The sequence below is a fragment of the Bufo bufo genome, chromosome 4, assembly GCF_905171765.1.
Source record: "Bufo bufo chromosome 4, aBufBuf1.1, whole genome shotgun sequence".
NCBI lineage: Eukaryota > Metazoa > Chordata > Amphibia > Anura > Bufonidae > Bufo > Bufo bufo.
Window position 1 is genome coordinate 134216135 of NC_053392.1, and position 272256 is coordinate 134488390.

Below are 272256 nucleotides of genomic sequence, written 5' to 3' on the forward strand. Positions count from 1 at the left end.
GTCTGACTCCTTTATGATTAACAATGGCACTCGACAGGGTTGTCCCTTCTCTCCTCTGCTGTATATACTTACTATGGAACACTTGGCAACAGAATCCAGATATCCTAGGTGTTGGGATTGGGCAGTTCCACTACAAATTGGCTCTGTACGCTGATGATCTCTTGATGTATGTTTCTTCCCCTCTTATTTCTTTTCTTCTATTTTAAGAGTTTGATAGGTTTGGCGCTTTAAACAACTTTAAGGATAATCTGTCCAAAACTGAGGCTTTAAATGTGTCTCTACCAGATTGTTCTGTTCAATCTCTCAGGTCTAACTTTTCTTTTAAATGGCAATCCATCGTCTCATCTATTTGGGGATCTAGATTCCCTAATTGTTTGCCCTGAACTATCTCCCAGTGCAGAAGAAGGTGATAGATTTCAAATAGGTATCCTGGTTTAGTTACATTAGTGTGTTGAAAATGGGTATTTTGCCAGGCTTTTTATATGTATTTCAAACCTTGCCAATTTATATTTCTCATAGCTTCTTCAAAACCCTACAGAAGGCCTTTGCTACCCAGATTAGGACACAGGTCTTTGGTGGGATTACCGTATCTTTAGCTCTATTATGAGGCTGCTGTTCTGTCTCGCATAGTAGATTGGGCCCATAGTGGATCAAGGAAATTGTGGGTGAATTTTGAAGCTACCTTGTCCCTTGTAGATCTTTGACTGATCTATTGGCTGTCCCCTGGAGATAGGCCACCTGCTAATAATTTGCCCTTATTGTCTACTTGTGTTTTGGCTATCTGGGACAAATTTGTTTCCTCTTATAAGATATTTGCCAGACCAGGGCCTACGTCTCCACTGTTCCAAAATCCAATATTCCAGCCCGGAATGTCCGCAACCTCTTTTTTGAGTTGGGACAGGTCTTCTATTTACAGGTTATGGGACAGGTTATGGCTGGAAGCACGATAATACCCTTAGATAAACTGAAGGCCAACACAGTAGACTAGAGACTGTGGTGGCTGGAATATCAACAACTGAGCTCATTCATTAGTAGTACCCTTTCTGGGTCGTCGTTCCCAAGCACCTTGAAGGAGTTTGCACCTTATGCATCTCCTTGCTGTATAGGTTGTTGTTAGGTAGTTGCAATGGAGATAAGAGCTTCTTTTTTCCAAGAGTGGAAGCAGGATTTGAATATTACCTTGGGACGTGTGAATGTTCTAAAGATGTGTGTCTTTTGACATAGCATGTCCATGTCAGCACGAGTTAAGTTGAAAAATAACAAGATTATTTCATGTTGGTATTATTGCCCTGTTCAACTTCACCATATGTTTCTATCCACCTCTGACGCGTGTTGGCGATGTGGGGCGGATAGAGGAACCATGTTGGGTATATGGTGGAGCTGTCCTAGGGTCAAGTCTTTTTGGTATTGTATTTTTCGCATTTATGCAGCTTTTCAGAGAACCAAGTAACAAATAGCCCTAAGATTGCTCTTTTTCCAGTGATACTCGGGTCCCTTGCCTCGATTATGAAAGGCATCCTGAAACACTTTCTGGCTGCAGTACAGTTAGTCATCCCCCGTCGACGGTGACTCCCCGTACCACTGAGTGGTTGGCAGAACTACAGAGCATCAAGAAGATGAAAGAGATTATAGCAGAGAATCATGACCACTTGAAGGAGTATGTTGCTGTGTGGTAACCTTGGAAGAACTTTGTTGAGTTTTTTGCATTTACAGATTTGATTCACTAAGCCTGTCTTGATGCTGCTACCACTACTTCATCCTACCCCCCCTTTTCTTTCTCTTTACTTATTAACACAAATTGTGGGATAATACCCTACAATTACAGCTATTTCTTAGGTATATTGTTCTGTACCTGAAATGCATATTGTAATCATATATTAGACAGACGTCTACAATGTAGGGCGTCCAGCTTTGGAGTGCAAATCATTTTTTTAATACGTCTTTTAGTTTTCTATGTATTTTTTTATGTTCACAACGCCATTATTGCTATAATGGAGGTAACATCTGACCGCAGCCTCAGCACAGCCGCGCTGGGAGAGACGCGCTGCTGCGCCACGTTCCCTGGTTAGGCAACATACACAAGTGCCACTGATAGTCTTTGACTCACTAGCTGTGTTCCTGGTTCCTTGTTCCTGTGCTTATTGGATTGCTGGTCCCTCTGACCCTGGCTTGTCTTTTGACCACTCACTGTCTCTCATTTGGTACTGCGTTGTCCATCTGGTTTTGATCTCAGCTTGTCTTCTGACCACTGTCTGTCTCCCATTTGGTACAGCATAGCTTGTCTGGTTTTGATCTATTTACATACGACTCTGTCTTTGTTAGTCCATCTTTGAATTAGTTTTGGTCTAGCTATCTAGGGCATGTACTGCAAGTAGGTAGGGAAAGCGGGCTGGGTTCTAGCCTTAGGGCTCACTGTGCTTGTCTGTCTCTACCTACAGTCGTAACATTTTTAAAAATCTTTAAAAACAGTTTAAACTTAAAGATGATTGAAGCTGGTATGACTTAGAAAACTGTTGGCTAAAACTTAACTAGGCCAGCATGTGAATAAGCCTACACCACATGAAAAAAACACTAAACATAGAAAATGAACAGAAAAGTCTCATTACTTCCTCCCCTCATCTCCTCTTGTCCTTTGATCCCATTTAGTCTCAGGTTACCAGTAAAACTGAAAAATACATAAAGAAATCTGTCTTTCCCAAGAGTTTGGCCATGTCCCCCTCCTCCTCCTCACTGTTCTATGCCTCTTTGTAAGACAACTGGCTGCAGCAGGAGTCTCCCACCTCTGTCCTATCTGCAATAGGACAAAATGTTTTTTAAACCCTGCCCCCTTGGCTACGTTCCACCCCTTATCTGTTGTGCAGTGGAAAATTGTACAAATCAGCAGGTGATTGACCCCTATGTTCTCTGCAGAATTTGTACAAGACTATTGTATGCACTAAACTCTGCAGAGTGGGTGGGGGTAAGGCTGTGCCCAGTTTACTTTTATCATTATTTCTAGATTTAGTGCTTCTTTAACAAACAAGTTTGGGTTGGCTAATCAATCTCATTAATTCCTATGGAAAAGTAAGCTGTTTTCTAACACCTCTATCACTACTTATCTGTGTTATGAGGAAAACTTTAAAAGTAAACAGGAAAACTGTTAGAATATACAGTACAGACCAAAAGTTTGGACACACCTTCTCATTCAAAGAGTTTTCTTTATTTTCATGACTATGAAGGCATCAAAACTATGAATTAACACATGTGGAATTATATACATAACAAACAAGTGTGAAACAACTGAAAATATGTCATATTCTAGGTTCTTGAAAGTAGCCACCTTTTGCTTTGATTACTGCTTTGCACACTCTTGGCATTCTCTTGATGAGCTTCAAGAGGTAGTCCCCTGAAATGGTCTTCCAACAGTCTTGAAGGAGTTCCCAGAGATGCTTAGCACTTGTTGGCCCTTTTGCCTTCACTCTGCGGTCCAGCTCACCCCAAACCATCTCGATTGGGTTCAGGTCCGGTGACTGTGGAGGCCAGGTCATCTGGCGCAGCACCCCATCACTCTCCTTCATGGTCAAATAGCCCTTACTTTCAAAGTTTTCCCAATTTTTCGGCTGACTGACTGACCTTCATTTCTTAAAGTAATGATGGCCACTCGTTTTTCTTTACTTAGCTGCTTTTTTCTTGCCATAATACAAATTCTAACAGTCTATTCAGTAGGACTATCAGCTGTGTATCCACCTGACTTCTCCTCAACGCAACTGATGGTCCCAACCCCATTTATAAGGCAAGAAATCCCACTTATTAAAGGGATTCTGTCACCTGCTTTTAGCATTTTAAGCTGGCACCATCGCTATGTAGACTAAAGTACCTTATTTCCAGGGCTCTTCTTTTTACTTATTTTCGTTTGGTAGTTTTGTTATAAAAGCGATTTTTATGTTATGCTAATTAGGGTCCAAGGTGCCCAGAGGGGCGTTTTTTTCAGGCTCCGGTGCCCAGTGACGCCCCCCTGCAGTGCCCAAGACAGCCTCCTGATCATCAAAACACCTCCCACAGCCCGGCAAACGGTTCCGCCCCCTCCGTACGTTATAATCTACCTTATAGATATGCCCCGTCCTCCTTCCTGTCTGCGGCCAGAAAACTTGCGCAGGCGCAGTACCGCCTGCGCGATCATCAACCTCCTAAGGGCAACAGCCTCAAAAGTCTCACTGGGCATGCGCCGAGCCCAGTGATGTGACCTGAGCGCTGTTGCCCTCAGGATGTTGATGATCGCGCAGGCCGCAGGCGATGCTGCACCTGGGCAAGTTTTCTGGCCGCAGACAGGAAGGAGGACGGGGCATATCTATAAGGTAGATTATAACGTACGGAGGGGGCGGAACCATTTGCCGGGGCTGTGGGAGGTGTTTTGATGATCAGGAGGCATTCTTGGGCACTGCAGGGGGGCGTCACTAGGCACCAGAGACTGAAAAAAACGCCCCTCTGGGCACCTTGGACCCTAATTAGCATAACATAAAAATCGCTTTTATAACAAAACTACCAAACGAAAATAAGTAAAAAGAAGAGCCCTGGAAATAAGGTACTTTAGTCTACATAGCGATGGTGCCAGCTTAAAATGCTAAAAGCAGGTGACAGAATCCCTTTAAACCTGACAGGGCACACCTGTGAAGTGAAAACCATTTCAGTGGACTACCTCTTGAAGCTCATCAAGAGAATGCCAAGAGTGTGCAAAGCAGTAATCAAAGCAAAAGGTGGCTACTTTGAAGAACCTAGAATATGACATATTGTCAGTTGTTTCACACTTGTTTGTTATGTATATAATTCCACATGTGTTAATTCATAGTTTTGAAGCCTTCAGTGTGAATCTACAATTTTCATAGTCATGAAAATAAAGAAAACTCTTTGAATGAGAAGGTGTGTCCAAACTTTTGGTCTGTACTGTATATATATATATATTTGTCTATTTTAATATGTGTTGTCCCATGTTCATATGTGCCTGCATTGCTGAGAAAAATTAAGTTTTAATATATGCAAATGAGCCTCTAGGACCAATGGAGGCGTTGCCATTATACCTAGAGGCTGAACTCTTTCTGCAACTGTTGTGCCGTTCTGCACTTTGATTGACTTTAGAAGAATTCAGAACCAGGTGTGATGATGTTTACACTGCCTGGCTGTTACTAGGGCCCGGCTATATGACCCTTCTTTGCAGCATTGCGGGCACCCTTCCCGGGATGAGAAGCAAGGACGCGAGCTGTGTCCTCGTTCCCATGACAACGGTGAGGCGGGGAGGACCCGGCCGCGCACACTTCCTCAGCGTGGCCGGCGTCCTCCGTTCCCCAGGAGACGGAGTGCCGAGGTTGATGACTCGGCGCTCAGCTACAATAGACCTGAAGGGATGGGTCACGTGACGCTGGCCACGTCAAGTGACTATTACCTAAAGTATTTAACAGGCAGCCTGCTGGCCACAGGTTGCCTGTTATTGGGTCTGTATTACCTACCTGCTACGTTTGTGTACTCTGCATTTCTGACCTCGGCTTTCGTTCCTGACCTCGCTCCTGTTTATCTCCTAGGTTTTGACTTGACCTCCTGGCTATTTGACCTCGGCTTGTTGTTTACTCTCCTATTGGTTATTGCTTGTGTACTGACATCCTCTCCTGGTATTGACCTCGGCTTGCCTCACCTTGCTTTTGTGTGTTCCTCCCCTTCCCTACTGTGCACTTACCCAGGTTAGGGAATGTCGTCCAGTTGTGTACCGTTACCTAGAACGGATCGTGCAAGTAGGCAGGGAGAGAGGCGTGGGTGGCAGTCAGGGGTGCACGCTTCCCTACCCCCCTGTGACATTGGCCATGTCAAACTAATTGCTGAGAGTGCAGCAGTTCCAGAGAAAGCTGAGCCTCTCGGAATAAAGGCAATGCCCCCATTGCTCCTAGAGGCTGATTCGCATATATTAAAACTAAATTTTTCTCAGCAATGCAGGCACATATACACTCACCTAAAGAATTATTAGGTACACCATACTAATACGGTGTTGGACCCCCTTTTGCCTTCAGAACTGCCTTAATTCTACGTGGCATTGATTCAACAAGGTGCTGATAGCATTCTTTAGAAATGTTGCTCCATATTGATAGGATAGCATCTTGCAGTTGATGGAGATTTGAGGGATGCACATCCAGGGCACGAAGCTCCAGTTCCACCACATCCCAAAGATGCTCTATTGGGTTGAGATCTGGTTACTATGGGGGCCATTTTAGTACAGTGAACTCATTGTCATGTTCAAGAAACGAATTTGAAATGATTCGAGCTTTGTGACATGGTGCATTATCCTGCTGGAAGTAGCAATCAGAGGATGGATACATGTTCTCATTCTGTTTACGCAAAATTCGGACTCTACCATTTGAATGTCTCAACAGAAATCGAGACTCATCAGACCAGGCAACATTTTTCCAGTCTTCAACAGTCCAATTTTGGTGAGCTCGTGCAAATTGTAGCCTCTTTTTCCTATTTGTAGTGGAGATGAGTGGTACCCGGTGGGGTCTTCTGCTGTTGTAGCCCATCCGCCTCAAGGTTGTGCGTGTTGTGGCTTCACAAATGCTTTGCTGCATACCTCGGTTGTAACGAGTGATTATTTCAGTCAACGTTGCTCTTCTATCAGCTTGAATCAGTCGACCCATTCTCCTCTGACCTCTAGCATCCACAAGGCATTTTTGCCCACAGGACTGCCGCATACTGGATGTTTTTCCCTTTTCACACCATTCTTTGTAAACCTTAGAAATGGTTGTGCGTGAAAATCCCAGTAACTTCGCAGATTGTGAAATACTCAGACCGGCCCGTCTGGCACCAACAACCATGCCACGCTCAAAATTGCTTAAATCACCTTTCTTTCCCATTCTGACATTCAGTTTGGAGTTCAGGAGATTGTCTTGACCAGGACCACACCCCTAAATGCATTGAAGCAACTGCCATGTGATTGGTTGACTAGATAATTGCATTAATGAGAAATAGAACAGGTGTTCCTAATAATTCTTTAGGCGAGTGTAAATATGGGACCAACACAGATGCCTTCAGCTGCCAAACACACATACAACATGTTCACCAATTTAATAGGTACAAATCTGCTGAAAGATGCCCTTTAACCCAAGCGTCAGATTATTGGATAACATGGCACTGCATATTCGGCAGACAATACAGTATCTGATAGATATCAAGTACTACTGTCTCTGAGATTCAGGAAAAAATAGCCTTAACATGACTTAGGTGCATAAAGAATTTAACAGTCACCCACAGCCGTCAAAAGATGAGTGAGCTACCATCGACCAAATACCCAACATGGCAGTCTGGCGACATCCATATCATACAAAGAGAGGTGATGGTAGCAAGACACATTTTAGGGCTCATTCAGATGGCCGTATGCTGAATGCGTATTCGTTTTGTTGCGGATTAGATGCTGTCCCGTTCACTTCTATGGGGCCCTTTTCTTCCATTGCATGGCTCAGCAAAAAAATTAAACATGGCCTATACTTGTCAGTGAAAATCAGGACATGACCCTATTGAAGTCTGTGGATCAGCAAAAAAATGGAATGCAATTCTTTTTTTTGCGGACATGCTGAACTGTCAGCAAAAAAGACGGCCGTCTGAATGAGCCCTTACTCTGATGATGTCTTCAATGAAGCTCAGCTCTTTGTTCCATAGCAAAGTGTTTTCTAGTCGCCTGGCACCACCTAAAGGTCCATACACATGTACAGTTACTTCATTCTTCAGGGACACCAAGTATCACCATGTACAACTAACCAACTATATTACAAGGAATTAAAGGGGAAGGACCACATAATATACCTTGTTATACATTCCACCCCTGGTTTTTCCACTTTAATTTATTTCAACTTATCTCAAAATAAAAAACAAATTAATATATGAATATATATTTGCAACGGCTATTACACCGTGGTACGCCCTAGTTTCAAAACAAATTCTATCTAAAAGAATAAGTAAGTGACCTTTTCTACATAATCTATTAACCCTATTCATTAAAGAATACTACCCCTAATTGTTTAACAGGAAACCACCTCAGCACCACTGGACTTCTCACCCCCCCCCCCCAAAAAAAAAAAAAGAAAGAAAAAGAAAAGCAACTCTATATATGTTGCACTAACAAGTTTCTTTGGTAAGGATCTTCTTTGCTTCTGATCTTCTTAAAAGCCAGGTCTCTGGTGTCGTTTGTTGATCTTGACTTTAGAATCCTCTTCTCGTCGACATTGTGTTTTCAATTAAGTCAGTGGCATTAACCCATCCCATTAAAGGGTTCTCCCAACACTCACAAGTAACTCAAAGTTAATTCTCAGTTTCGTGGTGCTCTGTACATCAGACCGCGTGGCGTTTCATACCAGGAAATAGACGTGAACTTTCCTGGTTTTCAGCTGCTCTTAGTAAAAGTCCAGTCTTTGTGACTTTGGCTAGCCCAGCTTTTACCCCTCCCTCCTCCGTGTTGATGTATGAGGTGTAATCACAATCCTAAGTGCAGGTTTAAAGGGAACCTGTCACCTGGATTTTGTGTATATAGCTGAGGACATAGGTTGCTAGATGGCCACTAGCACATCTGCAATACCCAGTTCCCATAGCTCTGTGTGCTTCTATTGTGTAAAAACCCCGATTTGATACATATGCAAATGAACCTGAGATGAGTCAGAGCTTGAAAATATGACTCTTTTCTGGTCACACAAGTAAGATATGACTCTTTTATGTTAATTTGCATAAAAGCTGGGAAGAACAAAAATGCATAATACTTCTTAAATTCATCTGCAAATAAAATTAAAAGTGTAATTTATATGTTTAGGGTAACACAATGAAAATTTAGAAACGCTCAGTGAGGGTAGCATAGTAGAGGTTCCCTTTAAGAGCCTCTTTTCAGTGGTTGTAGGACAGTCGATAACCTTTCTGTGGGAGGAGCTTTAACACTGGTCTGCAGGTCGTTGTAAGGTCATCAACCTTGCAGGTTGGTTGGTGCACAACAGGGAGTCTTGGCTAGACAATTACATTTGCGGTCCACCCCCGGACAACACTAGCGCGAGCAGCAAGGCCTTGTTCAGCATGGCAGAAGAGTGGTTTAAGTTGTTTCTGGTTGGGTGACAGGCAGCCCACCGAAAGCTGTGTCATACCACACCTGGTGTTGTTAATTTGAGCGGCAACTGGGCACTACTGAGGTTGTCAGTCCTGGCTCTGCTAAACAGCTTATACAGCTTGCATATAGATAAGATGGAACTAAAGACAAACTTGAACAGTTGCACATTGTTTTAAAACAAACAAATGTCCCTTTATGACTTTTGTCAGTCCAACAATGCCTTTAAATAACATTGCCTAATGGAACCATAAAGGTCCCCTGCCAAATCAAAAACTTTGCCTAAACCCTATACCTAGTCTAATTGTACACTTACATATACTATTCTCAATTATTTGCTCAATATTTGGTCCAATATGTAATAACATTTCCAAATTAAAAAATATACATAAAGTAAGTTGCACTTCATAGCGGTCCTCATCTTTCTTCTTAATGCATTAAATAAACAATGGCAATCAATATTTTTTTAATGGTATTGGATGGTCTTTGTCACATAACACTGTAACTAACACTGTCTAAGGTCTGAAACGCATAGACAAAGTTTTTGTACAGTCCTGATCAAAAGTTTAAGACCACTTGAAAAATGGCAAAAAAATCATATTTAGCATGGCTGGATCTTAACAAAGTTCCAAGTAGAGCTTCAACATGCAACAAGAAGAAATAGGAGTGAGACAAAACATTTTTTGAGCATTCAATTTAATGAAAACAACGAATAAACTGAAACAGGCTGTTTTTCAGCTGATCAAAAGTTTAGGACCACACCTCCAAAAAAAAAACTAAACCCCCCCAAAACAGAAATCCAACTTCCAAATATGAACTCAGTAATGAGTAGCTCCGCCGTTATTGTTTATCACTTCAAAAATTCGTTTCGGCATGCTTGATGCAAGTGTTTCCATGAGGTGAGTGGGAACATTTCTCCAAGTGGTGAAGACGGCCGCACGAAGGCCATCTACTGTCTGGAACTGTTGTCCATTTTTGTAAACTTCCCTTGCCATCCATCCCCAAAGGTTCTCAATTGGATTTAGATCAGGGGAACACACAGGATGGGCCAAAAGAGTGATGTTATTCTCCATCAGGACCATCAAGGTTAAATTTTTTCTCATCAGAGAATAAAACTTTCTTCCACCTTTGAATGTCCCATGTTTGGTGCTCTCTTGCAAAGTCCAAACGACCAGTTCTGTGGCGTTCAAGGAGACGAGGTCTTTGAAGACGTTTTTTGTTAATGAAGCCCTTCAGTCTCAGATGCCGTCTGATGGTTATGGGGCTACAGTCAGCACCAGTAAGGGCCTTAATTTGGGTCGAGAATCGTCCAGTGTCTTGACGGACAGCCAATTGGATCCTCCGGCTCAGTGCTGATGAAATTTGTTTGGGTCTTCCACTTGACATTTTTGTTCGATAACCCTCAGGATCATTTAAGAAATTCCAAATGACTGTCTTACTGCGTCCTACCTCAGCAGCGATGGCGCGCTGTGAGAGACCCTGCTTATGCAGGTCAACAACGACCACGTTCAAAAAGGGAGAGTTTTTTTTGCCTTTGCCCTCACAACGTGTGACTACCTGACAGAAAATGACAATGAATCCACATCTTTGCACAGATTTGGCCTTTTAACCCCTTAAGGACACAGCCTTTTTACACCTTAGGACCAGGCCATTTTTTGAAAATCTGACCAGAGTCCCTTTAAGTGCTGATAACTTTAAAACGGTTTGACTTATCCAGGCCGTTCTGAGATTGTTTTTTCGTCACATATTGTACTTCATGACACTGGTAAAATGGAGTCAAAAAAAAAATTTTTTTTGCACCAAAAAATACCTAATTTAACAAAAATTTGAAAAAAATTAGCAAATTTCAAAGTTTCAGTTTCTCTACTTCTGTAATACATAGTAATACCCCCAAAAATTGTGATGACTTTACATTCCCCATATGTCTACTTCATGTTTGAATTGTTTTGGGAATGATATTTTATTTTTTGGGGATGTTATAAGGCTTAGAAGTTTAGAAGCAAATCTTGAAATTTTTCCGAAATTTACAAAAACTCAATTTCTAGGGACCAGTTCAGGTCTCAAGTCACTTTGCGAGGCTTACATTATAGAAACCACCCAAAAATGACCCCATCTAAGAAACTACACCCCTCAAGGTATTCAAAACTGATTTTGCATACGTTGTTAACCCTTTAGGTGTTGCACAAGAGTTATTGGCAAATAGGGAGGAAATTTTAGAATTTCATTTTTTTGTCTAATTTTTCATTTTAACCCATTTTTTCCACTAACAAACCAAGGGTTAACAGCCAAACAAGACTGTATCTTTATTGCCCTGACTCTGCCATTTACAGAAACACCCAATATGTGGCCGTAAACTACTGTACGGCCACACAGCGGGGCGTAGAGTGAAAGGTGCGCCGTTTGGTTTTTGGAAGGCTGATTTTTATGGACTGGTTTATTTACACCATGTCCCATTTGAAGCCCCCTGATGCACCCCTAGAGGAGAAACTCCCTAAAAGTGACCCCATCTAAGAAACTACACCCCTCAAGGTATTCAAAACTGATTTTACATACGTCGTTAACCCTTTAGGTGTTGCACAAGAGTTATTGGCAAATGGCGATGAAATTTGAGAATTTCATTTTTTTGCCTAATTTTCCATTTTAACCCATTTTTTCCACTAACAAAGCAAGGGTTAACAGCCAAACAAGACTGTATCTTTATTGCCCTGACTCTGCTGTTTACAGAAACACCCCATATGTGGCCGTAAACTACTGTACGGGCACACAGCGGGGCGTAGAGTGAAAGGTGCGCCGTTTGGTTTTTGGAGGGCTGATTTTGCTGGACTGTTTTTTTGGCACCATGTCCCATTTGAAGCCCCCCTGATGCACCCCTAGATTATAAACTCCATAAAAGTGACCCCATCTAAGAAACTACACCCCTCAAGGTATTCAAAACTGATTTTACAAACTTTGTTAACCCTTTAGGTGTTGCACAAGATTTAATGGAAAATAGAGATACAATTTCAAAATTTCACTTTTTTGGCAGATTTTCCATTTTAATATTTTTTTTCCAGTTACAAAGCAAGGGTTAACAGCCAAACAAAACTCATTATTTATGGCCCTAATTCTGTAGTTTACAGAAACACCCCATATGTGGTCGTAAACAGCTGTACGGGCACATGGCAGGGCGCAGAAGGAAAGGAACACCATATGGTTTTTGGAAGGCATATTTTGCTGGACTGGTTTTTTTGACACCATGTCCCATTTGAAGCCCCCCTGATGCACCCCTAGAGTAGAAACTCCAAAAAATTGACCCCATTTTAGAAACTACGGGATAGGGTGGCAGTTTTGTTGGTACTAGTTTAGGGTACATATGATTTTTGGTTGCTCTATATTACACTTTTTGTGCGGCAAGGTAACAAGAAATAGCTTTTTTGGCACCGTTTTTTTTTTGTTATTTACAACATTCATCTGACAGGTTAGATCATGTGGTAATTTTATAGAGCAGGTTGTCACGGACGCGGAGATACCTAATATGTATACAATTTTTTTTATTTATGTAAGTTTTACACAATGATTTCATTTTTAAAACCAAAAAAATGTTTTAGTGTCTCCATAGTCTAAGAGCCATAGTTTTTTCAGTTTTTGGGCGATTATCTTAAGTAGGGTCTCATTTTTTGCGGGATGAGATGACGGTTTGATTGGCATCTATTTTGGGGTGCATATGACTTTTTGATTGCTTGCTATTACACTTTTTGTGACGTAAGATGACAAAAAATGGCTTTTTTTACACCGTTTTTATTTTTATTTTTTTACGGTGGTCATCTGAGGGGTTAGATCATGTGATATTTTTATAGAGCCGGGCGATATGGACGCGGCGATACCTAATATGTATACTTTTTTTTTATTTATGTAAGTTTTACACAATGATTTCATTTTTGAAACAAAAAAAATCATGTTTTAGTGTTTCCATAGTCTAAGAGCCATAGTTTTTTCAGTTTTTGGGCGATTATCTTGGGTAGGGTATGATTTTTGCAGGATGAGATGACGGTTTGATTGTTACAATTTTGGCGTACATGCGACTTTTTTGATCACTTTTATTACCTTTTTTGGGAAGTAAGGTGGGCAAAATTTCAATTTCATCATAGTTTTTTATTTTTTATTTTTATGGTGTTCACCGTTCGGGTAAAGTAACATGACCGTTTTATAGATCAGGTCGTTACGGACGCGGCGATACCAAACATGTGTAGGGAATTTTATTTTTTTCATTTTTTATCAGTGATAAATGTGTTTTTTGATTTTTACTTTTTTTTCACTTTTATTCACTTTTTTTTGACCCAGACCCACTTGGTTCTTGAAGATCCAGTGGGTCTGATGTCTGTATAATACAGTACAGAACAATATATATTGCACTGTACTGTATTTTACTTACACTGAACAGATCTATGCCATTCAGCACAGATCTGTTCAGCACCATGGACAGCAGGACGCCTGAGAGGCGTCCTGTTGCCATGGGAACCTTCCCCGTCTGCTCAGTACTGCTCAGAACTTCGCAGACGGGGAAGGGTAAGGAGGGGATCTCTCGGGGGGCTCTCTCCCTCCCCATCGGGGGGCTGCAAAGGCACAGCAGCCCCCCGATGGGAGAGGGAGGGAGCTCCCTGCGCTGTTAACCTTTTCCATACAGCGGTCCGTACGGACCGCTGTATGGAAAGGGTTAAACGGCTGACATCGCATCGCAGATGTCAGCCGTTTATACCAGGGTGCCAGCAATGTGCTGGCACCCTGGTATCCCCACTAGACACCAACGATTATAGAAGGGGAGGCGGGCGGGGGATCGCGATCCCGCCTGCCGCACCGCCCGCCTCCCGCACCGCCCACACCGCCCGCAACCCTCCCCCTGCACCTCCCGCCACCATAAAAATCATTCGGGGGTGCAGGGGGGGGTAAATAAAACTTTTTTTTTGGCATATAAAGTTTCTGATCCCTGCGGTCAGGGACTGCGGGGACCAGAAACTTCAGAAATCGCAGCAAACCGCAGGTCTGAATTGACCTGCGGTTTGCCGCGATCGCCGACATGGGGGGGTCACGGGACCCCCCCGCGCATTTAGCCTAGGTGCCTGCTCAATGATTTGAGCAGGCACCGGGTTCCGATCACTGCCAGCCGCACGGCAGTGATCGAAAATACACAGGGCGTACATGTACGCCCTGTGTCCTTAAGTACCAGGGCACAAGGGCGTACCTGTACGCCCTATGTCCTTAAGAGGTTAAAGGAATGTGGTCCTAAAATTTGGATCAGCTGAAAAACAGCCTGTTTCAGTTTAATCGTTATTTTCAATTAATTGAATGCTCAAAAAATGTTTTGTCTCACTCTCATTTCTTCTTGTTGAATGTTGAAGCTCTACTTGGAACCTTGTTAAGATCCAACAATGTAAAATATGATTTTTTGCCATTTTTCAAGTGGTCTTAAACTTTTGATCAGGACTGTATCTGATGTCTGGAGATTTTATTACAAGGAAATAAAGCTTTTTTACGGGAAGCTGGATTAGATTTTTCTTTGTGGAAGGCTATATGGTCGTTGTCCAGGATCTTTTTCTGTGCTTCCAAGAGAAAGTTCACAGGTGAGCGCTGCAGTTGATGACTTTGCATTGAATAACACTGTAACATGTATCACTTAATTTCATTTACTCAACAAATTGAGGTGTAAAATAAAGAAATAATTTGTTTTGATATCTTTTCATTTGTTATATTTGAAATCTTCTTCAATATAAACCTTTTAGCCAATAATATCAGTTTGATTATATGCCCTTGATTATTGATAATAATTAACATCATTAATATTACACATTTTATTCAGGAATCTTATAATATACCCAATGTTGTATATTGGATCATATTTTTTAATCCTTTTTTATTTTGTTTGCAGATGTACCTAGCTGTCCCTATGTTATATCATTAGTTAAAAGCTTTGTCCTTTTCCATAAAAACATATACCGGTATATATATATATATATATATATATATATATATATATATATATAATATAAATTCACAATACACCTGACACACATATACTGAGTGTATGTGCCGTATCAGGTGTATACTCAAGAAGAAGACATACAAAACAAACAAAAAAAGCAACAAAACCTTTGTTCCTTCTTCAAGTGGGTGGCTTGTAATTAACCCCTTATTGACCAGCCTGTTTTGGACCTTACTGACCAAGCATTTTTTTTTTCCTTTTTCATCATCGCCTTCAAAGAGCTCTGATTTGTATTTTTTTTTTCAGTCTATATAGCTGTATGAGGGCCTGTTTTTTTTTTTTATGGGACAAGCTGTAGTTTTTAACCCCTTACAGACACATGACATACCGGTACGGCATGTTTCCCAAGTCCTTAAGGACACATGACGTACCGGTACGTCATGTGCTGTTCCGATCACCGCCACCCGGCGGGCGGTGATCGGAACAAGGTGCCTGCTCAAATCATTGAGCAGGCACCTCGGCTAAATGCGCGGGGGAATCCCGTGACCTCCCCGTGTCGGCGATCAATTCAGACCTGCGGTTTGCGGCTTTTACCTGGTGCTGCGGTGGTGGTGCCATCGGGTCCCCATGGGGCTGTGGGGGGGACCCGATGGCATGGAAGGCAGCGCGATGCCTTCCTGAGGCATCTGCGCTGCCTTCCGGTGAAGAGCCTGTGAGATCCAGCCCCCTGGATCTCACAGGCCCCGGAAGATGTATGAGTAATACACACAGTATTACTCATACAGCCAATGCATTCCAAAAATTAGCCCCCTACCTGAGACAATCGCCCAAAAAATAAAAAAACTATGGCTCAGAATATGGAGACACTAAAACATCATTTTTTTTGTTTAAAAAAAGCTGTTATTGTGTAAATAAAAAAAAGTATACATATTTGGTATCACCACGTTCATATCGATCGACTCTATAAAAATATCACATGACCTAGCCTCTCAGATGAACACCGTAAAAAATAAAAACTGTGCTAAATAAACAATATTTTGTCATCTTACATCACAAAAAGTGTAATCGCAAGCGATCAAAAAGTCATATGCACCCCAAAATAGTGCCAGTCATCTCATCCCGCAAAAAATGAGACCCTACCTAAGATAATCGCCCCAAAACTGAAAAAACTATGGCTCTCAGAATATGGAGACACTAAAACATGAATTTTTTTTGTTTCAAAAATTATATTATTGTGTAAAACTTACATAAATAAAAAAAAGTATATAGCATATTAGGTATCGCCGCATCCGTATCGACCGGCTCTATAAAAATATCACATGACCTAACCCCTCAGATGAACACCGTTAAAAATTTAAAATAAAAACTGTGCTAAATAAACCATTTTTTGTCACCTAACATCACAAAAAGGGTAATAGCAAGCGATCAAAAAGTCACATGCACCCCAAAATAGTGCCAATAAAACCGTCATCTCATCCCGCAAAAATCATACCCTACACAAGGTAATCGCCCAAAAACTGAAAAAATTATGGCTCTCAGACTATGGAAACACTAAAACATGATTTTTTTTTGCTTCAAAAATGAAATTATTGTGTAAAAATTACATAAATAAAAAAAAAAGTATACATATTAGCTATCGCCGCATATGTGACAACCTGGTCTGTAAAAATATCACATGATCTAACCTGTCAGATGAATGTTGTAAATAACAAAAAATAAAAATGGTGCCAAAACAGCTATTTCTTGTTATCTTGCCTCACAAAAAGTGTAATATAGAGCAACCAAAAATCATATGTACCCTAAACTAGTACCAACAATACTGCCACCCTATCCCGTAGTTTCTAAAATGGGGCCACTTTTTTGGAATATCTACTCTAGGGGTGCATCAGGGGGGCTTCAAATGGGACATGTTGTCAAAAAAAACAGTCCAGCAAAATCTGCCTTCCAAAAACCGTATGGCATTCCTTTCCTTCTGCGCCCTGCCGTGTGCCCGTACAGCTGTTTACGACCACATATGAGGTGTTTCTGCAAACTACAGAATCAGGGCCATAAATATTGAGTTTTATTTGGCTGTTAACCCTTGCTTTGTTACTGGGAAAAATGGATTAAAATGGAAAATTTGCCCAAAAATTTAAATTCTGAAATTTCATCTCCATTTGCCAATAACTCTTGTGGAACACCTAAAGGGTTAACGACGTTTGTAAAATCAGTTTTGAATACCTTGAGGGGTGTATTTTCTTAGATGGGGTCACTTTTATGGAGTTTCTACTCTATGGGGTGTTTCTGTAAACTACAGAATCAGGGCCATAAATATTGAGTTTTGTTCGGCTGTTAACCCTTGCTTTGTTACTGGGAAAAATGGATTAAATGGAAAATTTGCCCAAAAAGTGAAATTTTGAAATTGTATCTCTATTTTTCATTAATTCTTGTGGAACACCTAAAGGGTTAACGACGTTTGTAAAATCAGTTTTGAATACCTTGAGGGGTGTAGTTTCTTAGATGGGGGTCACTTTTTTTTATTTCTCATTCAAGGTTTTATTAAATTTTCCAAGGTAAATAGGACAAAAGCAAAAAAGCGTACTTTTATGGAGTTTCTACTCTAGGGGTGCATCAGGGGGGCTTCAATTGGGACATGGTGTAAAAAAAAACAGTCCAGCAAAACCTGCCTTCCAAAAACCGCATGGCATTCCTTTCCTTCTGCGCCCTGCCGTGTGCCCGTACAGAAGTTTACGACCACATATGGGGTGTTTCTGTAAACTACAGAATCAGGGACATAAATATTGAGTTTGGTTTGGCTGTTAACCCTTGCTTTGTAACTGGAAAAAAATTATTAAAATGGAAAATCTGCCAAAAAAGTGAAATTTTGAAATTGTATCTCTATTTTCCATTAATTCTTGTGGAACACCTAAAGGGTTAACAAAGTTTGTAAAATCAGTTTTGAATACCTTGAGGGGTGTAGTTTATAGAACGGGGTTATTTTTGGGTGGTTTCTATTATGTAAGCCTCGCAAACTGGTCCCTAAAAATTGGGTTTTTGAAAATTTCTGAAAAATTTCAAGATTTGCTTCTAAACTTCTAAGCCTTGTAACATCCCCAAAAAATAAAATATCATTCCCAAAATGATCCAAACATGAAGTAGACATATGGGGAATGTAAAGTAATAACTATTTTTGGAGGTATTACTATGTATTATAGAAGTAGAGAAATTGAAACTTGGAAATTTGCAATTTTTTACACATTTTTGGTACATTTGGTATTTTATTATAAATAAAAATGAATTTTTTTTTAACTTCATTTTACCAGTGTCATGAAGTACAATATGTGACGAAAAAACAATCTCAGAATGGCCTGGATAAATCAAAGCGTTTTAAAGTTATCAGAACTTAAAGTGACACTGGTCAGATTTGCAAAAAATGGCCTGGTCCTTAAGGTGAAATAGGGCTGAGTCCTTAAGGGGTTAATGGCGTCATTTTTGAATACACATAACTTTCTGATTAACTTTTATTAACTCTTTCTGGAAGGGGGATGGGAAAAAAACAGCAATACTGCCACTGAGTTTTTACGTTCTAAATTTTACAGCGTTCATTTTTCTGTATAAATAACATAATATCTTAATTCACTGGGTCAGTACGATTACAGCTATACCAAATACATATAGTTTCTTTTATGTTTTACTACTTCTGTGCAATAAAACCCCCCCTTTTTTTTTTAAAGGAAGAAAATCTTTTTGCATCGCCACTTCCCAAGACCCATAACTTTTTTATTTATTTTTCTATTGAGTTGTGTAGAGGCTTGATTTTTGCGGGACGACTTGTAGTTTTCATTGGTATCATTTTGGCGTAAACTCTGCTTTTTGATCACTTTTTATTGTGTGATATTTTTATAGAGCAGGTCATTAAAGACGCAGTGATGCCCAATATGTCTATTTTTTCTTAAGTTATTTCAGTTTTACACAGTAAAAGCCATTTTGGGGAAAAAAAAATATCATGTTTTTGTATCTTCATTTTCTGAAAGCCATATATATTTTTTTTTTCTGCCAGTCATCTTGTGTAGGGGCTCAGTTTTGTGGGAAGAGTAGATTTTTTTATTGGTACTATTTTTGGGTACATATGGTTTTTTGACCATATTAGACCTTTGACCCAAAAATGGCAGTTTTGGCACAGTTTTTATTAGTTTTTTAAGGTATTCACCTGAGGGGGTAGATAATGTGATATTTTATATTTTCATTATGGACGCAACAATACCTATTATGTATAATTTTTTACATTTTATTTAAGTTTTACACAATAAAATCTTTTTTGAAAAAAATAAGTCATGTTTTTGTGTCTCCATTTTCTGAAAGCCATAATTTTTCTGCGGATTATCTAATACAGGCATAGAAAATGATAAACGAGACTGGTCTGGTGGCCCACCCACTTTTTTAGACCTGGTGTGAGTGGGGAAAAGTTGCAGACTGCAGCACAAATAACCTTTGCACCGCAATCTGCGACAGATATATGCCAAAAAACTAGTGTATATAAGTTAGTAAATAACCCCCTATATGATTAATCTTCACTCTATTTCTTATGCATAATCTGTATTAAACAAAATAAAATTCAAATCTTAATCACTTATTTAACTCATCATTACATTTTCTCTCATCAGCATGGTTTTAGTTAGTTAACCCCTCCGATCGCATTCCCCCTTTTTGATCTTTCTGATGTACTGCGCAGACTCCAAACCAAAATATGTATGTATTCGTAAAGTTAAACCCCTTTCCTTAAACCCTGTCTTTCCTAACACTTCCCATTTTTCCCTAGTCTCTAGTGCAAGTAATGAATATACTGCACTAGGGCACTAAAATCTTAATACACAGATGCCTTTTCATGGCACTCTTCCTTATTAGCTGTTGGATCAACTCCAATATCAACAATCTGCAGACTTTCGGTACCCAAATTTCTGGAGACTATCCAACTGCTTCACTGATCTCTACGGATATATATTTAGCCACTTGTATATATCCAACGTGACAGCCTATGCCGTCACCCTTCCCTTGTCTATGGATGCCCGAGTCTCACCCTGATAAGAGATCAGACCAAACCAACTCTTTGTATCATCTTATAATCAATAAGTGTCTTTTTTGCCCAAACCCCACTTCTGGTACCAGATGTAGTATTGTGAGATCTGAGATTCGGGAAAAAATAAAAAAGGGTTTCTACCACCATAATTTCTGTTATGTAGCTGACTGACATTAGCAATGTGCTAATGTCAGCACTACATAACAGTGTTTTTTTTTTACATTTGTCCCTGTAGCCGTTCTGCTAAAATACACACTTTTACAATATGCTAATTAGCCTCTAGATGCTATGTGGGCGTAGATTCAGCACCTAGAGGCTCGAAAAACTAACCATGTATCCCGCCCAGGTCCTCCGTTCTGCCCGCCCCGCTCCTCTTGATTGATGTCCAAGTTCCATGCATCGTTGAGGAAATCCTGCGCTGAGCCGTTCACTTCTGTATTTGGCGCAGGCGCAGTGAGTGAAGGCCGCGCTCCTGGTGCCGGCTTCCTCACTGTGACGTAGTCGGCGCAGGCACAGTGAGGAAGCCGGCACCAGGAGCGCGGCCTTCACTCACTGCGCCGAATACAGAAGTGAACAGCGCAGGTGAGGGATTTCCTCAACGATGCATGGAACTTGGACATCAATCAAGAGGAGCGGGGCGGGCAGAACAGAGGACCTGCGCGGGGTACATGGTTAGTTTTCCGAGCCTCTAGGTGCTTAATCTACACCCACATAGCACCTAGAGGCTCATTAGCATATTGTAAAAGTGTGTATTCTAGCAGAACGGGTGCAGGGACAAATGTAAAAAACACACTGTTATGTAGTGCTGACATTAGCACATCGCTAATGTCAGTCAGCTACATAACAGAAATTCTGATGGTAGAAACCCTTTAACACGACTTAGGTGCATAAAGAGTTTAACAGTCACCAAAAGCCGTGAACAAATGAGCGAGCTCCCATCGACCACTGCCCAACATGTTACTCAGCTGACTCCCATATGATATAAAAAGAGGCGAGTTAAGAGGTAAGTTAGATCTTACTGGAGAACTGATGCTTTGGGTTCCTTCAGCCAGAAACCACAATGAAGCAGGTATGAGTGTGAAAATGCTTATGTGAAGACAGCCATAATTATAGGTGTGCATAATTTTTGTCACAGCTTCTGTCCTTCAGAGTGCAAGACAGAAAATAGAGCAGCAGAACCCCACAGTTGACCATAGATGATTCTGCCGCTGCCTTCTCTTCAATGTTCACCAGCTCGCCGCCAACATTGCAGTGGCGAGCAGGTGTAATTGCAGCTTCACAATCGCATTCACTTCAATGGGAAGGAGCAGATGGAGTGTAACTGCTCCTTTCCATTCAAATGGGCCAAAAGTGGCTGCTTGACCCTTCTAGCGCAGCTTAGGTTGGGTCCACATCTGTGTTGTCATTTATAGTTTTCTGTTTTGACTTAGGAGCAAAAAAAAAAAACTAAAACGACAGAGAGCTGGGTCTGACATTACAGACACAAAGGGTGCTCAATGGAGGGCATTTATTAATAATAGGGTCTGATGGCTTCGGTCATGGTCAGAAAAAAAAGCGCTGCATATGATGGAAATGGAGCATCTGACGCAGGTGTGATCATAGCTTAAGGCCGGTATTACAAACAGCAGATGTGGCTGAAGATTGTCGGGAAGGAAACGTTCCTTCTCGACAATTGCCTGCTTGTCAGCAGAGGAGACCGCAGTATGGAGAGGAGCTATCGCTAATGTCATCACTCGTCCCAATACAAAAATCATTCTTTGCCGCCACGATCTGGCCCTGGCAAATGATTTTAAAGCATGCTTAAAGATTGTGAACAAGCATTTGGTCGGGCACTGGGTAATCAGCGGCAGCATTACACTGCCAGATTGAGTGTTACCACGAGTGTTACCATGAACACTTGTTAGCGATGATCTGCACGATTATCTGCTGGTGTAATACAGCCATTACCTTGATAGAATACATTCAGATTTATATTGAAACTAGCCTGCAGGAGGCTTGTCACATATATTATAACCCAAGTGGTAAGAAAAAATAGACTAGGAACAAGGCAACATCATTAAGAGATATTTTACTGTTAGAACCAAGGAATTTTTACAATATTGCTATTTACACGCATTAACATCAATCTGGAAAAGAAGCTGTGACTGCAATAAGGCACGGGACAATAAATACGCATGGGAAAGGACAGCCAGGCTTCTGCTGAGGGTTTTCGTGGCTTTCATTTGTCCCTCATACATAAGAAGCAAGAAACAGGGGACCTGCCCAGAAGTCAGAAATGTAAGAGGTTGAACAGATGAAGGAATGGATGTGGACAACTGAAATCACAAGCCAAACACATCTTCAGGAAACAGTACTTCAATGTATCTCGCTCTGACAGCGAGTTCCTTCTTGCGCTCCACAGGGGACACACTATGCAGGGCAGAGGCTGCTCCCTGCTTTTTAAAAAGGTACCTACAGTATAGAAATGTAAACAATCGTTTGATCCTAGACCCCCAGCATGGGACGTTGCAATGGTCTGACATCTCACAGCTGGATTTCACAAACAGCCCAATAAAACCACCGATTACAACAGGTCTACGCTATATTACAAATACTTTATAAACCACTAGAAATGTACACGTTGAGCCTGAGAAAAGAGCATTCATATTAAAACAAAGTACAAAACTCCACAGTCATCTGACATATGCAATAACTGTGCGAGGAACAGGTAGAGCCCTAAATCCATTACCAAGGTCTCAAAGTCTTTAGGCAAAGGGCAGAGGGTGAGTGAGCCCTGTCTACTGTGTTCAGTCTGCTAGCAGTATAATGCCTGTCCCAATCCACACGAGGTAGCACATCAATGAGAAGGACTACTACAGTCACAACTGGCTATTGCAGCATCTACAAAAAAACAAACATCTGGCTTAGGGGTATCCAGTAAAATGCAAAAAAAAAAAAAAAAGAAGATTAAAGCCCTTGGCTCATTCAAGACATGGATATATCCGGTCTATAACTGGCAGCAGTTATTGCCAGGGCTCATTTAGGCTTGTGATACTTGACTGGTCGTAGGGATAACAATGGCTATGTATCATAGTTGGCCAAGAAGCTCAGAAGACTTCTGAGATGTGCTGCAGCAACACTAGAGCGGCATGTGTTTTAATGGAGTGACACCGGCGATCAAGGATCACCCAGACTGGACCACACACGCAGTGAAGACAGATCCTATTCCACACTGACAGGAGGGGGGTTCAGCTCTCGGATGGCATGGAGGATTCTCTTCATGTGACCCACTTTTGTCACTCCCAACTCCTGCAGAAAAAAAACTGGTGTTATTATCTCGTTATTGTACTTAAAATATTGGGAGAAGTCCTAATGCAGAAAACCCACAAAAAAGTTCAGCAGAAAAGGGCGCAACTTTCAGCTAGCTGCAAAGCATAGTAACCATTTTGTAGCAATTAGTTATGTTAATAATGGTTTCAAATATTCTATCCGTTTCATGGATCAAGGTTAATCATATAGAATTTTAATATTTGAATTTTTGTGATGTGAATAATACTAATACAAATGTCATTTTCATTCATTCATCTGTAGATGTTCAGTTCTCTACAAGGCAGTATGGGCATATCAGTAGAGCTATCGAGAATACAGGCGAGTCCATTCATGCTGTGAAGCCCCCATGGCACTGCACCTGTCGATTGTGCTAAAAGCCCTACATGAGACATTATTAGTGTAAAATGCATTATTTTAAGGCCATAATAACAATGATAATCCAAATAGTGACTAATGCCTTTCACAGGCTCTGACATTACCATATAAATAGCTGGCAGGGGAGGGCATACTGATGACATGTAATATTGCTTATTTTTGCTATGCGCTGCTTCGTTCCCCTGTTCTGGTCTCCTGCCCAGTATGTAAATCCATACCATTGGTACAGGGTGGGGGAGAAGGCCGTGTTTCTCAGGGGGCGTCTCCTTCTCCCTGGCTGTGAGCTGTCCAAGGGATAACTATAGAGGGGCACCCAACATTGTGGCCTTCTAGCAGTAAGTATGGTATTTTTCAATGACATCAAGTAATTTGAAACCCACTTTCAGTGACATAATTCTAGTTTAGGGACTAGCAAGACAATGAGGATCCTTGAGGTGAGTGCAAGTTGTGTGTCTTGGCCAAAATATCACCCAATGCCATTCATTTCATTTGCAGGATGCAGTCTGGCCTTGTGATGTTGGTGGAGATTGAGGTGCCAGGACTTGTGGGATGTACTTAAAGAGGTGCTGGGCAACCTGCCATTTTAATACAATGGCTGTGGGCAATAGGCTGTTAGCCAGTATAGTGCACTGCATAGATCTGTTCGACCTCCTTCATAGAACATTATGGCCTGTGTACTTTCTGTTGGGAAGGGGTACCTGAACCTGCCCTTCTATCTTCTTCCCCCCAACATCTGCTATTGGGTTGAGTCGGGATGCTTCCATACAAGTCAGATGGTTGACAATAATCTAATGTATATGGCTAACATACGTTAATAAAGGCCATGAAAGTGATCTAATGAGAGTCTAGCGCCTGATTGTGGCAGCAAAAACTATTGAAAACGGATATAATGTAATTTTACTGCTTTAAAATGTTATGCTTTTGCAACAAATTGAAGACAAGCACAGACACATTACATATATCACAACACATGGCGGAAGAGAACTCGCTGGTGTTAACACAGAGCAGACAAATATTAGCATTTAGTCACCTGGTAGAATAGCTGTGATTGCATGCATGCAAGGGTGGCACTGAGCAGGAGGGTGCAGGTGGCATACTGTCATTGGTCATAAGACTTAGAAATGGGAATGACAATGTTAGATATGCCATGCTTGTGTACTGATGAGGCCTGAAGACATTTTAGCACTGGATATCGGGCACTGGCTGAAGAGCAATGACCAATACGAATGACAAGTGGACAAAGGTCACATAGGTTTAGCAGTGAAAGTCTTTGCAGTATACCGTCTAAGCACGGACTTGTAAAACACTGGATCAATACAGTGATGTCCCCATAGAGGGGCAACAGGACTGATTTCAAGGGACAGGCTTCAAACTTAGGACAATCTATCAATTTAATAAATCATCTGAGTGGAGTGCAGCCGCTTTCACACTGCATTTTGCGGTGTCTGTTTTCACTTTCACTGCTAAACATATGTGCCGTAATACACTGCAGAGGCTCCTGGCACATATGTCCAATGTATCCATTGAGGAATAGGTCCATTTTGCCTTGATGGATGACAGAAGAGCTTCCTTTTGACTTTGGTTACACTGGTATTTCTTTTTTTCGACTGGATAGAACAGCGGGGACTGCTGCACTATTCCATACAGAGGGCATATGTTTATTGAACACGGCAGTCTATAGCCTACGAATGCCACTGTACGCTTATTCGGTGGCATTAAGCAGAGGAATAGGTCAAGAACTCATCCAAACATATACCGCCAATGATTACGCCTCAAGGCAATGGTCCTTAAACAGTGCTGATTACATGTGTCACACTGTATGTTGCTACATGGTCTGAAAACAGTGCTTGGCTACTAAGTGACAGTAAAATAGTAGAGGTGACTTGTGCCGAAGGGTTGGCAATGCAGAGCTGTACCTAGATGGTGTGGATAATAATACACATATATTACATAGGCAGTTTTGCCAGCAGAAATTTAATGGGGAGAAGTATTAGGCTACTTACACACTAGCGTTTTTGCTGGATCCGGCAGGGTTTAGCAAAAACGCTTCCGTTACTGATAATACAACCATCTGCATCCGTTATTGTATTATCTTTAACATTGCCAAAACAGATCTGTTTTGAACACTGAAAGTCAATCAAGGACGGATCGTTTTCTATTGTGGCAGATTGTGTCAGAGAAAACAATGCAAGTCAACGGGGGTCATGATGGATCCATTTTCACAGGATGGAAAGCAAAATACAGCATGTTGCGGTTTGCTCTCCGGTCTGGGAACGCAACTAAATGGAACGGAATGCATTTTGGAGGATTCCGTTCTGTTCAGTTCAGTTTCGTCCCCTTTGACGATGAATGGGGACAAAACGGAAGCGTTTTTTTCCGGTATTGAGCCCCTATGACAGAACTCAATTCCGGAAAACTTTAACGCTAGTGTGAAAGTACCCTTAGTAGATGACATGATACAAAGAACTGGTGCAGAGCTGGGGAAAAACATGCAAAATCTGATTGCAGGGAGAGCATTAGACATAGACAAAGAGCAGAAGAGAGCTGGATTCTACTTTGTGTCTGACATCTGTGAGAGATACCTTGAGGTCTCGGCGCTCCAGATGTAGGAGCTCACAGCCCCGGATGTCATGGCGAGTAAAGACCTCCTTGTACTCAGACAGACTGAGATGCTCCAACCAAAGAGATACCTCTTCCGTCCCCCAAAGGTGAGCTGTCAGAAAGAGTCCCTTAGTAAGAAACCACATCCCAAAGCAAAGAAAACCACTTGCCAAGATACAGATTATCCACAGTTGAGAGCAGAGGAATCTAATTTCAAGATGCAACGATCAGGTAAAGACCAACACCACCAAAGTTATTACGTAACTGCACAGTTTCCAGAATTTCTATAGACAAATGTAATTTCAGCTACAGATTGAGGCTATCATAAATCATTCTGCGAAATGATGCAATGAATTACCTCTCGACACAACACCTATTATTTCCCTATTTTATTCAGATTAACTCATTACATTACACGGAGTCACCCAATATCAGTTATATTCACTTATTAGCAACATAATACCTGGTGCTAAAAACGATAAATTAATGTGGGATTATCAGGCTACTTGTCATAACAGCTCATTTTGAATTAAAAGATCACTTAAAGGGGTTGTCCAGGATTAGAAAAGCATGGCTGCTTTCTTCCAAACACAGCCTGTCATTTATAATGAGTGAAATTAATGTTTTCATTTTTTTTTAAGTGGTTCACCAATCACCTTAAAGCATGTTATAAATGTATTATACAGGTCGGTATGGTGTTAAAGGGTTGTGCAAGAATGTTGGGGGAAAGTGGGGGGGGGGTTGGCAAAGGCCACTTGCTGGGCCTGTAAAGGGAAAATTACATACCTACTTGCTGGTGCTGGCTCCCTGCTCCTTCTCCTCCCAGCCGGTTATGCTCCGCTAGGCTCCCTATCTATAAACATCTGGTTTGACATCACCTCAGCCAATCACTGGCCACAGCGGTGACCGGATCACCTTGTGTGATGTCATTATTTGTCACCACGTAAGGGGAGCCAGTCTCTGCCGCGGCCAGTGAGTGGCTGCAGCGATGTCAAACAAGATGTTTTTCATCAAATGAGCCCAGCGGAGCATCGCAGGGAAGTAATGTTCAGTTTACAAGTCCGGTAAAGTGTGGGGGAAGGGTTGCCAACTCCCCCCCCCCTCTTCCCCATTCTTGCAGAACCTTTAAGGACACCAAATATGCCTATGCTATTTGGGGTTTTCCAAATCACATTTAGTAAATTATATATGTTGTAAAAAAACTAACAAAAAAAACCTGTGGTTTGTGACTGTTTTTCCCTTTTTACTTTTGCATAATTAACTATTATTTTTTAATGGATTTTTATTATAGATTTGTTTTTTACTTTGTAATATTCTTGCATATTAAATAAAAAACAGCTGTTAGGACATCCAAAGGTTTGCCCTAGGAACTGGCTACAGTAAGAGAAAGGACCCTGGACTGTCTGCTCATATCTAAAGGAATCATTTTGATGCCCACAAAAGTGCAAGTCCCCCATAAGTTGCTTTTTTATGTTTATGCTTATTTATGTTAACCATATTTCTATAGAATTTTTTGGGAGTCCCCCCTCACACACACACTGGCCGCTAGGTCTAAAATATGTTAAAGGGGTGTGCAGTCTGTTTGTATTGATCAGATACTGATGTCCTATTCTGAGAAAACAAGCTTCACCACCCCTTAAAGACTTCCAGCTACATGGGCCATAGGCACAATGGACAGGAGCTGACCCCATTGACTTCTATGGGAGTGTTTTCTAGGCATGCTCTGTGCAGAGGTGAGGAGGGAGTAGATAGGTTAAAACCTATTGTGAAATGGTAGGGGGGGGGGGGGTTGGCAAAGGCCACTTGCTGGGCCTGTAAAGGGAAAATTACATACCTACTTGCTGGTGCTGGCTCCCTGCTCCTTCTCCTCCCAGCCGGTTATGCTCCGCTAGGCTCCCTATCTATAAACATCTGGTTTGACATCACCTCAGCCAATCACTGGCCACAGCGGTGACCGGATCACCTTGTGTGATGTCATTATTTGTCACCACGTAAGGGGAGCCAGTCTCTGCCGCGGCCAGTGAGTGGCTGCAGCGATGTCAAACAAGATGTTTTTCATCAAATGAGCCCAGCGGAGCATCGCAGGGAAGTAATGTTCAGTTTACAAGTCCGGTAAAGTGTGGGGGAAGGGTTGCCAACTCCCCCCCCCCTCTTCCCCATTCTTGCAGAACCTTTAAGGACACCAAATATGCCTATGCTATTTGGGGTTTTCCAAATCACATTTAGTAAATTATATATGTTGTAAAAAAACTAACAAAAAAAACCTGTGGTTTGTGACTGTTTTTCCCTTTTTACTTTTGCATAATTAACTATTATTTTTTAATGGATTTTTATTATAGATTTGTTTTTTACTTTGTAATATTCTTGCATATTAAATAAAAAACAGCTGTTAGGACATCCAAAGGTTTGCCCTAGGAACTGGCTACAGTAAGAGAAAGGACCCTGGACTGTCTGCTCATATCTAAAGGAATCATTTTGATGCCCACAAAAGTGCAAGTCCCCCATAAGTTGCTTTTTTATGTTTATGCTTATTTATGTTAACCATATTTCTATAGAATTTTTTGGGAGTCCCCCCTCACACACACACTGGCCGCTAGGTCTAAAATATGTTAAAGGGGTGTGCAGTCTGTTTGTATTGATCAGATACTGATGTCCTATTCTGAGAAAACAAGCTTCACCACCCCTTAAAGACTTCCAGCTACATGGGCCATAGGCACAATGGACAGGAGCTGACCCCATTGACTTCTATGGGAGTGTTTTCTAGGCATGCTCTGTGCAGAGGTGAGGAGGGAGTAGATAGGTTAAAACCTATTGTGAAATGGTAGATTTTGTGTTATGCATACACAGGTGTTACCTGTCATTGTAATCCTGCCTGTGATAATGTGATGGCTACTGAAAAGTCACAAGTACAGAACAGGATATTATAGAAAGTTATTAGGTCTAGTGGCCGGTGTGAAAATTGCAGGATTATATAATTTTTTTGTAAATATAGATAGTGACACAGGAAAACAAAAAACTAACTAAGTAACGTAACATTCTAAAAAAACATATGTTTAACATAAGGTGATTTAAACCATAGGTCATTTTCTGATGACACATTTCCTGTAAATCCTGATGAACCCCTTTAGAGATGTGTATTAGATGTAAAGGAAAAATCCTTGAACTGCTTCTAAGGAGCACTGAACAACAGTACCGCATGTGAAATCCATAACTGCAGTTTGTACTTGTAGTTCTTTTTGCTGCAGTTTTTCCTCGTTGAAGTTCATGGGTCAAAACCACAGCAAACTGTGATGGGTAGGGCATTTAACTTAAACTCAGCATGTGCATACTTTTCAAAATGTTAATGTGAATTAGATTTTTACCAATATGTAAAAAATATACACTGATTGGGGGAAGCCAAGGCAAAACTCTATGGGCCAGATTTATCATTACACTTATATCTTACTCCACTTTTACATATGTCCAAAGTCACTTTTGGCTAAGTCAGATTTATTAATGGTCCTTTAATACTGTGATAAATGTGGTTTGACAGTAGCAGTTTGTCCTTCAGTAAGCGGCTTTACAAAAGTCGCACGTCTTTACGAAAAAGTTGCATGTTCTATTACAAAGTTGCATAAGATAAGCATGGTCCTCACTGGAGTGAAATTGCGCAATTTTTTGAGAGTTTTTAAATTGTCGCAATAGTAAATTTATCTAGAGATTCATTTACATAAGAAAACATGCCCACTTTCAGAAAACTGGCAAGCATAGCGCAGAGCCAATAAAAGTCGCAATTTTAGCGATTGCGCAAAAATGTGGGACTTTTTCACTCCATTATTTTGACTTGAGCTAATGATAAATCTGGCCCATGTTTTTTTCAGCTGACATGTAGACAGAAAATACTGCTGTCTGGCTGAGCCCTAATGTTTGGTGCATCCTCCTAGCTTCAGGGCCTATAACCACGGTGCTACATCCTCAAGTATAAAAATGTATAAGCAATGAAGTCACAAGTGCTTATGTTCTTGTATTCCTACACTTTCAAAATACTAAATACAAGATCGTATGTATTATGCGGTCTGCACACCGCAGATCCGCAAAATAGGATACCGGCCATGTGCATCCCGCATATGTTGTAAAAATGCCTATTCTTGTCCACAAACGGACAAGAACAAGACGGACATACTTATGTGGACAGCACACTGTTTACTATTTGCGAGACGGACATACTTATGTGTGCGAGACGGACACATACAGTGTGTTTACTATTTGCAATTTTTGCACTACAACTCCCAACCTGCACACTTGCTTGGCTGAACCCCCATATAAGTGAATGGAGCATCCTGGGAGTTGTAGTTTCACAATTAGGATTGAGCGAATTGGGTTTGGATTGCTGTATCTGAACCCGATTCTTTTAAGAACTACCTTAAGAATATCGGCTCCGTCCTACTGTAAAATGTATGGCCTCGCGAGACTTACTTCGCCTGTCAATTCGTTTATTTGCATAAATTATCAAACTGTATCAAAATACAAAGATGAACTTGGCTTCATTAATGAGGCATGAAGCGGCGTTTGGCTTAGTATTTTGATACAGTAATGTATGTGAATAAACAAAGTGACGGGTGATAGAGGCTAGATGAACTAAGTCTTTCGATATTTCTTGAGATTTCGGAAAGACCTCCACGGAGGCCATACATTTTACAGTAGGATGGAGCCGATATTAACAACGAAGCTTACAAACGAATCGGGTTCGGATACAGCAATCAGAACCAGATTCGCTCAAGCCTATTTACAATAGTCGGGACTGCCAGAGGTTGCGGACCCTGTACATAATCTTCATCAAAACTTCAGAAAATTTCTAGCAATCTACTACTTTCTGTTAATTACAATGTTTTACCCATCACAAGTATATATAGTATATCAGTATGGCACCCTTTCCTGTGTATCTGCTGTAATTATTTCTTTGACAGAACATTTACCAGGTGCTCCTGTGCTTCTCCGGGTCTCCTTGTTCTTAGTGTTTTTCTCCTTCTTGAACTTGTTCACCAATCTAAACCGACTGCTACGTCTTAATTTGGAGTAATCAAGAGCCCCCTGATGAAGAGAGATCACAACTGTCAGCCTCTAGCAAAACATGATTTTGAAGAGATGCATGTCTTCTTTTCACAAATGAAGGGAAGAACATGTTTAAGGCTACTTTCACACTAGCGTTAATATTTTCCGGTATTGAGATCCGCCATAGGGGCTCAATACCGAAAAAAACGCCTCAGTTTTGTCCCCATTCATTGTAAATGGGGACAAAACGTAACTGATCAGAACGGAATGATCCAAAATGCATTCCGTTCTGTTTGGTTGTGTTCCCATACTAAAGAGCAAACCGCAGCATGCGGCGGTTTGCTTTCAGTCATGGGATGCGGAGCAAGACAGATCCGTTATGACCCCCAATGCAAGTCAATGGGGACGGATCAGTTTTCTCTGAAACCGTTTCCGCTGCCCCCTTGACTTCAAGCACACTGCAAACAGAGCGCTCAGGGAGATTAATAAAGCGTTTTTCTGAAGTATGGATTAACAAATTTCTGGCTCACACACATGATCAGTTACAGACTGGGGGCTGCTATAAGGTAATGCTGGCAGTTTTATATCACTTTTGGAGGTGACAGGTTCCCTTTAAAGGAAGAATGACAATACTCACGTCTTCTTCTCCAGGCTCTGTGTTCTGGGACAGCCATGGGATGTCTGCTAGTTTCCTCAGCTCCTGCTCTGTGTTATTGAGGGATGTCATCAGCTGTTCTTTCTGAGGAGGATCCAACAGCTTCAAAAGACAAAGGTTAGTCAGAGTTATCTTTACTGTTCGGGTACTTTCACACGGTGTGTGCAGTGCCCATCAGAGGTCAGTGTGGTATACTTTGTTTGCTATTCCATACAGCAGAAAGGAAGTAATACCAATGTCGAGCTCTCATGGCACAGACAGAAAACGGACACGGCAAATGCTGTGGGAATTCAGATGTCCGTAAGTGTTTTACACGGATACCGGCCTGTGTGCTTCTGCAATTTGCAGACCGCACATGGCCATCCCTATGATAGAAATGCCTATTCTTGTCCACGATTGCGGACAAGAATAAGACATGCTGTATCTTTTTTTGCGGGGCCGTGGAACGGAACTACGGATGCGGACAGCACACAGTGTGCTGTCTGCATCTTTTGGGGTCCCATTGAAATGAATGGGTCCGCACACGTTCTGCGAATTGTGGAACGGATGTGGACCCAGAACTTCGCACGTGTGAAAGGACCCTTATCTAGCCACTGTGTCCATTTCTCACCTCTCTGGCTTAAAGCACGACTAATTTTAGACTTGTTATCTACTGAAGAACACATATTGTGGGGAGAGATACATCACTGCTTGGAGTGCACTGAAATCAGGTAAGAGTTTGACGCATAAGGAGCAATATTTGTACATTTCAGCCCTCTACTCACCAAAGCCATCTTTCCAGAAAGTAAAAGCTCGGTCTCATTCAGTAAAGCTCGAACGTTCGTAACCATTTCCATTACATGAGTGCAACTTAGACCCTGAAACAAGACAGTACTGGAAACCATTAGAAATAGATCAATACAACTGCTACAAATAATGATTATTCTCTATGTATTATTTCATTTCTTTACAATAGCACAAGGAAAAAGGGGTTTATTTTTACCTTGACATATACCACTACCTATTGAAGTGTTTCAGAGAGCTATGGCAGTTCCCTGACAGCCTGCCCATGGTACCTGATGAACCAGCTCCATTCTTAAAAAGAACCTGTCACCATGAAATGTGTAAGGGCTGTATGACACTAACAGATTATCTGACCAATATCTTTTCAAATAAGACCAATAGGTGTTGTGTATAACAAAAGATCTGTGTGGGCAAACGGCCATCTGACCAATGATTGGTCAGAAAATCTGTCAGATAATCTGTTGGTGTAATACAGGTCTAAGTGTGTATACATAGATAACTGTCAGACACTGATGGCTGTACACGGGGTGGGTGTTATCAGTGATTGATAGCATTCTCTGTGTAAGTGTGTATACAGAGATAGCTGTCAGTCACTGATAGTTGTACACGGGGGAAGTGTAATCAGTGATTGATAGCATTCTCTGTGTAAGTTTGTATACAGACATAGATGTCATTCACTGATACCTGTATATGGGAAAGGTGTTATAAGTGATTGATAGCATTCTCTGTGTGTGTATACGGAGATAGCTGTCAGTCACTGATAGCTGTACAAGGGGGAGGTGTTATCAGTGATTGATAGCTATCTCTGTATACATACACAGAAAATGCTATCAGTCACGATCGTTGTACACAGTGAGGTTTTATCAGGGATAGCATTCTCTGTGTAAGTGTGTATACAGAGATATCTGTCAGTCACTGATAGCTGTACATAGGGGAGATGTGATTAGAGATTTATACCATTCTCTGTGTAATTGTGTATACAGAAATAGCTGTCAGTAACTGATAGTTGTACACAGGGAGGTGTCATCAGTGATTGATAGCATTTTGTGTGTGCATACAGAGAATCTGCTCAGCTCCTCCTGCTCTATAATATGCTGCCTGCAGATTCCACTGCACTGGTTCTCCTGCATAACGGAAACCAAATGGATCAGTTATGAGGCCATAGATTTCTATTATGACGGAATGCCTCTTAAAGCATTCCGTCATAGAATTCCGTTATGGCCCGTGGTAACGGAATCCATAACGGAATTGCCAGAAAATCTGAACTCATCACTAATTAGGTCCCTACTGCCTGACTCTGAGATGTTACTGGTGAGAGACTCCTTTTAAGTAAAATCTTCAGGTGAAGTTACACTCATGGTTTATAGTCATTAATCTAAGATTTGTAATATTCATTTATTTTACCTTCCAGACTGCACACTCCAAAATAAAATTACACATGAATCATTTTACATAACCACTCTTCTCTAAAATTAGTATCAGGATTATGTTTTTACAGATAAATCCTTTTCCTGAAGTCAAGTCAGGCTAAGTACCATTTATAAAAGGCAAATAAATGTTTCCACTACCCAAACAAAACCCTGAAGTAGTGCACTCGACCCAGAAAAATGTCATGAAACATCCATCTTCTCAGAATGAGACCTATGTCCTCCTTTTTGTTTTAAAGACATAGCTATGTGTAGAGAAGACAATATTGCTCGTTTTTATAGCAGTATAATATAAGACAAAATTATATAAACCCCTTTATTATGAGCAGTCAGCCCATAAGTAGTATGGCTGCAATATAACTAACAGGCCTTTTTTTCTAGACTAGAGCCATAAAGTATACCAAAAGGTGGATGTACTGACCCCAAGGAGGATAGCCCCTTGAACCTTAACTTCAGTAGTGAGAGGAGAATCTTTACATCTATGTGAGATTTTAGAGAAATCTGTAATACAATACATGTTGGTCCTTTAAGGGCTACATTCACACGACATGAAAAATAACAGTGTGACAGCCATTTTTAGAACTATTTGAAGTTAAAGGGGCTATTCACATAAGTGTTTTGTTTTTTTTAACAGCCAGTGAATAGTGTCCGTCAAAAAATAGGACAAGTCCTATTTTGGGACATTTTTTTGGGCCACACAGGACCCGTTGAAATCAAATGGACCATTTTTAAAAGCTGTTTAGACAGGAGTGCACCTGTAAAATCCGTTTCTCGTTCAATTCATTGGGGAACACAGCACCATGGGGTATACGCCCAGCTACCACTAGGAGGCGACACTATATATTAAAAAGGTTGGCTCCGCCCAGGTGGGCTGTACCCTCTCTACAGACACTAGGCTAATCAGTTTGTACCAATAGCAGTAGGAGAGAGAAACAAAAGTAAAGAACCAACTATTCCTGGACTGGGGAAGGAAAGAAGAACAGCAGCCTGGTGACAAAGAGAAATGAAAACAATGGGTGAGATCTGTGTCCCCCAATGAATTGAACGAGAAACGAATTTTACGGTAAGTACAAAAATCTAATTTTCTCGTTAATGTCATTGGGGGACACAGCACCATGGGATGTCCCAAAGCAGTCCCCGAGGGTGGGAAGGAAATCTCATGCAAAAAGATGGGCACACAGGTGCAGGAGAACCATGTGACCCAACAGGACCAAGAGAGGCGATAGCATGAAATGGTAGAAAGAAAACTAAGGAAGTGAGCCAAGAGGCTCCAGGACCAGGAAGAGTCCAAGGAAAAAGATTGTGGGAGACCGCCAAAATCCCAAGGACAAGTGCCTGGGAAAAAAGGCCATATGCAATAAAGGAACAAAGGGAAACACCCAGCTCCACCTAAGGTGGGAAAAATAAGAAGCTAGACTATAGCGAGCAAGCTTGAACAAGTGCATACTAGAGAGCCAGAGGAAGGATCTGGAAGAACCAGGGCTCCCCCTGAAAAAACAGGAGAGCAGCACAACCGGAAGGCGTCTGTTGGTAATGACCTAGCGCTCTGCATATAGAAGGATTCTCCAGGAGGAGTATCTATAAGAGGACAGACCCAACAAGAAAAATTAGACCATGAGGGAACCTGGCAGGAGAGAAAATGCCTGGGAAAAGGACAGAAGCAGTCCTGAACCAAGGAAAAAACTTCCTGGAGACAAGCAAAAGTAAGACCCTGTGGACCACCACTCCGCAAAAGGAAGGAGATTCCATAAGGCCTGGAAGCAAAGGAACCTGACCAGTAAGAGGACCCGGCAAGGAAAAAACTCTAAATTGTCTCAGACCAAAAACATGGCCTATCCGTGACAAACATCAAGTCAAGGCCAGGGTAGAAAGGAAACAAGGAAACACTGGAGGCTGAACGACTGAGAGAAAGAATAGAAAAGACTCACCATGGGAAGGGAGCAAGCTTCCTTCCACTGCAAGGCAGATGGGAAAATAGAAACACCATATAAGAAAATGGAAACCCAATCCTACCAGAGAAAGCAGCCAACCCCTGGGGAAGAAGGGGGTCCTAGGTAATGGCCAGAAGAAGGGAACGTAAAGACATGCTTCCCATACAAAGCAGGCGAGAATCGAGCCTCAGAAAAACTGGAACAAAATATCACTGTGAAATGTAAGACCAGAGAAATCCCTGGTCACATAAAGTCTCAGGAAAAAAGGAACCAGTCGCAGGCCCTGATAATACAAGTGGAGACACACTTGTCTGAGAAATATTGGAGTAGAAGAGAGGAGGAAAAGTTCTCAAATCAAGGGAAAGCTCCATCCCCGAAGTGGCCAATACGAATGTAAATTGTAACCGGAGCAACAAACTCCCAGGTACCAGGACCTGAACCTGGGGAGACTGGAAGAGAGGTTAGAATCTCAAGAGGGAAACAAGCCTATGGGGACCCAGGAGGGAAAAGAACCAAATCGGGCCCAAAGAGGCAGCTGTCATACAGAGCATGTGCGGTCAGAGATGCTATGAGTAGCTTCCCCAGAGGTAACCAGGCAAGCTAGATTGTCCAAGAATCATTGGGGCAGGGACTCCAAGCAGGATTACCCAGTCAGAGGCTAAGTAGGGTCCACAGAACTGGACCACATGAGGACAATAATAGCCAGATTATTAAAGGAAAAATGAAATGTAGCAACCATAGGGAAAAAAACATCAGCCATGGTTAGACCAACCATCCCAAGTGTAGTGAATAGCATACTGTAGAACACTGCCCCGGAAGGCGCAAGTACAACAGCCTGGATTTTGTAAAATAATCGCCAGACATCCATATGTCAGAAAAAGGATGCAGAACTCGCCAGGGAAAGCCGGGAGAGACCACACTGACATGTAGAAACCAGCTACCAGCAGAGCACAATGAAACCCCCAAGGAAGGGGAAAGAAAATGACAGGTGCAGACAATGGCAAGGCCCAAGCGAACGGCACTTCTGTCATGTAGCACAACTAATCAGAGAACATAAGGGAGTACCAAGAACGCCCGGACCATGGAAGAACTACGGGACCATGTCCAATACCACAATGAGCAGCGGAAAATTCCACCCACCAAGAAGGTGTGTGGCGCTCACTAATCCTGTCACAGCCATATCAGAGAGGACGTCCTGCGATAACCCGAACACTGCAGTAGTGGCCGGTGCTCACAATGCTTCGTATACCTGCAGGATAGAATATCCAGTGGTGATCCAGGTACTCTGCCAGGATTGGGGCATGTAACTGTGAAAACAAAGCAGAGAGGCAGTAACAACGAGAGTACTACATCCATGAAATGGGGTAACGCAGCTGTGCGGAATACAGTAGTACTTTATAGGGTTGACAAAGCACAAACCTAGCATGATAGCCAACAACCTGCCCATGGCGAAGGGAGTGTGGTTGTCTGGTGCATAACAGGACTGAGAAGTCTTGTTAAATAGTGCGTCAAGCAATAAAGTAAAAACCATGCCTAGTACAGGGGCAATGAGAAGACATGGTGCACTCAGAGGGCCTGGTTCAGGAGGTACTGTATGTCAGATCTGAACAGGCCAGCCATATACTGGATCTAACAATTGCAACTCTACTCCACCCAAGAAGGGGGGGAACATATGCTTACTAGGTACATACTACAACCAGGATGGTTTGTCGGATCCAGCGCCTTGAGATAGTACAAGTACACCGCCGAGGATGACGGTAATGGGGTGCTAGATGCATACTAGAACCAGAAAAGAGTAATGAGTACAGCGTCTGGGGATGGTACCATCACTCCACATGAAGAGGGGCCACATGATTGCCTAGCACACATTAGAGCCAGGAAAGGGTAATGCAGGAGCAGTATGGGCCACAGATTGTACCAATAGGGCACAGCACTTGGAGATACTACAAATACTCCACCTGAAAATGGGAGTAATCTGGCTGCATGGTGCACACTATAATGAGATTGGAGACATGGCTACAGCATCTGGAAATGGTATAGGTACTCCGCTTGATAAAGGAGTAGTATGACTGTGTGATGCACACTAGAACCAGACAGGTGTAATGGCTACAGCATTTGGAGATGGTACAGGTACTCCACCTAATAAAGGAGTAATATGGCTGTGTAGTGCAGACTAAAACCAGACAGGTGTAATGGCTACAGCATCTGGAGATGGTACAGGTACTTCACCTAAGAAAAGAGCAATGTGGCTGCATGGTGCACACTAGAACCAGACAAGTGAAATGGCTATAGCGTCTGAATATGGTATAGGTACTCCACCCAATAATGGAGTAATATGGTGCATGGGGCGCATTAGAACCAGACAGGTGACATGGCTATAGCATCTAAAGATGGTACAGGTACTCGGCTTGATAAGGGAGTAATATGGTTGCGTGATACACACTAGCACCAGGATGGTGTATTGGCTACAGCGTCTGGAGAAGTAATACAGTGGCCTGAAACACTCTTGGACTAGGAGGGTGTGTTGAAAATAGCCCCTGGTAATAGTGAAATTACTCCAGCTGAAAAGGAGATACATTGGAACCAGGAAAGTCTGCCGGATACAGCATTTGGCAGTGGTAAGAGTACCCCCCTGTGAAGGGGAAGTATGTACCTGGGACACCACATAGGTGTGCCGGCGTGCTAAACACTGTGGCGGGTAAAGCACCACCTACTGGAGAGGCGGCAAGCTGACCTACCTGTGTGGATAATTACCTGTACAACCAGGGGAGTGCCATCTGAAAATCCACTAAAGGGGGCACCAACCCTGGAGAGGAGAGTTTCCTCAGTGGACATTTGTCTTTGACCACCAAGAGAGATTGTGTATGGTGGAAGACCGCCTAATGCTCTATTCCGAGTCAGAATCGGTACAGAGGAATACCCCGATGAGGCAGAAGAAACCTGAGGAGTTTCCCTTAGTGCTAGTCCCGTCCTGGGAGGAAACCAGAATGCAGGGAATGAGCGGGACCTATGAGGGGAGACTCTAGGCCGCTATTGGACTCTGATATGGAACGAGGCAGGTAGCAAAGGACTCCCGGTGGGCCCGATGCTGCCACATAAGGGCAGGGAAGAGTGCCATAATATCATCATAGCTGAGAATGGGTGCTGTTCAGGGGTCACCTTCTTCCCATGTGGGTCCCTCACCTCCACCGTAGCCTGCACCCATTCTCAGCTATGATGATATTATGGCACTCTTCCCTGCCCTTATGTGGCAGCATCGGGCCCACCGGGAGTCCTTTGCTACCTGCCTCGTTCCATATCAGAGTCCAATAGCGGCCTAGAGTCTCCCCTCATAGGTCCCGCTCATTCCCTGCATTCTGGTTTCCTCCCAGGATGGGACTAGCACTAAGGGAAACTCCTCAGGTTTCTTCTGGGGGCCTGCCACAGCATGATCTACCAAACAGGGGCCCAAGATAATACTTCTCACCAATGACGCTACATGCGGGTAGGGGGCACTGTAAAAAGGGGGAAAGCACCCTCTGGGAAGAAGATCTTGTCCTCCCACCGGAAATTCCCTGCAGAGACCTCTAGAAGGCCATGAGGGAGGCAACACCCCTAGAAAAAAACAGGAAGCCAGGAAAAAATGGCGGGAAAGAGTTTGGCCTAGTCCCGGCAGAAGCCGGGGGCTAGAGTAGATAGTGTAGCCAAAAATGAGGCACCCGGCGGGCTGAAGCTGCAGGGTCCTGAGAAGCGGAAAAAAACTCCAAAAGGCTACAAAAAAGGGGATGCACAGAAATGGGGTCAAAGCGACCCCCATTGGTGAGAAAAATAACCCAATAGAACCCCTGAATTGCAGGGAAAAATCAGACAACAGATGCGGCCTTGTCACAGCTGAAGTCAGGGACTATAGTAGATGCAGCAGCCGAAAATGAAACATCCTAAGTGGGCGGACACCGCGGGACCAGGAATGGGAGGGAGGAATGCCCTGAGGGGGGAGGGAAGGAGGGGGGGGGGGGTCATAGCGACCCCCATATAGAGAGAAAATGAGCCACACAGAGATCCTGGAAGCCAGGAAAAAAGGCGGGAACTGGCGCGGCCTAGTCCAGGCACAAGCCGGGGACTAGAGTAAGGCCTCCTGCACACGAACGTGTGCTTCCCGTTGCCGTATTGCGGACCGCATTTGCGGATCTGGAATACACGGGCACCGCTCCGCGTGCATTCCGCATCACGGATGCGGACCCATTCACTTCAATGGTTCCGCAAATCTGTAGATGCGGAATGGTGCGGAACGGAAGCACGGAACGGAACCCTACGGGAGCACTACGAAGTGCTTCTGTGGGGTTTCCTACCGTATTTCGGTTCCGCAAAAAGATAGAACACGACCACAGGCGCACACGTTCGTGTGCAGGAGGCCTAAATAGGAGGCCGAGGAAGGGAAGGATGGCCAGGGGGGAGGGGACCCCGATGGGAGTATGGATGGATGGGAGGGAAGGAGTCCCTAACTAGGGCAGGGAGCATACTCACCATCTGGCGTCTTCGGGCGCCGCCGGGTCACCCTTTCGGTAAACTCGCACTAGAGTGGAATTACCGATGCTCCACTGGGTGACCGGCGAGGTACATGCCCGCAGGGGGTGCTAATAAAGTGGACCTCTACGATGAAGTCCCCCTGCTGCAGGATAAAACCTGCACCTGTAAAGTGAAGAGAAAAAATAAAAAAAATTAAGAAAAAAGCAAAAAAGTTGCAGTAAGACCTGCAGGAGAACAGCAGGTCGTGTCTGCCTCCTACAGACACTAGACTAAAACTTATTAGTCTAGTGTCTGTGAAGAGGGTACAGCCCACCTGGGCGGAGCCAACCTTTTTAATATCTAGTGTCGCCTCCTAGTGGTAGCTGGGCGTATACCCATGGTGCTGTGCACCCCAATGACATTAACGAGAAAGGGGTACACTTGGTCTTTCAGGGGTTAAATTAAAAAGAATAATAATACTCACCGGTGAAGAGAGAGTATCCCTGCACATGCAAGTGGATGAGGTATTATTATTATTTATTTTTTGACACAAGCAGAATGGGGGCCACCGGGGGGAGGTGTGGAATACTCATTGAATTCATACATTTTTAATGGCTGCAAAAGAGGCCATGAAAAACTTACAGTATGTCCATTTTTCATGAAAATGAATGTAGCCTTGCTTTCTTGTTCAAGCAGGGATTATGATTACAGTAGTGCTGCCATCTAGCTGACACTAAAGGCTATAGGTAGACATTGATAGAGAAAAAAAGTCAAAACCTACTAGAGGCTTGATCACCTGAAAGAAGATGAAGGAGCGTCATAATGAACTGAACATATGAAACCTCAGGGTGAGAGCCAGCTTAAAGGGGGTTGTCTATCTTAAGGTGGCCATACCATATATATTAAATGAACCTGACAATTTCGTCTGGACTGGATGATCATATGTGTATTGTGGTGTTCTGAATCTCCCGCGATGGCAGATCTCAGAGGGAAGAAGAAGGGTCTTGTATAATGAATTTCAACATCACTGATCCTTTGTTCTGGCAGCGGATTATTCTCCTACTTCTATAATAATACAGGCACTCCTGGCTGACAGCCGTCTGATGCGTACGGACACCATTAGAAAACCTACTTCCAACTACTCTAGTAAGAAATTCTTAGTAAGGCCTCATTCACATATACGTGGACTACGGTCCGTGAAAACCCGTCCTGTTGAGTGAACGGCGTCATTGGTTGCTATGACGCCGTGCGCTCGTGCACTCAGCAGGACGGGTTTTCACGGACCGTGGTCCACATATGTGTGAATGAGGCCTAAGAAGTGGTTGTCCTTTGTTAAAAAAAAACACTTCTAGTAGATAAAACAAAGAGGGGCATTGAAAAGCACCACTCTAGAGGACCTGGCACATCCTTGCGTTCAGTCTATTCATTGTAATGGTCATTGTGCAATGCTCATCTTTCCTGCGGTGGTGCTGCTGAGGATCAAAAATGCTTACTCATTGAAAAACTACTCTCATTAATATTCACGGATCTAAAGATAAGCTACAGAGAAAACTCCAATGCCAGAGGTATACACTGACATTGGGAAAGGGTTAAATACTACAATCAAATACTTTCATTTGTCTTCTAAGGCTGGTTCTTAAGCTGCTATCAAGCTGGGGTAACTTGGCAAAAGGGTTGATTTCTTCTGATGCATCACCTCATTTCAGTAGAAGTAGTCTTACAACTCTAAATGTTATACAAATATGAATGTAAGGACAACAGGTTTGACTGATCAGAGGCTTGCACTTTATGTGAATAAGTGACTGTAGGCCAACATTCATAGACCAAACTAATCTGGCTGACTCAATCATAGCATGAATGGCTGAGGGGGTAGATTTATTAAAGAAAAACTACAATTTTAATAAGATGTCCCTAATGGCCTAATAAAAGTTTTTCTAATATACTTTATTAATTAAAGGGGTTCTGCAGTTCTTTTAAACTGATGATCTATCCTCTGGATAGATCATCTGCATCTGATCGTCGGGGATCCGACACCCGGGACCCCCGCCGATCAGCTGTTTGAGAAGGCAGCGGCGCTCCAGGAGCGCTGCGGCCTTCTCTCGGTTTCCCTCAGGCGCAGTGACGTCACGACTAGTATCACTGACCTGGGCGGGGCTAAGCTCTGTTCACTTGAATGGAGCTTAGCCCCGCCCAGGCAATTGATACTAGTCGTGATGTCACTGTGCCTGCGGTAAACATTGAGAAGGCCGCGGCACTGCCTTCTCAAACAGCTGATTGGCAGGGGGTACCGGGTGTCGAACCCCCGCCGATCAGATTTAAAGGAACTGCAGAACCCCTTTAATTTATTATTTTTATTAGACTTTCCCCCACCATTCCCTGTGCGCTTAAAATTCAGTTCTCTGTACACCGCTGCCAGCTCAGTTCATAAATGGGGCTGCAGCAGCAGTGAGTACAGGCAGGAGCGCATATTGCTGCTCCTGCCCGTGCGCCCACGGAGGTTTGCTAACTCCTGGCATAGGTTGAGTTACTCTTTAAGACTGGTGTTACCATTGCCAGACTTGATCTTCTGGAGTCAGAGACCTCTTAATAAATTAGGCACATTTCTGGCTCTCCGGGCGCTAGGAATTCAAATCTACACCAGTTAGGGGCTGGCGTAGATGTGAGCTAGAATTTACACAAGTTTCTGGCGTAATTATAGTGGGGCTGCGTCCCTCCAGCTAAGGCCCGGCCATTTTCATGCCACTTTAGAAGCGTGACTAGAAGCGCACAAAGCAGCAAATTATGGTACATATATAGAGTGTGCCAGAATTTTCACACAAGTACTAAAAAAAGCACTGATAAATCCCCCCCTATGTTTCTAAAATTAAGTACTGGGCTCCAAATTAGAACATGCAGTCAACGAGCAGCTTACCTCCGAGTTCTTGCTGTAGACCTTTTCCATGGACTTTGAGCTTGCATTTACAGCATGGGCCAGCTCCTGCTCCATACTTTCATGAGAAATCGCTATTTCTTTAATGCTGCAAACATAGAAACAAGTATGTTCTCCCACTTGATTTAACATAAATAAACTTTAGGATTCAAAAGCTTTTTAGATTCAAAAACCAGTTATTCCCCAGTTAAAGTTATAGTCCATTCATGTGTTACGGGAACACAGAAAAGCACTTCCTCATTTCATCTCCTCCTTTTCTTTGTTTCTATTTTGTCTCATATTACAGTTATGGCTCATGCCCACGACCATATGCCCTCCGAGACATACAGTCCGTGAGCGGGCCATATGTCCCGGAGTGGCATACATTGCAGGGCTGTGGAGTCGGAGTCGGAATCGGAGGCAATTTTGGGTACCTGGAGTCTGAGTCATCAAAAATGGAACGACTCCGACTCCTACTAAATAAAAAAAAATAAAAAATCAAGTTTAAATGTCCCAATTCACAAAAAGTTATAATTAATTACTTTACTGTAAGAATAAAGGCCAATGCATGCAGTACGTCACGTTACCGCAAAACAAACACGTTAAGTGACCGTGAAGAAGCATGATTTTCATATGCTTCACTATATGGCACGCAACGCACAGTTAAGGAGCGGCAATACTTATACTTTCCATTGTGTTGTGTTCTGGTGTTACAGGGAACGCAACGCCCATAGTTAACCTAGCCTCTCACTGATAAGGCGCAGTGACTGTCAAACCGCTCCTTGCGCCGTAATCGGCGCAGGGAAGATGCCGGCGCAGGGAGTGGTCCGTCAGTCACTGCGCCGAATACAGAAGCACACGGCGCAGGCGCGAGAATTCGGCCGAGATGGAGAGAATTAGGCTGTCAATCTAGAGGAGAGGGGCGGGCTGGAGGGACGCGCTGGGCGGCAGAAATAGTGAGTAGACGGAGCCTCTAGGTGCTGAAAAGACGCCCCCATAGCACCTAGAGGCTCATTTGCATATCAATAAAACTACGTTTTTAAGCTTAACCGCAGCAGACAAAGGTAATACAAGAACACGGTTAGGTACAGCAGACACTAGTGTCAGACAGCTAAATAGGCGAAAATCTGGTGGTAGAAACCCTTTAAACAGAGAAATACATAAAGAAATCTTCAGGAGATCTGCCATATCCCTCTTCCTCCTCAGAGTCCTGTGACAAGCTGTAAGAAAAGTGGCTGGAGCAGGAGCCTCCCTGCTGTGTCCTGTATGCAGTAGGACAAAAAGATTTTAAGCCCAGCCCTTGAGTAACCTCCATTCCTCAGACTGGCTCCAGCCGAAGATGGAGCAGATCAGCAGATTTACCGCTGTGTTCTCTGCAAGATTTTTATAAGACTGTTTGTCAGGTTAATGCAGAAACTACTGCAGACTCACAAACAATGAGGGCAACTACTGTATATTTCTTGTTTAAAGGGGTTGTCTCATCTCAGACAATGGGGGCAAATCACTAGTATATGCCCCCCATTGTCTTATAGGTGCGGGTTCCACCCACCTATATCGGGAACGGAGCCCCTCAAAGTCGTGGCTGTAGCGCTCCAGTCCAGCCGCCACCAAGCGCTCTCCCCATAGAAGTGAATGGGGGTGTTCAGCGCATGACCGGCCACCGTTCCCATTCACTTCTATGGGCTTAGCCGCGCTTAGGCGAGTGATACTAGTTGTGACGTCACTTGGCTGCGCATGCGTAATGTGCCCTCCACCACTTTCGGAGCCCCGTTCTCGATATAGGTGCGGGTCCCACCCATCAGACAACGGGGCATATCCTAGTGAACTCTACCTGAAACATGGTCTCAAGTAACAGAAATCTAAAGTTTATGCTAAAGGAATCCACCAGACCAGGGGGAGTTATACTGGATAATACATTCTATATACACCCAATTGCACAAAATGCTATTCTTTACAGTTTGTGGAGGGATATTCCTTTATACACTTAACCTAAATGGTTTTTGAGCCATTGGGACCTTTACCTGTGAATTAGCGCACCAGCAGCCTGGCCAAACCGTGAGACCTGGGCTGCCTCCTCTTCAGACAGGGCTTCAGGGTAAGAAGAGATTGGAGACAAGGCAGTGGAAGTCTGGCGGGAAAGTTCACACTTCTGCTTATCTTCCCAAGATTTTAATGTACTTTCAAAGGCCTGGAGGGATGAACATGTGAGACATGGTTGACCCGGCCAACAGAATACATGTCATTATACATATTTCGGGAAGCTTTACCCTGTCTCTGGTGAGTGTCTGGGTTCTGTTCTTATGCACTATACAGATATAGCCAGGAGGCTGGATCCAGGCCTCTCCATCCACTTGCACAGGAATACCTTCATCTCCGAGCACTGTGATCTTTACTGTCCGACACTACCGGACAACATAAAAAAAAAATGAGTCAACAGGGCAATGATGTGAATGCCACTTTTTAAAACCGTAAAAAAAATAATATATTTTTTTAAAATACATGGACAAAAGATTTAGCATTTTGGTATACTTTATCGTCCTCAAACTAGATATAGGTTGACCCGGTGCTTATAGGATGAGAAGAGCAGTACTAAAGAAAACAACAGGTCCCTTATTTGTACATGGCCATGCTGTTTTATTTATTACCCAGTAATCTCATCTGTAAATTAAAAAACACATTGCATTTCTCTGTTAGATCATGTAAGACAAAAATAGGCCTGCATCCACCTGAAAAAAAGCAGCAAGATCATGGCCACTAGGGGTCTCACTTCCACTAAGTTGCAGTCATTTGCCTGTTGTGGGGCAGGATCTGTACCCAGAAAGGCTAGTTTCACACATGCGGTGTGAATTCTGGCAAGCTGTTCTGGCACAGAACAGCCTGCTGGAATTCACCGAATTTGACACCGCCGGATGCCGACGGAATGCCCACCGGCCCCATTAACTATAATGGGGTTGGATGGAGATCCAGCCCCACTCCAGAAGACAATGAGGAAGATGGGCCAGACACAAACCGCTGCATGCTGCAGTTTGTGTCCGGACAATTCCCGGCATTGTCTGTCGCAACAGCCTGACGGAATTCACACCGAAGGTGTGAAACTAACCTAACAGAGACTCAGCAGATGGCGTGTCAGAGCTAGCTGAGATTGTGAGCCTGATAAAACAACTGCTTCTACATGGCTTTAGAACATCACAGGAGCCTCCTGCCTTTCTGTAAGTGTAATCTCTCCCTCCTTATGTGAGCTCCACAGCTGAAAACAAACATAGTGGGAAGTAAGGGAAAGGATGTGACAGCAGTGAGTGCATGCAGAAGGGAGAGAACCCCTGCTTCTGAGTGAAATGCGACTAGCTGTGCAGCTGAAACAGGGAATAGTATGGCTGACAAACAAAAAAACACTAGGGAAGCCCAAACTTAACTGTTCCTTCACAGTTATGATTGTACAAAGAAGCACAGCCATTATGCAAACTTTTTTTGAAAACTCAGGTATGCTTTAATGCTACATTCTTGTTATGGTGCCATCTTTTATTGCTTTTGATTCGCTCTCAAAATGTCTAGCTAATTTGATTCCTGCTAATGTTCAGACCGGCAAAAAAAAATCTGTACAGTAGAAGGGACCTCTTACCAGCACTGAACACATTAGTAAGATGTTCTAAATAGAAATCAAAAGATAAGTAGGGAGTGTCATAACAAGTACATATCAGCAATACAGTATACAGACAAAGAAGCTTTAAAAAATGATTTCAATTGAGAAATTATGGGTTGGGTGATCCAACAGAGAAATGTAATATTTAATAACGAGATACCTGGTTTTTGCATTTCTGTGTCTTACAGTGTCAATATTGCTTGTTGTGTTACCTGTGCAATCCGATGATGCTGCAATTTGATAACCCTGGACACAGCCATCTGCATGCTACCAAACACAGCAACTACCTCCAGGATCTTGTCATCAAAAGAAGGAGCAGCAAATGTCTAAAACCAAGGGGGAAAATAACGATAAGAAACTGGAATGACAGCCTACAATGCTGACTCAAATCCATGCATGAAACTTACATCATCTTCCTTGTTGCCTCCCCAGAAGTTGGTGCCTCCAGCATAACTGGGAATGTTCAGGACAGCAATTCCTTGCAAGCTGGGCAGGGGAATGGGCACCCCATCACACTGCGGGGGACATTGGGGTAAGTGGAGGTAGACACGCACATCCACTGAGAAAGAAAGAGACAGACATCTAAAAGAAGAGAGACAGACACAACCAGTGTTAGGGACAGACACAGAGACATGCAAGATGAAGATAAACATTGCTAACAAGGGAGCCAAACAATGTAAACCAAGGTGCAAACACACACATGTAGGATATACGTAACACATGCAAAAGAGGATACACTCGCCCAGTCAGCCCTGCTCTACAATCATCAATAATATGCGTGAGTATGAAAGTCTAATTTCTTTTAACCGGTTTAAAAACCTAGCGATTTTCCATTTTTTACTCCTGGCCTTCACAGAGTCATAACTTTTTTTTAATTTTTCCATTCACGTATGAGGGCTTGTTATTTGGGGGACATGTACTTTTTGATGGCACCATTTAATATTGCATACAATGCAGTAGGAAGCTGGTAAACAAATCCAAACGGGGTGGGATTGGAAAACAAAAATTGTTTTATGGGTTTCTTTTAATGGCGTTCCCTGTATAGTGGAAGTGGCCTGTTACTTTCATTCTCTGGGTCAGTACAATTACATCGATACCACATTTTTATAGTTTTTCTTGTGTTTTAATACTCTGATCACTCCGCCATAGACTGCAATGATTTAATATTGCAGCCTATGGGGTTTCACTATGTTCCTACTGAGTCCTACAACAGGAAGGGCTCCATAGGAACTTTGCTATGGCAGGCCTCAGAACCTTCAGAAGGCCAGAGGCTGCCATAACAACTGAACGACTCCTTTGATCTTGGTGCGTGGTCGCAACTGACTACAGTGTCTGAGGGGTTAAATGTCTGTGATCGGTGTTCCCGCCGATCATGTACTCTGCTGTGTAAAACAGCAGACCCTCGGTACTGGAGTGAAGCTCTGCTGAATAGGTGAGTAGCTATTTTTCTTTATTGCTTTCAAGGCCAAATTAAATTTGCTTTGGCAGTTTGACAAACCCTTTCACAGTCAAGCTGGACCATACTAGAGATGAAAGTAAACCGAACGTACTGGCTATGGCTAGATCAGCCAACAAACTTGAGGAAAGGGGTCTCCAACTATTTCCCCAATGGAAGACATTAGAGAAAAGAAGGATAAGGCAAGTTGGATTCAGAAGAGTCTGGCATCAGTACCCTACTGAAATATACATGCAAGCTCAGCCAAGCATGCATGTTTTGGTTAAGTAAGGAGATGAATGTTCAGCCGACCGGGAACTCATGTGCATGGCCAGCTCTGCCTAGCAAATCTTCTAAAATCATAGTTTTACCTGAGATATCTATAGTGCTGAAAAACACATAGCTGACATACACAGATCATCAATGATTTTCTTTCAAACTGCAACAAACGTAGGGAAAATGTGCTCACAAAATTAGGTTGGAAAAAGCAAAGCTGACGCAGGATCAAGTTCATTGTGAGGCATCTGTGGTGTAACATAGTTTATGTGTTTCTTAAGCTTTAGGCTATTTCACGCACAAACAACCCTATGGTGCAAAGGTGACAGAATTAGAAAGACAATAGGGACAGACAGAGGAGACAGATTGGGAAGTGCTTCCACATACAAACCTCTAGTAGAACTCGCTGCTCCAGGTTCTTGTATGTCCTCTGTAGAAGCTCTTTGGTCCCCAGCACGCCATACCACATCCTATTCTTTGTGCGACTTCTGTCATTGAAGAAACACAAGAAATGACTATAACCGATTTTAAAGGGATTTGTTGGAAGGCTGTTTTATGTTTTAGCCATTTCTCACCTACACTTCCTCGGGTGCTCATCCCTTTTATTGTTAAAATCCAGGGAGATTTTTGCATCCAGACCAATTCCAAAGTAATTATTCATCACACATTTTTCTGAGTAACAATCCCTGAGGAACAGCATAAAAGCATGAAACCTTCCATCACAAGAGTACATGGCCCACATCATAGATTTAATATATCGGGCAAACAGGGTGAAGGTCCGCATGCACATTAGAGTGTTGCTGGCTGAAGCTGCTACTTTTGGCGGAACCTACCGACAATGTAATGTATATGGGAAGCTCCTGACTGACCACTGACAAATGATATCGGGGGAGAAAAGGATCGGGCATATTGAAATTTTCCTTTTGCTTTCCTGGTAGGTAAGCTGCTGCAGGGTTGTCTGGCAGTGGCTTTCTCCTCAATGAAAACTTATACATTGAGCCGAACCTAGCGTGTATGAGTATGGAGGAGTCGAGAGAGATATCTGTCAGCTGAATGAGTATTCAGCCAACAGCTATTGAATGTGTATGGACACCTCTAGGCATATTTGGAACTATATGGTGTGAATATAGGTTGTTTGCTTACTCTACTATTACTACCCTGTAGAGAACCTAACATTTAAAAATAAAGAATGAAATATTATTAAACTTGATCCGTGAAATAAATGGAATCAATATACCGTACTCCATCAGCTATTGAGGATGTATGGGCACCTTAATAGAGGATATTTAAACAAAACCAGCTATTAGTCAGACATTATCTGACAGCTAGGGCCATGTGTAGTTAACTACCGTTACAGCTATCAAAAATGAAAGATTACAGATAATGTGACAACATAAAGGAAGAAAGTACCTGCTATTCCCTGCTCAATGTCTGAGTTTATCTGGAAACTGCCGTACAGTTTGATAATTTATCTAATCTAATGCGGCTGAGCATCATGACGAATACCATGTCAAGAGCTTGTAAAAATGACAACTCACATTGATCATGAGTGAACTCTTATCATCCTTGTGATATTCTTATCAGCTCTACTTACAAGTTATCAGGTTCAGAGCTAAAGGTATCAGCGTTAATTAAGAAGCGGTTCATGACGGCGTTCCCTGGTAAAGATACAGTCATTCCTGGTCTCATGCCTACAAATAACGAAAGAGGCTGTTACTTTTTGGCCTTATCAGATTCACAATAAATTTCTTAGAGCTCTTTTACACAGGCCGAGTATCCGACCATCATTGGGAACGAAAATGCATATAAATGCTTGTTCCCAATAATTGCCCAGTGTAAAAGTTGACTGCATTTTTCACACTGTACTTAAAGGGAACCTGTCACCGGGATTTTGTGTATAGAGCTGAGGACATGGGTTGCTAGATGGCCGCTAGCACATCCGCAATACCCAGTCCCCACAGAGCTATGGGGACTGGGTATTGCGGATGTGCTAGCGGCGATCTAGCAACCCATGTCCTCAGCTCTATACACAAAATCCCGGTGACAGGTTCCCTTTAAAATGATCGTTTCTCAGCAGCACATTGCCCCGTGTAAAGAAGGATGTGCTGCAGATAAAGAATTAATCTGTATGGGGGATAATGATTGCTGTAGCGATCGTTCATCCCCACACAGGGGTAATTATTCCTGAATGTAAATGCAGCTAAACAACTGGGCGATGATCGGGAAAAAACAGTGGTTTCTGATCACTGCTTTGTGCACTGATCCATGTAAATAGGCCCTAAGAATATCTTAGCCAACTTTCACACTTGCGCTTTCCCTTTCTATTCCGTCATAGGATCTCAATAGCAGGGGGGGGGGGGGGGGGGGGGACGCTTCAGTTTTGTCCCCATTGTCAATGGGGACAAAACTGAATTGAACAAACGCAATACACCAGAATGCATTCCATTCCGTTTGGTTGTGTCTTCATTACGGACAGAATAACGCTGCAAGCAGCATTTTTATGTCCGCTATGTACTGCGGAGCAAGACGGATCCATCCTGACTTACAATGTAAGTCAATGGGGACGGATCCGTTTTCTCTGACACAATAGAAAACGGATCCGTCCCTCACTGTCTTTCAATGGAGTTCATGACGGATCTGTCTTGGCTATGTTAAAGATAATACAACTGGATCCGTTCATAACTGATGCAGATAGTTGTATTATCAGAACGGAGGCATTTTTGCTGATCCATGACGGATCCAGCAAAAACACTGGTGTGAAAGTAGCCTTACTTGGGTATACATGGTCCCCTTGAGAGTTGGCATTAGGAAGCGATGCAGTGGCTCCTGCGGAAAGACTGACTTTGCTGGAAATTTTTTCTCCCTTGGAACCTGCAATTACAATCAAAGTATAGCATGAACATTTAACAAAAATAATTTGTAGCATCAATCCTTCATTTACATTGCATCGACAGCACAGATCGATCTGGGGAAAGCAGTCCAGACAAAATCCACATGTCAGCTCCAGATTCACCTATCCTTCATGCACATTCCTAATAACCACAGTTATGGGGAGTAGCCCTAAAGACTTACCGTATATGAGTACTTTTTATAATTTGTATTTATTGAAGTTTTAACAGTTTTTAGGCTAAAGTGTAAAACTGAGGTGATGGGGTAGCCGAGGGGAAGTACATTAGGAGAGATGTATTTTAGATCTACATTAGGAGAGATTTTCGTTTTAGAGAACCATCTATAAGAGGTCAGCTTGCAGGGGTGGATGGGCTAATTTAATTTGACCACAATATTTGCTAAGTACCTCATGTTCATTTATATGGTGAATACAGCATTAATTAAATTTATAATTCATATACTGTCTGTTGTGTCTTGCGTTTGATTAGGAGAGATAATGGAGAAGGAATCTGCTGTTTGAAGTGACTGGGGTGCTTTGGTGAGTGCCAAGGCCTCCTCCTAGGTCAGTGACGTCATGTTTATCAGTCATATGGCCTAGGCGTGGTTCAGTCTCATTCAAGTGAACGGGGATAACCTGCAATTCCAAGCACAGATGCTTTCTAATGGACGGTGCTGTGCTTGGTAACCTGTGAAGCCATGGTGCACCAGCCTCCTCAAACAGCTGATCAGCAGGGGTGCTGGTAGTCGGGACCTCTGCTGATCTGATAGCAAATTACATAGCAAGTATCCACATTAATAAAAGTGTTCATCTGTTATTATGGAAGACTTTTCCAATGTGGTAAATGAACGGATTTTCCCAGTAAAAAATACTTATCCACTATCCACAGAATAAGGGATAAGTGTCTGACTGCTGGTGATCCAACCGCGAAGAACCCCGACAACCATGAGAACAGAGAACCTGAAATGCCCCATTAAAAATGCAGCTGTGGTGGGCACAGATAGTCTGGGAAGCACATAAGGCTTATATTAGGGGACTTTTTTTATAGCTCTGGGCTCTAAATTAAAGAAAGCCAAGCAAAAGGAAGTGGATAGCATCCTACAGCAAATTGCAGCTGTGGAGAGAGTCTAGAAGAAATCCAAAGCTATTCCTCTCCAGGAGGAGCTAGCGCTCTTGAGGGCCAAACTCAAAACCTATCTCTCGACTCAATTGGCAAAAAAATACTTATATTTTAAACCTCTTTTATATCCACATGGAGACAAAGGGAAACGTCTGATGTCCTCCATTCTTAAGAAAGCTAGAGCAAAGTCTTTTATACACACAATCAAGACTGAATCTGGCAAACTAGTCTCTTCGACAGATGAGATTGCTAGGGCTTTTCACCTCTTTTACTCTAAACTATATACTCTTAGGAGTCCAGAGGATAAGGCCCCTGAGTTGATTTCTATGGAAACAACGCAGAAGTTCCTACACCTCCTAAAACTACCCTCCATAACCTCCTCCGATTTCAGAAGAGGAACTCCAAGCTGTTCTTTGTAGTTTTTCCCCCCAAAAGAGTCCAGGACCAGATGGTTTCCCCCTCCAATACTTTAAAACTTTCATAGAGATTATAGTACCCCTATTGACTAAGGTCTGCAAAGCCCTCCTTACTGGAATTTCCCTCCCAGACAAACCCAAGAAGCTTTTATTACCTAATTCCCAAAGAAGGAAAGGACCCCTCAGAATGCGGCAGTTACAGACCGATTTCCCTGTTAAATCAAGGTTTAAAAATATGGGCCAAATTGCTGGCCAACAGACTCAGAACTATCATCCCCTTCTTAGTGGGCCCAGAACAAGTGGGTTTTGTCCAAGGGAGAGAGGGGAAAACAAATTCAACTTGTTTATTTCATGCCATCCATACGGCCCATATGTCCAAAATACCCCTAGCCCTCCTTGGCATAGACGCCGAGAAGGCTTTTGATAGGGTCAGGTGGAATTACATGGAAGCAGTCCTCCATAAATTTGCCTTCCCACAACCATTGATTCACACAATTTTCTCGCTATATCAGGCCCTGCATGCCCGGTTCAACATCAACGGCACACTGTCACCTACCTTCGAAATAACAAACGGCACGAGGCAGGGGTGTCCGTTATTCCCTACCCTCTTTTGTTCTGGTGATGTAAGCATTGCTTCAAACAGTCAGGGAACTCGATAACATTCAAGGACTGAACATAGGTGGAACACAGTTGAAATTCCTAGCTTTTGCAGATGACATACTCTTCCTAACAACCAATCCACTAGTCAGCCTACCTGAGATCTCCCAACTGTTACAGGAATTTAGTGTTGTATCAAACTAGGGGTTATCCCATCAAAATGATCACTGTTAAATCTGTTAATGATTTGACAGTGATCATTTTTGTAAATATATTTGATTAACCAATTCCCACCGTTTAGGAGAAAATTCATCCCCACTTACCTCATTGTTGTCATTCGATCTCCCCTGGTTACGGCCACCGCTCCTCTCCGGAATCCCGGTGGCCGCGCTTGCGCAGAAGACTCCTTCTTTTCTCCCGGCCGGGCCGCTTGCTGTCCTGAACGTGCACGTCGACGCGCATGCGCGATGGTGACTTCCTGGCCTGAAAAGTACAGAGCTGCGAACGCGCACGCCGACTCATTCCTGGCCAGTATAGTACAAAGTCACCATGGCGCATGCGCGGCGGCATGCGCATTCAGTCCAGCGCGCGGTCCGGCCGGGAGAAGACTTCAATCAAGATGAAGCTCGCCCCCAGCCAGAATCCAGGAAGTGAACGGCGCGCTGGCAGCAGGCAAGTATGAAAATGCAAAGTGGGATAACCCCTTTAAGGTTAACTCTGCCAAATCAGAGATACTGAACGTGTCAATCCCTCAGCCGCTACTTCCCAGATTGAAGTCCAGAATGGATTTTGCTTGGGCCTCCTCTACCATTACCTACTTGGGAGTACGTCTCTCAGGAGACTTATCAGAGCTCTATCATCTGAATTACTCTCCGCTATTAGCAGTGCTTACCAAGATGTTGAAATCATATGACTCATTGTGGATATCCTGGCTTGGCAAACGGAACCTATTGAAAACATACATCATGCCGAAAGTACTATATATGTTGCAGATGGTCCCGATTCTCCTGTCTCCTGCATTGTTCACTTCCATCAAGAGCCTCTTTTCTAGATTCTTGTGGAAAAATAAAAAAACTCATATGTCTCATAAAATGCTGATCAGGAGACGGGAGTCGGGAGGTTTGGGCCTACCTGACGTGTTTGCCTACTATAAAGCGGTACAATTGAATAGATGGTTACAGATGATGTTTCCAAGCGGAGAAGAAGAGCCATCTGCAATTTTCTCCTCACACAGTGGCGGCTCAGATCTAAGGAATATGTGGATTCCCAATGCTAAACCTAGGGTAAATGTGGGTTTAGATCCAATGCTGCAAGGTCCGGTTGACGTTTGGCGTCAGTTGGGCTCAACTCTGGCTCCACGACCATCTCCCTTGCTACCAATGTCATTATTGCCTGCTATTGTATCTTCCCCAGGTGTGGCTAAAGAGGATCTATGGCGTTCTCTGAGTTCTTGGACACTAAGGGACGCCTTTAATGGAAGAGCCATGCTCTCTACGGAATCTCTAGGAGGTTTTCTCCCTGCAGGTATTCCGAGGGTGACCTTATCCTTTTATTATGCTCACTTCAAATATATCTGCACAAAATTTTTAGAGGTAGCCACACCTGGGAGAGACCTTACAGCCTTTGAGCAATTAATGTTGACAAAATTTCCCAAAACCAGGAAAATTTCATACCTTTAACAGCATTTTGTTATAGACCCCCAGACAAAACCAATAGGTGCTGGAGATGCCAGAGTTTCGGAGGTTCCTACTTGAACATCTGGTGGACATGTGACACCATAAAAGCATTTTGGAAGGAAATAGAATCCACTATCCAGAAGATATACAAGGCGCCCTTTCAAATATTACCGGACATAGTTTTTCTGTCCAAACCAAGCGACTTGTATCGCCCTTCTAAAACAAATCTGATCACACACTTATTGGCAGTAGCTAATGTGTTGATCCCGCTACATTGGTTACAAACAATACCTCCATCTTTGGATGAATGGTGCGCAAGAGTCGATTAGGTGTGCAACTTTGAGGAGCTCATTAATTGGACAGAGAGGAGACATGATGCCTTCTTGAAAACATGGAACCCCTGGAGGCAACTTCTATAGGAAGCTTCACCCACACACCCCACCTCTCACAGGAAGTAATAACTACTTGAGGTATTGGAGGTGGGTGCGCTTTCAGACTCACTGTGTACACGACCACATGTCATATGGATAATAATCCCGTAGGAGAACCCCCACTCACCCTCCTCTCCTTCACAACCCTGGGTTCTTACCCCTTTGTTAGTCTGTATATGTCTTGTCTTTAATGTTATATAGATGGAAATACACCAGGAGACGAGTATTACTTATCAAACTCATTATTGTACCTTTGTATGTAAAGACCTTACTTAACCAACTATGCTTAACAACCTGGTATATGTTTTTTGGTTCTGTATTTGTGACAAAACCTTAATAAAAGAGAATTTAAACCCAAAAATTGAGCTGTGGTGCTCCATTCACTTCTATGGAACTGCTGCAGACAACATAAGTGCTCACCAGTCCCATAGACGTGAATAGAGCAATGGTCAATAATGCGCACCACCACTTCATTCTCATGGGGCACTTCAGGACCTCTGTTCTCATGATCGCTGGGGGAACACCCTGACAACTGGAACACCAGAAAACAGATACATATCCCCCTCTCATCTGGATAGAGTATAAGTATTTTCAGTGGGGAAACCCCTTTAAGCGTCTCCTTCCAGTTTCCATAGAAAATTGCATGTCTCGGTTGCTGAAGTTAAGATTTTACAGGGAGAGACGAGGATGGAGGGTTACATAGTTCACTGGTAAGTATTGTCACAGAAAATACACCATTTAATCCCTGCAGCGGCAGTGGTCAGGAGTTTGTGAAGCTATACTAAAGATACTAAGTGGAGTATTGAAAGCTCGAGTTCAATTCCTGTTCAGCTAAAGAGGAAAATGTTTATTAAGGTTTCCTATAATGCGAATAATGTTTTACTGTGAATTCATTTTGTAATGTGGCTTCCAGACAGTCTGTTCTGAATACATGAGATACCTTATGTGGATAATTTTAAGGTTAAGGTTGCCATTAAAATATTAAGACCCCTTTACAAGGGTAGACACAGCAGGCAATCATTAGAAATGATCCATTTGTTCCCAATAATTGCCTGCTTTTCAGGGGAGATAAGACCCTCGTTTACAAGCAGCAATCACTCCCACTGTTTCGTGACGAGGGATTGCCGCTGTGATCGCTTGTCCCTATAGTACAGGAGATCGCTTGTATACAGCAGATCGCTGTTTGGACAATTTGCTGCCCAGAAATAAAGAAGCGATGCTTTCAATGATGAATGAGCGTTTGCACCTTTAACCAGGACAATTATCGGAAGGAGCGTTCCTATCACTGGCTAGTGCAAAGGGACCATTAGATCCTATAAAAAACACCTAGCATGACTTTTAGCATCTGTGTTTTTTAATCAGTTGTATTTGGGATTAAAATCAGTCTCTTGTAATTCTACTGTAAATACATCAGCCATAAAGTAAGGGAAATTACCTCTACTTGATCCTCTTATCCTTGGCAATGCATTCCCACTATCTACATTCACAGTACTTGTTATGCTGTGTTCCTTGCCATCATCGGTAGAAAAGGGCAAGAGAAAATCTTCACTAGGAGTCTGTGCATTCTGTTCATCAACAGCTGCAAGGAAAGCATCCAACATCATGAATGTGACACAACCTCCAAAGGACATAACCTCAAAAGGAAAGAGCTGCATGGACATGGTCATTTGACCAGAGCCCAGAACGGATGATTGGATCAATAAAGGTAAAATAAATACATTACAAAATTACAGCTACCTTCATAAACGGATATTTTAAAGGATGTTGATGCAAACTGGAAAACCCCTTTAAGGACAGAAAACTAGACCATTAGCCCATATATGAAAATTCCACAAGTATTTTTAATGGATGTGTTCAAGTTTATTTCATTCAACCACTCCAAGAGTTTCAGTGCTCAGAATTAAAGATGAGTGAATCAATTTGTCTCATCAGCAAGACTTATTGGGGAATATATTTATAATTAAAGGGGTTCTGCACTTTGTTTTAACTGATGATCTATCCTATCGGTTTACCGCCGGCCCAGTGACGTCACGACTAGTATCAACTAGCGTGGGCGGGGCTAAGCTGTGTTCACTTGAATGGAGCTTAGCCCCGCCCACGCTAATTGATACTAGTCGGGACGTCACTGGGCCGGCGGTAAACAGTGAGAAGGCCGCGGCGCTACTGGAGCGCCGCTGCCTTCTCAAACAGCTGATCGGTAGGGGATCACGGGTATCGGACCCCTGACGATCAGAAGCTGATGATCTATCCAGAGGATAGATCATCAGTTAAAACAAAGTGCAGAACCCCTTTAAGTAATATTTAAGTCTTTTCATTTACTTCATTCCCAGAGAACCCCTTGAATAGGTGAAATCACAATATCCTGACTTTTCCTAGCAAACAACATTTTACTATATACACTAAAATACCCATAAGTCCAGATTTTCTCATACAACTGCAATACAGTCAACAGAGCCTAACCTTTTGTGGTTCTGGTTATTTTTGACTTACCTTTCTCTGCCTGCTCTATTATCTGTCTGATGGCTTTCTTAAGGCTATTGGCTCTTAGCATAAGCTGCTCCCGTGGCCGAAAAGTCTGTTGTCGACCTGGGGAAGGAGAGATTGCTGCTGGAGACGCCATGGTTTCGGACGACTCCTCACCCTCTTCACTAATTGTAGGTGGGGGCTGAGAAAGAACTGATGTAGCTTGAGATTCTTCATTTAAGGTGTTCAAGAGCGAGTCTAGCTTCTCCCTCAGAAGATTACACTGTAGAAAAAAGTCACATATAAGAAGTCTCTTTAGCTACAAAATCATGCATTTCCTTTTCCAGGTCTGTCTCTTATCAACAGTTACTGGATGGATAGCTGGAAGATCAGAATATGTGCTCATCACCAACACCTAATTATATCATTACGGGATAGCTAGATCTTATGGTGGACGTACCTTTCCCGCCATGGTTTCAGATTCTTCACAACTCTCGGTCATTCTCTCATAGGCCTTCCCAACACGTGCAACAAAATCTTTTACCGTTTCACACAGAACTCTGAGAAAAACAAGGAAACAGAGCACCAGCGAGTAAATAACAACGCAACCATTTCTACGAGTCAATTATAAAATATTAAATGTTCTGTGTACCATGCAAATTGAAGCTAAAGCTTTGTCAGTAAACTCAAGGAAAACCAAAGAAAGAAGTGTGCTTGCGTATTCTATGATCACCCAATAAACCTTTATTTGCCAAGGAGTTATCTCATATTCCCTGGCAGGGAAGCAATTCAACAGTCAAGAACATATGTGATACTTCCTTGCTACTAAAGGCTATAGTTCAGGGTAGACCATACCTCGAGACACAACCTGCATGACATTCCTGAGGTGTAGGACCTGCGCAGGTGCAGTGTGTTTCACAGGAGAAAGCTGAATGACGTGTCTTGTCACAAGCCCCCCCCAATTGTTGTCATCTTATAGAAAGTGGCACGTGCATGGCACAGAAGGCTTGCCAATCAAGAGAGAGTGGCTTAAATAAGACTGAAAACACAGCAGAAATTCTAAAAATATTAGTAAACTACATACATCTATCTATCTGCATAGTTTTTAATAGTCATAAAGTGGTCAGCCTCACTGACCAGGCGAATACAAATTTAGTGATATGCAAGGGTATTGTAGAATTTATGTTTGGAAGTATGGTATGGCTAGCTATAAAAAAAAGTGATATGTACTATCACTTGGAAAGTTTATGAAAAGTTTATTTTCTATGATAACTTAGGTTTCTTAAATTTAAAATCTTATTTTCAAGGAATGATCTCTAACATTGCATATGCCATATCTGCCTCCCCCAAGTGGCTCCAACTCAATTAAAGTCTTGTCCGACCGTTTTTAACATTCTCAGGGGAGCAGACAAACTTATTAAAAAAGAAAAACTCCTAATATCTTTTAAAGGTCTCACTATTCCAGCGCTCTGAGTCCGGTTCCCATTGGATTGGAAGTGATGTCACCTTCATCAATCATGTGAACAATGGATGTGACGTCATCACTTCCACTCCAACAGAAGAACCGAGAACCAGGCCTACATCGAGGGATTGGAAAGACCTTTAGAGGAGGAGTTATTTTTCTTTCTTTTATAAGCCTGGTTGCTCCCATGAGAATTTAAGCTGTAGGACAACCACCTTAACAGAGTAAAAAGCCAAAAATGTGAAGTGGGGCTGCTATGGAGGATTCAGAGCTAGCATGTATTATATGTTCAGAGGCCATGGAATAGAATAATTCCACCGCAGCGATACAGCTACCACTTAAAGTGAAATACACTGCCTGTCCCAAAAAAAAGTCGCCACCAAAAAAAAAAAAAAGGTCACAAACTCTAATATTTTGTTGGACCGCCTTTAGCTTTGATTATGGCATGCATTCGCTGTGGCATTGTTTCGATAAGCTTCTGCAATGTCACAAGATTTATTTCCATCCAGTGTTGCATTAATTTTTCACCAAGATCTTGCATTGATTATGGTAGAGTCTGACCGCTGCGCAAAGCCTTCTCCAGCACATCCCAAAGATTCTCAATGGAGTTAAAGTCTGGACTCTGTGGTGGCCAATCCATGTGTGAAAATGATGTCTCATGCTCCCTGAACCACTCTTTCACAATTTGAGCCCGATGAATCCTGACATTGTCATCTTGGAATATGCCCGTGCCATCAGGGAAGAAAAAATCCATTGATAGAATAACCTGGTCATTCAGTATGTTCAGGTAGTCAGCTGACCTCATTCTTGGAGCACATACTGTTGCTGAACCTAGACATGACCAACTGCAGCAACCCCAGATCATAGCACTGCCCCCACAGGCTGGTACAGTAGGCACTAGGCATGATGGGTGCATCACTTCATCTGCCTCTCTTCTTACCCTGATGCGCCCATCACTCTGGAACAGGGTCAATCTGGACTCATCAGACCACATGACCTTCTACCATTGCTCCATGGTCCAATCTTTATGCTCCCTAGCAAATTGAAGCCTTTTTTTCTGGTTTGCCTCACTGATTAGTGGTTTTCTTACAGCTATACAGCTGTTCAGTCCCAATCCCTTGTTCCCTTCGTATTGTGCGTGTGGAAATGCTCTTACTTTCACTATTAAACATAGCCCTGAGTTCTACTGTTGTTTTTCTTCGATTTGATTGCACCAAACATTTAAGTTATCGCCGATCACGATCATTCAGGATTTTTTCCCGCCACATTTTTTCCTCGAATACGATGGGTCCCCACTATTCTTCCAGTTTTTAATAATGCGTTGGACAGTTCTTAACCCAATTTTAGTAGTTTCTGCAATCTCCTTAGATGTTTTCTCTGCTTGATGCATGCCAATGATTAGACCCTTCTCAAACAGACTAACATCTTTTCCACGACCACGAGATGTGTCTTTCGACATGGTTGTTTAAGAAATGAGAAGCAACTCATTGCACCAGTTGGGGTAAATAACTTGTTGCCAGCTGAAAGATAATCGCCCATGCAGTAATTATCCAATAGGAGGTTCATAACTATTTGCTTAGTTAAATCCAGGTGGCAACTTTTTTTGGACAGGCAGTGTATGTTACCTATAGGTATTTTTGCTAAATAGAACCAGACACTGATTTGTTTTATTAAATTTTTTTAATTTACTGTACATAATTATGGGGAGAAGCCATCAGAGAAATGCTTCAAAGCCACCTTACCACAGTAACCTGTAGTCAATGACTTCAGTAGGTGCTGTGGGTGTGCTCTGTGAGCTGTGCAGAGGGCACTGTGTTGTGGGTGTGCTCTGTGAGCTGTGCAGAGGGCACTGTGTTGTGGGTGTGCTCTGTGAGCTGTGCAGAGGGCACTGTGTTGTGGGTGTGCTCTGTGAGCTGTGCAGAGGGCACTGTGTTGTGGGTGTGCTCTGTGAGCTGTGCAGAGGGCACTGTGTTGTGGGTGTGCTCTGTGAGCTATGCAGGGGTCACTGTGCAGCGAGGGGAAGAAGGAGAGTTGCAACCTTCATCTATTGCCAATGGCAGATCTTGTTTTATCTGCCTCTGGCTTTAAAGGGACACCACCATCATTTTTTTTTACATATTAATAGTCTATATGTGAATATTCTATGTCAATTTTTATTTATAAAACACAGGCTGATGGTTTTCTGGATACAATTTTCAAGTCCACATGATATTTCCAATACTGCGATGTCTCCATAAAACAGGAACTTTATTATAGCGGGGCTAAAATACCTACACTAGACCAAAATGGGTCAGAGTTACTTGTATTTTTCCTCGCTATAATAAAGTTCATGTTTTATGGACACATCACAGTACTGAACTTTTAATTTCAACTTTTTCTTGTAGCTCCAACTTGGTCTGAGCCAAGCAACCCTCCAAATAAATTTTATTTAATCAGATTCCGGCGTAGTGCTTGTGTTTGCACAATGTTTTTCTAAGTCCCTCTTTGTATTCTACTTAGGCCCCTTGCAGATGAGCGTTCCTCCCGCAGCGAGTCCGCAATGCAGCTCCCGGCTGGACCTCCCAGCGCTGCCGGGGGTCACATAGCATTATATTGATTTATGATGCTATGTAACCCTTACAGTTCTGGAATGTATTGGATAACAGTGGCATAATGCTGCCAGTGTTCTCCAATACATTCCAGAACTGTAAGGGTTACATAGCATCATAAATCAATATAATGCTATGTGAATCCAGTCAGTGCTGGGAGGTCAGGCTGGGTGCTGCGATGCGGACTTGCTGCGGGACGAACGCTCGTCTGCAAGGGGCCTTACTGTCGTAGCTCCTTAAAGGGGTTGTCCGGGTTCACAGCTGAACCCAGACATTCCTCCATTTTCACACAGGCAGCCCCCCCTGACTTGAGCATCGGAGCAGTTCATGCTCCGCTGCTCTCCTTTGCCCTATGCTAAATCGCGCAGGGCCAGGGCATTTGTGGAGATCCGGTGACGTACCGGGGTCTCCATGGGGCTGCCAGGAAGCCCGGTGACGTCACCGGCACTGATGGGTGGGATTTAGCACTGCCCTAGCCAGTAAAACGGCTTCCGCCTGGCTGCATGTTATGATAAACAAAAGAGCCCGTGCCCTGCACGATCTAGCGCAGGACAAGGGAGCGCATCGGAGCATGAGATGCTCCAATGCTAGCCTCATGGGGGCTGCCTGGGTGAAAATAAGGGTATGTCCAGGTTCAGCTCTGAACCCGGAGAACCCCTTTAACTTCCTACTTTGTTTGGACTTAGCACAGCAAGCAACCTTGCTTGACTTTCTCAGACTGCGACCAGTGACAGAAGAGGGATGACTGATTCCATTGGAGCATCAAATATTACACTGATAAGTGCATTGCTCTTCTGTGGACATCTTTATCCAGTCCTATTAGGAAACCAATAGACCAGTGATGGCTAACCTCCAGCACTCCAGCTGTGGTAAAACTACAACTGTCAAGATGCACATTTGCTTGGCTGTTGTCAGAACTCCACAGAAATGAATGGAGCAGGCTGGGAGTCACCACAGCTGCAGTGTCGGAGGTTAGCCATTACTACAATAGTTTCATAAATTCTACACCTTCTATGATATTAGCAGATAACATCTTTCTCTCACTGCAGCAGTAAAATAACAATGGATTGGGGGGGGCGTGGCTAACTGCCGGCATGACCGCACGCACTTGAGAGCGGCTCCGGTCCCTGGTATCAATCCTGACTAATCCTGCCAAGCTGCATTCCTCAGACTCAGAGTGGCAAGTGCAGAGGAGACGGAGGAAACCCAGGAACCAAGATATGGGTCCCAGCAAGGCGCAGACCGCGGCCGACAAACTTAAAGAATATGCCCGCCAGGAAAACCAACATGGCGCCGCGGCTCCCGCCACTCCACGTGCAGCGGTGACGCGCGGACAGGCCGCGCAGCAGATAGAAACTGATGAGGCTGGAGAACCGGAGATAACGCTGAAAGCGGTCTCAGAGCAGCTCCTCACAGCGATCTCCTCCTGCCAATCCTCCCTTACCTGCAAAATTGAGGAGGTGCGTGTCGACCTGGGCCTGTTGAGGCATGACGTGCAACAGCTGAGGGAAAGAGTTAAACACACTGAAGATCGGGTGTCGGAGCTGGAGGATTACACCAGGCCGCTAGATTCGAGGCTGACGGAGGTGGAAAGAGCCGTTGGATTATGGAGGCAGAAATGCGACGACCTGGAGAACCGGGCCCGACGCAATAATGTAAGAATCCTGGGGATGCCAGAGAGAGCGGAGGGGAGAGATCCTGCCAGCTTCTTGGAGCTTTGGTTTAAGGCCCAGTTCCCTACAGCCACATTCTCAGCGGCCTATGCAGTTGAAAGGGCGCACAGAGTACCGGCCAGACCACCACCTCCAGGCGCACCGCCAAGGCCCCTGCTCGCCCGTTTATTAAATTGGAAGGATCGAGATTTAATTCTTAGCCAAGCAAGGAGCAAAGGTGTATTGATGCACGAAAACACCAACGTGTCACTTTTTCCGGACTTCTCCGCGGATTTGCAGAAAAAGAGGGCCACCTTCGTCTTAGTCAAGAGACGCCTCAGGGAATTAAATTTGCAATACTCGATGGCCTACCCAGCGCGACTACGCGTAGTGGATGGCGAACGGCCGATATTTTTCACCGACCCAAAGGAGGCTGAGGACTGGGTTGCTAGACGTCCAAGAATGCACTGATCTGAAACACTGGGACTGAGTTGCAAGTATTACTGAGTTCTGAAAAGGCACTTTATAGAGGCCTTGTCACTGAGTGGTTTATCCTTATTATATGGTGCAATATTTAGCTTTACCTGAATGCAATATGCATTACTTGAATGCAATATGGTGCTCTTTCAGATAGCAGATCATTGTAAGCATGGTTATAGTCCTACTGTAGATGTTGATTCACAGGCTGTCTGAATATGAGTGTCTGCACCTATTGAGGCTTAGATGTACCTGCAGCTATGAAACTCACATTGACCAGGGAATGCTCGGCTACCTGTGCGGGCATAACATCTTCACCCCGCACTGGTCTCCGAATATAGATTGTCACCTAGTTAATACTATGATGCATGCACTGGATGTTTGCTCAGAGGTATTAGAAGTTTATCTGTTATGTTATATGTTTTGTAAGTTGTTGAAAGCATGGTCACATCAATTATGCATCAGTAGTGTGGGAGGGGGGCGAACTATTAAAATGGGTGAGGTTACTCCACAAGGGCCGGATGACATCCTGTACTACTGGAAGGATAACTTTAAGATTGTACTATGGGACCTCTAGTAGTGATGTCCTGGAATGTGAGGGGACTTGGAAATCCGAACAAAAGGATAGCGGTGTTCTCGCATATACGACGCTATAGCCCTCACATTCTGGGACTTCAAGAGACTCATCTGACGGCTGACACGGGGCACAGAATTGTAAAACAATGGGTTCAGTGGTCACTTCAGTCATATGGCTCATCAAATTCTAGAGGCGCGGCTATATTAGTGCGCAAGGGCCTCCTGTGGGAACCGCAGCAGTCAGTTGCTGATCCGGAGGGACAATATATAATGGCGTATGGCTTTATTGACCACATCCCGTATGTAATAATTAACATATATAATCCCCCCCCGGCGAGTATTTCACTCCTTCATGTTATCCTGGGGTTTGTGGCGCAGTATCCCTCAACCCGGCTGATTTGCATGGGAGACTTTAATATGGTAATGCAGGAAGAGGTAGATAGATTTAGGCCGCCTGAAGGGAGAGAGACTGGAGTCCACTCGACGACCACTCTGTTTAGAATTGCTGCAGAAATGGGATGGATAGATATGTGGAGGATTAGAAACCCGCAGTTGAGGGAATACTCCTGTTTCACTCCCGCTAGGGGGGCACTCTCGAGAATTGACTATGTCCTGGGAAATGCTGCTAGTTATACGGACTTGATTGCAATTAACTATGAGTCGCGGGGACCCTCAGATCATGCTGCAGTAGTGGCACGTTTTGACACTCCCGGGATTGCATCTAGAGGGGGGAAGATGAGAATACATCCCTTCTGGCTCTCTTTATTGACAAAAAATGATAGAATCCCCGACCAGCTGAGAGTATTCCTGGATGTGCAGGGAGATGAAACAGAGGAATTGTTATTGTGGGACACCCTGAAGGCCTTCCTGAGGGGATGTCTGAAGTCCTCAATATCCTATGTAAAAAAGGACACGTCCCGCCAGGAAGTAGAATTGCATAATAAATGTAGGGAGGCGGAGGTATTGTTTTGTTCGGACCCCACAGAAGGGAATAGGATAGAGTGGATGACTAGAGGAAGGGAGTATATGATGCATCTTAAGGAGAAAAGTGAACGCAAAATGTTCTTTATGAAGCAGCAGTCATTTGAATCTGGTGATAGAGCGGGCAAGCTTTTAGCTCAGATTGCTAGAGCCAACCAGTCGTCCCCCCCGGTACTTCGAATTCTGAACCCTGAGGGACAATTGGAGGAATCCGGGCAGAGAATACTTGACGCTTTCAAACGGTTTTATCAATCGCTGTACAGCACAGCAGCTAACTACACGGAGAGGGAGTTAAGTAACTATATTTCAGAGGTGGAACATCCTAAGCTCAGCGAGGCGGAAGTGACCCTCCTGGACAAGGATATAACTCTGGAAGAAATCCAGCTAGCCATGCATGACATACCAACTGGGAAAGCACCGGGCCCGGATGGGATCCCAATTGAAGTTTATTCTAGATATAGTGAAACTCTTAGCCCCCAACTCCTTAAGATGTACTCAGCATCATTCCAGCGTCACCAACTGCCCGAGACCTTATATGATGCAACTATTGTTGTTATATTAAAGCCAGACAAGGATCCAACTGTATGTGGCTCTTACAGGCCGATTTCGTTGCTCAATTTAGACTACAAAATTCTAACCAGATTATTAGCCTCTCGTTTAAATAAAGTAATAACGTCTATAGTACACCAGGATCAGGCGGGATTCATGCCAGGGAGGACCACCTCTGACAATATCAGGAGAGCTCAGGTTATTGCTCAGGTAGGAGTGGCGGAGGGGCGTGAATGGGCCATGGCATCACTTGACACGGCTAAGGCCTTTGACTCTGTGGAGTGGCCTTTCCTGTTTCGGATCCTGAAGGAATTCGGGTTTGGCCCAGGGTTCATAAGATGGGTGGAGATACTGTACCAGAGACCTAAGGCAAATATACTAGTAAATGGCACCATGTCAGATTCATTTACTCTGCATAGAGGTACTAGACAAGGTTGCCCCCTCTCCCCCCTTTTGTTTGCGGTGGTAATCGAACATTTGGCATTAAGAGTGAGGCAGGACAGGTCCTTTATGGGGATTTCTAGAGGAGACAGAGAGGAGAAGATAGGCTTATATGCAGATGATCTCCTTCTGTTTATGGACGAGCCTGAGCTGACTCTGCCCAGAGCAATTGAGGTAATAGGGAAATTTGGCACATACTCGGGCTTGCTCATAAACTGGACGAAGTCAGCTATTATGCCTCTTTGGGATCATGGGTGGCCGGAGAGTATACATAATTTACCGGTAGTGGACCAGTTTAAGTATCTTGGCATCGTGATCACAAGGGACCCTGGAGTGTCTGTGACGAGAAATATAGAACCGATAGAGTCCTTATTTATTGATAAATTTAAAACTTGGAAGGCATTACCGATTTCGGTGATGGGGAGATTGAACCTAGTCAAAATGATTCTGCTCCCCAAGGGCCTGTATCTCCTGTCACATGCATGCGCCCCGGTACCAAAGGCCTTCTTTGACAGGCTGCACTCCCTGATAACGGCGTTTGTGTGGGGAAAGGCTAGGAGGAAGCTCTCGCAGAAAGTATTACAGAGGTCTAAGACGAGGGGGGGAGCGGCTCTACCCGATTTTTTTCTATATTACTTAGCCGGCCAGTTGAAATATATAGCGGCATGGGTCAAACAGGAAGAACTACCAGGACCGGAATATTGGTTGAGGGAATATCTTAATCTTTCTAATCTGTGGCCTGTCTTGGAGTCCCCAAGTACAGTATCCAGGAAACTACTTCCTGCTCATAGACTGGCTAACCAAATATGGAAAGCAGCCAAATTAAATTCGTATGCAGATTTACCAGATGCAATCCCGCTCTGGGACAATCCCATGTGGCCGCACTTGGAAACATTGGAGGGTGCAGGGATATGGAAGGGATGCGGAGTGTTGACATTAGCTGAGCTGTATGAAGAGGGCGTATTACGAACTTTGCAACAACTACAGGAGAAATTTGAGATTCCCCATTCTTTGTTTTTTCGGTACCTTCAGTTACGGCACGCCCTAAATGATCAGTTTAGAGGGACAGGTCGCAGCATTTCCAAATATCCTCTGATAGGGGTGCTAAGATCGCAGGGACCTAAGGGCATTATCTCTATACTCTACACATATTTACTAGGTGATCGCATGATTCTTCAGCCATTGGAAGTAGAAGCGAAATGGAAGATTAATATCCCAACTCTTGATGCTGAAGAATGGGAGGAGGCTATGTTGGTACCCACTAAGGTTTCCCCGTCGGTAAATAATAAACTGATACAATTATTCATATTGCATAGAAGCTACTTAACCCCCCTCAGGCTCTATAAGATGGGGAGACTACCTAGCAGCAGTTGCCATAGATGTCAAGAGGGGAGCGCTGATTTCTGGCACTTGATATGGGGATGCAGACACTTACAAGTATTTTGGAACAAGGTTCTAGAGATTCTGTCTACGATAGTGCCTGTATCGATAGGAGCCTGCCCAAAAATATGTATCCTAGGGATATTAGAGGAGGAACAGTGGACACATCACCAGAGAATATTCCTAGGGGAAGCCCTCTTCCTGGCTAGGAAGGCTGTAGCATTGAGGTGGATGGCGGATAGAGTCCCCACAGTGAACCAATGGAAGACCTTGATGAACCATGCAATGAATATGGAAAAAGTAGTATACATACATAGAAAATGCCCAGGGAAATTTCAGAAAGTGTGGGGAGAGTGGTGCTCTTCAAATCACTCCTTGCAACCTGTGCACTTGCACTCTGTGTCGGAGGGTAACATTGCATTAAATGTCTAAACACTAGAAAGTAGATATGCTGTATTGTTTGATGCCAAGTAGCGAAATATTGCTGAGAATCACTTGACACATTATGTATCACGTTTGTACTATGTGGAGCTGGAGACCCCCCTGCGTGGGGTGTCAATGCTTCAAAATATGCTGAACCATGCTTATTGTTAAATTTTCAATAAAACGAGTTTAAAAAAAAAAAATAACAATGGATTCCCTATCTGTATAGTTTTTTTTCTCTCTGTGCTGACTGCTACAGAAGTACAATATTTTGTGTTTCATTTTCAATAGCATAATGATGCCAAAAGAAAAACAGCCAAAAATTGAGTTAAAAAATACCCCATTCTGATGGAATTGTCCTTTTAAAATAGAGGTGTCACCTATCATTGTTAACCTGCCTGTGATGATAATGGGATGACTGCTGAGAAGTTATATGTACTTAAATCTAAGTGTCAGCATGTTATGAGGCTCAGTAGTCAGTGTGATAAAATATAAATAATATTGTCAAAAATTCTTAAATATGTTCATCATATAAACTTAATTTAAACTATGGGTCACTTCCTCATACAGTCCCTATAAATAAAGCCCCTTTACATGGCCCAATGTAGAAAGTGACTGTCGCTTGCTTGTCGGTGAAGAAGACTGCTACATTTACATTTAGTGATCTCCTCCACAGTATGGGGAGGAGTGATTGCTAATGCAAACGTTCATCCCCATATAGAATCTTTGTGTTTAGACAGCCCAATCTCTGCCAGCAAACAATGATTTAGGTCAGGGATGCCCAACCTGCGGCCCTCCAGCTGTTGCAAAACTACAACTCGAGGGCCACAGGTTGAGCATCCCTGATTTAGGTGGTCACACTATTTCGCTCATTCATCAGGTAATCGGTGGCAAATTACACAGGCAGATTATTGCTAATAAGCATCTGCATGTACACTTGTTAGCGATAATCTGCCCGAACATCGGGCAGTGTAAAGGGCCCATAAGAAACAACCCAGGATTTCTATTGTTTAAAGTGGTGCTTACTTAGCTGATGAAATAACCACGGAGTGCTGATCTGAGCTGAGAATCTGTGATAAGTGAGCAGCTACAGAGTCTTCGTAGCCTAAGATTTGTTGTACCTGGATGGTGTAAACGAAACAAGGCTCTAGTCATCAGGACCATACAGAAAGAAAGATGTAAGAGAGAATCAGCGAACACTTACCTCACAGTCCTCACTTTGCTCTGTGGAGGTACAAGGATCTGGGGCCTGAGCTGGAAGTTTTGTCTCATATACCATGATGCTCCACCTACAAAGTATAAAACCATTAATGTCTTACAACTGTGAATCTGTTAGGAAAATAATGAAATAAAAAACACAGCAAAACTAAATTCCTTAAGCTCACCTATCCAGCATTTTAGTGCCAGCTCTCTCAAGTTTTTCCAGAATCTGAGGGAGCTGAGTGTCATCATCACACGCAGAGCCCCAGCCAAGGACACGGGCCAGGTCATTTCCAGTGCCCAAGGGCAAGACTCCCAACTGACACTAAGAAAAAAGGGAAAACAGTACACTTACACTGCATACCTATGTATATTATAAATGTTGAAGGGGATGTAAAGGAAAATAATTATCTTAAACCAACTTTCAGAGGATGCCTAAGGCCCCTTTCACACGAGCGAGTTTTCCGCACGGGTGCAATGCGTGACGTGAACGCATAGCACCCGCACTGAATCCTGACCCATTCATTTCAATGGGTCTGTGTACATGAGAGTTGTTTTTCACGCATCAGTTCTGCGTTGCGTGAAAATCGCAGCATGTTCTATATTCTGCGTTTTTCACGCAGCCCTGGCCCCATAGAAGTGAATAGGGCTGCGTGAAAAACGCATTGCATCCGCAAGCAAGTGCGGGTGCGATGCGTTTTTCACTGATGGTTGCTAAGAGATGTTGTTTGTAAACCTTCAGTTTTTTATCACGCGCGTGAAAAATGCATCAAAACGCATTGCACCCGCGCGGAAAAAACTGAACAACTAAACGCAATCGCAGACAAAACTAACTAAACTTGCTTGCAAAATGGTGCGAGTTTCCCTGAATGCACCCGTACCTAATCCGTCACGCTCGTGTGAAAGAGGCCTTATCCTTGCTGTTTTCTACTTCCTGCTGCATCGATGATGTCCCAGCTCATGGACATATGCCACTGCAGCCAATCACTGGCTGTAGCAGGTCAACACTGTCTCCGCAGCGGTCACATGTCCTTGCGCCAGGACAACCATCGCTGTAACAGAAAGAAGACAATGGTGGTGGATTGGGTGGTCTCGGAACAGGAGCCACGAAGGATAGGTGAGGCAAGTGACATTTTTTTTCATTTATTTATGTATACCACGCTGATCTTTTTTAAAGATTATTTTGGACAAGAAGATGGACTGTGCAGACATGACCAACTGTGTGCTTCATATCAGCTAAATCAAGATACATATCATCATAAATAGATATGAGCAATGAGATGAGTCGGAAATTAACCCTTGTTATAATCTTTGTATACCTGTTTATGTAGATTAAGGGCATCAATTTCAGAAAGGACCCAGCCCACGCTACCATCACCGCCACACACCAATATTCTGAAAGTGTCAAACTTTTGAAACAAGCGTAAACTAGAGGGGAAAAAATGGCATCATTTAACAGTGTTTGTTTTAAGTACGGTATGAAAAGAAGTATGAAAAAAGTGTGGAAAGGCCACTTGGTCTCACCCTAGATGAGGCCCTCCATTCATCAGGTCAAACACTTGAGCTGGGTTGAGCAGCTGTTTGAAACGTCGCAGGAATTTCACTCCTTGGTTATCTCCACTTTTTGAATTTACAAAGACAAGCAGTGGACTAGTACAGGAAGGGGGGCATGTGGCCTTCCAGAAACCTGGAGCAGAAGAGGAAGACAAGAAGGAAGAGGTATGTTCAGCGGTGAGATGTTCAGGGCCTTTCACATGGGTAGATGCTCAGGCAAACTAATGCAATTGCGACTGCTTCTTCCCGTGCATTTATTGTTCATAATTTCTGTATGCACATAAGAGTCAGTGTTTGTTGGTCCTTAAAGCAACCCTCCAGTTCGAAGAAAAAAATATTGCAATCAACTGGGGAACAAACAGAACATACACGATGCCTCCTTTTCATCTTTTAGTTGCATATCCTCTATTTCTCAGGCCTCTCTTCTGCCATCTGAGATGGCCGTACCACTTTGCAGATCTGATGCATATTGTAGATTGGTAGCCCAAGAGGCTTCCTACTTGTCCGGCCCTATTCTTGGATTGGCCAGCACTGTTCATGTGAGCAGAGTCCGCCAATCCAAGGGTAGGAAGCGTCTTGGGCTACCAAATGCACAGTATGCATCAGACAGTCCGAGAAGCTGCATGGCCATCTTGGATGGCAGAAGAGTAGCGGGAATTGATGGATCCGCAGCTAAAAAGAAGATCACAAGTTAAGTGTGCTGTTCTCTCCCCAGTTAGGGTCCATTCACACATCCATATGTGTTTTGCGGATCCACAAAACACGGACAACTGCAATGTGCGTTCCGCATTTTGAGGACCGCACATTGCCGGAACTATAATAGAAAATGCTTAATCTTGTCCGCAATTGCGGACAAGAATAGGACATGTTCTTTTTTTTTTTTCGGGAACGGAATTGCGGAGCCGGAAGTGCGGATCCGCATTTCCGGATCCGGACAGCACATAGTGTGTCCCCATAGAAATGAATGGGTCCACAATTCCGTTCCGCAAAATGCGGAACAGAATTGCGGACATGTGAATGGAGCCCTAATGTGAACTTGTTTTCTCAAACCGGACTGAGCTCTGACTGCCAAATGGTGCTGGGCACGAAACATGAACTCCAACCCAACCTACCAAGTGTAACGTGTACATACCATCAGAGTCTATGCTGTTGAGGGCTGTTGGTGGAATTACTGATACTTTGCACTGGCCAAGTGGACATTTTTTTGGCAGAAGTTCTTTACAAGAGGAGTGTGCCTACAGAATTTAAGAACAGAAGATTACTTATATGAAAATCACGAAAAATGTCATGTCAAAAAAATTGTGTCTATACATGGTGTGGCGTCTCACTGACACCTGTGACAGATCTGAAGGATGTCTGACCATTATGAACTACCAGTTTTCTCTCAAAACCATCTGGCCAGCGTGATGATGTCATCACGGCACCGTGCAATATGTAGTGTTTTTTTTCTCCAATCAAGATGGCTGCGACGGCCTCTCCGCGAGCGAATGGTGGGGGACATTATTATCAGAGGGGTACTGTGGGGGACATTACTATCGGAGGGGCACTGTGGGGGGACAGTATTATCAGAGGGGCACTGTGGGGGACCGTATTATCAGAGGGGCACTGTGGGGGACCGTATTATCAGAGGGGCACTGTGGGGGACCGTATTATCAGAGGGGCACTGTGGGGGACCGTATTATCAGAGGGGCACTGTGGGGGACCGTATTATCAGAGGGGCACTGTGGGGGACCGTATTATCAGAGGGGCACTGTGGGGGACTGTATTATCAGAGGGGCACTGTGGGGGACAGTATTATCAGAGGGGCACTGTGGGGGACAGTATTATCAGAGGGGCACTGTGGGGGACAGTATTATCAGAGGGACACTGTGGTGGACAGTATTATCAAAGGGACACTGTGGGGGGGACAGTATTATCAGAGGGGCACTGTGGGGAAGATTACTATCAGAGGGGCACTGTGGGGGACAGTACTATCAGAGGGGCACTGTGGGGGACAGTACTAACAAAGGGGCACTGTGGGGGACAGTACTAACAGAGGGGCACTGTGGGGGACAGTACTAACAGAGGGGCACTGTGGGGGACAGTACTAACAGAGGGGCACTGTGGGGGACAGTACTAACAGAGGGGCACTGTGGGGGACAGTACTAACAGAGGGGCACTGTGGGGGACAGTACTATCAGAGGGGCACTGTGGGGGACAGTACTAGTGAAGGAGCACTGTGGAGCCCTTAACTACAGGGGGGTGGGCACTGTGGGGGACATTACTACAGGAGGGGCACTCTGGGGACAGGGGCGGACTGGGAACTTAAAGTGTCCCTGGAAAAAATATTAAAAGTGGCGCCGTTTTGTAGTCGGGTCCAAATTGATGGAAGGCAGACCAGCAATACCATATTGTGGCACATTATACCATCCCAACAGAGCCAAATACCACAGTCCATCACAAAATACTGTCAGCAGCACAGAATAGACCCCCAAAAACTTCCACTAGCTAGCTATGAGGAGGGCTAAGGCATCGGTCCACAGGGAAATTTCCCTGTAGGTTCTATGGCCAATCCGCCCCTGTCTGGGGGCCATTACTACTGGAGGGGCACTGTGAGGGACATAACTGGCAACATTATTGGGAGCACTCTTGGGAAATTTTTAATGCTGGAGACAGTATGAGGGGCATTACTGGTAGCACTGGGGACTTTTGATACTAAGGCACTATATTGTATTCAATACAAAAGGTTGTAGTTGCACTTACGGGTCTGCTCCTTCAGCCAATACAGTGGTGGTGCCAGCGGTGATGGGTACCAGTCCGTAGTACCCCCCGAACTTCACAAAAGTAGAAAAAACTGCAGAACTCTCAGGTCTTCAAGCAGTTTCTGATTTATTCACCAAAACGTGCGACATTTCGACCTCAATGGTCTTTTTCATGCTTGAAAAAGACCATGTGAGGGCGAAACATTGCACATTTTGGTAAATAAATCAGAAACTGCTTGAAGACCTAGAAGTGCTGCAGTTTTTTCTACTTTTGTGAAGGCACTATATGGGGCATTACCAGGACATTTTTTAATATGAAGGCACTATATGGGGCATTAATGGACGCAATGGGATACTTTTGGTCCCTGCAGGACCAGGAAGCGGCTTGGTCCCGTAACTGTAACAACCAATCACAGGTCTCAGATGCTTGAATGCTACATCAGAGCAGTGATATACCATTCAAGCTGCTGTGACCACTGAGGATGTGATTGGTTGCAGCGGTCACAGGACCAAGCCGCTTCCTGGTCCCACAGAAAAAAAAAACCCTAACACAGCTCCTTTGCTGGAATTTTTTTTTAGGACTCTTGGAATATGGCGGCACAAAAAAAAAAATCATATTTTTTTTTTAAAGTGTATTTATTATACAAAACTAATAAAACATAAAAGCAAACATAAAAATGGCCTAAATTAGGCCACATGCTCTAACAGTTAAAACACCGGGGAAATCAAATGAGAACAGAGTCTACTGACAAGTTACAAGGAAGAGCACAAAGTGAGGAGGAGCCGGTGACGACATAAGCAAATGAAGCTGCAGTACATGAAGATTGAGTCCGTCACTTGACACCCTATGTATTATATGAGCCGGGTGTGGAATATTAACTTTTATTTTAGCTTGCATGCACAAAAGCCATAAAAATTATACTGTAATCTGGAGAAAATTTAATATTCCACATATATACGAATGGCCTTCAGACAGGAACAAAGTGAGAAGCCCTTTCAGTATCTGTCTTTCCTCATGCCATGAATGAACTGTGAGACAATTAAAATGTTTATGCAGCAAATATTAAAGAGGAACTACTCATGGGATCATGTCACAAACTCCCTGCTCGTAAAAGGCAAACTATGAACAAACTGGACCAGTTATCAAGCAATACATACTGGAGTAACAGGGTGACTACGCTAGGTTCCTGTTCCCCTGAGGACCAGCACAGGTGCCCCTGGACTATGTAAAGGGTTCGTGGCAAATGTTCATCATATGCCAGTAGCACTCATTTTACTTAAGGGAATCTCCCCTCTGCCTGACTACTAGAGCCTCGCTGAGCATTAAATCCCCTCCAACATAGCCATGTCTTGTGGTCCGCTCTCCAGCTACAACATACTACATGGAATGAACTTGGTACATGTGTGAGACAGTTATATTTGGGACCCCCGCCAAACAGCAGAAGTATGGAGGTAGGTTTCCAATATAGGACACAGTAAATGTTTCATACTTCTTAAGATTGGTTAGCCACACTCGTCCCTGACAACCCTCACTGGCAGTGGCGTTAGCCAGCCAGTGAGGGAAGCCCCCATTCCTACACTACCCACTACGGAGCCTTGGATCCAGCCATTGCTACTAGTTCCGATGCTCAATTTATAGGGCGGGCAGCCCTGGTGACCTCAACAGCCACCACGCTCACATCTGTGACATCACTCCCCCTCTGTTTTGCAGACTGAAATGGAAGATAACATTGACAGTGGCCATTATAAGGTCACCACCTACAGGGGATCCACCGGCCTAAGGCCTAGATTAGACTGAGCGAATAGTGTACCGAATGTCGTTAATGCAAACGAAATTGAACTAGCGATTAAATGACAAGTGAGGATTTGCTCGTTTCTCGCCAACTGTGATCTTTCATCCTGCTCACAGATCGGTTCGTATAATATGGAGTCTACTCGTTTACACATCACATAGAGGCGTAGTACTGGGTAGTGAACGATTAATGAATGAACATCGCTCTATGTGATAAGCACGTTGCTAACGAGTTCGCAAAATCTTCTAACTATAATCGTTATCTGCAAGACATCTGCTGGTCTAATACGAGCCTATTCCCTGACAATCACGTTAGTGACATAATCAGCAAAGATCATGATAAGCCTCCTTGACGTCAAGGACTCTCCACCTGCTATGGAGCTGTAGCCGGTTCAGACCTGAGCGTTTTACAGCGCGTTCCTACGCGCTGTAAAACGCTCAACAAGGAGAAACCAATGCTTCCCTATCGGCATGGTTCTCACCCGGGCGTTTTACAGCGCGTACGATCGCGCTGTAAAACGCCCGACGCCCCAAGAAGTTCAGGAGCTTCTTTGGGGCGTAGTGTCGCGCGTTCCCGTACATAGACTTCCGGGAACGCGCGACTATGGGCGTTGCTTGTTGCCGGAGCCGCGTCTGTAAACGTGCAATACAATCGCGCATACAGAGCGCTCCTTCGGTACACTCAGGTCTGAACTCAGCGGGTTTAAGGGCCCTTTCCACAGGCAGAGGCAGAGAATCCAAAAGATAATTGCTAACGAGCGTTCATAGGAACACTTGCTAGCGACTATCTGGCGGTGTAAATCTGCCACTGATTACCTGATAAATTGAATCGCTTGTGCGCACACAAAAATTATCGTTTACTGTCAGCAGGTCATGCTGTGTAAACACGATCTGCTGCCGGCAAACAAGTCGGTATGGAGAAGAGCGATGGCATTAGCGATCGCTCCCCCCGTACTCTCCTCTACCAGAGAGCAGCAGATTATCAGGAAGGACCGCTTCCCTCCCGACAATCAGCTGCTCTGTCAGCCCAAGTAAAGGGACCTTTCCAAGGGATGCACACCGGGTCACCCTTCCATCCAAGTGCAGGCATCTTGGCTGTGCAGCTGCGGGAAGTAGCAGTCAAGGGTGAACACTTTGTGATCTCACAAACCCAATAAGCCCAACAAACTCTCAACCCATCAGCTGTCATCACCTTTACTTGGGCCTTAAAAGGGACATGTCAGGCACGTTCATTGTCACAGTCCTTACCTCTTTTCCCTACCAGCAACAACGATAGTCCCTAACAGCGGATTGTCTTACTGTCCTGTCAGAATCACATTCTCATTTTCCACTACCCCAGTAGCACATCCTCCCCACCTACTGCAGTGCACATGGTCTCTGTACAGTATAGTAACTGGCCAGCAGCCAGTCGGTGGAGTTCATTCATTGTGGCTCATTTTAAATGTAGCACTGCCACTGGTGTGCTTGCTTGCCCGCCACATCCGGCAGAGCACAATATGGGACAATACTTCCCTGTATGGTGGGTTTATGTGGATAAAGAGATTCAGCCCCGTGTATAGAAAGACTTACCGCTGCCTTGCACCACAGGCATTGCCAGTCTTGCAGACGCAGCACACTGCCACATGTCTTCTCACAGACAGTGCATTTTGCACTAACAGGTAAATTGCCCTCCAGCCACTGGTGTGGCATTGAGACCTACAGATAGCAGAAAGAGCAGTCTTTAATACTGTACCAGAATGCAGCTCCTACTCCCATTTTTGTTTTTCAAATTCGTTTTTGATAAAAGTTTTACAGAGGAAAAAAGTAGAATAGAAAACCATGCCATATATTGTACATCTATACATACAGCAGTATATGTAATGGTGAGTTTCACGTACCCTCTGAAAGGTGGTTTCCGGTACTTCGATACTGATGATCTATTCTGAGGATATATTATTAATATCACATTGTGAGGGTCCGACACCAGGCACCCCCACCAGCTGTCGGACACTATACAGTGGATGGAAGGCTCCATACACTGTGTTGTTACTGGTGCTGGTGTCCTGCAGTTCAGCTCCGATTCCCTCGAATGGAGGAACATGGCACGGCCAATACCCACTTAGGGCGTGCTGTAGTGGTAAGTAAAGGCCCATTTATACAGGTTGACTGAGCAGGGAATTATCGGGAATTAACTGTTTGTTCCCGATAACTGCCTGCTGGAGATGAGAGATGCATTTACATGCAGCAATCACCTCCGTTGTATGGGGATGTGAGATATCTCTACTGTGATCGCTCATCTCCATACAGATTCATTGTTTCTGGCCAGCGTCCTGTGTAAATTGACTATCGACAATGCTTTCAACCAATGATAGATCGTTTTCTCATTCATCGGGTGATCGGCGGTACCTTTACACAGGCCGTTTATCGGGACAGAACCTTCATACAAACCTTCATTCACAGTCTGATAGGTGTCCTGTGTAAAGGGACCTTAACGGGTGCCATCATAAAGGGCTCATTATCTTTAATTCAAGTCAAGGGTTTCAGGCAAATATTTCTCAGTTTTGCTGAATGCCAGGCCATACTTATATTGTCTTAAGACAAATGACACTAACCCCATCTTCGTCCTCGATAATGTCCTTTCCAATAGAAGCCAAGGTGGTCCATTTGCAATTGTTTGTGGCCCTCACAGCACAGCGTCGGTGAGACTTAAACTTGCAGACTGTTTACAAGAATAGAAAAACACAAAGAAAACCCATGAAAACCATCATGTGACAGTCCAGGAACAGCTTGGATAAGCAGATATGAGTGGAACACATGACTGCACAACCTCCGGTCTATATGTCCCACTCTTCATGTGTGTAATCAGTGCTGTCTGATTGGAAAAGAAACAACCTTTCTCCATGTCTGGGGGCTGCCTGACCCACCTTGATATCTGGGACATATCATTAGGATGCCTAGGAAAATCTGGCAAATGCCGTACTCAGACCGCCAGGGTATCCAGCTGAAATGACCAATCTGACATGAGTATGTCGTTTCAGACAAAGGACCACAGATGGTGTAAGCTTAGACCAATGGTCTAGACCTGCCCCAGATTTATCACAGGGGCTCAGGCTGGATGATAAATGTGGTGCAGGGCTAGACTCTTTTCTTTGACGCTATAACAACTGTTGGTTGGCTTACTTTGAGACAGATTTTTACACTAGAATGTGGCACTATTTGGGCACAAAATAGCACATCGCAGGCCTACCCCTTTATGTGAAGCTACACCTACTTTCTGCAAAGTCCCACATCCTTCTAGAGCATGACGGTAAAAAAGTATAGAAACCCTAGATGTGCCAAATTGCACCAATTTTAAGGTGCAGATACATTAGTAAATCTGGGCCAAAGTCTCTAGAACAAACTTCTTTGTCCTGGAGGTCTTCCTTAGTAAAGGGGCCAATACAACTTAGCTATTCCTCCTGAATCCTCCATACACATGCATATAAGCTTATGCTGGACTCCTCTGATAGAGACTTATCTTCTCTGGGAACACAGGATTAGGCATGCTGAAATCCAAAGGGCCCGATCATTCTTTCCTCCAACATCTACTCTCGGGAAGGAATCAGCACACACCCCTCTAACGTGCACCTTAAGACTCAGGGAGCATTCACACGACTGTATAAATGGAACAGATGCGGACCCATTCATTTTCATGGGGCCGCAAAAGATGCGGACAGCACACCGTGTGCTGTCCGCATCCGTTGTTCCGTTCCGTGGCCCCGCAAAAAAGATAGAGCATGTCCTATTCTTGTCCGCAGTTGCGGACAAGAAAAGGCATTCTCTTTATAGCGCCGGCCATGTGCAGTCCGCAAAATGCGGAACGCACACGGCCAGTATCCGTGTTTTGCGGATCCACAATTTGAGGACCGCAAAACACTTACGGTCGTGTGAATGCACCCTTACTATCAGTTAAAGTGATCCTCCTGTTCAAGAAGAGAGATAGAAATTAACCGGGGAAGAATAGAACGCTTTCCTGATGACCTTCTTTTCATCTCCCTAGTTGCAGATCTGATAATTCTTGGGCTTCTCTTCTAGAATCCAAGATGGCCGCACCACATACTGAGCATCTGGTAGCCAAAGACACTTCTTGCTTGTCCAGTCCTGTTCTTGGATTGGGTAGCACTGTTCACATGAGCAGTGCAGCCCAATCCGAGGACAGCTGGAGGTGTCTTGGGTTACCGAATTCACAGTATGCTTTAGGCAGTCTGAGAAGCGGTGCAGGAAATCATGAATGGAAAAAGAGGAGCAGGGAATTGACAGATCCGCAGCTAAGGCTACTTTCACACTGGCGTTTTGGTGTCCGTTTGCGAGATCTGTTCGGGGCTCTCACAAGTGGTTCAAAACGGATCAGTTTGCCCTAATGCATTCTGAAGGGAAAAGTGTCCGCTCAGAAAGCATCAGTTTGCCTCCGTTCCGTCTCCATTCCGCTTTGGAGACGGACACCAAAACGCTGCTTGGAGCCATATTGTGTCAGTGAAAACGGATCTTACATTGTGTGTCAGGACGGATCGGTTTTCACTGACACAATCTGGCACAATAGAAAACGGATCCATCCTCCATTGACTTTCAATGGTGTTCAAGACGGATCAGTTTTGACTATGTTGAAGATAATACAAACGGATCCGTTCTGAACGGATGCAGACAGTTGCATTATCTGAACGGATGCGTTTGTGCAGATTAATGACGGCTCTGCACCAAACGCGAGTGTGAAAGTAGCCTAAAAAGATGGAAAGGAGGGCACCATTCAAAGGCAAGGTTCACATCTGCAGTTTTAACTCTGGCAGTCTATTATGGCGGACGAACAGACTTCTGGAGTTTACCAAATCCGGCATAGCCAGATACCACCGTGCACCGCTGGATCCCTATTCACTGTAATGGGATTCGGCGTGGATCCAGCTGCTTTCCAGCATATATACCGGCTTTCGGACGGACAAAAAATAAAAATAAATGCTGCATGTAGCAGCACCGCCGTCAGAACACACTGCTGGAATTAAGAGCTCAGATGTGAACCCGGCCCAAGTGTTCTGTTCATTGAACTGGAGGGTCTCTTTAACTCTTCATACACTCTCCATATATTTAATATGATAACATACAGAACTATGATCTGACATAACATCCACAGAGCATGGACCACAGGGCTCAAGTCACAAATATTTGGGGGGAATCAAGAAAAAAAAAGTCTTTCCTGCCCATGGCAACCAACCACAGTGCAGCTTTCATTTCTTATGGTGCGCTTGAAAAATGAAAGCAGTGCCGAGATTGGTTGCCATGAGCAACAAAGACAGTTTCACCTTTAGACACTTTTCATAAATCTTCCCCACTGGCTTTATGTATATATGGCCCTGAGTTATCAAACGGGTGCAAAGGAAAACTGGCTTAGTTGCCCATAGCAACCAAGGGTGCATTCACATCACCATTTAGCTTTCCGTTCTTCTGAACCGTCAGAAGAAGAGAAAAGAAAAAAAAACAGGATCCAGTAAAAAACTGATCCTGTTGCATCAGTTAGGCATAAGATTGCAGAGGATCTGCTTTTTTTACAGGATCCTGTTGCATCAGCTATCATCCGTTTGAGCCATTTCCGCCGGAGATACGTTTTTTTTTTAGATGGAAACAAAAGTACTGCATGCAGGACTTCTTTTCCCGTCTAAAAAAACGGATATCAGACGGAAATGGCTCAAACGGATGACAACTGATGCAACAGGATCCGTTTTTTTACAGGATCCTATTTTTTTCCTCTCTCTCTTCTTTTGATGGATCAGAAGAACGGAAAGCGAAACGGTGATGTGAACTCAGCCTAAGGCCTTATGCACACGACCGTATGTATTTTGCGGCCCGCAAAAAAACGTATCCGCAAAAAATATGGATGACGTCCGTGTGCATTACGTATTTTGCGGAACGGAACAGCTGGCCCATAATAAAACAGTCCTATCCTTGCCCGTAATGCAGACAATAATAGGACATGTTCTATTTTTTTGCGGAACGGAAATACGGACACACAGAAACGCAATGCACATGGAGTAACTCATTTTTTCTTGCGGACATGGAAAGAAGGTACGTTTGTGTGCATGAGCCCTAAGCCAGTTTTCCTTTACACCAGTTTTGATAAATCTACCCCTACAGTCCTCTATGACAGACACACCTTGAGAATCTTAGAGAAATAGAGCCTAGCAACACTAGACAATCAACAACCCAACTGCTTAGGGGGCAGTAGTCATCGGCGCAGCTTCCATTGTTAGTGGATTTCTTCTGTTTGTTTTTTACAATGCAATCCTAGCACTAGAACTGACATACAAACTGTCACAAGATACTGCATGCGACTGACTGAACATACAATAGCTAAATCTCCAATAGTCTAATGAATGGTTGGACATGTTGGATTTGATCATGCACAATCCTCTGTTCCCTCAGGAATAAGCGGTTATCTATTCCCCATGCACTTTCAGCCCTTGTTCTGTCGATACTAACAAAACAGAACCTGCAGCTGGGTTCCCAGAGACTTACCTCCAGGGACTGACTTTCCACACAAAAAAAAAAAAATCGTTCCTGCAAAAAAATCTTTGGGGTATGTCCACATGGGACTTCTTGTTAACAGCATTTAGAGATGGGCTGTGCAGAAGCCACCCATGGGTCATAGACACAATGGACAGGAGCTGACCTCATTGACTTCTATGGGTGAGTTTTCTAGGCATGCTCTGTGACCTGTGCAGAGGTGAGGAGGGAGTAGGTAAGGTGTGATATCACCTACGGTATTGTGAACGGTGGATCTTGTGTTATATATATATATATGTGTCATTGTAGTCCTGCCTCTAATGATAAGCAGATAACTGAAGTAAAGTAATCTGTACAGACCAAGAAGCTGGAAGTTTAGGACGGGTACTGCGCTGCGAGTCTGGAGCGTGAAACTCGCTCATGTGAAACCAGCCTTAGGGTACATTCACACAACCGTATGTGTTTTGCGGTCCTCAAATTGCGGATCCGCAAAACACGGATACCGGCCGTGTGAATGTAGCCGGCCCTATAAAAGAAATGCCTATTCTTGTCCGCGGACAAGAATAGGACATGCTCTATCTTCTTTGCAGGGCCGCGGCCCCATTTAAATGAATGGGTTCGCACCCGTTCCGCAAAAGCGGAACGGATGTGGAGCCAAAAATACGGTCGTGTGAATGTACCCTTAGTCTTAGTGGCCAGTGGGAAAACTGCAGGACTTTAGGATATTATTTTAAAATATAGATAGTGACATGGCAAATGAAAAATAACAATCGCCAAAAATTCTTTAAAAATGTTTAACATAAAAACTTGATTTAAACAATAGATCATCTTCTGATGACACATACCATATACTACAATAATATAGTAAAGCAAAACATGCAATGCAACAGCTCTCTGCAAACCAAATTAAGTACACAAATGCATAATAATTGTTAGTGCTATACTTATAAATTAGAGATGCTTGGCAAATCATTTTGTACAAAATTATTTGAGCCCGTCTGCCGCACGTCAAGGCGTTCTTGACTGGATATAATGGAGGCTATTTTGGCACCAAAAATGACAGAAATTAAAGCAGGCCCAGCATGCATGTGGAACCTACACTCCCTGAATTGTATGGTAGCCGTCATGGCGCATAACAGGTAGAATTTAGTGTTAGGAACCCGTCTTACAGAGAACGCCTTGACGTGCGGCAGACGGGCTCAAATAATTTTGTACAAAATGACTTGCCAAGCATCTCTAATTTATAAGTATAGCACTAGCAATTATTATGCATTTTTGTACTTAATTTGGTTTGCAGAGAGCTGTTGCATTGCATGTTTTGTTTTACAGTCTTGTTCCCAGCCATAGCAACGTGCCCCTGCGCTTTGGGATGTGCTGACTGACCCCCTTTTTCACTACAATAATAGACTATGATTGGGATCACTCAACTTACAAAAATGAGAGAGATCTGATACTACAGCAAGGAAATCCTCAGGGAAATAAATACCATGCCCCCGCAGGTCAATTGGCAGAAGAAAAGCAAAGATGTTCAGCAGCTTATGTTCTACCAATAGGTCAAGGAAATCCAGTTCACTTCCCTGTTATCAGACTATTCACACTTAAAGTGAGTCATTCAGATAACCGTAATATAACGCACAATTGTCCATACAATGCCCTACTGTACAAGGGCAAACCAGCACTTCTGGGATAACACTGATAATATTAGCACCTGGATAAAAATCTATGTATTATGTCTGTATCCTGTTAATTCTGACAGATTCCTTCGACAATGAGTTCACACTTCATGTCAGTACTTTCCATGAGTATCAGTACATTCACACGACTGTATGTGTTTTACGGTTCGCTAATTGCGGATCTGCAAAACACAGATACCAACCGTGTGCGTTCCGCATTTTGCAAGGCCAGCCCTATGACAGAAATGCCTATTTTTGTCCACAATTACTGAGAAGAATAGGACATGCTCTTCCTTTCTTGCGGGGCCGCGGAAGCGAAGTGCGAATGCAGAGTGCACACGGTGTGCTGTCCACATCTTTTACGGCCCCACTGAAATGATGCAGACCCATAAATACAGTTGTGTGAATGTACTCTTATTGTGAGCCAAAACCAGTAGTGAAGCCTACTCACAGATCAGGTATAATGGAAAGATGTCCTCCTGTTCTGTGTTTTGGACCCGCACCTGGTTAGGGCTCCCAATAACTGCTGGAAATAACTGCGCAAATAACTGATGTGTGACAGTGCCGTCTTCACAGTGACCGTACCATGTGGTCGTACCCATAACAGGGTTTTCCGGGAATTCTTCACAATTTTCTTATGGTCCCTAATGTGGATGACCCGATTAAAGACTCATAATATTAAAGACTCCTATGGTCCTGCAATCTGCTGCTCCCGCCTGGATCCCATGGAGTATGGACATGGTCACCTGCACTTCTGCAACTAATGGCTGGCTTCAGCAGTGACGTGCCACTTGGGGATATGTCACTGGTGAAGCTGGTAATTGGCTGTGGCAGAGCAGATGACCATTTCCATAACCCTGCCGGAAGTAAACAAACCGGGGATCTGAGGATGACTGAAGGAGAAGCATAAGTCTATCATTAGGTCACACATGCTAGGGGTCATTCTTCTGCAAATAATGAAGAATTCCCAGAAAACCCTTTTGAGCTGGCCACAAACATGAGATCTATGTTGGTTAGATCCGTCAATTTTGGCCAATTGACGGGTTGGCCAACCATCTTATTTGCATGGGGCCATCATCGCTTGGCCACTAATGTGGGGGAGACAAGGACTTGCCACATTGAATTTGGTTGAATTTGTATGGCAAACATGCAAGTTCAAATAGCGGAGTTTGGAGGGATGGCTTGGTTGACAGCTATATAAAGGGTTATTGTTTTAGATGTAACTTGTGGCAAATACCACAGTAGAGAGGAGCGAAACGACTTCGGATGAAACATCCGATTCGCTCTGATAAGACAAAGAAGTCATTACTTTGTGAATAACTTCATAAATGAATTCGTACTGTAAAAAACCATTTCCTGAACTCTGGTTTGGTTCCAAGTGGTACCTTGGAATAATTTATGACACGTCTCTACATTAACCTACACTTAACGCATTTGTTCCAGCACTTTCTATAATGTCACATTGCTGCCATGTAAACCCATCCCTGGCCTGTGGCAGTGAAAGCTATGAAGGGGACTATATCACATGTGAAGATAGTAAACCCGGCTAACTAAACAGCATTAAATAAATAGGGCATGTTCCACTTATAACCATTTCATAAAGCTAATACGCAGAAGGCATGCGACGCCTCCCAGCCGGCACAGAAGATCTGATACTAAGAAGCCTCATAGTAACAAGGACAAGTCAACAGGACAGATGGGATTACATTAGGATATTTGCTAACATACCTTCGCAGGAGAGTCCATGGGATGTGACCCCAGAGAGGGCTTCGCGGCACACGTTGCAGTATGTGGGTCGGGCATGGGAACAGGCGTACCAGTTGTGCATTCCGGAGAAATGGTCCATACTGTACTGGGCAGACTGGAAGTATGAAACACAAAGAGCTGTTGATCCTGCAGGCAGTGTGCACACGCAGGCACGGCAGGTCAGATCACTGCCCGGGGCAGCCCTGCCTATCGGGATTGTTATGCAAATAACGAGTCAAGTAATACTACCTAACCTAGCTAGAAGGAAAGGCATTTCTTGCGCAGACAACAGCGACTTGCGGCACGACGCTTGGAGCTATGGGGCTGGGTTCACACATGACCACATAGCTGCGGATTTGCAGCCGCTGATTTTCGTGCATTGTACAGTACCAGCAAAGTGCGGAAATGAAATCTGCAGCATGTCAATTTATGCTGCGGTCCTCCCCGGAGGATTTCATCCTTTGCAATCAAGAGGGTGAAGCCCACCGGCTTTTCCGCAGCAAAAAAAACGCTTGGAGCACGTGTGTTTTTTGTGGCACCACATCAACTGCTGCAGACTTTTCTTCTACAATTACCAGTACGGGTGGACGTAAATCCTCTTCTGTCAAGCTGCTATATTTCATCGTCATGCACACTGCGGTCTGCAAATCGCGGAACCGCAAAACACAGTGCATGCTACCATTTTCCTTAAACTCCTGTAGAAATGCCATATCCTTGTTCTATCTTCTAGAAGTACACAGTGGGGGAGATTTATGAAACTGGTGTAAAGTAGAACTGGCTTAGTTGCCCATAGCAACCAATCAGATTCCACCTTTCATTTTCAAAAGAAGCTGTGAAAAATGAAAGGTGGAATCCGATTGGTTGCTATGGGTAACTAAGCCAGTTCTACTTTACACCAGTTTCATAAATCTCCCCCAGTGTGCTGTCCACATGTTTTGCGGCCCCATTGACATCAATGTATCTGCATCTAATCTGCAAAAAATGTGGACCAAAAATACGGTTGTATGCATGATGCCGTAATGATATCCAAGACGCCTAGTGATGAAGAAGAAGGAGCGCATAAAAGAAAACTGATTATCAGAGCCTGGTAAAGCTGGGTGACAATCCCTATGGGAGCGATAATGGCAGCAATGTTAGTTCTTCTTCAGCTTTCCCAGAAACAGATGTAACTAAAGAACGGCTAAGGGTCCATTCACACGACCGCAAAATGGGTCCGCATCCGTTCCGCAATTTTGTGGAACAGGTGCGGACCTATTCATTTTCAATGGGGCCGGAATGTGCTGTCTGCATCCGCATTTGCGGATCCGCAAAAACATAGAACATGTGCCAGCGATGTGCGGTCTGCAAAATGCCGGTGTCCGTGTTTTGTGACACGGACGTGTGAATGGACCCCAAGTAGAATCTGGTGATTTCTTTTTTTTTTTTTATCTTTAAAACACGTAAATGCCTCAGCGGCCCCTTTACCCGGGGCGCAGGTCACTGGAAGGACAAGTTTTGTCCGTTTCACTATAATTGGTCTTTTATCTGCTGACGATCAGGCTCTTGGCCACTTCTGGAACACAATAATGAATACAATGTACACGTGTCCCTGCCGAGTGACCCGGCTGCTCCTGGAATCCTACTGCAAGTGCAGAGCTCTGACAAGTCAGCTCACCTCAAAGAGTTCCCGATTCTGCACCGTCTTCAGCGCCGCCATCCATTCTTCCATGTCTTTTCTGTTGTCTGCGCTCAGTATCAGTTTGCGAAAGGGAGTGAATACCTGAGAGGAGAAAAGGAGGATGAAGAGCAATGCCAGGGAAAGAGAGACTGCAAAATTGGGGAGAAGGAGGAGAGAGCAAAAGGAGATTTCATTTGAAGCAGCTGTTTGCTAAAGGCATGGAAGCCCAGTGTGCATAGTGGCCTAGGAAATGCAAACAAGTGACTACAAACTTCAGAGGGAAATTTATCGCCTCACTAATCTATTTTTATGGCATAAAAAAGTGGCAAATACAAAGTTTGCAGCGTTTAAATACCATTGTGACAAAATTCAGTTGCAAGTGGCGCTTCGAAATTCCTTGCCACTAGTGATCAGCAGAAGGACCCACTGATCTAATACTTATCCTCTATCCACAGGATAGGGAATAACTTCTCATAGCCGGAAAACCCTTATAAGGCCTCATGCACACGACCGTTGTTCTGGTTCGCATCCGAGCCGCAGTTTTTTTTCACGGATTTGCAGTTCAGATTCCACAAAGCAAATTCACAGCAAAGTACAGTACAATACAAGTCTATGATTTTCCAATCCCCATCTACATGCTTATGCTTAAAGGGAACCTGTCATCACCTTTATGCTGCCCATACTAATCGGCAGTATAAAGTAGAGACAGGTGAGATGATTTCAGCGGTCTGTCATTTATAAGTTAAAAGTAAGTGGTTGCCGAGAACCAACATCACAATCATTGCAGACTGGACCTGGAAAAGAGTCCCGGCCACCTGAGAAGAGTCCTGGTTATTCATGAAGTCCTGCTCTCCTGCCCACCTGCTGATGACTGACCGGCTTCTACCTAGTTTTCTCCCTTTCTCTCTAGGAGAGAACTGCCAATCATCAGCAGATGGGCGAGAGAGCAGGAGATTAGGAATAACCAGGACTCTTCTCAGGTAGATGTGACTCTTTTCCAGGCCTGGGCTGCAATGATTATGATGCTGGTTCTCAGCAACCACTTTCTTTTAGCTCATGAGTGACACACCGCTGACATCAGCATTTCTGTCACTAATTTATGCTGCCCTCAGTGAGGACAGCATAAAGTTGATGACAGGTTCCCTTTAAAGGGGTTATCCAACCCCTATAATGACCCCCCTCCCAATGCCAATACAGCTCATATAGATTATATTTACCCCGCTCCCTGACATCCGCGTCGCCCCTGATTCCCATATGGCCACTGATGCATCTCCCTGTCCTGTGGATCAAAACATCCACCGTCAGGGGGACGGGGGTGCAGCCAATAGCAGGCCGCGACGGGGACGAGCCTCCCTAGATCAGGGGTGACGCGGGTGTGGGGGAGCGAGGCAAGTATAATCTATATGAGGTGCCCATGCATTTGGGGGGGGGTCATTATAGCGGTTGGATAACCCCTGGGAATGGTCCGCATCCGATTTGAATTATTTTGTGGGTCAGATGCCGGCCCATTCACTTCAATAGAGCGGCAAAAGATGTGGACAGCAGACTATGTGCTATCCGCCTCCATATGCCCATTCTGTGGCGCCGCAAAAAAATAGAACATGTCTTATTCTTGTCTGTGTTATGGACAAGTATAGGAACGTTCTACTAGGGGCTGGATGTTCTGCAAAATGCGGAACGCACACAGCCAGTATCCATGTTTTGCAGGTCCGTGTTTTGCGGACCGCAAAAATTTATATGTTCGTGTGAATGAGCCCAAAGTAATATTCCTGCCAGCAGGATGACAGGATGGCACATCCCACACATAGGTACAAATAAAGAGAGTGGGGCTCATTTATCAAAACTGTCTAGCGGGAAAACGGTCTGAGTTGCCCATAGCAACCAATTAGAGCCCCCCTTTCATTTCTTAAAGTGTTCTGAAAAAAAAAATGAAAGGTGAGCTCTGATTGGTTGTTATGGGCAATAAAACAGTTTTCATGTTAGACAGTTTTAATAAATGAGGCCCAGTATTTTCAGAGACCTGGCCGCTCCTTTTATCTCCAAGGGCTCATGCACATGATCGTATGTATTTTGCGGTCCACAAAAAATACGGATGAGGTCCATGTGCATTCCGTATTTTGTTGAACGGAACAGCTGGCCCCGTAATGCAGACAATAATGGCACATTTTTTTGCGGAACAAAAATACGGACATAGGGAAATAGAATGCACACGGAGTACCTTCAGTTTTTTTTGCGGACCCATCGAAATAAATGGTTTCGCATACGGTCCGCAAAAAAATTGAACAGACACGGAAAGAAAACTCAGTTCGTTTTCGAGTCCTAAATGTAGACCTGAAACAAGGCCACCATCAAGGCACATATGGGGTCATTTATCAAACTGGTGTAATGTAGAACTAGCTTAGTTGCCCACAGAAACCAATCAGATTCCACCTTTCATTTTTGACAGCTCCTTTTGAAAATGAAGGGTGGAATCTGATTGATTGCTATGGGCAACTAAGCCAGTTCTACTTTACACCAGTTTGATAAATGACCCCAATAGAGAAGCAAATATGCCTCACCTCCCCATATGAGCACCTGAAATGACACCTGTTTAGAGGAGATTTGGCACCGCCACAGGATAATTCACCTCTGCTGGGACCTTCCTGCGCCGCTCCTGGTCCCCGCACCGCTGCTGCTGCTTCTCCCTGTACACGGATGAAAACATCCGGTGTCAGGGGGGAAGGGTAGCCAATGGCAGGCGGTGACGGGGATGAGCCTCCCTAGCGTCACCCGCGATGCTAGGAAGGCCCGTCCCCGCCTGCCATTGGCTGCTTCGCCCCCCCCCCCCCCCCGGGATGTTTTTATCTGCGCACGGGGAGAAGCAGCAACGGCCGTGCGGGGTAAGTATATTCAAAGTGAAGGGCCCGGCATATGGGGGAGCTTTTTATAGTCTCGGATATCCCCTTTAATATCTGATTGGTGGTGGTCTGACTCCTGGCAATCCTGCTGATCAGCTGTTTCTAGAGGCTGCAGCGCTCAGGTTTAGGCATCTTGCACACAAACGTTTTTCTTTTCCGTTTCCGTTCCGTTTTTTGCGTTCTGTATACGGGACCATTCATTTCAATGGGTCCGCAAAAAAATAAAAACGGAATGTACTCCGTATGCATTCCGTTTCCATATTTACGTTTTTCTGTTCAAAGATAGAACATGTCCTATTATTGCCCGCAAATCACGTTCCGTGGCTCTATTCAAGTCAATGGGGCTGTAAAAAAAACTGAACGGATACGGAATGCATCCGTATGTCTTCAGTATCCGTTCAGTTTTTGCGGAACCATCTATTGAAAATTGGTCCTCTACAGGTGTAGCAGATGCTAAATGAAATTGGCGCTCTGGGTGCACTGAGCTATTAATACAGTGCTTGACGGTATTAACGTAGCATAGGCACTCTACGTAAAAATGTCGTAGCTCACCGAGGCCGTTTATTTAACACTTTCTACCTCTGTATGCGGTAATGTAGTAAATAAACAGTCCAAGTCCACCAGAGCAAGTGAGTACTGAAAGACGGTTTTGAAAAGTTTAAAAGAGTTATCTGGGAATTTGATATTAATGGCCCCTTTTATCAGGAAAGGTCATCATTATCAGATCAGCGGGCTCCCGGCAATGACCCTGATCAGCTGTTCGAAGAGGCCGCGGTGCTCCGTGAGTGCTTACACCTCTTCCTAGGCCAGTGACATCACCGTACATCGGTCACATGGCCTCGGCGCAGCTCAGTCCAATTCAAGTGAATCTGCCTGAAGTGCAATGCCAAGCACAGCCGCTATCCAATATAGGGCACTGAGCTTGGTATGCTGCGAGGAGGCCGCAGCACTCACCTCAGATCTGATGAGCGCAGCGGACTCTTCAAATTTCTAATCGGTGGGGGTACCAGGAGTCGGACTTCGCAATCTAATATTCAGGGGTGGACTGGGAACTTTAAATGGCCCTGGTGGCCCTATTTTGTAGTGGGACCCAAAATGACAGAAGGCAGGACAAGCATTACCACATTGTGCCAAATTATACCACCCCGGCAGGGCCAAATACCACAATGCATCGCAAAATAGTGCCCCAGCAGCACATATTACCTCCCTAAACTGCCCCTCTGTGGCCAATGCCACGTTCTGTCCTACTCCAGTTGCCTTAGGATGTGGAGCATCAGATCATTAACATGGCTGGCGGCTGTGAGGAGGGCTCAGACGGCCCCCAGGGCATCAGCCCCCTGGGATGTTTCCGTGTAGAGTCTATAGCCCGTCTGCCCCGATAATATTGATTACCTATTGAGTATAGACCATCAAATTCCTGGATAACCCCTTTAAGGGTCCATTCACACATCCGTGAATGTGTCCGCACCCGTTCCGCAATTCTGTGGAACGGGTGCAGACCCATTCTTTCTCTACGGGGACGGTATGGATGCGGAGAGCACACTATGTGCTCTCCGCATCCGCATTTCCGGAGCACGGCCCGATCTTCCGGTCTGCGGCTCCGGAAAAAAAAATAGAACATGTCCTATTCTTGTCCGCAATTGCGGACAAGAATAGGCAGTTCTATGGGGGTGCCGGCCGGGTGTATTGCGGATCTGCAATGCACTACGGACGTGTGAATGGACCCTAAGTGTGCAAGATTGTTTTCTTTATTTGACACGAATGTAAGGTAGATAGGAAAATATCAAAATACACAAAATTTATACAGGTACAGCACACAGAGGGTTTCTAGAAAATAGACCCTGTGAGAGAAGAATGAGAATTACCAGCCGACACTCCCTTTAAATGTGTTTCACTATATTAAAATGGTATGAATGCAAAAAAGGAAAGGAAAAAAACCTGTTTAAACCTAACAATAATTTAATTCTTCTAGTTAAAACAATGAAATCTTTACTTCCCCCATCTCTAAATATAGCACAGAACACACAGGGCTCACAAGAAGTATTTACTTATGTATCATCACACAAAGGCGACACTATGCCCAGAAGGAACCTTTCCCAGCCAGAATACCACACAGTGCAGCCCTGCGTCGGGCGCCAACCTGGTACAAACCAGTCATTAAATGAGTTTTCTGGGATTTTAATATTGATGACCTAACCTCAGGATAGGCCATCAATTTCAAATCGGAGGGGGTCTGACACCTGGCACCCCGCCGACTAGCTGTTTGAAGAGAAGGCACGCGCCGTGCCAGTGCTGACTTCTCTTCACTGCTTAGGCTACTTTCACACTGGCGTTTTGGTTTTCCATTTGTGAGATCCGTTCAGGGCTCTCACAAGCGGTCCAAAACGGATCAGTTTTGCCCTAATGCATTCTAAATGGAAAAGGATCCGCTCAGAATGCGGACAAGAATAGGAATATTCTATTAGTGCCAGCGATGTGCGGTGCGCAAAATGCGGAACGCACATTGCCGATGTCCATGTTTTGCAGATCCGCAAAACACGCTACGGACGTGTGAATGGACCCTAACAGATCCTGTGCTATTCTAAGGCTAAGTGGTCCTGTGCACTAGGATATTATAACGGGGGGGGACTAATGAACCCCATTCTTTTTTTTTAATCAGATCATTTTTCATAAAAGTTTTTACATACAGCCAATTGTTCAAATAAACCATACATTATATGACAATAGGATATCAATACAGTAAAATCAATCATACTTTATCCAAATCAGCATGTCAATAACACTGCATCAAAAAAAATAAAAAATCTTTATTAAATCTCCCAGTCTTGTATACCCTATGAATAAGGAATAATTGTGATCGCCTATGTGCCACACTCATAGATATCGTGGGTACTGCCCCCAAAACATCCCTCCATTTTTCCTCCGACAGTTCTCCAACATCCCTCTCCCATTTAGCCTAATGAACCCCATTCTAAGCCAATAGTGTGTCCATTGGTTGCCTTTTGGATCTGTTGTACAATGGATCGAGCACAGTGCCATGGTTGCTGTGACTCTAGTTAGTGAAGTCTACTTTCACACTGGCGTTTTGGCTTTCCGTTTGCGAGATCCGTTCAGGACTCTCACATGCGGTCCAAAACGGATCAGTTTGCATTCTAATGCATTCTGAATGGAAAAGGATCCGCTCAGAATACATCAGTTTGCCTCAGTTCAGTCTCCATTCCGCTCTGGAGGCGGACACCAAAACGCTGCTTGGTGTCCATCTGATGAAACTGAGCTAAACTCTTGTACATCTTCCAAACCATTCCACTCACACCACCCTCATCCTTCTTTTGAAAATTAAGAACAGCAATCACCCGATTTGTTTGGGGACACCTTAGCGCTCGGATAGGATTCTCCACTTTAATCAGACCTAAGTCTCAAGGGGGTTAGGCCTTCCTGATCTCAAGTTATATCACACAGCGGCTTCCCTCACGAGATTACTTGATTGGCAGTACAATGGGGAAATTTGACAATGGGTAGGGTTAGAACAATCCCTTTATCCTCTTCCTCTTAGGCTACTTTCACACTCACGTTTGGTGCGGATCTGTCATGGATCTGCACAGACGGATCAGTTCAGATAATACAACCGTCTGCATCCGTTCAGAACGGATCCGTTTGTATTATCTTTAACATAGCCAAGATGGATACGTCTTGAACACCATTGAAAGTCAATGGAGGACGGATCCGTTTTCTATTGTGCCAGATTGTGTCAGTGAAAACGGATCCGTCCCCAATGACTTACATTGTGTGCCAGGACGGATCCATTTTCACTGACACAATCGAAAACGGATCCGTCCCCTATTGACTTTCAATGGTGTTCAAGACGTATCTTGGCTAAACGGATCCGTTCTGAAGGGATGCAGACGTTTGTATTATCTGAACTGATCGGTCTGTGCAGATCCATGACAGATCCACACCAAACGCGAATGTGAAAGTAGCCTAAGGCTGCGTTCAGACCTGAGCGTACGGGAAGGAGCACTCTGTATGCGCGTTTACAGACGCGGCTCCGGAACAAGCGAACGCCCATTGTCGCGCGTTCCCGGAAGTCTATGTACGGGAACGCGCAACAAGACGCTCCTGTACTTCTTGGGGCGTCGGGCGTTTTACAGCGCGATCGTACGCACTGTGAAACGCTCAGGTAAGAACCATTCCCATAGGGAAACATTGGTTCTTGCCCGTTGAGCGTTTTACAGCGCGTAGGAACGCGCTGTAAAACGCTCAGGTGTGAACCAAGTCTTAGAGAAAGAGGATAAAGGGATTGTTCTAACCCTACCCATTGTTTAATTTCCCCATTGTACTGCCATTCAAGTAATCTCTTGGCTAAATTAAAGATAATACAAACGGATCCGTTCTGAACGGAGGCAGACGGTTGTATTATCTTAACGGATCCATCTATGAAGGATCCGCACAAAACGCGAGTGTGAAAGTACTTCTCACCCTGGCATCATCTACTGGGGAAGTCAGGAGATCGTCGTATAAATTAGATTGTCAGCTGGCGCTGCCGAAATCTGTGACAGCTTATCCTGAAAACTTCTCTGAAAGTGTAGGTACACTTTAATTATTTATACTTTGGGGTGAAGAGATGCCATTCTTATCTTAGAATGTTTTGTTCCCTTCCATAGTATTATTTTTTGGATATATTTGTGTATTAACAGATATATCTACATAAACCTGGATATTTTTACTAAATCACGTTTTTATGTAATTATGAATGCTAAGTCTTTGTTCTATGGACTAAACTCATGATCTGTCACATACATTTGGGTCAGTTACTCCTATTTCACGGACTTCTATGCTTTAGAGAACAGATAGGGTATGTGCAATTGTTTGTTATATTTTGTAATGATGTCATATAATGTTTTATGTATCTATCGTTTGCTTCTAAATGATGAGGTATGGTAGGAATTAGAAATGGAACTTACCATTCCATTCCTCCCCACTTGGTGGGAGTGGGCTGGTCCAGCTTCCTGCCAGGAGGCGGAGATCTACAAAAAGTTAGCTTGACGAGGCAGGAGTGAGGGAGCACATCCATCCAAGGGCTTTTGGGACCAGTGATACAGCTCATCTGTGAGGACCACTACTCTAGGGAGACTGCAGGGTCCCAAGCCACAGAAGTCGTGCAAGCTACAGCATTTAAACTCAGCAGAGTAATCAGCACTACATTTATACAGACTCCGATGCAGGTGAGGGGATAACAAGTTAAGACACCCATCACCACAGTTAGTTCAAGACAGGCACATGTAAAAGCCTGCATGACACAAGTGGACACCTATAGCCACAAGTTCCACCTTATTGCTGTTAGTGAAGTAAAATCAGGAGAGAGAAGGACTACTCTAGAGTGCTATTATCTGCCCTCTTTCCTCCTCATCTGGGGACAGAGACATTGCCCCTTGTACACATGGCAGCTGTATGTACTGTAATTCATCCTGCGCACTCAGTAAAAAACGGTTTGTTCTTTTTTTGTCTGTCTGTTACTTTCACATAACCTTTTCACTGCACTGAACCCCAGGGAGCAACAGCCTTAGGCCTCTTGCACACGAACGTTGTGCATCCGTTCCGTACATTGGGGACCACAATTTGCAGGCCCCAATGCACGAGCAACGTCCGTGTGGCGGCCGGGAAGGATCGAAACCCATTCAACTTGAATAGGTCCGTGATCCGTCCGCACTGCAAAAAAATAGGACAAGTTCTATTTTTTTGCGGTCTAGAGGCACGGACAGAAACACCACAGAAGCACTCCGTAGTGCTTCTGTGGGGTTCTGACCCGTGCTTCCGTTCCGCATCTCCAAGATTGCAGACCCATTCAAGTGAATAGGTCTGCATCCGTGATACGGAGTGCACACCGGCCGGTGCCCGTCTATTGCGGGCCGCAATACGGCCATGGGCACACAACGTTCGTGTGCAAGAGGCCTAAGGGAGTATTGTGTGACAACATCTCATCAAGATCACTACCACTCCCATCCTCTGCACCGGTTCCTTGGGGACTTGCTGCACTTGTATTGCACATAATCTAACAATTCTTATAACTCTGTATTGTTCCGTTCCTCTGTTGTTCCTCTTACAACATCAGTTGGGGATGAGTCCCTACAAGCGTATAAGGACATGTCCCTTTGACAGGTTAGGAAGTGGTGTACCACCACAAAGCAATCTTGAACAAACACAAAAAGTACAGCAGCACTCTGCTTTAAAAACCTGTCACCAGTTTTATGGTGTCCTAACTAAGGGCAACATAAATAAGTGACTGATTCTCTTAGCACAATGCTGGGTCACTTTCTTTAATTCAGGGCTTGACAAATTTCCTTGGAATCTAGGAGCCAGCTAAAAAAGTTAGGAGCCAGGCGGAGCCGCGTCATAAAGCCCCTAGTAGGTGCCCCCATAGTGCCCCCCCCCCCCACTTCTCCATAGAGCCCCCCCAATAATGCTGTATACCATGTTACATATACCGCCGCTCCGTCCCCGGACCCCATTAACTATAATGGGGACGGGGGTGGAGCTCCGGCGCAGCACGGCAGTTCGCGGTGAGAGGCCGCCGGACTAAAAAGTTGGACTTGCAGTACTTTTAGTCCGGCGGCCTTTCACCATGCACTGCCGTGCTGCGCCGGAGCTCCACCCCCATTATAGTCAATGGGGACAGAGCTGCGGTCCGGCGAAACAGCGGAAGGATGGATCCGACAGGGTGAACAGCCTGCCGGATCCATCCTGCCGCAAGTGTGAAAGTACCCTTAGTTCTATAGCTACTGAATGAGACAGAAGAAGGGATGCCTTTAACATATAGATCTCCTTGAGAAGCCAATTTGATCCTAAAGGGTTAATTCAACCTGTAATCTAAACTCTGTGCCATCTGTCACTTCTCTTATCTCTCTGCTCCTGTCCCTTAATCTTATCACTGCTGCAACAAAAGCATCAGCCGACAGCCTCAGTTCTTTTAACTCAAAGAATCGAATGAGTCTCTAACTAAGTCAGATCTTTAGATTCTTTTAACCTGAGACTTATTCGATTCATTCTAGACTCCCTGTACTTGTATCAGTGACTCAAACCCAGAGCTGCTAGTGCTTGCCTTGCCTCAGCTCTGATTGGTTGGTGGGCGGGGAGGGGAGGGGCTGGCAGAAGCAGCTTCCACTCTAGGATCAGATTACACTCCTCTCGAGTCCCTCCCCTCCCTGCTGCCAGCGTCTCTGCTATTGTGTGCTGTGACAGAGCTGCTTCAAACGGAGCTGCCTCCGGACAGAACGGCAGCTCCGCACCCATCGCCCGGGCACCTTTGAAAACGGGCTGACAAATACCCAAGCGCCAGGACTAAATTCCTGGTCGCCATGGCGACCTGGGATTTGTCGAGCCCTGCTTTAATTGACCCAGTCAATCTGCCAACATCTTGTATTGAAAAGCTCCAGCTGATAATGATGAGTCCTGAATATTCATGAGCTCCTGACTCTCCCCGCCCACCTGCTGCTGAATGACAGTTATTTTCCATATGAATCAGCGGCAGGTGGGCAGGGGAGTGGCTATAGCTCTGAATTAAATATACGCTGGACTCAATGACATCTCGCCGGACTCCAATCAGCTCATTAGCATGCGGCATGTGGCATCTTTGTGTGTATATTATGAGAGAACCATCTGTCACACCAGTAAGTGAATACATCTAAGGTACTTTTTAGTAGTTAATGATTGTATATAATTAGTTAGATTATAATCAAATATCCACATGACAGGTTCCCTTTAAGACAGATGTAAACACTGAATAGATGAATTATCTTGAACTGCATTACCTCTATGCTCACCTGAGGTTCTCAGTGCACACCTTTATTAAACTGTGTGAGCCCATTAACCAGACACCAGAAATTACCGCCCCAGGCGGAACTCTGCACCAATAAAACCACCTCTTTTAGGACCAGGTTGGCAAAATAAACCCACTGGGGACCAGACCCAGCCTTTCTTCGCTCCAACCAAAAGCCCTGGACAGATAGGAAGAAGTGCACTAGCAAAATAGAGGCAGCCAAATGCACAATGCAAAGCAATGTTGAGGGATACTGTGTGAATGCAAATGTTTTTGAGACACTCACAAGATTAAACGGCCCAATACATGGCAGCACAGAGCTACAATAAAGCGTTCATTCTATAATCCAGGTCTGCATACTAGCGCTGATCAATGACTGGTCCCATTATAACTGCTGGTGAATGGACTGGTCACCAGATATTACAGAGATTCTGGTCTAACTGGAGTAAAAGTTTCCCCTTTATACACAGACCCAATGTAATGACCGGCGTCACGCAAATGGAGGGAAATGGGAAGGCCCTGTCCAAGGGAGAGGGAAAGGTGGTGACCCCTGACTCACCTTGCGGCTGGCACCTGACTGCCCTGACGTCCCTAGACGGGTTCCTCACCCGTACGTCGATCACGTGCCTAAACCCTGGCTTTCCCTAAGATGAGCCCTATGTAGTGAACGGGGCGGTGGGATCACTAGTCCGCACCACTGACACTAAGAGGAAAACACCAAGGAGAGGACAGACAATACAGACAAACATATAATCCCAGGTGGGCGACAACAGCAGACCACCAAGGCCCAACAGGGATCCGGAGGGTAATGTTCTGGAACAACAACCAGGGAACACAACTACACAGCTCCAGTGGGTCAGTATAGAAGTCCAGGCAGGAAGCTCTATATCTGGCAACCAGAGAAGTGAGAGATGGGAATATAAGGAGGTTGGGATTGCTGGACAAGAAACAGCTGAGGAGGAGAAGCTACGGATCCCTGAGTGAGCCAAAAAGGATTGCAAGGCAAACCCAGAAAGCTACCATTAATAAACAGCACTGTTTTTAGACATAGAGCGCGCAGCCACCCGCTGCGACTTCCTGACCCCGGGTATAACGGAGTCAGGCGTGGCTCTTGACACCCTCGTGACACCCAAACAAAACACCCAAAAATTTAAAAATCCTTCATAAATATACTGTGTGTATATATACAGTACAGACCAAAAGTTTGGACACACCTTCTCATTCGAAGAGTTTTCTTTATTTTCATGACTATGAAGGCATCAAAACTATGAATTAACACATGTGGAATTATATACATAACAAACAAGTGTGAAACAACTGAAAATATGTCATATTCTAGGTTCTTCAAAGTAGCCACCTTTTGCTTTGATTACTGCTTTGCACACTCTTGGCATTCTCTTGATGAGCTTCAAGAGGTAGTCCCCTGAAATGGTCTTCCAACAGTCTTAAATGAATTCCCAGAGATGCTTAGCACTTGTTGGCCCTTTTGCCTTCACTCTGCGGTCCAGCTCACCCCAAACCATCTCGATTGGGTTCAGGTCCGGTGACTGTGGAGGCCAGGTCATCTGGCGCAGCACCCCATCACTCTCCTTCATGGTCAAATAGCCCTTACTTTCAAAGTTTTCCCAATTTTTCGGCTGACTGACTGACCTTCATTTCTTAAAGTAATGATGGCCACTCGATTTTCTTTACTTAGCTGCTTTTTTCTTGCCATAATACAAAAATTCTAACGGTCTATTCAGTAGGACTATCAGCTGTGTATCCACCTGACTTCTCCTCAACGCAACTGATGGTCCCAACCCCATTTATAAGGTAAGAAATCCCACTTATTAAACCTGACAGGGCACACCTGTGAAGTGAAAACCATTTCAGGGGACTACCTCTTGAAGCTCATCAAGAGAATGCCAAGAGTGTGCAAAGCAGTAATCAAAGCAAAAGGTGGCTACTTTGAAGAACCTAGAATATGACATATTTTCAGTTGTTTCATACTTGTTTGTTATGTATATAATTCCACATGTGTTAATTCATAGTTTTGATGCCTTCATAGTCATGAAAATAAAGAAAACTCTTTGAATGAGAACGTGTGTCCAAACTTTTGGTCTGTACTGTGTGTATATATATATATATATATATATATATATATACACACATATACATACACACACGCACACATACATACATACATACATACACAAATAGTTATCAAAGTTCAATTGCAGTGTAATAGCTCTTAAAAGATCTGCAATTAGTATAATCTTCGTAGTCAACGATTGCCTTGCTACATAGCTAGCCCTGTTACAACTCCGCTCATAACCCACATCCTGCCCTCCGGAGCATTGCTCTGTTACCCACATGCCATGTGATAAGCTGAAGGTGTGCACCCAGAGGTTTTAAAAATAGCAATAAAGCTGCACCCTTATTGTCAGGTTCCTTAAAGGGACACTACCATCAAAACATTTTTTTAACATATTAACAGCCTACATGTGAATATTCTCTATAATTCTTTTTCCTTTATAAAAGCTTTTCTGCATATAATTTTTGAGGTCACTTGAATTCTACCTCCTGTTCTGGGTCTTTAACTTCCTCCTTTGTTTGGACCTTTAGCACATCAAACCGTTTCGCTTGAATTAAAGGGATTTTCCAACTGATGACCTATCCTCTCATGGGGTCTGGCAACAAAATCTAGTAATGTCCTATGGCCATCTCAGACATGCAGTGTGGTATACTTAGGCCCCTTTCACACGGGCGAGTATTCCGCACGGATGCGATGCGTGAGTTGAACGCATTGCACCCGCTCTGAATACCGACCTATTCATTTCTACGGGGCTGTTCACATGAGCGGTGATTTTCACGCATCACTTGTGCATTGCGTGAAAATCGCAGCATGCTCTATATTCTGCGTTTTTCATGCAACGCATGCCCCATAGAAGTGAATGGGGTTGCGTGAAAATCGCAAGCATCCGCAAGCAAGTGCGGATGCGGTGCGATTTTCACGCACGGTTGCTAGGAGACGATCATTATTATTTTCCCTTATAACATGGTTATAAGGGAAAATAATAGCATTCTGATTACAGAATGCATAGTAAAATAGTGCTGGAGGAGTTAAAAAATAATTTAACTCCCCTTAATCCACTTGCTGGCGCTGCCAGCATCTCGTCTGTCTCTTTCTTTGCTGAACAGGACCTGTGGTGAGCATTCATTCCAGGACCTGTGGTGACATCACTCCGGTCATCACATGATCCATCACATGATCTTTTACCATGGTGATGGGTCATGTGATGGATCATGTGAAGACCGGAGTGACGTCACCACAGGTCCTGGAATGAATGCTCACCACAGGTCCTGTTCAGCAAAGAAGAAGACAGACGAGATGCCGGCAGCGCCAGCAAGTGGATTAAGGTGAGTTAAATTATATATATATATATTTTTTTTTTAACCCCTCCAGCACTATTTTACTATGCATTCTGTATTCAGAATGCTATTATTTTCCCTTATAACCATGTTATAAGGAAAAATAATACAATCTACAGAACACCGATCCCAAGCCCGAACTTCTGTGAAGAAGTTCGGGTTTAGGTACCAAACATGCGTGATTTTTCTCACACGAGTGCAAAACGCATTACAATGTTTTGCACTCGCGCGGAAAAATCGCGGGTGTTCCCGTAACGCACCCGCACCTTGGACAGGCACACGGAGAGGTGTTTTTTAATGCATTTTTTTTTTCAGACACATTTATGTAACTGCAAAAAAAGAACAATGTTGTCAGAAGTGTACCATTCCATAGGAAGGAAAGCCTGAGATTAAAGGGATTATCCCGTGAGTAATGTAAAAAAGTGAAAATCAGACATCATATATAGTAAACTTTCTAACAAACTTTTTAACAATTGCTCTGCTAGATTTATTTCAAGTTGGCAGTTCAGGAGGCATGTCCTTTCTGCTGCAGCTGGTGGCAGTTGAAGGATGGAAGTGACCATGCATGTCAACTTCAGTGAGCTGAGCCGGTGCTATACAGATAAATTTTAATACATTTTTAATTACCGATACATGCAATTAAAAACATCTTCATATCCAGGTGCTGGTGTGAAAAATGTAGAATATTTTTTGTGGGACAACCCCTTTAAGTATTCAAGGCTAGTAGAGTAGTCTGCAGAGACCCTGCCTGGTGAGTGCTGTTGGAAAAGTTTCATCCGTATACCATAAAGTCTGGTGCACCGTAGATCAGGCATGGATTTCTCAAAGAGAATGACAGGAGCAGGAAGCTGGGCATAGCAGGGAGCCCGGCACCCTCAGAACGGCAGTGGCAGGACATCAGTGAGGTGTAATGAGTCTTGTTATTTTGTGTTTTTATAACATGGGTAGTTATTTTGTGTTTTTTTATTGGGACAGCTTTTATGGTTAGCTGGAATACCAGTTTAATAGCTCATTATGGAACCAAGAGACATAAAGGGGTTATCCATTCCCTATAATGACCCCCCAGAATGACCAGACTCCTTCTCTAGAGACTACTTACCTGCTCCCCGGAACCTTTATCCTTGGTCCACAAAATAAAACACTAAGACCAAAATGCATCCACTCCTCTGATAAAAGGTGGTACTTTACAGACTGGGACACTTACTGTGAAACTGTTGTTAAGGTTTTTGGTGCTCGACTCTGCAACACTGGCGTCCGTTACGTCAATCTCCTCAAATATGATGGACTGTAAAAGAACAGAAGAAGAGAGGATTTAGTGGATTCTGATGCTGCTATGGATTCCTCTATATACAAACAAATAAAAAAATGGGGTGGTGATAAACAGGCAGGAAGTGCTCAAACCCATATGCAGTTGTGCATGTGTATAATCCTGCACTTGTGACCCGTTGCCAATGGCGATCCTCAGCAAAAATGCATACAGTGGAAGATGCCCGCAGCGGACCACAAGTACCACAATAAACATCCCACACAAGATAGCAATATAATAATATTTGCAAAGACAGGTGCACTCTGCGGTCTTACTAACCCTCATACTGATGTTACAATTGAGAGATTAGCCAACATATCCTACTGTGGATGACATGTCTGAGCCCGAGCACCGCGCCAAAGGTTTCTCAGGTCCTAACAACGGGCCACAAGTGCAGGATTTGCTCCCCTGTATATACATGCACAACTGCATATGGGTTTGAGTACTTCCTGCCTGTGTAATACCACACCATTTTTTAAATTTGTTTGTATATAGAGAGGTCTGTTTGTATATATAAATGAGCCTGTTTTCAATCCACAGGCAATATTTAGGTGCACCTGTGAGGCCTGGGCCATATCAGCCAGTCTTGAGTGGGACTCGCAGACTCCTCCGTCCTCCCATTGCAAGCATGGTTACATGCTGGAGGTAACTGGTGAGGTGTCTGTGAGTCGGACCTCACGCTCCTGTAATTCGCCCACTGGCGCCTGGTATTGCCCATATGGCACAGGTAGAGTGTTAGGACCCAAGCTACTTAAGAAACCTTGGCGCGGTGCTCTGGCTCAGACATGTCCTCCATAGTAGGACATGTTGGCTAATCTCTCAATTTTAACAATATCAGTATGAGGGTTAGTAAGACCGCAGAGTGCACCTGTCTTTGCAAATATTATTATATTACTATTGAAACAAGCATAAACACAATGGTAGTTATCCATCTTCATGATATACATCAATCCATAGCAAGCTATACTTACAGGAAACCCAAGCAGTCTCTGTAAAGAAGTGCAGCTCACTATTCAGTCACATGTCAAATATACCTCCCCCCCACACATCTATTCTTTATGTAATGTAAGGCCTCATGCACACAACCGTTGTGTGCATCCGTGTCCGTTGTTCCGTTTTCCGGGATTTTCTGCGGACCCATTGACTTTCAATGGGTCCGTTGAAAACTCGGAAAATGCACAGTTTTTCATCCGCATCCGTGATCCGCGTTTCCTGTCCGTCAAAAAAATAAGACCTGTCCTATTTTTTTGACGGACAACGGTTCATGGACCCATTCAAGTCCGTGAAAAAACACGGATGCACACAAGATTGTCATCCGTGTCCGTAGGCTACTTTCACACAGACGGATCACAGATCCGTCTGCATAAAAGCTTTTTCAGAGCTGAGTTTTCACTTCGTGAAAACTCAGATCCGACAGTATATTCTAACAGAGGCGTTCCCATAGTGATGGTGACGCTTCAAGTTAGAATATACTAAGAACTGTGTACATGACTGCCCCCTGCTGCCTGGCAGCACCCGATCTCTTACAGGGGGCTGTGATCAGCACAATTAACCCCTCAGGTGCCGCACCTGAGGGGTTAATTGTGCATATCATAGCCCCCTGTAAGAGATCAGGTGCTGCCAGGCAGGAGGGGGCAGTCATGTTCACAGTTCTGGTAAGTGAAAGGTCTGTGCGGCGCATTGCCTATAGTATAGCACAGACCTGTCACTTACCAGTAGGAGGAGCGCCCGGCCAGTCACAGACAGCGCAGGTACGTATAATGCTTCTAAAATTGCTAAGTAACCATGGCAGCCAGGACTGCAGTAGCGTCCTGGTTGCCATGGTTACCGATCGGAGCCCCAGCGATTAAACTGGGACTCCGATCAGAACTCTCCGCTGCCACCAACTGGGGCCATAATATATCTATGGGGGCACAACTGGGGCCATAATATATGTATAGGGACACATCTGGGGCCATAGTATATGGAAGGGGGATTTTAATTAGGAGGGGGGGGGGGAGAGGGGAGGCCGCACTGGCCACCAATGAATGTAATACAGGGGAGGGAGGGAGGGGGGGCCCGCACTGGCCATCAATGAATTTAAAACTGGGAAGGGAGGGAGGGGGTTCTGCCCCCTCCTGCCTGTCAGCACCTGATCTCTTACAGGGGGCTATGATATGCACAAGTAACCCCTCAGGTGCGGCACCTGAGGGGTTAATTGTGCGGATCACAGCCCCCTGTAAGAGATCGGGTGCTGCCAGGCAGCAGCGGGCAGTCATGTACACAATTCTTAGTATATTCTAACTTGAAGCGTCCCCATCACTATGGGAACGCCTCTGTGTTAGAATATACTGTCGGATCTAAGTTTTCAGATATAACTCAAATCCGATGGTATATTTTAACATAGAGGCGTTCCCATGGTGATGGGGACGCTTTAAGTTGAAATATACCATCGGATTGGAGAAAACTCTGATCCGATGGTATAATAGGGACTCCTGACTTTACATTGAAAGTCAATGGGGGACGGATCCGTTTGCAATTGCACCATATTGTGTCAACGTCAAACGGATCCGTCCCCATTGACTTGCATTGTAAATCAGGACGGATCCGTTTGGCTCCGCACGGCCAGGCGGACACCAAAATGACTTTTTCCTTCATGTCCGTGGACCCTCCAAAAATCAAGGAAGACCCACGGGAGAAAAAACGGACACGGATCACGGAACTACGGAACACGGTTGTGTGCATGAGGCCTTAAACTGATGTGGTAGGATAGCTGGCTATGTGGAACCAGATAATGAGGAGTTTGGTCAAATGTGACGTCCTCATCCACGGACATGGAAGAAAGTAATTGAAACTGACAGCTGACATGTTTGACTGACATCTGCTCGAACCTGCTTTCAGAGTAAACTAAACTTTTGTAAAACTTTATTTTAAAATGTTCTATATAGCCGAGAAATAATTTGTCAGTGCTGTACTGGTGCACGGATTTCACTGCACAGATCTCTGCTCCTGCCTGTGCGCCCCTTACACTTGACTAAATTCTGGCACAGCTCATAGGTGGTACCCTGTGCCCTGTACAGTGGTGCTATGCCAGGATTTTGCTGAGCAGAGTGGGCTCCTGCATGAGCCCGTTCAGCTCAACTGAAAGCTCTCCATAGCACAACTGAACAGGAGTAGCAATGTGCCAGAGATCCTTGAGCTGAGCGGAGCAGGCTCAGGCAGAAGCCCACTCTGCTCAGCCAAATCCTGGCATACCACCACTGTACAGGGCACCGATTTACTGTGCCAGAATTTCGCCAAGCTTGAGAGGAGCACAGGAGCAGAGATCTGTGCTCCAGCCTGTGCGGCATTTGCTGCAGCCTCCTGTGAAATCGGTAAACCAGTATAGCACTGACATAGCGCTGTACTAATGATTTTAAAGCGCGGTAGCACCCAGGACATTGGGTGCCTATTTAAATAGGATAATAATATAATTGATTAATAAAGTATATTAGAAAAAAACCATTTTGGGGCTTTTTAGAACATTTTTAAAGAAAGTTTTAGTTACTCTTTAAAGGGGTCATTCATATCAGACTGGCAAGAGTCACTAGATTGGGAGCAGCGCTGCAGTAACCAGGGCACGGACACAACACAGAAAGTGAATCGGGAGGTTGCCAGGAGTCAGACACTTGCCATTGTGATATTGGTGACCTAAGCTGCGTGAGGTTTTAATCCGGCCAATGCTCACCATATTTACCGGGTTGTTGCAGCTGCATCTTCGCTTGTACCCATTATAGTTAGTGAGGCCGGACGGCAATGCCGGAATGAGGAGAGATCAGGCAGGCTGTTCCGGGAGGCGAGGTATACAAGCAACAGTGTGAAACTAGCCTTATCCTAAACCCCTTTACCCTTTAATCTGTCACCATAATCTTGGACTACTGTCTGCAGTGATACAGGAGTCCAGATCTCTATTTTTTATTTCCCTGCTGTCCCCATTCCCCCACTGTCAGTGCTCAAAGCTGAAATACAGTCAGGACTGCTGTGCTATGCTAACATAATGGACAGGACTTGTGCGCATGCACAGAAGTCCTCAGAGTGTATTTCAGTGCAGCTATAAGTGCTGAGAGCGGCAGAATGGGGGGGGGGGGGGGGTGTCAGTAGGAAAATATTAAATAGTGATCTGTACTCCTTATCTGCAGTTCTATTGACATATTAATGTGGATAATAGCCCGAGATCCTGGTGGCAGATTCCCTTTAATCAATTTTGGACTTCAGGATCTGTGGTTTTATTTTCATTTTATCGTCTCCGCATTAAAAAAAAAAAAACACAGCAATTCCGATACCTTTTTAAGGTTTTGTTCATGTTGTATAAGTGACATTATAACTTTATTATGCTGGCCAGTACAGTTACGCCAATACCACATTTATCTAGTTTTTCAATGTTTTTCTACCTTTTGTAGGAAGGCGCAAGAGGCTGTCATTGACGGAAGGTATGTGTCACCGAGGTTCCTGGCCTCAGTGAGGTAATAGCCGGTAGTTTCAAGTGTCAGCGGCAGCTAGTGCTGATTGACACTGTTTGCCGTTTAATATGGCTGTAAGCTGATTCTGGCTGGCTCTTACTGGGAGTAGCCAAAGTGCTGGGTGAGTGGCTTCTCCCCATGCTCCAGGCCGGGTCTTCGTTTGGGATATAAAAGCACAGGCAGCACTGTCAGGTAGTGTGGATTATCCTCCATCTGACAGGGAAGCTGTGGAGTCTCTGTGGTTTGAGATCTAAGGATGTGTGCCGTGCTAAAGGGCTGAGAGCCGCATTGCTGGGAAGCAGGCCCCTAAAGCCTGTTGTGGACTGCTGCTGACAAAACCCCTGACAAGGTGAATGTTCTTTGTTCTGTGGACTTGCCTGGTGTGAAAGAACACCAAGACGGCGAACTGTCATTTTGTTTATGTGTGAATAAACACTGAACTGTTTAAGTTAAAGAGTTTGTTTTTGCCTCTGTACTGCATCCGCTAATCTGCCTACCAGAGCGAATCCCCACACTTTGTACAACAAAAACATAAAAATTAAATGTTTTTGTGTTGCCACATTCAAACACCCATACCATTTTAATTTTGTTCATCCACAGAGCTGCATAAGTCTTTTGTTATGGGTGGGCTAAGTTGTAGTTTTTATTGTCGTCATTTTGGGGTACATACACAATTGTTGCTTTTTGTAATGAACAATAAACAGCAATTATACCATTTTTTTCAATTTTATTGTATAGTTGTATAGGTCATTGTGGATCTGGCAATACCAAATATATACCAGATATGTTTGTTTCACTTGATTCTTTTTTTTTTTTTTTTTTCATAAGCACTTTTTTAACTTTTGTTTTATTTTTTCTTTATCCCACTAAGGGACTTGAACATGTGATCCTCTGAATGCTCATATCATACTTCTTTACTGCAGTGTATTATGTTAGCTTCTGTAGTGCCTGACATAATGCCTAATTGGACGTACCAAAGGCATCCATATACGGCAGGCCTAGGAGCCATTGTTAGACCCATGACTGCCATAGCAACCACTTGGCACCCTGGGATTGTATTGCAGGGGAGAGATGGGTTGACATAGCTACCCCTCTCCTTCTCCCTTAGATGCCACCTACAATGATGTTCTAACACTTCTCCTGCAGCAGTTTAATCACACCTTTTTGCTTCAGTCATTCAAATATAATTAAAATCTTACCTCCACGAGGTCCTTGACCTCAGGGTTTTTATGATGAACAGATTATTCTGACTGAATCACTAGTCATAAGTATTTAATGCCAGAGATTCATTGTCACTGTAACCTTGTCTGTGAAGTTAAAGGGGCTGTCCGGGTTCAGAGCTCTACCCGGACATACCTCCATTTTTACCCTGGCAGCCCCCCCTGACTTGAGCATTGGAGCAGTTCATGCTCCGATGCTCTCCTTTGCCCTGCGCTAAGTCGTGCAGGGCAAAGGCATTTTTTTTTAGATCCGGTGACGTACCGGGCTCTCCATGGGGCTGCCAGCAAGCCTGGTGACTTCACGGGCACTGATGGGCCGGATTTAGCGCTGCCCTAGCCAGTAAAACAGCTAGGGCAGCGCTAAAGCCCACCCATCAGAGCCGGTGACGTCACCGAACATAATGCCGGGGGCGGAAGCTTCTGCCCGGCAGTGTGTTATTGTAAACAAAAGAGCCCGTGCCCTGCGGGATTTAGCGCAGCGCAAGGGAGCGCATCGGAGCATGCTAGCCTCAGGGGGGCTGCCTGGCTGAAAATAAGGGTATGTCCGGGTTCAGCTCTGAACTCGGACAACCCCTTTAATCATGAAAACTGATCTGTACGGACCAAGAAGTGGCACCTATTAGGTCTAGTGACCAGTGCAAAAAGGGGCAGGAAGTTGGGATTTTTTACAAGTATAATTAAAAATAAAATTATCAAAAATTCTTTAAAAATATGATAAACATATGATGATCGACATAAAAACTTGATTTAAAAAAATTTCATTTTCTGTTGACACACTCCCCTTGAAGGGGTTTTCCAAGACTTTTATACTGATTAACTATCCTCTGGACCCCCCGCCGATCAGCTGTTGGTGCTTCTATAAGCGCCGCAGCCTTCTCTAAGCTCACCAAGCACAGCGCTGTACATTGTTTAGCAGTTGTGCTTGGTATTGCAGCAAAACCCCATACACTTTAATGGGGCTGAGCTGCGCCTAGGGCCCGGTGATGGCTAACCTCCGGCACTCCAGCTGTGGTAAAACTACAACTCCCAAGATGCACACATAGAAATGAATGGAGCATGCTGGGAGTCGTAGTTTCACCACAGCTGGAGTGCCGGAGGTTAGCCATCACTGTAGACCAAAGACTCTGACGTCACATAGCAAAGACAACGCTGCGAGAAGGCTACGGCACTATTGTGAGAGACAGTGCCTTCTCAAACAGCTAATTGGTGAGCGTTCCTGGTGTTGGACCTCTACAGATCAAATACTTTAAAAACTCCTTTAAGTATTAAATAGTGCCCACACAGGCCATACAACAGCTCAAGTATGCCAGAAAAGGAGCTGCTTATAGAGAGCAGCTCTCGGCTCTGGCTTATAGAGGGTGGTCTACCGCTCCCCACCCCTCTCCCCCTCTATGACGCTCATATGGCCTAGTAGGGCATATGACAGGAGTTGCCTTCCTAAGAAAAACAGCAAAGAGTTCAATGCAATCTATTGTTCCTCATTACCACAAGAGGCTGAAAAGGTTATCAGTGGATTACTAACAGGTATCTTGAGGAATACAATGGCAGCACAATAAACAGGAGATGTCAGCATGATATTTCTTTTCTATATAATATTACTATGCAGTCTGTTTAGGCTACTTTCACACTAGCGTTCGGGGCTCCGCTTGCGAGTTCCGTTTGAAGGCTCTCACAAGCGGCCCCGAACTGATCCGTCCAGTCCTAATGCATTCTGAGTGGATGCGGATCCGCTCAGAATGCATCAGTCTGGCAGCGTTTGTCCTCCGCTCAGCAGGCGGACCCCTGAACGCAGCTTGCAGCGTTCGGGTGTCCGCCTGGCCGTGCGGAGGCAAACGGATCCGTCCAGACTTACAATGTAAGTCAATGGGGACGGATCCGTTTGAAGTTGACACAGTATGGCTCAATTTTCAAACGGATCCGTCCCCCATTGACTTTCAATGTAAAGTCAAAACGGATCTGTTCTGAACGGATCTAAGCGTTTGCATTATGGGTGCGGATCAGTCTGTGCAGATACCAGACGGATCCGCACCTAACGCAGGTGTGAAAGTAGCCTTGTAGTTGTATTTTTATCTTTTGCATCCTCAAACCTACAAGCTGCAGCCCCCCTTTGATCTTGTGCACATAAAGACAGCTATAACCCTCGCTTCTTCTCCTATATGGAAACAAAAAATAGCTCTTTACTAAATTAGAAAAAAAACTCTATTTAAATGTCTCTATGGCTCCACATAAACGTGGTGCAGTGGTAAGCCATGTATTTAGTTTGTGTCATAGACAGGGAACTGTGCCACTTCTTTGGTAGGAAAACAGAGGATTTCCAGAAAATATGTAAAGCCTGTAGACCATCCATCATCCAGAACAAAGAAATAGTAGCTTTGCAAATCATACCACCCACGCACCTCGGTGTAAAACATAGCCGCCCAGCGGGTACATAAACTGGCTCCAGATTCTACAATAGAGAGATTTCTACCATCTGTAACACGGCACGCCCTCTTCCCTAGACTGCGCTCTGCAGAGATTGATTTAATTGTGCTCGGTTTTTTTTTTTGCCTTCATCATTAACTCTTTGATCTGGGGACTATTATACGTCTCCCTGTTGACCTTCCTGTCAAATGCACTTTGTTTCTTTGATGGGTTTGGCTGCTGAATATTACACCACATTTACTGTGTGTTTGCACTTATTTATTACTGCTATTGCTCGTACATTGGGCTTGATTGTTTTCAAGCCTAAGAACAATTCTCAATTTTAGGATAGATGCACACGACCGTGTGCCCTCCGTGGCCATACTGCAGCCCACATACAGCGGGTCCACAATACACGGGCACCGGCCGTGTGCATTCCGCATCACGGACCCATTCACTTGAATGGGTCCGCAATCACGGAGTCCTTCCGTGGTGTTTCTGGCCGTGCCTCCGCACAGCAAAGAAGTAGCGCATACTGAATGGCATGCGGCTGCCCTACGGTCTGTGTCCGTGCATTGCAGACCGCAATTTGCGGTCCGCAGCACGGGCACTGAGCCCTAACGTTTGTGTACATGTAGCCTTAATCTTGATTTTCTTGTTTTTTGGTAAAACATAATGAAAAAATGTTCTGGAGTAGCAGTCCGATATATTTGATGTAAGCTTCTTCCAAAGGCCACCAGCTATGTCTGACTATAGTGAAGAAACTGTCAATCACGATAAACCATCAATATCAGATTGGTGGGGGTACAACTCTTGGCATCCCCAACAAACAGCCGTTGGAATGGGCAATGGCGCTTGGGTGATGTGATCTCACCTCCATCGTCTGTGCCGCAAAAGGTATGAAGTGCCTTGTGGATTGCAAACCCACTGAAGTCAATGGGTCCGCGGATGCACATGGCCGGGGTCCGTGTTTTGCGGATCCAGTTTGTGGTTGTGTGAATGGACCTCCGGAAAGCTACACTAGGTAAGATGCTGACTCCACTGGAAGGACAGACGTAACGCTGCTGACTGCAGCATCACAAATTAACTTGGCGCGGAAAGGTGGCTGAATGGTTGGTTGCAGACACATAGAAGAATAATCTGCTACATATTACAGTACTAGCAAAGTGGATGAGATATTACTAATCTCATTATGCTGTGGAAAAAATCTGCAACAGAAGTTAACCTGCGGTGCAGAATTGGAATTTGCTGCATTTCAATTTATGTTTCAGGTTTCCACCGAAAACTTCAGCCTTTGTAATGTATAGGTTGAGTTCAGTGGCAAATCCACAGCTCAATCTGCAAAAAATCCACACGAAACACATGCAATTTTCCATGAATCACTGCGGTATAATCCACTGCAGAAAATTTGTACATGTGAACATACCCTTAGGCCCCTTTCACACGGGCGAGTATTCCGCGGGGATGCGATGCGTGACGTGAACGCATTGCACCCGCACTGAATCCCGACCCATTCATTTCTATGGGGCTGTTCACATGAGCGGTGATTTTCACGCATCACTTGTGCGTTGCGTGAAAATCGCAGCATGCTCTATCTTGTGCGTTTTTCACGTAACGCAGGCCCCATAGAAATGAATGGGGTTGCGTGAAAATCACAAGCATCCGCAAGCAAGTGCGGATGCGGTGCGATTTTCACGCACGGTTGCTAGGAGACGATCGGGATGGAGACCAGATCATTATTATTTTGCCCTTATAACATGGTTATAAGGGAAAATAATAGCATTCTGAACACAGAATGCATAGTAAAATAGCGCTGGAGGGGTTAAAAAATAAAAATAAAAATTTAACTCCCCTAATCCACTTGATCGCGCAGCCGGCATCGCTTCTGTCTTCTTTCTTTGCTGTGTGCAGGAACAGGACCTGTGGTGACGTCACTCCGGTCATCACATGATCCATCACATGTGATGACCGGAGTGACGTCACAACAGGTCCTGTTCCTGCACACAGCAAAGAAAGAAGACAGAAGTGATGCCGGCTGCGCAATCAAGTGGATTAAGGGGAGTTAAATTATTATTATTATTTTTTTAACCCCTCCAGCGCTATTTTACTATGCATTCTGTATTCAGAATGCTATTATTTTCCCTTATACCCATGTTATAAGGGAAAATAATACAATCTACAGGACACCTAACCCAAACCAAACATGCGCGATTTTTGTCACGCGCGTGCAAAACGCATTACAATGTTTTGCACTCGCGCAGAAAAATCGTGCATGTTCCCACAACGTACCCGCACCTTTTCCCGCAACGCCCGTCTGAAAGAGGCCTTAATGTTGTTCCAATAAGGCCTCTTTCACACGAGCGTGATGGATTGGCTCTGGATGCGTTCAGTGAAACTCGCACCATTTTGCAAGCAAGCTCAATCAGTTTTGTCTGCGATTGCGTTCAGTTTTTTCCGCACGGGTGCAATGCATTTTTCACGCGCGTGATAAACTGAAGATTTACAAACAACATCTCTTAGCAACCATCAGTGAAAAACGCATTGCATCCGAACTTGCGTACGGAAGTTTAAGTAATCAATATATATATAATACATAGGTCTAAATAACATTAAGAGGCTGCTATTTATACAGGAAACCATTACTAATCCACTCTAGAATTGTCTTCTATACATAAATAGCAAATTTAGACAATTTTAGTGCAATTTAGAAACTTGTGTTTTCTCCATCATATTTAAAATATAACGCAGCCAAAATGGCAAATTATCAGTGCTCTGCATCTCCAGTATTACATTGGCCCATCGGCACCATGATTATCCCCACAATGTTCTGCTGTGTAGATCCAGTGCCCACATATAAGATGACCGAGCAGCGCAGAAATATCCTTGCTGGGATGATGCTGATGGGACAAAAAAAATACAGGATACACAGAGCACTGCATTAACATGATATAGACTGATATGAGGCAAATACACTGACTCACTGATCACTGCACTAGCAGGCCCTTGCAATCAGCCAGAACGTGCTGGTGCAGTGTTCAGTTAATCCACATGCTCTTGCTGAGCACCTGAGCTGGAGCCTGCTAGTACAGTGATCAGTGAGTCCTCTGACTCAGATGCTCAGCCTCTGGACTCGCTGATCACTGCACCAGCAGGCTCTGGCTGAGCACTTAACACAGGGAGAACAGAGGAGAGACTCTGAGAGGTATATGATGACCTCTTGTCTGGCAGTCACCTCCTTACCTCTGATGTCAGCAGCTGGCTCAGCAGTCAGAAGAATACAGCGACCCTGCACTCTGTGATTCCATTGCCCCAGTGCAGAGCAAAGATGTGCTCTGCTGTCCGTCCACAGCTCCTTATCAGCTTGTCCCCAGACATCAGTTGGCCTTCTCAGGGGCTGCTCTCCCTTCTTCATGGATCTTTCCTCTGCCAGCCACTAGTTAGCCTACACAGTCAGGGACTCTGGAGCAGCATGGAGAAGCAGCGCGCCGAAATTGGCCAATGAGTAGCCTCCGTCCCTAATAACAAGCTCCTTACTTGCTGCCAGGCACTCTCTCTCCACTATACTATACCAGGTCTCGACTGGGGTGAGCTTACGGCTGAGGAAGACAACGGGATGCTCCTCCCCGTTGACTTCCTGAGACAGTACAGCACCAAGGCCTACTTCGGAGGCATCGGTCTGTACTATAAACTTCCTTTTGAAGTCAGGCGTCACCAAAATCGGGGACCCGCACAGGGCTGACTTCAAAACGGAGAAAGCCTCTTCCGCCGATCATCCCAGCAAACCTTTATTGAGTTGGGTCCCTTTAAGAGTCCTGTCAAGGGCGCGGCTAGAGTAGTAAAGTGGGGAACAAACCTCATGTAATAGCCCACTATTCCCAGGAATGACTTTATTTGCCTAGTGGTGACAGGTTGGGGCCAATTCCGTATCGCCTCTATTTTGTTCACTTGGGGTTTGATGACTCCGCGCCCAATAACATACCCCAGGTACTTAGTCTCTTCTAACCCTATCGCACATTTTTTTGCGTTAGCAGTTAGGCCAGCTTTCTGAAGGGAGTCCACTAAAGCCTGCACTTTGGGTAGGTGACTTTCCCAGTCAGTACTGTGGATGACAATATCGTCCAGGTAAGCCGAAGCGTACGGACGATGTGGACGAAGCACGATGTCCGTTAGTCGCTGAAAAGTGGCGGGGGTGCCATGCTGAACCAAAGGGTAACATTGATACAGCCCCTCAGGCGTGATGAAGGCAGTTTTCTCTTTGGCAGCCTCGGTTAAGGGCACCTGCCAGTACCCTTTCGTGAGGTCCAAAAAAGAAAAATACCGGGCTTGTCCTAACCTCTCGATGAGCTCATCCACCCGGGGCATGGGATATGCATCGAATTTGGAAACCTCGTTAAGTTTTCAAAAGTTGTTACAAAACAGCAACGTCCCGTCCGGCTTGGGTATCAATACTATAGGACTGGCCCACTCACTTTTTGACTCCTCAATGACTACTAGCTACAACATTAGCTGCACCTCCTCAGATATGACCTGTCGCCGAGCCTCGGGTACCCGATATGGTTTTAATCTGACTTTTGCCTGAGGCTCAGTGACAATGTCATGCTGGATTATGGAAGTGCGTCCAGGGAGGTCCCAGAACACATCCGTGTTCCGACTAACGAACTCCCTGGCCTCCTGAGTCCTGTTTAGAGGAGAGGCTGTCAGCAATTTTTACTTGCATCAGACAGGGGGGCCGGTACCTCTTCTCCTAGAAAACCCGGCCGCGGGCTGTCTTCTGTACAGGTTTCCCTATCTTTCCACGGTTTGAGTAAATTCACATGGTAAACCTGCTCCGGATTTCGCCGCCCTGGCTGGTGTACCTTGTAGTTTACATCTCCAATTTTCTCGAGTACCTCGTAGGGCCCCTGCCACCTAGCCAGGAACTTACGGTCCACGGTCGGCACCAGAACCAAAACCCGATCACCCGGGTTAAAGATCAGGACCCGAGCCTGCCGATTATATACCCGACTTTGGGCTCGCTGAGCTGAATCCATATGCTCCCTAACAAGAGGCAACACTGTCTCTATCCGATCTTGCATCTGGGTAACGTACTCAATGACACTTTTATGTGGAATGAGTTGTTGTTCCCACGCCTCTTTGGCCACGTCCAAGAGACTGCGAGGGTGTCTGCCATATAGCAGTTCGAAGGGCGAGAACACAGTAGAGGCCTGGGCTACCTCTCGCACTGCGAACATGAGATAGGGCAGAAGGAGGTCCAAGTCCTTCCCATCTTTAGCCACCACCCTTTTCAACATATTTTTTTGTGTTTGGTTAAACCTTTCTACCAGACCGTCCGTTTGCGGATGGTAAACGGATATCCATAGCCGTTTCATGTGCAGCAACTTACAGAGTTCCCTCATCACCTTGAACATAAAAGGGGTCCCTTGGTCGGTCAGAACCTCTTTAGGTAGTCCTACTCGGGAAAACATCTCCATTAATTCCTTAGCTATGAGTTTGGCCGAGGTATGTCGCAGTGGCACCGCCTCCGGGTACCGAGTGGCGTACTCTAGAATGACTAAGATGTGTTGATGTCCTCTGGTGGACTTCAGTACTGGGCCTATGAGATCCATAGCTATTCGGTCAAACGGTACTTCGATAATCGGGAGGTGTACTAGGGGACTACGGAAATGTGGCTGGGGGCTAGTTATCTGGCAGGTCGGGCAAGACTTACAAAACTCTTCCACATCTTTGAATATGCTGGGCCAGTAAAACTGCTGTAGAATAAGATCCTGAGTTTTCTGCAGTCCCAGGTGACCCCCGAGAACGTGTTGGTGGGCTAGATCTAACACATGCTTGCGATAAGCCTTGGGGACCACCAATTGTTCAATAGGTTCACCCCATAGTTGGTTTACCCGATACAACATATCCTGATGAACCACATAATGGGAAAACCCCAGGTTGTTGTGGTTCACCATCTACTATTAACACATTTTCCCAGGCGTGGGATAGGGTTGGGTCCCGATGTTGGGCTGTACCAAAATTATTCCTGGAGACATTGAGGTCTGCCAATTCAGGACCCGGCGGCAAGTCCTCCACGTCTCCCACCATCACACTCAGCGGGGTTGTCTCCCCCTCTTCCACCAAAGTGGCAATTACCCCTACCGCTGGCCCTTCGGTCTCAGATTCCCAGGGTTCTGGTCTCCCCCCTGAGCCGGGCCACTCTGCTAGGGTTACCCCTGTCTCATGGGCATCAGTCACTCTCATAGCAGGCCACATTGCCAAGAAGCCCGGGAAGTCAATCCCTATTATGAGTTCATAATGTAGATTTGTGGCGACCGCCACCTCGTGGGTCCATCTACCGGCCACCGTAGTGAGAGACACCAGCGCGGTGGGGTAGTCTTTTAAGTCTCCATGGATGCACATCACCCTGACTCTCCGGCCAGTATAATCAGGGGACCACATCAGGGTAGCCCTTACTAGGGTCACCAGATTCCCTTAGTCCAGCAGAGCCTCCGCCGGAGTTTCTCCCACTTCCACCTGGCACAAATGATCTAGAGACTCTGGGGTACCTGTTGCACACAGCCTCCTGGCATATAGCGACTGACGGTAGCCATAGTTAGTATCCATGGGCTCCACCCGATGGGGACAGCCAGCCCTTACATGGCTAGGCTCCTGACACTGCCAGCAGACTATCAGAGCCAGGTCTGCCGTAGGTACATCCCGGGCAGGTTTTATTGGCTCAAATCTCCGGGCCTGGGGTGGAGATTTCCGGGGTTTGCCGACCCCCCTCCCGACAGAACCCTCCTTTAGATTCCTGGTAGCTTCATAGCATTCCACCAGGTCTACCATCTCAAGGGCATTGCCAGGAGAGAACATCCAGAACATATTGGCCAACAGACGATCCAGCATAGCAGTGGGACTTAGCACGTCAGGCTGTAGCCATTTTTGCAAGAGGTGAAGTAAGTTAGAATACTGGGGTCTTGCAGGCTCAGCCGGGTTGAACCCGGATGCACCCGCTGGGCCCGGACCAACACATTTACCCGCAGTCTTACCAGAATCTCACCCTTGATTTTCTGGTAGTCAGCCGCTTGATTGTCCGGCAAGTCTAAATACACCCGCTGGGAATCGGATGCCAGGAACGGAGCGACGACCTCAGCCCACTGGTCACGGGGTAGCTTTTCCCTGATGGCCACTTTCTCGTACATCGCCAGGTAGGTTTCGATGTCGTCTGCGGGGGTCATCTTAGGAATCGCGACACGGACTGCTTTCTGGGCATCGTGGACGCTCGGGGTTGTCTGCAAAGCCATCACGTGTTGTAGCAGCAACTGGTTAGCCTCGCGTTTCTGCAGGTTTGTATCTTGCTGCTGCAGATAAGCCTCCATGAGGGCCTTCACAACAGCCTCCATTTTGTCGTGGGGCACTGGTTGTAATACAACTGGTTTAATGTATGACATACAACCGTGCCTGAAAAATGCAAAAACAAAAAATAATAATAATAATAATAATAAAAATGGAGTTCACGCCAGCCTCACTGCTTATGCACACATCCTCCACCAATTGTGGGGTTTCGCTCTTGTAGACAGGATTAGCGGATCTTTGGATCAAACAGTTCAATGTTTTATTCACACTTTAGACAAGTGACAAAACAAGCAGTCATAATGAAACAAAAACTCACCTTGCGGTGTTGGTGGTAATTCACACCATGAGGCAATTTTACCTCAAACAGTCCTTGACCATAGCAGCACCAACCTGTTTTCACACCAAACAGGTAGAAAGCCTTCATCCAGACACAAGGCTCCCAGATCTCAACACAGAGACACGGCTTCTGAGCCCAACTGCCTATTTAAGGACAGCCAGGTGCTGCCAAAACCCAGACTGGCACTTAAAATCCGGTCCGGTATTTGACCTCACTTGGCTGTAAATCAGCTCAGCAGCACATGCTGGGAGGAAAATACTCGTTTTCCCAGACAAAACCTCTCACTTTGTCACTATATAGCCGTTGTCACAGCTACGGAAGAGAGCTAGTACCCTGAAGAACCGGGACCTAACTGAATGATGGTTTGCTACCCTAACTAAATGGCTGGAGGGGTGCCCATAGCCATACCGTGGGTAGACCTATAAGGGGGCATACCCTGAGGAATATGGAAAGAAAAGGTAAGGAGGGTGGGGCACCGGAAACGCACGCAAGTAAGATGAGGGCGTGCCTCTCTTTTATAGGTGCCTGCGCCCCTCCCACAAATGCAGGCTGACTTGTCAGCCTTATCTATTTGTGGTCACGGCTACGGAAGAGAGCTAGTACCCTGAAGAACCGGGACCTAACTAAATGATGGTTTGCTACCCTAACTAAATGGCTGGAGAGGTGCCCTTAGCCATGCCGTGGGTAGGCCTATAAGGGGGCAAAAAACAACCAAGTAGAGTAGAGAGTACCTTTATTAAAGCTGAACAACTCACAACGCCAAACTGCGAAAGGCCTTGGATATCTCGGCCTGGGGGTTCGGGATATAACGCGCAAAGCATGAGGAGCGCCAGCGGCCCATTTTACGAATAACATGGCCGGGGACATTATGCTTTGAAGCTGCGGATGCCGCCCCAATACGGAAGGAGTGCCCTGAAATTGCCTGGGGGTCGAAGCACAAACCAGAAGCCAGGATACAAATGTGTGAAATGAACTGGGAAGCCGTGATGGCCCTGACTTTAAACGGGAGCAAAGGACTGTCTGGGGCGGAGTCTCCCAAAACTGCCAGCAAACTCCTGAGGACTTGAACTGGGCACCATGCATTGAAAGCCTGAAAATACTTCACCTCCACTGGTGGCCCCACCTGAGAAGTTTTGGAAGTGAGGAGGTATAGGGAGAAATGGTCGCCGCGCCATACCAGCTGACCCCTGGTTAAACCCTTGGTCCTGGCAGAAACGCTGGTAAATTCGCCGGGTCTTAACCCCTTAACCTCCTCAGGACCGCCGTACGCAGGATTGCGTCTTTGCGGCGGTCCTGTTGTTCTGGGTGGACGCGCCGGTGCGTCCTCTCGCGAGACGCGAGATTTCGTGCATTGCCGGCCCGCGCATGCGCATCGCGGGCCGGCAAAAGTTAAAGAAGTATTTCGTCACCAGCCTGCCAGCAACGATCATTGGCTGGCAGGCTGGCGATTTTCAAAAAATCAAATCAGAAGCCAGATAACAGATCATATTAGTAAATATGATCTGTTATATGGCTTCTCTGCTTCTCTGCTGGTCCTTTTCGTCGGTTGGATCCAGCAGAGAAGCAGACTTCACTGTGAGTACCCACCAACACTACACCTTAGCCCCTGATCACCTTCCATCACCCCCATCATCCTAATTAACCCCTTGATCGCCCCCTGTCAATCACTTAGTGAAAGACAAAAAGTGATCAGTGTAAACTGTCACTTTTTTTTTTCACTAGTATTGGCTGTTAGGTTTTAGGGATAGTTTAGGCCCCTTGGTTAGGTAGTTAGCGTCAGTTAGCGCCCAGCCCACCGCACCGCAGTCACTTTTATTCGCTGTTTAGCGTATCGCTAATCAGCATTTGTACTTTTATAGTATCTGTAAGTGATCAAAACTGATCACGGTCAGATCTATAATAGTATTAGTGTCACCTTAGCTCGCCCTCCACTCAAAACGCAGTGTTTGCCCGATCAGGCCTGATCGGTCGCCCACACGTGCGTTCACCCACGCCCGCCCCACCGCAGTGACAAAAAAAAATTTGTTTTTTGATCACTGCACATTCACTTTACACGCACTGCGGCGATAAAAAAATCAGTTTTGATATTTTTTATCAACCGCAGCGGCCTCCGGTACTTCGCTAGCCTCCCCTTTGTAAGACAGGCTTGCTTTTTTTCTTGGGTAGTCTCAGGGAATACCCCTAAATTTAGTAGTCCAAAATGTCAAACAGGGGGTATTCTTCTGAAGAGGCCTACAGGATTCTGACCCAGTCGGATGAGGAGTGGGAACCCTCATCTGACGAATCTAGCGGGTCAGAATATGAACCTGTGGAAAGCAGTGGCTCTCTGACCCAAAGTTCGGACGAGGAGGTGGAGGTCCCTGGCAGCACCAGGCGTACCCGGCCCCGTGTCGCTAGACCACAGGTTATGCAGGATCCGCTTCAAGAGCAGCAGAGTGGGGCTGTCGCTGCCGGATCACGTGGTGAGGCATACACCAGCAGCGCAGCCCTTCCTGGACCTAGTACCAGCACTGCCGTACAACATGGTGACGTGGCGAGCACCAGAAGGGCAGTTGAAGCTGGTACGGTGGCACGTGCACTAGTTACCCCGTCGCAGCCACCGCGCAGACAGGCCCGTAGAGCCCCTAGAATCCCTGAGGTGCTGGCAAACCCTGATTGGCAGTCACCAACTTCAGCCGCACCTGTAGTTCCCCCTTTCACCGCCCAGTCTGGAGTTCGGGTTGAGACGGCTCAAATCGGTTCGGCCCTGGGATTTTTTGAGCTGTTCTTGACTGCGGAGCTCTTGGACTTAGTCGTGGCAGAGACAAACCGGTATGCCACACAATTTATATCCGCCAACCCGGGAAGCTCTTATGCCCAGTCTTTCCGGTGGAAACCAGTCCAAGTTTCCGAACTTAAAATTTTTCTGGGCCTTCTCCTCAACATGGGTCTAACTAAAAAGCATGAATTGCGGTCATATTGGTCCACGAACCCGATTCATCACATGCCCATGTTCTCTGCTGCTATGTCCAGGACACGATTTGAGACCATCCTGCGTTTCCTGCACTTTAGCGACAACACCACCTCCCGTCCCAGAGGCCACCCAGCTTTTGACCGGCTCCACAAAATTCGGCCCCTCATAGACCATTTCAACCAGAAATTTGCAGATTTGTATACCCCCGAGCAAAACATCTGCGTAGACGAGTCCCTAATACATTTTACCGGGCGCCTGGGCTTCAAACAATACATCCCAAGCAAGCGTGCCCGGTATGGGGTCAAATTGTATAAGCTCTGTGAAAGGGCCACAGGCTATACCCACAAATTTCGGATCTATGAGGGAAAAGATCAGACCCTGGAGCCGGTCGGTTGCCCTGACTACCTGGGGAGCAGTGGGAAGACAGTCTGGGACTTGGTGTCACCCTTATTCGGCAAGGGGTACCATCTTTATGTGGACAATTTCTACACAAGTGTGGCCCTCTTTAGGCATTTGTTTCTAGAACGGATTTGCGCCTGTGGCACCGCGCGAACTAGTCGCGTGGGCTTCCCCCAACGGCTTGTAACCACCCGTCTTGCAAGGGGGGAGAGGGCTGCCTTGTGTAACGAAGAACTGCTCGCGGTGAAATGGAGAGACAAGCGTGACGTTTACATGCTCTCCTCCATTCACGCAGACACGACAATCCAAATTGAAAGGGCAACCCGTGTCATTGAAAAGCCCCTCTCAGTCCACGACTATAATGCGCTCATGGGAGGGGTGGACTTCAATGACCAGATGTTGGCTCCCTATTTAGTTTCCCGCAGAACCAGACGCTGGTATAAGAAGGTGTCTGTATATTTAATTCAATTGGCTGCCTATAATAGTTTTGTTCTCTACAGTAAGGCTGGGAGAACAGGATCCTTCCTCAAATTCCAGGAAGAGATCATCGAGAACCTCATTTATCCGGGAGGTTCCGTGGCCCCATCCACCAGTGTAGTTAGCCGTCTACACGAGCGACATTTCCCCAGTGTCGTTGCTGGTACCTCAACCCAACCGCCACCCCGAAAAAAATGTCGTGTCTGTAGCAGGAGTGGAATAAGGCGTGACACCCGCTATTTCTGTCCTGACTGTCCGGACCACCCTGCCCTATGCTATGGTGAGTGTTTCCGGAAGTACCACACACAGGTACACCTAGCATAGGGATCACATCTCACCAGGACAGGCACACAGGGCTATTAGGGCCCTTTCTCTCACAGCTGCTGCAAACCTCTCCTTTCACCTGGGATAAAGTGCATAACGTACTTCGCCACATCTTTGGGCGATTTGCGCTTTGCACATTGTCCCATGGGGAAGGAGAGGTTTGCTCTATAAAGGTAAAAAAAACTAAACAAAAAAAAAAATACCGGTAAGTAAAAAAGTTAAACGTTCAGTTAAAAAAGTTTAAAAAAAGTTTCTATGTTCTGTTCAACAGTTAATAAAGTTATTGCTTTGCGGCCTGGTTTTTTCTTTTTTGTTTTGTTTTTTTTTACCTTCCAGGTGGACCAACCGATCGACCAGCTGCAGCACTGATGTGCATTCGGACAGAAGCATTGCGCTGCTGTCAGATTACACGCAAGTCGGTGTATGCGGCGCTGCAAGACGAGATTTCTCCTCTGCAGTAAAAGATACGTTTGCCGAGGCATATGAGCTGAGGAGGTGGCGGTGTTCATATACTTTGGCAAACACTTTGTATATATAAAAAAAAAAATCCCGGCAATGATTTATTCATCCACATCGATTGATGTGAATGGAGAAATCTGGTTTGCCAGGGCATACGAGCTGAAGTGGGTATGGATGTTGGGCGGAGCTCCTATGTCCTGGCAGACGCCTTTCCCCTCCTTTTTCTTTTTTTGGCAGAGATTTTTTCATCCACATTGATCGATGCGAATGAAGAAATCTGTGACGTTCATTTTTTTCTTTCAGCCCAGAGGCTGAACAAAAAAAAAAAATCTCATTACCCGTATGCTCAATATAAGGAGAATAGCAGAAACTCCTAATGCTGGGCATACATGTAATGATTGCGGAGACCCTCAAATGCCAGGGCAGTACAAACACCCCACAAATAACACCATTTTGGAAAGAAGACACCCCAAGGTATTCGCTGAGGGGCATATTGAGTCCATGAAAGATTGAAATTTTTGTCCCAAGTTAGCGGAAAGGGAGACTTTGTGAGAACAAAATCAAAAAAATCAATTTCCGCTAACTTGTGCCAAAAATTTTTTTTTTCAATGAACTCGCCATGCCCCTCATTGAATACCTTGGGGTGTCTTCTTTCCAAAATGGGGTCACATGTGGGGTATTTATACTGCCCTGGCATTTTAGGGGCCCCAAAGCGTGAGAAGAAGTCTGGTATCCAAATGTCTAAAAATGCCCTCCTAAAAGGAATTTGGGCCCCTTTGCCCACCTAGGCTGCAAAAAAGTGTCACACATCTGGTATCTCTGTATTCAGGAGAAGTTGAGGAATGTGTTTTGGGGTGTCTTTTTACATATACCCATGCTGGGTGAGATAAATATCTTGGTCAAATGCCAACTTTGTATAAAAAAAATGGGAAAAGTTGTCTTTTGCCAAGATATTTCTCTCACCCAGCATGGGTATATGTAAAATGACACCCCAAAACACATTCCCCACCTTCTCCTGAGTACGGAGATACCAGATGTGTGACACTTTTTTGCAGCCTAGGTGGGCAAAGGGGCCCACATTCCAAAGAGCACCTTTCGGATTTCACAGGTCATTTACCTACTTACCAGACATTAGGGCCCCTGGAAAATGCCAGGGCAGTATAACTACCCCACAAGTGACCCCATTTTGGAAAGAAGACACCCCAAGGTATTCCGTGAGGGGCATGGCAAGTTCCTAGAATTTCTTATTTTTTGTCACAAGTTAGTGGAAAATGATGATTTTTTTTTTTTTTTTTTTTTTTCATACAAAGTCTCATATTCCACTAACTTGTGACAAAAAATAAAAATTTCCATGAACTCACTATGCCCATCAGCGAATACCTTGGGGTCTCTTCTTTCCAAAATGGGGTCACTTGTGGGGTAGTTCTACTGCCCTGGCATTCTAGGGGCCCAAATGTGTGGTAAGGAGTTTGAAATCAAATTCTGAAAAAAATGACCTGTGAAATCCGAAAGGTGCTCTTTGGAATATGGGCCCCTTTGCCCACCTAGGCTGCAAAAAAGTGTCACACATCTGGTATCTCCGTACTCAGGAGAAGGTGGGGAATGTGTTTTGGGGTGTCATTTTATATATACCCATGCTGGGTGAGAGAAATATCTTGGCAAAAGACAACTTTTCCCATTATTTTATACAAAGTTGGCATTTGACCAAGATATTTATCTCACCCAGCATGGGTATATGTAAAAAGACACCCCAAAGCACATTCCTCAACTTCTCCTGAGTACGGGGATACCAGATGTGTGACACTTTTTTGCAGCCTAGGTGGGCAAAGAGGCCCACATTCCAAAGAGCACCTTTCGGATTTCACAGGTCATTTTTTACTGAATTTGATTTCAAACTCCTTACCACACATTTGGGCCCCTAGAATGCCAGGGCAGTATAACTACCCCACAAGTGACCCCATTTTGGAAAGAAGAGACCCCAAGGTATTCGCTGATGGGCATAGTGAGTTCATGGAAGTTTTTATTTTTTGTCACAAGTTAGTGGAATATGAGACTTTGTATGAAAAAAAAACAAAAAAAAAACAACATCATTTTCCACTAACTTGTGACAAAAAATAAAAAATTCTAGGAACTCTCCATGCCCCTCACGGAATACCTTGGGGTGTCTTCTTTCCAAAATGGGGTCACTTGTGGGGTAGTTATACTGCCCTGGCATTCTAGGGGCCCAAATGTGTGGTAAGGAGTTTGAAATCAAATTCAGAAAAAAATGACCTGTGAAATCCGAAAGGTGCTCTTTGGAATATGGGCCCCTTTGCCCACCTAGGCTGCAAAAAAGTGTCACACATCTGGTATCTCCGTACTCAGGAGAAGTTGAGGAATGTGTTTTGGGGTGTCTTTTTACATATACCCATGCTGGGTGAGAGAAATATCTTGGTCAAATGCCAACTTTGTATAAAAAAATGGAAAAAGTTGTCTTTTGCCAAGATATTTCTCTCACCCAGCATGGGTATATATAAAATAACACCCCAAAACACATTCCCCACCTTCTCCTGAGTACGGAGATACCAGATGTGTGACACTTTTTTGCAGCCTAGGTGGGCAAAGGGGCCCATATTCCAAAGAGCACCTTTCGGATTTCACAGGTCATTTTTTTCTGAATTTGATTTCAAACTCCTTACCACACATTTGGGCCCCTAGAATGCCAGGGCAGTATAACTACCCCACAAGTGACCCCATTTTGGAAAGAAGAGACCCCAAGGTATTTCGTGATGGGCATAGTGAGTTCCTAGAAGTTTTTATTTTTTGTCACAAGTTAGTGGAATATGAGACTTTGTAAGAAAAAAATAAAAAATAAAAAAAATCATCATTTTCCGCTAACTTGTGACAAAAAATAAAAGTTCTATGAACTCACTATGCCCATCAGCGAATACCTTAGGGTGTGTACTTTCCGAAATGGGGTCATTTGTGGGGTGTTTGTACTGTCTGGGCATTGTAGAACCTCAGGAAACATGACAGGTGCTCAGAAAGTCAGAGCTGCTTCAAAAAGCGGAAATTCACATTTTTGTACCATAGTTTGTAAACGCTATAACTTTTACCCAAACCATTTTTTTTTTACCCAAACATTTTTTTTTTATCAAAGACATGTAGAACTATAAATTTAGAGCAAAATTTCTATATGGATCTCGTTATTTTTGCAAAAAAATCGTTAAATTTCGATTAATAACAAAAAAAGTAAAAATGTCAGCAGCAATGAAATACCACCAAATGAAAGCTCTATTAGTGAGAAGAAAAGGAGGTAAAATTCATTTGGGTGGTAAGTTGCATGACCGAGCAATAAACGGTGAAAGTAGTGTAGGTCAGAAGTGTAAAAAGTGGCCTGGTCTTTCAGGGTGTTTAAGCACTGGGGGCTGAGGTGGTTAAGGACTCAGCCTTATTTCACTTTAACCCCATAGGGACATAGCCTTATTTCACCTTAAGGACCAGGCCATTTTTTGCAAAGCTGACCAGTGTCACTTTAAGTGCTGATAACTTTAAAACGCTTTGACTTATCCAGGCCATTCTGAGATTGTTTTTTCGTCACATATTGTAATTCATGACACTGGTAAAATGAAGTCCCCCCAAAAAATTTTTTGCATAAAAAAATACCTAATTTACCAAAAATTTGGAAAAATTTGCAAATTTCAAAGTTTCAGTTTCTCTACTTCTGTAATACATAGTAATACCCCCCAAAATTGTGATGACTTTACATTCCCCATATGTCTACTTCATGTTTGAATTATTTTGGGAATGATATTTTATTTTTTGGGGATGTTACAAGACTTGAAATTTTTCAGAAATTTACAAAAACCCAATTTTTAGGGACCACTACAGGTCTGAAGTCACTTTGCGAGGCTTACATAATAGAAACAGCCCAAAAATGACCCCATTCTATAAACTACACCCCTCAAGGTATTCAAAACTGATTTTACAAACTTAGTTAACCCTTTAGGTGTTGCACAAGAGTTATTGGCAAATGGGGATGAAATTTGAGAATTTCTTTTTTTTGCTTAATTTTCTATTTTAACCCATTTTTTCCACTAACAAAGCAAGGGTTAACAGCCAAACAAGACTGTATCTTTATTGCCCTGACTCTGCTGTTTACAGAAACACCCCATACGTGGCCGTAAACTGCTGTACGGCCACACAGCGGGGCGTAGAGTGAAAGGTGCGCCGTTTGGTTTTTGGAGGGCTGATTTTGCTGGACTGGTTTTTTGACACCATGTCCCATTTGAAACCCCCCTGATGCACCCCTAGAGTAGAAACTCCATAAAAGTGACCCCATCTAAGAAACTACACCCCTCAAGGTATTCAAAACTGATTTTACAAACTTTGTTAACCCTTTAGGTGTTGCACAAGATTTAATGGAAAATAGAGATACAATTTCAAAATTACACTTTTTTGGCAGATTTTCCATTTTAATATTTTTTTTCCAGTTACAAAGCAAGGGTTAACAGCCAAACAAAACTCATTATTTATGGCCCTGATTCTGTAGTTTACAGAATCACCCTATGTGGTCGTAAACTGCTGTACGGGCACACGGCAGGGCGTAGAAGGAAAGGAATGCCATACGGTTTTTGACACCATGTCCCATTTGAAGCCCCCCTGATGCACCCCTAGAGTAGAAACTCCAAAAAAGTGACCCCATTTTAGAAACTACGGGATAGGGTGGCAGTTTTGTTGGTACTAGTTTAGGGTGCATATGATTTTTGGTTGCTCTATATTACACTTTTTGTGCGGCAAGACAACAAGAAATAGCTTTTTTGGCACCGTTTTTTTTTTTTGGTTATTTACAACATTCATCTGACAGGTTAGATCATGTGGTAATTTTATAGAGCAGGTTGTCACGGATGCGGCGACACCTAATATGTATACAATTTTTTTTATTTATGTAAGTTTTACACAATGATTTCATTTTTAAAACAAACAAAAGTTTTAGTGTCTCCATAGTCTAAGAGCCATAGTTTTTTCAGTTTTTGGGCGATTATCTTGGGTAGGGTATGATTTTTGCAGGATGAGATGACGGTTTGATTGTTACAATTTTGGCGTACATGCGACTTTTTTGATCACTTTTATTACCTTTTTTGGGAAGTAAGGTGGGCAAAATTTCAATTTCATCATAGTTTTTTATTTTTTATTTTTATGGCGTTCACCGTTCGGGTAAAGTAACATGACCGTTTTATAGATCAGGTCGTTACGGACGTGGCGATACCAAACATGTGTAGGGAATTTTATTTTTTTCATTTTTAATGAGTGATAAATGTGTTTTTTGATTTTTACTTTTTTTTTACCCAGACCCACTTGGTTCTTGAAGATCCAGTGGGTCTGATGTCTGTATAATACAGTACAGTACACTATATAGTGTTTTGTACTGTATTTTACTTATACTTTGTCTAAATAGATCTATGCCTTTAGCACAGATCTGTTCAGCACCATGGACCCTGCTGTCTGAGAAGGCGTCCTGTTGCCATGGGAACCTTCCCCGCCTGCTCAGTTGTGGCCACAACTGCGCAGACGGGGAAGGGTAAGGAGGGGGGCTCCCTCCCTCTGTCACCCAATCCTGTCTGGGGGCTGCAAAGGCACATGATGGGAGAGGGAGGGAGCTCCCGACTGTTAACCTCTGCTTTTCCATACCGCGGTCCGTACGGACCGCATAATGGAAAGGGTTAAACGGCTGACATCGCATCACAGATGTCAGCCGTTTATACCAGGGTGTCAGCAATGTGCTGACACCCTGGTATACCCACTGGCCACCAACGATTATTCAAGGGGAGGCGAACCGTCCGCAACCCCCCCCCTGCACCTCCCGCCGCCATAAAATATTTTAGGGGTGCAGGGGGGGTTGAAAAAAACTATATTTTAGGCATATAAAGTTTCTGATCCCCGCGAAAGCGCAGCAAACCGCAGGTCTGAATTGAGCTGAGGTGCCTGCTCAATGATTTGAGCAGGCACCTTGTTCCGATCACAGCCGGCCGGGCGGCAGTGATCGGAACAACACATGACGTACCGGTACGTCATGTGTCGTGAAGAGGTTAAGAACCCGTAGAAGCTAAGGTACATGGCCGCCTTGATGACTGTGCTGGAATAGAGCCCAAAAGGAAGACCATCTAGGGAGGTGGAAAGCTTCCTAAAAAATTCCCCTGACACCGGCTGTCTGCTCGGGATGGCCCCTTCGCTACTCTTCTGAACGCCCCTGAGTGTCGCCCTAACTGCCTGGGACAAGAAAACCGACCTACTCTCTGGATCCTCCAACATGAAAAAATGCTGGACTCCGGCCAAGTATAACTTGATAGTGCTGAAAGACAGTTTGAGGTCAGTATGACAGTAAGCTATGAAGGCTGTGACGTAAGCGGTCCTGTCAGTGTCCTTTCTTGGATGCAGGAGTGTGAAACTGTAGAAAGTGTTCCAAGCGGCTTTGTAATTCCTGGCCGTGTTAACAGACAGAGACTTCTGCATCAGAGACTTTGCTGAAGAAATTAATGATTTTAATCCATTATTAGAGTTTGATAAATTGGAGGGGGTAGCCCCACTCGGTCTGCCTCCGGCATGATCTGGAAAAAAGTATTGAAATTAAAATGAGACAAAGCATCTGCGGCGACATTACGTATGCCCTGAATGTGCCTGCATGACACATGGAAATAAAATTGCAGCGAGAGCCAAACCAGCCTGCGGACAAAAGACATGATCTGGGGTGACTGTGATCTGCCCTTAGCGATGATATCTACCACTGTCTGGTTGTCGGTGATGAACGCCACGGAAGAATTGGCCCATTGCCTGCCCCAGACTTGGGCCGCCGCCACAATTGGGTAAAACTCCAACAAGGGAGAAGATTTCAATGCGACTCTGGCTGATGAAATCTCTGATGGCCAAGCGCCCGCAAACCCCTGATTTCCACAGATTGCCGCGAAACCCCCGGAGGCGGCGGCGTCCGAGAAAATCAAGGTGGATGCTGGCCCCAGTTGCGAAACGAACATGGAGACTCCGTTCCATTTGGCCAGAAAGTCCCTCCACATGGCCAGGTCGGCCATGGATTGGGCATCTAAGGTAATGAGGCTGTCTTGCTCGGGAGCTGAGGGAAGTAGCTGCAGGAGCCTGGACATGAAGGCTCTACCTTGGGGCATGACTCTAGTGGCAAAATTTAGGACTGGGACTGCAACTCTACCTTGACACACGTCCTACTGCCCACTGCCTTTGAGATAGCCTCCTTGATCTTTGTGAGCTTCTCAGCTGGTAACCTGGCCTCCATTTTTACTGTGTCCAAGATTATGCCCAGGAAGGTGATTACCGTCGCGGGGCCTTCTATTTTTGAAGGTGCCACCGGTACATTGAGTTTTGAAAAAAAGCTGGAGCAGAACCTGGAGCTTGCTTGGCTTGCAATCTGGCCTTTCTATTAAAAGAAAATCATCCAGGTAATGGATGACCAGCGGACAGTCGCAGTGGTTGACCAAGATCCAGTGCAAGGGCTGCTTTTGGACCCGAAAGTCAGGCGATTTGCAAAGTAGTACTGGTCTTGCCACTTGAAAGCGTCAGCGATGTCCGCCTTGGCCAACCATGCCCCCCTGCCTACCTGAAGGATGAGCAGAATAACCTCGTCTATGGAAGAATAGCGCATGGAAAACTCCTCAGAGGGGACTAAGGAATTTAAGCTGGGTATGCTGGAACCATGAGGTGCAGACAGGTCATAGATAAAACGTTTTTTATTGGTGAATTGTTTTGACACAATGCCTATAGGGTTGATTCTCCAGAGGTCAAAGGGAACAACGGAAAATGGACTGATGAGGAACCCCTTCTCTAAGGCCTCATGCACACGACCGTTTTTTTTTTTGAGGTCTGCAAAAACGGTGTCCGTAGGTCCGTGATCCGTGTCCGTTTTTTCTTCCGTGGGTCTTCCTTGATTTTTGGAGGATCCACGGACATGAAGGAAAAAGTTGTTTTGGTGTCCGCCTGGCCGTGCGGAGCCAAACGGATCCGTCCTGATTTACAATGCAAGTCAATGTAAAGTCAGGAGTCCCTATTATACCATCGGATCAGAGTTTTCTCCAATCCGATGGTATATTTTAACTTGAAGCGTGCCCATCACCATGGGAACGCCTCTATGTTAGAATATACCATCGGATTTGAGTTAGATCGTGAAAACTCATATCCGACAGTATATTCTAACACAGAGGTGTTCCCATAGTGATGGGGACGCTTCAAGTTAGAATATACTAGGAACTGTGTACATGACTGCCCCCTGCTGCCTGGCAGCACCCGATCGCTTACAGGAGGCTGTGATCCGCACAATTAACCCCTCAGGTGCCCCCCCTCCCTCCCCTGTATTACTGTACATTCATTGGTGGCCAGTGCGGCCCCCCCTCCCTCCCCTGTATTACTGTACATTCATTGGTGGCCAGTGGGTCCCCCCTCCCTCCCCTGTATTACTGTACATTCATTGGTGGCCAGTTGGCCCCCCCTCCCTCCCCCTCCTAATTAAAATCCCCCCCCCTATCATTGGTGGCAGCGGAGAGTTCCGATCGGAGTCCCAGTTTAATCGCTGGGACTCTGATCGGTAACCATGGCAACCAGGACGCTACTACACTACTGTCCTGGTTGCCATGGTTACTTAGCAATTTTAGAAGCATTATACTTACCTTCGCTGTCTGTGACCGGCCGGGCGCTCCTCCTACTGGTAAGTGAAAGGTCTGTGCGGCGCATTGCTTATAGCACAGACCTGTCACTTACCAGTAGGAGGAGCGCCCGGCCGGTCACAGACATCGCAGGTAAGTATAATGCTTCTAAAATTTGCTAAGTAACCATGGCAACCAGGACTGCAGTAGCGTCCTGGTTGCCATGGTTACCGATCGGAGTCCCAACGATTAAACTGGGACTCCGATCGGAACTCTCCACTGCCACCAATGATAGGGGGGGGGGGGGATTTTAATTAAAAGGGGGAGGGAGGGCCGCACTGGCCACCAATGAATGCACAGTAATACAGGGGGGGGGAGGGGGGGCCCACTGGCCACCAATGAATGTACAGTAATACAGGGGAGGGGGGGGGCCGCACTGGCCACCAATGAATGTACAGTAATACAGGGGAGGGGGGGGGCCGCACTGGCCACCAATGAATGTACAGTAATACAGGGGAGGGAGGGCCGCACTGGCCACCAATGAATGTACAGTAATACAGGGGAGGGAGGGGGGGCCGCACTGGCCACCAATGAATGTACAGTAATACAGGGGAGGGAGGGGGGCCGCACTGGCCACCAATGAATGTAATACAGGGGAGGGAGGGGGGGCACACTGGCCACCAATGAATTTAAAACTGGGGTGTGTGCCCCCTCCTGCCTGGCAGCACCTGATCTCTTACAGGGGGCTATGATACGCACAATTAACCCCTCAGTTGCGATCCGTCTGTGTGAAAGTAGCCTACGGACGCAGATCACGGACGCGGATGCCAATCTTGTGTGCATCCGTGTTTTTTCACGGACCCATTGACTTGAATGGGTCCGTGAACCGTTGTCCGTCAAAAAAATAGGACAGGTCATATTTTTTTGACGGACAGGAAACACGGATCACGGCCGCGGATGAACAACGGTGCATTTTACGAGTTTTCAACGGACCTATTGAAAGTCAATGGGTCCGCAGAAAACGGAACCACGGCCACGGATGCACACAACGGTCGTGTGCATGAGGCCTAATTCAGACTTTATTAGAGTCCCCACTGGCTCAGGATCCCTGGACTGGCGAAGAGCTACTAGACCTGTGTGAAAGCCTGTAGCGAACCCAGAGACCAGAAATTGAACAAACTGCGGGTTGTGGTGGACCTGCAGAAGGGCTGCCAGTAAATCCAAGTTGACCCCAATTAGTCAGGATGTCCTGGAGGACCTTTGAGGACAAGCCATTTGAGGGTGAGCCCAGAAACATACGGCACATACGTGAAGGGCCCTACATTTATTATAGTAACAGGCGTTCTGGTTGAAATTGTTACAGACCTGGCTGTTACCCAGGAAAACTATGGGACGCCCCAGCTTATCCGTGGTTGGGCCAGACCGTTGTTGAGACCCAGAGCTACTGGGAAGGGATCTGCCCTGGGACGTGGAGGGTCCTGCATTGGGGCACCAATCCGAGGAGTGGGCAATAGATTGGCAAGAGGCACACGCCGGGGCCTTTAGCCCTGCGAAGTGCCAGCAAAAAAGCTCCATGTCCATGGAAGCCCAGTTTGTGATGTGTTGGAATTGGGCCAGAACGGTGGCAGCTTTGGCCGAAAACGAGCGGTGGTAGTCGTAGAACGCGTGCCCACCGTACTTATGGCCCAAGTCCGTGACTCGGTAAAGGTAAGTGTCCAACTCCTCCCGCCTCTCAGGATGGACTGAGCAAAGGACATCCCTGAATAAACTGAACGCCAGGACGAACTCAGTGATGGACAGCTTTTTGTTTAGGCGGGGATCCCTGGCCTTAAGGACGATAGACACGTCGCCGCATGCGATTGTTTTGCTTTCTATTGTGTCATGAGCAGCTATTAGAATGGACGCTAGGTTGACGTCTTTCCCCTCTAGGATATCTTTTTTGATGTTGCTGGGGGAACGGGCCCTGAAGTGGAGGCTACTGGCAAGGGTGAAGCGGACCGGCTAGATGCCAACCCCTGGTAGGATTCGACTGCCAGGAGCCTAGACTGCACGTCTGAGACTGAGGAGGCAATGTTGTTCATCATAGAATGCAGTTGAGTCAGAGATAGCTGGAGAGTAGACATGGAGACTTGCTCCAAGTCTGGGGCTGCCGGTTCAGCCATCAGCAGTCTATATAATTTTGCCTTTCGGGCGGAAGCAGGGTGTTGGATCCCTCTCCTGTTTAGTTCTGCAATTAACTCAGGAATTGTCCAACTCCTTAGAGATGAGGAGCTGGGCCGCTCGGATGCGGGGGTTTCTGGAATCGATAGGGCCTCATCGATGTTGGAAGTGTGCGACATACTGCAGCTGCGAGGTGACAAACAAAATTAATAGCTGAGCTGGAGGCCCTGTATTTCGGAAGAGACACCCATAGTCGTGAATGGTGGTTGAAGAAGAACTAGTGAGTGGGCGAGTGCCTAGTGCTCTGAAAAACGGGAGCTACTGTGGAGGACCTGGCCAGACTAGAGCGTGAAATGGCGTAAGGAAGCTAAAAAGACGAGGCCACAGACAGGGAGTTTAGAAAAAAACTGAAGAAAATGAACATCAAACCTGAAATCGTACCGGAGAAAGAGAATATGGATTTGAGTCTGAAAACATGACAGGCGACAAATATGGTAATTAACAACGTGAACCTGACACATAACAGGCAACAGAGATGGAAAATAATAAAACGTGAAACCTGAAGCGTAACAGGCAACAGCGAAGAACGTAAGCCTGAAGCGCAACGGGCCACCGATAAGGTAAATAAAACATGAGCCTGAAGCGTAACAGGCAACAGATATGGTAAATGATAAACGTAAGCCCGAACGTAACAGGCAAGCGCCCCTCCCACCGGAAACGCACGCAAGATGAGGGCGTGCCTCTGTTTTATAGGTGCCTGCACCTCTCCCACAAATGCAGGCTGACTTGTCAGCCTTATCTATATGCCACTTTTGTGGTGTATATCTGGTTCAGATTCTGTCGTACACCATTTTGTGGCAGAATCTGCGACTTCTTCCCTGCTCACGTCAGGTCCAAAAAAGGGGGTGTGGCGTGGGCGGGCCGGCAGGCCCGTTTCATTCATAATTTTTTACGCCTAGAAAATGATCTGAATGTAAGACAGCAAGGAAGCTGGCTTACATTTAGACTGCGCTGGATACGCCAAAGTTATGTTGAGGCTGACGCCTTTACGTAACTTCAGCGATCCACCATCAGCACAGGGGCTTATTAAGACTGGCATCTAAAACGCCGGTCTTAATAAATGTGCCCCTTAGTTTTTATTGACCACTTTATTTATTTTTTAAATTGGGAGAATGGGGAAAAATAGTAAATTCATCTTCTGTCATTAATCCGCTGTAGGAAGGATCGCACGGTAAGTACTCTCGCTCGCTCCCCTCTGTAGAGGCTCCACTGCCACCAATGAGCACCGGCGATCACATATAAGCAATAGGGAATTAGCAAAATCATGCATTGCTAGTGGAACACACTGCCACTGATGATTTACTATTGTATTTGCCACGAATCATATTGGTGGCACAGAAGAATGAGAAGACAGGGCTATCTTGTCTAGCCCTGTCAATCAAAGGTGAGAGGGAGTGCATCGAGCACCGAGGGGGCGTAGCTGTAATGCTGCTCCAAGAGCTACTCCCGGTGATCCAACTGCCTAATCCGCATTAAAAAAAGTACACATTACTCAGCAGCTGTTTAAGATACAAACAAAATAAATATATAGTTTAACTCAACATGATCAACCCTACCAGGCAATATGCCTGGTTTAATAGGGTTGATCATGCTGACAGAGGCTCTCTTAAAGACGATATTTTGCAAGATTGCTTTATCAATGAGAATGATTTTGCAAGTGAAAAACCATCACAAATGTTTTTCTAGTTGCTGAGGGAAAAGATATATACACACTTGTTCTCAATAGAGATAGGTGAGTAAGCTACTGCCTGACACCTCTAGTGATGGATTATCTCCCTTGAGAGGCGCCGATATTCAACATGCCCGATCTTTCTCTGACATCTTCTGTTGAGGGAGTGTCTGCACACCTCCATACAAAAAAGGTAAATCGGCTGGTCCCACCAAAATCAGCAGGTTAGGACGACGGAACTTGCCAATTTTAGTGGGACCTGCTGACCATGTAACATGTATAGTGGTGTCCCGACTTTTTCCCCGACAATAGATGTCAGAGAAAAGAAGGACTGGGCATGTTGGTGTCTGGCAGTGGCTTATTTTTTAAAAACAAATGCATGGTTGGCCTTATGTGCCTCTATATGGGGGAGAGGGACGTATATATTTCAGATGCATGGCCACCTTTAGAGACCTACCGGTAGACAGCTATTTCTCCCAGGGAACAAAGGATCAGATCTGTTGCAATCACACTGATCTTTCTTTCCAATGTCATCTGCCATCACGGAGAGTCAGGAAACCCCTACAGACATCAGACAGCTGGCCAATCCCACCAAAATTGTCAGGTTCAGCAGACTTCCCTTTAATGTGCATGGACACTTTTAGTTTAATTTGTTTCAAAGAAAAGTTGATGACCATTATAGTAGTTGTCACCATTCATAACGCACATCCTATGCCCTTGTATGCCACATTATCAAACAGATTTCTTTTTAGTAGCCTGTGAAGGCAGACTGACAACCTCTGTGGAAACCGTAATGGCTGCCATAAGGGTTGTTGTCAAGTGATGTTATCTCCACTTTCCTGAGCTAAGGAGAAGAAAAGACTTAGGGGGTCATTTATTAAACATAAATACGCCTATAATAGGCGTATTTCTAGCGCAGGTTGTGGCGCAAAGGTGCTTTGTGCTGCAATCTGCGACTTTTCCTTGCTCACGGCAGGTCTAAAAATGTGGACGTGGGTGTGTTTTAGGCATAGAAAATGGCCTAAATGTAAGACAGCTAGGAAGCAGTCTTACATTTAGAAGTGGCGGTGGATCTGCTGAAGTTATGTAGAGTCCGGCGCCTCTACATAGCTGCGGCAAATCCACCGACAGAGCAGGGCCTTATTAAGACCGGTGTCTAAAATGCGGGTCTTAATAAATGTGCCTCTTATGACTTCATTTTAGGCTGATATGGTCTTTATGTTAAAAAAAAACACTGATTTTATGCTTCTCTTCCTACCGCCCCTCTCCATATTTCACCTTTGCGGTCTTGGCGTAGTAGAGGGTTCGGCCTCGCAATTTGAAGTAGCGTCTCCTCCATCGCTGAAAGGAACTTGTCTGCTTTTGTAGATGACCTTCTTTCACAATTGCCTGGGAAAAGTCAAGGAGACATGATAAGAACTCTATTTTCAGCATGACTGTCCTCCCATGGTATCAGGTAGTAACTCCTGCTCAGTTCTTATCTATAACTCGTTACCGATGCAGATTTATAAACCCGAAATCTGAACGTGGAGGAAAGGGGATTGTCTACAACAGTATACAGGGGAGAGTATACTGGAAATGGTGGTAAGAGAGGGGAAAGAAGCAATAAAGTTCCAGCTCCGTAGGAAGTCCTAGACACAGGGATCACATGTCCTTGACCGCATGGTTTATGGAGGCAAGTCCGGCCATCCTTTCAGATATTGACTACACTTTCCAATGAAAGGCTCATTAAAAGAAAAAAAGAAAAAACAGGATAGGTGTGAATGGCAGAAATAAGTAACTGCACGTATATTGTTTGGGCTGTGCATACATACAGAGCCATAGGCCACATTCGCACGATCCATTTTTCACATGGATTTTGCTGCACCAAAGTCATCACCGAATCACCCTCCCATTGTTTTAAGGGAAATCTGTCAGCTCCATAACACCCCCCAAACTAGAGTAGCGGTGTATGGTGTAAGTGACGCAGTCACTTGCATTCCGACGCTGCGCTCTCACAAACCAGCGGTAAAATGCATTGAGAGGACTCCCGAGCTCACACCCATAATGGAGAGGACTCAAAACATTTTACTGCTGGTTTGTAGGAGCATAGCGTTGGAATGCAAGTGAGTATGAAGATGAAAATGGCATAACCGGCCTCAGTGTCATTTATACTATACACTGCTTACTCTGGTTTGGGGGGGGGGGGGGGGGTCTTGGAGCTGAAAGATTCCCTTTAAATAAATCCACATTGTAGTTCATGTGGAGCATTTTTTTTTCCATGCATAAATTGAAAAATGTTCCTCCTTGCTGCAGATTCAGCATGGAAATTCCCATTGAAATCAATGGAAGGCATCAAAATCTGCACTAAAAAGCGCTTCAAATAGAAAACCACATAGAAAAATATGGAATTTTTAATGTCTACATTTTCAAGATGCTAATACAACCATGTGAGCATAACATACCCTAATATGTGTTAGAGATGAGACTTGCGGCCTCATGTGTGACCCATCTCTAACACCTAATTCTGCAGATGCCATGTAGCTGAGAGATGGACGCGGAGGGCCAGAGGACTTTCCGGTTTCTATATCATCCCCTCCCCCCTCACCGTATCTGCCATCTACCGCAGGCTCTCCACTTGGCTGTCCGAAGCATCAGCTTTGCCCATGTGTCCCCAACAACAAGCGCTGTCATCTGCCCGGCTACAACAACAAACATGGTCCTCAGGATGACTGTGACGGCAAACAATCTTGTCCTAAATGCCCCAACAGCAAACATCCTCTGCTTGACAACACCCACTCACTGCCTGTTCCTGACAACACTTTTCCTGTCAGAATGCATTAACGTTCTGTTCCTGACAACACCCACTCACTGTCTGTCGCTGCAAATCCCCTCGCAGCGCTCTTCAATGTCCCCATCCACCTGGCTTATGCAAGCAGCTTCTGTCACTGATCTATCTCAAGTCTCTGGCTGTTCGTGAATGTCTTACAAGTGTCTCCCCGTATATTACATGTCCCTGTCGTCTCCTCCCCACCCCCGCACGCCTCTGTATTCCATCTTGATGTGACACAAACCATTCTTGAAGTATCGCACATCCCGCAGTACATTTCCCAGGACATATTCTAAACTATGGAAGTAAACAAATGACATTGCCTGCTGCCTGCCTTCTTCTCGCATGTTCCTTCCTCTATTTAGAGAAGTGTTCTGACCAGAGACCATCATAGATGACTTCTAGCTTACTGTCTACCGAAGACTGATTCAGACAGTCGATAGCCAGCCAACTGCACATAGACAGCAGATGGGCCCATCCCCTTCACCCCCGGAGGGTTTTTTGTTTTTCACTCCCTGCCTTAGGCTACATGCACACGACCGTATGTGTTTTGCGGTCCGCAAATTGCGGATCCACAAAAAAAAGGGATGACGTTCCGTATGGCATCCGTTTTTTTTTTGCGGATCCATTGTAATAATGCCTATCCTTGTCCGCAAACTAGAAAAAAATAGGACCTGCACAATTTTTTTTGGACATACTGATGCGGACAGCACACGGTGTGCTGTCCGCGTTTTTTGCGGACCCATTGAAATGAATGGGTCCGCATCCTATCCGCAAAAAAACGGATCGGACACGGAAACAACGGTCGTGTGCATGAGGCCTTACCAGGGCCATAACTTTTTTATTTTTCAGTTCACATAGCTGTATGAGGGCGTTTTTTGTGGGACAAGTCGTACTTTATCATGGCACCGTTTAGTATTGTATAAGTTGTAGTAGGGAAATGAGAAAAAATTGCAAATGGGGAGGAACTGGAAAAAAATTTCCATTGCGATACAATTTTATGGGTTTTGTTTATACGGTGTTCTCTGTGTGGTAAAACCGACCTTCATTCTCACGTTTCATTGCCATATTCTGACACCTATAACTTTTTTTGTAGTTCTGTGTACGGAGCTGTGTAACGGGTTATTATTTGTGGGGTGATCTGTACTTTTCATTTGGGGGTGTGTTTGACTTTTTGATCACTTTTTATTCAATTTTTTATGGGAAGTGAAGCAACTAAAAATTGGCAAATCGGACATTTTGACTTTTTTTCTGTTTCGCCATATGGGATAAATATTTTTATATTTTAATAGTATGGGTGTTTTTGCACATTGAGAAGCCCATGATGTTTAGCTTTTTTTATTCTTTATGTATTTTCATTTTGGGGAAAAGGGGGGTGATTTTTTAAATATTTGTAAAAACATTTTTTTTTTTAACTTGTTTATAGTTCCCCCTAGGGAACTTGTGCAAAAAAATTCATTATCTCATAGACTCCAATGCGGGAGTGTGCGATTCTGGGTTTTTGCTCACCCAGATACAGTGGTCACATTTGACTACTGATCTGATGGGTTAAATGTGTGCGATCGATGTTATCGTCGATTGAATACATAAGCCACGGGCGCCTGCTAAAACAGCAGGCACCATGGCTCCAGCCTCGTTCACTTCCGAGTGTCTTCTTTAATGACCCGCACTGAGCCATACATGTACGGTGCTAGGCGGGAAGAGGTTAAAGAGGCGGTGCCACCATTACATGTTATTTTTGATTCAGCATGAAAAACTAGCTACTTTCTATAACAATATTGTTCCAGTTGCTCCATACTTCATTATTATGCCGCCCCCTGGTGTTTCATCTGTATAGTAATGTGCATGTCCACCTACTGAGCTACATATGCATGGTCATACATGCTCAGCTCCATCCTTCAATGTACACCATATATACCTACTGTTAGAAGCTGTGACAGTTACAGGGAGAGAGCTGCAGAAGAAGGTACATGCCTCCTGAGCTGTAATAGAGAGATGGATTCAGCAGAAGGGACATCCCCCTTTAGCTGGGATAGGGAGAGCAGCAGCAGAAAGGACACATCCCCTGAGAAAAGACAGGCCCCCTGATTTACCACATAGAAATAAATCTAGCAGAGCAATTGGAGCAATGAATGGTGAGATTGCTGGCTGGTTCTAGCTTTGTTAGAAAGAAGCTGTCATGTACTATAAGATGCCTGATTTTCATTGCTTTTCTCGTACATTGCATAGCCCCTTCAAAGCCGTAGGTTCTATTCACATGTCCATTGGATAGCGCAGCGAAACTTCTTGCCCGTTTTTAATCTGAGACTCATTCATTCAAGTATATGGTTGTGGGAAAAAACATGGATGCCAACAAGAATGGACATTTGTCTGCTTTTTGTGGAATGGCAACCTGAATCCGGGGTTTTTTAGTCAGTAAATAAAAAATAAAAAAAGACATTTGTTTCTTCAGGTTAAGGCTACTTTCACATTAGCGCTTCTATTTTCCGGGACTAAGATCCGTCATAGGGTCTCAATACCGGAAAAAAAACACTTCCATTTTGTCCCCATTCATTGTGAATGGGGACAAAACGTAACTGAACAGAACGGAATGCTCCAAAATGCATTCCGTTCACTTTGGTTGCGTTCTCATACCGGAGAGCAAACCGCAACAAGCTGCGGTTTTCTTTCCGTCATGGGATGCGGAGCAAGCAAATCCGTTTTCTCTGACACACTAGAAAACAGATCCGTCCCCCATTGACTTTCAATGGAGTTCATGAGTTCATGATCCGTCTTGGCTATGTTACAGATAATACAACCGGATCCGTCCATAACGGATGCAGGTGGTTGTATGATCAGTAATGGAAGCGTTTTTGCTGAACCCTGTCGGATCCAGCAAAAACGCTAGTGTGAAAGTACAGTAGCCTAAGCTGGTTGATAACCAATAACACAATTACAGACCACCCCTCACCACCACCGTTTCCAGCTTTGCCTGTCTTCTCTATTCTGTGATCTATCAGATCTGCCCTTCAGATAAATTCATAGTTAAGGGGTATTCCCATCTCAAACATCTATGACATATCCACAGGATGTACATGTCTGATAAATGCGGTTCTCAGCTCTGGGACCCGCACCCATCTGTAAAACAGTGCCCGGCCCGCAGATCTACCGGCAGCAGGAGGTGGCCAGGACCAAGGAAACCACAGAGATATGGAACAATGTGGCACAACCTCCTTAGAGGTCTCCATAGTCTACTCTGGACCACCTCCAGTCACCACATACTGGGGGGAGGAGGTCGGTGACCACCCTGAGGTGGGAATACCCCTCTAAGTAAATATTCCAAACTCATTTATAAGTTCTTGAATGTTTATTGGACATGACAGGGGGGTTGCCGCCACCAATGACAGAATGGTCAGACGGGGGGCTGTAAAGGTGGAGAAACAATAGCCATGTGGTTTTATTTCGTTTAAAAAATTATTTTATAGAAATGTAAATTATCCAGTAAGGTGCCCGAGGCGTGGTTACTTACGGTTAAGGAGCCCAGCCACGCCCCTGTGAAGGAGCCCAGCATCCAGGAATCTCCTCCTGGCTCACAAAGTTACAGTGTCGTAATCTCGCGATGCGCGAGCTAGTGAATGCGCAGTTCGTTCACTGAAGCTGATGCCAGCAAAGGGAACGAACACTTTGCCGGCATTGTGCATGTGCTAGCTCGCGCATCGCGAGAATACGACACTGTAACTTTGTGAGCAAGGAGGAGATTCCTGGATGCAGGCGGTGCTGGGCTCCTTCACAGGGGCGTGGCTGGGCTCCTTAAAGGGACACTGACAGGCCAAATCAGCATATATAGTTAGATATATGACATTACAGGTCTTATAGAGAGTCTTTTAAAAGCATATAAGTATCCCCCCTGTCCACCTTATAAAGAGCGAAATATAAAGTTTTATAACCTGCATCTGCAGTCAGCAATCTGCCCAAGGGGCGGCGTTTCATGTGAAAATGCGCCCAGCCAGCCTTCCCAACTGCCGTTCTTAAGCCCCGCCCAGCTCATCATTATTCACTTCGCTGGGCGGCGGCTAGAACTCTCCTCAGTCCCGATCCTGCGCATGGGCAATTCAATCCTCTGGGACGCACTATTAACCCCTTTGACGATGTGAGTGAGCAGCGCTCTGAAGCGCTGCTCTGAACAGTGCATGGCTGAGGCTGCAGCTGCCTCCAAGACGCAGGCAGGCTGTGTGTGTACGCATGCGCGATCTAACCACGGCGGGGCGCAGGCACAGAAGATTGGGCATGAATGATGCCCAGAGGATTGAATTGCCCATGCGCAGGATCGGGACTGGGGAGAGTTCTAGCCGCCGCCCAGCGAAGTGAATAATGATGAGCTGGGCGGGGCTTAACAACGGCAGTTGGGAGCGGCTAGCTGGGCGCATTTTCACATGAAACGCCGCCCCTTGGGCAGATTGCTGACCGGAGAAGCAGGTTATAAAACTTTATATTTCGCTCTTTATAAGGTGGACAGGGGGGATACTTATATGCTTTTAAAAGACTCTATAAGACCTGTAATGTCATATATCTAACTATATATGCTGATTTGGCCTGTCAGTGTCCCTTTAACCGTAAGTAACCACGCCTTGGGCACCTTACTTGGCTAATTTACATTTCTATAAAATCTTTTTTTAAACTAAATAAAACCAGACAGAGCTATGGGACAAGTATATTGCGGACATGCTAGAAGAGATCTATCCCATGTCCACAGGTCTATAGGGTAAAACTAGGTGACAGATTCCCTTTACCTCAGATGAGTCCTGTCTCCTCCATGCTTGAGAGAGGAGTCCAACGTTCCCTGTCTCTGAGCCCAGCCACGCCTACTGTGAAGGAGCCCAGCACCGCCCCGCATCCTCCGAATCTCCTCCTTGCTCCCCGTTGTCCCAAAGCTAGAGCACCATAATCTCGCAATGCCAGCACAGGAAAGGAACACTATGCCAACACTGCGCATGCGAGAGTACGGCGCTCTAGCTTTGTGGAGTCGGGGAGAAAGGAGGAGATTCGGAGGATGCGGGGCGGTGCTGGGCTCCAGAAATGTTAGTAACCTCATTTACATATATATAAAATAGTTTTTTTGACACAATAAAAGCACACAGAGCTATAGGGACTGGATATTGCGGATGTGCTAGCGCGATCTAGCAGTGCATGTCCTCAGCTCTATACCCAAAATCCAGGTGACAGGTTCCCTTTAAGGACTTGTTTACAAGACTGTATGGCTTTTTCAGTGTTTTGTGGGACGTTTTTAACGGATCCGTATTTTCTTTCAGTAGTGTTTCCAGTTCCGTTCCGTTTTTCCGTATGGCATATACAATAATTACATAGAAAAAATTGGGCTGGGCATAAAATTTTCAATAGATGGTTCCGCAAAAACGGAACGGATAATGAGTACATTCCTTAAGTGTTTCGTTTTTTTTTGCAGACCCATTGACTTGAATGGAGCCACAGAACGTGATTTGCGGGCAATAATAGGACATGTTCTATCTTTGAACGGAACGGAAAAACGGAAATACAAAAACGGAATGCATATGCAATACACCCGGCCGGCACCCCCATAGAACTGCCTATTCTTGTCCGCAAAAACAGGAAGATAGTTTTCTGGATATTATTTAAGTCCCTCCATGTATTTTACTTCCTGTCCTGGTTCTTTAACTTCCTCCTTTATTTGGATTTTTAGGCTTACATTCACAGAACCAATGCAGTCTATGGGGCCAATACCACATCCACTTACATGTGCAGAGACATTTGCTCTTCTCTTAATGCAAAAGGACCTGCGCTCCCAACGTGATGACATCACCAAGCAATCCCAGCACATGAAATACCCCTTTATTGTTAATTAATTTTTCAGGCATTTCTACCATCAGAATTAGGGTTCATGCACATGACCATATGTATTTTGTGTCCATGTGCATTCGGAGTAACTTCCTTTTTTTTTTTTTTGCGGATCCTTTGAATTGAATGGTTCCGCATGCGGTCCGCATAAAAAAACGGAATGGACACGGAAAGAAAATACGTTTGTGTGCATGAGCCCTTAAAGGGGCTGTCTCACTTCAGCAAATGGCATTTATCATGTAAAGAAAATTACTACATGACACTTACTAATGTATTGTGATTGTCCATATTGCCTCCTTTGCTGGCTTGATTCATTTTCACGTCACATTATACACTGCTCACGTCCATGGCTACAACTAGTGTTGAACAATGCGAGCTTCGGATGCTTCGTTCAAAACTTCGGAATAATACTGTACGGAGATTCATCTCCGTACAGTATTAGAATGTATGGGCTCCGATGAGCCAAAGTTAGTTATTCACGAAGTCGCAAGCGACTTCGTTGAATAACTGCAGTAGTTGATTTTTAAAGTGGAAAAACACTTTAAAACTTGAAACCGAACTCGGATTTGGTTCCAACTAGTACCTCGGAACCGAAGCAGAGTTCAGTTTCAAGTTTTAAAGTGCTTTTCCACTTTAAAAATCAACTACTGAAGGAAAGCAGGCAATATGGACAACCACAATACATTAGTAAGTGCCTTGTATTAACTTTCTCTACATGATAAATGCCATTTACTGACGTGAGACAACCTCTTTAAAGGGATTCTGTCACCAGGTTTCACCCCTGTCAGCTAAAAATATGCTGATGTTCAGGGCGTCTTCACGATTCCTAATGTGGGCTTATAAATGTCATCTGTGGGCTTATTTAGCTAAAAAACTGCTTTTACTAACCTGTCAGTCAAACAAATAAGGTGCCCAAGGGGATGTTAATGGGTGCAAGATGCCCGCCGCACCCACCGCCGTTCGTGCCCAGCGCCACCTTTCCGGACTTCTGCGCCGCCTCCTAATCCTCTGTGCCGCCTCTCGCTCTCCCTCCCTCCCCCCTCCTTCTGCTGTAAGATCTCGCGCTTGCGCACAGGGCTCTGCCTGATGCGCCCGTGCGGACTTCTCCATTTGGCTTCTTACAGCGAAGTGCGCATGCGCCGGCACTTCGCTCAACCCCTGTATGCGCGAGATCTTACAGCAGGAGGAGGAGGGAGGGAGAGCGAGAGGCGGCACAGAGGTTTAGGAGGCGGCGCAGAAGTCTGGAAAGGCGGCGCTGGGTGCGGCCGTCACCTTGCATCCATTAACATCCCCTTGGGCACCTTATTTGTTTGACTGACAGGTTAGTAATAGCTGTTTTTTAGCTAAATAAGCCCACAGATCACATTTATAAGCCCACATCCGTGATGCAGAATGCCCACGGAACGGCACTCGTGTATTGCGGATCCGCAAATACGGTCCGCAATACAGCAACGGGGCGCACACGTTCGTGTGCAGGAGGTCTAACTCTGTGAATCGAGCTTCCGCATACGGGAACTGAATTTACAGCGATTCCTTATTATCTACAGTGCTGCCCATGATTATTCATACCCCTGGCAAATTTGGACTTAAAGGGACACTGACAGGCCCAATAAGCATAATTATCTACAGGGTGGGCCATTTATATGGATACACCTTAATAAAATGGGAATGGTTGGTTATATTAACTTCCTGTTTGTGGCACATTAGTATATGTGAGGGGGGAAACTTTTCAAGATGGGTGGTGACCAAGGTGGCCATTTTGAAGTCGGCCATTTTGAATCCAACTTTTGTTTTTTCAATGTGAAGAAGGTCATGTGACACATCAAACTTATTGGGAATTTCAAACGAAAAACAATGGTGTGCTTGGTTTTTTAAGTAACTTTATTCTTTCATGAGTTATTTACAAGTTTCTGACCACTTATAAAATTGTGTTGGATTGTCAATGCAACCTTCTTCTCCCACTCTTCACACACTGATAGCAACACCGCAGGAGAAATGCTAGCACAGGCTCACTTTCAGCTTCTGCGCATGCGCCCGGCACCCATAGCTTTCTATTGGGCATGCGCCGGATCTCGGAACGTCGGGGACAGCAGAAGCCGCCCAGCGAAGTGAATATTGATGAGCTGGGCGGCGCTTCAAAATGGCGGTTGGGGGGCGGCTGGCTGAGCAGAATGGAAGCTGAAACGCCGCCCCTTGGGCAGAAAGAAAAGCGATTACTTCAGGTTATAAAACATCAGTTTGCTGTATTTATAAGGTGGACAGGGGTTATACTTATATGTTTTTAATGCACATTAGAAGACCTGTGCATGCATATACACTGCTCAAAAAAATAAAGGGAACACAAAAATAACACATCCTAGATCTGAGTTAATTAAATATTCTTCTGAAATACTTTGTTCTTTACATAGTTGAATGTGCTGACAACAAAATCACACAAAAATAAAAAAATGGAAATCTAATTTTTCAACCCATGGAGGTCTGGATTTGGAGTCACCCTCAAAATTAAAGTGGAAAAACACACTACAGGCTGATCCAACTTTGATTTAATGTCCTTAAAACAAGTCAAAATGAGGCTCAGTAGTGTGTGTGTGGCCTCCACGTGCCTGTATGACCTCCCTACAACGCCTGTGCATGCTCCTGATGAGGTGGCGGACGGTCTCCTGAGGGATCACCTCCCAGACCTGGACTAAAGCATCTGCCAACTCCTGGACAGTCTGTGGTGCAACGTGACGTTAGTGGATAGAGCGAGACATGATGTCCCAGATGTGCTCAATTGGATTCAGGTCTGGGGAACGGGCAGGCCAGTCCATAGCATCAATGCCTTCGTCTTGCAGGAACTGCTGACACACTCCAGCCACATGAGGTCTAGCATTGTCTTGCATTAGGAGGAACCCAGGGCCAACCGCACCAGCATATGGTCTCACAAGGGGTCTGAGGATCTCATCTCTGTACCTAATGGCAGTCAGGCTACCTCTGGCGAGCACATGGAGGGCTGTGCGGCCCTCCAAAGAAATGCCACCCCACACCATTACTGACCCAATGCCAAACCGGTCATGCTGGAGGATGTTGTAGGCAGCAGAACGTTCTCCACGGCGTCTCCAGACTGTCACGTCTGTCACATGTGCTCACTGTGAACCTGCTTTCATCTGTGAAGAGCACAGGGCGCCAGTGGCGAATTTGGCAATCTTGGTGTTCTCTGGCAAATGCCAAACGTCCTGCACGGTGTTGGGCTGTAAGCACAACTCCCACCTGTGGACGTCGGGCCCTCATATCACCCTCATGGAGTCTGTTTCTGACCATTTGAGCAGACACATGCACATTTGTGGCCTGCTGGAGGTCATTTTGCAGGGCTCTGGCAGTGCTCCTCCTGTTCCTCCTTGCACAAAGGCGGAGGTAGCGGTCCTGCTGCTGGGTTGTTGACCTCCTACGGCCTCCTCCACGTCTCCTGATGTACTGGCCTGTCTCCTGGTAGCGCCTCCATGCTCTGGACACTACGCTGACAGACACAGCAAACCTTCTTGCCACAGCTCGCATTGATGTGCCATCCTGGATAAGCTGCACTACCTGAGCCACTTGTGAAGGTTGTAGACTCCGTCTCATGCTACCACTAGAGTGAAAGCACCGCCAGCATTCAAAAGTGACCAAAACATCAGCCAGGAAGCATAGGAACTGAGAAGTGGTCTGTGGTCACCACCTGCAGAACCACTCCTTTATTGGGGGTGTCTTGCTAATTGCCTATAATTTCCACCTGTTGTCTATCCCATTGGCACAACAGCATGTGAAATTGATTGTCACCCAGTGTTGCTTCCTAAGTGGACAGTTTGATTTCACAGAAGTGTGATTCACTTGGAGTTACAGTGTGTTGTTTAAGTGTTCCCTTTATTTTTTTGAGCAGTGTATATAGATAATTATGTTTATTGGGCCTGTCAGTGTCCCTTTAGGGTACATGCACACGTTCAGGATTCATGTGCGGAGAATCCGCACTGAAATCCGCAGGTGTTCGCAGGCAAATCTGTGCGGTCAATCCGCATTAATTGGTGCGGATTTGCATACGGATTTGCGTGCGGATTTGGTGCGGATTTTCCGCATGCGGATTTCACTAAGTGAATGAAGAAAATCCGGTCAGGAAAAAAATAATTAATTGACATGTCGCGGATTTTAAAATCCGCACCGCAGGTCAAAATCCGCGCGGAAAAAATCCGCATCGTGTGCATTGAGAATTTCAAATTCTCATAGAATACAATGGACATGACCTACGGTGCGGATTTTCCGCACGCAAATCCGCACGGAAAATCCGCACGCAATCCTGATCGTGTGCAGGGAGCCTAGAAGTTACTTTTATTCAACCAGCAAGTTTGCTTAAATGTAAATAAAAACTGAGAAATGTTTTTCTTCCACAATAATGCCTCTTGTACATCGTCTTATTATCTTTTGGGAGTCACCTATGTCATTTCCCGTGAAAAAATTACTTGCTGGTTGAATAAAAGTAACTTTAAAGAGGACCTTTCACCTGAAAATGAAAGTTAAACTAAAGATATAGCCTTACTTACATGCCCCCGGTATTGCTTATTCAGTCATTCATTTTTCAATCAGTGCCCCCGTTTGTCCGCGCTGCCCCCCGGAATATTTGCCGCCTTGTATGCTAATGAGGCATTCGGCTCAACTGGGTGGGCCTTCAAAAGTTCTCCCGGGCGTGTCATTCTTCTCCCTGGCACGGAACGCATCCAATCAGCTCGCTTCGCTCTTAGCCAGGGAGAAGACGCTCCAGTTCTCGCGAGATTTGCGAGAACTGGAGCGATTTCATCCATCCAGAGCCGGACCCATTTTGAGAGAACTGGAGCGTGTTCTCCCTGGCTAAGAGCGAAGCGCGCTGATTGGATGCGTTCCGTGCCAGGGAGAAGAATGACACGCCCGGGAGAACTCTTGAAGGCCAGCCCAGTTGAGCCGAATGGCTCATTAGCATACAAGGCGGCAAATATTCCGGGGGGCAGCGCGGACAAACGGGGGCACTGATTGAAAAATGAATGACTGAATAAGCAATACCGGGGGCATGTAAGTAAGGCTATATCTTTAGTTTAACTTTCATTTTCAGGTGAAAGGTCCTCTTTAAGTCAAAATTTGCCAGGGGAATGAATAATTATGGGCAGCACTGTATATTTTCTGGACAGCTCTCTCATGGGGAAATCAAATTCTCTTCAGCTGTTCAGAGGGAAGCATCCCTGGGGAAAGTATGACTTCTCTATAACTACTTTCCACGTATACGGAGAGACCGATATCTACCGCTCATCAGAGGAAATGTTCCACTGGCATGTCTGTAAATGATAATTATATAAACCACACATTCTGATGCCAAAGATATAAAGAGATGAGTGGCGTTACACAGGCACCACTTATCTCTTCCGCAGAATCAGCCTTTTGGATATCACTTGCTCCAAGTCCCTTCTATCTCATCTACTGACTGACTTGTGTACTCCCTAAGAGCAGCTGCAGTGTGTATTAGAAACTTCTGTGTCCCTGCTTATAAGCATCTCACATGCTGCAGAACCTCTTTTTGAAGCGATGATGGCATTTCACATCAGTCCATATTTTTCCTGTTACTCTTCAAAAAGAAGCTAATCAGTCACTGCGATTTATGAAGTAAGAATATTAGATGTCACCTCGGCCTGTGGCCTTGTGCTCTATCCTCCATCGTTAGCGATGATCTGGCAGTGTAAGGCCTCATGCACACGACAGTTGTTTTTCTCGGCCTCTGTTCCGTTTTTTTTGCGGATAGGATGGGGACCCATTGATTTCAATGGGTCAGCAAAAAAATGCTGATAGTTCATCCGTTTGTGTTCCGCGTCCGTTGTCCGTGTTTCCCTTCAGCCAAAAAAATAGTGCATGTCCTACTTTTTCCACATTTGCGGACAATGATAGGCATTTATTACAAGGGATCTGTGGAAAAAAATATGATCCTCCCAAAAAAAGGATGCCGCATCTGTTTTTTTTTTGCCGGACGCACAATTTGCGGACGCAATAAACAACTGTCGTGCGCATGAGGCCTTATACTGCTGCCGATTACCCGATAAACGAGCAAACATTAATTCATCGGGTAATTGGAATCATTCAACAGATTTAAAGATCATGGTTTGTCGGCAGTAGATCGTGATGTGTAATTACAATCTGCTGCAGGCAAACAGCGATCAGTATGGGGACGAGCAACGGCATAACGATCGCTCCTCCCCATACTGTGGAGAAGATGGCTGCATGTAATAGCCGGGAAGGAACGTTTCACTCCCTGACAATCGCCCGCTAATCTGCGAGTCTAAGGCCTCTTTCACACGAACGATACAGATTTTGCGTTCAGGGTGCGTTCAGTGAAACTCGCACCATTTTGCAAGCAAGTTCAGTCAGTTTTGTCTGCGATTGCGTTCAGTAGTTCAGTTTTTTCCGCGCGGGTGCAATGCGTTTTGATGCGTTTTTTAACACGCGTGATAAAAAAACAAAAGGTTTACAAACAACATCTCTTAGCATCCATCAGTGAAAAACGCATCGCACCCGCACTTGCTTCCGGATGCAATTCGTTTTTCACTGAAGCCCCATTCACTTCTATGGGGCAAGGGCTGCGTAAAAAAGCAGAATATAGAACATGCTGCATTTTTCACACTCATGTACACAGACCCATTGAAACGAATGGGTCACAATTCAGTGCGGGTGCGATGCATTCAAATCGCGGAAAACTTGCTCGTGTGAAAAGGGCCTAATACAGACAGAATACATTATATTGGAAGTTTTGCAATTCCCTAACATACAGTATACCCCCCCCCCATATCCTATAACTAGAAGAGAATACTTCTGATCGGAGGCCCAGCAGTGTAATCCTGGGGCTCCGATCGGTTACCATGGCAGCCAGGACGCTACTGAAACCCTGGCTGCCATGGTAACATCCCTGATGCTGTGTGCACAGAGCAAAGCGCAGCAGGGACAGTGTGAGGTCCTATTCACCCTGATAGAGATCTATCAGGGTGAATAGGACAAGGGATGAAAAAAATCCCAGGTTCTAGCCCCTAAGGGGGAAATGGTTATTAAATAAAAAGTAAAAAAAAAAAAACACCAAAATATTAAGTATGAATCACCCCCTTTCCCAATTTCACATATAAAATGTATAAATAATAAATAAACATATTACATATCACCACGTCAGAAAAGTCCAAACTATTAAAATATAAAAAAAATCTATGCGGTGAATGCTGGAACAGAAAAAATTTGATAAAAACTGCGCGATTCGCCATTTTTTAAAATGCGGAATGCACGTGGCTTTTTTGGTTTATTTTTTTCAAGTGGTATCGAATATCGCAATACTTTTTCATGGTATCGAAACCGAATCAAAAATTTGGTATCACAACAACTCTACTAAGAGGTCTATTTTCCTGTATGGTTTATGAATGGAACGCACTGCCCAGAGATCACAGAGAGGACTATAGGGTCAGGTGGGGCCTCCTGAGACTTCACATACTGGGAGTTCCCCAGGGCACATTGCTCACCTCCAATGTCAGTAACATACCCTCCACAGTTACACCACAGTATTAGAGCCACATTGTGCCGTAGCTAGGACCGTGGGGTAGATAACCAGAATGTGCCCCTTCACCTTGTCCTATGGCTAGAGAGTGTACCCCCATAAACAGTGCCCTCCCAGGAAATGCAACCTTTATGTCCTGCTGGGGTCTAAGAGAGCTTACATTTTAGGGCTCATGCACACGACCGTATGTATTTTGCGGTCTGCAAAAAATACGGATGACGTCTGTGTGCATTGCGTATTTTGCGGAAAGGAACAGCTGCCCCCTAATAGAACAGTCCTATCCTTGTGGAACGGACAGACGGACATGGAATGCACATTGAGTAACTTCCATCCATTGAAATTAATGGTTCCACATACGGCCTGCAAAAAAATGGAATGGACATGGAAAAAAAATAAGTTTGTGTGCATGAGCCCTTAGGGAGACTCCAGAAAAAACAAGGAGGGTTGCCAAATAGGCAATAGATTGTCCTAGATATAGTGACAGCCATATTGCCCCCAGGACTATCCATTTTGAGGTCCACAAATCACGGATCCACAAAATTTGGACATCCGTGTGCTATCCGCATCTCCGTGATGAAAAAGATGGAGCATGTCCTGTTCTGGCGGACCGAATGAAGTCAATGGGTCCGCAAGAAAATGCGGATTGCACTCAGACTGCATCCGTGATTTGCGTACCGTAAAAGGGATACAGTCGTGTGCTTGAGACCTTATAGTGACAGCCACAGTGCTCACAGAGATGTCAGGTACACTATACTGTGCAGCAGTCCAATCTATTGTGTATAAGACTGCCCTATAACTGCCTCCTGTGCATTCATCCCAGATCCCACCCAGTGTCACTATGCCACCCACTGCTCCCTGCACAACCACCAGACGTAGCCCGGTTCAATTCTTATTGCATTGAGTTTTGCACAGTCTACCGCTCAAATCCCTGCGTGACAGATTTGGTGCTTAAAGAATGGTAGGGGTTCAGTCTTCTGAATGGTCACAATTAGCTTTTTCTGCACAGAAGACATTATACAGGCGACTAGTAATGGTTTCCCTGCAGAAATAGCCACCCCTTGATGTTCTATAGGCCTACGTATTATATATATGAATAACTGCAATTTTCGTACTCCTCCTCGGCTAAAAATACTCCTCGTGAAAGATAAGGGAAGTATTTTTACTCTTCCGGAAAAAATGTAGTTTGACCTCTGGTAATGAGGGTTTTGACTCCACAGGTGTTATGCACAGCAGAAGGTGCAAGGTGAAAAATTTTACATTTTCCACAGATATACCACTTCAGTGCCCAACATTGTGTGCCCACCGCACTTGTTTTTATGCCATGCTTTTTTAGACACACCCTACATGTGGCCCGAATCTTCTGCCTGAAAATATGGTCAGGATTAAGGGGCACCCTGCACATTTTGATGCCCAGTGTGGTGATTTAACACCTCTTCTGCTGATAAATGTAGAAGTTCTGAAATAATAAATGGAACCCCCGAGAAGTGACCCCATTTTGGAAACTACATCCCTTAAAGAGGTTGTTTCATCACAGACAATGGGGGCATATCGCTAGGATATGCCCCCATTGTCTTATAGGTGCGGGTCCCACCGCTGGCACCCGAACCTATATTGAGAACGGAGCCCCGCAAAGTGGTGGCTGAAGGACTCCGGTCCGGCCACCACCAAGTGCGCTCCCCATAGAAGTAAATGGGAGTGCACCGCACATGACCGGCCACCGCTCCCATTCACTTCTAGGGGCCCGATGGAAATAGCAGAGCCAGCTCTCAGCTATTTTCGGTGGCCCCATAGAAAATGAATAGAGGGGGGTTGCACATGCGCCTCCAAGACTTTCGGGGAGCCGTTCTTGATATAGGTGCGGGTCCCTGTGGTGCCCTCATTGTCTGTAATAAGACAACCCCTTTAAGGGGCGCAGTGAGCATTTTCACACCACAGGCATTTTGCAGAAGTTAATGAGCAGGGAACTGTGCACAGTGAAAATTGAAAGGTTTCCACAGATATGGCATTTCAGTGCCCAATATGCAGTGCCCAGCTTGTGCCATCTGAGACAAACCATGCCCCTTAAATGCAGGTGCTAGTGGGTACAGAAATGCCATAAATATTAATATAAACTGCGGTTTACATGGTTTATAGGCGCCATGTTGTGCCATATTGCTTTCAAACAGCCTCTGAGGTACCAGTACAGCCATTTTCTGACAACCATACTTTTTTTTTTTTTATGTTTTTGAACACTTTTTATTTCGCTTTTTGGGAAACAGGAAAAAGAAAAGGTAGCAATTTTGCCATTACGTTTTGGGTTTTGTTATTGGGACAACACCATGTGGGAAAGATGACATGTTAGTCTACTTTAAGGCTCCATTCACACGTCCGCAAAATGGGTCTGCATCCGTTCCACAATTTTGCGGAACGGGTTCGGACCTATTCATTCTCTATGGGGACGGAATGGATGCGGACAGCACACAGTGTGCTGTCTGCAGCCGCAATTGCGGAGCGCGGCCCCGATCTTCGAGTCCACAGCTCCGCAAAAGATAGAACATGTCCTATTCTTGTCCACAACTTGCGGACAAGAATAGGCATTTCTATAGGGGTGCCGGGCGGGTGTGTGGCGGATCCGCAATTTGCAAGTCCGCAACACACCATGGACGTGTGAATGGAGCCTAACACTTGCATTTTGGCTTTCCTTTTGTGAGATCCGTTAAAGCTCTCACAAGCGGTCCAAAACGGATCAGTTTGCATTCTAATGCATTCTGAATTGAAAAGGATCCGCTCAGAATGCATCAGTTTGCATCAGTTCAGTCTCCATTCCGCTTTGGAGGCGGACACCAGAACGCTGCTTGCAGCGTTTTGGTGTCCGTCTGATGAAACTGAGCCAAACGGATCCGTCCTGGCACACAATGAAAGTCAATGGGGACAGATCCATTTTTTTTACAATATGGCACAATAGAAAACGGATCCGTCCTCCATTGACTTTCAATGGTGTTCAAGACGGATCTGTCTTTGCTATGTTAAAGATAATACAAACGGATCCGTTCTGAACGGATGCAGACGGCTGTATTATCTGAACGGATCCGTCCATGACGGATGCGCACAAAACGCGAGTGTGAAAGTAGCCTTATCTTTATTCTGCTGGTCAGTACGATTACAGAGACACCACTTTTATAGTTGTTTTTTTTTTTAAGTATTGCTTCTTTTACAGAAAGCATTTTTGAAAAAATAAAATAAAAATCACATTTAGGCCTCTTGCACATGACCGTATGGCTTTTTCAGAATTTTGCGGTCCGCAAAAACGGATCCGCAAAAAATACGGATGACGTCTGTGTGCATTCAGTTTTTTGCAGAACGGAACAGCTGGCCCCTAATGGAACAGGACTATCCTTGTCGGTCATGCAGACAATAATAGGACCTGTTCTATCTTTGAACGGAACGGAAATACGGAAACGGAATGCATACCGAGTACATTCAGTTTTTTTTGCGGATCCATTGAAATGAATGGTTCCGTATACGGTATACAGAATGCAAAAAATGGAACGGAAACGGAAAAAAAAAAACGTTAGTCTGCAAGAGGACTTATTGTGTCACCATTTTTAAATTTTTCTGGCATTGGTCTTGTGTGAGGGCTTGTTTTTGCTGGATATGGTGACGTTTTCATTGGTACCATTTTGGTGGTAAAAAATACTTTTTGATCACCCTGGCATAGTTTTTATTTTTTATAGTATGCACTTGATGGTAGATCATGTGATATTTTTAAAGAGCAGGTCATTTAAGATTTGGCGATATCAAATATGTAAATTTTTTTACACATTTTTATTTTTTTGCCATTTTCTGACAGCCATATTTTTATTTTTATGGCAATGGTCTTGTGTGGGGGGCTCCTATTTTGCGGGATGAGGTGACGTTTTTATTGGGACCGCTCGCCCAGTGCACCGTACATGTCCAGCACAAGTCTGGAACTTCCAACATGTACAGCGAAGGTTTACACTGGGTTCAGACCTGAGCGTATTTTATATGCGCGTTTTTGTCGCGCGTTTTTGTGCATAGTCAACGCGCGTATTACGAGCGTTTGTGTGATTGACAGCAGTGTCCTATGGCCGCAAACACGCGACAAAACGCCCCAAAGAAGCTCAAGAACTTGTTTATGCGTCGGGCGTTTTTCAGCGCGTTCGAACGCACTGTAAAAACGCGAAAATGTGAACCAGTCCCATAGGGAAGCATTGGTTTGCATCGGTTATGCGTTTTACAGCGCGTTCGAACGCGCTGTAAAACGCGCAAGTGTGAACTTAGGGTTAAGGATTTTAATGAAAACTGGAAAACTACTTTAAAGGGATATTCCCATCTTGGACATTTATGTCATATCCACAAAATATATATATATATATATATATATATATATATATATAAAAAAGGATGTATATATGTGTGTATGTTCCGTGAAAACTCAAAAACGCAACCATCCATTTCAATGAAACTTGGTATACACATCCCTTGCTACCAGGAAAGAAATCTCAGCTCTCTAGGACGTACCATTCCTGAGATATTCCCCAAAAATAACCTGCATTAGCCAATACAAGCCTGCAAGTCTTTCTCTTCATATCCTAACTGCCATACACACGGTCACATGTCCCTTATCAGCCAATAGAAGCTCGCAGGCTCTTACTCTCCACACACACACACACACACACACAGCTTTAGGGCTCTTTCACACTTGCGTTATTGTCTTCCGGCATAGAGTTCCGTCGTCGGGACTCTATGCCGGAAGAATACTGATCAGGATTATCCTAATGCATTCTGAATGGAGAGTAATCCGTTCAGGATGCATCAGGATGTCTTCAGTTCCGGTACGGAACGTTTTTTGGCCGGAGAAAATACCGCAGCATGCTGCGCTTTTTGCTCCGGCCAAAAATCCTGAAGACTTGCCGCAAGGCCGGATCCGGGATCAATGCCCATTGAAAGGCATTGATCCGGATCCGGCCTTAAGCTAAACGTCGTTTCGGCGCATTGCCGGACCCGACATTTAGCTTTTTCTGAGTGGTTACCATGGCTGCCGGGACGCTAAAGTCCTGACAGCCATGGTAAGTGTAGCGGGGAGCAGGGGAGCAGCATACTTACCGTCCGTGCGGCTCCCCGGGCGCTCCAGAGTGACGTCAGGGCGCCCCAAGCGCATGGATCACGTGATCACATGGATCACGTCATCCATGCGCATGGGGCGCTCTGACGTCATTCTGGAGCGCCCGGGGAGCCGCACGGACTGTAAGTATACCGCTCCCCCGCTCCCCGCTCCTACTATGGCAACCAGGACTTTAATAGCGTCCTGGGTGCCATAGTAACACTGAAAGCATTTGGAAGACGGTTCCGTCTTCAAATGCTTTCAGTACACTTGCGTTGTTACGGATCCGGCAGGCACCTCCGGCAACGGAAGTGCATGCCGGATCCCAACAACGCAAGTGTGAAAGAGGCCTTACTCCAGGTTTCCATAACAACCCAACCAACCCAAGTCGCAGGACACATAGGGCACAACTACACTGCTACATGCATCCATCTTGGATGGATTTTTTTGCGACTGTCGTGTCACAGTCGCAACATGTCGCAGTGCGACACCATAGCCTATCATTATAAAAATTGTTAAGACAAAATGTTGCACAACACATGTCGTCGCGTAGCCCTAGCCTTAAAGGGGTTATCCCATCTTAGACAATGGGGGCATATCGCTAGGATATGCCCCCATTGTCCGATAGGTGCGGGTCCCACCTACAAGGAGAACAGAGTGGAGAAAGTTGAGGAGGACGCACTGCACATGCGCCCTCCATTCATTTCTATGGAGGCGCCAAAAATAGCCGAGCGCTGGCTCGGCTATTTCCGTCGGCCCCATAGAAATGAATGGGAGCGGGGTCCGCGCATGCGCGGTGCGCTCCCATTCACTTGAATGGGAGAGGCGGGGAGCTGCGTCTGGTGGTGGACGGACCCCGGGAAACACTCCCCGGCTCCGTTCTCCTTGTAGGTGCAGGTCCCAGAGGTGGGACCCGCACCTATCAGACAATGGGGGCATATCCTAGCGAAATGCCCCCATTGTCTAAGATGGGATAACACCTTTAAAGGGGTAGGGCCCTGTGGAGGTCACTTAAAGGGGCGAGCACTGTGGAGGTCACTGTTAAAGGGACAGACAATGTGGAGGCCACTGAGAAAGGGATGGACACTGTGGAGGTCACTGTTAAAGGGATGGGCACTGGGGAGGTCACTGTTAAAGGGGCAGACACTGTGGAGGTCCCTGTTAAAGGGGCGAAGTGCTGTATAGGTCGCTATTAAGGCTACTTTAACACTTGCGTTCGGGGTTCCGCTTGTGAGTTCCGTTTGAAGGCTCTCACAAGCGGCCCCGAACGGATCCGTACAGCCCCAATGCATTCTGAGTGGATGCGGATCCGCTCAGAATGCATCAGTTTGGCACCGTTTGGCCTCCGTTCCGCTCTGCAGGCGGACACCTGAACGCAGCTTGCAGCGTTTTCGTGTCCGCCTTGCCGTGCGGAGCCAAACGGATCCGTCCAGACTTACAATGCAAGTCAATGGGGACGGATCCGTTTGAAGTTGACACAATATGGTGCAATTGCAAACGGATCCGTCCCCCATTGAGTTTCAATGTAAAGTCAGGAGTCCCTATTAATATACCATCGGATCGGAGTTTTCTCCAATCCGATGGTATATTTTAACTTGAAGCATCCCCATCACCATGGGAACGCCTCTATGTTAGAATATACCATCGGATTTGAGTTAGATCTTGAAACTCAGATCCGACAGTATATTCTAACACAGAGGCGTTCCCATGGTGATGGGGACGCTTCAAGTTAGAATATACTAAAAGAACTGTGTACATGACTGCCCCCTGCTGCCTGGCCACCAATGAGTTAAAAACAGGGGGGGGGGGGGAGGCCGCACTGGCCACCAATGAGTTAAAAACAGGGGGGGGAGGGGGGCCGGCCGCACTGGCCACCAATGAGTTAAAAACAGGGGGGGGGGGGGGGGGGTCCGGCCGCACTGGCCACCAATGAGTTAAAAACAGGGGGGGAGGGGGGTCCGGCCGCACTGGCCACCAATGAGTTAAAAACAGGGGGGGAGGGAGGGGGGCCCGGCCGCACTGGCCACCAATGAGTTAATATAGGGGAGGGAGGGGGGTCAGGCAGCAGGGGGCAGTCATGTACACAGTTATTTTAGTATATTCTAACTTGAAGCGTCCCCATCACCATGGGAACGCCTCTGTGTTAGAATATACTGTCGGATCTGAGTTTTCACGAAGTGAACAATCAGATCTGAAAAAAACTGTTATGCAGACGGATCCGTTCTGAACGGATGCAAGCGTTTGCATTATAGGAGTGGATCCATCTGTACAGACACCAGACGGATCCGCTCCTAACGCAAGTGTGAAAGTAGCCTAAAGCAGCGCGCCCCTGAGAAGGTCAATGTCAAGGGAGTGAGGTGCTGTAAAACTCACTGCTAAAGGGGTGGGCTGCTGTGAAGCTCAAAGTTAAGGGGACGGGCTGCTGTAGATGTCCCATTGTAAGGAGGTGTAGCATGTGAGGGGTCAGTGTTAAGGGGTGAGGGACTATGGAGTTTACTGTTAATGGGGCGGGGTACTGTAGAGGTCACTGTTATGGGGGATACTGTGGATATCTTTTAGCGACACATACAAACATGAAATGAAATAGATGAAATATACCCGTGCAAAGCCGGGTCTTCTGCTAGTAGGATATAAAATTCCGCCAGATGCAGGCCCCACAGGAACCCACACCTATCTAATTCGCATATATTACATAATTTTTCTCAGCAATGTGGGCACATATGAACATGGGACCAACACAGATGCCTTCAGCTGCCAAACGCACATGTAACCAGTGATGGCCAGTTCGCAGTGTTGGCCAGCGAACACATGCGATCTGCCATCTAAGGCTACTTTCACACTAGCGTTCTGCTGTCCGCTCGTGAGCTCCGTTTGAAGGGGCTCACGAGCGGAGCAGAACGCTTCCGTCCAGCCCTGATGCAGTCTGAATGGATGCGGATCCGCTCAGACTGCATCAGTCTGGCGGCGTTCAGCCTCCGCTCCGCTCGCCTCCGCACGGCCAGGCGGACAGCTGAACGCTGCTTGCAGCGTTCGGGTGTCCGCCTGGCCGTGCGGAGGCGTGCGGATCCGTCCAGACTTACAATGTAAGTCAATGGGAACGGATCCGCTTGAAGATGACACCATATGGCTCAATCTTCAAGCGGATCCGTCCCCCATTGACTTTACATTGAAAGTCTGAACGGATCCGCTCAGGCTACTTTCGCACTTAGAAATTTTTCTAAGTTATTAATGCAGACGGATCCGTACTGAACGGAGCCTCCGTCTGCATTAATATGATCGGATCCGTTCAGAACGGATCCGATCAAGCGCAAGTGTGAAAGTAGCCTTAACTGACAAGTCCGGCGAGGCACAGGTAAGTCCTTACCTGTGCCTGTGCGCGAGCCGGTCTGAAATTCTGAAATAAAATGCGGTCTCCAGGAGCAGGCCGTTCCAAGAACGCCCCCCGGAGGCTGTTCTCGGAACTGCCTGCTCCCGGAGACCACATTTCATTTCAGACCGGCTCGCGCACAGGCACAGGTAAGGCTACTTTTACACCTGCGTTAGGTGCGGATCAGTCTGGTATCTGCACAGACGGATCCGCACCTATAATGTAAACGCTTGTATCCGTTCAGAACGGATCCGTTTGCATTACCATGAACAAAAAAATATATATATATATATTATTTTTTTTGTTCACGATAATGCAAACGGATCCGTTTTGACTTACATTGAAAGTCAATTGGAGGCGGATCCGTTTTCAATTGCACCATACTGTGTCAGTGAAAACGGATCCGTCCCCATTGACTTACATTGTAAGTCAGGACGGATCCGTTTGGCTCAGTTTCGTCAGACGGACATCAAAACTCTGCAGGCAGCCTCCAGAGCGGAATGGAGGCTGAACGGAGGCAAACTGATGCATTCTGAACGGATCCTTAGCCATTCAGAATGCATTGGGACTGAACTGATCAGTTTTGGGCCGCTTGTGAGATCCCAAAACACAAAACAGCAGTAACACATACAGTTTATGGGATTCTTTCTATGTCATTTTACATTCAAAACAACAACAAAAAAAACAACAACGCGGGAGAAAATGGCACATGTCAAAATAACTATACGGAATGCGACATCAGGGTGTGATGTCAGCTGGGACCCCAATCCTCCATCACCCTCTGATGGGAAAAAAAAGCAAAAGACATGAGCAGCCACCTCTCCACCAAATACAGGGACCTAACAATCTATCTATATATATAAAGAAGGACATATGTATGTGTGTTCCACGATCACTCAAAAATGCAACCGTCGATTTCAATGAACCTTGGTATACACATCACTTGCTACCTGGAAAGTAATCTTGTGGGGGTCACAGGTCTCTAGGACGTACCGTTCCTAAGATGTTCCCAAAAAATGCAAATATGGCACATCACATGACCTACATTAGCCAATAGAAGCCTGCAGGTCTTTCTCTTCATATCCCAACTGCCATACACACGGTCACATGTCCCTTATCAGCCAATAGAAGCTCGCAGGTCTGCCAGTCTCCACACACACAGTTTTACACCAGGTTTCCATAACAACCCTCCCATTTTTCTTCACCGCTGCAGGTCAGCTTTAAAGGAGCAGGGTGCTATGGATGAGACTGTTAAGGGAGCAGAGTGCTGTGGAGGTGACAGTTCAGGGGGCAGGTAGGGTGGCTATTCAGGCCACCCTCAAAAGACTGACTTAAAACTCCCGCCCCCAGAACCCACGCCCCAATCCCGTTAGAACACGCCCCCCACCCCACAGCCAACAGGGATTGAAAAAAATGAAGGTAAAACTCATCTTCTGTCAGCTGCAGGGGAGGGAGGGAGGGTGACCTTCTCCCTGCAGCTCACGCTCAGACAGTACAGTGCTGCTGTCTGAGAGTGAGCTCTTCAAAAGGACATCCCTGTGTGAGACATTCCCAAAAAAAGCATTAGACAATAAAAGCCTGGTCACATGACCCTTATTAGCCAATAGAAGCTCGCAGGCCCTTAGTCTCCACATACACACAGTTTTACACCAGGTTTCCATAACAACCCAGCCATTTTTCTTCACTGCTGTAAGTCAGCTTTAAAGGGGCAGGGTGCTGTAGATGTCACTGTTATGGGGGGATACTGTCGATATCTTTTAATGTCACACACAAACATTAAATGAAATAGATGAAATATACCCGAGCGAAGCCGGCTCCTTCTGCTAGTGACATATAAACCCGCCCTGCTATGTAGCATGTAAACCTGCCACCTCTGCTCTAATTATGTCATGGTTATAGAAGTTCTTGGGGTGATGAACTAGGAAGCTCAGGATGAACACTACTCATGTTCACAAACATAGTAGAACATGGGTAGCGATGGTGCGTCCGGGCTGCCATCTACGGGGCGCCTCCTGAAATAGCTTATCACAGCCTCATCACTGGGAACAGCATTACAATGTAGCAAAGGGTCGTTCTGCTGGGAAATGTGAATGCATTGTATGGCGCCACGGAATGTGACGGCGCTATAACTTATACAATACACAATAATAATAATAATTCATGTCTCAGGATCAGGACAAAGGTCCAATCGTGGGTATTAACCATTCATGGTCTGCTTGAGTCCGGAGTCACACAGTCATGGAGCCATACACTGCCCCCCCACAGAGCAGGACACATCTGACACCACATGTGAGGAACCTGTGACACCGCACAGTGCTCCGTAACCTGTGAAACTACAACTCCCAGTACGCCAAGATAACATATGTCAGAGCATGCTGGGAGTTGTAGTTTGACAACAGCTGGACAGCCACAGGTTGCAGCCACGGACGTCTCGTAGACTCCTGGCTGTCTCTTCCTAGTAGTACTGCTCTGGGCTGTGACACAGTCCTGCTTCTGCCTCCCCCTCTCTCCATGGCCTCTTCACTCTCTATGTCCCCTCTCTAATCTAGAGGATGTCTCCAGCCAGTGACGGCTGTCCCCGCTTCTTACCTTCCTCCTGATCTGGCCCGATGTAGAAACTTTCCGGCGCAGTTTCTGTTGCTCGGGCTCCGGCTCACTATCCGATGAATCCTCGGCCGGGACCCCGGGAGCCGTCGCAGCCAGGGAGGCCGCCATCACTACGAAAAGCCGGGGACATGGACACAGGGTCAGCTACAGGGGACCGGGATCCTCTATGGGAGGCAGCGACATCTGGCGGCAGCTGCAATTCAGCAATAGCGACATCTGCTGGTCACTTGGTGCAAGCGTTGTGAGAGAGAATCAAACTTCCCACAATGCTTTGCGCGTGTGCGGCATCTTGTCCCGTCAGGAACGTCTGTCCGTTATGAATAAAGTTTATTAAAATGAGCGCCGTGCATTCCATACAGATATTACACGAACGCCAGAGAACCGCGGCATTACCTAACGGACAACAATCAGGAGATCTGTCTGTGGACATGCGTTCTCTGAGCTTTCATATCCCGGGACACCTGTACAGAAGTCTCTCAGCTCAAGTGAAGCAAAAGCCGCTAAGCTGAGGTTACACGTGGGCATTTTGATTTTGTGGTAAAACCCTGCGTTTTTTTCAGAGTTTTTTTTTTTTTAAGTCCTATAGAGAAATCTGTGAGTAAAACTGCAGAAAAAACGCACTTCCAGCATAGTGTGTATATATATAAAAAAAGGCACTGAGAAAATGTCACATATAAAAAAAAGCATTGACCTCTGCAGGACGCAGCCTATTTTGGCCTTCAGGTTGCAGCCTCACTTTTCAAATCTGTCACATGTCACTTTATGTGGTAATCACTTAGGAATGTTTTTACTTATCCACCCCATTCGGAGGCAGTTGTTTTTTTTGACGCCTTGTACTTTATGTTAGTGGCAAATTTCAGTTCATTTGCTGTTTTTTTTTGTTTTTTTTTTCCTTAACCACCTCAGCCCCCAGTGCTTAAACACCCTTAATGACCAGGCCACTTTTTACACTTCTGACCTACACTACTTTCACCGTTTATTGCTCGGTCATGCAACTTACCACCCAAATTAATTTTACCTCCTTTTCTTCTCACTAATAGAGCTTTCATTTGGTGGTATTTCATTACTGCTGACATTTTTACTTTTTTTGTTATTAATTGAAATTTAACGATTTTTTTGCAAAAAAATGACATTTTTCACTTTCAGTTGTAAAATTTTGCAAAAAAAAACGAGATCCATATAGAAATTTTGCTCTAAATTTATTATTATACAGGTCTTTGATAACAAAAAATGTTTGGGTAAAAAAAAAAATGGTTTGGGCAAAAGTTATAGCATTTACAAACTATAGTACAAAAATGTGAATTTCCGCTTTTTGAAGCAGCTCTGACTTTCTGAGCACCTGTCATGTTTCCTGAGGTTCTACAATGCCCAGACAGTAGAAACACCCCACAAATGACCCCATTTCGGAAAGTAGACACCGTAAGGTATTCGCTAATGGGCATAGAACTTTTTATTTTTTGTCACAAGTTAGCGGAAAATGATGATTTTATTTTTATTTTTTTTCTTACAGAGTCTCATATTCCACTAACTTGTGACAAAAAATAAAAACTTCCATGAACTCACTATGCCCATCAGCGAATACCTTGGGATGTCTTCTTTCCAAAATGGGGTCACTTGTGGGGTAGTTATACTGCCCTGGCATTCTAGGGGCCCAAATGTGTGGTAAGGAGTTTGAAATCAAATTCTGTAAAAAATGGCTGGTGAAATCCGAAAGGTGCTCTTTGGAATGTGGGCCCCTTTGCCCACCTAGGCTGCAAAAAAGTGTCACACATCTGGTATCTCCGTATTCAGGAGAAGTTGGGGAATGTGTTTTGGGGTGTCATTTTACATATACCCATGCTGGGTGAGAGAAATATCTTGGCAAAAGACAACTTTTACCATTTTTTTATACAAAGTTGTCTTTTGCCAAGATATTTCTCTCACCCAGCATGGGTATATGTAAAATGACACCCCAAAACACATTCCCCAACTTCTCCTGAATACGGAGATACCAGATGTGTGACACTTTTTTGCAGCCTAGGTGGGCAAAGGGGCCCATATTCCAAAGAGCACCTTTCGGATTTCACAGGTCATTTACCTACTTACCACACATTTGGGCCCCTAGAATGCCAGGGCAGTATAACTACCCCACAAGTGACCCCATTTTGGAAAGAAGACACCCCAAGGTATTCCGTGAGGGGCATGGCGAGTTCCTAGAATTTTTTATTTTTTGTCACAAGTTAGTGGAAAATGATGATTTCTGGGCTGAAAGAAAAAAATGAACGGCACAGATTTCTTCATTCGCATCGATCAATGTGGATGAAAAAATCTCTGCCAAAAAAAGAAAAAGGAGGGGAAAGGCGTCTGCCAGGACATAGGAGCTCCGCCCAACATCCAAACCCACTTAGCTCGTATGCCCTGGCAAACCAGATTTCTCCATTCACATCAATCGATGTAGATGAATAAATCATTGCCGGGATTATTATTTTTTTTTTATATATACAAAGTGTTTGCCAAAGTATATGAACACCGCCACCTCCTCAGCTCATATGCCTCGGCAAACGTATCTTTTACTGCAGAGGAGAAATCTCGTCTTGCAGCGCCGCATACACCGACTTGCGTGTAATCTGACAGCAGCGCAATGCTTCTGTCCGAATGCACATCAGTGCTGCAGCTAGTCGATCGGTTGGTCCACCTGGAAGGTAAAAAAAACAAAAAAGAAAAAACCAGGCCGCAACGCAATAAATAAATAAAGTTTTTTTTACCTTTATAGAACAAACCTCTCCTTCCCCATGGGACAATGTGCAAAGCGCAAATCGCCCAAAGATGTGGCGAAGTACGTTATGCACTTTATCCCAGGTGAAAGGAGAGGTTTGCAGCAGCTGTGAGTAAAAGGGCCCTAATAGCCCTGTGTGCCTGTCCTGTGAGATGCAATCCCTATGCTAGGTGTACCTGGGTGTGGTACTTCCGGAAACACTCACCAAAGCATAGGGCAGGGTGGTTAGGACAGAAATAGCGGGTGTCACGCCTTATTCCACTCCTGCTACAGACACAACATTTTTTTCGGGGTGGCGGTTGGGTTGAGGTACCAGCAACGACACTGGGGAAATGTCGCTCGTGTAGACGGCTCACTACACTGGTGGTTGGGGCCACGGAACCTCCTGGATACAGGAGGTTCTCGATGATCTCTTCCTGGAATTTGAGGAAGGATCCTGTTCTTACAGCCTTACTGTAAAGAACAAAACTATTATATGCAGCCAATTGAATTAAATATACAGACACCTTCTTATACCAGCGTCTGGTTCTGCGGGAAACTAAATAGGGAGCTAACATCTGGTCATTGAAGTCCACCCCTCCCATGAGCGCATTATAGTCGTGGACTGAGAGGGGCTTTTCAATGACACGGGTTGCCCTTTCAATTTGGATTGTCGTGTCTGCGTGAATGGAGGAGAGCATGTAAACGTCACGCTTGTCTCTCCATTTCACCGCGAGCAGTTCTTCATTACACAAGGCAGCCCTCTCCCCCCTTGCAAGACGGGTGGTAACGAGCCGTTGGGGGAAGCCCACGCGACTAGTTCGCGCGGTGCCACAGGCGCAAATCCGTTCTAGAAACATGCCTAAAGAGGGCCACACTTGTGTAAAAATTGTCCACATAAAGATGGTACCCCTTGCCGAATAAGGGTGACACCAAGTCCCAGACTGTCTTCCCACTGCTCCCCAGGTAGTCAGGACAACCGACCGGCTCCAGGGTCTGATCTTTTCCCTCATAGATCCGAAATTTGTGGGTATAGCCTGTGGCCCTTTCACAGAGCTTATACAATTTGACCCCATACCGGGCACGCTTGCTTGGGATGTATTGTTTGAAGCCAAGGCGCCCGGTAAAATGTATTAGGGACTCGTCTACGTAGATGTTTTGCTCGGGGGTATACAAATCTGCAAATTTCTGGTTGAAATGGTCTATGAGGGGCCGAATTTTGTGGAGCCGGTCAAAAGCTGGGTGGCCTCTGGGACGGGAGGTGGTGTTGTCGCTAAAATGCAGAAAACGCAGGATGGTCTCAAATCGTGTCCTGGACATAGCAGCAGAGAACATGGGCATGTGATGAATCGGGTTCGTGGACCAATATGACCGCAATTCATGCTTTTTAGTTAGACCCATGTTGAGGAGAAGGCCCAGAAAAATTTTAAGTTCGGAAACTTGGACTGGTTTCCACCGGAAAGACTGGGCATAAGAGCTTCCCGGGTTGGCGGATATAAATTGTGTGGCATACCGGTTTGTCTCTGCCACGACTAAGTCCAAGAGCTCCGCAGTCAAGAACAGCTAAAAAAATCCCAGGGCCGAACCGATATGAGCCGTCTCAACCCGAACTCCAGACTGGGCGGTGAAAGGGGGAACTACAGGTGCGGCTGAAGATGGGGGCTGCCAATCAGGGTTTGCCAGCACCTCAGGGATTCTAGGGGCTCTACGGGCCTGTCTGCGGCGTGGCTGAGACGGGGTAACTACTGCACGTGCCACCGTACCAGCTTCAACTGCCCTTCTGGTGCTCGCCACGTCACCATGTTGTACGGCAGTGCTGGTACTAGGGAGGGCTGCGCTGCTGGTGTATGCCTCACCACGTGATCCGGCAGCGACAGCCCCACTCTGCTGCTCTTGAAACGGATCCTGCACACTCTGTGGTCTAGCGACACGGGGCCGGGTACGCCTGGTTCTATCAGGGACCTCCACCTCCTCGTCCGAACTTTGGGTCAGAGAGCCACTGCTTTCCACAGGTTCATATTCTGGCCCGCTAGATTCGTCAGATGAGGGTTCCCATTCCTCATCCGACTGGGTCAGAATCCTGTAGGCCTCTTCAGAAGAATACCCCCTGTTTGCCATTTGGACTACTAAATTTAGGGGTATTCCCTGAGACTACCCAAGAAAAAAAGCAAACCTGTCTTACAAAGGGGAGGCTAGCGAAGTACCGGAGGCCGCTGCGGTTGATAAAAAATATCAAAACTGATTTTTTTTATCGCCGCAGTGCGTGTAAAGTGATTGTGCAGTGATCAAAAAACAAATTTTTCTGATTTGATTTTTTGAAAATCGCCAGCCTGCCAGCCAATGATCGTGGCTGGCAGGCTGGTGACGAAATACTTCTTTAACTTTTGCCGGCTCGCATTGCGCATGCGCGGGCCGGCAATGCCCGAAATCTCGCGTCTCGCGAGAGGACGCACCGGCGCGTCCACCCAGAGAAACAGGACCGCCGCAAAGGCGCAATCCTGCGTACGGCGGTCCTGAGGAGGTTAATGACCAGGCCACTTTTTACAATTCTGCACTACACTACTTTCACCGTTTATTGCTCGGTCATGCAACTTACCACCCAAATGAATTTTACCTCCTTTTCTTCTCACTAATAGAGCTTTCATTTGGTGGTATTTCATTGCTGCTGACATTTTTACTTTTTTGTTATTAATCGAAATTTACAGATTTTTTTTTTTTTAGCAAAAAAATGAAATTTTTCACTTTCAGTTGTAAAATTTTTCAAATAAAACTACATTTCTATTTAATTTTTTCTCAAAATTTATTGTTCTACATGTCTTTTGATAAAAAGAAAATGTTTGGGTAAAAAAAAAATGGTTTGGGTAAAAGTTATAGCGTTTCCAAACTATGGTACAAAAATGTGAATTTCCGCTTTTTGAAGCAGCTTTGACTTTCTGAGCACCTGTCATGTTTCCTGAGGTTCTACAATGCCCAGACAGTAGAAACATCCCACAAATGACCCCATTTCGGAAAGTAGACACCCTAAGGTATTCACTGATGGGCATAGTGAGTTCATAGAACTTTTTATTTTTTGTCACAAGTTAGCGGAAAATGATGATTTATTTATTTATTTTTCCTTACAAAGTCTCATTTTCCGCTAACTTGTGACAAAAAATAAAAGATTTTAGGAACTCGTCATGCCTCTCACGGAATACCTTGGGGTGTCTTCTTTCCAAAATGGGGTCACTTGTGGGGTAGTTATACTGCCCTGGCAGACATGAACTCACCATACCCCTCACGGAATCCAAATACGTAAATTTTTTTTAGGGGTGCACCGAAATTTCGGCAGCCGAAAATATCGGCCGAAAATGCACCTAATCCACTTCGGCCGATATTGTTACATATCGGCCGAAAATATGGGGTGTGGGATTTGTCACCCACCATCTGCGGGCGGGCGGTTTACTTTGTCACTGCATCTTTATTTTACCTTACAATCGTGAGGCTCCAGTAACTAACAACTCTGCAGGCAGAGCGGAGGCCGGCGTAACGTCACTTACTCACGTGACGCGCCTGCTCCGCCTCCTTCATTCATAAAGTGGGCGGAGCAGGTGCGTCACGTGAGTAAGTGACGTTACGCCGCCCTCCGCTCTGCCTGCAGAGTTGTTAGTTACTGGAGCCTCACGATTGTAAGGTAAAATAAAGATGCTGTGAGCAGCAGGGCCGGGGCTGTTATGGGTAGGGGGGATCGGTCTATGGAACTGCTATGGGGAGGGGGGATCTGTGCACTGCTATGGGGAGGGGGGGATCTGTGCACTGCTATGGGGAGGGGGGATCTGTGCACTGCTATGGGGAGGGGGGATCTGTGCACTGTTATGGGGAAAGGGATCTGTGCACTGTTATGGGGAAAGGGATCTGTGCACTGTTATGCCCATAACAGTGCACAGATCCCCCTCTCCATAACAGCGCCACCCACAGATCCCCCTCTCCATAACAGCGCCACCCACAGATCCCCCTCTCCATAACAGCGCCACCCACAGATCCCCCTCTCCATAACAGCGCCACCCACAGATCCCCCTCTCCATAACAGCGCCACCCACAGATCCCCCTCTCCATAACAGCGCCACCCACAGATCCCCCTCTCCATAACAGCGCCACCCACAGATCCCCCTCTCCATAACAGCGCCACCCACAGATCCCCCTCTCCATAACGGCGCCACCCACAGATCCCCCTCTCCATAACGGCGCCACCCACAGATCCCCCTCTCCATAACGGCGCCACCCACAGATCCCCCTCTCCATAACGGCGCCACCCACAGATCCCCCTCTCCATAACGGCGCCACCCACAGATCCCCCTCTCCATAACGGCGCCACCCACAGATCCCCCTCTCCATAACAGCGCCACCCACAGATCCCCCTCTCCATAACAGAGCCACCCACAGATCCCCCTCTCCATAACAGCGCCACCCACAGATCCCCCTCTCCATAACAGCGCCACCCACAGATGAATTTCATTCATGAAAAAGAATTATTAATAAAATCATTAAAAAAAAAGTATTTTAAAAGTATTTGGGCAAAAAGGCAGTTTCGGTTTCGGTTTCGGTTTTCGGTCAAGGGCATCCTGAATTTTCGGTTTCGGTTTCGGACCAGAATTTTCATTTCGGTGCACCCCTAATTTTTTTAGACATTTATATTCCAGACTTCTTCTCATGCTTTAGGGCCCCTAAAATGCCAGGGGAGTATAAATACCCCACATGTGACCCCATTTCGGAAAGAAGACACCCCAAGGTATTCCGTGAGGGGCATATTTTTTATTTTTTGTCACAAGTTAGCGGAAAATGATTTTTTTTATTTATTTTTTTCCATACAAAGTCTCATATTCCACTAACTTGTGACAAAAAATAAAAACTTCCATGAACTCACTATGCCCATCACGAAATACCTTGGGGTGTCTTCTTTCCAAAATGGGGTCACTTGTGGGGTAGTTATACTGCCCTGGCATTCTAGGGGCCCTAATGCGTGAGCAGTAGTTTGAAATCAAAATGTGTAAAAAATGCCCTGTGAAATCCGAAAGGTGCTCTTTGGAATGTGGGCCCCTTTGCCCACCTAGGCTGCAAAAAAGTGTCACACATCTGGTATCGCCGTACTCAGAAGAAGTAGGGCAATGTGTTTTGGGGTGTCTTTTTACATATACCCATGCTGGGTGAGAGAAATATCTCTCTAAAAGTCAACTTTTCCCATTTTTTTTATTCAAAGTTGTCATTATAGAGAGATATTTCTCTCACCCAGCATGGGTATATGTAAAAAGACACCCCAAAACACATTGCCCAACTTCTCCTGAGTACAGCGATACCACATGTGTGACACTTTTTTGCAGCCTAGGTGCGCAAAGTGGCCCAAATTCCAATGAGTATCTTTTAGGAGGGCATTTGGATTCCAGACTTCTTCTCACGCTTTAGGGCCCCTAAAATGCCAGGGCTGTATAAATACCCCACATTTGACCCCATTTTGGAAAGAAGGCACCCCAAGGTATTCCGTGAGGGGCATGGCGAGTTCATAGAAGTTTTTTTTTTTTTGGCACAAGGTAGCGGAAATTGATATATATTATTTTTTTTCTCACAAAGTCTCCCTTTCCGCTAACTTGTGACAAAAAATAAAATTTTACATGAACTCGCCATGCCCCTCACAAAATACCTTGAGGTGTCTTCTTTCCAAAATGGGGTCACATGTGGGGTATTTATACTGCCCTGGCATTTTAGGGGCCCTAAAGCGTGAGAAGAAGTCTGGAATATAAATGTCTAAAAATTTTTACGCATTTGGATTTTGTGAGAGGTATGGTGAGTTCATGTGAGATTTTATTTTTTGTCACAAGTTAGTGGAATATGAGACTTTGTAAGAAAAAAAATAAAATAATAAATATCAATTTCCGCTAACTTGTGCCAAAAAAATGTCTGAATGGAGCCTTACAGGGGGGTGATCAATGACAGGGGGGTGATCAGGGAGTCTATATGGGGTGATCACCCCCCTGTAAGGCTCCATTCAGAGGTCCGTATGTGTTTTACGGATCCATGGATCGGATCACCCCCCTGTAAGGCTCCATTCAGACATTTTTTTTGGCACAAGTTAGCGAAAATTGATATTTATTATTTTATTTTTTTCTTACAAAGTCTCATATTCCACTAACTTGTGACAAAAAATAAAATCTCACATGAACTCACCATACCCCTCACAGAATCCAAATGCGTAAAATTTTTTAGACATGGATCGAATCCGCAAATGAGCCCCTACCTAAGACAATCGCCCAAAAATAAAAAAAAACTATAGCTCTCAGAACATGGAGACACTAAAACATCATTTTTTTGTTTCAAAACTGCTATTATTGTGCTAAAGTGAAATAGATAAAAAAAATATATACATATTAGGTATCGCCACGTCCGTAACAACCATCTCTATAAAAATATCACATGCCCTAACCCCTCAGGTGAACACCGTCAAATAAATAAATAATAAAAACTGTGTAAAAAAAAAACCATTTTTGTCACCTTACATCACAAAATTGCAACAGCAAGCGATCAAAAAGGCGTAGGCGTAATAGTACCAATTAAACCATCACCTCATCCCGCAAAAAATGAGACCTTTACCTAAGACAATCGGTCAAAAAATAAAAAAGCTATGGCTCTCAGACTATGGATACACTAAAACATTATTTCGGTTTCCAAAATGCTTTTATTGTGTAAAACTTAAATAAATAAGAAAAAGTAGACATATTAGGTATTGCCACATCTGTAATGATCTGCTCTATAAAAAAGTCACATGACCTAATCCCTCAGTTAAACGCTGTAAAAACAAATAAATAAAAACTGTGCGAAAACAACACTTTTTTTGTCACCTTGCCCCATAAAGTGTAATAATGAATGATCAAAAAATCATATGTACCCAAAAATGGTACCAATAAAAACATCAACTCTTCCTGAAAAAAATTAGCCCCTGCACAAAACGATCGGCAGAAAAATGAAAAAAAAAATAAGGCGTTCAGAAAATGGAGATACAAAAACATAATTTTTGTTTTCAAAAATGCTTTATTATGTAAAACTGAAACAAACATAGAAAGTAGACATATTTGATATAATTGCGTCCGTAACAACCTGCTCTATAAAAATAGCTCATGATCTAACCTGTCAGATGAATGTTGTTAAAAATAAAAACTGTGCCAAAACATACATTTTTTGGTTACCTTGCCTCACAAAAAACTTAATATAGAGCAATTAAAAATCATATGTACCCCAAAATAGTACCAATAAAACTGGCACCTTATCCCGTAGTTTCCAAAATGTGTTCACTTTTTTGAGTTTCTACTCTAGCGGTGCATCAGGGGGCTTCAAATGGGATATGGCATCTAAAAACCAGTTCAGCTAAATCTGCCTTCCAAAAACCATATGACGTTCCTTTCCTTCTGCGCCCTGCGAAAGGTGGCGGGCGCATTCTTCATCCCAAAGGGCATACGAGTAAACTCATAGAGGCCAAAAGGGGTGATGAATGCGGACTTCGCTCTCGCCTCTGGCGCAAGCGGAATCTGCCAGTATCCGCGGCTCAAGTCCATGATTGTCAGATAGCTGGCGGACGCCAGCTGATCCAGCAATTCATCAATTCGAGGCATGGGATACGCATCGGTTGTGGTAATGTCATTCAGTCTCTGATAGTTGACACAGAACCGGGTTGTCTTGTCCTTTTTGGGGACTAAAACAACCGGAGCGGCCCATGGGCTAGCGGATTTCTGGATGACTCCTAACTGCAGCATTTCCTCAGTTTCTCGCTTGATCTCAGCCTGCACTTCGGGTGAGGTGCGGTAAGGGCTGGTGGGTCCCTGTGTCAACTCGGTGAGCTGCTAGGAATTCCTGAGAATGTGGCGCTGTGCGCACTCAGGAGTGCGGTGAGCTGAAGTTGCTGGGGGTACGAGAGGTGGGGGTTGATGTTCCAATCCTCCGCCACTTGTCGTAGCTCTGCTAGCATGTCTATCAGTTCTAGCTGCCTGCACACTGCTAACACATACTGCTCTCTCTCCTCATGTGCTTTTAACATGTTCACATAGAACAGTTTCTGTCACCTACCCCCCAGACTCACTAGGTAAGTTACTGGGTTCACCTGTTTCAGAATGGTGTATGGCCCTTCCCAGGCAGCCTGCAGTTTTTTCTGCCTGACAGGAAGTAGGGCATATACCTTCTGACCTGCTTGGTATGACCGGTCTCTGGCGTGTTGGTCATACCAGGCCTTTTGCTTGGCCTGTGCCTTTGAGAGGTTTCTCATCATCATAGCCATGAGGGACTCCATCTTGTCCCAAAAGTTTAGTACATATTCAACCACGGAGACTTCTGAGGGGTCACCTTTTCCCTCCCTGGTCTCCCAATAGACCTTATATGGAGTGCCCTCACCTGGAGGCTGGCCGTCTCGAGCCCTAAGCGTCTCCAGACTGGGGTCATTCTTCAAGGCCTGCACGAATGCAGTGCCACAGGTCTCCTCCAGCTGACCAGTGCTGTATGAAGTCAGCTGCGGAGAGTTACCTCCAATGCTGGGGTCAGAGGTGGGTAGAGGGACGGTTGGTTCTGTCCCCACAGCCCAGTCTGAGACCAGGTTCCTGGCGACATTGAAATCATCTGACAGTGGAGTTACACAATCATTATTATCACATGACACAGTATTTCTCGCATTATCGTCCCCTGCCTGAAGGTCAGGATCGCCCGAAGGGGCCCCTTCGGTCGGTTCTGAGTTCAGTCGGCTGGCCATAGCACGTGTAATGGCCAGAACAGGTACAGCATCATGTATATTACCATTGTTAACACTAACACATGCATTTGGATCAGCAATGACAGGTGCAGAAATAGGCAAATTACATTCAGTTGCTTGCACACTTAAATCTGATACCTCCCGCCTAGATGCGTTAGGTATAGTAGAAATAGCAGGTAAAGTGTCCCCATCTCCCTGTTTCCCCAAAGGGTTGTACAGTACCTGGTTTTGGTCAGGAAGTCCTGCTTAGGCCTTCTGCGTGTTTGCAGGGTACTGGTAACGGCAAACAAGAGTGCCCAAATCATTGCCAAGCACTGTGGTGACAGGAATATCATCCAGGACCCCAACAACCCGCTTCTGACATCCCATTCCCCAATCAATAGTGACTTGGGCTTGGGCAACATGAGTGCGAGTGCCCCCAAATCCAGTCAGAGTGAGGTATTTTCCTGGAAGGATATCCTTTTTGATAACCAGATGTGAACGGACCAAGGTGACATCTGCACCGGTGTCTTGGAATCCGATGACAGTCTGGCCGTTAACAGTGACGGACTTGTGATTCTGGGATCCGCTGTGCACATCAGATCCTCCGACCAGCAATATAGCAGATGGGGCAGATGTGGAGGCGTTGGCCCCCTTAGGGCTTGGCATCGTTGCGGTGCTAGCTGCCTGGCTAGGTGGTTGGGCCGGCTTCCCTGCGTAACAAGTTTGCTTGGTGTGACTGGGCCTGCGACACAGCTCACACCAGGGCCTGGTTGTCTCACGGTTCACAGGGCCAGCGGGTCTGCCTTCTCTCCAGTTCTGGGACATGGCTATCTCCTTGTCGGATACTGGAGTTCTGTGGCTGTCAGGTACCAGGCTCTTGCGGATGTCTGATACCATAGGCCTGCAAACGTCCGCTACCACAGGTTTGCGAACATACGGCACCCAGGTTGCGACAAACATGTCTGCCAGCTTAGCAGCTTCTTTGGCAGACTGGGGTTTGCCTCCAGCACAAACCATCCCATGTCTGTAAGGCATACAGCGAGGAGCTGGTCATGGATCATCAAATCCTCAAGGTTAGCATAAGTCTTTTCGTTAAGGTGTAAGCATCCAAGGGGAGAGGTTATTGATGGTAAGTATGTGTCACTGAGGCTACTGCACTCAGTGATGTAAATCCCGGAGGTAAATGGCAACCAGTGATGTTAGATCGCTGAGTTTGTGGTAGCTGGAATTTAGGAGTGACTGAAGAGTTTGGGTGGGAAGGTCACTCCCATACTCCATCTGGTGTGTTTACCACCTCACCCAGCTGGAAGCTAATTTAAAAGACATACTGTCACTGTGTGTGTGGTGTTGGTCTGCAGAGGCCTTGGGAGCATTCCTCTCCACAGTGTTCCAGAGAAGGTAAAAGACAAGACTCTGCACAAAGGTGACTTCTGTATTTTTGCCTGTTTAAAAATTGAACTGTTATATGACACATGAGGGCTGAAGATAAGTGCTTTATGTGACTGAACTTTGATGGGCTGAAGCCAAGCCATCCTGTTGGAACAATTTTTGTTGTGTTTTTTTCTCAATAGAACCCCTATGTTGCATCCCATCCTGCCGACTGCCTACCATTTGTAAAGCTAACCTCCACATATGGTGTAGGATGCAGGCAAGTGGTTGCTAAGGATAACGACTGCATACATTATTTTTTATTTTGACTCTGTAACCTGCTTATGTCCTAGATAAAGGCTGCTACATTGCTGCCCAGCGATACTCCTGCCATGTAGGAGCTGCTTAACCACCTCAGCCCCCCTAGCTTAAACACCCTTAATGACCAGGCCACTTTTTACACTTCTGCACTACACTATTTTCACCGTTTATTGCTCGGTCATGCAACTTACCACCCAAATGAATTTTACCTCCTTTTCTTCTCACTAATAGAGCTTTCATTTGGTGGTATTTCATTGCTGATGACATTTTTACTTTTTTTGTTATTAATCGAAATTGAACAAAATGTTTGCAAAAAAATGACATTTTTCACTTTCAGTTGTAAAATTTTTCTAAAAAAAACGACATCCATATATAAATTTTTCTCTAAATTTATTATTCTACAGGTCTTTGATAAAAAAAAATGTTTTGGTAAAAAAAAAAATGGTTTGGGTAAAAGTTCTAGCGTTTACAATCTATGGTACAAAAATGTGAATTTCCGCTTTTTGAAGCAGCTCTGACTTTCTGAGCACCTGTCATGTTTCCTGAGGTTCTACAATGCCCAGACAGTAGAAAAACCCCACAAATAACCCAATTTCGGAAAGTAGACACCCTAAGGTATTCGCTGATGGGCATAGTGAGTTCATAGAACTTTTTATTTTTTGTCACAAGTTAGCGGAAAATGATGATTTTTTTTATTTATTTTTTTCCATACAAAGTCTCATATTCCACTAACTTGTGACAAAAAATAAAAACTTCCATGAACTCACTATGCCCATCACGAAATACCTTGGGGTGTCTTCTTTCAAAAATGGGGTCACTTGTGGGGTAGTTATACTGCCCTGGCATTCTAGGGGCCCTAATGTGTGAGAAGTAGTTTGAAATCAAAATGTGTAAAAAATGCCCTGTCAAATCCGAAAGGTGCTCTTTGGAATGTGGGCCCCTTTGCCCACCTAGGCTGCAAAAAAGTGTCACACATGTGGTATCGCCGTACTCAGGAGAAGTTGGGCAATGTGTTTTGGGGTGTCATTTTACATATACCCATGCTGGGTGAGATAAATATCTCGGTCAAATGCCAACTTTGTATAAAAAAATGGGAAAAGTTGTCTTTTGCCAAGATATTTCTCTCACCCAGCATGGGTATATGTAAAATGACACCCCAAAACACATTGCCCAACTTCTCCTGAGTACGGCGATACCAGATGTGTGACACTTTTTTGCAGCCTAGTTGGGCAAATGGGCCCACATTCCAAAGAGCACCTTTCGGATTTCACAGGGCATTTTGTACACATTTTGATTTCAAACTACTTCTCACACATTAGGGCCCCTAGAATGCCAGGGCAGTATAACTACCCCACAAGTGACCCCATTTTTGAAAGAAGACACCCCAAGGTATTTCGTGATGGGCATAGTGAGTTCATGGAAGTTTTTATTTTTTGTCACAAGTTAGTGGAATATGAGACTTTGTATGGAAAAAAATAAATAAAAAAAATCATTTTCCGCTAACTTGTGACAAAAAATAAAAAATATGCCCCTCACGGAATACCTTGGGGTGTCTTCTTTCTGAAATGGGGTCACATGTGGGGTATTTATACTCCCCTGGCATTTTAGGGGCCCTAAAGCATGAGAAGAAGTCTGGAATATAAATGTCTAAAAAAATTTACATATTTGGATTCCGTGAGGGGTATGGTGAGTTCATGTGAGATTTTATTTTTTGACACAAGTTAGTGAAATATGAGACTTTTTATTTTTATTTTTTTCTTACAATTTCCGCTAACTTGGGCCAAAAAAATGTCTGAATGGAGCCTTAGGCCCCTTTCACATGGGCAAGTATTCCGCGCGGATGCGATGCGTGAGGTGAACGCATTGCACCCGCACTGAATACCGACCCATTCATTTCTATGGGGCTGTTCACATGAGCGGTGATTTTCACGCATCACTTGTGCGTTGCGTGAAAATCGCAGCATGCTCTATATTCTGTGTTTTTCACGCAACGCAGGCCCCATAGAAGTGAATGGGGTTGCGTGAAAATCGCAAGCATCCGCAAGCAAGTGCGGATGCGGTGCGATTTTCACGCATGGTTGCTAGGTGACAGTCTATTCACTTTATTATTTTCCCTTATAACATGGTTATAAGGGAAAATAATAGCATTCTGAAATCAGAATGCTTAGTAGGTGATCAATTGAGGGTTAAAAAAAAATTAACTGACCTTCTCCTCTTGTTCGCGTAGTTCCCGGTCTCTTCTTTACTTCTTAAAAGATGAACTATCGGCTAGGACCTGTGGTGACGTCAGATCACATGCTCCAATCACATGGTCCATCACTACGGTGATGGACCATGTGATTGGAGCATGTGATCTGACGTCACCAAAGGTCCTTTAGCCCACAGCTCATCATTAAAGAAGTAAAGAAGAGACCGGGAACTACATGAACAAGAGGAGAAGGTGAGTTAATTTTTTTTAACCCTCAATTGATCACCTACTAAGCATTCTGATTTCAGAATGCTATTATTTTCCCTTGTAACCATGTTATAAGGGAAAATAATAACATCTACACAACACCTAACCCAAGCCCGAACTTCTGTGAAGAAGTTCGGGTTTGGGTACCAAACATGCGTGATTTTTCTCACGCGAGTGCAAAACGCATTACAATGTTTTGCACTCGTGCGGAAAAATCGCGGGTGTTCCCGAAACGCACCCACACATTTTCCCGCAACGCCCGTGTGAAAGAGGCCTTACAGGGGGGTGATCAGGCAGTGGATATGGGGTTATCACCCCCCCTGTCATTGATCACCCCCCTGTAAGGCTCCATCCAGACGTCCGTATGTGTTTTGCGGATTCGCGGTGTCCGTGTTTTGCGGATCCACGGATCCGCAAAACACATACGGACGTCTGTATGGAGCCTTACAGGGGGGGTGATCAATGACAGGGGGGTGATCAGGGAGTCTATATGGGGTGATCACCCCCCTGTCATTGGGTGATCACCCCCCTGTCATTGATCACCCCCCTGAAAGGCTCCATTCATACGTCCGTATGTGTTTTGCGGATCCAATCAATGGATCCGTGGATCCGCAAAACACATACGGACCTCTGAATGGAGCCAGCCTTACAAGGGGGTGATCAATGACAGGGGGGTGATCAGGGAGTCTATATGGGGTGATCACCCCCCTGTAAGGCTCCATTCAGACGTCCGTATGTGTTTTGCAGATCCGATCCATGTATCCGTGGATCCGTAAAAAACATACGGACGTCTGAATGGAGCCTTACAGGGGGGTGATCAGGGGTTAATAAGTGACAGGGGGGGGTGTAGTGTAGTGGTGTTTGGTGCTACTTATTACTGAGCTGCCTGTGTCCTCTGGTGGTCGATCCAAGCAAAAGGGACCACCAGAGGACCAGGTAGCAGGTATATTAGACGCTGTTATCAAAACGGCGTCTAATATACCTGTTAGGGGTTAAAAAAATCGCATCTACAGCCTGCCAGCGAACGATCGCCGCTGGCAGGCTGTATATTCACTCGCTCACCTTCCGATCCTGTGAACGCGCGCGCCTGTGTGCTCGTGTTCACAGGAAATCTTGCGTCTCGCGAGATGACGCACGGATGCGTCCAGGAGGAATGAATCGACCGCCTCCAGGACGCATCCGTGTGTTAGGCGGTCCGGAGGCGGTTAAAGGGCTTCTACCACCAGATTTGGTCCTATTTAGCTGACTGACACTAGCGATGTGCTAGTGTCAGCAGTCCATAACAGTGTTCTTACTTATCATCTGTCTGCTGCCGTTCACCATAAAAACGTACTTTTATAGATATGCTAATGAGCCTCTAGGTGCTATGTGGGCATCATTAGCACCTAGAGGACTCCGTCCACTAACCATTTCAGCCGTCCATCGCGTCCCTCCAGCCCGCCCCGCTCCTGTTGATTGACGTGAAACTTCTCAGTATCTCGTACCAATTCCCGCGCCTGCGCCGTGCGCTTCTGTGTTCTCCCGGCGCCGGCTTCCTCATTGCGCCAACTACATTACAGTGAGGAAGCTGGCACCAGGAGCGCGGCATTCACTCACTGCGCCTGCGCCGAATACAGAAGCGCAGGCGCGGGAATTGGTACGAGATACTGAGAAGTTTCACGTCAATCAACAGGAGCGGGGCGGGCTGGAGGGACGCGATGGGCGGCTGAAATGGTTAGTGGACGGAGCCCTCTAGGTGCTAATGACGCCCACATAGCACCTAGAGGCTCATTAGCATATCTATAAAAGTACGTTTTTAAGGTGAACGGCAGCAGACAGATGATAAGTAAGAACACTGTTATGGACTGCTGACACTAGCACATCGCTAGTGTCAGTCAGCTAAATAGGACCAAATCTGGTGGTAGAAGCCCTTTAAGCACTTGGTGCAGGTCAGTGCTGCCCAGCAGGAAACCAACTATCTGTTGCTGGAACAGATCACAGTCCTGAGAGAGAGGGTGTCAGCTCAGGCAAGGAATATGGAGGAGTTATCTGGGACTATGAATGTGAAAAAGGCAGTGCACCGCGCCTTGCAAAAAATGACCCCAGATGATGACATAGAGGCCTATCTGGCGGTGTTTGAAAGGATTGTGGAAAGGGAGAAACTCCCTGCGGCTGAATGGACTGAGGTTCTGGCGCCTTATTTGACTGTGGAGCCGCAAAAAGCATTTTTTGATTTAACGGCAGAGCAGGCCAAAGACTATGATATCCTTAAGGCAGAAATCATGGCCTGGCTGTTAGTCACCTTATCTGTGCGTGCTCGCAGAGTCCATGACTGGTGGTTTGAAGAGAAAAAACCACCCCGCTCTCAAATGTTTGATTTGCTACACCTTGTGCGCAAGTGGCTACAACACGAGACACTGAGTCCAGCAGACATTGTCAAACGAATCGTGCTCTATCGTTATATGAGTGGACTTCCTTGGGACATTCACCGCTGGGTTGCTCAAGGAGACCCCAAAACCCTGGATCAATTGGTTTCACTTTTGAAGCGGTTTACGACTACCCAGACCTGTCTGAGGCCTGAAGGTAAACCATAGCAGTTCATGGGATCCTCTGGTGGTCGTCGACAGAGAGCAACCTCCACAGCCATTTCTGCCTCTGACCAGGAGGACCAAGTCAACAGACAAAGCCTGGGTGGCTCACCCAGGGGAAAGAGGTTTTTCATTCCAAGAAAGGTACCCTCCCGTTCTGAAGCCCCACTCGAAGGCCGACCTGAGGTCCGTTGGAAGTGTCACCAACGGGGCATATTGCAGCATACTGTCCCCAGGGGGAGAAGCCAATGGACTGTGGTGCCGCCCGCCGCCTCTCCATGTTTGCTCATCCTGTTTGTAGCGCTACACCCCTGCAGGAACCAGGTCCCCAGGAGCGTCAACTCCAGGTAAACGGGGTTAGTGTTGTGGCCCTTTTGGACTCAGGTAGCCTGGTCACCCTCTTGTGTGCTGCCGTACCCTATGACCTGGTCATCCCTGAAAGGCGGGTGGGGGTGGTTTGTATCCATGGGGACACTAAGCATTATCCGCTGGCCAAAGTGACTGTAGGGACTGGCTGCGGGACAGTGACCCATGAAGTGGGTGTGGTACCAGACTTAATACATCCATTGATTGTGGGATGTGATTTTCCATTGTTCTGGTAACTCTGGTCTCATTCCCACTGTAATGATACCCCTGTTGCATGTTCACCTTCTTTCAGCCCAATTCCTTTAGGGGAAGAATCCCAAACAGATGCTGTAGAGGTGACCAATGAGGTATCGGACAGTTTTCCCCTTGCAGTATTGGCTGGGGATGAGGGTGAGGCGTCTAACCCTGAGGAGAATGTACCGGACTTGGAAGTGTCACGGGAGAACTTCGGGACTGCTCAGTTACGAGACTCCACCCTGAAACATGCATGGGAAAATGTAACCGTACTGAATGAGGTGCCTCAGGAGCCTAATGCTGATCTAAGTTTTCCTCATTTTGCTGTCAGCGATAATTTACTGTATTGTGTTACTAAGATGCGTGATGAAATTGTTGAGCAATTGGTGGTACCCATACCTTATAGAAGGATGGTCCTTGATATGGCCCACACCCATTTACCGGCCCACACCCATTTACCTGGGGGTTATCTGGGAACTGATAAAACAAAGGAAAGAATCCTGCAAAGGTTCTATTGGCCAGGTTGTTACCAAAAGGTTGAAAGGTTTTGTCGGTCCTGCCCAACCTGCCAAGTAACAGCTCCTGTGAGTCACTTTCGGAGCCCCTTGATTCCCCTGCCAATAATTGAGATTCCATTTGACAGAATAGCTATGGATTTGGTGGGGCCAGTAGTCAGGTCTGCCCGAGGCCACCAGTATATTTTGGTAGTGCTGGACTATGCCACCAGGTATCCTGAAGCCATTCCGTTGCAGAATACCTCCAAGTGCATTGCTCGGGAGTTGGTTCATATATTTTCTAGAACTGGCCTACCAAAAGAAATACTGACTGACCAGGGTACACCTTTCATGTCCAAAGTTATGAAAAAGCTTTGCAACCTACTGAAAATTAAGCAGCTAAGAACCTCTGTATATCATCCCCAAACAGATGGCCTCGTAAAGAGGTTCAATAAAACCTAAAGGGGATGTTGAGAAGGGTGGTAGAAAAAGATGGGAGGGACTGGTATTGTCTGTTGCCATATCTCATGTTCTCCATTCAAGAGGTCCCCCAGTCTTCCATTGGGTTCTCTCCATTTGAGTTATTATATGGGAGACATCCCAGGGGATTGCTGGATATTGCCAAGGAGACTTGGGAGAGTGAGGTTACCCCTTACAGAAGTGTGATAGAACACGTGTCCCAAATGCAAGATCGCATCAGCAGTATTATGCCCATCGTGAGGGAACACATGCAGAAGTCCCAGAGCAGGGTGTAAAATAGAGCGGCCAGGGTGAGGCAATTCAACCCTGGGGACCGGGTACTAGTGCTGGTTCCTACAGTAGAAAGCAAATTGCTGGCCAAGTTGCAGGGTCCTTTTGAAGTAGTAGAAAGGGTTGGAGAAGTCAATTATAAAATACATCAGCCTGGGAAAAGAAAGCCCATCCAACTCTATCACGTCAATTTAATCAAACCTTGGAAGGATAGAGAGTCCCTGATAGCGTTCCCAAAACCCCAAATGGACTGTCACACAGATATTGAAAAGGTTGCAATAGATGACACCCTGTCCAAACACCAAAAACAAGAAACCAAGGAGTTTCTACAGCGGAACAGGGATATTTTTACGGACCTGCCAGGCACTACAGATGTCATTCAGCATGACCTAGTCACTGACCCCAAGGTAACAATAAACATTAAACCATACAGAATCCCTGAGGCTCGGAGACAAGCGGTCTCTGAGGAGGTAAAGCGTATGTTAGCTCTGCAGATTATTGAGGAATCCAAAAGCGGGTGGTCCAGCCCCATTGTATTAGTGCCTAAGCCAAACGGGACCTGGCGGTTCTGCAATGACTTCCGCCGTCTAAATGAAGTCTCTAAATGCGATTCCTATCCTATGCCCCGGGTAGATGAATTAATTGAAAGGTTGGGACCAGCTAGGTATATTACCACACTTGACCTCACCAAGGGGTACTGGCAGATTCCCCTATCAGAGGAGGCAAAGGAAAAGACTGCTTTCTCCACCCCAGACGGGCTCTTTAAATATACCCGGATGCCATTTGGGTTACAAGGGGCACCCGCCACTTTCCAGAGAGCGATGGACAGGGTCATGGCGCCCCATAAAAGGTATGTAGCAGCATAATTAGACGATATTGTGGTCTTTAGCACGGACTGGGAATCCCATCTAGGTAAAGTACAAGGCCGTACTGGATTCGCTCAGGAAAGCTGGCTTTACTGCTAACCCGGAGAAGTGCGCTATTGGGTTGGAGGAGGCTCGCTATCTGGGGTATATTGTAGGTAAGGGCACAATAAGACCACAGGTAAACAAAGTGGAGGCAATTCAGAAGTGGCCACAGCCTCAGACAAAAAAACAAGTGAAGGCGTTCTTGGGAATTGTTGGCTATTACCGCAGATTTGTCCCAAACTTTGCCTCCATTGCAGCACCATTAACAGACCTCACAAAAGGGAGAAAGTCAGTAATGGTCCACTGGCCTCAAGAGGCAGAAAAGGCGTTTCAGGACCTTAAAAAAGCCCTATGCAGTCACCCTGTGCTGATTACACCAGACTTCTCAAGAGTTTATTGTCCAGACCGATGCCTCAGAGGTTGGTTTAATTGCAGTAATGTCACAAGAGGTAAATGGGGAAGAACACCCCATCATATATTTGAGTAGAAAACTCACCTCCTGTGAGAGAAACTACTCAATAGTGGAGAGGGAGTGTTTGGCAATAAAGTGGGCCCTCGTGGCTCTACGGCACTATTTGGCAGGTAGGAAGTTCCGCTTGGTATCAGACCATGCCCCTTTAAAATGGATTTGCCAAAATAAAGGGAACAATGCAAGGGTAACACGGTGGTTCCTGGAGTTGTAGGACTTTAATTTTGTGGTAGAACACAGGGCAGGGAAGCTTCATATTAATGCTGATGCCTTGTCAAGGATTTACTATCAGGGTCAAGTGCCCAGTCCCCTGGCCTTGGGCAGGGGGGGGGGGGATATATAAGCATCCAAGGGGAGAGGTTATTGATGGTAAGTATGTGTCACCGAGGCTGCTGCTCTCAGTGATGTAAATCCCGGAGGTAAATGGCAACCAGTGATGTTAGATCGTTGAGTTTGTGGTAGCTGTAATTTGGGTCCGGGATTTAGGAGTGACTGAAGAGTTTGGGTGGGAAGGTCACTCCCATACTCCATCTTGTGTGTTGCCACCTCACCCACCTGGAAGCTAATTTAAAAGACATACTGTCAGTGTGTGTGTGGTGTTGGTCTGCAGAGGCCTTGGGAGCATTCCTCTCCACAGTGTTCCAGAGAAGGTAAAAGACAAGACTCTGCACAAAGGTGACTCCTGTATTTTTGCCTGTTTATAAATTGAACTGTTATATGACACATGAGGGCTGAAGATAAGTGCTTTATGTGACTGAACTTTGATGGGCTGAAGCCAAGCCATCCTCTTGGAACAATTTTTGTTGTGTTTTTTTTCTCAATAGAACCCCTATGTTGCATCCCATCCTGCCGACTGCCTACCATTTGTAAAGCTAACCTCCACATATGGTGTAGGATGCAGGCAAGTGGTTGCTAAGGATAACGACTGCATACATTATTTTTTATTTTGACTCTGTAACCTGCTTATGTCCTAGATAAAGGCTGCTACATTGCTGCCCAGCGATACTCCTGCCATGTAGGAGCTGCTTAACCACCTCAGCCCCCCTAGCTTAAACACCCTTAATGACCAGGCCACTTTTTACACTTCTGCACTACACTACTTTCACCGTTTATTGCTCGGTCATGCAACTTACCACCCAAATGAATTTTACCTCCTTTTCTTCTCACTAATAGAGCTTTCATTTGGTGGTATTTCATTGCTGATGACATTTTTACTTTTTTTTGTTATTAATCGAAATTGAACAAAATTTTTGCAAAAAATTGAACTGTTATATGACACATGAGGGCTGAAGATAAGTGCTTTATGTGACTGAACTTTGATGGGCTGAAGCCAAGCCATCCTGTTGGAACAATTTTTGTTGTGTTTTTTTCTCCAATAAAACCCCTATGTTGCATCCCATCCTGCCGACTCCCTACCATTTGTAAAGCTAACCTCCACAAAGGGTTAGAGTCCATTGGTGGAATGTGGTGCATAAGCGTCTAGCCACATCCGCGTAAGAGTCTGTGGACCCTTTCTGGATTGCACTGAACTTTCTCCGGTAAACCTGTCACTACCAGTGCTTTGAGATGTTCTCACAGCTCTGTTTCTCCACCCCTGTGATGATGTCACTACTAGAGCTTGGAGGAGTTCTCTCTGCTCTGTTTCTCCGCCCCTGTGATGAGGTCTTTACTTTCTGTTTCCTTCCTCCCAGCTGTTCCTCCTGTGTTTTGATTTCTCTGCCTTTAAATCACCCCTCCTCCTTTGTAAGGTGCGGATTATATTTTTCATTTGAGTTGTATCTCTCGCTTGAGTATCTTCACTTGTGTGATATCATTTCACTGGACCTGTGTTCTGCTGCAGCAAGTACCTCGGATATTGTCAGCTGACTTTGGATCTGTTTTCACTGCTGCTGCAGCTCCTTCAGTTAAGTGTGCAGACATTGTGTGTTTCTGTTTGTTTGTTTGCTGACTGGATCCGAGGCGACCCTGGTTCCGTCCATATACTGAGCAGGGCACCGGTGGCCGTGCCCCCTTCCACTATTGTAGGGGTTACAGTGGTCATCAGCCTTAGGTACGCGGGCATGTCTCGATCCACCATTTGGATACGGACATGTGCTTAGCAGCATAGGGAGAGCTTTTAGGGTCTGACAGGGGTCACCCTTTATCCTCCCTAGTTTGGGTCCGGTCAGTAGCTATATTCACTGTGTATGCTCTTGTTGCTCACATACAGCCGTGACATTATAATCCGCCAAAAACGTCCTTTTTGACATGGATCCGCTTTCTGGCCTGGTTGACCGCATGCAGGGTCTTTCTTTGGAGGTAGCGGATCTCCGTCAATCTATGACTCAGCTTCAAGCATTGGGCTCTGCTCCGGCCCATGGAGTCTGTTGCGAGCCAAAGGTCTCACTTCCGGAAACATTCTCCGGGGGCAGTGAGAATTTTGTTCGCTTCAGAGAGGCATGCAAACTCCATTTTTGCTTGTGTCCCCACTCCTCTGGTAAGGAGGAGCAGAGGGTGAGGATTGTCATCTCCCTGCTCAGGGGTAATGCTCAGACTTGGTCTTTTTCGCTGCCATCGGGGGATCCCTTTCTTCGATCCGTGGAAAGATTTTTTGTGGCCCTGGGGCAGATATATGATGACCCGGATCGTGTTGCTCTGGCCGAATCTAACTTACGTTTTTTATGCCAGAACAAACTGTCTGCGGAGCTTTATTGTTCTGAATTTCAGAGATGGGCAGCTGATTCAGGTTGGAATGATGCTGCACTCCGGAGTCAGTTCTGTCATGGTCTCTCAGAGAGATTGAAAGATGCGTTTGCTTTCCATGAGAGACCAACGTCCTTAAAGTCTGCCATGTCATTGGCGGTACGCCTTGACAGGCGTCTAAGAGAAAGAAACGAGACCTCTCTGTCCAGCCATTGTCAGTCTAGGGGCAGTGGTGCGGACTCATTCAGTGTACAGGGGCCTCATCCTGTCTCTGTCCCCTCTGAGGAGGAGCCCATGCAGCTAGGTCGACTTGCCCCTGATAAAAGAGGATTTAGTCCTCAGAGTATGGTGTGTTTTTGTTGTGGGGGCATAGGTCATTTGGCAAATGTTTGTCCGTCTAGGAGATTCTTGAACTGTACTAAGAGTGATAATAAGAGAAAAACCTTAAAAGGTAAATCATCAAACTCTACTTTATCTGCTACTTTGGGCAAAGTGTATGTAGGAATTGATGTTTTTCCTATGACCTGCAGTTCCCGTTTTCTCCTTTCTGCCAGGGTGGCGCTAGAGAGAAAAGTCATTTCTTGTGAGATTTTTGTCGATAGTGGAGCGGCCGTCAATCTTATTGACACTCAATTTGTAGCCATGCATGGTTTTCAGGTTTGCACATTAGAAAAGGATATACCTGTTTTTGCTATTGACTCTGCTCCACTCTCACAGAGATCCTTGAAGGGCATTGTTCACAATATCCGGTTAGCTGTAGGTGACACTCATGTGGAGGATATATCTTGTTTTGTCCTTAACGGATTGCCTTCTCCTCTAGTTTTGGGGTTACCCTGGCTCACTAGACATAACCCCACTATTGATTGGCAAGGAAGGCAAATAAATGAGTGGAGTGACCTTTGTAGAGAGAATTGTCTCACAGCAACTTTTGCAGAGGTGTCTCATAAACTGTGCCATCATTTCTCTCTGATTTCTCGGACGTGTTTTCCGAGAGCGGTGTTCAGGAGCTACCTCCTCACCGGGAGTTTGACTGTCCCATTAACCTCATTCCCGGCGCCAAGCTGCCAAAAGCACGCCTCTACAATCTCTCACAACCGGAAAGAATCGCAATGCGAACCTATATCTCCGAGAGTCTCGATAAGGGGCATATTCGTCCCTCAAAATCACCTGTTGCCGCTGGGTTTTTTTTTGTTAAAAAAAAAAGATGGCTCTCTGAGACCTTGCCTAGATTTTAGGGAGCTGAACCGTATCACGATTCGCGATCCCTATCCCCTTCCTCTGATCCCGGACCTCTTCAACCAAATTGTTGGGGCCAAGGTTTTTTCCAAATTGGATTTGAGAGGCGCGTACAACCTGGTCAGGGTCAGAGAGGGGGATGAATGGAAAACGGCCTTTAATACCCCTAACGGGCATTTCGAGAATCTCGTTATGCCTTTCGGACTGATGAATGCTCCGGCCGTCTTTCAGCATTTTGTTAACAGTATTTTCTACCATTTAATGGGGAAATTTGTATTGGTGTATCTTGATGATATTTTGATTTTTTCCCCTGATGTTCAGACCCATCAGGATCATCTTTTTCAGGTTCTGCGGATTCTGTGGGAAAATAAATTGTACGCCAGGCTGGAGAAATGTGTTTTTATGGTATCGGAGATTCAATTTCTGGGTTTTCTCCTCTCTGCTTCTGGTTTTCGCATGGATCCGGAGAAGGTCCGTGCTGTACTTGAGTGGTAGCTTCCTGAGAATCAGAAGGCATTGATGCGCTTTCTGGGTTTTGCGAACTATTACAGAAAGTTCATTTTGAATTATTCCTCTGTTGTCAAACCCCTCACTGACATGACAAAAAAGGGGGCAGATTTTTCCTCTTGGTCGGAGGAGGCGCTTGCAGCTTTTTCTAAGATTAAAGAGTTTTGCGTCTGCTCCCGTCTTGGTGCATCCCGATGTTTCCTTACCTTTTATTGTTGAGGTGGATGCTTCCGAGGTGGGTGTGGGTGCGGTTTTGTCCCAGGGCCCTTCTCCTGCCAAATGGCGACCCTGTGCCTTTTTCTCTAAAAAAAACTCTCCCCGGCAGAGAAAAACTATGATGTGGGAGATAGGGAGTTGTTGGCCATCAAGTTGGCTTTCGAGGAATGGCGCGATTGGTTGGAGGGGGCCAGGCACCCTATCACCGTTTTTACCGACCATAAGAATCTGGCGTACTTGGAGTCGGCCAGGCGTATGAATCTGAGACAGGCCAGATGGTCTCTGTTCTTCTCCAGATTCAATTTTGTCGTTACATTCCGCCCTGGGATCAAAAATGTGAAGGTTGATGCTCTCTCTCGCTGTTTTCCGGGAGGAGGAAACTCCGAGGACCCGGGTCCCATTTTGACGGAGGGGGTAGTTGTTTCTGCTCTGTATTCTGATTTGGAGGCCGAGGTCCAGGCTGCCCAGACTGAGGCACCTGCCCGTTGTCCTTCTGGGAAGTTGTTTGTGCCTCCTGAGTTACGTCACAAACTCTTCAAGGAGCATCATGATACTGTTCTTGCTGGTCACCCCGGGAGTAGAGCCACGGTAGATCTCATTGCTCGGAGATTTTGGTGGCCGGCTCTTCGTAAGTCGGTGGAGGGTTTTGTGGCTGCTTGTGAGACGTGCGCTCGCGCTAAGGTCCCTCGTTCACGGCCTTCAGGTCCCCTTCTCCCGTTACCCATACCTTCCCGTCCTTGGACACACCTGTCCATGGACTTTATCACGGATCTTCCTCGTTCCTCAGGGAAGTCGGTGATCCTGGTGGTGGTGGACCGTTTTAGCAAGATGGCTCATTTCGTAAATTTCCCTGGTTTACCCAATGCTAAAACGTTGGCGCAAGCTTTTGTCGACCATATTGTTAAATTGCATGGCATTCCCTCTGATATTGTTTCCGATAGAGGCACGCAGTTTGTGTCCAGATTCTGGAAGGCTTTCTGTTCTCGCCTGGGGGTTCGGCTGTCCTTCTCTTCTGCTTTTCACCCGCAGTCGAATGGTCAGACTGAACGCGTCAATCAGAATCTGGAGACATATTTGCGCTGTTTTGTGGCAGAGAACCAGGAGGATTGGTGTTCATTTCTCCCTCTTGCTGAGTTTGCTCTGAACAACCGTCGTCAGGAATCTTCTGATAAGTCGCCATTCTTTGGTGCATATGGGTTCTATCCGCAGTTTGGGACATTCTCGGGAGGGGCTCCTTCTGGTTTGCCTGAGGAGGAGAGATTTTCCTCGTCTTTGTCTACCATTTGGCAAAAGATTCAGAGTAATCTTAGAAAGATGAGTGAGAAATATAAGCGTGTGGCTGATAAGAGACGTGTGCCTGGTCCGGACCTGAATGTGGGTGATCTGGTGTGGTTGTCTACAAGAAATATTAAACTGAAGGTTCCCTCCTGGAAATTGGGTCCCAAGTTTATTGGGCCTTATAAAATCTTGTCAGTCGTCAATCCTGTTGCCTTCCGTCTTGATCTTCCACGGGTTTGGAAGATACATAATGTATTTCACAGATCTCTCTTAAAACCATATGTCCAGCCCACGGTACCCTCCTCTTTGCCTCCTCCTCTGATTTTGGTTGATGGCAATCTGGATTTTGAGGTTTCCAGAATTGTGGACTCTCGCATTGTCCGTGGTTCTCTTCAGTACCTCGTTCATTGGAAGGGTTATGGTCCTGAGGAGAGGATGTGGGTTCCGGTGTCTGACATTAAAGCCACTCGCCTCATCAGGGCATTTCATAGGGCTCATCCGGAGAAGGTGGGTCCTGGGTGTCCGGAGTCCACCCGTAGAGGGGGGGGGGGGGTACTGTCACTACCAGAGCTTTGAGATGTTCTCACAGCTCTGTTTCTCCACCCCTGTGATAATGTCACTACTAGAGCTTGGAGGAGTTCTCTCTGCTCTGTTTCTCCGCCCCTGTGATGAGGTCTTGACTTTCTGTTTCCTTCCTCCCAGCTGTTCCTCCTGTGTTTGATTTTTCTGCCTTTAAATCACCCCTCCTCCTTTGTAGGGTGCGGATTATATTTTTCATTTGAGTTGTATCTCTCGCTTGAGTATCTTCACTTGTGTGATATCATTTCACTGGACCTGTGTTCTGCTGCAGCAAGTACCTCGGATATTGTCAGCTGACTTTGGATCTGTTTTCACTGCTGCTGCAGTTCCTTCAGTTAAGTGTGCAGACATTGTGTGTTTCTGTTTGTTTGCTGACTGGATCCGAGGCGACCCCGGTTCCGTCCATATACTGAGCAGGGCACCGGTGGCCGTGCCCCTTCCACTATTGTAGGGGTTACAGTGGTCATCAGCCTTAGGTACGCGGGCATGTCTCGATCCACCATTTGGATACGGACATGTGCTTAGCAGCATAGGGAGAGCTTTTAGGGTCTGACAGGGGTCACCCTTTATCCTCCCTAGTTTGGGTCCGGTCAGTAGCTATATTCACTGTGTATGCTCTTGTTGCTCACATACCACCGTGACAAAACCTCAGGGGTTAACTGGAACTTAGCAATTATGGCATCCTTGATAGTCTGATAATCGTAGTCATGGTCTGTGAGTAGCTCCGAAAAAGCATCCAGGGCTTTACCAGTCAACTGAGACATCAGGTGTAGAGCCCACTGATCCTCAGGGATGCAGAACTGTCGGCACGCTCTCTCAAACGAGCGTAAATACAAGTCAATGTCCCCGTTTTTCTCCATAACTGGAAACCTTGCTTTGGGGACCACGGGTAGACGTATGCCTCCTGCGTCAGGAGTGTTAGCAGAGGACGACCGCTCGGCCTGTCTCATTTGGGCCAGTTCTAGTGCACGCTAGTGTTGCAGCGCTTCTCTCTGAAGCTGGAACTGCTTCTCTCTGAAGCTGATACTGCTGTTGCTGCATCTCCAGGTAAAAACGTAAATTCGTGCCAGTCAGGACCGGTAACAACTGCTGGCTCATAGGGCCCAAAGCAGTGAAGTTTAGTCCAGAGCTGCTTGTTCCTTGCTGAGGGTTAGCAGGAGCTGTGGACATAGTGTAATCCAGGGTATCCACATCATCTGGAGCTTAAGTGGCAACATCAGCACTCCCATAGCTGGCGGTGCTGGGTGACGTTGAACGAAGGGGCAGCGAAGCCTCTCGCACTGGATTGGAATCCTCCATCACTTGGCCGTCTCTCTCCGTCAAAGCTTTGATCAGCTGTGATTGATTTTTGTTATGAATGGCAATGCCTTGCGACTCCCATAAGGCTCGTAAGTCTGCGACAGACCAATTTAGGTAATTTGGAACTGAATCAGACATTCAGAAGACAAGAGTAAAAGAATAGGATATAGCAAATAAAAGGTGGGAATATGTATACCAATCTATTCGCTATCAATGTGTACCGTTTTGCGCCCGGAACTCAAGTTCCGCAGTTCAGGATACTAAGTAACCACTGTCCTATTGTTCTGATTGCACAAAAACTGCACTTGTCAGTTCTTTGTCCTCTTACAGTGCTGCCCATAATTATTTATAACCCTGGCAAATTTTGACTTAAAGTTACTTTTATTCAACCAGCAAGTAATTTTTTGACGGGAAATTACATAGGTGTCTCCAAAAGATAATAAGACGATGTACAAGAGGCATTATTTGCAACCTAGCTAACCAATTAACAATTTATAAAAATAAGACAATGCGGTAGGATGTCTCCTCTCAGGACAGAGTTCTTAGCATAGACCAGATAATCAAGTAACAAGGGCAAAACTGGAACGATTAAATGGTTAGTTTTTTTCTAAAAACTATACACAGAAAATATATACATTAAAACTGACAGATAAATATACCTGCCAGTCGAACAGATTGGTTGGATAGAAATAGGTAAGAGGTGGAAGGGAATAGAATGTCTGTAAGTTCAGAATTACCGTGGTAAAGTCCAGTAAAAGATAAAGTCTTTGAAGGAATAATCCAAAATGTCAGGGTGCCCGTGTCCAGCGGGCGGTCGTGATGTTAGTCGATGGTAGATGAAGGACCAGGATCTGCGTGGGTCACTCTTTTTTACCCAGTCTGGAGCTGGGAGTGGCTGTGACACGCACAAGTCCAGCCTTGTGTAATTGAAAGAGAGGCAGTCCTTGCCCTGAGAGGGAGAAAATCTGGCAGCATCATTGCTTTGCCAGTTTCTCAGTCCCTGTAGGTCAAATTAGGAAATAAAGTCCACATTTATAATCAGGACAATTTTGCGCATCATCTGATATCAAATATGACTGGAAGATAATACAGGGTGCCTGAGAACCGTCCTATCTCAGAGAGGGAATTTCCAATTTGTTTGCGGATTTCCAGGAAGGTGTGTTAGAATAACCCAAACAACCTCTGGAGAGATGGTTCCTTTCATATTTTCCTAACCCATGAAATAGGAGGAAAATATGGGAAAAATATGAAGTCTATTGATTGGAGGGGACTTTCAGGTCATCTTCCTTCTTGTACCAACCAGCTGTGTGATAAGGATCTGTCCTTTTCTTTTGAAGGTGTAAGACTTCCTGCTATGCAGGAGCCACATAGCCTGGGAAGATGCACTTTTTATGAGGTTTTGTCCTGATAATATCAGAGTGATGGATGTATAACCTGGCAGGGGGTGCTCCTCTGTCCAGGAAGATTCTTTTGGCAAGGAGGTGCTAATTGACTCTGATTTGCGAGCTGTGCTAGCAAGGTGAATTACTTCAGGGATAAAAAAAAAAAGATTTTAACTCTTTGTGTGCAGGAGAGGGCTCTTGTCATTTTAAAACCGGACGCATTTGCGATTTCGTATTGCTGAGATCGCGAAGCGTCACAGCTCCCCCCCTTTGGAAAATTGGGGAATCTACAATAGAAAAAGATGTATTAAGACAATTGTCAATGCAATAATCACCCTAATCCAGAATCGGCCTAGCTTGCCAATCAATAGTTGGATTGTGCTTGCTAAGCCACGGCAAACCCAGAACCACCAGCGCAGGGAGACCTTCCAACACAAAACACAAAATAAATTCTTGATGAAAGTCACCCATTCGTAATCTGATATCGTGCACCACTTGAGACAAACACTTCTGAGCAAGAGGTGCAGAATCAATAGCGAATACGGGTATTTTTTTTTTTTTTAATACACTTGGTGACAACCCATGCATATGGACAAACTGAGCATCAATCAGATTCACCCCTGCCCCACTGTCGATAAACACCTCAATCCCCACAGTCTTGGACTCTAGTGCCACCTCGGCAGTCAGGAGAAATCGGTATTACCAGTAAAAGACAAATGCACATTTTCTGACTCTCCTCTCACTCCACCAAGAGTCAAATGAGAATTAAATGTCTTTTTTCTCTCTTTTTGCCGTTGCATGTCTGGACATTGTGAGGGATTAGCTCTTTATCGGGGGTCATTCTCACAATTGTCTTCACAACAGCCGGATTTCAGCTCCAAACGTTAGGTTTATTTTCACAACAACAAAACATAAAGTAACACCTTGCCCATCTGGGCTCTAACTAAACATGAAATATCCCTACCTCACTTAAAGCACTGTTCGCACACGGTAATAACATACTTTTCCAGCCAATAGTCCAGCTCACTTCCAGGCTGTAAAAAAGTCAGTTCAGTACCTTTGGGGGTATGGGTCTAGCCGTCCTGCCGACTCTGACCTTGCGACCGTCATTTCCCAGACCTCGCGGAAAGTTCAGGCTATCGCCTAGCCCCGTGGCACCTCAGCCAGCCCAACTGAGACCACTCTTACAGAGCCTCCAGCAGGACTCTATTGCACAAAGAATCTCTCCCCTTACTGACAGTCTGGGCTGGGATCTTATCCCAGACTGACTGTGGCACCTGGTGCTGCCTCAGACCTGATGACTGACGGGGAAGACATGGAAACTCCTGTCATAAATCTCCCCTAGCAGCTATGAGGCCTGTCACTGCCTCACAACATACATTGATAAAATGTCCCCTTTTCCGCAGAAAAAAAACACACTCCCTTCCTATTACCGGTGGATACAGGGGTAGCTCCCCCTAACTGCATGGGTTCGTCTCCCAACCCAAACCCAGGAGTAGCTTCACCCAAAGTGTCAGAGGAAGATTATATGTTATGTAATAGAACGTCCTTAGAGAGTGGGCCCTTCGATCTCTCTCTCAGGCGTCTATCAATACGTACAGCAAGAGACATAGCAACTTCCAAAGACTCAGGATTCTCATGAAAGGCCAAAGTGTCCTTCAGCCTTTCAGATAATCCCTGACAGAACTGACTACAGAGAGTCGGATCGTTCCACTCAGAATCCGTAGCCCACCTCCTAAACTCAGAGCAATAGATCTTCACAGAACGCTCTCCCTGACGCAGGCTGCGTAACTTGATCTCGTCCAGGAAGTTCCGATCCGGGTCATCATAGATGAGACCTAAAGCTCTAAAAAATTCATCCAGCGGACTGTGATCCGGTCGGCAGAGAAAAAGCCCAAGACTGGGCGTCCCCTTTAAGCAACGAAATAATCACACCCACCCTCTGACTCTCATCCACAGATGAGTGTGGACGTAGCTTAAAGTACAATTTGCACACTTCCCTGAACCGAAGGAAATTATCACTTTCCCCCGAGAATCTATCCGGGAGGGAAACTTTAGGTTCAGAACAGGCCTGGTAACCCACCACTAGAATCGCCTTTGGTCTCTGAATCTGTGAAATGGTTGTGCAGAGGTCAGCTACCTCCTGAGACAGCCCCTGCAGCTGTCCGGCCAGTGCATCGATAGCATCCATGGCTGAACTGATACAGACACAAAAATGACAGCTATTCGGCGGTTTATGATGTCACGTATGCGGTGTGGGTGGGAAACTCCACACCGAGCACAGGAGGAAAGGGGACAGGAACTAGGGTAGAGAAGAAGGTCACCTCCTAGAACAACCCTAATCTAAGTCCTGACTAACTATCAGTATTAACTGACCTCGATGGTAGGAAAGTTCATACACAGGAACCTAGAGTCCTAACACACCCTGTAGTGCCCTGGTATAAGACAGGACTTGAGACAACCTATTCCTCCACCAGAAGGATGAACAGGAGTCTTCCTCAGGCCTAGATCAAAAAGACTGGGAAATACAACAAAGTAGGGTTGTCACGATACCAACATTTTGATTTGATTTCGATACCATAAAAAAGTATTGCAATACTCGATACCACACAAAAAAAAATAAAACACCAGAAAAGCTGCGTGCATTCTGCATTTTATGGAACATCCGGCCCATAATTGAACAGTCCTATCCTATTTCTTGGGGGGGACAAGGGGACAAAAAAAAAAATGGCGTTTTTATTTTATTTTTTCTGTTATGGCATTCACTGTATAGGAGATTTTTTAAATATTTTAATACTTTGGACGTGGTGATATGTAATATGTTTATTTATTGTTGATATATTTTATATGTATAATTGGGAAAGGGGGTGATTTATACTTAACCCTTAGGATACCAGCGGTGTACATGTTAAAGTTTCAAGTAAAAAAAAAAGCGTCCTTTTCCCAAAATAAAGTAAATGAAAATTTTAAAAGATAGGGGAAAAAGAAAAGTAGACATATTATGTATCGCCACGTCCGTGTCGACTGGCTCTATAAAAATATCACATGGCCTAACCCCTCAGGTGAACACCTTGAAAAAAAGAAAATGAAAACTGCTACAAAAAAAAAATGTTTGGGCACCTTGCATCACTAAAAGTGCAGTACCAAGTGATCAAAAAGGCGTATGCCCCCCAAAATAGTAAATCGCCCAAAAAGTTTTTTAAAAAAAACTATGGCTCTCAGACTATGGAGACACTAAAACATGATTTTTTTTTTTTGTTTAAAAAATGCTTTTATTGTGTTAAATGTAAAAAAATAATTTTTGAAAGTATACATATTAGGTATCGCCACATCCGTAATAACCTGCTCTATAAAAATATCACATGACCTAACCCCTCAGGTGAACACAAAAAAAAAAAAAAAACGGTGTTAAAAAAGAGCCATTTTTTGTCACCTTACATTACTAAAAATTGAGCCCCTACATAAGATAGTCGCCCAAAAAATAAAAATAAAAATATGGCTTTCAGAATATTGAGACACTAAAAAAATAATTTTTTTCGAAAATGCTTTATTATGTAAAACTGAAACAAACAACCCAAAAATGTTATATTTGGTATTGTTGCATCCGTAACAACCTGCTCTATAAAAGTAGCACATGATCTAACGTGTCAGATGAACACTGTAAATAAAAAATAAAAACGGTGCCAAAACAGCTATTTTTTTGTTACCTTGCCTCACAGAAAAGTGTAATATATAGCAACCAAAAATCATATGTACCCTAAAATAGTACCAACAAAACTGCCACCTTATCCCGTAGTTTCCAAAATGGGGTAATTTTTTGGAGTTTCTACTCTAGGGGGTGCATCAGGGGGTCTTCAAATGTGACATGGCAGCTTACAATTATCGCAGTGAAATCTGCTTTCCAAAAACCATATGGCGTTCCTTTCCTTCTGCGCAATGCCGTCTGCCTGTACAGCAGTTTACGACCACATATGGGGTGTTTCTGTAAACTACAGAGTCAGGGCAATAAATATTGAGTTTTGTTTGGCTGTTAACCCTTGCTTTGTTAGTGAAAAATGAATAAGATTAATAAAATGGAAAATCTGCCCAAAAAGTGAAATTCTGAAATGTCATCTCCATTTTCCATTAATTCTAGTGGAAAACCTAAAGGGTTAACAAAGTTTGTAAAATCTGTTTTGAATACCTTTTAGGGGTGTAGTTTCAAAAATGGGGTCATTTTTGAGTGGTTTCTATTATGTAAGCCTCACAAAGTGACTTCAGACCTCAACTGGTCCTTAAAAAGCGGGTTTTGGAAATTTTCTGAAAAATTTCAAGATTTGCTTCTAAACTTCTAAGCCTTCTAACGTCCCCAAAAAATGAAATGGCAATCATAAAATTATCCAAACATGAAGTAGACATATGGGGAATGTAAAGTAGTAACTATATCTGATATAAAAGTAGAGAAATTGAAATCTGGAAATTTTTCAAAATTGTTGGTAAATTTTGTATTTTTTATAAATAAAAATGACATTTTTTCACTCAATTTTACCACTGTCATGTAGTACAATATGTGACGAGAAAACAATCTCAGAATGGCCTGGATAAGTAAAATTGTTTTAAAGTTATTACCACATAACTTGACACATGTCAGATTTGCGAAAAATGGCCTGGTCCTTAAGGTGAAAAATGGCTGGGTCCTGAAGGGGTTAATAGAGAATGGTGTAACTAGCAAGTTTCTAAGTCACTTCATTTAAAAAATCGGCCTGCATCCACCTGAAAAATAGTTGTAACGTCATGGCCACTAGGTGTCTCCACTGCCTAGTTTAAGGCAAGTTCCGTTCCTAGTAACAGACACAGAAGACGGCTGAGATTCTGCACCTGAGCTAAAAACATATTGGAAAGTAAGTGAAAGGATGTCTCAGAAGTAGAGTGCTGGCAAATTTCATAGAATGGAGATGCCCTTTGCTTCTAAGTGAAATGCCTCTAGCTGTGCAGCCGAAACAGGGAATGATATGGCTGAAAGAGACATTATGGAAGCCCAAAAGAGATCTGGTAATTCACAGTTATAATTGTACTAGCTGAAGGACCCGGCTTAGTTCGGGTATATTTAATCTATTTAATTTAATGTTTGTGTGTGTTGTTAAAAGATATCAACACTATCCACTATAACAGTGACATCTACAGCACCCCACCCCCTTCAGACACCCTGTCCTCCATCTGGCGCAGGGCCTGGACGGACACAAGGATGTCTTTTTGAAGAGCTCACTCTAAGACAGCAGCACTGTGCTGTCTGAGCCGCAGGGAGAAAGTCACCGTCCTTCCCACCCCTGCAGCTGACAGAAGTTGATTTTTACCTTCATTTTTTCAATCGCTGTCGGCTGAGGAGGGGGCGTGGCCTAACCAGATCAGGGCGTGGCTTAGCGGGACCAAGAAGTGGATTTTTAACTTCATTTTTTCAATCTCTGTCGGCTGAGGAGTGGGAGAGGGCGTGGCCTAACCGGACCGGGGGTGTGTCCTTTTGAACAGCTCACTCTAAGACAGCAGCACTGTGCTGTCTGAGTGTGAGCTGCAGGGAGAAAGTCGCCCTCCCTCCCACCCCTGCAGCTGACAGAAGTTGATTTTTATCTTCATTTTTTTCAATCCCCGTCAGCTAAGGAGTTGGAGGGGGTATGGCCTAACCGGATCAGGGGCATGGCTTAGCAGGACCTGGGGGCGGGGTTTTAAGTTTGTCTTTTGAGGGTGGGCACATTGTGGCAGGGGGCATGTCTGGGCTCCTTCCTGCAAGAGTGACGCCCCTCTGGGGACCTTACTGGCTCATTTGCATACCAAATAAACTGGATTTTCAGAGGATAAAAACATCTATTTCTGGAACATCTTGAAATAAGGTACTAAGTGCTATTCGGCCATGGATTTACGTCAATAGCAATTATCCTGGTGACAGATTTCCTTTAAAGCTCACCTACAGCAGTGAAGAAAAATGGCTTGGTTTTTACGGAAACCTGGAGTAAAACTGTGTATGTGGAGGCTTGCGAGCTTCTATTGGCTGATAAGGGTCATGTGACCAAGCTTCTATTGGTTAATGCATTTTTTTTAAAATATCTCAGGAACGGTACGTTCTAGAGAGCTGAGACCTGGTCTAAAACCTTCCCGGACACCTGATGTACCTATGTGCCAAATTTCATTATTGTAAATGCGACGGTGCGGATTCCTTTAGCGGACATACATACACTCATACACTCGGCTTTATATATTAGAAAAAGAAGCACAGCCATTACGCAAACTTTCTTTTGTTTTATTTTTCTACTGAGGCAGCTGCATGAGGGCTTGTTTGTTGCAGGATGGACTGCAGTTTTTACTGGTACCATTTGGAGTAGTTTCGACTTTTTGATCACTTTTTATTTCATTTTTTTGTGAGGTGGCAAAAGTTGCAGTTCTGTTGTTTTTTTATTTTTATGGGGTTAATGTGCTGTGGAAATAAATAGATAACTTTATTCTGGGGGTTGATACAATTATGGTGATACCAAATGTATATCAAGGGACATTTACCATGCTATATATGCCACTTTTGTGGCGTCCAAAAGTCACAAATTATGTTGCATGGTTTTTTTGTTGGGGTGAAATTTGCAACTGTTCCCCCTTCATGCCAATTTTCTGAAGTGACAAGAAAAGGGAGTGTGACAAGGGCAGGGCAGTTTTCTGGTGTGACTAAAGACAGGAATCTACTGCAGCTAGGAGGCTACCATGGGGATTTGAAAATGGCAAAGAAAATTCCAGTCTTGATAAATGTCCCCCATAGTGTTTTTATTTATGCTTTACTTATTATAAATTATGATTATTGATATTTTCATTTATTGTTATTACAGGCTTATCATATTAAGAAAAATCACTGAATAAAGTGGCCTAAATGAGAGGAAATGATCAACTCCAAACACTGTAGCGACCGTGTTTATAATCGGGGGAGCAATTCCTCCGCAAGTGATCTGTTGCTAATGGCAATCCCCACCAAAAATGCATGCAATGGAGGATGCCGGCAGTGGACCACATGCACCACAAAAACATCCTACACAAGATGAAATAATGTGTGGCTAAAAATATAAGAATACATAAATCACTGAAAAAAGGTGCACCACAATAATATGCAACTGACCATACTGGCTAGACCCTCACGCTGATGTTAATAGCTGAGACTTTAGCCAATATATTCCAGTCAGGAACATATCTGAGCCTTGCGCACCCAGTCAAGGTATCTCAGTGTGGCGTGGGTCCTACCGCTAAACTACCTATCGTGTGTGAACACAGTCTGATAGGTGCTAAGGACCAACTCACAGCCAAGCTCCCACGTACCTCCATAGTAAGATAACTAATAAAATGGGAGGGAGGAGGCTACGAGCCCCACCTATAACAGGCCATGTGACACCGGCTACCAGGTGCACCAGAATGTTACCAATGACAAGCATTAGCACATTTAATACATGTAAAGAAAAATCACTGAATAAAGTGGCCTAAATGGGAGGAAATGCTCAACCCCAAACACTGTAGCGTGTTTATAATCGGGGGAGCAATTCTCCTCCTCCCTGACTGGAATATATTGGCTAAAGTCAGCATGAGGATCTAGCCAGTATGGTCAGTCACATATTAATGTGGTGCAACTTTTTTCAGTGATTTATGTAGGCTTATCATATTCCCTAATCTGACTCTTCCCTGTTTATCCACGGAGTAGGAGTAGCATCTAAGGCCTTATGCACATGGCAGTGAAAAATGCCTATGTGATGGCCGTTTAAGTAACGGCCATCACTAGGCCATTTTTAGCACCAGTAAAAGTCTATGGGGCTATTCACACGGCTGTTCTTTTAACGGCCAGTGAATAGCGTCCGTTCAAAAATCGGACATGCCCTACCATCTTTTCAAAGAATTAGAATAGGACAGGAAACTCTCAAAACCCTTTTACATAACTTGATTTTTGTACTTACCGTAAAATTCATTTCTCGTTGGATGCATTGGGGGACACCGCATCATGGGTATATGCCCAGCTGCCACAAGACGGCTGACACTAAAAAAAGAAAAGTGTTGGCGTCGCCCAGATGGACTATATCTTCTGCACAGACACTGGACTAACCAGTTGGTACTAAAGCAGTAGGTGTACCGTGTACCACAAAACCAGATCGAAAACCAAAAGCCAATATGTCCTGAACCCGGAAGAGAACCAACCAACAAGAATCCCAGAGAAAATGAATAAAGAAAAAAACAAGAGTGGGAACTGTGTCCCCCAATGCATCCAACAAGAAATAGATTTTACAGTAAGTGCAAAAATACAGTATTCTTGTGAACGGCATTGGGGGACACAGCATCTTAGGGATGTCACAAAGCAGTCCCCGAGGGTGGGAAGAGACAGCCATGCAAAAAACCTAACGCACTGCTGCTTGCAGGACCTTGCGATCCAAACTGGCGTCAGCAGAGGCCAAGGAATGGATGTGGTAAAACCTGGAAAAGGTATGAACTGAGGCCCAGGTGGCGGCCTTGCAGACCTGGGAAGCAGAAGCCTGATGCCGAGCCACCCAGAAGGCCCGACCGCCCGAGTAGAGTGAGCAGTCAACCTGAAAGTAGGAGCTTGATCCTGAGCCACATAGGCTTCCTTGATGGCCGACCGAATCCAACTGTAGATGGTAGCCTTGAAGTCTAGTAAACCCTTATGTGAGCCCTCAGGGACGACAAAGAGGAAGGACTTCATTAACTTTAGGTACAGCAACGTCAAGACGGTGGAGAGACTGCTCTCTGGGATGAGAGGGGTTGGAACAGAATGAAGCCAGTACAATCTCCTCATTAATGTGAAAAGGAGGGACCACCTTGGAGAGAAAGGAGGGAACCGGGCGCAGAACAACCTTGTCCTGGTGAATAACCAAAAAGAGGGACCTGCAAGAGAGCGCAGCAAGTTTAGAGCCTCTGTTAATGGAGATAATAGCCACAGGAAAGGCAACCTTAACCATCTCCGGACCGCCTAACGCAGGATTGCGTTCCGGAGGTGGCAGCGCTGCGCAGAGTCACGCATATACGCGTCATCTCGCGAGATTTCGCTCAAAGCCGGCCCGCGCATGCGCATCGCGGGCCGGCAAAATTAAAAGAAGTATTTCGTCACCAGCCTGCCAGCAACGATCATTGGCTGGCAGGCTGGCGATTTTCAAAAAATCCAATCCAAAGTCATATAACAGATCATATTAGTAAATATGATCTGTTATATGGCTTGTCTGCTCCTGTGCTGGTCCTTTTCGTCGGTTGGATCCAGCACAGGAGCAGACTGAACTGTGAGTAGCACCAACACCACACCTTAGCCCCAGATCACCCACCTGCACCCCAATTAACCCTTTGATCGCCCCTGTCAATCACTAGTGAAAGGAAAAAAAGTGATCAGTGTAAACTGTCACTTTTTTTTTTCACTGGTATTGGCTGTTAGGTTTTAGGGATAGTTTAGGCCCCTTGGTTAGGTAGTTAGCGTCAGTTAGCGCCCACCGCACCGCAGTCACTTTTATTCGCTGTTTAGCGTATCGCTAATTAGCATTTGTACTTTTATAGTATCTGTAAGTGATCAAAACTGATCACGGTCAGATCTATAATAGTATTAGTGTCACCTTAGCTCGCCCTCCACCCAAAACGCAGTGTTTGCCCGATCAGGCCTGATCGGTCGCCCACACGTGCGTTCACCCACGCCCGCCCCACCGCAGTGACAAAAAATATATATTTTTTGATCACTGCACATTCATTTTACACGCACTGCGGCGATAAAAAAATCAGTTTTGATATTTTTTATCAACCGCAGCAGCCTCCGGTACTTCGCTAGCCTCCCCTTTGTAAGACAGGTTTGCTTTTTTTCTTGGGTAGTCTCAGGGAATACCCCTAAATTTAGTAGTCCAAAATGTCAAACAGGGGGTATTCTTCTGAAGAGGCCTACAGGATTCTGACCCAGTCGGATGAGGAGTGGGAACCCTCATCTGACGAATCTAGCGGGTCAGAATATGAACCTGTGGAAAGCAGTGGCTCTCTGACCCAAAGTTCGGACGAGGAGGTGGAGGTCCCTGGCAGCACAAGGCGTACCCGGCCCCATGTCGCTAGACCACAGGTTACGCAGGATCCGCTTCAAGAGCAGCAGAGTGGGGCTGTCGCTGCCGGATCACGTGGTGAGGCATACACCAGCAGCGCAGCCCTTCCTGGACCTAGTACCAGCACTGCCGTACAACCTGGTGAAGTAGCGAGCACCAGAAGGGCAGTTGAAGCTGGTACGGTGGCACGTGCACTAGTTACCCCGTCGCAGCCACCGCACAGACAGGCCCGTAGAGTCCCTGAGGTGCTGGCAAATCCTGATTGGCAGTCACCAACTTCAGCCGCACCAGTAGTTCCCCCTTTCACCGCCCAGTCTGGAGTTCGGGTTGAGACGGCTCAAATCGGTTCGGCCCTGGGATTTTTTGAGCTGTTCTTGACTGCGGAGCTCTTGGACTTAGTCGTGGCAGAGACCAACCAGTATGCCACACAATTTATAACCGCAAACCCGGGAAGCTATTATGCCCAGCCTTTCCGGTGGAAACCAGTCCAAGTTTCCGAACTTAAAATTTTTTTGGGCCTTCTCCTCAACATGGGCCTGACAAAAAAGCATGAATTGCGGTCATATTGGTCAACGCACCCAATTTATCACATGCCCATGTTCTCTGCTGCTATGTCCAGGACACGATTTGAGACCATCCTCCGTTTTCTGCATTTTAGCGACAACACCACCTCCCGTCCCAGAGGCCACCCTGCTTTTGACCGGCTCCACAAAATTCGGCCCCTCATAGACCATTTCAACCTGAAATTTGCAGATTTGTATACCCCTGAGCAAAACATCTGCGTAGACGAGTCCCTAATACATTTTACCGGGCGCCTTGGCTTCAAACAATACATCCCAAGCAAGCGTGCCCGGTATGGGGTCAAATTGTATAAGCTCTGTGAAAGGGCCACAGGCTATACCCACAAATTTCGGATCTATGAGGGAAAAGATCAGACCCTGGAGCCGGTCGGTTGCCCTGACTACCTGGGGAGCAGTGGGAAGACAGTCTGGGACTTGGTGTCACCCTTATTCGGCAAGGGGTACCATCTTTATGTGGACAATTTCTACACAAGTGTGGCCCTCTTTAGGCATTTGTTTCTAGAACGGATTTGCGCCTGTGGCACCGCGCGAACTAGTCGCGTGGGCTTCCCCCAACGGCTTGTAACCACCCGTCTTGCAAGGGGGCAGAGGGCTGCCTTGTGTAACGAAGAACTGCTCGCGGTGAAATGGAGAGACAAGCGTGACGTTTACATGCTCTCCTCCATTCACGCAGACACGACAATCCAAATTGAGCGAGCAACCCGTGTCATTGAAAAGCCCCTCTGTGTCCACGACTATAATGCGCTCATGGGAGGGGTGGACTTCAATGACCAGATGTTGTCTCCGTATTTAGTTTCCCGCAGAACCAGACACTGGTATAAGAAGGTGTCTGTATATTTGATTCAATTGGCGCTGTACAATAGTTTTGTTCTCTACAGTAAGGCTGGGAGAACAGGATCCTTCCTCAAATTCCAGGAAGAGATCATCGAGAACCTCCTTTACCCAGGAGGTTCCGTGGCCCCATCCACCAGTGTAGTTAGCCGTCTACACGAGCGACATTTCCCCAGTGTCGTTCCTGGTACCTCAACCCAACCGTCACCCCGAAAAAGATGTCGTGTCTGTAGCAGGAGTGGAATAAGGCGTGACACCCGCTATTTCTGTCCTGACTGTGCTGACCACCCTGCCCTATGCTATGGAGAGTGTTTCCGGAAGTACCACACACAGGTACACCTAGCATAGGGATCACATCTCACCAGGACAGGCACACAGGGCTATTAGGGCCCATTCACTCACAGCTGCTGCAAACCTCTCCTTTCACCTGGGATAAAGTGCATAACGTACTTCGCCACATCTTTGGACGATTTGCGCTTTGCACATTGTCCCATGGGGAAGGAGAGGTTTGTTCTATAAAGGTAAAAAAAACTAAACAAAAAAAAAATACCGGTAAGTAAAAAAGTTAAACGTTCAGTTAAAAAAGTTTAAAAAAAGTTTCTATGTTCTGTTCAACAGTTAATAAAGTTATTGCTTTGCGGCCTGGTTTTTTCTTTTTTGTTTTGTTTTTTTTACCTTTCAGGTGGACCAACCGATCGACTAGCTGCAGCACTGATGTGCATTCGGACAGAAGCATTGCGCTGCTGTCAGATTACACGCAAGTCGGTGTATGCGGCGCTGCAAGACGAGATTTCTCCTCTGCAGTAAAAGATACGTTTGCCGAGGCATATGAGCTGAGGAGGTGGCGGTGTTCATATACTTTGGCAAACACTTTGTATATATATAAAAAAAAAAAATCCCGGCAATGATTTATTCATCCACATCGATTGATGTGAATGGAGAAATCTGGTTTGCCAGGGCATACGAGCTGAAGTGGGTATGGATGTTGGGCGGAGCTCCTATGTCCTGGCAGACGCCTTTCCCCTCCTTTTTCTTTTTTTGGCAGAGATTTTTTCATCCACATTGATCGATGCGAATGAAGAAATCTGTGCCGTTCATTTTTTTCTTTCAGCCCAGAGGCTGAACGGAAAAAAAAAATCTCATTACCCGTATGCTCAATATAAGGAGAATAGCAGAAACTCCTAATGCTGGGCATACATGTAATGATTGCGGAGACCCTCAAATGCCAGGGCAGTACAAACACCCCACAAATAACACCATTTTGGAAAGAAGACACCCCAAGGTATTCCGTGAGGGGCATATTGAGTCCATGAAAGATTGAAATTTTTGTCCCAAGTTAGCGGAAAGGGAGACTTTGTGAGAACAAAATCCAAAAAATCAATTTCCGCTAACTTGTGCCAAAATTTTTTTTTTTCAATGAACTCGCCATGCCCCTCATTGAATACCTTGGGGTGTCTTATTTCCAAAATGGGGTCACATGTGGGGTATTTATACTGCCCTGGCATTTTAGGGGCCCCAAAGCGTGAGAAGAAGTCTGGTATCCAAATGTTTAAAAATGCCCTCCTAAAAGGAATTTGGGCCCCTTTGCCCACCTAGGCTGCAAAAAAGTGTCACACATCTGGTATCTCCGTACTCAGGAGAAGTTGAGGAATGTGTTTTGGGGTGTCTTTTTACATATACCCATGCTGGGTGAGATAAATATCTTGGTCAAATGCCAACTTTGTATAAAAAAATTGGAAAAGTTGTCTTTTGCCAAGATATTTCTCTCACCCAGCATGGGTATATGTAAAATGACACCACAAAACACATTCCCCACCTTCTCCTGAGTACGGAGATACCAGATGTGTGACACTTTTTTGCAGCCTAGGTGGGCAAAGGGGCCCACATTCCAAAGAGCACCTTTCGGATTTCACAGGTCATTTACCTACTTACCACACATTAGGGCCCCTGGAAAATGCCAGGGCAGTATAACTACCCAACAAGTGACCCCATTTTGGAAAGAAGACACCCCAAGGTATTCCATGAGGGGCATGGCAAGTTCCTAGAATTTTTTATTTTTTGTCACAAGTTAGTGGAAAATGATGATTTTTTTTTATTTTTTTTATACAAAGTCTCATATTCCACTAACTTGTGAAAAAAAATAAAAACTTCCATGAACTCACTATGCCCATCAGCGAATACCTTGGGGTCTCTTCTTTCCAAAATGGGGTCACTTGTGGGGTAGTTATACTGCCCTGGCATTCTAGGGGCCCAAATGTGTGGTAAGGAGTTTGAAATCAAATTCTGTAAAAAATGACCTGTGAAATCTGAAAGGTGCTCTTTGGAATATGGGCCCCTTTGCCCACCTAGGCTGCAAAAAAGTGTCACACATCTGGTATCTCCGTACTCAGGAGAAGTTGGGGAATGTGTTTTGGGGTGTCTTTTTACATATACCCATGCTGGGTGAGATAAATATCTTGGTCAAATGCCAACTTTGTATAAAAAAAATGGGAAAAGTTGTCTTTTGCCAAGATATTTCTCTCACCCAGCATGGGTATATGTAAAATGACACCCCAAAACACATTCCCCACCTTCTCCTGAGTACGGAGATACCAGATGTGTGACACTTTTTTGCAGCCTAGGTGGGCAAAGGGGCCCATATTCCAAAGAGCACCTTTCGGATTTCACAGGTCATTTTTTACAGAATTTGATTTCAAACTCCTTACCACACATTTGGGCCCCTAGAATGCCAGGGCAGTATAACTACCCCACAAGTGACCCCATTTTGGAAAGAAGAGACCCCAAGGTATTCGCTGATGGGCATAGTGAGTTCATAGAACTTTTTATTTTTTGTCACAAGTTAGTGGAATATAAGACTTTGTAAGAAAAAAAAAAAAAAAAAAAAGAAATCATCATTTTCCGCTAACTTGTGACAAAAAATAAAAAGTTCTATGAACTCACTATGCCCATCAGCGAATACCTTAGGGTGTGTACTTTCCGAAATGGGGTCATTTGTGGGGTGTTTGTACTGTCTGGGCATAGTAGAACCTCAGGAATCATGACAGGTGCTCAGAAAGTCAGAGCTGCTTCAAAAAGCGGAAATTCACATTTTTGTACCATAGTTTGTAAACGCTATAACTTTTACCCAAACCATTTTTTTTTTTACCCAAACATTTTTTTTTTTATCAAAGACATGTAGAACAATAAATTTAGAGCAAAATTTATATATGGATGTAGTTTTTTTTGCAAAATTTGACAACTGAAAGTGAAAAATGTCATTTTTTTGCAAAAAAATCGTTAAATTTCGATTAATAACAAAAAAAGTAAAAATGTCAGCAGCAAAGAAATACCACCAAATGAAAGCTCTATTAGTGAGAAGAAAAGGAGGTAAAATTCATTTGGGTGGTAAGTTGCATGACCGAGCAATAAATGGTGAAAGTAGTGTAGGTCAGAAGTGTAAAAAGTGGCCTGGTCTTTCAGGGTGTTTAAGCACTGGGGGCTGAAGTGGTTAAAGGAGACGAAAGAAAGAGAAACCTCCTTCAAAGGGGGAAGATAGAAGAGCATCTAAGACCAGATTCAGGTCCCATGGTTCCACGGTAGAACGGAAGGGGGGCGGGATGCAATGATTCACCCCTGAAGAAAGGTTTTCACTTGGGGGTGAGAAGCCAGAGGCCTTTTGAAAAAGGACGGACAAAGTCGAAACCTTACCTTTGAGAGAGGCCAGACAGAGGGCCCTTCTCAAGTCCAACCTGAAGAAAGAAAGGATTCTCGGAATGGAAAAAAGAAGGGGGTGGACACCACTGGATTCACACCAGGCAAAATAAGACTTTCAACTACGATGGTTAATCCTAGCTGACTGGGTTTTACATGCGTGAAGCAAGGTTTGGATAACCTTAGGACTGCCTCAACAGCCACACCGTTAAATCAAGCCAAGTAAACTCGGGTGGAACAGCAGACTTGGGAAGGAGGTACGGGCACAGTGGAAGGTGCCATGGAGTGTCCGCGGGCAGGAAAATAAGATCCGCGTACCACACCCAGCGGGGCCAATCTGGAGCCAACAAGATTGCTGGGACCAGATCCATCTTGAGGCGTTTGAGTCCTCAAGGAAGCAGTGGAAGAGGAGGAAATAGGTACAGGAGAGTGAATTGGACCACGGGATCAACAATGATGGAGGTAACTGGTGAGTTGCCTGTGAGTCGGACCTCACGCTCCTGTAATTCGCCCACTGGCCCCTGGTATTGCCCATACGGCACAGGCAGGTGAGTGTTAGGACCCGAGCTACTTGAGAAACCTTGGTGCTCGGGCTCAGACATGTCCTTCATAGTACGACATGTTGGCTTATCTCTCAATTTTAACATCAGTTTGAGGGTTTAATAAGACCGCAGAGTGCACCTGTCTTTGCTATTATTATAGTGTTATATTGGTTATCACCAATATAACATTGGACGAGCAATGGTCTGATGTCCTCAGCTCAAACATTAAATGTATTGCTCGCCGAGCTCCAACTCTGGGCCAACGTATCAGCCCCAGTTTGTTCATGGATGACTTGCAGACACAGCAGAGCTGGTTACGCTTCAAAGGCAATTATAAGTGTGGACATCGTATCTGTACCTTCTGCAAGCACCTCTCCACTGGCCAAACTGTTGTCTCTGCATCTAATCAGAAAACCTTCACTTTGAAACAATACATCAACTGCAATACCAGTTTTGTGGTTCACTGTATCACCTGCATGACATGTCGCCTACAGTATATAGGCTGTACCTCTAACAGCCTCAAAACTAGAATTCGTCGACATATTTCTGACATTCCACATGCACTGACCCGAAATGTTTCTGCGGTCAGTTCACACTATGCGGCTTGTCATGCAGGTGATACTAGTAGCCTTGTGGTACAAGGAGTGGAACGGGTTAAATTTCCTAAACGTGGAGGTGATCATAGGAGAGTTCTTTTAAATAGAGAATCATACTGGATCTTTACTATGGGTACTTGTGTACCAACAGGTCTTAATCGTAGGCATGATCTCATATTACATTATTGACCGTGGTACACTTTTTTGTTTCCCTTGAAGATTTTCCTCTCTTTCTATTTGTTTTTAGCATATGTCTTTTATGTGTTAAAGGTGAAGCTATGTGTTGATTGTGTCCACCTGATATGTATGACCTGCCCCTTATTTAAGGTCAGTGTCTCACACCATCATGCTGTCATGAGTAAGGATCTGAATTTGTTGATCTGAAACGCGTAGACCTGATGTACATGTCCGGATTTTAGCACGTTTTTTCATTAAAGCATTTATATGGTCGTTTGGAAGCTAGATCCCCTCTTTTACTTATATTGGTTATCACATCCACATAATTGCTATCTTGTGTAGGATGTTTATTGTGGTTCGCTGCGGGCATCCTCCACTGTATGCATTTTTGCTGGGGATCGCCATTAGCAAGTAGCCACAAGTGCTTCCCTGTGTGTGTGTGTGTATGTATGTGTGTGTGTGTGTGTGTGTGTATATATATATATATATATATATATATATATATATATATATATATATACTCACCTAAAGAATGATTAGGAACACCTGTTCTATTTCTCATTAATGCAATTATCTAGTCAACCAATCACATGGCAGTTGCTTCAATGCATTTAGGGGTGTGCTCCTGGTCAAGACAATCTCCTGAACTCCAAACTGAATGTCAGAATGGGAAAGAAAGGTGATTTAAGCAATTTTGAGCGTGGCATGGTTGTTGGTGCCAGACGGGCCGGTCTGAGTATTTCACAATCTGCTCAGTTACTGGGATTTTCACGCACAACCATTTCTAGGGTTTACAAAGAATGGTGTGAAAAGGGAAGAACATCCAGTATGCGGCAGTCCTGTGGGAAAAAATGCCTTGTGGATGCTAGAGGTCAGAGGAGAATGGGCCGACTGATTCAAGCTGATAGAAGAGCAACGTTGACTGAAATAACCACTCGTTACAACCGAGGTATGCAGCAAAGCATTTGTGAAGCCACAACACGCACAACCTTGAGGCGGATGGGCTACAACAGCAGAAGACCCCATCGGGTACCACTCATCTCCACTACAAATAGAAAAAAGAGGCTACAATTTGCACGAGCTCACCAAAATTGGACTGTTGAAGACTGGAAAAATGTTGCCTGGTCTGATGAGTCTCGATTTCTGTTGAGACATTCAAATGGTAGAGTCCAAATTTGGCGTAAACAGAATGAGAATATGTATCCATCCTCTGATGGCTACTTCCAGCAGGATAATGCACCATGTCACAAAGCTCGATCATTTCAAATTGGTTTCTTGAACATGACAATGAGTTCACTGTACTAAAATGGCCCCCACAGTCACCAGATTTCAACCCAATAGAGCATCTTTGGGATGTGGTGGAACGGGAGCTTCGTGCCCTGGATGTGCATCCCTCAAATCTCCATCAACTGCAAGATGCTATCCTATCAATATGGGCCAACATTTCTAAATGCACCTTGTTGAATCAATGCCACGTAGAATTAAGGCAGTTCTGAAGGCAAAAGGGGGTCCAACACCGTATTAGTATGGTGTTCCTAATAATTCTTTTGGTGAGAGAGAGAGTGTGTGTGTGTGTATATATATATATATATATACACATACATACAACTGCATATGGGTTGGAGCACTTCCTGCCTGTTTAACACCATGCAATTTTTTTCAGTTTGTTTGTATACTGAGGAAGATTTGGAAGGCTTAGGGCGGGTGTGCCAAGAGGACTTGGTCTTGAAGGAGGGTCTAGAAGTTTTTTTGTTCTGATGGGAGGTAGAGTCCCGAAATGAGCGAAATCGCTGAGACTGTGCTGCCGACAAGGGACTGTGGCAGGGACTGTTCTGAGGCAAGAGAGAACTTTTACCGCCCATGGCTTCAGAAAAAAGTTCCTCCAGACACTTCCCAAAAAGCTTGCCACCCAAGAAGGGGAGCGATATGAGAGCCTTTTTAGAGGCAGTATCTGCCGCCCAGGAGCGGAGCCATACCATATGGCAGATGGCTACAGAGTTGGCCGTTGCCCTGCCTGCTGGGCGGGCAGATTCCAGGGAAACGTCACAAAGATAACAGGACACCTAGAGAAGCTGAGAAGCAAGGAGATGGCGCACCCCCTGATCAGAAGTCATGGGCAAGGACCGAACAATCTATTTGGCCGAGACTACACAGGTCTTTGCAACCCATGACGCAGCAAAGGCAGGGCGGATAGCAGATCCTGCTGCCACAAAGGCAGATTTGGACAAGGAGTCTATCTTTTTGTCCGACAGGGAAGTCGTGTCGGCCAAGGGAAGGGTGGTGGCCTTAGCGAGATGGGCCACCTGTGGATCTACTTGAGGGGGGACATACCACTTAGAAATGGACTCCTCAGAAAAAGAGAAGATAACTTTTGAACCCTTGGAGGGCTGAAGTCGTCTATCTGGGTGACATCACCACTTAGCTAGGAGTGCGTCAAGATCCACATGGTTAAGAAAAACCAATGCAGGGTGCCTAGAATGGCAGAAGGAGACTGTGTCCTGAGCCATGGAGGAGGGATTCTCCTGAACGTGGAGAGTGTCCCTAACTGCCTTGATAAGGTTCTGCATGGCCTCAGATAGGACCATGATCTGCTCAGATCCAGAATCCCGAGGTCGCTTGCGTAACCTGGTGTCAGAACATGAGCATGCCCCGTCAGTGATGTCCCTAGGAGGGGCAGAGGCGACTGCAATTTGGGCAGGCAAACGGTTTAAAGACTCCACCATAGATTTGGAAAGTCAAGCAAAGTTCCCTATAGCCTGGGTAAGGAAAGAGGCCCAGGAGGGAGGGACCAATGCAGGAAGGGGGAGCAGGGCTTCCTGAGGGGGCCTGGGGGCAAGGCACTGTGCATAAACAGGGTCAGGCTGAATGCTTGGCAACTCTTTATTGCAGTGGGCGCACTTAATGTACGCGGTGACCCAAGGGTGGGCTGGGTGTAGTAGTCTTCCTTGGAAGAGGACATGAAGGCTTAGGGGAGCTTGAAAACAAAAAACCAAGCCCACTAGAGGCTGTCCTACCGGACCCCAGGTGCTGTGTCCCCAAAGAGGTGCTACAGCAGCCACACGAGAAGCAGGTTAAATCTCGAGAGATGCCCACAAGTTTACAGGAAGATGGAGGCACCTCCAAACTAAGCCCACGCTAGATAGTGATAGGAGGGCAAGGAGACCACTCTCAAGTGCCGAGAGAAGCGGGGAGCCGCCAAGAAAAAAAAAATCCTGGGGGGGCAGATAGAACATGCGGCCTAGTCGGGAGAAAAGCCTGGATTTGAGTGGTGGCCGGAAAAGAGGCGCCACCAGCGGGTAAGGGAGAAACTGGGGCCTCCGGAGGAAGGAAAACCAAATTGGACGCCTCCTAGGGGAAAGCGACTCACAGGGTGGGGGGAAAGAGTAAAATGAGTGCCTGGAGTCCAGGAACAGGCTAGGGAAAATTGGGGCCTAGTCCCGGGTAATAAATTAGAATGAGATGCCAAGAAAGGGCTGCTGTGGGTAGCCCAGAAGGGAGAAGGAAACGACCCCCCACAAGAGGATAGGAGAGGGGGAAGGTACAGGGAAACATGGGAGGACAAGGACCCCCAGAATAGATAGGAAGAGAGAGGGGGGGGGGGAATTGGCCTAACCCAGAATACTCAGTCTGACGTCTTTGGGCGCCACAAGGTTACCCCTTCAGCAAATTCGCACTTATATGGGGTTGCCGGCATTCCACTGCGGATGCAGTAATGGTGGACTGAGTGACCAGCAAGGTACCGCAGAGGGTGCTACTAAAGTGGATATCCACAATGAAGACCCTCCGGCAGCAGGCAGAGGCCTGCAGAAGGCATCAAAAAACAATAAAATAAATAAAAACAAATGACAATATAAAAAATCAGCAAGACCTGCAAAAAACTGTGCAGGTTATGTCTGCCTCCTACGGACACTAGACTAAAACTGGTTAGTTATTTTTCTAGTGTCACCTTCCTAGTGCAAGCTGGGCATATACCCATGGTGCTGTCCCCCAATGCCATTCACAACAAATCCTATTTCTGTTTTCTAGCCCCAGGGAAGCTATCTCTTCTATTATTACTCTTTTTAATGATTTTATCAAGGTCTCAGGTTTCTGTATCAATTTCTCCAAATCCCATGCCCCATTGGTCTTCAAATCGATGTGACAATTTTGTAGGAATATTTTTTCTTTTAAATGGAAGAGAGATTTCCTGTTAATCCAACTTCCAGTCAACTCTTTCAAGATTTATTCTAAAAACGTGTGGCGATCGGGGATGCCGGTAATTAAATCTAATAGGCAGGGTCTCTCTGAAGAGGGAAATGGAACGCAGAACAAACCCAGTAGAACTGTCGAGGGATTGTGTATTTTTTTTTCAATTCCACCCCATTTGAAAAAATAATTCCTGCTTCCCACTACATGGTATGCCATATTAAATGGTGGCATTACAAAGTACAACTTGTCCCACCAAAAAACAAGCCCTCATATGGATATGTGAACAGAAAAATAAAAACATTATGGCTCCAGGAAGACAGGGAAGAAAAATGAAAATACAAAAACAAAAAAACCTCTGGTATCCTAAGGGTTGATTTTACAATTTAGCAGCAGTATTTACTTATAACATTAACTGGTTTTGGAATAGATCTCATTTTGTGTCCAAGTGCGTTTGCTGTTATTAAATTTACATAACCAGGAAGACCCACAACACTTTCCCAATTGGCAGATAAATGATTTATTTATGTGCAAATAAGACATTCTATAGAGGCCACTTTATATGTAATACCAAATGACTCTATAGGCAAGCCTTTAGATTTAAAAGGTCACTAAGTTTTGGTAAAACTTTTCTTCAACAGCTTTTTGTTAGTGTAAACCAGGTACAATATCAAATAGAGTACCATGCAAACAGTGATGAAAGTGTACAATAAAAAATTGTTCAGAGGTAGGTACCCACACGACAGAATAGAATGTCCACCAGTCAGCTACTTCGGGACAAGCAATGTGCACCCGAATGGGCAATTTGGGTAATGTATATAGTACAATTAAATATACTCAAAGCCTACTGGGGACAGAGAATCCTGTCATCAGAGTTTACATAAACAAATTAACATAAACTCAACAAAAGATACAAGCACGAGTGCTACTGCTAACTATCAGACCTGTGTGCTGCTGAGTATACAAGGGCTTCCTGGTTACAGTACCATTAAATCATTCCAGATTGTAATACTCGTGCTAACACACAGTGTGATCTTTACAGTGACTCAAAGGCAGAAGTAACTACAAAAAGTGTCGGAGGTAAAGTCCAATACGTGATCTTTTTGTAAGTGGCACTCTTGTGTGCTCAGTCAGATCTCAGATACATTCTAATTTAGAAGAGTGGGATAGCTGCCCACTCTGTCCTCCGCTCTAGCTTTACTCTCAAGTACAATGCCCTGGCCGGCACTAAGAGCACTCAGATGAAAAAAAAAGCAAATAACTTCCTCGGAACTTCAGTGTGACAATATACACTTGGACTGATGCTTTTCCTTCGTTACTCTCCGCTGTTAAATAGCCTCCATGTTCCCTCACTTACCAATAGGCTTGTTCAGAAAGAACATACAAATATTGTAATTCATAAATTCCTGCATATATACAAGATCTAATATTATTCCAAACATATCAGTTTCCAAAGGAACTTTGTATTCACTTGCACCTAGGAACTTGATAACGGGAATAATACAGATAATAACCTCTGCTGAAAACTGTATTCTCTATATTTCACCACTACCTCAATTTCCCAAACTTATTCTAAACTAAAACACATCTGTGTTGAACAGTTAGAACACAAAAGTTCAATTTCATGGTTGTTTAACTTGCATATCCACTCACTTTTTTGCATGTAACATATATTTAATATTAATCGCTCCCAGGCTCGGACTGGCCCACAGGGGTACAGGGGAATCCCCCGGTGGGCCCCTAGTCTCCCACCCCCTACATAAGTGGCACATAACACAGTAGATTTACTGCATTACATACATATGTTCAATGTACAGCACCTCAACCAGCCTATGTTCATATACATAAAAACCTAAGAAACTCCCCAGTTTATTATTGTAGCCATGATCAGAGCTGAGATGACTTCTAGGTATAAAGGAAAGCTAGCCAGTATCCTCCTTCCCTAGGACCTACCTCCTCAAAGTTGCTGCAGGGACCCCCATATTCAATCATCTGGTAGCATCTTGCTGCTGTGTGAGCAGGTAATATTTGAATGTATCCATACTGTGGTCCTCCAAAATACATTTTACTGGTGGGCCCTAGGTACTTCAGTCGGACACTGATCACTCCCCCCTTTCCCCTAATACCCTCAAAACTGGAACCCAGACCCATAAAACATTTTTCCATGTTTGTCAATATAGTGGTGAGAAAGTGGATGACCCTAAAAAATTTTTTATTAATGTTACCTGTGTGTTCACAGATCCTTTTAGTAACTTCATACATTTTTTTGCAGAGACATGTGATAAAATATATTACCCCCTTTGTGCCATAGGTAATATTATACTGTATTCAGTGTTGTTGTTCTCCACAATCTCCATACTAACAATAGGGTTCCTAAGGGGCATATTACGACATGCTTTATACATCTGACATGGATAGAAACCTGTCCTGGTTTGTTTTATTAGTGATTTCTTGATATCTCTTTGGACAGTAGAAGCAATCAAGTTGTCCAGATTACAGGCCTTTCTAAAAAAAACGCTCGTTCATCGGGTAATTGTATCTATTGTGCAGCATAAAAGATCATTGTTTTCCAGTAGCTGATCATGCTGTGTAAACATGATCTGCTGCCGGGAAATAACGAGACAGTATTGGGAAGAGCAATGACATTAGCAATCACTCCTCGCCATACTCTGGAGGAGATTGGTGCATGTAAAAACACCGGTCTCCTCCGCTAGCAATCAGTAGATTGTCGGGAAGAAATGTTTCCTTCCCGACAATCTGCTAGATCATCGTCCCTTAAAGAAACCATAATCCACATTCTTATCAGTAAGATAAGGCCTTAGCTATGAGTGTTTATAATGTCAGAGAGCAGAGATAAGAAGGCCCGCCTAGCGATATGCCCTCATTGTGTGTGATGGTAAAACCCCTTTAATAATTCTCCTAAGCTACCCCTCCTGTTCACTATATTGGTAACCAATAGGGACTTTTAGCACTTCTTTGCTGTTCTTTTTTCTCTCTCTTTTATCTTGTATAAGGGTTTTACGGTCCAAGGTGGTGATTTCTTGCTTAAAGGGGTTCTGCAGTTTGTTTAAACTGATGATCTATCCTCTGGATAGATCATCAGCATCTGTTTGGCGGGGGTCCGACACCCGGGACCCCTGCCGATCAGCTGTTTGAGAAAGCAGTGGCGCTCCAGCAGCGCTGCGGCCTTCTCACTGTTTACCGCCGGCCCAGTGACGTCACGACTAGTATCAACTGGCCTGGGTGGGGCTAAGCTCCATTCAAGTGAACGGAGCTTGGCCACCAGTTGATACTAGTCGTGACGTCACTGGGCCTGCGGTAAACAGTGAGAAGGCCGCGGCGCTGCTTGAGCGCCGCTGCCTTCTTAAACAGCTGATCGGCGGGGGTCCCGGGTGTCGGACCCCAGCCGATCAGATGCTGATGATCTATCCAGAGGATAGATCATCAGTTAAAGGGTTTCTGTCACCCTGCAAAACTCATATTTTTTTTTTGGATAGTTAGATTGCTCATAGTGCGATATAGCAGAATATAATGCTCTTACTTACTTTCATGCGGCCGATTCTTTATAAAACGAACTTTTATAATATGTAAATTCGGGCTCTACCAGCAAGTAGGGCGTCTACTTGCTGGTAGCTGCTGCAGAAATCCGCCCCCTCGCCGTGTTGATTGACAGGGCCAGCCGTGATCTCCTCCTCCGGCCGGCCCTGTCAGTAATTCAAAAATCGCGCGCCTCGCGTCATTCGGCGCAGGCGCTCTGAGATGAGGAGGCTCGTATCCTCAGCACTCCCTCAGTGCGCCTGCGCCGATGACATCACCGAAAGAGAAGACGTCATCGGCGCAGGCGCACTGAGGGAGTGCTGAGGAGACGAGCCTCCTCATCTCAGAGCGCCTGCGCCGAATGACGCGAGGCGCGCGATTTTTGAATTACTGACAGGGCCAGCCGGAGGAGGAGATCACGGCTGGCCCTGTCAATCAACACGACGAGGGGGCGGATTTCTGCAGCAGCTACCAGCAAGTAGACGCCCTACTTGCTGGTAGAGCCCGAATTTACATATTATAAAAGTTCGTTTTATAAAGAATCGGCCGCATGAAAGTAAGTAAGAGCATTATATTCTGCTATATCGCACTATGAGCAATCTAACTATCCAAAAAAAAAAAAAAAGAGTTTTGCAGGGTGACAGAAACCCTTTAAAACAAACTGCAGAACCCCTTTAATCGTTTTTAATTGGTCTGAATCATATCTCTTCTCTTCAAACTTTATTAGAATGAAAAAACCTCAGCTTCCACATGATTCTGCTACTATTCCAGTACAATTCCTCCTTAAGTATGGGATATTAGCCAACCACACTGGTAATTGGCAGCTACTAGATAAAATAAAACTATTTCTGTCTGTTGGTTTATGAAAAGTTTTAGTGTACAATTGGCCATTTTTAATGAAAACCATGAAATCTAAGAAATTTGCTAAAAGTGGGTGGAACTAAAGATGAAAATAATTTTATCTCTCTAAAAAAAATCAAGTAACAATGGTTCACTGCCACCTCAAATAAAAATATTAGTAAAATGTTGCCAAAGGAACATGTTCACATGGAGCTGGCCATAGGGAAAGATAGTAAAACCCTCCTACCTCCCCTTATACAAATTAGCGAAACTCAGCACGAACCAGCTCTCCATAGCAAGAGAAAAAAGTAATTAGCACGGCTCTCACCTGCTCCTTCTCTGCTATGAGCACAGAAGATAAACCGCACTTGGATGCGGGTAACTTGAAGTCCAAAACAGAAAACGAACATCCAGCTCAATCTCACAGAGGTTCAACAGTACTTTATTTGTGCGGTTAAAATTATAAATCCAGTGCAACCAGTCTTAGTCTACGCATTTTGGGCTATCGGGTATGTAAGCCCTTACTCATGACATGCTAAAGACATAACTGAATGCAGTTAACACCTGTGCCCCTAATTTGGCTCTCACATGACCCAGATGAGATGCTGCCATTCACATGCATCAAGTCTTCAATTTAAAAATTATACAATCCATCTACTAAAAACATATCAATGTTCGACACAAAAGAACATCGAGAGTGGGGAAATATACATCACTATATCACATCACATTATTGCTGTAGTATCAAATCCAATCTTTTATTGAGTCCCTCAGGCTGACGGCTGTCCATCTTAAAAATCCAGAAGGATTCCCTGTTAAGAAGTTTCCTCTTATGGTCACCTCCTCTGATTGGTGCTTTAACCCTCTCAATCCTCTGCACTTGCATGCCGGACGTGTCTCCACCATGGGTTACCGCAAAGTGTAAGCTAGTCGCAGAAATACTGCGGCTCCCATGGTGTGGCACGTCTGAGATGTGTTTGCGTATTCTCGCCTAATAGCATTGGTGGTGCAGCCAACATACTGTAAGTTGCAAATCCTACATGTAATCAGATATATTGCATATGTTGTATTACAATTAAGGTATGACCTCATAGGTTGTTTATTATAAGGTCATGAAATAAATACAGTCCCCAATAAATTGTACTTGCTCCTCGGGGGAAATTATTACTTATTTTAAGAAAAAACTTTGTGGCTTCCTGTCCTTTGGTATTCTCAATTTGTAAAGATGTTACATCGAATGTGCCCATATGTAATTCTCCTGCCAGTCTCCCTGTTTGTAAAATATACTTAGTATCTTTAAGATAGGCAGATAGAGCCTAAGCAAAACCTTGTATTAAGCAATCCACATATTTGGAAAAATTGGATGTCCGGCTCTAAATCCCTGAAGTTATAGGTTTATCTGGTGGACAACTTTCGGATTTATGGATTTTCGGGATATGATAGAACACTGCTGTTCTTGGGTTTTGATTATTTACAAAAATGCTTTACTTTCTAAATAAAATGTTTTGCCTTTTCCTCACCAGTTTTCCTAAATTGCTTTTGTGCAAAAACTTTTCAACCCCTATAAATGCATCAAAGGAGTTAAATTTGGCATTAAAGGTGCAAAATTTAAATTCTTTTGTAGTAATTGTTCTTCCCTTTTTTAAAAAAAAAATAGCTGCTTAAATTAAACATTGTTTTGTCCCCTATTTGTTAGTTTCTTTTGGGTGTTTCCTCCCAAAACTTTTGCATTATTTTTTTTTTTTCTTGCTTGAAAAACATCTTAACGGTTTTTCATCAGCTTTTTTCTTGATCCCTGTTTTGTGGAGATTTCTTCCCTCTGATCCTTCTGTCGCATTTGTTCGCTGGGGTCATGACCCCTCGAATCTTGTTCTGTTTTACCCTTTTTTTTTTACCATAGTACTAATCATCTCTCGTTTTACTATGTGGTCTTCCGTATGTTGTCACATCTTTGATCATTTGTAGCACTAGTGTTTTGTGTTGGACAGTTAATGACTTCCTCCTCACTACTTATTTCCTCCAAAATCTTAACTCTGTTTCACACTGGCAAGGGGCTCTGGGAATTCTTCTGTAAGTTTTGTTTGTGAATATGCACCACTGGTGTGATGGAGATATTTGGTGGCCCTGAGGTTTCAACACATTCATACACTTCCTCACTGCAAGATATTTGAGTAGTGACCTATTTGATAAACTCCTCACTATCCTGACATAATATCTCATCTATTATGTAACATAGTAACATAGTTTATAAGGCTGAAAAAATACATATTTCTATCCAGTTCAGCCTGTTATCCTGCAAGTTGATCCATAGAAATGCAAAAAAAAAAAAAAGTGAGGTAGAAGCCATTTTTCTCACTTTAGGGGAAAAAAATTCCTTCCTGACTCCAATCAGGCAATCGGAATAATTCCATGGATCAACAACCCCTCTCTAGTAGCTATAGCCTGTAATAATATTACACTCCAGAAATAAATCCAGATGCCTCTTGAACTCTTTTAGTGAACTCACCATCACAACCTCCTCAGGCAGAGAGTTCCATAGACTCACTGCTCTTACCGTAAAGAATCCTCTTCTATGTTTGTGTACAAACCTTCTTTCCTCCAGACGCAGAGGATGTCCCCTCATCACAGTCACAGTCCTGAGGATAAATAGATGATAGGAGAGATCTCTGTAGTGACCCCTGATATATTTATACATGGTTATTAGATCTCCCCTCAGTCATTTTTTTTCTAAAGTGAATAACCCTAATTTTCATAATCTTTCAGGGTACTGTAGTCCACCGATTCCAGTTATTACTTTAGTTGCCCTTCTCTGAACCCTCTCCAGCTCTGCTATGTCTGCCTTGTTTACAGGAGCCCACAACTGTACACAGTGCTCCATGTGTGGTCTGACTAGTGATTTGTAAAGTGGTAGGACTATGTTCTCATCACGGGCATCTATGCCCCTTTTGATGCAACCCATTATCTTATTGGCCTAGGCAGCAGCTGCCTGACACTGGTTTCTACAGCTTAGTTTATGGTTCACTAAAATTCCTAGGTCATTTTCCATGTCAGTGTTACCCAGTGTTTTACCATTTAGTATGTACGGGTGACTTGCATTATTCCTTCCCATGTGCATAACCTTACATTTGTCAGTGTTAAACCTCATCTGCCACTTATCTGCCCAAGCCTCCAATCTATCCAGATCCATCTGCAGCCGTATACTATCCTCTTCCGTGTTAATTACTTTACACAGTTTAGCGTCGGCTACAAAAATTGATATTTTACTGTGCAAGCCTTCTACAAGATCATTAATAAATATATTGAAGAGAATAGGGCCCAATACTGACCCCTGTGGTATCCCACTAGTGACAGTGACCCAATCTGAGTGTGTACCGTTAATAACCACCCTCTGTTTTCTATCACCCACATAAAGACATTTTCTCCCAGTCCAAGCATTCTCATTTTATATATTAACCTTTTATGTGATACAGTGTCAAATGTTTTGGAGATATCCATTATATGACATCCATTGATTCGCCGCAGTCAAGTCTAGAAATTACCTCCTCATAGAAACTAATAAAATTTGTTTGACATGACTGATCCCTCATGAAGCCATGCTGATATGGTGTTATTTGCTTATTTTCATTGAGGTACTCCAAGATACCATCTCTTAGAAAACCTTCAAACAGTTTACCCACGACAGATGTTAAACTTACCGGCCTATAGTTTCTGGGCCCTGTTTTTGGACCATTTTTGAATATTAGCACCACATTTGGTATGCGCCAATCCTGTGGAACATTCCCTGTCAGTATATCAGAAAAAAGGGTCTGGCTATGACATTACCTAATTCTCTTAGGATACGGGAGTGTATGCCATCTGGTCCCGGCGATTTGTCTATTTTAATCTTTTTAAGACGCCGCTGTACTTCTTCCTCGGTCAGACAGGGCACTTTTAATGGGGAATTTATTTTTATATTCTGAATTTCATCTGACAGTTTATTTACTTTAGTGAATACAGTGGAGAAAAAAATATTTATTTCACAAAGTTTTTATTGATAAAAGGAAGGCAACAAATGAAAATGTATGCATGCAAGCCCATTATTACAAAAAGTATCAGTAGTAAAACAAAGGCCACAGTATTTCAAATATAATTTACAATGATGTCTAAGAACAATGGCACACATATTCTGTGGCTTAATAAAGAGTGAATGAATCTTGGTTTGTTTCCCTACTGAATTGTAGAGGTGAGAGGGGGGAAAGGGAAACAAACAAAAAACAGCAACCTAACTCGTTCCAGAGAATATCCATGAAGGAGGAAATTTGAATGGAGCCAGATCTGAATTTATGGTGTACTCAAAGTCGGGTATACTTTAATCCATTTACTCCAGTATTTCAAATAGAAGTCATAACTAGAAAAGCTTCAATTTCTGGGAAAATTGTGTGAAGTGTTCTTGCCTCCACCAGTAGTCTACAACTGGAGTGGGCGGAGTACCTGGGTGGAGTGGCTTGAGTAACTGTTGTGTGGTTGGAGTGGCTGAAGTAACTGTGGAAAGGTTGGACTGGGCAGAATAACTTTATGGAGGGGGCAGAGTAACTGTGTGGAGTGTTTAGAGTGAGTAAAGATAGTAAACATTACACTAACCAATTGATTGATTCAATTTAATTTCAATGTTGTTGCCCAAAGTTCTTCACAGTTACATTAAAACATACATTTATAAAAATATTAGCAGCTGATTTGTGTAAGTAGGCTTGAAAATGAGGGAGTGGTAGCAGTTTAGAAATCATGTCCTGATTTTTCAGCTCACACTCTAGCTTTTGTCACTCTGCTGGCTGCTCACACACCTGGGTTCCTATGGCAACTCACTCTACAGCAATGGCAGAGAAGAGCGGTTAAAAACAAACTGCTCCAACTTGCTCACGTCATGCGGTTGCCATCTTCAAATGGTTGTATTTTAAAATGTTTAAATGCTACAGCGAAGAGCTTTATATTGTGAGAATCACAAGACCCAGACCTACATTTTGATGCATAGTATGTCTCTAAATATTAAAAATGAAGGCACAGTCGCAGTTTAGAAATTGCCCTTCAAATTTGGCTACAGTGGAGTTTCAATGAATGTCAATGGGCGGCGTGAGTTGCAAACAAATGGTCATATTGTGAAAACTATCAGGACCATGGCTTAACCTTTGTGTAGGTGGGATTGAAAATGAGGGAGTGGTTGCAGTTTAGAAATCATGTCCTGATTTTTTTAGCTCCCACTCTAGCTTTTGTCAGCTCCTACTCTAGTTTTGAACATTTCGCAATTCATTCCTATGGGACCAATTTTGCCACAAAAATGCTGATATTTCGTGAACCATTCAGCGAAACGTTCCACAAAGTAATAGCACACCAATCGGGAACAATCCGCACATTTCGGTATATTACTGTGTATATAGTGTAAAAACTGTGGGAGGAGTTAGGGTGGTAAATTTGGCTATAATAATAAGAACATATATGTGAGATACCAGTAAGTGGTCTTGCCATGCAAGAACACTTAAAGAGGACCTTTCACTACAATAAAAAATCTAAACTAAGCAGACATGGAGAGCGGCGCCCAGGGATCTCCCTGCACTTACTATTATCCCTGGGCGCCGCTCCGTTCTCCCGGTATAGGCTCCGGTATCTTCATATGTTGAGCTCAACTGGGTGGAGCCTGCCGGCGTCTCCTTCTCCCAGGCTGTAGCGCTGGCTAATCGCAGCGCTCAGCTCATAGCCTGAGAGAAAAAAAAACCTCTCAGGCTATGAGCTGAGCGCTGCGATTGGCCAGCGCTACAGCCTGGGAGAAGGAGACGCCGGCAGGCTCCACCCAGTTGAGCCGAACATATGAAGATACGGGAGCCTATACCGGGAGAACGGAGCGGCGCCCAGGGATAATAGTAAGTGCAGGGAGATCCCTGGGCGCCGCTCTCCATGTCTGTATGCTTAGTTTCGATTTTTTTATTGTAGTGAAAGGTCCTCTTTAATTTCCTTTGCAAGATGCCATGGTACTTTCCATAGCGCAGTTGTAACCCACCCTGCGTACTGTTGAGGGAAGTGTTGGATTTAAATATATATGTATATATGCCCTTACATATATGCATGTATATTGGCCCTTTTGCATGGGCCGGTCCAGGTGGTATGGGGGTATACATGGAGATGTATGTATGCCCCCTTGTCAGCATACATCTCTATGTATAATATATCCATAGGCAGGTGGGCTTATTACTGCCCATTTATGCCCCAGAATTATATTGTGTATATGTACATGCAGGTAGATGTGCCCCAAACATCTATATGGATGTATATACCTAAATGTGAGCCCAGTATATGGATCCCCAAGTTGTGTAGTGTGTATATGTGTACATATACAGTACAGACCAAAAGTTTGGACACACCTTTTCACTCAAAGAGTTTTCTTTATTTTCATGACTATGAAAATTGTAGATTCACACTGAAGGCATCAAAACTATGAATTAACACATGTGGAATTATATACATAACAAACAAGTGTGAAACAACTGAAAATATGTAATATTCTAGGTTCTTCAAAGTAGCCACCTTTTGCTTTGATTACTGCTTTGCACACTCTTAACATTCTCTTGATGAGCTTCAAGAGGTAGTCCCCTGAAATGGTTTTCACTTCACAGGTGTGCCCTGTCAGGTTTAATAAGTGGGATTTCTTGCCTTATAAATGGGGTTGGGACCATCAGTTGCGTTGAGGAGAAGTCAGGTGGATACACAGCTGATAGTCCTGTTGAATAGACTGTTAGAATTTGTATTATGGCAAGAAAAAAGCAGCTAAGTAAAGAAAAACGAGTGGCCATCATTACTTTAAGAAATGAAGGTCAGTCAGTCAGCCGAAAAATTGGGAAAACTTTGAAAGTAAGGGCTATTTGACCATGAAGGAGAGTGATGGGGTGCTGCGCCAGACCACCTGGCCTCCACAGTCACTGGACCTGAACCCAATCGAGATGGTTTGGGGTGAGCTGGACCGCAGAGTGAAGGCAAAAGGGCCAACAAGTGCTAAACATCTCTGGGAACTCCTTCAAGACTGTTGGAAGACCATTTCAGGGGACTACCTCTTGAAGCTCATCAAGAGAATGCCAAAAGTGTGCAAAGCAGTAATCAAAGCAAAAGGTGGCTACTTTGAAGAACCTAGAATATGACATATTTTCAGTTGTTTCACACTTGTTTGTTATGTATATAATTCCACATGTGTTAATTCATAGTTTTGATGCCTTCATAGTCATGAAAATAAAGAAAACTCTTTGAATGAGAAGGTGTGTCCAAACTTTTGGTCTGTACTGTATATATATATATATTGATCAGCCTGGTTCTGTTATGACGTGGGAGTGTGTGATGTTATGGTGTAGCAGGTGGGGGGGAGGCTTTTATTTACAGCTTGGACAGGAAGTCCTTTGTTTCAGTTCAAGCATTCCGTCACACACCCACGATGATGTCATTACCCTCCTGTTGAAGAAGGAGGAGGGGGCTGCTTTTGGGCTTTATTAGCCCAAGCAGGACAAAGGTGCGCCCTCTTGGAACCAGACTACAATCAGAGACACATGGGAACAGCTCCCTGAAGGAAGAGAGGCCACATGCCCCTGGAGATGGCTGAGTAACCCTATCCCTCCAGACCCCTAATACTCCTGCCCTGATTTACCCCTATTCCCTGTCCCTGCAGAGCCCTGACCATTAACCCCTTCACTGCATACTGCCTGGCCTCAGCATTAATCCCTGATGAGCCTGTACCCTTAAGGCAGCCCCAGTTACACCTGTAGCTGCCCTGTAATCCTACCCCTTCACTGCTGCCTGCTTACCCCAGTAGCAGCTGAGTGCGTGTTAACCCTTTGCCTCCCATAGGGATAGCTTAGAGCCAGGTTGGGTGGGCTGCTAAGGAATGTATGTAAGTGTATTGTATAGCTAGAGTGTGGGGTGGAATTGGGAATTGTCTAGTGTAGTTAGGTTTGTATTGTGGTGTGTGCGTCTATATGTATATATATTTATAACCATTGATCTATAAATATACACTGCTCAAAAAAATAAAGGGAACACTTAAACAACACAATGTAACTCCAAGTCAATCACACTTCTGTGAAATCAAACTGTCCACTTAGGAAGCAACACTGAGTGACAATCAATTTCACATGCTGTTGTGCAAATGGGATAGACAACAGGTGGAGATTATAGGCAATTAGCAAGACACCCCCAATAAAGGAGTGGTTCTGCAGGTGGTAACCACAGACCACTTCTCAGTTCCTATGCTTCCTGGCTGATGTTTTGGTCACTTTTGAATGCTGGCGGTGCTTTCACTCTAGTGGTAGCATGAGACGAGTCTACAACCCACACAAGTGGCTCAGGTAGTGCAGCTTATCCAGGATGGCACATCAATGCGAGCTGTGGCAAGAAGGTTTGCTGTGTCTGTCAGCGTAGTGTCCAGAGCATGGAGGCGCTACCAGGAGACAGGCCAGTACATCAGGAGACGTGGAGGAGGCCGTAGGAGGGCAACAACCCAGCAGCAGGACCGCTACCTCCGCCTTTGTGCAAGGAGGAACAGGAGGAGCACTGCCAGAGCCCTGCAAAATGACCTTCAGCAGGCCACAAATGTGCATGTGTCTGCTCAAACAGTCAGAAACAGACTCCATGAGGGTGATATGAGGGCCCGACGTCCACAGGTGGGGGTTGTGCTTACAGCCCAACACCGTGCAGGACGTTTGGCATTTGCCAGAAAACACCAAGATTGGCAAATTCGCCACTGGCACCCTTGCTCTTCACAGATGAAAGCAGGTTCACACTGAGCACATGTGACAGATGTGACAGAGTCTGGAGACGCCGTGGAGAACGTTCTGCTGCCTGCAACATCCTCCAGCATGACCGGTTTGGCATTGGGTCAGTAATGGTGTGGGGTGGCATTTCTTTAGAGGGCCGCACAGCCCTCCATGTGCTCGCCAGAGGTAGCCTGACTGCCATTAGGTACCGAGATGAGATCCTCAGACCCCTTGTGAGACCATATGCTGGTGCGGTTGGCCCTGGGTTCCTCCTAATGCAAGACAATGCTAGACCTCATGTGGCTGGAGTGTGTCAGCAGTTCCTGCAAGACGAAGGCATTGATGCTATGGACTGTCCCGCCCGTTCCCCAGACCTGAATCCAATTGAGCACATCTGGGACATCATGTCTCGCTCTATCCACCAACGTCACGTTGCACCACAGACTGTCCAGGAGTTGGCAGATGCTTTAGTCCAGGTCTGGGAGGAGATCCCTCAGGAGACCGTCCGCCACCTCATCAGGAGCATGCACAGGCATTGTAGGGAGGTCATACAGGAACGTAGAGGCCACACACACTACTGAGCCTCATTTTGACTTGTTTTAGGGACATTACATCAAAGTTGGATCAGCCTGTATTGTGTTTTTCCACTTTCATTTTGAGCGTGACTCCAAATCCAGACCTCCATGGGTTAAAAAATTTGATTTCCATTATTTAATTTTTGTGTGATTTTGTTGTCAGCACATTCAACTATGTAAAGAACAAAGTATTTCAGAAAAAATATTTAATTAATTCAGATCTAGGATGTGTTATTTTTGTGTTCCCTTTATTTTTTTGAGCAGTGTATATAGATATAGCGTATAATTAGACTTGTATTATTGTCCCTGACCATTAACCCCTTCACTACATGCTGCCCTGCTCTGCCCTGCAAGTCCCTGCAGAGCATTAACCCCCGCATTACCCTGTGTGTAGCCCCAGCAGTAGCCCCTTTACTGCTGCTGCCTTGTTAACCCTTTCTTGGGTTACCCTTGCATAGTTACTACCCCGTGTTCCTTGGCCTGCATGTATTAACCCCTGCAGTGCCACAATTGTGTGATTAAACCCCTTGTACCCCGTAGGGACAGTGAGTAGCCAGGCGGGGGGGGGTTACTGACATTTGTGTGTATGTAAGTGTATTATTGTAATTGTAGTTAGATCCTGGGGAGGACTTGGGACTGTGTTAGGGTAGTTAGAACAGTATTAGTGTGTTGTTATAGTGTGCTTACTTATATTGCTGTGTGCTGCTATAACTATATATATCTATTCTCTTGATATAGATATATATAGTTCTAAGCAAATATTTTAGACTGTAACGTATAGTGTGTTAATAAATACCTTTTATTTAAGCACAGTGTGTAGTCTTTTGTAGTAGTAAGGCGCCGCAGCAATAGCCACAGGTAGTTCAGTGGAGTGTATAGGTAACAGAGGTAGTTAGCTAGTTAGCCTAGTTAGGTTAGGTTATTTATTTTATGATTTAGGCATAAATAGGCGGAGTCATCACTAGACGACTCACGCCTATTTATGAATATTAATTATTGAGATTTGCATAAATATCAATAATTAATATCCCCTTTAACACGTACAATATCATTTATTGTGGAGACCTGAACAGAGCGCCAATGTTTAGCTATCAGTGTCTTGGTTGCTGTGAAAACATGAAAAACGATAACCGTGTCCTATTTGGGTATGTCTTCCATCCCTATATGTAGTAAACATAAAGCTGGGCTTTTAAGTATGGTCTTCCCTAAGATCCTGTTCAGTAGGCATACTGTTTAATCCCATATGCTATATGTAAGTGCTATACAGTCCCAGAATATGTGCTTATTGTCACCTACAGCCTTCTCGCATCTCCAGCAGATAGCAGACACCTCTGGATATATCCGAGATAGGCACTGCGGGGTCATATACCATCTGAACAGCATCTTACATGTGGATTCTAGGTGGGATGCGCAACTTAAGAGTTGCCCTGCCATAGAGAAGACCTTGAGCCAGATCTGTTTATCTTCAGGCAAATCCAATTCTGTTGTCCATCTCACAGCCCCAGCAATATTCTCTTTAGAGTTGTAGTCTAATAGTAGTTTATAAATTGTAGACAGGTGTGACCAGCAGCGCATGAAGTAGGAAGCACTTCAGCTCGGCTTCGCCACTTCAGACCTGAGACTGTGGCACAAATCATACTGGACCTGTCCAGAACCCACTCGTCAGAAAGAATTTACTTTCCTGAGTGATCTGGCGATGACAAAAGCCAGGAAGAAAGCTGCCCTGGCAAACTGACTGAGTTTTTCCCCGGAGCAAGCACAACACAAGATGGTGGCGGAGGCATGCAGAGGATCCCTAAAGAACTAGCTTGGGTTACACAATCCCCAGCAGGCATGCAAGGTCAGATACTTCATATGCAAGGACCCTCAGTAACACGCCATGCCTCCTCCCCAGCCACCTTGGGTCCACATACCCCAGAAAACGCAATGGGGATAAATATGGCATCGCCACACATTAGCCAGAGCACCCCACCTAGGCAGCATTATGTAACCGTGGGACGGCCTCAAGGGCAGGTTTTATCAATGAAACAACACTAAGGGGACTCTTCAACTATAGTATACTCTCAGCCTTACCCTGCGGTGGGCAGCACGGACACCAACAGACCGGTTACAGAGTCCTTTATAAGGGCCCTGATGGGGGACTTAAGAACATCATTGCAAGCAGATTTTCGCGCCATGCGGACCTCACTACAAACCGAGATGGCGGAAGTGGGGAGGCGCACATCTCATCTAGAGAATAAAATGTCCGAATTTGCAAAGGCGCATAATGAGCTAGTGGACAGCACAAATGAGAAAGATGAAGAGCTGGCGACACTTCGCGCAAAAGTGATCGATTTGGAAGATCGTTCCCGCCGCAATAATATTAGATTCCATGGGATCCCGGAAATCTGACCAATTGCATGAATTCCTGATTGATTTCTTTGCAATTTTGCTACCTAGCGCTCCTCAGACCGAGCTCTTTATTGATAGAGCCCATATGGTACCCAAACTTAAAAGATTACCAGCAGAAGTGCCTAGGGACGTATTGGCGCACATTACTTTTTTCCACACTAAAGAAAACATCATGGCTGCTGCAACAAATAATCCAGAGGTACCAGATCGTTTTCGCTCCATTTCTCTCTACACTGATCTATCTGCAGCCACTCTCAATAAAAGGAGAGCATTCCAAGAAGCTACGAAGATTTTAAGAGCTCACAAAATACCATATAGATGGGGTTTCCGAGCCAAATTGCTGATCTCAAAAGAAGGCAACAAAATGGTGGTGTCCAGCCCAGCAGAAACCATGCAATTGATATCTACATGGAGCCTCTCCTTGCCTCCGGAATATGCTTTACCATCTAAACCTGCATCACCCTTGCATTTGGAGGAAGAGTGGTCAACGGTCCGCCAGCGGAAATCCCCAAGTGATTGAACGGACTGTGAGAATATGTATCTTATCCTTTTTCCTTTGCAGCAGTGAACATTCATTGTCTCAGGCCTGAAAGGCTGAATCTGGGTATTTTCTGTCTTACTCCCCCCTAGGTAACACCGCTTGCTATCTGATATAGGCATTTAAGATCAAGTGACATGGGTCTCTCTATAATGTGTTTCTGGGTTACTTTTTCTGTTTTTGTTAACTGGTTTTCTATATTTTCTTGTGCTAGAGAAACTGCTTCATTGCAGCTTGATTATATTTCGAACTGGAGACTATGGGGGAGATTTATCAAACTGGTGTAAAGAAAAACTAGATTAGTTGCCCATAGCAACCAATCACATTCCACCTTTCATTTTTCAAAGGAGCTGTAAAAAATGAAAGGTGGAATCTGATTGGTTGCTATGGGCAACTAAGCCAGTTCTACTTTACACCAGTTTTGATACATCTACCCCTATATGTTGCGCAGAAAGTTTGGGAATGTGGAGATTGGCCATTAGTAGGGTTGAGCGAACCCGAACTGTAAAGTTCGGGTTTGTACCGAACTTTAGGCTTTTTGGACCCCGGACCAGAACCCGAACTTTTCAGTAAAAGTTCGGGTTCGCTGTTCGGCGATGTAATACCGCTTTTTGAAAGGTTGCAGAGCAGCCAATCAACAAGAGTTTAACTTGTGTGCCCTTAGAAGCCATCACAGCCATGCCTACTAATGGCATGGCTGTTATTGGCCGGTGCAGCATGTGACCCAGCCTCTATATAAGCTGGAGTCACGTAGCGCTGCACGTCACTCTGCTCTGATTAGTGTAGGGATAGGATGTTGCTGCTTTGAGGGAGAGAATAGGAAAGAATCTTTAATCTGAAGTGCTTGTTAACTCAGCGATCTACCTAGATTTTGTTTTGTGGGTGCAGTGCACAATCTTTTTACCCTGCCCTGAGCCCAGTGACACAGAAAAATAACTTTTATCCATCTGTTAGTTAGGTGAAATACAAGCGTTAGATACTACTGTTATATTCTGTTAATAAAAAAAACACCAATTTTGGGCAAAATACTAAATTTGCTGCATCTGTCAGTGTGAATCACACGCGTTAGATACTGCTGTTATATTCTGTTATTAAAAAAACACCCATTTTGGGCCAAATACTAAATTTGTGGCCTTTACTGCATCTGTCAGTGTGAAATACAAGCGTTAGATACTGCTGTTATATTATGTTATTGAAAAAACACCCATTTTGGGCCAAATACAAAATTTGCGGAGGATAAGGAGAGCGTAGAATAAGGGACGCACAAGTGAAACACCTTCCTCAGGTGCGAGTAGGCAACAGAACCTTCAGCGTTATTTGGTTGGGCCTAATGCGGCTCTACGAATGGTGAGGCCAGAACAAGTACAGGCAATAGTAGACTGGGTTGCTGACAGTGCCTCCAGTTCCTTCACATTGTCTCCCACCCAGTCTCCTGCTGAAAGATCAGAATTAGCAACTGCAGCTGATGTCCATCAGTCTTTCACCTCACCCCCTTGCAAATCAGCCAAGCAGTCTGAGCCCCAAGTCATGCAGCAGTCTCTTCTGCTTTTTGATGACTCTGCTAGCAGGGTTTCCCAGGGCCATCCACATAGCCCTGCCCCAGAAGTGAAAGAGATTGAGTGCACCGATGCCCAACCACTTATGTTTCAAGATGAGTACATGGGAGGACCACCGCAGCACGTCTCGGATGATGACGAAACACAGGTGCCAACTGCTGTGGCTTTCGAAAGTGTGCAGACCGACAAGGAGGGCAGGGGTGAAGACTGGGTGGAAGATGATGTGGAGGACGATGAGGTCCTCGACCCCACATGGAATCAAGGTCATGCGAGTGACCTGTGTAGTTCGGTGGAAGAGGCGGTGGTCGCACAGAGCCACCAACACAGCAGAAGAGGGAGCGGGGTGCAAAAGCGGAGTGGCCGTCCCCTAGACAGTACGCCTGCTACTGCCCAATGCAGCAAGGGACCAAGCACACCAAAGCCAGCTCCAAGGAGTTCCCTGGCGTGGCAGTTCTTCAGACAATGTGCTGACGACAAGACACGAGTGGTTTGCACGCTGTGCAATCAGAGCCTGAAGTGAGGCATAAATGTTATATCTGTTTAAATGCAGTGGCGGCTGGGCCTGAGGCGGATAGCAGTTTGGCACATGTCCTTCCACCACCAAGGATTGCAGGGCGCTTCTCTTTGCCTCCTGTTGCTTCCTCCTCCTACTCCGCTTCCTCATCCTCTACCGCCTCCTCATTCGGTCAGCGTAACACCTTTATCACTAACTTCAGCACAGCCAGGGGTAAACGACAGCAGGCATTTTTAAAACGTATCTGTTTGGGGGACAAACCCCACACCGCGCAGGAGCTGTGGACAGGCATGGAACAACAGACCGATGAGTGGTTACGCCAGTGAGCCTCAAGCCCTGCCTGGTGGTGTGCGATAATAGGAGAAATCTTGTAGCAGCTCTGGGACTAGCTGGTTTGACGCACATCCCTTGCCTGGCGCATGTGCTGAATTTGGTGGTGCAGAGGTTCCTTAAAAATTACCCCGATATGTCAGAGCTGCTGCAGAAAGTGCGGGCCATCTGTGCGCGCTTTCAGCGTTCTCACCCTGCTGCTGCTCGCCTGTCAGTGCTGCGGCGTAACTTCGGCCTTCCCGCTCACCACCTCATATGCGACGTGCCCACAAGGTGGAACTCCACCTTGCACATGCTGGCCAGACTGTGCGAGCAGCAGCAGGCGATAGTGGAGTTTCGGATGCAGCACGCACCGGTGAGTCGCTCTGCGGAACATCACCACTTCGCCACCAATGACTGGGCCTCCATGCGAGACCTGTGTGCATTGTTGCACTGTTTCGAGTACTCCACCAACATGGCCAGTGCCGATGACGCTGTTCTCAGTGTTACTATCACACTTCTATGCCTCCTTGAAAAAACGCTTCGGGCGATGATGGAAGAGGATGTGGCACAGGAGGAGGAAGAGGGATCATTTCATAGGGTTTCAGGCCAGTCATTCACAAGTGGCCCTGAGGGTGGGTTCCTGCACCCACAAATGCCAGGTACACAATTGTCCAGCCAGGCACAGTTCTGGAGGAGGAGGAGATGGAGGAGGAGGAACCGTGTTCACAGCAGGGTGGCATCCAAACCAGCTCATGGCCATCACTGGTACGTGGCTGGGGGGATACAGAGGACACAGATGATACACCTTCCACAGAGGACAGCTTTTTGTTGCCTGTGGACAGCCTGGCACACATGAGCGATTACATGCTGCATTGTCTCCGCAACAACCGCCGAGTTGCCCACATTCTAACTTGTGCTGATTACTGGGTGGCCACGCTGCTGGATCCCCATTACAAGGACAACATACCATCCTTAATTCCGTCACTGGAGCGTGATCGTAAGAGGCGCGAGTACAAGCGCACGCTGGTAGACGCGCTGCTGGTGGCATTCCCACCTGACAGCTGAGGCACAGTGGAAGCACAACGCGAAGGCAGAGGAGAAAGAAGAGGTCGCCAACGAAGCTGGGGCACCGCCAGCACAGAAGGCAGGGTTAGCATGGCCAAAATGTGGAAAAGTTTTGTCAGCACGCCACAACAACCAGCACCACCAGCTGATATAGGACGTCTTAGAAGGAGGCAGCATTTCAGCAATATGGTGGAGCAGTATGTGTGCACACGCCTAAACGTACTGAATGATGGGTCTGCCCCTTCAACTTCTGGGCCTCCAAATTGGGCACATAGCATGAGCTTGCCCTTTACGCCTTGGAGGTGCTGGCCTGCCCTGCAGCCAGTGTATTGTCTGAACGTGTGTTTAGCACGGCAGGGGGCGTTATCACAGACAAGCGCAGCCGCCTGTCCACAGCCAATGTGGACAAGCTCACATTCATTAAAATGAACCAGGCATGGATCCCACAGGACTTGTTATTTTATATCATTTCAATAATTTGTCTCTTACATTTTCGGGTGAAATTCACCAATTTTTGGCTGTGATATACCCTTGCTCTACCTAGTAGACAGGTAAACAAATGTCACTAATTTTTCTGTTACATTGTCAGGTGAAATTCACCAATTTTCGGCTGCGATATACTCCTGCTCTACCTAGTAGACAGGTAAATAAATTTCACCAATTTGTCTGTTACATTTTCGGGTGAAATTCCCCAATTTTTGCCTGTGATATACCCCTGCTCGACCTAGTGTACAGGTTGATAAATTTCACAAATCTTTCTGTTACATATTGAGTGAAATTCACAAATTTTTGGCTGTGATATACCCTGCTCTACCTAGTGGACAAGGAAATACATTTCACTAATTCGTCTGTTACATTCTTGGGTGACATTTTACTATTTTTGCCTTGAATAAACCCCTGCTCTGCATAGGTGACAGGGCCCGAAATTTAAAAAAATCGTCTGTTCCATTTTTGGCGATAAAAAAACCCTGCTCTACATAGGTGACAGGGACTTAAATTACTAAAATTCGTCTTTAATTGGCCCCTTGATTCTATCCTTCCGCTTTAATAACTTGTCACACATTTCAGCTCGATCACATTGCAGCGATTGACCTCCCTTGGATGTGGTATCCCTTTCTCACGCTCACTCTCCGGCATGGAACACTGATTTGCCCCTAACAATGATCAACATGGTAGGCACAGAAAAGAACATCGAAAGTTGATAGAGAAGATATCCAATTGGATGGTGGACGTCATGGGGATGTGCAATCGGGCAGAAGTTATCTAGAGTCCACAAAGCGGCAGCAGAGGCTCTCCTGTCTATCGTTTCCAAAACCAAAATACCCTAGTGACATTCCCTATAATTTTTTTATTAATCATTCCAATAACAGGGCATCTTAAGAGTCCTGTATTGTTATTTATCATCACTACCTCCCAGAATCGGGAGTGGGTAATTGCCGCGCGCCCCCTCCTTTACTTGGAAGCTTTGGCTTCAATAATTTGTCCCACATTTCAGCTTGATCACATTGCAGCCATTGACCTCCTTGGATGTGGTCTCCCTTTCTCACGCTCCCTCTTCGGCGTGGAACCCTGATTTGCCGCTAACTGTGATCAACATGGTAGGCGCAGAAAAGAACATTGAAAGTTGATAGAGCAGATATCCAAATGGATTGTGGACATCACGGGGACGTGCGACATGGTTGAGCAGTATGTGTGCACACGCCTACACGTACTGACTGATGGGTCTGCCCCCTTCAACTTCTGGGTCTCCAAATTGGGTACATGCTGGCCTGCCCTGCAGCCAGTGTATTGTCTGAACGTTTATTTAGCATGGCTGGAGGGGGTTATCACAGGTTATATTTCCCAATGTTTTGGGGTGTACCCTAATTTAAACAAAAAAAAATAAAAAAATGTAAACCAAAAACCAGTGTTGGCTACCCCCTCCTCCTCCACCGCCGCTTCCACCGCCTCCTCAACCTCCTACTCCATATGGACCTCTTCTTCCAAGATCAAGATTATTATTCTTTATTTTTACGTATTTTGTTATTTCAAGTCATTTCCATATCCAAATTTGTTTGCAGAGCACTTGCCATGCTCTTAACCAAATTTTTCTGCCATTTGCAGCCCTCTAGCCCTTTCCATACCTTTTTTAGAGCCATTTTAGTGCTCAAAAGTTCGGGTCCCCTTTGACTTCAATGGGGTTCGGGTTCGGGGTCAAGTTCAGGTCCCGAACTCAAACTTTTTTGTGAAGTGAACATCCAAGTGTCCGCTCAACTCTAGCCTTTAGCATTTCTATTACCGGAACATAATGGTACTTAAAATTACCTCAATTAATGCTAAAGGATTAACTAGCCTACTTAAGAGATCCCAGTTATGGCAAGATGCCATTAAAGCTAATTCTGATATCTTATGTATTCAGGAGACACACTTGCTTAGTGGCGATCTCACAAGGCTTAAACACAAACGCTTTCCTGGTATTATATCGTCTTCCATGGATGCAAAAATAAGGGGGGTTTCTATTGCAATAAAAGACACGGTTGCATTTAAATTAATAGATTCCTTCACAGATGAGGGAAGTAGATATGTGATCCTAATCTGTGAACTCAACAATATATTATTCACTCTAGTGGCCTTATACGCCCCCAATAGGAAACAGCTGAAATTTTTCAGGAAGCTTTTTGCTCTGGTAGAGTCTGTCAGGAAAGGGTCTCTTCTATATATGGGAGATTTCAACACACTCATGTGGCCTGAGTTAGACTCTTCAGCTAAAACCAAATCCTCAAGCCCATCTAAGTTATACAACCTTACACAAAGAGAAGGATTACTAGATGCGTGGCGACTGAAGCATTCTACAGAAAATGACTATAGTTTTTTTTTCTCATCTGCTCACAAAACCTACTTAAGGATTGACCTCTTCCTGACAGATTTTTCAAAAGATCTTTTCCTGAACAATTGGCCACATAAACTGGTCTGATCATGCCCCTATTTCTGTGTCAATTGCTGAGAAAAATAACTCCCTCCCTAAGACCCCCTGGAGGATCAATGGCAGGATATTACATTCCCCCAAATACCTTCCCCAGTCGCAAAAAAAAAAACCTTAAAGAGTTCTTTGCTTTTAACGATGACAGAGAAATGGGCAATGCCTCTATTTGGTGTGCCAACAAAGACTTTATAAGGGGTCATTACATTAGCCTGGCATCGCCAGACAAAAAAGAAAGGGAAGCACAGTGTGTGCATCTTACTGACTCTATTCAAACGAAAGTTTAATAATGAACAATCTTACGATCAGGGAAGAGATTTAATAATGAACAATCTTACGATCAGGGAAGAGAGCAAGAACTAAAAAATTTGTATTGTATGAACTGGCCTTAAGGCGACTAAAAGCTAAGTACTACGGTCATGGTAATAAAGCCACCTCACTCCTGGCATCTAGATTGAAAGGCCTACGGGCTCAATCCAAAATTTTCTTCTGTAGGAAGGCGGAAGGGATTGTCGTTGACAGAAGGTATGTGTCACCGAGGTTCCTGGCCTCAGTGGAGTAAAAGCCAGTTTTCATGTGTCAGCAGCAGTTGCTGTTTGACACCTTGCTATTTAGTATAGCTGATCTGGGACGGCTCTTACTGGGAGTAGTCAAAGTGCTGGGTGGGTGACTACTCCCCACGTTCCAGGCCAGGTCTTGACGGGCCTATATATAAAACCCAGCCAGCAGTGTCAGCTGGTGGTAATTATCTCTCTCTGACAGAGGAGCTCTGGCAATCGCTGGATTGGGATCTGAGCCGTATGCTAGGCTGGAGGCCTGAGTTTGGTAGGTCTGCTCTGCCCTGAGCAATGCCGATCGGGTGTGAACTAACACCTAGGATAACAGGTGACTCTTTTGCTGTATGAACTGTCTAGGTGTGAACGAACACCAAAACTGCAAATGGACTGTACTGTTTTGTTGCCATAAGTGTGAATAAAACACTAAAGTTTTTGAGTTACAAACTGGTCTTTGCCTCTATACTGCGTCCGATTGTCCTGTCTACCAGAGTGAATCCCCACAATTGGTAGAGGATGCGGGCACGAGCAGTGAAGCTGGCGTGAACGCCGAAATATTTTTTGGTTTGCATTTTTGGGCACGGTTGTATGTCATACATCAAACCAGCAACCCCGAACGTCCACGATGCCCAGAAGGCAGTCCGTGCGGCGATTCCGAAGATGACACCCGCAGACGACATCGAAACCTAACTGGTGATGTATGAGAAAGTGGCCACAAGGGAGAAGCTACCCCAAGACCAGTGGTCTGAGTTTGTCGCTCCGTTTCTGGCATCCAATTCCCAGGGGGTGTATTTCGACTTGCCGGACGATCAAGCGGCCGACTACCACAAAGTAAAGGGTGAGATTTTGGCAAGACTGGAGGTGAATGTGTTGGTCCTGGTACATCAGTGGGGGTTTAAGCCGGCTGAGCCTGCGAGACCCCAGTATTATGACTTACTCCACCTTTTGCAAAAGTAGTTACAGCCTGATGTGCTGAGTCCTATGGCTATGCTGGACAAAATATTGGCTGATATGTTCTGGAGGGCTTTGCCACCCCCTCTCAAGGTAATGCCCTTGAGATGGTTGACCTGGTGGAACGCTATGAGGCTACCTGGAATCTACAGGGGTTTCTTTTGGGAGGGGGGCAGTCAAATCCCGTAAATCTCCACTCCAGACCCGGCGACTTGTGCTAACCAAACCCGCCTGGGATGTACCCCCTGTGGACCCAGCTCCGAAAGTCTGCTGGCGGTGTCGGGAGCCTGGTCATGTACGAGCTGACTGTCCACATCAGGTGGAACCCATGGACACGAACTATGGCTTCCGTCAGTCATTATATGCCAGGAAGCTGTCTGCAGCAGGTACCCCAAAAACTCTAAATCACTTGTGCCAGGTGGAAGTGGGAGACACTCCAGCAGAGGCCCTCAGGGTGTCTGCTGTCCTTGGTATGGTCCACTGAGTATACTGGCTGGAAAGTCGGGGTCATGTGCATTCATGGGGACTTAAAAGACTATCCCACCGCCCTGGTGTCTCTAACCACGGGGCCAGCAGGTGGACTCACGAAGTGGCAGTTGCCACAAACTTACACTACGAACTTATAATTGGGAGAGACTTCCCGGGTTTCCCGGCACTATGGCCTGCTACGAAAGTGACTGATACCAATGAGACAGGGGCAACCCCAGCAGAGTGGCCTTGCTCCGGGGGGAGGCCAGAACCCTGGGAACAGAGGCCAAAGTGCCAGCGGTAGGGGTGTAAGAGGGGGAGACAACTCCACTGAGTGTAATGGTGGGAGATGTGGAGGACTTGCCACCAGGGATTCAGCTGGCAGACCTCAATGTCTCTGGGGATAATTTTGGTACTGTACAACACCGGGACCCAACCCTATCCCGAGCCTGGTAAAATGTATTAATAGTATATGGTGAACTACAACAGGCTGGGGCAGAGTCGGTGTTCCCCAGTTTTGTGGTTCATCAGGATATGTTGTATCGGGTAAACCAGCTGCGGGGTGAACCCATTGAACAGTTGGTGGTGCCCCAGGCTTATCGAAAACTCGTGTTAGAGTTAGCCCACCAACATGTTCTCGTGGGTCATCTGGGAATGCAGAAAACACAGGACCGAATACTACAACGGTTTTACTGGCCCAGTGTGTTTAGGGAGGTGGACGAATTCTGTAAGACTTGCCCGACCTGCCAGGCAACTAGCCCCCAGCACCTTTTCCGCAGTCCCTTGGTACCTCTCCCGATCATCAAGGTCCTGTTTGAGTGAATCGCTATGGACCTCGTAGGCCCAGTACCGAGGTCCGCTAGAGGACACCAACACATTTTGGTCGTCCTAGACCACGCCACTCGGTACCCGGAGGCGGTGCCACTGCGACATACATAGGCTAAACTTATAGCTAAGGAGCTAATTGAGATGTTCTCCCAAGTGGGGCTACCTAAAGAGGTTCTGACTGACCAGCGGACCCCTTTTATGTCCAAGGTCATGAGGGAACTCTGTAAGTTGCTGCATATCAAACAGTTACGGACATCCGTGTACCATCCACAAATGTACGGTCTGGTTGAAAGTTTTAACAAAACACTAAAAACCATGTTAAAAAGGGTGGTGTCTAAAGATGAGAAGGACTGGGACCTTCTTCTGCCCTATCTCATGTTCGCTGTGCGAGAGGTACGCCAGGCCTCTACTGGGTTCTCGCCCTTCAAATTGCTATATGGCAGAAATCCTCATGGTTTGTTGGACTTCGCCAAAGAGGTGTGGGAACAGCAACCCACTCCGCATAAAAGTGTCCTTGAGTATGTTACCAAGATGCAACAGCGGATAGAGACTGTTTTGCCTCAAGTCAGGGAGCATATGGAGGTTGCTCAGCGAGCCCAGAGTCGGATCTATAATCGGCAGGCTCGGGTCCGGATCTTTAACACGGGTGATCGGGTTTTGGTTCTGGTGCCTTCCGTGGACAGTAAGTTCCTGGCAAGGTGGCAGGGGACCTACGAGATACTTGAAAAAATTGGAGAGGTAAATTACAAGGTACACCAGCCAGGGAGGCGAAAGCTGGAGCAGGTGTACCATGTGAATCTACTCAAACCGTGGAAAGAAGGGAAACCTGCACTGAAGACAGCCCGCGGCCAGGTTTTCTAGGGGAAGCGGTTTCGGCCCCTCTGTCTGAAGCAAGGGAAATGGCTGCCACAGTAAGAATTGCTGACAGCCTCTCCTCTAAGCAGGCTCATGAGGCCAGGGAATTTATTAGCCAGAACATGGATTTGTTTTTGGATCTTCCTGGACGCACTTCCACCATTCGGCATGACATTGTCACTGAGCATCAGGCGAAAGTCCGCCTAAAACCATACCGGGTACCCGAGGCTCGGTGACATGCCATCTCAGAGTAAGTGCAGATGATGCTGAGGCTAGACGTCATTAAGGAGTCTTAAAGTGAGTGGGCTAGTCCTATAGTGCTAATACCCAAGCTGGACCGGACACTCAGGTTTTGTAACGATTTCCGAAAACTAAACGAGATCTCTAAGTCTGATGCATATCCCATGCCTCAAGTGGATGAGCTTATTGAGAGGTTAGGCCAAGCCCAGTATTTTTCTGTTTTGGACCTCACCAAAGGGTACTGGCAGGTACCCTTGACAGAGGCTGCCAAAGAGAAAACTGCCTTCATCACACCAGAGGGGCTGTACCAATATAAGGTGTTACCCTTTGGTCTGCATGGCGCCCCTGACACTTTTCAACGGCTCATGGACATTGTGCTGCATCCACATCATCGGTACACTTCAGCTTACCTGGACGATATTGTCATCCACAGTACCAACTGGGAAAGTCATCTACCCAAAGTGAAGGCTGTAGTGGACACTCCCTTAGGAAGGCTGGACTGACCGCTAACCCAAAGAAAAGTGCGATAGGGTTAGAGGAGACTAAGTACCTGGGGTACGTCATTGGACGTAGAGTTATTAAAATAAGTGAATAAAATAGAGGCGATTCGGAATTGGCCTCGACCTGTCACCACGAGGCAAATAAAGTCGTTTGTGGGAATGGTGGGCTATTATATGAGATTCGTTCCCCATTTTGCCACTTTAGCGGCTCCGTTGACAGGGCTCTTGAAGGGACGGAAGTCCGTGATGGTCCGCTGGAATGATCAGGCAGAAGAGGCTTTTTCCGTGTTGAAGTCGGTCTTGTGACCGCCCTAAAGGCCTATCTAAAATTGACAAATTATTATTAGAAAATAACTCAAAAGATGGCATCTCTAGGATAGTGAGATGGGCAGAGGAATTGGATTTGCCTAGTGACGAGCAGACCTGGTGTAAAGTCTTTACTATGGCGGGGCAGTTCTCAAGTTGTGCTTCTCATTTAGAGTCAACGCATAAGATGTTATATAGATGGTATATGACTTCGAAGCGCCTATCTCAAATATACCCAGAGATGTCTGCCTCCTGTTAGAGGTGTGAGGAAGCTTTGAGAGATATTAAGCACATATTTTGGGACTACACTGCACTCACAGACATATGGGGCGAAACAATATCCCTACTGAACAAAGTTTTGGGAATTACAGTACCTAAAAATCCAGCCTTTTGCTTGCTTCATATAGGGCTGGAGGATCTACCCAAATTGGACAGAGCTATTATCTTCCACACACTTACAGCTGCGAAAACACTAATAGCTAAACATTGGCGTTCTGCTCAGGTTCCCACTATCAATGATATTGTGCGTAAGGTGGGGTACAACTGTGCAATGGTAAGCACCATGGCTTCATGCAACGAAGTCTATGACTCTTATCTAAAATACTGGGGTAAATGGCTCAAGGAACTCTGAGCACGCTTTAAATTAAAACTGGTTCCTCCTACTCTCCTCTTTTAGGCTACTTTCACACTTGCGGCAGTGTGATCCGGCGGGCAGTTCCGTCGTCGGAACTGGCCGCTGGATCCGCCGATCTGCCGCTGACTGAAAGCATTTGTGAGACGGATCCGGATGCGGATCCGTCTCACAGATGCATTGCAAGAACAGATTCGTCTCTCCGCTTGTCATGCGGACAGACGGATCTGTCTTGTATGTTTTTTCACATTTTTACCGGTCTGCGCATGCGCAGGACGGAAGGACGGATCCGGCATTCCGGTATTTTGATCCGGCACTAATACATTCCTATGGGAAAAAAATTCTGGGTCCGGCATTCAGGCATGCTACGGTTTTATCTTTTGCCTGATCAGTCAAAACGACTGAACTGAAGACATCCTGATGCATCCTGAACGGATTACTCTCCATTCAGAATGCATGGGGATAAAACTGATCAGTTCTTTTCCGGTATAGAGCCCCTGTGACAGAACTCTATGCCGGAAAAGAAAAACGCTAGTGTGAAAGTACCCTTACTTACCGATCTCTAGTACAAATTATGTTAAAGGGAACCTGTCACCTGGATTTTGGGTATAGAGCTGAGGACATGGGTTGCTAGATGGCCGCTAGCACATCCGCAATACCCAGTCCCCATAGCTCTGTGTGCTTTTATTGTGTAAAGAAAACGATTTGATAAATATGCAAATTAACCTGAGATGAGTCCTGTCCCTGAAATGAGTCAGGGACAGGACTCATCTCATGTTAATTTGCATATGTATCAAATAGTTTTCTTTACACAATAAAAGAACAAAGAGCTATGGGGACTGGGTATTGCGGCTGTGCTAGCGGCCATCTAGCAACCCATGTCCTCAGCTCTATACACAAAATCCTGGTGACAGGTTCCCTTTAAGGTTCTTGTTTGTTTCCCCTTCTTACCTCTATCCACTTCCCCCTACCCTTCCCTAGTACCTCTCGGGCATTCAAACAAGGTATCATTACCCTCTACTTAGCTGCAGTGTGAAAATGTCTACATTTCTTCAAATTGTGCCTGATATGTTCTGGACTGTGGCCTTAGATCACTATTATTATGTTTTTGTAATATTGGATATAGATGTGTACACTGTCACATATTGCTGTTTTCTTATCAATAAAAAATGTGTGAAATAAATTCTAAACAGACCTTTAAGTCGTCCAGATTTGCCGAAGAAGTACAGCTCAAATGCTGTAGGTGTGGTTTTCGGGGATCGTGAAAGAGACCCCAGGAAGGATTGTAGTTGCAGGTATTTATAAAACCCTGTTTGATATCTGATAAGAATTAATCAAGGTGGAACCAGATGCCCAGACTCCCATATTTGCTGTATTTCAGTGATCCCTGCAGCAATCTAATCCGAGAATGAGACATCAGGGATTAGTAATTCCACCATGTGTAAGGTGATATTAGGTATGTTTCATGACACAGTAGAGGGGAGGTAAGGAGAGTCTTTCTCATGAGGGCTGCCCTCAGGTAATCCTTCAAAGGTATTGAGCCCATTACCTCCCTTTCTAGGTATACCCACTGTGGGGCACAATCTCCTAAGAGTTAACACCTCGCTTGATCAAGTAGTGCACCATGATAATAAAGAGATCAATTTGGGAGCCCTAACCCTCCCTGTGCCGTAGATTTGTATAGGGTAGAGGTGGCCACCCTAGATCTTTTGTGGTTCCAAAAAAGTACTGCTTGTAGTTCTGTAATGTATCTTTTAGAAAGTAGTATTTTGGGCAAAAGCATTATTTTCACTATCCTACCCACCCAAGAAGTGTCGACTTTGGAGTAAGTGGCTATGTTGTATTTTATCACTTTAATCAAAGGGACATAATTTTGGGTGAACAGCTTCTTAGAGGGAAAAATAAGTTTTATTCCCAAATATGGTATTCCATCTTTTGTCCACTTGAAAGAGTGTTGGGAGGTCAATTGGGAAACAACTGGAGGTGAAAGCCCCATGTTTTGTACAATTGTATTTATTGGCATTAACTTTATAGTAAGATATGTCGCCAAATTGTAGCAGAAGGTTTGTGACTGTTGGCAAGGATTCTAGGGGATTGGTCACGGCTATAATGATATCGTCAGCGAATAATCCAATTTTGTGATCCACTCCATTTATTTTAATGCTTGTTATCCCTCTGGAAGATCTTATTGCTTCCGCCAAAGGTTCCATGACTAATATTAAAGGGGACAGGGAACACCTCTGTCTGGTGCCGTTTGCAACGGGGAATTCATCTAAAAGATGGCCAGAGGCCAACACCTTTGCTGATGTGGTAGAATATAATGCCAATATGGCTTGTTGCGCTGGGCCAGTAATCCCAAACTTAGTTAAAACCACTCCTAGGTAACCTCAGTGTAACCTGTCGAATGCCTTCTCCGCATCAAGGGAAAGGAGCAGAGAAGGCATCTGACAGGCCTCCACCCTTCCCACCAGATCTAGGAATCTCCTTGTCCCATCCACTGACTTTCTGCCTCTGACAAATCCCTCTTGATTCCCATGAATCAGTGATGGGAGAACATCTGCCAGTCTAGTAGCTAAGATCTTTGCGTACATTTTCAAATATGTGTTTACAAGGGAGATTGGACGGAGGTTTTTAGGTTTGTCCGGTGTTTTCCCCGGTTTAGGCGGGGCAACTATCGTAGCTGAGAGCATCTCGCTAGGAAAGCTTTCAGTCTTCCGTACTAAATTGAGAATTCTATGAAGGTATGGTGTCAACAGAGAAGAGAATTGCTTGTAATAATCATTGGAAAGACCATCTGGACCAGGGGTTTTATTAGATTTCAGAGATTTAATTGCTGCAGAGATCTCAGCAGGAGTGAATTCTACTGAAAGGCCTTCCAATTTATCTGTGTCTAACAATGGTAATTCCACAGAGTCAAGAAGCTGCTCAATAGCCCTCTGCTCAGGTTGTGTAGTAGTGCTATCCTCTTTTAGGTTATACAAGTTTGAATAGAACTTGGCAATAGAATCGGCAATGCTTTTAGGGTTGAAAATTCTATCCCCTTTGGAGTCGTATAAGAAAGATATTCTGGATCTGGCCTGTAACGTTTTTAATCTAGAAGCTAATAGAGATGTAGCTTTGGTATCATGGCCATAATACTTAGCTTTTAACCACCTCAAGGCCAGTTCATACTTGTGCAGCTGAAGGAGATGTAATTTATGATGCAAATTCTTGAGCTCCTGTTCTCTCCCTGAGTCATAGGACTGTTTATTCATTTGACTAAATGGAGTCCGTGAGTTGCACATACTGAGCCTCCCTTTCTTTTTTATACCATGATGCTATACTAATGTAATGGCCCCCTATAAAGGCCTTGTGGGCACACGAAATTGAGGCAATACACGTGTCTCCATTATCATTAATATTGAATTGATTGATTGAGGGAGATATTTAGGGGAGTGTAAGATCCTGCAATTAATCCTCCATGGGATCCTGGGGGGAGAGTTATATTTCTCAGCTATTGAAACAGAGATTGGGCATGGTCAGACCAATCTATATGGCCAATTGTGCAAGATGAGACCCTCTGGAAAGTGTTATGATCTGTCAGGACGAGGTCAATCCTAGAGTAAGTTTTGTGGGCAGATGAGAAAAATCTGTAATCCCTTTCTGTAGAGTGTGTCAATTGCCATACATCTAGTAATCCCTCTGTTTGAGCGAGGTGATATAGTTTGGATGGTTGCAATGATTTGGGATTAGCTGTAGAATCTAAATCAGGCCACATAAGTGAATTGAAGTCGCCCATGTAGAGAAGGGATCCCCTCCTGATAGATGCCACCTTTGCAAATAGCCTCTTAAAAAATATGATCTGTTTCCAATTGGGAGCATAGACAGCTACAAGAGTGAACAACATATTGTTATATATAAAAAATCTATTAATTTAAATGCAACTGTGTCTCGTATTGCAATAGAGACCCCTCTTTTCTTGTCATCCATAGAAGCCGATATAATAGCAGGAAAACGCTTGTGTTTACGTCTATGAAGATCAGTCAGTGGCACTCCCCCCGCCCCCAAAAAAAGGTGGAGAATACACCACCACATACCTCTTCTTACATCCAGTGACATCTCCTGTCATGTAGACCTTCTCTTTCCTCTTCTCCTCCGTTAGACCGCCATGACAAATTCTTTCAGCCGCATCTCATCTCTACAGAGTTTGTAACACAGACAATTTTTCCATCAACCTCCCCATCCTGGTGCCCCCACAGTGTCATCCTGCTGCCACTTCCAATACTGTGCCTACTGAGCTCCCCAATGTCCCAGGTACTATACTGCTGAAAAAATAGTGACCCCAGTAGACATAATTGGGGTCATTTATCAAACTGGTGTAAAGTAGAACTGGATTTCCAAAAGAGCTGTCAAAAATGAAAGGTGGAACCTGATTGGCTGCTATGGGCAACTAAGCCAGTTCTACAGAGTGGGCCATTTATATGGATACACCTTAATAAAATGGGAATGGTTGGTGATATTAACTTCCTGTTTGTGGCACATTAGTATATGTGAGGGGGGAAACTTTTCAAGATGGGTGGTGACCATGGCGGCCATTTTGAAGTCGGCCATTTTGAATCCAACTTTTGTTTTTTAAATAGGAAGAGGGTCATGTGACACATCAAACTTATTGGGAATTTCACAAGAAAAACAATGGTGTGCTTGGTTTTAACGTAACTTTATTCTTTCATGAGTTATTTACAAGTTTCTGACCACTTATAAAATGTGTTCAATGTGCTGCCCATTGTGTTGGATTGTCAATGCAACCCTCTTCTCCCACTCTTCACACACTGATAGCAACACCGCAGGAGAAATGCTAGCACAGGCTTCCAGTATCCGTAGTTTCAGGTGCTGCACATCTCGTATCTTCACAGCATAGACGATTGCCTTCAGATGATACGAGATGTGCAGCACCTGAAACTACGGATACTGGAAGCCTGTGCTAGCATTTCTTCTGCGGTGTTGCTATCAGTGTGTGAAGAGTGGGAGAAAAGGGTTGCATTGACAATGCCCCTATATAGTAGTTTTCTCCCATACAGTAATTTCTCCCACACTGCCCCCCCCCACAGTAATTTCCCCCACACATATAGTAATTTGCCCCCACATAGTAATCCCTCCCATAATAATGTGCGTTTGGGTCGGCATTGGGCACAGGGCTGCCGACCCGAATGTCCCTATTATCAATCCGCCACTGGTGCTGATGAGACCCCAACCCATCGACGATCTCTCTTCCTGCTGCAAGAGACGGCTCAATACAAAGTCTATGGGCCCATCTCCATTCTATCTCATGCACTGAGGAGAGAGTACGATATACAAGTGCTTCTCTCTCCTCGTTCTAGGGATCGGTAGGGGTCTCACTACTTGGACCCCCATTAATCAAAACCTTTGAAAGGTCATGATGACATATAAAATATTTTTAAAAAATTCTGTGACACTCGAAGCTTTCAAGTTCTGGATTTTAAAAAATCACAGACACATAAATTTTTTTTTTTCACGGACAGAGTGACAGTCACAAAACAGTCGCCTATTTTTATGGACTCTCCAGAAATTTCTGAACGGTTAACAAACCCTGGGCGGTACGGCACATCATCGCTGCAGCAGTGTAAACAGAGACCAATGTAGGCTTAGAATTTTTTTTAAGTTCTCTCCCCATGACATGCATTTTACCAGAACTGACCAGTCGTTTCGTTTTGCAGTGTTATTTGCAGCATGTACAGGGGGTATGCGGTTTTTAGCCCTCTTTGCACTGTGGGTGGGTCTGCGCCTGACGACATTACCGCATGTAAGTGCAGTCACGGTTGGAGTATGTCGCACAGGGAAGTGAACAGACATGCGGTTCTTACCCACTCTAGGTGCTCCGTCAACTGCCTGCTCTGCAACTGTCTCATCCTCCTCCATCACAGACCCTGCACATCGCATGCGCAGTTTCTGACAGTAGCGTCGGAGTACTAGACGCCCCGCCTCCAGCTGCATCTGATTGGTTGTTCGGTCTGTCATTCAAGCACTTGTCAGGCGGGACACGGGAGCGCTGAGCTGTTACCTGATTGACTGGTCTTTACTCGGAGCAGCAGTTCTGGCATTAGTGGGACTCGGGAGGCTGTGTGTACATGAAATGCACATTGTGGTTACAGTATAACTAACCCAGACCCGCCTGAGCCACCCTGGACTCAAGTGCCCGCACGCAGGAAGGCACAGCAGCACCCCCCTGTATAGCTGACAGCCTGACATCCGGGGTGAACCCCCCCCCCCCCCTGTTGGCACGCCACTGGTCAGAGTTGCCTTGATTGCATCCCGCCATAACTGAGATCTTTTAAATGGGCTGTTTAAGCCTCTAGCATTAATTAAGGTAATTTTAAGAACTATTATGAAGGGACATTAAGACTGCTAGCGGCCGATCTTCATATACCCAAATCCTGTGCGTACCACATGATCGTAAACTCCAAGTGTAGCTAAGCTGTAATGAGGCATTTTCTCTAGCACAAATAAACCAAAAGTAAAACTCTGGAAAAACGAAACCAGAAATGGACTACAGTGGCTCCCATATCGTGGAACCTCCAACGCCCGTGTCAGATGTTAGTCGTCGTCACCTAGCGGGGAATAAAACAAGGGATTCCCAGTTTCGGCCGCTCAGGCCCGAGACAATGATGTTTCTCTGCTGTAAGGAAAGAGAGAAGAAAGAAAAAACAACATATCTACTCATGGTCCTTTCAATCATTTGGGGATCTTCTCTGACGGACCGTTGACCACTCTTCTTCCACATGTGCGGGTGAAGCAGGCTTCGATGTTGACGCGGATCCAGAAGGTTCCAGATCAGATATCAACTGCAATGCGTCTGCTGGGCTGCATGCCACCATTTTGCCCCCTCTCTTGAGATCAACAATTTGGCTGGGAAGCCCCATCTATATGGGATTTTGTTAGCTCTCAGGATTTTCGTAGCTTCCCGTCTTCTTGCGAGGGTGGCAGCATATAGGTTGGTGTAGAGAGAGATGGAACAGAATCGAGTCGGTACCTCTGGGTTATTGCAGGCAGCTGCCATAAGGTTCTCTTTGATATGATAAAAGGTGATATGTGCTAAGACATCTCTAGGCACCTCTGCTGGCAGCCTTTTGGGTTTTGGTATTCTATGAGCTCTGTCTATGAAGAGCTAGCTCAGTTTGAGGAGCATTAGGTAACAAAAGTGTAAAAAAGTCAATTAATTGGTCGGGTTTCACAGTTTCCGGGATCCCGCGGAATCTAATGTTATTGGGGCGGGAACGATCTTCCAGGTCTATCACTGTTGCCCAGAGTGTAGCCAGCTCTTCATCTTTCTCATTTGTATTGTCTACTAGCTCATTGTGTGCTTTCGCAAATTCAGACATTTTATTCTCTAGATGAGATGTGCGCCTCCCCAACTCTGCTATTTCATTTTGTAGTGGAGTCAGCATGGCGCGAAAATCTGCCTACAGAAATGCCCTCAGGTCGCCCATTAGTGTCTTTAGGTCTTTCAGTACCGGCGTTGCCAGCAGTAGGATAATGCTGGGTGTATACGATAGTCGAACAGTCCCCATAATGTTGTTCCATTGATAGAACTTGCCCTTGGGGTCTCCTCACACTAACATAGTGCTGCGCAGGCGGAGTGTCTTGGCTAGTGTGAGGCGCCGCCATGTTTCTTCCTATTGTGCTGTCTGGGGTCCGTGACCCGGGGTTGGTGGGAGAGGAGGCAGGGTGACTCACTGAGGGTCCCTGTACCAGAGGCGACCGAGGCGTGGTACCTGCAGGTGAGTGTGCAGCCCACACTGGTTCTTCACAGAGCCGCTGCACGCCGCCTCCACCATCTTAAATTGCGCTTGTGACGGGAAAAAACTCTGTCAATTTGCCAGAGGCAGCTTTTCTTCTCGTCTTGGTCATCGCCAAATCTTTCAGGGTGCCAGCCCCTGTATGGAGAGTGGACTCAAGATGGGTCTAGTGAGCTTTGAGCCGCTGTCTCAGGCTTGAAGCGCCGGAGCCGTGCTGAAGCGAGTCCTACTCCATGCGCTGCCGGTCACAACCCAGAGAAAAAATATATATTTAATAGCTTTGCTATATATTGAGCATCTGAATCCAAGTCCATCTCACTTATTTGACCTCCTCTTAACTGAGGGACTGAGTCTCTTTCAGATTTATGTCTCTTTTTCACAACAATTTTCTCCTCTTTAGCCCAGATCCAAGGATATTTCTTATATGGTTTCAGAGATAAGCAAATTATTTGAAGTTTGTTTCGGGTCCTGTTTGTCTAATCTACCCGAATCAACTATGCTCCAAGAGCCTTTAAAGTTGATATATACTACACTTTGGTCTCCTAGGATATTTTTGAGAGAGAGAATCTTGTATGCGACTCTAGATTTCTCAGCAATATATATGCATTATCCGGGGGTTACTCTTTCTCATTATGTAGAGCACCTAGTATGTGTAGTATGTGTGCCGAGTATTGTAGGCCTGGCAACGCCCCTTTGGATTTCTTGGAAAAATATTAAAACTATCTTACCAAAGCCTATCTCATGCCAGCAGAAGTATGATATGCTAATATTCATAGATTTTTCCCAGAAACCCAGAGGAGCGTTGACTGGCTTACGACAATACTCATCATGCATACTCAGCACCAATAGTGCCCCAGCCAAAACCTCTCGGGTAGCCAAGCAAGTTTTCTTTGCTCTTCTCTGCTAAAGAGTAATTACTCACAAAGAGTTGGATTCCTGGTATGACAGAGTTTTCCTTCCTTTTGGAAAGGAGACTAGCTTGTATGTCTCTTTTTCAGAGAAGGACAACCGTAGCAATAGATAAAATATCCTATTATAAAAAAGCACTGATAGAAAAGTGATTTTACCACCAGGGGAAAATCGTATTATAAAAAAGCACTGATTGAAGGCTACCACAAAAAAGTTAGCCTCTCTCTCATCACAAAAAAATTGGTACAAATTCAAAACCAGTAGAATTGATTCTCTCATCCTTAGTATGTTACTTCTTTAGAAGGAAACATTGTATAAAGGGTTGGGCTTTGACAGATTTTGTTGGCATATCCAAGCAGGCTCGGATTGGGACAGTGGGGTACAGGTGAATCCCTCGATGAGCCCCTTGTCATCCACGCCCTGCACAAGTGGAATATAACACAGTAGACTTACTGCACTACATAAAGATAGGCTGTGTACAGTACCTCAACCAACCTTAGTTTATCTGCTGTGTGAGCAGTTAATATTTGGATGTATCCATATGGTGGGCCCCCAAAATAAATTTTACTGGTGGGCCCTAGATAGCCAAGTCCGACACTGCCTAAAAGATACCATATTTGTATCTGCCTCCAAGTCCAAAACCAAGAACAGGCACTTTTCTCCTGTGATAGCCCAGAACCAGGGATCATTACATGGCTTATCACCCACCTCCTTTCTGGAAAGATTCAAAGCCATTAAAGCCAAATACCAGCAGTAGCAGGAAGGCACGTCTCTATCCATCCATAGTCTATCAAACACTCCGGCAAAATCAGTGGCACCCACCATGATGCAAAATACAAATATACCATACTCCATTCCCAGACCCTTGGCATTTTCAACTAGTTTTGTACTTAATAGTGATCTTGAGGTGGCTAATTTTATAATATATCTTACGCTACCCAATATGTTGGACATATTCCCTCTAAGAAACCAAGAATAACCCAAAATGTTGGACACGCCCCTTCTGGGGACCCAACATTCTTATTGATAATACGGACAAGGGTACAGAAGTTTCTGTTCCCTTTCTACATAGCACACAGGTTTCTCCTTTGTTAAAAGGAACCCTATACAATCAAGAAGACAGCGAGATCAGGCTACCAGATTCCAAACACAACTGTGAACGGCAGGAGTGTACATAGAAATCATTGGGCCCCATAGCAAGAATCTGAATTGGGCCCCCAACTCCGCCCACTACCCACCCTTGTCCCATCCCACCTCCTGCCCTGGCCCCTCACCTGCCACACCTCTATTTGCAAATTCCACCCCATTTGGAATTTTTTTGCCTGCTTCCCACTACATTGTATGCCATATTAAAGTACAACTTGTCCTGCAAAAAATAAGCCCTCATGCAGCTATGTGAACGGAAAAATAAAAAAGTTATGGCTCAAGGAAGATAGGGAAGAAAAATTGAAATGATAAAAAAATTGAAATGATAAAAAGGAAAAAAACCTCTGGTATCCTAAGGTTTGAAGGGGTTATTTAACCCCTATTATGCCTCCCAAAATACTGATAATACTTATGCCTGGTGGGGAGGGGGTGCAGCCAATAGTAGGTAGTTTCAGAAATGAACCTCCCTAGCGTCACCCACAATGCTAGGGAGGCTCGTTCCCATTGTGGCCTGCTTTTGACTGCCCCCCACAACGCTGGATGTTTTCACCTGCACGAAGGTTTGGATGCAGTGGCAGCCGTGCAGGCAACAGGAGCAATGCGGGTGCCGGGAAGTGAGGTAAGTAAGGTGCCCGAGCATTTTGGGGAGCATTATAGGGGTTGGATAACCCCTTTGACTCCTTGCTGCTGATGCCACCAATCATATTCCTCCCCACCTGCAAGGTGACTGATGTGCTTACCCCCCCCCCCCCCCACCCCAGTGGGGAAGGGTGGTATAGGGGAGATCAGACACTGATACAAAATACGGTCATGGGCATGAGGCCATAGTTTGGCTGTAATAATCAGTCACACTATGCGGTATTAATTTGCCTGTTCTCAAATGTGGAAAAACTGGCTCTAGGTCTCACTTATCTGAGCAACATGTTGGCGGAGTGCGGGAAGGGGGGGGGTGGAGGTCGAGAGGAATGACCAAAATCTAACACAGCATACACTTGCATCTTAATTTCATTTAATTCCTTTTTCAGAAAAATGTACAAAAATAATAATAATAAGCAAAAAGAACACTTTCCTATACTCACACACATCATAAAACATGGTGTGTAAGGGGCTTAAAGGGGTATTCCAGTGATAAATTATAACCTATTCATTGGACATGCGATAACTGCTGAGAATGGTGTGGTCACTGATCACCAGAATGGGGTGGGGGATTAGCATGTACCCTGCAGCTAAATTCAAAGTCACCAGGACCCACATCCAGGACTGGTGACAATTTATTACTGGAATACCGCTTTAAGTTCAGCAAACCTCTGGGCAATGCATCTGAAGCATAAACATACAGACTGAGGGTGGTGGGCTCCAGGTGTCCATGTAACACAATGCCAGTGGGCAAAACACACATCTTTGGCACAGGTCTGCACTACAGAAGCCTATGGTTACACTACAGTGTATGGCTGGGTGCTTCCTTCTGTACACAGCCATATCCCTTAGGTAGTGACAACGCAACGCTTAGTGTGAACAAGGGCTGGCCAGAAATAGTAGTTTCTGTTCAAATACAGCATGCAATATCCGAGAGACGTGCCCATAGGCTTTCACAGCTATATGTGCCCAGTCACCAGGGTCACCGCGCTCGGGCCGGAAAGAGACAGCGGTCAGATACTGGAGGGAGCAGGAAAGTAGCCTGAGGCAGGGGCGTACATAGAAATTGTAGGGGGCTGGGCCCCCCTGTGCTGCGTGCCCCATAGCAACGGCGTGGTCTGCCTACATTGGCAGTACGCCACTGGTGAACGGAGTCTAACACACAGTACAGTCTATAAATGTCTATTTAAAAAAAATTCTGTTATATAATTACTTTTTCTGTTATAATGCATTGTCACAGTGCGGTTCACTGTGACAGTTGTGGCAATGTAGGATGGTTCCATGCTCTTTCACGTACTGTCTGCAGGCTTACCCCTGTGTATGCTGGTTGCTTGGGGCTGCGTGCTGGCTGCGGTGTAGTGTGTGAACTGTTCCTGTGAATGTGTGTATGCTCAGTGTCTGCATCTCGGTGTAGTTCTTGTCCCTGTTGTCGTGCAGGCTGGCTGCAGGTTCTCTTACGTACTGGCAGCAGGCTTTCTCCTATGTATGCTGGTTGCTTGGAAATGAGTGCTTGCTGCGACCTTTAGTGTGTGAACGATGCTTGAGTGGGTGGATGCAGTGGTGTGCCAAGAGGGGGGCGTGGGGGACGGTCCGCCCCGGGTGCCAACTCTCGGGGGGTGCCAGAGTCCAGAAGCAATGAGCGCTTCCATCAATACAGATGGAAGCGCTCATTTCTGGAGCGCAGTTTGCTGTGGTCCAGTCACTCACCGCTCAGCTCCCCGCGCTCCTCCCCTCCTTCAGGCCGACGGCGCTCTGAATGGTGAATCAGGGAGATTTCTCACTGCGCCACCAGTCAGCCTACAGGCAGGCACAGGAAATATGAATAAGCTCTGCCCACACTGTGCTGCAGAGCGCTCTGTGTCTGCAGGTGAGAGAGGACTGTGAGCTTCAGGAACGGGACAAGGTTATGTGTAGTTATGTGGTTTTTTTTTGTTTGTTTACAGAGGGGGCAAAATGGGCATTGCAAATGTGAAGGGGGTACAATGGACATTTCTACTCTGGAGGGGGTGCAATGGGCAGTGCTAATGTGAAGGGGGCACAATGGGCATTTCAATTCTGTGAAGGGGGCACAATGGGCATTTCTACTCTGGAGAGGGCACAATGGGCATTGCTAATGTGAAGGGGGCACAATAGGCATTTCTATTATGGAGGGGCACAATGGGCATTTCTACTCTGGAGGGGGCACAGAGGGCATGCTAAAGTAAAGGGGGCACAATGGGCATTTCTACTATGGAGGGGGCACAGTGCACAGAGGGCATTATTACTCTGAAGGGGGCACAGAGGGCATTACTTCTATGAAGGGGCACAGAGGGCATTATTACTGTGAAGGGGGCATAATGGGCATTACTAGCACAGAGGGCATTACTACTATTAAGGGGGCACAATGGTGATTTCTACTATGAAGGGAGCACATAGGCCATTATTACTGTGAAGGGGGCACAATGGGCATTATTACTGTGAAGAGGGTACAATGGGCATTACTACTATTAAGAGGCATTATTACTGTGAAGGAGTCACAATGGGGATTATTAATATGAAGGGGGCACAATGGGGATTATTACTATGAAGGGGGCACAATGGGGATTATTACTATGAAGGGGGCACAATGGGGATTATTACTATGAAGGGGGGCACAATGAGGATTATTACTGTGAAGGGGGCACAAAGAGGGCATTACTACTGTGAATGGGGCACAGACAGAGGATAGGTACTTTAAGGAGGCACAATGTGGGCATAACTACTGTTAGGGGGCACACATCTGTACAAAACCAACTAGGCACGCCTCTGGGTGGATGCTCTTTTACTTGTTGGTGTCTGATTCTAGTGGGGTTAACATTCCCGGGTCTGGGCCTAGGTGTGGTTTATCATGTGCCCTTGTTATTGCAGCTATATCTGTGAGCTGTGGGGCTTGGGGTCAGTCTGTCTTGTGCCTTGCTGGGTGTAGCCCTTTGCTGCTGACCCAGGGGTTTTGCCATCTGCCCTTTACTGCGGTGTTGTCTGGTAAAGTGTTGTAGTTATATCCTTGTCCATGCCTTGTCTGATCTTCTGTACCTATTCTGTGTCCTGATCCTGTCTGTTCCATGTATAGACTGACAGTGCTCAACTGCTTCTGAACCTGTCTGTTCCATGTATAGCCTGGAAGTGCCTAACTGTTTCTGTTCCTGTCCTGTGTGTGTCCTGCCTTCTTGAGAGGGCTCCTGGGTCCTCCGGGTGGAGACATTTAGTCCGTGTGCAGCTCTGTCTGTGCCCGCCATGCTTCCATTCTGAATGGGGTCCAGGCATATGCTTGTGTGCTGGTTCCTGTTTATCTTCCAGTCCTTCTGTTGTAGTCTGTTCCGCTGGTGCTTGCACCAGCGTGGTTCTTTGCAGGTAGCGGCCAAGTGTACCAGGACCACCCTGGAGGTGGGACCAGTAAGCCCTTGGCCAAGTTCATCCCCACCCCCAGGGGCTCTGTGAAGAACGGGGTTCACTGGCTCATTGCCCTCTGGGGTTTGCCTCTGGTCTACCGGTGCACTTGGTTCAGTTGTAGTGCTACCACTATTGCCTAACCTGCTTATCCTTTACTGTCATGTTCACTTATTAAATGTGTAATAAAGTATCCTGTTGGTTCCTGGTGTGTAATCTGCCTGTGTCCTGTTTGCGATACGTTCCGGAGGTCTGCCTTGGGCCCCTGAAACGTGACATGCATCCAATAAAATACCATTACTCACCCCTTTCAGATATCTCCTCACTCTAATGAATAAGAAATTAATATCACTTATTCTATTACCAAAAATATAAAAAGGATATATGGCAGAAACTAATTAATGGGTTAATTTATTTCTTACATTAAAAAATAATTATATAATATGTTAATTATTTTATCTGTAATTACCTAATTTCTGATCTTTACTTCCTTATTCTCAGTATTCTAATATCGACTAATGGTTAACCAGTATTAATATATTGATACTTGTTATCTTATGTATCCTGTAAGTATAGATAAAACTACAGAACTGATAATAACATCCAATATGGCAAGTTAATTATACTACACTGACACCTAGTGGCCAAATAATATACCCTCAACAGGTTGTGGATTAATAGCTCCCCAATAACTGCTTCCCTATTTATTACATGATTTTCATATAATTGTCCCCACCACTACTATTTTATTTGTATCACCAAACCCTAACTCTTTTAAATCTATTTAATTTCATTTTATTTTCAATCAATTCCATCTCTTAATTTATTTCATCCAACTATTCATTTTTTTTCAAACAATATTTGTCCATCCACCAATATTTTCATACATTGGACTTGTTTTGTTAAATGCAAAGTTTCTTTTTTTTACAGGTGTTTTATCATTGTGTTTACACTGCGTTGCCTAGAGATTGCAGCATACATCTTTTAATCCTGACCCCTGCCTGTGGCCTGCATTCCAAAATGTGCTTTTAAACAAGTGTATTTTCATAACTGATGACCCGCCCTTGAAACGCATTGTTTTAATAAAGAAATATTGTTTGCCATAACTGAGCCCAATACCACGCAGGTCTATGCTGCAGATTTGCTGAACAGTGGGGAATCCCCCACCACTCCATATATGTCTATGTCTATGTCTTCAATGACCCTGCCTCATTTGCTAAAAGTTATTCCTTTAGAGCAGGAATGCTCAACATGCGGCCCTCCAGCTATTGTAAAACTACTACTCCCACGATAGGCTGTCAGGGAATGATGGGAGTTGTAGTTTTGCAACAGCTGGAGGGCCGCAGGTTGAGCATGCCTGCTTTAGAGGGTAGAGTCCTGACCAAGTTTTTACCTCCAGTAGAAGAGGAGATAATTCCAACTAACTGGGCCCCCTCTTGCCCTGGGCCCCATAGCAGTCGCATGGTCTGCCACTATGATAGTTACGCCCCTGACTGTAGCATAACTATAGATCAGTCAAATGGTATCTTTGTCTTTTTGTTTGGATGTTCACCAGAGGCAAAAAACTGAGTTTTATTCATATGTAAATTAGGGCTCGCAGGTGCCCAGGGGCAGGGTTCGGGCTGTAAGTGCCCAGACCGCTCTTCCTTCTTCTTACATAACCCCTACCCAGCCTGTTGCTTGGCCCGCCCTGTAAGCCTCTTACGTCATTCAGTGTACTGGCCGAGATCCCGCCAGCGCATGCGCACTGCATGGAACGTTCCATGCAGTGCGTGAGCCCTCATTTACATATGAATAACACTCAGTTTTTGCCCCTGGTGAACAGCCAAACAAAAAGACAAAGGTACCATTTGAATGTTATGCTACAGTGTATAATGGCATACTGTGGTGACAGACTCCCTTTAAGTCTAATTTAGCCTCTATTTCTGAAATGATTCTGCCAGGATTTGAACTAACAACCTTCTATATTAAAGGCAAGAACCTTAACCACTGAGGTACAGAGCTCAATGCAATTTGAGTAATTGTAAAAAAAAATGTATGCCACAAAATAAATGTGTAATTACTAAAACAAAATATACAAAATCATACTTCTGATACTACTGAGGTTTTTAGCCATAATATATTTACACCAGTTTAACATGAAGCTACTGTATTTTTTGCCCTGTAAGACGCACCTAGGTTTTTGAGGAGGAAAATAAGAAAGAAAAAATTTTGAACCAAAAGGTGTGCTTTTGGTGGGTTTTGAACTAATGGTGGTCTGTGGATGACACTATTATGGGGGCATTTGTGGATGGCACTGTTATGGGGGCATTTGTGGATGGCACTGTTATGGGGGCATCTGTGGATGGCACTGTTATGGGGGCATATCTGGATGGCACTGTTATGGGGGATCATTGTGGGGGCATCTGTGGATTGCACTGTTATGGGGGCATCTGTGGATGACACATATATAGCATCTTATCTAATGTGTCATCCACAGATCCCCCATAACAGTGTCCCTGTGTAGTGAATGGGGGCCGGCGTGTGTATCAGCGGGAGGGAGGAGGGACTGGGGGCCGGCATCTGGCTCTGTAATGGCAGCGGGGCCAGGTGCAGTCACTGTATTCTACTACACCGGGCCCCGCTCACTGTAGTATAATCATATCTAACTTGTGGGTATTGTTAAAGTATTCAAATCATCTGAAATCCAGTGCTATACTACAGTGAGCGGGGCCCGGTATAGTAGAATACGGTGACTGCACCGGGCCCCGCTGCCATTACAGAACCAGATGCTGGCCCCCAGCCCCTCCTCCCTCTCAGCCGATACACCTGACGGTCGCAGAATTCGCCCCATAAGACGAAAGTCTTATAGGGCGAAAAATACAGTAGCTTTTTTTACACCGTTTTTTTTTTTTTTTTTACAGTGTTCACCTGAGGGGTTAGGTCATGTGGTATTTTTATAGAGCAGGTTCTTACGGACTTGGCAATATCTAATATGTATACCTTTTTTTTTATTTATTTAGGTTTTACACAATAATATCATTTTTGAAACAAAAAAATAACATGTTTTAGTGTCTCCATAGTCTGAGAGCCATAGTTTTTTTTTTTTTGGGCAATTGTCTTATTTAGGGTATCATTTTTTGCGGGATGAGGTGACGGTTAGATTGGCACCATTGTGGGGAGCATACGCCTTTTTGATCGCTTGGTGTTGCACTTTTAGTGACGTAAGGTGACAAAACAAATGTTTTTTTAGCACAGTTTTTTTTTTTTTTTACGGTGTTCATCTGAGGGGTTATGTCATATAATATTTTTATAGAGCCGGTCATTACGGACGTGGCGATACCTAATATGTATACTTTCTTTTATTTTTTTAAGTTTTACACAATAAAATCATTTTTGAAATAAAAAAAGAATCATGTTTTAACCCCTTAAGGACATAGGGCGTACAGGTACGCCCTTGTGCCCTGGTACTTAAGGACACAGGGCGTACATGTACGCCCTGTGTATTTTCGATCACTGCCCTGCGGCTGGCAGTGATCGGAACCCGGTGCCTGCTCAAATCATTGAGCAGGCACCTAGGCTAAATGCGCGGGGGGGTCCCGTGACCCCCCCATGTCGGCGATCGCGGCAAACCGCAGGTCAATTCAGACCTGCGGTTTGCTGCGATTTCTGCAGTTTCTGATCCCCGCTGTCCCTGACCGCGGGGATCAGAAACTTTAGTATTCCTAAAGTTTATCTGTATCCCCCCCCTGCACCCCTGAGTGATTTTATCCCGGTGGGATTTGCAGGGGGAGTGTTGCGGGCGGTGCGGGCGGTGCGGGAGGCGTACGGACCGCGGTATGGAAAGGGTTAAACGGCTGACATCGCAGCACAGATGTCAGCCGTTTATACCAGGGTGCCAGCAATGTGCTGGCACCCTGGTATTCCCACTAGACGCCAACGATCATTCAAGGGGAGGCGGGCAGGGGATCGCGATCCCGCCTGCCGCACCGCCCGCCTCCCCTTGAATGATCGTTGGCGTCTAGTGGGAATACCAGGGTGCCAGCACATTGCTGGCACCCTGGTATAAACGGCTGACATCTGTGCTGCGATGTCAGCCGTTTAACCCTTTCCATACCGCGGTCCGTACGGACCGCTGTATGGAAAAGGTTAACAGCGCAGGGAGCTCCCTCCCTCTCCCATCGGGGGGCTGCTGTGCCTTTGCAGCCCCCCGATGGGAGAGGGAGAGAGCCCCCAGACAGCCCCCCGACAGCCCCGTCCTTACCCTTCCCCGTCTGCGAAGTTCTGAACACTACTGAGCAGACGGGGAAGGTTCCCATGGCAACAGGACGCCGTCTCAGGCGTCCTGCTGTCCATGGTGCTGAACAGATCTGTGCTAAAAGGCATAGATCTGTTCAGACAAAGTGTAAAATACAGTACAGTACAATATATATTGTACTGTACTGTATTATACAGACATCAGACCCACTGGATCTTCAAGAACCAAGTGGGTCTGGGTCAAAAAGAAAGTGAAAATAAAGTAAAAATCAAAAAACACATTTATCACTGATTAAAAATTAAAAAAATAAAATTCCCTACACATGTTTGGTATCGCCGCGTCCGTAACGACCTGATCTATAAAACGGTCATGTTACTTTACCCGAACGGTGAACGCCATAAAAATAAAAAACTATGATGAAATTTAAATTTTGCCCACCTTACTTCCCAAAAAAGGTAATAAAAGTGATCAAAAAAGTCGTATGTACGCCAAAATTGTAACAATCAAACCGTCATCTCATCCCGCAAAAATCATACCCTACCCAAGATAATCGCCCCAAAACTGAAAAAACTATGGCTTTTAGACTATGGAAACACTAAAACATGATTTTTTTTGTTTCAAAAATGAAATCATTGTGTAAAACTTACATAAATAAAAAAAAAGTATACATATTAGGTATCGCCGCGTCCGTATCGACCGGCTCTATAAAAATATCACATGACCTAACCCCTCAGGTGACCACCGTAAAAAAAATAAATAAAACGGTGTAAAAAAAAAGGAATTTTGCCAATAAAACCGTCATCTCATTCCGCAAAAAATGAGACCCTACTTAAGATAATCGCCCAAAAACTGAAAAAACTATGGCTCTTAGACTATGGAGACACTAAAACTTTTTTTTACACTAAGGACAGTCCATTGTTCCTATATTGAAAGACTAACGCATTCATCTATTTTTTTTTCCTGCTTGGAAGAATCGCATATTGCGGACCAACATAGTGACTGTTTTCTTATCCTGTATTTTAGCGATCCTATTAGAGACATTCACTATTAACCATCTGATGCATGACGTCAATAACCCTTAGTACTATCACATTCTATCTGTATTGATATATATTTATTTATTGATATATATTTATTCATTTATTTATTCACAGTATAGATTTATGTATTTTAGGTGTATTATTAATTTATCAGGTACCGTATGTATATTTAATAAATTGTTTTAACATAATACTGTGTAGTGATCGATGTGAACTAGATGTAGGTGTGCCCCTCTTATTCTATTTAATAAAACTTTTTTTTGTTTTAAAAATTAATTCATTGTGTAAAACTTACATAAATAAAAAAAATTGTATACATATTAGGTATCGCCGCGTCCGTGACAACCTGCTCTATAAAATTACCACATGATCTATTTATTGTTACCTTGCCGCACAAAAAGTGTAATATAGAGCAACCAAAAATCATATGTACCCTAAACTAGTACCAACAAAACTGCCACCCTATCCCGTAGTTTCTAAAATGGGGTCACTTTTTTGGAGTTTCTACTCTAGGGGTGCATCAGGGGGGCTTCAAATAGGACATGGTGTCAAAAAAAACAGTCCAGCAAAATCTGCCTTCCAAAAACCGTATGGCATTCCTTTCCTTCTGCGCCCTGCCGTGTGCCCGTACAGGAGTTTACGACCACATATGGGGTGTTTCTGTAAACTACAGAATCAGGGCCATAAATAATGAGTTTTGTTTGGCTGTTAACCCTTTCTTTGTAACTGGAAAAAAAATATTAAAATGGAAAATCTGCTAAAAAAGTGAAATTTTGAAATTGTATCTCTATTTTCCATTAAATCTTGTGCAACACCTAAAGGGTTAACAAACTTTGTAAAATCAGTTTTGAATACCTTGAGGGGTGTAGTTTCTTAGATAGATGGGGGTCACTTTTATGGAGTTTCTACTCTAGGGGTGCATCAGGGGGGCTTCAAATGGGACATGGTGTCAAAAAACCAGTCCAGCAAAACCTGCCTTCCAAAAACCATATGGCGCACCTTTCACTCTACGCCCTGCCGTGTGCCCGTACAGTAGTTTACGGCCACATATGGGGTGTTTCTGTAAACGGCAGAGTCGGGGCAATAAATATACAGTCTTGATTGGCTGTTAACCCTTGCTTTGTTAGTGGAAAAAATGGGTTAAAATGGAAAATTAGGCAAAAAAATGAAATTCTCAAATTTCCTCCCTATTTGCCAATAACTCTTGTGCAACACCTGGAGGGTTAACAAAGTTTGTAAAATCAGTTTTGAATACCTTGAGGGGTGTAGTTTCTTAGATGGGGTCACTTTTATGGAGTTTCTACTCTAGGGTTGCATCAGGGGGGCTTCAAATGGGACATGGTGTCAAAAAGCCAGTCCAGCAAAACCTGCCTTCCAAAAACCATATGGCGCACCTTTCACTCTACGCCCCGCTGTGTGGCCGTACAGTAGTTTACAGCCACATATTGGGTGTTTCTGTAAACGGCAGAGTTAGGGCAATAAAGATACAGTCTTGTTTGGCTGTTAACCCTTGCTTTGTTAGTGGAAAAAATGGGTTAAAATGGAAAATTAGGCAAAAAAATGAAATTCTCAAATTTCATCCCCATTTGCCAATAACTCTTGTGCAACACCTAAAGGGTTAACAAAGTTTGTAAAATCAGTTTTGAATACCTTGAGGGGTGTTGTTTATAGAATGGGGTCATTTTTGGGTAGTTTCTATTATGTAAGCCTCGCAAAGTGACTTCAGACCTGTAGTGGTCCCTAAAAATTGGGTTTTTGTAAATTTTCTTAAAAATTTCAAGATTTGCTTCTAAACTTCTAAGCCTTGTAACATCCCCAAAAAATAAAATATCATTCCCAAAATAATTCAAATATGAAGTAGACATATGGGGAATGTAAAGTCATCACAATTTTTAGGGGTATTACTATGTATTACAGAGGTAGAGAAACTGAAACTTTGAAATTTGCTAATTTTTCCAAATTTTTGTTAAATTAGGTATTTTTTTTGGTGCAAAAAAAAATTTTTTTTTTACCTCATTTTACCAGTGTCATGAAGTACAATATGTGACGAAAAAACAATCTCAGAACGGCCTGGATAAGTCAAAGCGTTTTAAAGTTATCAGCACTTAAAGTGACACTGGTCAGATTTGCAAAAAATGGCCTGGTCCTAAGGTGTAATAAGGCTGTGTCCTTAAGGGGATAAAGAGGACCTTTCACCATAATAAAACCTCTCAACTAACTATACAGACGTGTAGAGCGGCGCCCAGGGATCTCCCTGCACTTACTGTTATCCCCGGGCGCCGCTCCGTTCTCCGGTTATAGCCTCCGGTATCTTCATAGTTAGGCTCCACCCAGGGGAACCTGACGCCGTCTCTTTCTCCTATGCTGTAGCGCTGGCCAATCGCAGCGCTCAGCTCATAGCCTGAGAGTTTTTTTTTTTCTCAGGCTATGAGCTGAGCGCTGCGATTTGCCAGCGCTACAGCATGGAAGAATGAGACGCCGGCAGGTTCCCCTGGGTGGAGCCTAACTATGAAGATACCGGAGGCTATAACCGGAGAAGGGAGCGGCGCCCCGGGGATAACAGTAAGTGCAGGGGGATCCCTGGGCGCCGCTTTACATGTCTGTATAGTTAGTTTAGAGGTTTTATTATGGTGAAAGGTCCTCTTTAAGGTCTCCATAGTCTGAGAATCATAGTATTTTCAGTTTTTGGGCGATTGTCTTAAGTAGGGTATCATTTTTGTGGGATGAGATGACGGTTAGATTTGTACTATTTTGGGGGGTATACGACATTTTGATCGCTTGCTATTACACTTTTTGTGATGTAAGGTGACAAAAAATTGCTTTGACACCGTTTTTATTTTAAAAAATTTACGGTGTTCACCTTAGGATTTAGGTCATGTGGTATTTTTATAGAACAGGTTCTTACGGACGCGGCGATACCTAATATGTCAACTTTTTTTTTTTTTTTTACGTTTAACATAAAAAAGCATTTTTGAAACAAAAAAAAACATGTTTTATTCTGAGAGCCATATTTTTTTTTTTGTAGGGGCTTATTTTTTGCGGGATGAGGTGACGGTTTGATTGGTACTATTTTGGCGTACATACGACTTTTTTTATCACTTTTATTACCTTTTTTGGGAAGTAAGGTGGGCAAAATTTAAATTTCATCATAGTTTTTTATTTTTATGGCGTTTACCGTGCGGGGAAAGTAACATGACTGTTTTATAGATCAGATCATTACGGACGCGGTGATATCAAACATGTGTAGGGAATTTTTTTATTTTTTTTAATCAGTGATAAATGTTTTTTTTTTTACCCAGACCCACTTGGTTCTTGAGGATACAGTGGCTCTGATGTCTGTATAATACAATACAGTACACTATATAGTGTACTGTACTGTATTTTCACTTTACGGTTAGTCTGATCACAAAGAGGGCTGCAGGGGGAGGGGGTTAAACACCCTGTGTCCCCAAGAGGTTAAAAACTTTTTTTCAACTTTTTTTTATTACCTTTTGTTAGGTCCCCAAGTGGACCACAACTTGCAATCATCAGAGAAATTTCTCCATGATTCTGTATAGAAATCACTATATCACAGTTCAGTGCTGCCACCTAGTGGCATGTTATGGGGGCCACTGGGGAGGTCATTACACTATGAGGGGGCCCAAAAAAATAGAAAAACTCCAGTTGTTTTGTGAATCAAATGGTATTCTGTTTCTTTTGACATGCGGCTTCAAAGTGACGTTTCGGCCTAGATGGCCTTTATCAAACCAATGCCGCTGTGGGAAGCTGTGTCGATAGATCCTGCGCTAAGTAGGTGATGGCGTGTGTCCACACGCCTCTCTGGGGATGTGCCAGGAGGTTATATCTCTACTATGAGGGGGCCAGGGTTATTATACTGTGTGAGGGGGCTATTTGGGGGGTCATTATATTGTGTGAGTGCCCCTTACACAGTATAATGACTAGTGCCCCTCACACACAGTGTAATGATCTCCAGTGGCCCCCCCCCATTCATTATAATGATTCCCAATGACCCCGCATACAGTATAATGACTCCTAGTGACCCCATACAGTATATTGGGGGGCTACTAGGGGTTATTATTCTGTAGGGGGGGTCACTGGGGGTCACTATACTTTATAGGGGCACTGGAGGTCATTATCCACTTCACATCCGAGCCATTTACCCCCTTCCTGACAGAGCCTAATTTTGCAAATCTATATATTTTGTTATGAAGAATCTATATTATATATAGTTTATTATGAAGAACTTACTTATTAATGAAAGAAAGGGTCCAAAGAATCTAATCTATGAATTTTTGCAAGAAACGCATCAAAAAACGCATCAAAACCGCATGTGGGGTTTGGTGCGTTATTTGCAGATTTGGAAATTACATCCTGTACTGTACAACTGTATGTACTCCTGATTGATTTGGAAATTGCTATAAGATTTTTTGAGGGACTACTGTTGATAAATAGAATCCACCCCATGTTTTAAGGATCACTGAATCCCCTATAAATAAGGAGGCATCATGGGTAGGAAATTACCACTGAGGAAGGGATCGTAGTCCCGAAATGTGTTTGGTGCATCCACCATGAAAGACTAAAGAAAATCTACTCTTGAAACACTGCTGGTTTCTCTCATCAAGAACTCTTTGCGATTTTAAAACTATTTAAAAGGAACTTCACTACTTCCAGGACATAGATCCACCTACGTGTAATAAAGCTTCGGTCTTAAGTGAACCGGAACAGGAACCAAGGTCGGAGTGCGGTGCTAGCCAAGCTTGGGAGAGGGAAGTAGCCAGGACGCTAAATCGTGAGTTTGACAAAGTGCACTTTAGTATATTTCTTATGAAATTTATAGTACATATCGCATACTACACTACCTAAGAGTGTCTTCGATATTATATGAGAAGGTAACCAGCAAAAGGAATTTACTAAATAAGAATATTTGAAAATCAGGATGCCATTTGTATGTTAGAAGTAGCGGGACGCCGCTGACTCATGCAAACTATTCTTAACCATACGAAATTATTTATTCACACGAACAGTATTGAACGTTGAAGATATTCCTTTATCAACTTTCGAAAGGATTCGAACACTCAGAGTATTCGTATACAGCTAGATACATGCTTTTGATGTAATCAGCCTTCGGTCCCTAATGAGCTTCTGTTGATTCAATTTGCACAGACTTTCGAATTGCCACAGAAGTAATCGATTTTATTCAATATCTATCGATTTTTTGACTTTATTGTTTTATGGGAGTATTGCATGCTGCTAATGACTCTTGCACTTTAGAGATCCTCCTCTGAGGTATACAGGATTGCTGCTATCTATTGTACCCTTTCTATCTTTATTTTATGATATTTTTTAGTGTTAATAAATCAATTGCTCTCAATCTTTCTCCATTGTCAGTGAGTGCCCAGTTTTACTTTTAGATATTTTACTGTGTAGAAGGGGTGATTCTATTTGACTGTGAGCACAACGCCGTGATCCTTGATGCATTGGTGCAGCTTTATATTTTTTATTTCACTCCTATGAGCTTGTTGTTTAGATCCGGGCCTGACAACAAAACATCGTTAAATGATATGCCTTCATACTTGGCACTTAAGTCAAACACTACCCTGATCTAACCTGGCTTCTTTGGGTGATACACCCCAAACATGGGCAGGTACCAGCGCTCTTCTGAGTCTCGAAGTGTGGGTGCTAACTCTGCATGACCGTTCTGGAATATCTTTTCCATGAAGGCAAAGAAGTGATCTCTCATCTCAGGTTTACTTCATAGGCTGTGCCTGAGAGAGACAAATCGTTTGAAAACTTGTTCTTTATTGTTAAGTAAGTGTTGTCTTTGAGGCTTAAAGGGTAGAGGTGTAACCCAGCTTTTAGTTTCGTCCTGCACCATTCCCTGCTCCATTATATCTAGGAATAGTCTATCTTTGAATGACATTGCCATACGATTGTCCTTTTTAGTCTTGCGGAAGACTGTGGATCCAAGTTGGTCTTGATTGCCATCCCAGATGAAGTCATCGTAGGCAGGACCTGCAAGGGTACCCGGTGATTAAGTGCTTTGAGGCAGTTCCTTAATGAAGAAGTGATTTTCGCATGGTTGGAGAAGAGATGGGCGTCCATTCTCAAGTGTACTGGTAAGCATGCTGTTGACAGTTGTCAGTTTGTGTACACCTCCCAAACAGACCTCTCCTACAACGACCCATCCTAGGTCAAGTCTCTGGGCGTATGGAGCGTTGTGAGGTCCATTGATCTGCTGTCTAACCTTGTGGACCTGTAGGATATCCCTCCCAAGGAGTAAGACTATCTGAGATTCAGGATCAAGGTTCAGGATCAGGTGTCTTATACGCTTCAGGTGAGGCTGGTGCGCTGCTACTTCTGGCGTAGGTATAAGGCAGACGCACTTGACCGTCGCTGGACTCAACTATGTAGCCGCTTGCCCTTCTTCCGGCTGTCTCTACAGTACCAGCACAAGTTTTTAGAGAGTAGAGGGAATCGGGTCCTCTGATATCGAAGCTATCAAAGAAGGCAGACTTCGCTAACGAATTACTACTTTGATCGTCTAGAATTGAATATACTTTGATGGCTTTGTTTCGGTCGTCTGCTCGGTAAACTCTCACAAGGGAGATTTTAGAGCAGGATCTGGCTCCTATGAGGTCTCTGCAAAACTCTGTACATTTAGAAGTAACTGCCAGAGTGTCAGTATTTGTGTCCTTCAGCTCCCCGCTATGCTTTTGGGTTTTGGGTGAAGTCCACGATGGTGGCCCAGGGCGTAGAGCTGTGTTATGATCTGTGCTGTCACATTCGCCACACTTCGTAGTAACCTCACAGTCCCTGGCAAAGTGCGAAGTTGAAGAGCAGCATTTAAAACATGTTGTTCTCCTTGAGGAAGGTCTAGCGGTCATCCAATGACTTTTCCCTGAAAGTTCTGCACTTAAGTAGGGAATGTGGCTTCCTATGTAAGGGACACTGTCTGCTCGGGTCCTTTGGTTTGTCTCCTCCTTGATAGGAGCTGAACTCTTTATGGACTGAACCTGTGGAAGAAACGGTAATTTTGTGGACCGCCACCATTTCCCTACAAGGTTTACTGACTGAGGTGGTGGCACATGACATCATGAAATCAAAGCTAGGATCGTTTCTGATTTTTGCTTGTTCAGAAATAAAATCTACACATTAAATGGAGGAAATGGTACATTGTAAGTCTGTTTATACCGAGAACCACACATAACCCACTTCTCTTGCAGGTTGTATGGGAGTTTCTGAACTATGGGATTCACACCTCTCACAATGTCGAGGAATGTCAATCCCACCAGATCTCCTTCTGTCTTTGGTACACTCAGCTCCATTAATAAGTCACTTAACTCCCTTAGCTTTGAATAGCCTTTGTTCGCTATTTTAGGAAAGTCCTCGATTCTCTTGAATAAGGCACTTTCTATGACCTCTGCTAAGCCATAAACCTCATCAGGTCTATCCCAGACCCTTTTTAGACCAACGTCTGGATAATTTACATTGATGTCTCTGATTCTTTTAGCGTGTTCGGTGGACTCCCTTCCCAGCCATTTTACCAGGAGATCCAATTCCTCACTACATGACAGACCTATGTCTCTGGTGGCATTTTGGAAGGAAGCTCACCAAGCTCTATAGCGCTGAACTTTACAAGTCCCTTGGTGACCAGCTCATTTCGAACAAGGAACCTGGCAAAGTCCATTGTAGCTTGATTGGCGCCGGAACCGGCTGGTGTAGTGTTTGCTGCAAGGAGACTGATAGTCGACTTTCTGATGATCCGAATAAGCATGTTGATCTGGCTTGTCAACAAACCGCTTTGTATTAAGATGTGGATCTGGGTTGTCGTCTGACTTGGAATGTTGGTAGACATATTGTAAGGTACGCTGTTCTGGATCTTGGTATTCAAGTTCTGGCTGGACAATGCTGCGATGAATCTTGGTTTCTAGAAGTTCCGTGGCTTCTAGAAATTCTGCTTCTGCTATGGCAGCTGCTGTCTCTTTATCAGCGGCGAGTTTTACTAGAGTTGCTTCAAGTTGCGCTCTCTCCAGCTATCTGTATTTCTTGTTCTGTGAAAATGGATTTTGCCTTTGCAGCTTCTGCTTTTGCGCGGGCAATGGCGGCAGCTTCTCTGATCGATGTCCTGTTAGAACCACTTATCTGAGACCTTGTCTTGACTGAAGATGCTCGACTATTAGACATGGTGTGACTGTTAGGAGACTGCTGCTATATCCGTAAGTAGGCTCTGCGTGGATAATGGTGGGCTCCGTATAGTCTTATATTTGGTGCGACTGTTAGGAGACTGCTGCGATATCCGTATGCAGGCTCTGCGTGGATAATAGCAGGCTCTGTATAGTCTGATCTTTCTGAGCTTGTTCTCAGCAGTCGTTTCACTGAGCTTGTTCTCAGCAGTCGTTTCACTATACTGTCCTCATACACGTTAGAACGGTGTGTAATCTGACATGTAGCTAAACCCCCTGTCTTCATAAGAAAAAGGCTGTGCAGCTGTAACCTTCTCTTTTATTGCTAGTATATTGACAGGAAAGGTGAAACTACAGAATAAAAACAGTAGTATTTCAGAACATATACATCAATAGTACATTGTATAGGATACAGAATAATCTGCTATACATACAATTCATGAGATAATAATGCAATGACAAGTGAGCTATCAAATGCAACAAACATATAATAAACTTCAATATAATGACACATAGATAGTGCCCTTACCGGCTATGCTTAAAAACATGCTGAATAACAGATCATGGGGCAGAAGAACCAGTGAGAGTGTGGCTCCTGACATAAGATAGTTGCTGCTTCTAAACAAGAACAAGACCACACAGAACCAGGAACTACCCACAATGCCCTGGGACTCCCACAATGCATAGGAACACAGGCTAGACGAAATACACTAAACTCATCAGTAAATGGTGCTGTTACCATACAATATAATGCAGATGGGATACAGACACAGGTAATAGTGGGAATTTTACTTATGTAATTATACTTTTTTCGAGTGGGAAGGCAGCACAGAAGGGATAATTACATCCCAGTACTCCATTCTAGGACCACCCACCTAGAAATAATCCAATAATAAATCAATTAACCAGATTGAACACACCGTAGGCACCCCTATATGAGGAACCAGAGTACTGCAGCAATTCGAGTAATAACATAGACCAAACTCATGTAAGTAAAAAATTTATTGGGAGGGTTAGTGTGCTGCCTTCGGACTCGAAGAAAGTATAATTACGTAAGTAAAATTCCCACTTTCTTCTTCGTCCTACAGAAGCACAGAAGGGATCTACATAGAAATCAAAGGGGGGGATAGCTTTCTTTTACTGCTGACAATACTGCTGTGCTGAAGGCTGAGTCCCTGGTTTGCGTGTCGAGCCTATAATGCCGAACAAACATTGAAGATGATGTCCAAGAGGCTGCATTGCAATGTCCAAAAGATGAACTTGTCTCGCTGCCCAAGACGTTGAAGTCTCTCTGGTAGAATGTGCTCTTAAGGGAATAGGCGTCTCTTTACCTTCTAAAGTATAGGCCTTCGAGATCGTAGTCTTTATCCATCGACCCAGAGTGTCCTTTGAAGCTTTCATACCTTTTCTTGGACCGGAGAATAAAACAAATACATTTTCTTCTTTTCGAAAATTTTTTACCCTCTCAAGATAGCAAATTAATGTTCTACGAACATCCAGAGTATGGAATCTTTTTTCTTCTTCAGACTCTGGCTCCGGGTAAAAGACTGGAAGAACCGACTCTCTATTAATGGTATTAGAGGAAGCAACTTTTGGTATGAAAGATGGTACAGTTCTAATTTGGACACCATTAGGTAGAATCTTTAGATACGGTTCTCTTGAGGACAATGCTTGTAACTCCC

General features: G+C 44.9%; 1 protein-coding gene across 3 annotated transcripts; it reads right to left on the reverse strand.

The window, feature by feature from the left end:
- Window positions 1–22154: 22154 nt before the first annotated feature.
- Window positions 22155–163743, reverse strand: DGKD (diacylglycerol kinase delta). Of its 3 annotated transcripts, XM_040427949.1 has the most exons (31): window positions 163569–163743; window positions 137570–137680; window positions 103277–103357; window positions 87949–88053; window positions 86277–86409; window positions 78960–79066; window positions 77938–78063; window positions 72968–73070; window positions 71806–71968; window positions 71601–71709; window positions 70467–70606; window positions 70286–70370; window positions 70108–70202; window positions 59013–59112; window positions 58580–58835; window positions 57609–57668; window positions 57525–57572; window positions 51735–51833; window positions 50557–50653; window positions 49538–49648; window positions 49354–49450; window positions 47659–47766; window positions 47464–47577; window positions 45879–46013; window positions 45633–45799; window positions 43615–43720; window positions 32842–32934; window positions 32060–32179; window positions 31347–31461; window positions 26373–26503; window positions 22155–23394 (listed from the first exon to the last, which is right to left on the reverse strand). In XM_040427949.1, the coding sequence occupies exons 1-31, from the start codon at window positions 163692–163694 to the stop codon at window positions 23308–23310; spliced, it is 3528 nt and encodes a 1175-aa protein (XP_040283883.1). In that variant the 5' UTR covers window positions 163695–163743; the 3' UTR covers window positions 22155–23307. The 3 variants fall into 3 exon arrangements, with proteins under 3 accessions (XP_040283883.1, XP_040283882.1, XP_040283884.1); XM_040427948.1 differs by having other exon boundaries at window positions 57525–57668; XM_040427950.1 differs by lacking the exon at window positions 26373–26503 and having other exon boundaries at window positions 57525–57668.
- Window positions 163744–272256: the final 108513 nt, after the last annotated feature.

Bases quoted from the DNA above. Each gene is read 5' to 3' on its own strand.
- DGKD (XM_040427948.1), bottom strand. From the start codon at position 163,694: ATGGCGGCCTCCCTGGCTGCGACGGCTCCCGGGGTCCCGGCCGAGGAT. The intron at 86,410-87,948 runs GTGAGCTGACTT...TCATACTTCCAG, and splicing joins AGAATCGGGAACTCTTTGAG to TCTGCCCAGTACAGTATGGA. The intron at 73,071-77,937 runs GTAAGTCTTTCT...TAAATTCTGTAG, and splicing joins GCCTGTGGTGCAAGGCAGCG to GCACACTCCTCTTGTAAAGA.